General features: G+C 39.0%; 14 protein-coding genes across 19 annotated transcripts in view; 8 read left to right on the forward strand and 6 right to left on the reverse strand.

The window, feature by feature from the left end:
* Positions 1-2001: 2001 nt before the first annotated feature.
* LOC120470164 (thialysine N-epsilon-acetyltransferase) lies at positions 2002-5136 on the forward strand. The gene is made up of 6 exons (XM_039659618.2): positions 2002-2208; positions 2734-2785; positions 2885-2968; positions 4540-4641; positions 4719-4759; positions 4879-5136. The coding sequence occupies exons 1-6, from the start codon at positions 2146-2148 to the stop codon at positions 5050-5052; spliced, it is 516 nt and encodes a 171-aa protein (XP_039515552.2). The 5' UTR covers positions 2002-2145; the 3' UTR covers positions 5053-5136.
* A 5787-nt stretch (positions 5137-10923) lies between these two features.
* LOC120470165 (thialysine N-epsilon-acetyltransferase) lies at positions 10924-15244 on the forward strand. Its single transcript, XM_039659619.2, has 6 exons — positions 10924-11117; positions 12437-12488; positions 12593-12676; positions 13933-14034; positions 14304-14344; positions 14464-15244. The coding sequence occupies exons 1-6, from the start codon at positions 11055-11057 to the stop codon at positions 14635-14637; spliced, it is 516 nt and encodes a 171-aa protein (XP_039515553.2). The 5' UTR covers positions 10924-11054; the 3' UTR covers positions 14638-15244.
* A 2390-nt stretch (positions 15245-17634) lies between these two features.
* On the forward strand, positions 17635-29173 carry tnfsf12 (TNF superfamily member 12). The gene is made up of 6 exons (XM_039659363.2): positions 17635-18306; positions 21456-21537; positions 25998-26045; positions 26223-26246; positions 26842-26969; positions 28861-29173. Exons 1-6 carry the CDS (start codon positions 18133-18135, stop codon positions 29113-29115), a joined length of 711 nt encoding a protein of 236 aa, XP_039515297.2. The 5' UTR covers positions 17635-18132; the 3' UTR covers positions 29116-29173.
* Positions 29174-33045: 3872 nt separating this feature from the next.
* Positions 33046-113102, reverse strand: chd3 (chromodomain helicase DNA binding protein 3). Of its 4 annotated transcripts, none has more exons than XM_039658789.2 (40): positions 112755-113101; positions 110569-110705; positions 109964-110137; positions 106194-106318; positions 105872-106110; positions 103776-103903; positions 103236-103365; positions 100509-100684; positions 97095-97352; positions 95852-96055; positions 95546-95763; positions 95316-95447; positions 94867-94957; positions 91021-91212; positions 90687-90887; positions 90353-90490; positions 88595-88716; positions 88234-88407; positions 87876-88017; positions 86499-86630; positions 84983-85100; positions 83772-83896; positions 83444-83675; positions 83120-83289; positions 79748-79925; positions 76362-76448; positions 74901-74986; positions 74376-74509; positions 72331-72475; positions 69315-69480; positions 69068-69225; positions 66034-66268; positions 65826-65951; positions 65569-65697; positions 60620-60728; positions 59552-59684; positions 54194-54389; positions 51560-51723; positions 49677-49803; positions 33046-36527 (listed from the first exon to the last, which is right to left on the reverse strand). In XM_039658789.2, the coding sequence occupies exons 1-40, from the start codon at positions 112918-112920 to the stop codon at positions 36424-36426; spliced, it is 6201 nt and encodes a 2066-aa protein (XP_039514723.2). In that variant the 5' UTR covers positions 112921-113101; the 3' UTR covers positions 33046-36423. The 4 variants fall into 4 exon arrangements, with proteins under 4 accessions (XP_039514723.2, XP_039514721.2, XP_039514720.2 ...); XM_039658787.2 differs by lacking the exon at positions 33046-36527 and adding an exon at positions 45535-45857 and having other exon boundaries at positions 83120-83286; positions 112755-113102; XM_039658786.2 differs by lacking the exon at positions 33046-36527 and adding an exon at positions 45535-45857.
* Positions 113103-114744: 1642 nt separating this feature from the next.
* Positions 114745-128593, reverse strand: cyb5d1 (cytochrome b5 domain containing 1). The gene is made up of 4 exons (XM_039659552.2): positions 128197-128593; positions 127981-128057; positions 119535-119753; positions 114745-115376 (listed from the first exon to the last, which is right to left on the reverse strand). The coding sequence occupies exons 1-4, from the start codon at positions 128315-128317 to the stop codon at positions 115149-115151; spliced, it is 645 nt and encodes a 214-aa protein (XP_039515486.2). The 5' UTR covers positions 128318-128593; the 3' UTR covers positions 114745-115148.
* LOC148998518 (uncharacterized) lies at positions 120118-126415 on the forward strand. Its single transcript, XM_089131852.1, has 3 exons — positions 120118-120352; positions 120767-126314; positions 126395-126415. The coding sequence occupies exons 2-3, from the start codon at positions 120963-120965 to the stop codon at positions 126413-126415; spliced, it is 5373 nt and encodes a 1790-aa protein (XP_088987978.1). The 5' UTR covers positions 120118-120352; positions 120767-120962.
* Positions 128594-129665: 1072 nt separating the features above from the next.
* Positions 129666-139808, reverse strand: dnajc3b (DnaJ heat shock protein family (Hsp40) member C3b). Of its 2 annotated transcripts, none has more exons than XM_039659551.2 (13): positions 139554-139808; positions 139354-139446; positions 138408-138518; positions 138054-138178; positions 137904-137978; positions 136517-136660; positions 134409-134590; positions 134061-134180; positions 133282-133387; positions 132972-133092; positions 132193-132325; positions 131724-131872; positions 129666-130289 (listed from the first exon to the last, which is right to left on the reverse strand). In XM_039659551.2, exons 2-13 carry the CDS (start codon positions 139439-139441, stop codon positions 130147-130149), a joined length of 1497 nt encoding a protein of 498 aa, XP_039515485.2. In that variant the 5' UTR covers positions 139442-139446; positions 139554-139808; the 3' UTR covers positions 129666-130146. The 2 variants fall into 2 exon arrangements, with proteins under 2 accessions (XP_039515485.2, XP_039515484.2); XM_039659550.2 differs by having other exon boundaries at positions 139529-139808.
* A 1587-nt stretch (positions 139809-141395) lies between these two features.
* Positions 141396-149838, reverse strand: cldn15a (claudin 15a). Its single transcript, XM_039658782.2, has 5 exons — positions 149607-149838; positions 148157-148321; positions 147952-148033; positions 141758-141865; positions 141396-141658 (listed from the first exon to the last, which is right to left on the reverse strand). Exons 1-5 carry the CDS (start codon positions 149821-149823, stop codon positions 141562-141564), a joined length of 669 nt encoding a protein of 222 aa, XP_039514716.1. The 5' UTR covers positions 149824-149838; the 3' UTR covers positions 141396-141561.
* An 8313-nt stretch (positions 149839-158151) lies between these two features.
* On the reverse strand, positions 158152-162020 carry LOC120469663 (claudin-15). Its single transcript, XM_089130817.1, has 5 exons — positions 161638-162020; positions 159787-159951; positions 159611-159692; positions 158749-158856; positions 158152-158651 (listed from the first exon to the last, which is right to left on the reverse strand). The coding sequence occupies exons 1-5, from the start codon at positions 161852-161854 to the stop codon at positions 158555-158557; spliced, it is 669 nt and encodes a 222-aa protein (XP_088986943.1). The 5' UTR covers positions 161855-162020; the 3' UTR covers positions 158152-158554.
* Positions 162021-171408: 9388 nt separating this feature from the next.
* fis1 (fission, mitochondrial 1) lies at positions 171409-177644 on the reverse strand. The gene is made up of 5 exons (XM_039658780.2): positions 177534-177644; positions 176879-177011; positions 175823-175899; positions 173395-173500; positions 171409-171919 (listed from the first exon to the last, which is right to left on the reverse strand). The coding sequence occupies exons 1-5, from the start codon at positions 177576-177578 to the stop codon at positions 171819-171821; spliced, it is 462 nt and encodes a 153-aa protein (XP_039514714.1). The 5' UTR covers positions 177579-177644; the 3' UTR covers positions 171409-171818.
* An 842-nt stretch (positions 177645-178486) lies between these two features.
* gigyf1a (GRB10 interacting GYF protein 1a) lies at positions 178487-233148 on the forward strand. Of its 2 annotated transcripts, none has more exons than XM_039658566.2 (26): positions 178487-178738; positions 189579-190119; positions 190744-190807; positions 202255-202384; positions 207463-207558; positions 207922-208036; positions 208118-208226; positions 209053-209246; positions 211743-211972; positions 212235-212355; positions 212485-212667; positions 213986-214131; positions 215818-215977; positions 216067-216281; positions 217421-217518; positions 217600-217700; positions 218016-218086; positions 218169-218294; positions 219499-219687; positions 219768-219940; positions 222367-222527; positions 222757-222920; positions 223001-223048; positions 223160-223304; positions 225733-229119; positions 231817-233148. In XM_039658566.2, the coding sequence occupies exons 3-25, from the start codon at positions 190773-190775 to the stop codon at positions 225798-225800; spliced, it is 3078 nt and encodes a 1025-aa protein (XP_039514500.2). In that variant the 5' UTR covers positions 178487-178738; positions 189579-190119; positions 190744-190772; the 3' UTR covers positions 225801-229119; positions 231817-233148. The 2 variants fall into 2 exon arrangements, with proteins under 2 accessions (XP_039514500.2, XP_039514501.2); XM_039658567.2 differs by having other exon boundaries at positions 216067-216233.
* A 1744-nt stretch (positions 233149-234892) lies between these two features.
* On the forward strand, positions 234893-252586 carry wrap53 (WD repeat containing, antisense to TP53). Its single transcript, XM_039660000.2, has 11 exons — positions 234893-235114; positions 235858-236106; positions 237137-237314; positions 237414-237509; positions 237603-237711; positions 239396-239484; positions 246339-246562; positions 250458-250669; positions 250774-250877; positions 250956-251099; positions 252056-252586. Exons 2-11 carry the CDS (start codon positions 235863-235865, stop codon positions 252273-252275), a joined length of 1620 nt encoding a protein of 539 aa, XP_039515934.2. The 5' UTR covers positions 234893-235114; positions 235858-235862; the 3' UTR covers positions 252276-252586.
* A 3992-nt stretch (positions 252587-256578) lies between these two features.
* On the forward strand, positions 256579-268513 carry LOC120469395 (uncharacterized). Its single transcript, XM_039658361.2, has 6 exons — positions 256579-256892; positions 260687-260874; positions 261455-261700; positions 265156-265283; positions 265523-265592; positions 267059-268513. Exons 1-6 carry the CDS (start codon positions 256811-256813, stop codon positions 267206-267208), a joined length of 864 nt encoding a protein of 287 aa, XP_039514295.1. The 5' UTR covers positions 256579-256810; the 3' UTR covers positions 267209-268513.
* Positions 268514-270288: 1775 nt separating this feature from the next.
* efnb3b (ephrin B3b) overlaps positions 270289-288358 on the forward strand; it is a 108436-nt gene continuing 90366 nt past the window's right edge. Inside the window, exon 1 of the mRNA XM_039659712.2 lies at positions 270289-271260. Within this exon, the coding sequence (XP_039515646.1) occupies positions 271112-271260 (149 nt within the window). The 5' untranslated portion in view covers positions 270289-271111. The remainder of the gene's footprint in view (positions 271261-288358) is intronic.

A 288358-nucleotide genomic window follows, 5' to 3' on the forward strand; every position in this document is an offset into this window, starting at 1 on the left:
AAGCTCAAGGAAAGCTATTATATCATATTATGAGCTGGCAATGTAACCCTGAAGTCAATATGATTATAGACACATGCAATTTTGGTTATTTTATAGATATATTTATGTTGTTATATAAACTATTTAGTCACATAATATAGTCTACTTTATTTACAGTATAGGGTAATAAATAAACTGAGAGTGAAAGGCATTTGAGATTACATGCATTAGGCTAGTTTCTGATAGTTGCAACTTGCATGAGAAATAATGTATTAAATGACATCTGGAAGACTTGTACTTAATAAAAAAAATGTTTTGTTCAAGGTTATTCAAAGCATTAATATTGGTTGAATACATGTCATATTTGAATGATTCATGAAAGAATGTTTGAGGGAGAAATAGTTTGGTCACTGCATCAGCACAAGCTAATAATTAAACCATACGGTAAACAGTGATGTTACAAGTAGTAATAATGAAAGAAACTGTTAAAAGCTCACTGAAGTGCCTTGAAACACGCATTATTCAGTGTGTTGACGTAATGAAACAGGAAGAGAGGGCGGGACCCTAACAAAACTGGGGGTTGGGGTGAGGGTTGTGTATAAATGAGCTTTGTATGTGTATCTGTAATGTACCTATGTTATGTAATGATTTTGCTTATGATTTGTCTTTTGTATTCTGTATTTATGTTTTTATGACCCGCTTGAAAATGAGATGATGCATCTCAAGAAGCTATCCTTTATAAAAATTCAAATCAACCCAAACCCTATCAGCTCCTCCCATAAAAAATAAATAAATAAATAAAAAGCCAATAGCGTTTCGTTTATATCACTGTTCGACTAGAGCTGTTGAGCTCAGCAAAGCCGCAGTTTCCTCCCAATCTCACCATGTAGAAAATAAAGGCCAGCACACTGAGTCCGAAATTTTTGTACGCGTTTTTTCGTATTCGTGATTCGGTGGTTCTGAATTGTCTAAACACCATTCAAACTGCTTGCTACAGATGCGAAAAACGCAGAAAATCAAACCCGATTCGATTTTTTTTATGACGGATGAAATTTTCGGAGGCAGTGTGCAAGCCTCATTGCCATAACGTGAGGTCGTATTTGTTTTTTGACGTGCGGAAATTTCGGACGCGAATTTCGGACTCAGTGTGCTACACTCTCAGAAAAAAAGGTACAAAAGCTGCCACTGGGGCTGTACCTTTTCAAAAGGTAAACTTTTGTACCCAAAGGCTGCATATTGGTACCTGGTACATATTAGCACCTAAAATGTAGGCTACATATTAGCACCTAAAATGTACATATTAGCTCCTGGAATGGACATATTAGCACCTAAAATATACATATTAGCACCTAAAATGTACATATTACTACCTAAATGTACATATTAGGACCTAAAATGGACATATTAGCTCCTGAAATGGACATATTAGCACCTAAAATGTACATATCAGCACCTAAAATGTACATTAACACTTAAAATATACATAATAGCACCTAAAATGGACACAAGTTTACCTTTTGAAAAGGTAGGCCTACAGCCCCAGTGACAGCTTTTGTACCTTTTTTTCTGAGAGTGTAGGGCCTTAAATGTGTGAACAAGTGACCGATTTCAGCATCAGCGTCTAAGCTGATCTTCGGCTTCTAGAGCATTTGATTGGACAGAAAATCTGATGACAATCTAAAGTGCAGAGTGACGTCATCAAAATAATTGATTTTGGGAATGAGAGACTAAGTTTTGAATGTTTATATCTTCTAAATACACATTTTGCCATTTTGGAGCACATGTAGCTTATAGATAACAGTAAGGCTAACAGCTATTCATACAAAAAAAAAAAGCCAAAAACGTCAATTCTGATCTGATTTCATGGGGACTTTAAATCAGCAGTCATGAGTCAGCTTTGAATATAGCCTACTGTACTGAAGAAATGTTTCTGTGGAAAAATCCTGATAATATACATATTTTAATCTACTGTATAAACTACTGCCATGATGATGACAGGACGATATAAGTACATGCAGATGGCGCTGTTTCAACTGTTCCGTCTCTAAGTGCCGCGTGAGAGTCAGGGCAAACACATAAACACATCTCTTCCGTTTCATAATATTATTCCACGTTGGCACACACTCAGATTTTGTTGCTCAGTGTGTTATTATTGTTGAACACAGGATGGACTTCACAATCCGGGCCGCCACGCTCGAGGACTGTAAGGATATCTCGCGGATGATTCTGGTGAGTCGAAGCGCCCGCGTGTCATACGCGTCGCGTGCGTCTATTTCTGACGATTTTAGAACTTAAAGAATTGGAACACTCATCCTCCGCGTCACCGACAGCATGCGCAGACTTTCATTATCCTCCAAACTCTGTTGTTTAACGTGTAATGTGCGGATAATGGCATCAGTGTTGATGACCGGTTTACAGTAAGCCACGTTTACTTTACACACTGTAATTTGACACTTTCCTGTCGTGAGCGAAGTGGACGGTGTCTGAAATGCTACAGCCTTCAGCTGTCAGCCGCGACTTTTGTGTGTTTTGAATGGTGGATCTGAATGACGTCATATTAAGGATGATGAAAATCAGATCATATCGTGTCCGCTACAATAAGCAGGCCAGTGTCACGTTATGGATTAAATGTACCTCATTATTAACACATAAATAAATAAAATAATTATACACTGTGCTGCTGTCAGAATAGTGAAAATTTGCCCAGCAAAATCAAGCCGTAAACTGTTTGTTTTGTTGAATCCCTTTAACTAGGAACTGGCAGAGCATGAGAAAGTTTCAGACCAGATCAAGATTACACAAAGAGGTAGGCATGATTGTCATATACAAATATAATGATTTGTTTGGTACCAGCTGCAAACAATCCACAGTATGAATTATTCCAATCATACAACTTTTACTATAGATCTGGAGCAGGATGGATTCTCCAAAAACCCTTTTTTCCATGGAATTATTGCTGAAGTGCCGGAGCATCTTAAGTCCAGAGATGGTGAGAAAGATGGTCCATCTGTGCTGCTCTGCATTTGGAGACACATTTGTTATCTAATCTGGGCATGTGTGTCATGTCTAGCCTGAGTGCATGGATGTTACATAAGCTAGTTTGCCATTTTATTCTCTGTTGCTTTACCTCTTCAGAGTTACACATATTTTCTAAAAAGGGGTCATGTCACAACATGCACATAAGAGGTCTTTGTACCAAAATAAAGCTAAAAAAATGGCTGATACACAGCAGTAAAACACACCATATTGCCAAAAGTAACCCTCCAAATCATTGAATTCAGGGGTGTTTATCAATATCTCTCCTCTTCCCCTCTATCCTCCATCCTATGACCTGGAAATCAATTGAGCTCGGCCATCTTGAAGGACGTCTCAATTCTCTAATTGCACCGCGAGTGAGGAGATTTCCTGAGGAGTTATGAGTGAGGATACATGGATGTATCCTACGCGGAAGTGTATAATTAATTTTAATGGCATCCTGGATCGCGTCAGAGGATTATGTTTGTTCGGAGCATTTAACTTCCGAATAACAAAAGTAGGGACAGTGTAATGAAGAGATCGTAAGGAAACGTTTGTTGAAAGTTTAAGCAGCAACTGTACTGAATCTGACAGCAGCTGCGTCACAAACCATAAGTAAATGATTTCATAATGCTTTGTCTGTAAATTACAGTATTTCAAGGAACATTAAAATAATAAAAAGAAATCCATGTCATGACCCCTTTATGTTAATTGGCATTTTTGTATGCAAATTAGAATAGGAAACAAATTAAAGGAGTAGTTACCTTTTGAAAAAACTTTTGCTGATAATTTACTCAACCTCATGTCATCCAAGATGTCCACGTCTTTTTTTCTTCAGTCAAAAAGAAATTAAGGTTTTTGATGAAAACATTCCAGGATTTTCTCCATATAATGGACTTCAATGGGAACCAAACGGTTCAAGGTCCAAGTGAGAGTTTCAGTGCAGCTTCAAAGGGCTTTAAACGACACCAGATGATGAATAAGGTTACTTATCAAGGACCCTTCGAGTCATGACTTGAAAAAAGATTTATTCATTTTAATGAACGGGTTTGAACAGGAGAGTCACGAACGCTCATCACAGAACACGGCGACCATTTGTGCTTATAAAACGTAAACTTTTTTATTTATTTTTCAAATGAGTGATCGTTTCACTTGATAAGACTCTTATTCATCATCTGGAATCATTTAAAGCCCTTAAAGCTGCACTGAAACTCTCATTTGGACCTTGAACTGTTTGGTTCCCATTGAAGTCCCTTATATGGAGAAAATCCCGAAATGTTTTAATCAAAAACCTTAATTTATTTTCCACTGAAGAAAGAAAGACGTGGATATCTTGGATGACATGGGGGTGAGTAAATTAACAGCAAAAGTTTTTTTAAAAGTGAACTACTCCTTAAGTGTCAAGCCAAATGTGCTAATGTGAAAAAAAGAGCAATAAAAGGAACACATTATTGTTATCTTACATATTGTTAGTTTACAGTGTTGTTTCTGAGTTTTGTGTTTTTATTTTCGCCATCAAGCTGACAGAAATGATTTTCTTTACAGGTCATACCAAGGTTGGTTACTCACTGTACTTCTACACGTACAGCTCATGGAAAGGTCGGGCTGTGTACATGGAGGATCTGTACGTGATGCCAGAGTTCAGAGGTAAGGAAACGACACCGTGTTTTTGAATATTTAAAGGTAACATAAACTGATTAATGAATTTCTGTGTGTATTTCCAGGGAAAGACATTGGCAAGGCTCTGATGGCTAAAGTCTCCCAGGTATGGGGAGTTTGTTTACTCAAGATAAATACAGCATGTGTGTTGAATCTGTTGCGATTTAGAAAAGTGTTTGTTAACTGTGCACAAGTTGACATGTTTGTGTTTATGATCACCCTTAGCTTGGTCTGGCTGCTGGTTGCACTCAGCTGAATTTCACTGTGCTGGACTGGAACAAGTCATCTCTTGACTTCTACCGAAAGCAGGGCTGCTGGGATGTGACCTCCGACCTCGGGTATCACTGCATGCGCTGTGAGGGTGATGCCCTTCAACACTTGGCACAGGGGGACCTTTAAATTTTGAAGCACAATGATTCCCTTGTCAACCCTAGTCCAGAGCCACAAGTAACAAGTTGTTTGATAAGCACAGGAAGAGAGTAATCTGTCAAAATATAGACTACATAACCATGCTCATCTCCTATATCAATTTTTTGACATCGGAGACGAGAAACAGTACAGAGAACAAATGCCAGCAAATGATACTGATTAATTTTACGTATTTAAATTGTGAAATCTGGCCTAACCAAAGATTCAGAAGTGCACTGTTGTGTTATTGGGAATCATGTATTGGACATATTATGACATTATCATTTTTCTACCAATGGAAAAAGTGGAAGTGAAATTGTTACTGTTACCTTTAGATGTTCTATTTAAATAGCCATTTTAGTGTTTAGCCATATGCGTCATGTAATGTGTACATTTGAATGTGTTTGCATAAACATCTTGTCTGTCTAGCTCACAAATCCACCTTATCTGAAAATATGCACAAGTAATGTTCTTAAACTGTTACAATATGGAAAATTGATTGGTTCACAAGAGTCACACAGCCACTCTAGAAGATGAAGATGTGTCTGTTTACGTTTTACATGCACAGATATGAGCCACAAACTGGAGAAATGCACTACAATTGTAATTATATTAAGATGAATCCTGTGTTATTGGTTAGTGGAAGCATGGTTGGATTTTGCTTTTCTGATTTTTGTGCATTTTGCCTTTTAGAAACCTAATATGTTTATATTTATTGCCCAAAGGTCTTTGGCAAGACAAGCCCGTGCTGTTACTGAATACAACACAAAACTGAACAACATACAACTCATAAGTACCTCAGTCTATAAATTTAGTTTAATGACCTGCTAGAGAGAAATTATTTTGTTGCACTTGTAGAACTATTGCTGCTGTATCCAATGTACTGTATATTATGTTCTTTCAGTCATCAATAAAAGTACATGTATGCGGTTTTTTTTTCGCTGCATGGGTTTTATAACTTGCCAAACGGCCCGTTCACACGAAGGACGGTCTGTAACTATATCGATCTAAATATAAAAGAAGAGAGCCCACAACATCAATAACGGTAAGACGCAGAGGAACAATATTGGAATCACTTTCAGAACGACTTTTACCTCCTTTCAAAGCTCATTGCAGCTGAAGTCAACAAAACTGCCGGACTCGTTTGGAGTAAACAGAAAAATTGTGCGCTGTTGTGGGCGCTAATTTATCATTCTTGGTGTGCACGTGCCTTAAAGGGATAGTTCACCCAAAAATAAAAATTCTGTCATTAATTACTCACCTAATGTCGTTCCAAACTTGCAAGACTTTCTTTCATCTATGAAACACCAATGAAAATCTTTTTGATGAAATCTGAGAGCTTTATGTTCCTCCATTGACAGCTACACAACTGACATTATGATGCTTGATGTTCATAAAGAGATACTAAATCCATATAAATAGTGGTTTAGTCCAAATTTTCTTTACAGATTGTATTTAGGCCTACTTTTATTCAAACATTCATCAGTTTCACCAACGAGTTTCGTTCTCGTGTTAAATTCAGTCTGTTCATCATATAAAGCAATCAAGTCTCATCAGACAATTTTAAATAGACCCATCAATTCTTACGGATTAGTTTTACGATCTCTTTATGAACTTTTTGAGGCGCCTGTGTCAGATGTGTACCTGTCAATGGAGGGACTGAAAACTCAGATTTCATCAAAAAGATCTTCTTTTGTGTTTCAAAAATGAACGACATGAGGGTTAGTAATTAATGACAGAATTTTGGTTTTTGGGTGAACTTTAAGCATTTAAAACAGTGTGATCTAGATTGGTGTTAACCTATGCAGCGCAGGACTAATCATAAAATAAGCTGCTAAGAGTTAATGAAATAATTAATACCACCAAAGCTCTCATTTAAATGAATTACAATTAGAGTGATTGTAGCTGAGAGGATTCACATTTGGCCTGCAGATCATCATCCCTACATTTGTAATCTGCTCAAACGCCATGATGTTGCAGTTTCCACACCTTAACCAACAGCGACATCAAGTGTTCACCCGGAGAAGTGATTAACGATATACCACATATACTGTAGGACTTTTCCAGAGGACTTTCTGAGGAATTATAGTATTTCAATGTTAACAACAAATGACAGAATAATTGTGAAGTACAAATTTTCCTTTGTTTAATACATTAAAATCTCTTAGGGAATTAAATAAGTAAAACACTGTGAATCAGATTTGCTCACTTTCTGACTCATGTCTTATTATGGGAGGGAGAATGGCGAGTAGGACTACACACGTCTTCACATTATTGCCGTTTATGTTTAGAAACAATGATTGGACTACTTCATTTTAGAGACCACAGAGGAGATAAAAATAATAACAGATTTTAGAAATAGCCCATTCAACATATTACATTTATGATTAAAAGATACCCAGCTCAAGCATATATACAATTTACATGAAAACATGCTAATATTTTAATAACCACTCCTAATGAAATAGCACACACATAAAATTAATTTATAGCCCTATATCACATAGCTTTATTGATCTTATGATTTCATCCAGGTTACATAAAGAATCCAAAATATGTATTGATGGAGTATTTCCTACAAAATAGAACCTGATATGTTGTTTAAACACAAAAAGATCATACTGGCATATGCAAAAACTAAGTATGCCAGCATATATATGCTCCAACATTAACATTACAAAACTAATGTTTGAAAAATGGAATCTTTAATTCTGGAACGTTGTGCGAGTTTACTGCAACAATGGAGTAGTGAACTTCACGATCCAGCGTTTAGTTGTTCCTGTTAAGCGATCATGGTCACAGTTGTAAACGACGGCTTTCTTTTTCCACGAGGGGTTTTGGCATCACAGCATTTGTTTCCAGGCGGATCGATGAAGAACGTGACACACACGTCTCCCGGACATCTTGTAGAATTTAACCAATCAGATCGAGACTTCAAAACTCCTGAAGTTCATATGCATCAGACGTTCAGCCAACTGTCCGTGGGTGTGACAACTGAGGCTGAGACTATGGTTGCAGAAGCTGCAGCGCCCCCAGTGGTGGTCGAAGAAGCTGCAGAGCCCACTATTGCCTTGCTTTTGGCTTGCTTAGTTGGGGACATTTAATTTCAACAATTATTGATGTGTTGTATTACTTTCATGTTATCACTGTGAAGTGGCTTTAATACAATCTGTATTGTAAAAAGCGCTTTATAAATAAATGTGACTTGACTTTACTGTGGTGGTCAGAATCTGCAGCGCCCCCAATGGGGGTCGAAGAAGCTGCAGCGCCCCCAGTGGTGGTCAAAGAAGCTGCAGCGCCACCTGTGGTGGTCGAAGAAGCTGCAGCGCCCCCAGTGGAGGTCGAAGAAGCTGCAGCGCCCCCAGTGGTGGTAAAAGAAGCTGTAGCGCCCCCAGTGGTGACTGAAGAAGCTGCAGCACCACCTGTGGTGGTCGAAGAATATGCAGCGCCCCAATGGGGGGTCGAAGAAGCTGCAGCGCCCCCAGTGGTGGTCGAAGAAGCTGCAGCGCCCCCAGTGGTGGTCGAAGAAGCTGCAGCGCCTCCAGTGGTGGTCGAAGAAGCTGCAGCGCCCACTATTGCCTTGCTTTTGGCTTGCTTAGTTGGGGACATTTAATTTCAACAATTATTGATGTGTTGTATTACTTTCATGTTATCACTGTGAAGTGGCTTTGATACAATCTCTATTGTAAAAAGCGCTATATAAATAAATGTGACTTGACTTGACTTTACTGTGGTGGTCAGAATCTGCAGCGCCCCCAATGGTGGTCAAAGAAGCTGCAGCGCCCCCAGTGGTGGTCAAAGAAGCTGCAGCGCCACCTGTGGTGGTCGAAGAATATGCAGCGCCCCCAGTGGAGGTTAAAGAAGCTGCAGTGCCCCCAGTGGAGGTCGAAGAAGCTGCAGCGCCCCCAGTGGTGGTCAAAGAAGCTGTAGCGCCCCCAGTGGTGACTGAAGAAGCTGCAGCACCACCTGTGGTGGTCGAAGAATATGCAGCGCCCCCCAATGGAGGTCGAAGAAGTTGCAGCCACCTGTTTCCCCAGTCAGTCCTGCCATGACCCAGAGGGTGATCCTTGTCTTTTTTACGTCATGATTGCCCTGTGTGCCTGAGCAGCACACACCTCTCAGCTGGTTGTCTCCAGCCCTGTCTGTACTCCTGAGCTCACTGTCTGCCCAGACACTGTCCCAGAGCCCACTGTTTGCCCAGAGACCTATCCTGAGTCCGCTCTTAAGCTCTAGAACTGTTCCACCATGACCCCTGTTCCCTACCTGAAGGCTGGCCGTACCCATGCCCAATACACTAGCAGTCGAACTCCCATTGGGACAATCACCTTCATTTTGTTCTGATTTTTCACCCTGATTCCTGTACTGCCCGAGTATGATCTGCCTGTTTGCATGGTCCCACTCGAGTTTCCTGTTCTGATGGACCCGCTCAAATTCCCACTCAAGCTGCCAGCCCAGCCTGCCCCGGTCAAGCCTCCAGACCCGCCTGACCCACCCAGGCCTTGGGCCAGGATTCCAGACCCGCTTGATCCACCCCAGCCTTGGGCCAGGATTCCAGACCCGCTTGATCCACCCCAGCCTTGGGTCAGGATTCCAGACCTGCCTGAGCCTCCCTGGCTTCAAGATCCGAGCTTGAGCTTTTAAAGCGCCAGATGACAAAACTGCAGCGTGCACTTATAATAAACAAAATTACATTGTGCTTTGGAGTGGATGCTAATATAGTTATCATCATAGTTATCTTCATATTAGAAGTAATCGTTATCATTCTTGGTGTGAACGGGTTTTAATGATAAAGATAAAGATATAACACTAAAAATAGTTCTAAATCGAAAAAAATAGTAGAGTCCACACCACACTACAACTCCTCCAGTAGCTCTGCTGCCTCAGGTCATAAGCTGAATCAGGGAGGACGGATGCTCAGTTTTACTGGTGGGAGAACTCAGGCATGGTTCAGGCGCTATCAGCAGCTCCATGGCAAATCCCGTTGGGGAGTCTAATCAGTTGATTCAAAGACCCATTAATAAACAACTAAGACGGTTACTTGCCGCCACCTACTGGTGGTTTATTGTTTTTTTTTTTTTTTAAAGTATCATTCTGTCCAACATTTCTTATTTGTATATTAAATATATATATATATATATAAAAACTGTGTAAATGATTTAATTTGATCAGTCCTACCTAGGGAAACAGCCCTATAGTGTCTTATTATACTAATTTAATTTGTTCAAATTTATTATTTTAAAATGAAACATACATTAATTCAGTGTTTTTAAGTTGTTTTTGTCAATCCGTGTGAAAAGAGATAGCTTTGACATAGCTGTCGACTGTAGCGAAACTTTCAAAAAGTGCAAAGGAAAATCTTTTCTGTTTTTAGTACATTGTTGTCGTCTACCCAAAGTCATTCAGTTCAGTCAAAAGCAACTTGAATTACACTATGAAACAATCAGGCAAATAATAGGCCTCAATTTTGCATTCTTTTTTTTCTTTAGAAAAGTTCTTAAAATGTGCTAAGCTAGCAGTGCTAATACACTACAGCGCTCTCACTATCCAAAATAATTCCCTCATTGTTCTTTCTTGTTGGCGGGAGTGTGCAACACTGTCCATTAGGGCCCATAGTCTTCTGGATGTGTAAATAACACATGATGTACTAGAAAATGTACACATCTGAAATTTACTATATAAAACTGACATTTGTATATTTTACTAACAGTGGCAAAATGTTTACTGCACACAGTGTATTCTTAGTACATGCATACTGAGTGTCAGGGTCCCACAATTTACCCATTCTTCCTGCTAAAGCTCACGTCTTATTGCCCGTATCCACTTGTTTTTCTTTTTTTAGTTTTTTGTTTTGTTTTGTTTTTTCTTATAAATCAGAAATTACAAGCATGCAGCTTCCCCAGGTGTAGGCATGGCCTAAATGCAATCTTTCCACGTTGACACTTGACAGACAGTAAGATTTTGCTGTTCAGTGTGTTATTATTGTTGAACACAGGATGGACTTCACAATCCGGGCCGCCACGCTCGAGGACTGTAAGGATATCTCGCGGATGATTCTGGTGAGTTGAAGACACGTCGCGTGCGTCTATTTCTGACGATTTTAGAACTTAAAGGAGTAGTTCATTTTAAAATTAAAATTGCCCCTTGATTTACTCACCCTCAAGCCATCCTAAAAGCGCATCTCTCTGGCTGCTCTGACAAAGCGTAGAAAGATCCGTGGTCGCTCTGACGTAGAGCGAACGGTTGGTCTTTAAACTTTATTTAAAGGGGCGGCAAAGAAAAAATGCATGATCGGTATTTGTGCAGACTGACCAGAAGTAGGGTATAAGTAAGAAATTGATCGACGGAATGAACTTAACAATTACAGTTACTTGTTTGCTAATGAAATAAACCAATTAAGAGCCATTTGTGTGGTGTGGCTTTTGTCTTCATGCCATTAGATCTAGTCTAATTTCAACATGCAGTATATAGAGATTTACTAGCCTTGGTCTTTAATTAACATTAACATTAATTTGTGTGCAGCCGATAACAATAACTGTCGTGGTTGAAGTGCAGCCTTAATGCAATTGATCAAATCGGTGTTGTTTTGAGCAAATTAATTGCATTCCCCCTGAAAAACAACCATTCTAGCGTGAAAATGTTGCCAATAAATCAGATGTATGTATGACACGCCAATTTGTATGTCCATTTTTGCCGTTCTATCAACACGTATAATCGCTTTTCAGCGTGTTTATCAATGCTGTTGACTTTACGTTACATTACTTATATAAATATATGACCTACCCCAACCCCATCCCTAAGCCTACCCGTCACTGGGGTTAATAACATTTTTGAGTCTTCCCCTACCATCCTAGGAAAAAAAATTTCGCTCCCCAGATGTAGATCTAAATTTTGCTTCATTCCACTCGGACATGTGTACACGCGGAATTGGACATTTAACGGCGTAGACATACACGCAAAAGATGACGGTTCGTTTCGGTGTGGACGTACGCAGATAGCTCAAAAAATGCGTATAGATAACAGACAGAGAATAGAACAGACAGACTAACTTGACTTGAACGTGGTGTGTATGTTTTACGCAAAGTCATGATGCCATGTTGCAATAACTTGTGCGCCTTATCAAATTCACATGTATTTGAGCTTCAAACAGAGGGTTGCAGTGCACTCCCATTATAAAGCTTGGACGCATCAGGATGTTTATTAATATAACTCTGATTGTATTCGTCTGAAAGTCACATACAACTAGGATGGCTTGAGGATGAGTAAATCATGGGGTGATTTTAAGTGAACTCCTCCTTTAAAGAATTGGGACACTCATCTGCAAAATCCCAGCAAAATCAAACCATAAACTGTTGTTTTGTCTAATACTTTTAACTAGGAACTGGCAGAGTATGAGAAAGTTTCAGACCAGATCAAGATTACACAAAAAGGTAGGCATGATTGTCATATCTCTCCAATACAAAGTCATTTGCTTGGAATAATTCATGCTGTGGATTGTTTGGAGCTGGAACCAATCATACAACTTTTACTAAAGATCTGGAGCAGGATGGATTCTCCAAAACCCCTTTTTTTCATGGAATTATTGCTGAAGTGCCGGAGCATCTTAAGTCCAGAGATGGTGAGAAAAATGCCTGCCTCTAAAGCACGACGTCAATGAATAGTATAGCCTACATAATAGCACCATGGGCCCCACCCACTATCGTTCAATTGCTTAACAGCTAGCATTTGCTCACATTGGATGTGAGCATCGCGTCACATCAAAAGCAAAACCATTATAATTACTGATGCTGTCTACACTAGATACAGTATTCAGATGCGCGATCAGTTTCTGATGTACTCCACACACGACTTGAGTCGACAAATGGATGAGCGAAAGAACGCTTTGACACGTCCAGTTTACAGTGTTGTAGTCGAGACCACCTCACTCGAGTCCGAGTCGACACCGAGACCAGAGAGAGTCGAGTCCGAGTCAAGACCGAGTCCATAGAGAGTCGAGTCCGAGACCAGAGACGGTCGAGTCCGAGTCGAGACCGAGACCAGTGAGGGTTGATTACCTAATTTACTTTTATTTACTTAGAGAAATCCTTTTTTTTTTTTTTTTACTGAATTTGCTTATAAAAAATATGATCAGTTTAGGGTAAAAAGGCCACACAGTAGGTGGTGTTAAAAGTAATTTTATTACAATTTGTCATGTGCAGTTGCGCACTAGAAAATCACCAATCACTGGGCGTGTCAATCAATTTAAAGAAATATTTTATTAACATACATTAATAATCATGACAAAATATTTTGAATTGAACTCGAGTGGACTCGGGAATAATTCCGAGTCCTAAAAAAAAAATGTTCGAGTACGAGTCAATTCCGAGTCCAAATGGACACGAGTCCATGACAAGACCAAGACCATTAAAATATGGTCTCGAGACCGAGTCCGAGACGAGTCCGAGTCTCGAGTACTACAACACTGCCAGTTTAAACAGCTTGTTTGTGTGCACAGTGTAATGAAGACATCGTAAGGAACCTGAATTGAATCTGAGAGCATCTGCATCAGACTAAGTAATTGATTTCATAATGCTTTGTCTGTAATGCCGTTATTTGATTAACATTATAAGTGAAATTCAAGGAACATATTAAAATTCTAAAAATAAAATCAATGTCATAACCCCTTTAAATTAAATTGCATTTACAAATGCAAGTTAGAATAGGAAACAAATTAAGTGTCAGGCCAAATGTGCTAATGTGAAAAAAAGAGCACATTACTTATATTGTAGTGATTACGTCTGTTTTGCAAATTGATATTATTAGATCACAGTGTTGTTCCTGAGTTTTATGTTTTTATTTTAGCCATCAAGCTGACAGAAATGATTCTCTTTACAGGTCATACCAAGGTTGGTTACTCACTGTACTTCTACGCGTACAGCTCATGGAAAGGTCGGGCTGTGTACATGGAGGATCTGTACGTGATGCCAGAGTTCAGAGGTAAGGAAACGACACCATGCTTTCGTTTATTTGAATGTAACATACAGTAACTGATTAATGAACACATTCTCATCCCAAGACGTCATCTAACTGACGCTTTTGACCATCCGGCAACATCCGATGTTTTAGGGTACGCTTTAGCGTCAGTTAGATGACGCGGGTAGGTTTAGGTCTGGGGTAGGGTTAGGATTAGATAGCGTCAGCTAACTGACGTCGGATGTTGACGTATGGTCAAAAGCGTCAGTAAGATTTTCTGTGTGTATTTGCAGGGAAAGGCATTGGCAAGGCTCTGATGGCTAAAGTCTCCCAGGTATGGGGAGTTTGTTTACTCAAGATAAATACAGCATGTGTGTTGAATCTGTTGCGATTTAGAAAAGTGTTTGTTAACTGTGCACAAGTTGACATGTTTGTGTTTATGATCACCCTTAGCTTGGTCTGGCTGCTGGTTGCACTCAGCTGAATTTCATTGTAATGGACTGGAATAAGTCATCTCTTGACTTCTACCGAAAGCAGGGCTGCTGGGATGTGACCTCCGAATTCGGCTATCACTGCATGTGCTGTGAGGACGATGCCCTTCAACACTTGGCACAGGGGGACCTTTAAATTTTGAAGCACAATGAGCCACAGACCAGAGCCACAAGTAACAAGTTGTTTGATAATACATTTTGCCCATTTTAACTGACAACTTGCTCTCTTCCTGTGCTTAAGTAACCATATTCATCTCCTATATAAATTTTCATTGACTGGTACACAAATTGATTGGAGTCACAGCCACTTAGAAAGACACTTTTCTCATCTAACATTTGATAATGGTCACTAGGCATTTAGTCGTATCAGAGAATAAGCTCACCAAAACTGAAGAAATGCACTCTGTTATTAGTTAGTGGAACCATGACCGGATTTGGATTTTTATGAATAGTTTACATTACCTTGTGTGCAATATTTTTGTTCATATTTTTGTAATATTGCCGAAAGGTCTTTGACAAGAAAATCTCGTGCTGTTACTGAATACAACAAAAACATGAACCTGAGTACCTCATGAGTACCCGAGTCTTTAAATTTAGATAGTTGTAAATGGTGACAATTTTATGACCTGCTAGAAAGGATTTTTTAAGGAGTAGTTCCCTTTTGAAAAAACTTTTGCTGATAATTTACTCACCCCCATGTCATCCAAGATCTTCATGTCTTTCTTTCTTCAGTCGAAAAGAAATTAAGGTTTTTGATGAAAACATTCCAGGATTTTTCTCCATATAATGGACTTCAATGGGAACCAGATGGTTCAAGTTCCAAAAGAAACTTTAAGTACAAACTGCAAACTTGTTCAAAGGGCTTTAAAGGATTCCAGACGATGAATAAGGGTCTTATCAAGCGAAACGATCGCTCGTTTTATAAATAAATAACAAAGTTTAAGTTTTATAAGCTCAAACGCTCGCCTTGCTGTTCTGTAACGCACTCCTGTTCGAACTCGTTCATCAAAATGAACAAATTTTTTTCCGAGTCATTTGGTTCATTCGGGGAAAGAAACGAACGAATTGATTCGGGAAAAGATTTGTTCATTTTGTTGAACGAGTTCGAACAAGAGAGTTACGAACGTGCACCACAGAACAGAGCAAGGCGAGCGTTTGATCTTATAAAACTTAAACTTTGTTTTTTTTTTTTTTTTTAAAATGAGCGATCATTTCGCTTGATATAAGACCCTTATTTATCGTCTGGAATCGTTTAAAGCCCTTTGAACAAGTTTGCAGTTTGTACTGAAAGTTTCTTTTGGTACTTGAACCGTTTGGTTCCCACTGAAGTCCATTATATGGAGAAAAATCCTGGAACGTTTTCATTAAAAACCTTAATTTCTTTTCGACTGAAGAAAGAAAGACAAGGACATCTTGGATGACATGGGGGTGAGTAAATTATCAGCAAAAGTTTTTTGAAAAGTGAACTAATCCTTTAATAGCACATAAATAAACTATAGCTGCTGTATCCAATGTACTGTGGATTATATTCTTTTGGTAATCAATAAAAGTACATTTGTGCTGTTATTTTTTATTTTTTGCTGCATGGGTTTTAACTTGGTTAAAGGCCAGTTCACACCAAAAACGATAACTCAATTAATAAAGTTATAGTTCTAAAAATCGTTATGAACATAAAAGAATAGAGTTCACACCAGCAATAAAGATAAGACAGAGGAATGATTGGAATCACTTTCAGAACGATTTTTACCAGCTGATGAACTGATAGCCAATCAGAGTTCATCCTTCTTTCAGAGCTCGAGTAAACCTCAAAACTGCGTTTTCGACGCTGAAATAATTATCGTTGTCGCTCTTGTTATGAATGGGCCTTAAAAGGTTAGTTTACCCAAAAGTTTAAGTTTTTATTTTTGGGTGAACTATCCCTTTAAGCCTTGAAAATAGTGAGTGTTGAAGAAAACTTTGCAGGACTAATCAAAAAATAAGCTGCTAAGAGTTAGAGTTAATAAGTTAAAGCTCTCTTTTAGTTTTAATTAATTGTAGCTGAGAGGATTCACATTTCATTTGGCCTGCAGTTCATCATCACTCGTAATCTGCTCAAACGCCGTGATGTTGCAGTTTCCACACCTTAACCAACAGCGACATCAAGTGTTCACCCGGAGAAGTGATTAACGATAAACCACATATAGGACTTTTCAAGAGCACTTCTCTGAGGAATTAAAATACTATTTCAATGTTAAAACAAATGACAGAACAATTGGCTTTATGCACAGCTGGACTACTTCCTGAACTTAAGCCAGCTCCTTTGTTTCCTGTCTGCCATTATTGGACAAATTGATTAGTTCAGGTGTGCCTGACCTCAGTAGTCACGGCAACAATAATCAGACACACCTGAATTAATCAAGCTTGGCCAATAATGAGTTAAAGAGTTAAAACAACCCAGCATTTTTAGAGTGTATAATTTAGCGAAAAAAGATGGTTTTTAGTGTTTGTGTGAATGACACTGTGCAGCTTCTTTACATTAGTTTTAACTTTCTCAGATTATGGAAAAGCTGCATTTGATGAGCTATGAGATTGAGATTGGTGGTTGTTGGTTTATTACAACGGTAAAAACCAAAATCTAGTACTTCAAAATGTTGGTAAGATAACAGTATATCAGATGATGAAATGCATTTGTTTGTTTTTACTGTAAATTTGAGCGAAGTCTGTAAAACTTTCTGATTTGTGCATTTTACAGTGTGCAAAACGTGTTAAAAAAATTAATGTGTTGCTTTCCAATACATTTAGACCACTTAACAAAGTGATTGCTATCAGATTGTGAAGAGACTTTCAACCAGCATCAACAACAAAAAATGTCTCCTGAAAAAAATCGCCTACTCTGCCTTTAAGTTTACCTTTTATTGATTTTTTTCTCATTACCGGTCAGAATACTACAGTGTCCCTAGTACAGATTGTGGTGACAATTAAATCAGCACTCTTTACTAAATTGGTCCATGGCCACACTCTGTAAAACCTTCGAGAACAACCAGCCCCCTAGAAAAAAGACTCGCGGAAAAACGCACTTGTTGATTTGAGGCAGGACAGAGCTAAATAGTATTTCACTACAGAATAAGAATACTTGGCAGCGCACGAGGGGGGAAGGAAATCTGTTTTCCACTGCTGTGCAGGACTCACTTCCCTGCAGTGCACACTTGAGCACATGGACGCATAAGTGCTTTGAAATGACACCTCTTGTGGACTAGACCCTGATCTATTTCTCAAAGAGAACACGAGGAAGTCATGCCAAAGAATCAGGTCTCAGGATGATGCGAATCAAATCCAAATCCCACAGTATTGCTGTGCTGCTGTCACCCCTCTGCACAAGAATGAAAGGAATATTGCTATGCCATTTGGGCCAGCTGCAGTTTATGCAATAAACGCAGACAGTTCTCCGTGTGCCAGCGGCGACTGGTTTGCTGGGGTCAATCTTGCAACGTTTGCAACAGGGTTCGCGTTGACCGCGCGCAGCATCGAAGTTGAAGAAGCTCTCGCGCACGAGATCCAAACCCCCGAGAGGCTCCAGAGATGTTCTCGTGGAATATGGACAGAATGATTGACGTGGAAGCTTCAGAACGGTAAACGACCCGTGTGCGCAACAATGCAGCGAATTTTCCAGAGGAGACGGATCCGCACACTGCGCTTGGTTTGGGCGCTCATGGCCGCGCTCGCGCTGTCACTGGCCGTGTGCAGTGCCATATTCACAGTGTGGACATTGCGACAAACGCGGGACTTGTCGAGGTCTTTCCAAACTCTGCAGGAGCGCTTAGAGCAGGTAAATGCAATGGCTCGCGTGCTTTCTTTTTTGTCTTTAAAGTGCATGACAGATGCATGCTCAAGCACATTTGTCAAGCAGTTCACACTAACCATGCAGTGATTTGCAATCACGCTATTGTGGTCCTGACCATGAAAGCTGTTCGCAAGCTCTTTTATGGGGGAGGTAGACTATATTATAAGGAATGCAAGCATATAATTTCGAGGCACTTGATTATCCAAACATACAGCTGCGGCACCGCTGGGGGTCTGCGGGACGCGTTTTATGACCCTTCCAGACTTTGCGCGCGGGGTGCTGTGAGTTATGGCCTATTTAGTTTCTAAAGTTGCTGCCAAGTGTGATGGTTTTGTTGCCAATTTTTCTCCATGTTTAGGGCAATTTACTGGAAATCTTAGACTGCTTGGCACGAGCGCGTTTTGAAGCGTGTCTCGTAAATGCATTTGTGTAATTATGGTTAAATGATTTTGCGACTTGTAAGCTAGGCTACCATTTAAATCCTTAGCAGCATACCCTCAGATAACGATGAGCTTTTTCATGAGTTCTCCTGCCGATGTGGACGAAACACTTCTAAAATGTTCCGAGAGGGTTTCTGCGCAACTATTCAGCACCGCCACTGAGCTCGACCAGTGTTCGATTCCAGAACGAATGACTCTTATGAACCGGTTCCTTTTAAGGAATCAAATTAGTCCTATAGCGCGTGACCATGGCGAACGAAGAACTCCTGAAGTCCGATTCTTTTTAGTGAATCAAAAACACTTGGTCTTAGACTAGCAGTCATTGAATTAATTTGTGGTAAATTAATCATCAAACGGTTTGAGTTTTGGTATACTTTAGGCTCACTTAAATAAATTGTTTGTTCGTGTGACGCACATGTAAAAACAACGACGAAATAATGAATGAAATGCAAAATTTTAGTGTTTGGCGAGCGGCGAGTTTTTTCCCCAAACGGGTTCAAGAGCGATTTGTTCAAAACATAGCTTTCACGAACAAAACATCACTAATTCAAAGATGGTTTAGAGACGTAAAATGTAGCTAGTAGCCTAGCACTGACAATATCTAACTTTTTGGAAGGTTTTCAAACAATGTTGCCAGAAAATATGATGGCTATACTTTCTGTTTGCGTGTTAAAAATGCAGGAAGTTTCTGTGAGTTTTCGGAAATTATTTTGTTTGAAAAAAAAAAAAAAAAAAATCCTGGGTTAGAAAAAAACAATTTGGCAACCCACTCTGTTTGGCAACCCAGCGCTGGGTCAAAATTGGACGACCCCAGACGGTTGGGGTAAATGACCCAACATACTGTGTTATTTTATTGAACTCAACTATTGATTAAAGTTACTATAGCTTAAAGTGAACCCTAAATACGTTGAAAATTTAAATCACACAGAATTACTTGAGAAACAACAGGAACATTAATAATCAAAAGGTGAACATTTATTAATATGCAAGAACATGTTCACCAGTACATGTGTCAAAAAGTGCATAACAACTTAATTCTACAGTTAAATAAAATTGCTTTTTAAAATTTAAATATTTAATAACTTGCATTTGAAAAACAATTTTTCCACATATATTTCTGTCGTAAGGGGAGCGGTGTATTGCCAAGTGAGCCGAAAGATATTTATAATCTGCACATAAACAAACATTACAGAGTTATGAGAATATATTTTAACATTCAAATGAATTAGATTCAATATTATGGCAAATACAAATCAGTTTATCTATTTATTTAAGGAAAAAGGTGTTTCCATCATGTGAGACGATGCTGACTGACTAATTGACATCTCATCCATGTTGCGTTGCATAAAATGATTTACAGCATAGTAAATATTCTACAGAAGTAAAATGTATACAAAACCAATTTACCGATAAAATGCACCACAAATTCGGTAGCATTAAGAACTGCTCTATCCTGACAAGGAGAGAGCTGTTGCGTGTTTATATCTCACAATTCTGAGAAAAGATGTCAGAATTGCGAAATATAAATTGCGTGCTATAAAGTCTGAATGTCAAAATATGAACTTGCAATTACAAGAAAAAAAGTCAGAAGTCATTCTTATTCTTGCAATTCTGACTTTATAGCATGCAATTGCGACTTTATAAAATGCAATTTTGCCTTTTTTTATCTCGCAATTTTGAGAAATGAAGTCAGAATTGCGAGATCTAAACTCTCAATTGTGAGATAAAAAGTCACAATTATCTTTTAAAATGTTTTATTCTGTGGCGGAAACAAGCTTCTATAACTAACCCAACGGATAGGTACCAAAAAAACTACCCAACTATGGAAAAAGTAACCCAACAGGCTCAACCCAGCATTTGAGTAGAAAAAAAGAACCCAACGGTTTTTTTTAGAGTGCACGGTTTGGCTTCGGCTGCGTTCATCTGTTTTGTAATCAATATCTGGCAACAATACATCGTTTTTCCCTGTGGGTGAGCAATTCGCTAGAGCTATTGTGCATGTTAATTTAATTACTGCATTCCCCCTAAATATTTCACCCCTAAAAAGGACAAAAAGCATCGGCATGTTTACGGCTCTGCATATTACCCTAACTTTGTCCCCTGAGGCGGAGTGCAGTTAGTGTGCACTCCCGAACTCTCTATGGTGAGTAGACTGAAAGTCCCGATGGACAGGTACTCACTTCACTTCTAGGCACAACTGCAGTTCCTGTTGCCAGACATTTGTTAAAGTGCTGACGAAGCTTTCACGTGCTAGTCACATTGTTTGTCAGCTTTTTCTTTTCCACTTAATTTAACGTTTCCTTTTAACAGAGAAACATTCCCGGAATTATTGCATTAAGAGAAGAAGAAAAAGGTGTTGTTACCGGTTATCATTTAGGGGAAGTGGTTGACCTATTAAAAACTGGAGCTTCAGTGTTTGCCAGGCTTCTGGTGACTGTTTGTTTGTGTCTCGCTCAGGAACGCCTTCAGCTTGAGTTGGATTATTTCAAAAGCTCTGACTACTGCACGGGTTACCTGTAAAACGCCAGTTAATAGAAGCCAGCAGTGTTTTTCTCCCCAGTGGCCTGCTCGAACTTGACACACATATTATGTTCCAGTCACACTGGTGTCGTCTGTCTCCCATATCTGTCTGCAAAAGCATTTAAAAAAGTGATTCTGTCTTCTTCTCCCTCTTGTTTTTTCTCTCTCTTGCAGGTGAATATGCAGCGCAAGGCCATCTTCCAACTCATCCTGGAAAAACGCGATATTCTGGAGAGTCGGAGGTTCCGCAGAGATGGTACCGAAGGACATCATGCGTCATAATGTTATTGAAATCCATTCAAAGCACTTGACTAGTAAAGACTGAAAAAATGATCAGTAGTTATGAACAGTGTTAGGCATGTTACTTAAAAAAAGGATTAGTTATAGTTACTAGTTACTTCTCACAAATAGTAACTGAGTTAGTAACAAAAGTAACTAATTACAAGGGAAAGTAACTATTGCGTTACTTTAAAAAAATAAAAAGTTAAAATAGGCCTATGTCAAATAACTTGGATGCGCGCAATATTAAAGTTGTTAAATTAATAAATGGACATGAATAAATTATTGTTATAAAACATTGTACACTAATCGTAATGCTGCTGTGGGAAAATGTGAGAGACACCTATAAAATTCAATATATTATTTTAACTATTATCATTACTATAGTAGAACAATAAAAGATAATTTTAGGTTTGTTTAGAACTTTTAAAATTTAATATTGCACACACTCGGTCTCTCTCGCAGTCCAGCGCGCTCTCGGACACACTCAGTCTCTCTCGCGCGGTCGAGCATGCTCTCGGACACACTCGGTCTCTCTCGCGCGTTCTCGGACACACTCGGCCTCTCTCGCGCGTTCTCGGACACACTCGGCCTCTCTCGCGCGGTCGAGCGTGCTCTCGGACACACTCGGTCTCTTTCGCAGTCCAGCGCGCTCTCGGACACACTCGGTCTCTCTCGCGCAGTCAAGCATGCTCTCGGACACACTCGGCCTCTCTCGCGCAGTCAAGCATGCTCTCGGACACACTCGGCCTCTCTCGCGCGTTCTCGGACACACTCGGCCTCTCTCACGCGGCCGAGCGCGTTCTCGGACACACTTGGTCTCTCTCGTGCGGTCGAGCGTGCTCTCGGACACACTCGGTCTCTTTCGCAGTCCAGCGCGCTCTCGGACACACTCGGCCTCTCTCGCGCAGTCGAGCATGCTCTTGGACACACTCGGCCTCTCTCGCGCAGTCGAGCATGCTCTCGGACACACTCGGCCTCTCTCGCGCGTTCTCGGACACACTCGGCCTCTCTCGCGCGTTCTCGGACACACTTGGTCTCTCTCGTGCGGTCGAGCGTGCTCTCGGACACACTCGGTCTCTTTCGCAGTCGAGCGCGCTCTCGGACACACTCGGTCTCTCTCGCGCAGTCAAGCATGCTCTCGGACACACTCGGCCTCTCTCGCGCAGTCAAGCATGCTCTCGGACACACTCGGCCTCTCTCGCGCGTTCTCGGACACACTCGGCCTCTCTCGCGCGGCCGAGCGCGTTCTCGGACACACTTGGTCTCTCTCGTGCGGTCGAGCGTGCTCTCGGACACACTCGGTCTCTTTCGCAGTCCAGCGCGCTCTCGGACACACTCGGCCTCTCTCGCGCAGTCGAGCATGCTCTCGGACACACTCGGCCTCTCTCGCGCGTTTTCGGACGCACTCGGCCTCTCTCGCGCGTTTTCGGACACACTCGGCCTCTCTCGCGCGCGGTCGAGCGCGTTCTCGGACACACTCGGTCTCTTTCGCAGTCCAGCGCGCTCTCGGACACACTCGGCCTCTCTCTCGCGCAGTCGAGCGCGTTCTCGGACACACTCGGCCTCTCTCGCGCGTTCTCGGACACACTCGGTCTCTCTCACGCAGTCGAGCGCGCTCTCGGACACACTCGGCCTCTCTCTCGCGCAGTCGAGCGCGTTCTCGGACACACTCGGCCTCTCTCGCGCGTTCTCGGACACACTCGGTCTCTCTCACGCAGTCGAGCGCGCTCTCGGACACACTTGGTCTCTCTCGCGCAGTCGAGCGCGTTCTCGGACACACTCGGTCTCTCTCGCGCAGTCGAGTGCGTTCTCGGACACACTCGGTCTCTCGGGCGCGGTCGAGCGCGTTCTCGGACACACTCGGTCTCTCTCGCGCAGTCGAGTGCGTTCTCGGACACACTCGGTCTCTCGGGCGCGGTCGAGCGCGTTCTCGGACACACTCGGTCTCTCTCGCGCGGTCGAGCGCGTTTTAGGACACACTCGGTCTCTCGAGCACGTTCTCGGACACACTCGGTCTCTCTCGCGCGGTCGCGCGCGTTCTCGGACACACTCGGTCTCTCGTGCGCGGTTGAACGCGTTCTCGGAAACACTCGGTCTCTCGCACGCGGTCGAGCGCGTTCTCGGACACACTCAGTCTCTCTCGCGCAGTCGAGTGCGTTCTCGGACACACTCGGTCTCTCGGGCGTGGTCGAGCGCGTTCTCGGACACACTCGGTCTCTCTCGCGCGGTCGAGCGCGTTCTCGGACACACTCGGTCTCTCTCGCGCGGTCGAGCGCGTTTTAGGACACACTCGGTCTCTCGAGCACGTTCTCGGACACACTCGGTCTCTCGTGCGCGGTTGAACGCGTTCTCGGACACACTCGGTCTCTCTCGCGCGGTCGAGCGCGTTTTAGGACACACTCGGTCTCTCTCGCGCGGTCGAGCGCGTTTTAGGACACACTCGGTCTCTCGAGCACGTTCTCGGACACACTCGGTCTCTCGTGCGCGGTTGAACGCGTTCTCGGAAACACTCGGTCGCGCGCGCGCGCGGTCGAGCATGCTCTCGGACACACTCGGTCGAGCGCGTTCTCGGACACACTCGGTCTCTCGCGCGGTCGAGCACGTTCTCGGACACACTCGGCCTCTCTCATTGTACACTAATCTACACTATTGTAATGTTGCTGTGGGACAATGTGAGAGACACCTATAAAATTCTATATATTATTTTGAATATTATCATTACTATAGTAGAACAATAAAAGATAATTTTAGGTTTGTTTAGAACTTTTAAAATTTAATATTGCACACACTCGGTCTCTCTCGCGCAGTCGAGCATGCTCTCGGACACACTCGGTCTCTCTCGCGCGGTCGAGCGCGTTCTCGGACACACTCTGTCTCTCTCGCGCAGTCGAGCGCGTTCTCGGACACACTCTGTCTCTCTCGCGCAGTCGAGCGCGTTCTCGGACACACTCTGTCTCTCTCGCGCAGTCGAGCGCGTTCTCGGACACACTCGGGCTCTCTCGCGCAGTCGAGCGCGTTCTCGGACACACTCTGTCTCTCTCGCGCAGTCGAGCGCGTTCTCGGACACACTCGGTCTCTCTCGCGTGTGTCAAGCGCGCATTATCGCCTGCATTATAGCAATCACAGATTACAATTTGAAGGAATTTGAATAAAACCATCATAAAGATGTACAAACACGCAGTTGTAACAAATTGCAGGTCTTGTCAGAAAACCTTGGATCACTTGCAGTGTTTCCAGCTGCAGAAGGATGAGTATATGCAGAAGCCAAACCGTTTTGGACACCAAGCCACCTTGGGTAAACCATTGGGCATATGTTTCCAAAAGCTGCAACAGGAAACAGTAGGCAGAAGGCTGAATGACAGCAGAAATTACAGGTTTGAGCTGAATGGACACGCACCCAGCAAAACCCAACTGGCACAAGAACCGCAAGGGCATATTGGTTTTAGCAACCGTCTAAAACAAGTGACCCTTGCACTGAAGCCAGAAATAGCTTTAATTAGCAATAGACTTGCTTTAGTTCTGTTGCAATTATGCGATAAGACATCTCAAGGCTGAGTACATAACAGTGCCAACGGGGTAAAAACAACAGAAAGTGAGCAGCTCGGGCCAAAAAGATCAACACAATAGACATTAGCGTTGAACAGATGGAGCTTCAGAACAGCCGCAAGTCTTCAGCTGACACCTGACAGATTTCAGAGCCAAAATGCTTATCCACAATCATTCCTCAAAATATGTTGTTTTCCTAGCCCAGAATAGTGCCCCTTAGGGACAATCACGGCTTCAAGTTGAAGCGGTAAGCCAGAAATAACAGTCGCTTTAACCGTTTCTGCGCAGCTCCTTTTGAAGTCTGAGACGTAGGTGATCAGTCAATGCATATTGTGACGGACTACCGGGAGTTCAGGCAGCTTCCCCGAGGAGAGATTTCCCAAATCTCTGGAGATGGACAAAAAAAAAAAAAAAAAAAACGCATTTCTCTAGGTGGTTTGTTTGAATAACTGCATTTAGTTGAACGGTAGCCATAGCTGTTAATCTAGCTCATTTCAGAGGAGGATTACTTTCTGCATGAGAAAGGTTAAGAAAGAGCCAACTGTTAATTTTTCTTGCAGTGTATAATTTTTAGTTTTGCCTCGTTGTTGACTGGAACCAGCTGGTGGGGTGAAAGTAGAAAAACCCTGTGCATGGTGCCTGTTCCTGAAAACAAAGGCTAGGAGAAGTGTAGAAGAGAGCTGAAAGGAAATATTTCACCATCTGCTTTGACAATCAGGACTTCAGCTGGTGTATAAATTACTCTAGATTAATCCATGATGTTTGCATCTGCACAGCTGTTTAATGCTGGAAGTTGCAGGAGCTCCACATGGATGACTCTTATTTGCATCCCAGAGAGTTTGGTCTCTTTTTCCAAAACATGCCTCTCTTTTGTCTTTATCTTGCAAGCGGGAGGGAGGAAAGGAAACGGACGGAAAGCGGCCTCTCATTTTGAGAGTAAGTACATTTACATTTATTCTTTTAGCTGAAGCTTTTAGCCTACAATTGCTATATATGTCAGAGGTTAAGTGTCTTGCTCAGAGAAAAAAGTAGCAAATCATTTCATGCATCAATGAAACGCCTAAATGCTTTTTTCCCACCCCACAACCTAATATACATCTCATTTTTCTACAGTAACCAACAATTCCTTCGAAAAAGGTGAGTTATATATATATATATATGCGCCATCACTCTAAAAAATGCTGGGTTGTTTCATCCCAAATTTGGGTCAAATATGGACAAACCCAAATGTTGGGTTAAAAAAGTGAAAGTTGAGTTTTTATCATTTTTAACCCAATATTTGGGTTTGTCCATATTTGACCCAAATTTGGGTTCAAACAACCCAGCATTGTTTAGAGTGTTGTGGAATATTCTCTGACAGTACAGGTGAAAGTTCATTTATTTCAGTAATTCCACTTAAAATGTGAAACTAATATATCATATAGACTCATTACATGAAAAGTGAGATATTTCAAGCCCATTTTTGTAATAATTTTGATGATTATGGCTTAGTTTATGTAAACCCCATATTCAAAATTAGAATATTGTGAAAAGGTTTTCATAGCTGTAAACCATAACCATCGAAATTATAACAAATAAAGGTTTGAAATATCTCACTTTGGATGTAATGAGTCTATATAATATATTAGTTTCACCTTTTAAGTTGAATTACTGAATATAAATGAACTTTTGCATGATGTTTTTCACCTGTGTGTGTCCTGTGGAATATTCTCTAATAATGTGTGTGTCGTAGTGGGGCATGAGGGAGTCATTAAAGGATGGACTGAAGAGCAGCTGAATATGAGCAGAGCAGTGCATTATAATCCAGAGACCGGCACCTTCAAAGTGGAGCGCAGCGGCGTCTACTTCTTGTACTGTCAGGTGAGTCACACTCACACAGGACCCGTTTCTGCTGATATCCTGCAATGGTAGCACATGTTAAGAGACATAGTGTGTGTATATACAGTGTTGTGTGAGTAATGAATTACAAGCTACTAATTTCATCTTCAAAAGTGTAATTAGATAACTGTACTGATTACTCTCTCTAAAAAGTATCGCATTACTTATTTGCATCTAAATCCCATATTAACCTCAACTAGTTTAACAATTCAAGGACAGACATGAAACTGCTTTAATTCTTTCAAGTGACTCAAAGAAAATCAGACAGACAGGCAGACAGACAGACAGACAGACAGATAGATAGAAGACAGACATATAGATAGACAGACAGACATATAGATAGACAGATAGACAGTCAGACAGACATATAGATAGACAGACAGGCAGACAGACAGACAGACAGATAGATAGATAGATAGATAGATAGATAGATAGATAGATAGATAGATAGATAGATAGACAGACAGACATATAGATAGGCAGACAGACAGATAGATAGACAGTCAGTCAAACAGACAGATAGAGAGATAGATAGACAGACATACAGATAGATAGTCAGACAGACAGACAGACAGACAGGCAGACAGACAGACAGACAGACAGATAGATAGATAGACAGACAGACAGACATATAGATAGACAGACAGACAGACAGACAGTGAGACACACAGACAGACATACATACATACATACATACAGACAGACAGGCAGACAGATAGATAGACAGACAGACATATAGATAGACAGACAGACAGACAGACAGATAGATAGACAGACAGATAGATAGACAGTCAGTCAAACAAACAGACAGATAGAGAGATAGATAGACAGACATACAGATAGATAGTCAGACAGACAGACAGACAGACAGACAGGCAGACAGGGAGACAGACAGGCAGACAGACAGACAGATAGATAGATAGATAGACAGACATATAGACAGACAGACAGACAGATATATAGACAGTCAGTCAAACAGACAGATAGAGAGATAGATAGTGTGATAGAGAGATAGACAGACATACAGATAGATAGTCAGACAGACAGACAGACAGATAGTCAGACAGACAGACAGACAGACAGACAGACAGATAGATAGAAGACAGACATATAGATAGACAGACAGACAGACATATAGATAGACAGATAGACAGTCAGACAGACATATAGATAGATAGACAGACAGACATATAGATAGACAGACAGACAGTGAGACACACAGACAGACATACATACAGACAGACAGACAGACAGACAGACAGACAGGCAGACAGACAGACAGACAGACAGACAGACAGATAGATAGACAGACAGACAGACAGACAGTTAGATGGATGGATGGATGGATAGATAGATAGATAGATGGATGGATGGATGGATGGATAGATAGATAGATAGATAGATAGACAGATAGATAGATATATAGATAGATAGATAGATAGATAGATAGATAGATAGATAGATAGATAGACAGACATATAGATAGACAGACAGACAGATAGATAGACAGTCAGTCAAACAGACAGACAGAGAGATAGATAGTGTGATAGATAGATAGATAGATAGATAGATAGATAGATAGATAGATAGATAGATAGATAGATAGATAGATAGATAGATAGATAGATAGATAGATAGACAGACAGATAGACACACACACAAATGCATGTCTGCAAAAATAAAACTTACTTTCCCAGAATGTGGAATGAATTTCCAATTCAACTTTGTGTGGTTCTTGTCAAATCAAATCAAAAGGCTTCTGGTTTAATCATAACTTTATTTCTTTCGCTCCCTGTTAACTCCCTCATAACATTCCTTCTTCACTTGTCCTCTTTCTCCCGCCGTTTGGCACCATCTGCATCTCCACCCCCAGGTTCACTTCAACGAGAACAAGAGTCAGTACGTGAAGCTGGAGGTGTCGGTCCCGAAAGGCCCTACGCTCCAGTGCATCGAGGGGTACGGGACCACACCAGCCTCGGGCTCCCACAGGTTCCACTTCCTCAAGCCGTGCCAGGTCTCCGGCCTCCTACGCCTCAACAAGGGCGCCGAGCTCAAGGCCGTCACCGGAGGCCACTTCAGTCTGCAGACGTCGGGCAAACACTACTTCGGCCTCTTCAAAGTCAACTAGAGGCTCAGACGGTTTTCCAGACACCTCAACTGTGTGGACTTTTATAGTTTTCCACACATCAATGGCCCAAAAGTACCTAACCTAAACCTGTCTCTTTCAACCTGGCGTTGCCTTAACAGAGGAAATTTTGACTCGGCGAGGAACGTTTCTATAACCAGCTGTCCACGGTCACAGATGACCCCCTTATGAACGCAAGTGCCCTTCCATTACGATGTCATCGGGATGTTAATGACTGCACAACTTGCCTTGTTGGACCAATTTATGGAGAATCACTTGGTACTCTGTTGGTTTGGCTGCAAATGCCTTATTAAACGCAAACCAACACAATTTCTACTATATAAATATAGCATTTAATTACAGCATACCAGAGACATTGCTCCAGCAGCGTGGTTGGCTTATATACTGGCATAACCAGTTTGAACAGAAGGACTATGAATTTCCAGCAGTGTCGCAGGCCACTGCAAGCATGAGAGGTTTCACCACTGGTTACTTGGCTGGACCAAAACAGAGTCGCCCTAGTTCCTGAACCACTGGATGGGTTCAAATAAATAAAGGTTTTGGTTGGTCATTAAGAAAAACTCTAAGGCAGTGACTAAATATGCATTGAATAATCAAAGATTTTTTATCAACAAGCCACACTCCCTTTTCTATCCAAATACACAGTCACTGTGACATATGAAATATATAGTAATATTTATCAAGAAAAAGGTCTTGTGTTACAGAAAGTGGATTGTGTGTACAGCTTGGACGGCTTAGGACAGTATGCCTTTGGTTTTTATATAATGTGCAATTTCATGTTCTTTTTTAAAAAGGTCAAATTTTCATCGTAATGTCATTTAATCTCACTCATTTTAGAAATGTATGAAACCACTGTTGACTCGAATCTGTCAATGTCTACCTGACCTACCGCTCCTGAAGCCTTTTGTAAATCTTGTCAATGCTGTTAATTAAATCTGAAATTGAACTTACAACCGCCGTCCGAAATGCACTTTCCTAATAACGCAATCGGCTTCCTCTTTCCTATTTCCTGAACCCTCTTGCGGACCCCTGCAAACCTTCTCATTTCCACTTGCTTCTAGACTCTCACTTCCTGTATCGGAATCTGCAGCAAATAGTTGAAAACCTTCTGAGGAAAAACATGTGCTTATTCCCCGCTGATCTCTAGCCCCATTCCTTCCCCCTTGTCTACTCGGTTTAAAAAAAAAAAATCTGTTTGGGTTCGCTCCTCGCACAAAATTCACATTTGGCTTGCGGCACGGTTTCTGCTTTTAAAACATCCAAGATAAACCTGACCTAGTCGAGGTGAAGCGCAGTCAGATTTTGCAAGAGTAAACGTGTGAATTTGAGGTGACAGAGGCACACAAGGTGTTTCTTTGTTTTCATGGCCATGTTTTTTTTTAAGAGCATCTAACTTATTTTACCTGTAAATCAGGTTGAAGATACGAGGTTCTGGGAACTGAGAAGGCATCAGGAATGCAATCTCTGGCCAATCTCAAATCCAAAAGACCTGTAAAACTGTTAAAGAAGTTACATTACAAGCCTGAACGATGTAAGATGGGAGGAGAGTGTTTAAATGAATCATTCAAGGTGATGTACTACGGTTTGCGCTAGTCAACTAACTGGTATTTGCGGCATTATTTAACACCAAAAACAAAAAAGCATGTAGATTGTGTTGGTCATTGTGGAAATGATTTGCTGTGTCTGTGTTCTTTAATGTGCACGTCGTCGTCGCCCTTTTGAGGAATTGAGCTCTCATGCTTTGCCCTGTTTAGTAGATCTAGTCCCAAATGACACTTTAAAGGGGTGGTTTACTGCTTTTTTCTTTGCATGATTGTGTTTATGGGGTGCAATATAACATGTATTCCTGTTTTTTCATAAACTTCACCTTTATTGTAAGCCGCTTCCTCCTCTGTCATTTGAACGACTGGTTGACTTCTTGAGTCTATGAAACCACTCACAGTGGGCTAAGATTGGTTTGGGCCGGTGTGTTGTGATTGGCTAAACTGAGTAGTGCATGTTGTCCGAATACTTAACGCCCATTACCTTTACGGGTGAGAGTTGCATGTGTGTTCATGTCAAATGTAAATAATGGTGTCGATACTGCAGTATCAGTGTGAGCCAGAATCAGACGCAGAAAGCGGCGATGAAGAGAGTCAAGCAGAACCTCACCACACACGGCTCTGAACGGTAATTTGCCTACATTTTTTAACTTTATACACGTTTGTCTTACACAAAATAGCATCGAACTGACTAGTGATATACACAAACAGCGTTGGCATTGGTTTACGTTCTTGATCAAATCGAAAATAACGTCATAAAGTAGATATATATACAACATTAGTACATATACAATATTCAGGTCCAAAATGTTTGTACGCATTTGTCGTAGACACGGAATAGCATAACTATTAGCCTAGTGGCTATAAAGCGTGTAAAAAATAAAACACAAGGCTATGTCTGAAATTATATATGCAAAATGATGAAGTCTTAGCCTACTTACAGGTTATGGCCCAAAAACAGCTGCCTCTGGTTTTAAAGTTGGATCTGCTTAATGTTTTAGTAAAAGTTTCTTGTTTAATCCGGCGTTGAACTCGTGGAGATTCTGGAAGCTCTCTTCCGTAAAATGCGCAGCACAAAGAGCTAGATTACGATCGTCATTTTCAGGAACATAATCAAATGCATTGTTGACGAAACACAACGTCCGTGGGAAGCCCGAACACAGAAGACCTGACAGCTGGTGAACATAACACACTCGACGAGAGCAGAAATATGGCCATGGACTTTTTTGCATTTTCTGGAGGGAGGGGTTGATGTAAATGAATGGGTTAGTGACGTCTAAAACCCAGCTGTAGTCCCAATAATAAACACAATAAACTTCCTGATTTTTAAAAGACGATATCTCTGCTTACATTGAACTTTCAGCGCTGCAACTTTCCAGATACTGTTCATGCACCAACGGCAGCATTACAGACTATTTAAAATGAAAAAAGTGAAATCGCAATCACCCACCCCTTTAATATCCCATAGTGTAAATCGTGGCAGCAGCTTCAGGTTGGTTGTCCAAGGCATTGTTGTCTATCTGTACTTCGGGTCTCTTCCTACCGGAGCCTTGCTTTCGATTTCAAAATGGCGGTTGCGTGAAATCAGCGTATTGCGCAATAATATCCCCACACAGACACTGTCTGCAGTACCCAAACATAACGAGAATTATTGACGATAACAGCCAGGCTGCAATGGTCTCTTGACTGTGGGGTAAAACGAGTCTGTGAGCAAAGGTTGGCTCGCTAGCTAACTTAACAACGTTTGAGCACATTTTTGATTCACCATACATTTACATAAAATTGCCAATCTTTGAAATCCACACAGTTAATTTCTCACATCAAAAGTTAATTTAGTGATGAAATAGCATATGTAATTGTAGAAAAATTAATTACTGTATTGTCCTACCTCAAATGCCGAATTGGATTCTGGGATGTTTCTGCCGTTAAGTTGTTCACACAAGTTACTAACCGATGCATCCTTGGTAAAATGGGCGTGTCAAGAACATCCGGGATTTTTAACCGTTCTTGCCAAAATGCAAACTTGTGTATTGGGACAGTACTTGGGCCACAAAAGATGACGTTTCACAACAACAAAAGGACATAAGTACAAAGATTGAGAAAGGCCCCTAGCCTTTATTATTGATATGGGTGCGTCGATCTCTTCTTCCGCTCTTTTTCCTAACAGCGCTAAATTGCCGCACACGCCCCCTTCTGGACTGGAGTGTGATCACCTGTGATTAACTGAATTCGTCATCTGACTATATGCAACGAAACGTTACGGTTCAGGATCAATACATGTACTAACAGAAATATATCATTAAACTGATCAAATTCTCCCAACCTTGTGTCATCTCTTTAGATAAGTTGATAACAAGCACAGCAAACCAGAAATTGTTCATTTGAATTTTTATTTTATTACAAACAAAACAAAACAAAAAGAGAGAAAGATGCATTATTAACATGTTCCGTTCGGTGTGCCGAATGTTGATCACAACAATGTCACTGACTGTCTGGAATCACAACGTACACAGTAACGCTTAGCAGGAAACAAACTAAACGCAAGAAAAGAAAATGAAAAGACAGAAATCAAAAAAACGGACAGAAAGTGCTTGATTTGACACAACTCTCCCAAATAATACCAAGCACTGAAATTAAGGACATTTCAGAACTGTACTGGGGACTGAGGCAAATAAATTAACATTTCAACTCGTGAGATCTCAGAGTTGAGGCCTAGCTATAGGGATACACAGAGTTCACATCTGCTGATTAACCCTTTACAGTTGTACTCCCATTTAAGGCGATTACATTACAAGGCTTTGCATTTGTAGGAGCCAAAGGTCATAAAGAAACACTGCGGAAGGAATTTCATTTGCTGATTTGAATATATGCATTCATATGTTTTCAATTTTTCATGGTTACATGTGATCCACTGCATACAGGTTATTTGTTGGCAAGCCCCGAATCTAGATACAAGCGAGATGTCCGTTAGATAGCGTTGATATCAATCGTTACGAAGTCCGCTCAACCTCCTCATGGAATATTATTACAAGAAATGTCACGGACCAAACATACAATGCATCAATGTTTCGACTGTGGTTTTTTTTATTAACGTTTTTACTATTATTTTCATTTGGTAGAAGCTTCGCAATCGTAACATCAAGGACAACATCAAGAGCAACAACAATAATCTTAGTCGTAAGAACGAGAATTAAAAACAGGAGAACACAATGAAACCGAGTTTAAATACGCAAACAATATCAAAGAGCTCATAAAAACAAGTAGAAATGCGAATAAAGGATGGGAGTGAGATGCGTTCGAATGAAAGAAAGTGCGGGTGAAGTGATGGGGGGTTGACAGAGAAAGTGCAGGACTGCCAGACGTGCTTCAGTGACAATCTTGAACATTATTAGAGAGGTATGAAGATGAACCCTCTTCACCTCAAAGTAGCACAAGATTAAGGGTCAATACTTAAAAAGGCAGGGAACTCTACATATCAATGCTTGATGTCCCAATATAAGGCTAAATAGCTTCATGACAAACATGTCTTTTTTATCCAAGACCATATTGCAGCCAATACTGTTTCAATCGAACATAATACATTACTTCCTTACTGTCGTGGTAGGTTATAAACTCTACCTTGTGTTTTTCTGTCCTCTGAAAGATGCAGGAAATTGGCCATTCGGCTAATCATTTAAAAAAAAAATTGTGTATATCCTCCCATTATGCTAAAACCCCCATGTCCTTAAAGGCATAGTCGGCCCCAAATTTCTGTTACAAATCTGACTCTTTTGTAACAAAATATATTCTGATATATTTTTTTGACCATACAATGAAAGCCAATGGGGTCCAAATGTTGTTTCGGAAACTCGCTGACTTTCATCGTATGTTCTTCAAAATGCCATCTTTTGAGTTCTGCGGAAAAAAGAAAGTTAAACAGGTTTGGGATGTAAATGATGCCCTTGATTTTCATTTTGGGGTCAACAATCCCTTACAGACATTAAAATTAAATTTAAAATTAAAGTGCCCCTATTGTGCTATCATTAAAGAAGTAGTTCACTTTGCTGATAATTTACTCACCCCCATGTCATCCAAGATGTCCATGTCTTTCTTTCTTCAGTCGAAAAGAAATTAAGAAAAATCAGGATTTTTCTCCATATAATGGACTTCAATGGGAACCAAACGGTTCAAGGTCAAAAAACTGTTCAACGGGCTTTAAACGATTCCAGACGTTGATTAAGGGTCTTATCAAGCGAAACGATCGCTCATTTAAAGAAAAAACAACAAAGATAAAGTTTTATAAGCTCAAATGGTCGCCTTGCTCTGTTCTGTGATGCGAATTCGTGACTCTCCTGTTCGAACTCGTTCATCAAAATGAACGAATTCGTGAAATTTGGTTCATTCAACAAACGAAATGAGTGAGTTGACTCAGGAAAAGATTTCGAGTTCGAATAGGAGAGTCACGAGCGCGCATCACAGAACAGAGCAAGGCGACCATTTGAGATTATAAAACTTAAACTTTGTTATTTTATTTATTAAATGAGCGATCGTTTCGCTTGATAAGACCCTTATTCATCGTCTGGAATCGTTTAAAGCCCTTTGAAGCTGCACTGAAACTGTCTTTTGGACCTTGAACCGTTTGGTTCCCATTGAAGTCCATTATATGGAGAAAAATCTTGGAATGTTTTCATCAAAAACCTTAATTTCTTTTCGACTGACGAAAGAAAGACATGGACATCTTGGATGACATGGGGGTGAGTAAATTATCAGCAAAAGTTTTTTCAAAAATGAACTTCTCCTTTAAGGTTCTCAATTTTGTTGTGGAGGTCGCCTACACTATTGATATATGATTTACATGCATTCAAGGTCAAAAAACACTATCATGTTTCTCATAATTTACATTGCACATCACCTAATTTTCTCACAGTGTCTGAAACAGATTCACTCTCTCTAAACCCCTCCTTCTCGTCCTGAAACAGCATCTTCTCGACATGTTGAACAACACGAACCAAACTCTTCCAGTCTGAGCAACAACTAGTGTCACGGACAGCCAATGAACACCATAGACTGGCATTATGCAAATGTGTCACATTGTTACGTAGGTTTGTAACAGTAAGTGAGACTGGAATACTGGCGACTCGTTTCAGCTGTTCAGAGCGGATTCTTTCTTTTAGGAGACGACACCTTTATTCGTCTTTAAAACTGTGCAGATCTTTGACATTCAAAAGCAGTTATATTACACACTGCATTCGAAAATAGCATAATAGGGGCACTAAAGTGGTTCATGGCGCTTCAAAACCGTCACGCTAGCTTACGATGAGGGTTTTCTTGAAAGACTGCACTATGCACGGCTCAATGCGCAGACATTTATCTTGACTAAACCGTGGACCGTGAGGTGCATGCTGTCGAAAAAAACAAATCACTGCGGGTGATGTGAAGCTATTCCACATACATGCAGCTTCATGTCTGTGTCGACGAGATTACGGGATGAACGTGTGAGGCTGATTTGAGACAGATAGCTATGAGAGGAAAGGAAATAAAATGTTAGTGTGTGTATGTGTGAACATATGTATTCGGGAGGAACCAAGAATTCAGAGTAGCTGTACCTCGAGGTGTGGTGAAAGTGCTGCTGTGATACTGAGGGTAGTCTGTTCATTCGTCAAACTGCATGTGTGTTTTCAGGAATAGTCGTGTTTATGTTTGCATGCAGACGTCCTTTGACTGAGTCAGTGTGTGTGTGTGTGTGTGTGTGGTTAGAGAGGTGCTGAATTCAGTCGTCGATGCAGATCACCTCCCCGCTGCGTTGTTCCCGCCGTGCCATCAGAAACTCTACCTCCCTCTCTTTCTTTACCGACATGGGGGGTCCGTTCAACACTGTAGGGACACAAGCAAACACGCATACAGGAAGAGAAGTTAATGATCTGTACGATAATAATTTGCTTTTTTTTGTTGAAATCAAAACAGCGAAAGTTAAACCTGACCTTCCAATCTTATTATTATAATTATTATTGAATTTTCCCAATTCTTCCCCTTTCCATCTCATTGGGTTTCATTCACTAACCATGAATATGCACATACTTGAGTGGAAAAAAAAAAAAAACGTGTGAATGTTTTCACACAGAAATCTTTCTAAATTTAGGATAAAGCTGTTCCTGAATTTTAAATTCAGTAAAAAGTCACGATCACTGCTGCCATTGCTGAGTACTCATCGCGCTCATCCCGAACATGTACTATGCAGGGTATTAGACTGAGGGAATGGATAAACGTACAGTATTTGTAAATGATGGGCTTGTACGCAATTTTAAGTGAATTTGACCCACTGCATTTTCTAACATTCAGTTTAGAAAGCAGTGATCAGACTTGATGAAGAGGACCGATGGCTCACCTTACCAGGCGGGAACTAGAAACCTTTTGAATTTTAATAGTTTTAAAGGAGTAGTTCACTTTTTGCTGATAATTTACTCACCCCCATGTCATCCACGTCAAGATGTCCACGTCTTTCTTTCTTCAGTCAAAAAGAAATTAAGGTTTTTGATGAAAACATTCCAGGATTTTCTCTCCATATAATGGACTTCATTGGGAACCAAACGGTTCAAGGTCCAAATGAGAGATTCAGTGCAAACTGTTCAAAGGGCTTTAAACGACACCAGACGATGAATAAGGGTCTTATCTAGGACCCTTCGAGTCATGACACGAAAAAAGATTTGTTCATTTTAATGAACGAGTTTGAACAGGAGAGTCACGAACGCTCATCACAGAACAGAGCAAGGCGACCATTTGTGCTTATAGAACTTAAACTTTTGTATTTATTTTTTAAATGAGTGATCGTTTCGCTTGATAAGACCCTTATTCATCGTCTGGAATCGTTTAAAGCCCTTTCAAGCTGCACTGAAACTCTCATTTAGACCTTGAACCGTTTGGTCCCCATTGAAGTCCATTATATGGAGAAAATCCTGGAATGTTTTCATCAAAAACCTTCATTTCTTTTCGACTGAAGAAAGAAAGACATGGACATCTTGGATGACATGGGGGTGAGTAAATTATCAGCAAAAGTTTTTTTAAAGTGAACTACTCCTTTAACAGTGTAAATAAGTAGTTTTAAAGATTAACAAAGAAGCCTGAGAGATGCTGGAAAAGGTCATCCAAGTGTGAACAAAACATAAAACCACATTGTTCTTCATTGTGGTCATACTTTAATAGGTAAACTTGCATACAGTCAGAATATACTATATATACCATACATAATAATAATACAAAACCTCATGTTGTATAAAGAAAGAGATGTATATGAGGACAACAGTACTGAGTATTTTAGTTCACCACACACAAGCACATAGTGAGTGTATAGTGTTTGAAATACTTTAGCTTAATTTGCTGTACTTGTAGATTTTTTTGTTGCAAACTCGCAGTCTGACAGACATGATCGCTGCCATTCTTCAAGTCACGTATAAAACACAAACACCCGCCGGGAACATCCTAAAGTCTGATACTGGTTCTGGTGAAGGAACATATGAAGTGACTACAATTGGAGTGTCCAACGTTTAGTAAATGGTATTTAATACCTTTGGTTTGAAGAATTAACCCCCACCCCACTACAAATGACAGGCTACATTCAAATAACTCCTGCGATATCAACACTAATATTTTGCTACTATTCCTCTTGCGGAAGAACACACCTTACAGACGGTGCATCTTTATTTCAAGACATTTGTCAAAGTTGAAATGTCAATGTCGTGGTTGCACAATAATCCCGCCAGCCAGCTTGATGGAGCACTCGGGGTACCTGTTTTGTCTCAGGCCTAAACATGCAGCGCACTGAGAAAAGTTGCAAGATCTTCAAAAGGAACAATCCCTCTTGGCTTGGGTTCCTCAAACTTACACAACCGAAGTTTTTCCAAGGACAATAACACCAGAGTCGGTTGTTGTGCTACAGGTTTTGGCTGAGATTAAGTCTTGAGTGTGCAAAAAAACTGAAATGAGTGCACTGGAACAGGCTAATAGTAACGCTTGAGTTCTATTAGCCGCGTTTCCACTGCCGGGCTAGGGCTGGGCCAGAGCTAACAGCGAGCCGGGCCGAGCTAGTGGCCTCGGGCCTCAAGCACCGGGCTTGCGTTTCCACTGCCGGGCCAGTAGCCCCACAGCGCTGCCCCAGACCCCACCCCCAACACGCCTTTCAGGATCAAACGTCATAAAACCCAACCCATTTCAGCGGGTATTATGAATTAATTTATTTTTTAAATTAGGAAGATAGCATGTATATTAACTCAACTGCCGTAGTGGCTGCAATAGTGTCCCGAGACCAGTACAGGCGATTCTCCATTTCAAGCAGCGATTTTTTGCGCGATATAACAAGTAGGGCTGCGGGCACGTTAAGTTATTCATTAATCGTTAACCGAGGCCCATCGGTTAATACTCGGTGCATAGTGTGCGCGCCGCAACCTCGAGATACAGAGTAAATTTTTAACACCTTTAATAACTGATTGGACCCCATTCGAAACGAAATTAATTTATAGAAATAAAACGCAGCAAGTACGGAGCAGTTAAAGCCCCATTTCCATCACCCTTCAAACTGAAATTGCCAATTGAAAATAAGCAAAACGTCCATTTCACAAAAACTCCGTGTCTGCAAATAATAAAATAATAATAATAATAACCATCATCATCATTATTGTAACATTTTATTAGGCTGCATATGTAGAAGACGCCTTTATCCAAAAAAGGAACAGAGCACAAATAAACACAATATTTTTGACAAATATCAGCGCATATCCAGTGTGTGTGGAGCACGCACTGATGGCTGCGAGACGCCCATGTGAACAGTTTCATTCTTTCAGTGGAAACAACTTAAAATACTCTTTAATTTCTGGTCATACAGAAAATAATAATACATTATTCGCAAATAAATTTATTTATAACAAGAAAACGTTGTGCTTTAACAATTAATCATTAATCATGATCTCCGCGTGAACTGAAGCGTGAGACCTGAAACAGCCACCGCATTCGAATTTGTTCGTTTTAAATTGGACATTTAAAGCTTTAGTCTACAGGGGTTATATCCTTTGTAGATTAAAGCTTTAAATGTCCAATTTAAAACAAACAAATTCGAATCGAAAGCCAATATCTTCTATGTTTATGTAGCTTAATTTCTCTCTAAATGTGCATCCGGAGATGGAGATATGTTTTTAGCCGAAAATCATTTAGATCATTTTCTGTAGGCTGTGGTTACGGCTCTTCTCATTCAGCACTGCGGGCAAAATATCATTTCCAGGTTCTAATTTGGCCTCAGAAAACCAGTAAAATATATATTTTTTTCATATTAATTTGTCAAATATTTTAAATGTTTAAGGGGCAAAAAAAAAATCAAACAAATATCTGAAAATTCGTCGATATGTAGCTATATATAGCCTATATATTGTTGCGCAGCATTTGGCATAGGCCTACAGTTCAAATTAAAATGTTATGCAATTTTAAACGGTTAATCGGTTAAACATGGACACCCCTATGTGCATCTTGCTTCAGATCATAACGTTCCATAACACCGATAAACTCCGCCTTTTACCTTGAACACGCCTCTAGCCCGAGCTGGCCCCCTCTGGCCCAAGGTATTCGACGGGCCAGAAATCCTGGCCGTTGGCCCCGAGGAAGCCCCGATCAAGCCCCGGAAGTGACAGTGGAAACGCGACTGGCCCTGGCACGCACTAGCACGGCCCGGCCCTGGCCCGGCAGTGGAAACGCGGCTATTATCTGATTAAGTCTGGCACTGTTTCATAAACATCCAATGAGAGAAGAAGAATGCATGGCCTTCAGATGGGAACGCGTCTGGAAAGAGGCTGGAATGCGTTGAGGCTCCTTTACAAGGGGGAAATGCTGAGCTAGAAACCTGCCGAGTGACTTTCATATCTCTGAGCGCTGTACTGCAAACTCCTGCAGCGTGAGCCAAGGAAAATAATTCATTGCTCAGATTCAGATGTCGGAGTGACTTGACTCTCTGCTTCTACAATTAACAACCTTGGAACTATCTGGGAACTATCTCTCAGACTGTCTCACTCTCTTTCAGACTGTGTCTCTCAGACTGTCTCACTCTCTTTCAGGCTGTGTCTCTCAGACTGTCTCACTCTCTTTCAGACTGTGTCTCTCAGACTGTCTCACTCTCTTTCAGGCTGTGAATCTCAGACTGTCTCACTCTCTTTCAGGCTGTGACTCTCAGACTGTCTCACTCTCTTTCAGACTGTGTCTCTCAGACTGTCTCACTCTCTTTCAGACTGTGTCTCTCAGACTGTCTCACTCTCTTTCAGACTGTGTCTCTCAGACTGTCTCACTCTCTTTCAGGCTGTGACTCTCAGACTGTCTCACTCTCTTTCAGACTGTGTCTCTCAGACTGTCTCACTCTCTTTCAGACTGTGTCTCTCAGACTGTCTCACTCTCTTTCAGGCTGTGAATCTCAGACTGTCTCACTCTCTTTCAGGCTGTGACTCTCAGACTGTCTCACTCTCTTTCAGACTGTGTCTCTCAGACTGTCTCACTCTCTTTCAGACTGTGTCTCTCAGACTGTCTCACTCTCTTTCAGACTGTGTCTCTCAGACTGTCTCACTCTCTTTCAGACTGTGACTCTCAGACTGTCTCACTCTCTTTCAGACTGTGTCTCTCAGACTGTCTCACTCTCTTTCAGACTGTGACTCTCGGACTGTCTCACTCTCTTTCAGACTGTGTCTCTCAGACTGTCTCACTCTCTTTCAGACTGTGTCTCTCAGACTGTCTCACTCTCTTTCAGGCTGTGAATCTCAGACTGTCTCACTCTCTTTCAGGCTGTGACTCTCAGACTGTCTCACTCTCTTTCAGACTGTGTCTCTCAGACTGTCTCACTCTCTTTCAGACTGTGTCTCTCAGACTGTCTCACTCTCTTTCAGACTGTGTCTCTCAGACTGTCTCACTCTCTTTCAGACTGTGACTCTCAGACTGTCTCACTCTCTTTCAGACTGTGTCTCTCAGACTGTCTCACTCTCTTTCAGACTGTGTCTCTCAGACTGTCTCTCTTTCAGACTGTGTCTCTCAGACGGTCTCACTCTCTTTCAGACTGTGTCTCTCAGACTGTCTCTCTTTCAGACTGTGTCTCTCAGACTGTCTCACTCTCTTTCAGACTGTGTCTCTCAGACTGTCTCACTCTCTTTCAGACTGTGTCTCTCAGACTGTCTCACTCTCTTTCAGACTGTGTCTCTCAGACTGTCTCACTCTCTTTCAGACTGTGTCTCTCAGACTGTCTCACTCTCTTTCAGGCTGTGACTCTCAGACTGTCTCACTCTCTTTCAGGCTGTGTCTCTCAGACGGTCTCACTCTCTTTCAGACTGTGTCTCTCAGACTGTCTCACTCTCTTTCAGACTGTGTCTCTCAGACTGTCTCACTCTCTTTCAGGCTGTGTCTCTCAGACTGTCTCACTCTCTTTCAGGCTGTGACTCTCAGACTGTCTCACTCTCTTTCAGACTGTGTCTCTCAGACGGTCTCACTCTCTTTCAGACTGTGTCTCTCAGACTGTCTCACTCTCTTTCAGACTGTGTCTCTCAGACTGTCTCACTCTCTTTCAGGCTGTGACTCTCAGACTGTCTCACTCTCTTTCAGACTGTGTCTCTCAGACTGTCTCACTCTCTTTCAGACTGTGTCTCTCAGACTGTCTCACTCTCTTTCAGGCTGTGAATCTCAGACTGTCTCACTCTCTTTCAGGCTGTGACTCTCGGACTGTCTCACTCTCTTTCAGACTGTGTCTCTCAGACTGTCTCACTCTCTTTCAGACTGTGTCTCTCAGACTGTCTCACTCTCTTTCAGACTGTGTCTCTCAGACTGTCTCACTCTCTTTCAGACTGTGACTCTCAGACTGTCTCACTCTCTTTCAGACTGTGTCTCTCAGACTGTCTCACTCTCTTTCAGACTGTGTCTCTCAGACTGTCTCACTCTCTTTCAGGCTGTGACTCTCAGACTGTCTCACTCTCTTTCAGACTGTGTCTCTCAGACTGTCTCTCTTTCAGACTGTGTCTCTCAGACTGTCTCACTCTCTTTCAGACTGTGTCTCTCAGACTGTCTCACTCTCTTTCAGGCTGTGTCTCTCAGACTGTCTCACTCTCTTTCAGACTGTGTCTCTCAGACTGTCTCACTCTCTTTCAGGCTGTGACTCTCAGACTGTCTCACTCTCTTTCAGACTGTGTCTCTCAGACGGTCTCACTCTCTTTCAGGCTGTGTCTCTCAGACGGTCTCACTCTCTTTCAGACTGTGTCTCTCAGACTGTCTCACTCTCTTTCAGACTGTGTCTCTCAGACTGTCTCACTCTCTTTCAGGCTGTGAATCTCAGACTGTCTCACTCTCTTTCAGGCTGTGACTCTCAGACTGTCTCACTCTCTTTCAGACTGTGTCTCTCATACTCTCACTCTCTTTCAGACTGTCTCTCTCAGACTGTCTCACTCTCTTTCAGACTGTGTCTCTCATACTCTCACTCTCTTTCAGACGGTGTCTCTCAGACTGTCTCACTCTCTTTCAGACTGTGTCTCTCAGACTGTCTCACTCTCTTTCAGGCTGTGTCTCTCAGACTGTCTCACTCTCTTTCAGACTGTGTCTCTCATACTCTCACTCTCTTTCAGACTGTCTCTCTCAGACTGTCTCACTCTCTTTCAGACTGTGTCTCTCAGACTGTCTCACTCTCTTTCAGACTGTCTCTCTCAGACTGTCTCACTCTCTTTCAGACTGTGTCTCTCAGACTGTCTCACTCTCTTTCAGACTGTGTCTCTCAGACTGTCTCACTCTCTTTCAGACTGTGTCTCTCAGACTGTCTCACTCTCTTTCAGGCTGTGTCTCACTCAGACTGTCTCACTCAGACTGTCTCTCTCAGACTGTCTCTCTCAGACTGTCTCACTCTTTCAGACTACTTCTTTTACTCACTATGATATTAACATATTACTAGAGTGCCATTGAAAAGTAGGCCAAGGGCGTCTAAGATTTATTTTTTTAAAGAAATTAACACTTTTATTCAGCAAGGATGAAATAAATGTATCAAATGTGCCAGTAAAGACATTTATATGATGAGATATTTCTATTTCAAATAAATGTTGTTCTTTTGAACTTCCTATTAATCAAAGAATCCTAAATAAAATGTATCATGATTTCCACAAAAAAAAACTTTGAGCAGCACAACTGTTTTCAACATTGATAATAATCATAAAAGAAATGTTTCTCGAGCAGCAAATCGTCACATTAGAATGATTTCTGAAGGAGTAATGAGACACTGAAGACTGGAGTAATGATGCTGGAAATTCAATTTTGCATCACAGGAATAAATGACATTTTAAAATATATTCAAATAGAAAACACTTAATTCAATTGTATTAATATTTTTACAATATTTATATTTTTACTGTAAATATAAGCCTTATTTAAAAAATGTAAAAAAAAACAAAACTGTGTCTGGGAATGTTTGTGTTCCTGTAATTTGTTTTAATTAACATTTATATAATTTTATATTGTTATTTTTACTGCCTATAATGTTTATCAAAGCCCTCATATACATATAATATGCATAAAGTATTAGGCTTTATCATCCAAATGTATCAAACAAATAATTGTCACCGTTAAATTGTTATTCCTACTCAGATCATCTTTTTCTCAGTCTTCATTTTAAACATCTCGGTATGCCACTTTCTCTGACTAACCATTATCTGAAGTTTTGCTCCTGCACACCAGCCTGCCTCAAGTCTCAGTCTCTCTCTTTCTCGGTAAACCAGAAAAACACGCAGAGATGGCAGCTGGCCTCAGCGACCCGGCCTATCCAAACAACCAGCACACTCACACAATTAATCACACACACAGAAGAACCTTCTGTATCTTCACTCGTACAGTATCAAGCCCGACCATATGCACACTTAGCTTCAGTCCAGTGATAATACATGACCGTGCACACACACTCAAGCATACCGCTACAATAAAACGTGGTGGAAAATAAAGAGCTACTTAAGTGTCTCTCAAGTGTGCGTGCTTGCGCACACGTGGGTGTGTTTGTGCATTTTTGCAGTTCTCACACAACAGTCATGTACTGTATAAAAGTCCTGCTGGGGATTGAATCTGGCTCAAGCACAACGCAGGAATTTGGTCGGGCAGGTTGAGTCGTGTGGACTTCTGACCCAGGATCAGCACGCTCCTCCAATAAGGCAGCTTGAGAAAACCAGAAAACAGATCTCAGATCAGGTGCAAAGATATTTTCGGACGGGATGCAATATATGGAGTGGATTCGTGCCACTGTAACATTTCGCAGTCCTGGTTTAGGAGCGCAGAGAGTCCGTGGCTGGAGAATATTTTGAGAGATCCGCAGTTTCCATAAAAAAAAAAAACAGAAGATAGTTCCACTCCACTGTGCCTCCTTTCCAAAACAGTTTTGATTAGGTCAGGGGTTTTAATGACAGAAAACAAACTTGTGGTATTTGGAATCCTTCACTTCTGACATTGTGAGAGGCTGCATGGGTGCATATGCGTGTGAGAGAGAGAGAAGGAGAGTGGATAAATGATAAAAGAGAAAGAGATATACCGTATAAAGGGATGCAGAGAAATGGTGATTTGTGGCGGAATTAGGGAGGGAAGATTTCGGGCACTTAAACGAGCACTCTCGCTCCTTCGGCCAAATGAAAAAGTAATCTGCTGGGACTTCTCTCGGACCGACAGATGAAAGAAAGAGAGCGGAGGGGGGCAAGGGGAGAAAGAGTGAGAGTGGAAGGGAGATAAAAAAAAAGTGCTGGAAAGAGGTCTGTGTTTTCGTCTCTTTTCCATCAAGTATTATTAACCATTTAGCCTTAAAAAAAAAAAAACTCTCAGGAAGTCCAGTCGCACTATAATATTTTTAGACATTCCCACCTCTTTGTTCCCTCCCGTCCTGTTTAATTTATTACCGGTTTATCGTTTTTCTAGCCTTTCCGCCCCTCACATTCTACAGTCTTTCTTCCTCCAGTCTTCCATCCATCACTGTTTCAGGTCACGGTCTTTTGGGCCGTCCGTTGCGCGGCAGGTTCTCCACCGTGTTGCTGAGGCGATACTTGACGATGATGCTGTGCACGGTGGATTTGGGCATGCGGAGCTCCTGCCCAATTGACCCTTCCGACTTGCCGTCCTTCCACAGGTCCACCACCCTCTGGCGCTGCAGCACGTCATGTTCCTTAGTCTTCAGGCAGGACGGGGCTTCTGTGGAGGCAGAAAGGGGGCAGACTGTAGACACTGGGGGGTAGGGAGCGGTCAATCAGTGGCACAGGTGATTTATTGGAGTGGTGAGCCGCCATAATCAGTCATTTTTGATTTAATTTAATCAGTGGCACAGTATCCCATAACCCATAACTGTAGGCATTTATGCTTAAAATACTCTCGCTTTTTGAACCTCCCGCTGAGTCGGGACGTCCACTGGCTGCGAGAGCAGTGACGCGCCGAATTTTCTCAAGGTAAAAAAATAAAAATAAAAAGAGCTGTTAGCGGTTCGGGTGGTTTTTGGGAAAGAAATCTGTGTTGACATAATGTGTCTAAAACCTTTTGCTTCGCAAAGTTCACGACATGTAAAACGCTAAGAGTTTAAGTGGCAATGACTTAAAAAAGAAAACAAGCCGAGCTCGCCAAAGTCTTTATTTCTGACAACTTTAAGAATGATCGAGAGAGAGAGAAGTCACGGCGTCCGCTAGGATTTCCACAGAGGTGCTCGCACTCCATTTTGTCTCTCTCCTCCCTTCTGTCTTTTAGAGAGATGTCTGACCGGGTCCAAAAAATGTCCTATTATGGAGTACGCTAAACGGATCAACACAGTCTGTCCTTCATTTTTCTCTTTTCTTTCATCTCGCTTTCTCTCCCTCGTTTTTTGTTTAGTCTGGCATGCTGTTTTCATCTCGCTCCCTGGCTCGGTTTAAGCTGGGGTCACCGCAGTTGTCTCAATCAGGGACCAGTGGGTTCAAACGGGCCCCAAGCGGGGCATATTTTTAGCCAGGCGAGGGTTCAGTGTGTACAGCCTCAACAAACCCAATCAGCCTCTACACCCACCAGGATCTGAAGTCCCGGGCTATTTCAGTGACTGAACGAGAGAGACAGACGGAGAGAGCGTCTAGTTCGGCCTCCAGGGGGGTTTGAAAAACCGGCGCACATTTGTGTTTCTTTATGGGGTTTTTTTACCCTCTTAAAAATATCTGAGTAGAAAAGCAAAAAAAAAAAAAACGTTCCCTCGGCTGAGCGATTCCTGGCACAGCTAAAGTCCTGGATAACTGTAATGACATTTTCAGAAAAAGCACCATGGCAAGAAAATATGCCTCCCTTAGACGCTGCGGTAGAAAGATTGGTATCAGGACTCTCAATCCAGAAACCCTTCGACTCTGTACGGGTACAAACAGTCAGGACGATGGACAGAGTCGGGAATCGGATGGAATAAACAGAAAACGGCAAACAAAAACTCTTCTCAGTGCTTCCTGCACACATATGCTGTTACAGAGCTAATGTTGAAACAATAAACTCACTGGCAGGGCCAATCTGTTCTCTTGGACCAAAGATGGAGAACGTGACATTATTTAGCCAAAATTCCACTGGGGGCCCGCTCAAATTAAAATGCAATTAAGTGTCCTAACCAGAATCATATTTTTGCAGAAATATGAATACGCAAAGTGTGACTTTTGTCAGTGTTTTTTTTTTTTTTCAGGACAGAATATGTCCTGAAATTTATGAAAAATAACATATTGAGCAAGTGTTTAAACTTGTAGCCATGTTCAATATGTATACTAAATTAAATATGTGGAATACAAATCATTCCCCGGTTCATTGGAAGTTTGGTCACTGGTTGAATCTTTTTAAAGGAACAAATGCGACACACATCTTCAAAGTGCTTTAGAGACATGTCAGATCCAGCCTCTCATACACTGACCTCACATTATTGTGAAATGGAGCATTTGTACACCCACATTTACGCCCACATAAACACAAATAGACTGAGAGAGAAAGAGTGAGAGAAAGCAGTGCGAGAAAACAGAGGAAAGTTGAATCATGCGTTGATTTGAGTAAAATCTCAATTGATTCTGTGTCTAAATTACTGCTTGCTTAGTCTTTGCAAGCATACAGGACAACCAGTGTAGGCCACGGTTATTATCGTCATTATACTGTTAAAATTTTTGTTTTTTGAAATTGAAATAAACATTTTTGTTAATTGAAATAAAAGCTGAAATTAAAAAAGACTAATTGAAATTTTTAAACATTTTTAAGCTAATTTATATGTATATATATTAGGGCTGTCAAACGATTAAAATTAATTAATTTATATATTTATTTTCATTTCGTAACGAGTGTATCAGGTTAAAAATAAAAAGGCATCCAAAATAAAAGTTTGTGTTTAAATAATGTATGTGGGTGCACTGTGTATAATTATATATATATATATATATATATATATATATATATATATATATAAATACACACACATGCTTGTATATATTTAAGAAATATTTTCATGTATATAAACTATATATATATATATATATAATTTATATTATATATAAATATAAATATGTTATATATAATATATATATTTCCATATAATTTATATTATATATAAATATAAATATTTTATAGATACATCATATACATGAATGTGTGTGTATTTATATATATATATATATATATATATATAATAATTATACACAGTGCACCCACATACATTATTTAAACACAAACTTTTATTTTGGATGCCTTTTATTTTTAACCTGATACACTCGTTACGAAATGAAAATAAATATATAAATTAATTAATTAAAATAACAAAAGGACATAAACTGAAAATATTAATTTAAAAATAAGAATAAAATATATCATAGTACATAAACAATACTAAAATAACACTGCTGTAGTTTGATTCACAAACAAATGATTCATTTGAATGAATCATTTAAAAAGACTCACAACATTGGTTTGAATCAGGTGAAGAGTAAATTACAATCTGTGAAACAATTACTGATCAACATCTCTTCACTTAATGACTAGATGTTTACTAGACAAAGTGCAATGCCAATGTGTAGGTAAATATACACATTGACGACAGAGTTTTGCCGAAAACTGCAATTTACTTTAAAACGTTACAGAAATTAGCATTGTTTTGTTGGGTATGTAGTTAGACCTCATTATGGGGAATGTTGCAAACACATAAATTCTCTCTCACTGCTAAAACTAAATTCACTGGTGTTTTATGGTTTATGGTGTAATCGTTTTTCCCACAAACCTGCTAATCTGAAAATTCACACTTTACTAAATTACCCAGAAATCCTCAGCTCTTAAATGTGTTAAACCAAAGTGCGTCACCAAAAGAACTGCAAAAAAATGACTGCTTGCAAACAGGTTTTCAAGACACTACCCTCCCCATCTGCCATTGGCTGGCCAAACAGTTGGCTCCGCCCCTATCTTACGCCATTGGATGATCAACCGTGCAGATAAATGTTTTGATAGCACCACAGAGCCACAGTGTTTACGCTTTTCAGCAGAATCAACCTATGAATGGCCTATTTTAGCTGTCTCTGCATATTAAGCTGCGAAACGTGAATTTAACATCCAAAATCATTCACGTTTAAGGCATCTAGCAGATGCTCGAATCCAGAGCTGCATACAAGAAGCACTTTGTTTTCACATTTTGAGACTGCCATGAGCAACAGATGGCAAGCAAATCTGCCTTTCAAATTTCAACCAACCAAACAAACATGTCAATACCCCCAGCCGCTCAAAACCGATTTCAACTGGACTCTCAATTGAACTTGAGAAGTTTCGAATTCCTTGTGTCTTTTTCTACACACAAGCAGACCGTTTCTATAACCATCATAGACATTCAAATCAACAGTTTCATCATATACAAGCATTCAGTTTAATACGAGCAGTTGATCTTGTCATTTGAAAAGCCTTTATAATGGTTCAGAGTAACCCGAGCATGAGACCACTGGAAGCTGGTCTGGTTTTGCTTTGGTTATGGGCTCTTTCTGGGGATGGATCAGCAAAACTGACCTGATATGAAGGAGCCAGGGGGCATCTGGCCGTAGTTGGCCCCAGCTAGAGCGAGAGCCGCTGAAGGTGCAGGTGTGAAGGGATGGCCGAAATTCTGTGGCGTGGCATACGGGCCTGAAGGAATAGGCTAGATAAAGAGAGAAACAGAGAGAAAGTGTGTGCGTGTTATGAATCTGAGAAACCAAAGCAGGTCATTCACAGTTGTGTAAGATTAAAGGGTTAGTTCACCCAAAAATGAAAATTCTGTCAGTATTTACTCACCCTCATGTTGTTTCAAACCTCTATGTGTTTATTTGTTCTGCTGAACACAAAGGAAGATATTTGGAAGAATGTTTTAATCAAACAGATCTCAATCCCCATTGACTACCATAGTATCCTACTATGGTAGTCAATGGGGACTGAGATCTGTTTGAGTCCCTCAGGCTGTCTATGGAAGAGTGATCCAGCCCTCAGATTCAATCAAAAATATCTTTATTTGTGTTCCGAAGATGAACGAAGGTCTTACGGGGTTGGAACAGCATGGGGGTGAGTAATTAATGACTTAATTTTCATTTTTGGGTGAACTAACCCTTTAAAACTGCAACAAATGGCATGTAGGTGGATGTGAGTGTGTGTTGCGTCCTAATTTGCATTTCCTATTCTATAGTGTTTTCACACTGAAAATTCCAAATAGAATTTAAATACCAGGATGATGCACTTAATAAACCAGGAGAGCACCAAAGATTGGAGTGTCGGATAAGTCATGCTTTTCTGTCAGGAACACTATCGGTAAAGACAATTGACAATTAGCATACAGGTAGGATTGGCGGTATGGTCAGAGCCCGTCTAACGGAGAGCCTTGGCACTTCCTATTAGCCCCGTTGTGTATCATCTTGGTTGCAGTTCCATTAGAATTCCACTGGAGGTGATCGCGGGCGAGTGCAGAACGAATGGGAGTCTATGGGGCTAAACGGCTAAAAGTGTCTCTTTCATCAGCTTGTCGTTAAATCAACACAGATTTTATAGTTGATTCTGCAAGTTCAATATAGATTATAGGCCAAAAGTCGAATGAACGAGTACTTATGTCCTTTTGATTTCTTACAGGTTAGGCCGTTGTTGGCTGGAACACGATAGCATTCTGCTATTGTGTGACGTCATCAGAGTTTTGAACGGATTTTTAGAACAGATAAGTGAACTTAAAAACGCAATTTTCAGCTGAGTGTATTTTCTTAGCCCTCCCTTTTGAATGCAACTTTAAAATTACTTGACAAAAAATTGCATCCTGAGAAAAGTGGATTTCTGGGGGTGAAACCCCATTGACTCCCATTCATTCTGCACTCGACCACGAGCGCCCCTTCATGGACAGAGACGTGTTACTGCAGCCAGTCCAGAAACCGGAAGTAACCAGCCAGTGCCAATTCTCTTCAATTAGACATTCTCTGGTATGGTTCTGTTCAGGGCAGCCTAGCATGGATAAGCAGCAATAACCCCCCTTAAGCCTAGTTCACACTACATGATTTTAAGCCCGATTTGCAAATCGTTGAGCGTGCCGACAGGTCAGGGTGTTATCGCGTGCAAATTGTGATGAACGCTCGCCAATCTGTTAGTATGAAAGAGCCAAGAACGCATCAAATTTCCAATAGGATGTGAAAGCGGGAAGCAAACGGGACAATCACAAATAAATAAAACAAACTCTTTTCTATTTTTAGTCATTTTTAAAATGTAAATTATTCCTGTGACAATGTCATTATCATTACTCCAGTCTTCAGTGTCACATGATTCTTCAGAAATTGGAAATTGCTGATTTGGTCAATTTAATGAGTATTAATTTATACAAATAAATTAAAAAATTAAATGATAGTATCTGTGAGAATGTGTATATTGATATGTGTTTGTGTGTTTACCGGCGGGGTGTGTGTCTCGTTGCCTTTGTTGGCCAGTCTGCTGAGGATGCTCCTCTCCGACATCTGCAGACGGGCCGTGATCGGAGGGACTCTGGAGAGTGTGGCCGGGAGCCGCGTCACGTCTGCCTTCATGTCACTCAGAAGCTCCTCCAGTTGGTTAAGAACTACACAAATGTTCATTATATTACAACATGCCAAGTTGCAAAAACTAAATGTACTATAATTATATAATGTTCTAACAAATAAGATATATTTTATAATGTTTTATAAATTTTTTAGAATGTACTAACAAATAAGAACAGGAACATTTATTAAGAAAGTAAACGGGGTCAACTTTGATTTCATGATGACTTTAACAACTGAACTGAGGGAGTGGGAAGCATTATTAAAATCTTTATCAAATTTCATTCAAGCCTCGAAACAATTCCAGAAGAGAGGTTTTGAACGGTGCTGTTTTTGTCAACTAAAAGTAAAACTAATTTTCTTGAATTGAAATAAAGCCGAAATATATTAAAATATAAATATTAAATGTAAAACTTAAACTTAAGAAACAACATGAATAAAATAAATCCAAAACACGCATTAATAAAAAATATATATAAAAAAAACTTAAATAAACATTCAATAAAGCTACATAGAAATATAAAACACCCCAAAACTAATAAAAATAGTTAATTGAAAATATCAATAAATACTATAATAGTATACAGTATAAATAAAAGGGATAATTCAGGATTTAGGATTAGTAGAAAACCTGAAGTATTTTCAAATTTCCGTGCTTTCCACCCTCATATCCCCCTGAGACGAGAGATTTATGTATTTTTTGTCTGGAAAACTGGAAACATTTTGCGTCATTGGAGGATTTTTTGGCCAGAGGCTAAAGACTACAGTCAGTAGTACGGGCTGTCCCGCATGTTCTCACCCCGCCCATAGAGGGCGATCTCACAGAATGAACACATAGTGTCAGACTTTTTTTTTTTGGAAGCTAAGCTAGCAGGAGAAAGCTGAGTAGTAGGGGTTACCATCCTCTTTTTCCCGGACATGTCCGGCTGTCGATGTCCAGGATTCAGCTTTTGCTTTCTGCAGTCGCCATTCATTGTTTACATGCACAGCTTTTGTTTCAATCTAACTGAATTCATTCCGATTGGTGAATCTGAATGTAGTGTTTACATGAACGCTAAACAAGTGATCGGTTGATGTGCGTTTTTAACATTGCTAAGAAAATTCCTGCTCCTCCGTGAGAGATACGAGACCCAGTGTTGTAGTACTCGAGACTCGGACTCATCTCGGACTCGGTCTCGAGACCATATTTTAATGGTCTTGGTCTCGTCATGGACTCGTGTCCATTTGGACTCGGAATTGACTCGTACTCGAACAATTTTTTTTTTTAGGACTTTGAGTCCACTCGAGTTCAATTGAAAATATTTTTCATGATTATTAATGTATGTTAATAAAATATTTCTTTAAATTGATTGACACGCCCAGTGATTGGTGATTTTCTAGTGCGAAACTGCACATGACAAATTGTAATAAAATTACTTTTAACACCACCTACTATGTGGCCTTTTTACCCTAAACTGATCATATTTTTAAACTCTAAGTAAATTCAGTAAAAAAAAACAACAAAAAGGATTTCTCTAAGTAAATAAAAGTAAATTAGGTAATCAACCCTCACTGGTCTCGGTCTCGACTCGGACTCGACTCTCTATGGACTCGGTCTTGACTCAGACTCGACTCTGTCTGGTCTCGGTGTCGACTCGGACTCGAGTGAGGTGGTCTCGACTACAACACTGACGAGACCGGTGCGTCTCACAGGTGTCGCTCATCGTTAACTTAATCACGCCACCGGCCTCGCGGCGTTCTCCCGCGGCCCTCACTCGTCCCGCTCGCCACAGTAAACATGATGAATGGCGACTGTAGAACGCAAAAGCCGAAACCCAGACATTTTGGGCGATCTCAAAACACATTTTCGGGCAGACTCATCACGTAGACTCAGACTTGTTGTTTAACCACTGCGCTCTGTTACCGGTAGGCGTGGCCTCATAGGGCAGCGAAGCAAGTGCATTCTGGGAGTTGTTGTCTTTCTCAGTCTAGAAAGCTCCAAATTCAAAAATAATTTCACATTTCTTCAAGATAAATGACCCATTTTAAATACACATTCATCTTTCCAGAGGTGAAGTACTCTTTAACCTTGTTTTGAAACGCATCAAATATGCACCTTTTTATCAATATCAGTTTTAAAAACCGATCCAAGGTTCAGAAAGCGAACTAAAAATGATTCAATTGATTCTAATTGTCAAAAGTGAAGTTTTCTGGCAATTCTCTCAGCAATTGCAGCTAATCATAAGAGTGACATGCCAAGTAAATTGGTATCCAATAAATGGTTTATTGCTACAGTTTAAACAACACGTTTGAGAAAACTCCAGAACAAATAAAAAGGCCTTGTGTTCTTGAACCGTTCCCATATCAGAGCTGGCGGGAACACCCGGTCCCACTGGATCTACCCAGAAGCCCTTTATCAGACTCTCAAGACGCCAGCTAACTTTGTGTGAGTTACACACAAACACGTTCCCTCTGATACATCATTTCTCATTAAAAGATATTTACGAGATAAATCACACACACTCTCCTTACCCTTATGCAAGACAGCATTGGCAGGTTTGTTTCCAGCAAGCGACTCCTTGCTGAGATGCTGATGTGACTCAGCTAGACATTCAACCTCGGCAAAACGGGCGTTCAGGGCCATGGCCGGGTGAGTGGGGTCCTGGGTCATGTTGAGGTACGCAGCCCGACGCAACTGCTCCTCTATCACCAGGGCCTGCTCCAGCAACTGAGAGAAAGATGTAAAGATGTGTGAATCTCTATCTTCACAAAACTGGGGCTTCGGAAGTCATGAGTTTTATAAATGCTGCTTAATAAAGCACTGCTGCTAAAATTATTAAAATTCATTTATATTATAAACTTTATAATATTTTGTCATATAAGAGGTCACTGTACTATAAAAATATCTTGTAAGTAAAAAACCAAGCTCAGAAAACAACTTTTTTCGATTTTGTTACTTTATTATGCCATAGTGTGACTAAAGACCGCCTCTGCAGAAGAAGATCAACGCTTAAAGGACAAGTTCAGTATTTTACAATTAAAGCCCTGTTTTAAGATCCCTGATGAAATAAAATAGTTAAGATTGTTTTTTAGACAAATGCTCCTGTCACGAGAATTTTTGGATTCTGTGTTAGCACCCCCCCCACCTTTATAATGGTAGCATAGGTGCACTCGAACAATCATTCATAAAAACACATAAAACTTTAGTTTACAAAGACGTGAAACTCACCGAGTGGTCTGGGGTGTTCACTGATATGCTCACACAAAAATCGCTGCAAAAGATGCTTTCCAACAGGTTTTATCGTAGTTTTTGTCCGACTTCATTTTCTTCCTGTTTTCGGTCGAAGTCCACAGTAGTAAATTGTCGAGTTCACGTGCGCGATCAATGGTAACTAGATAACTAAGGATCGCGCACGTAAACTCGACAATCAACTACTGTGGACTTCGACCAAAAACAGGAAGAAAATGGATTTGGACAAAAACTACGTTAAAACCTGTTGGAAGGGGGGGGGGGGGGGGTGCTAACACAGAATCCAAAAATTCTCGTGACAGGAGCATTTGTCTAAAAAACAATCTTAACCATTCTATTTCATCAGGGATCTTAAAACAGGGCTTTAATTGTAAAATACTGAACTTGTCCTTTAAGGCCATTGCACGCTGAGTACGAAATTTTCGTATGCGTTTTTTCGTGTTCGTCAGCCTAAAAATTCGTCGCGCACAGAAACCACGCACAGTCCGATGCGTATTTATTAAACCTTTGCGGAAAAAAACACGCAAAAATTATAAATGGATTTGTCAAGCAGTGAGGATGATTTTGTTGTCCTCTCTCTTATTGAAAAGAGAAGAAAGAGAAAATATTACGTCCATCCAATCCTGAAATTGCGCTGACCTCCTTATCAAGGAGTTGCGAATTTATGCCGAGCGATTCAAAATTTGCCTCAGAATGTCAGTGGGACAATTTGATGCTTTGCTTGCGATTCTGGAGCCACATTTTAAAAACAAGACCACCAATTTCCGTGAACCAATCGATTCTGAACAGAGACTTTCAGTATGTCTAAGATATGGACACACACGCGGCCCGGTGGAAGCTGTAGGCTACAGGTTATATATTGTACCCAAATAATACATACATTAGTTATCGAATTGGCTGCTCAATCACACATTAATCGATCCAAAATTTCAATCTGATTGAAAGGGGAGGTTATTCCTTTCATAATCCAATCGAGAGAAGTGAACATAAACACTTGATCGAATTGAAAACTGAAGCACTGCGCATATGTGCAATGATGTGCGGAACGAGCTCCATAGACAGTAAACGAGCTCCTCCCGGCCCTGAATTGTCAAAAAACCTCTCAAAATGCTGGCTGTGGATGCGAAAAACGCAGAAAATCGAACACGATCCGAATTTTTTTATGATGGACGAAAGTATTCGGAGGTGGTGTGCAAGCGTGACTGACATAACGTGAGGTCAAATTTTTTCTGCTTCACATTTATGAGAAAACTAGGAGTTTTTGATGAATAGAAATCTTTATTTTAAATAGACTTTCGCTTTTGATTAATTTGATGCACCCTTGCTGAATAAAAATCTTACTGACAATCAGGGCTTGACATTAACTTTTTTTTGCTCAGCAGCCAAAAAGTTACTAGCCACTCAGCATTTTCACTAGCCACAATTTTGACATTGATACCATAGAGGAAAACTGCCATATAGATATTTTTAATATTATCTAGATATTTTTAATAATTTGGCAGCAGGTTTATTATGCTGCTGTCACTTTAAGAGCTGATGCACGGATTCATTATACTGTTACACATGCGTTTTATTTCTCAACATCTTACGTTCACTTAAAACTAGGGTTGGGTATCGAGAATCGAGTATCGATTGGAACCGGGACTAACTTTTTGTTTTTCCCGGAATCGTTCAAAAGTTAAAATTTCGATTCCTAGTTTCGATATTCACAGTCCGCCGAGCGGAAGAAGAAACCGCTGAACACCACCAGTGAAGAAGCGTCTACCGGAAGTGTTGGCATAACCGCGCGAGTCGAACATGAGTAGCTTACGTCGGCGATCCAAAGTGTGGCTTCACTTTTCTAAAAATAACGAAATCTCTGCAAAATGCAAAATTTGTGACAAAAGGAGTATTTTTACAGAAGGAGTATTTCCTTCAGAAAGGATTATTTCCTTCAGAAAGGCCGTTGGTTAGCAAGGTTAGCTAAACTTTTTTGACCCTGCCTCTTAAAAGAATCGGAATCGAGAATCGTTAGGAACCGGAATCGAAACAAGGAATCGGAATCGGAATCAGAATCGTTCAAATTCAAACGATACCCAACCCTACTTAAAACATAACTCACTGTGTTTACGTGAATACTCACCAAGACCGGCATTTTGACATTGTGTGTATTTGACTGTTTAAAGCTGCACTGTGTGATTTTTACCCCCATCTAGCGGTGAAAAGGTACATAACCATCCAGTGAATATTAGTTTCTGTTCCTCTCAACTCCGATTTCGTTTTACCTCCTACGGTGGCCAATGTAGTCCAAGATTAACATGGCTTCCAGTTCGACCTCGTCCATGAGTGTTAACTCAAACGTAAACGCGAAAGGCGAAGCTTGATGTCCCTCTTTGGCTAATGTAATTTCAAGATGGAGGGGCAACATGGCGACCGACATTAGATCCCCTTACCCGTATGTATTTTAATGCATATTATACACTCACGAGAATACTTTATTACTTGAACGAAGTAAATATACATTAATGAGCACACATATTTTTGAAAGAACTGAGTGTTTTTAGCTAAGAATAAACTAAAAGAGTTACACAGTGTAGCTTTAAACACTATAAGTAGCGAAAAATAACTTAATTTAGTGCTGAGAGGCGGCTTTATGTATGGCACTTTGGGTGTAAGAACAAAATCTGCAGGAATGAGTAAAATTATGCATAATACGCACAATCCCAAATTCAAGTCCTGTAACAGTGAGTAAGAGTGAGTGAGGAGAGGCGGGTTTATGTGTCACTCGCTGTCGGAGAGATGAAAGAGAGAAAGTGCAGAGAAAGTGTATCTATTCTGAGGAAAATGAGTACAAGTTTCAGATATTTCAGCTTAGATAGTGATATTTTTGACAACACTACAATGCACTTAGCTTATTATTCCAGATGCCTTTTTAAGACAATTAAAAAATGCATATATTGTATATAAAAGTGGCTAGTAGGAGTGACTGCATTACACAGCATTATACAGCACAATACACCCACATTTGGTGGGTTGGTGGGTGTTAACATCAAGCCCTGCTGACTATAAACATTTGAATGGTGGTGTAGTTTTTCCTTTTCATTACATCAGGTAAGCACAAAAATAGTCTCAAAAAAGACAAAGTGAGGAAAAAAAGCATCATGTGTGAAAGAGAAAAGCGGCTGAGAGGGTTTAAAAAAAGACAAAGACTGAGAACACAGAGCTGGATCGAGCGAGAGCGAAACACGGAGGAAAGCAGGCCACGAAATAAAAGGGAATTTAAGAAATTGACCAGAATTGACAGAAGAATTACGTCTGGAACGATAAACCATTCCAGTGATTTACGAGCATGAGAAAGCACCAGCTTCCAATTAAAAGAAGTTCCACTGGAAAAACAGCGGCTCTCAGGTTGCTCAACGCAATCGAAATTATGTAAGAGAAGAAGAGAAAGACAGAGCGAGAGGAAAAGAGCAAGGGAGGCTGAGAAAAGAAAAAGGAGGATGTAGAGAAAAGGATATGAAACATGTGATGAAAAGAAAAACAGGAAAAACAACGAGAGACTGGGCTGTTTCACAAGACGAGTGTCAGCATATTCAGATCTTGTGTTTGCGATTGTGACGCGTCGACATGTAGAGATAAAAATCTCCCGGGCAGGAGTCAGACAAACAGCAGAACAAAAGGTAGAGAAAGAATATATAATTATGATACAAATGACAAAACAAAGAAGCCGCTTTCAAACGCAAGAAAATACAAGTATAACTACAAAAGCCACAATGAAACTGAATTAAAGGAGTAGTTCACTTTTTAAAAATTTTGCTGATAATTTACTCACCCCCATGCCATCCAAGATGTCCGTGTCTTTCTTTCTTCAGTCGAAAAGAAATTAAGGTTTTTGATGAAAACATTCCAGCATTTTTCTCCATATAATGGACTTCAATGGGAACCAAATGGTTCAAGGTCCAAAAGACAGTTTCAGTGCAAACTGTTCAAAGGGCTTTAAACGATTCAAGACGATGAATAAGGGTCTTATCAAGCAAAACGATCGATAATTTAAAACATAAATAACAAAGTTTAAGTTTTATAAGCTTAAATGGTCGCCTTGCTCTGTTCTGTGATGCTAGTTCGTGACTCTCCAATTCAAAATGAACAAAATCTTTTTCTGAGTCAATTCGTTCATTTCGTTCGTTAAATGAACCAAATGACACAAGCATAGATTTGTTCATTTTGAACAACGAGTTCGAACAGGAGAGTCACAAACGAGCGTCACAGAACAGAGCAAGGCGACCATTTGAGCTTATAAAACGTAATTTTTTTTTAAATGAGCGATCGTTTCGCTTGATAAAACCCTTGTTCATCGTCTTAAATCATTTAAAGCCCTTAGAACAGTTTGCAGTTTGCACTGAAACTGTCTTTTGGACCTTGAACCGTTTGGTTCCCATTGAAGTCCATTATATGGTGAAAAATTCAGGAATGTTTTTTCGACTGAAGAAAGAATGACATGGATATCTTGGATGTCATGGGGGTGAGTAAATTATTAGCAAAAGGTTTTTTAAAAGTGAACTGCACCTTTAAACTTCACCCCGGATATCACAACAAACAAAAAGAAACTAAACTAAACTAAACTTTTTTATATATATATATATTCTTCATTTACAACATACCTTAAACCGTCTGGCCAGGAACTTGTTTTTCATCTCTAAGAAGTTTCCCTTGTTGGCTTGAGTTTTGAAAGGTTCGTTGACGATGGCGAACTGAGGGTCGTTCTGAATGTCCTGCCACCGGGCGTAGCCATGACTGCAACAGGTCAAGGATCAGGCTTTCTACACATTTCTCCACACTCAAGCTCTCTGTAGACGTCTATAGACTAAATGGTTCAAACAGCATTTTTTTAACTAATCTTTTTCTGAGTCATTTGGTTCGTTTAACAAACGAAACGAACAAATTGACTCGGAAAAAGATTCGTTCATTTTGAGTCCGAACAGGAGAGTCACGAACGTGCATCACATCAGCATTTGAGCTTGCAAAACAAACTTTTTTTTTTTTTTAAATGAGCGATCGTTTTGCTAGATAAGACCCTTATTCATCGTCTGGAATCGTTTAAAGCCCTTTGAACAGTTTGCAGTTTGTACTTGAACTCTCTTTTGGACCTTGAACCTTGATCACTCTGCTTTCGTTTTCGGCTTATGTTCAAAACAATCACGTTTAAGCCACTTAATTAGTTTAGTCCGGTTATACGTACAACGGCAAACAGTACATGTTGTCCATGAGTTCTGTAACGAGATCTCTCATAAAGATTTGCGTCTTTAAATAGTAAAATAATTCTCAGAAAAACAGCTAGCCTCTGCGCTAACTAACACACAAAATACCATTGGAATGCTACTTCCGCCGCCTCAGCGCAAGTTTCACCCACTTTATTTTTTACAGGAGCGCCCCTCGGAAACTTGTGGATATTTTAGAAATGCATTACTCAAATCAAATTCCATAGGCGTAGGAAGCCTGTGAACGATACTAAAAAGATCTTTATTTCCAATGAAAAAAATTAAATAAATTAGCTGCCTGTAATGTTCGCTAAAGCAATATAAATGTATGTGCAGGAACTCTCATTTTATTGCCTTGTTCTTCTTGGCTTTGAGCTCTAAACAAACTGTTCATTTAGCAAGCGCAGTATAAATATACATTAAAGGAACTGGATTGTTTCTACGGTGACAGCAGCCTATCTTCAAGGATACCAAACGATGCCTGCCAGCAGCCAGAAGTCGTGTCGCCGGTGCCAGATCTCGTTGATCTTGCCTGACGAAACGGCCGCCCGCTCCTCGTTCTGCCAAAGAGTGTGAAGCTCTGTGCGAAAGAGAAAAGCACAACCCGGCCAGATATCAGTTACCATCCATTTATATTATACCAGCTGACGAGTAAATAAACAAAAGGCAACACAGCTAGCAATGCGTATGCGTATAAACGAAATGATTTGTCCAGAGAGCAGGCTGTGTGCTCAAGTGTTTGCTTGAAATGTTTTATCGATGCTGGTGAAATGTTTATAGCTACAGTAAGTATAAACCCCTTGATGTTTAGTTGTTCTCTTTTAAAGTTGTAAATTCAACTATGCAAAGTGATTTGCTTCTGGGAAATGAAGCTATTTATAGCGACTGCGGCTGGGAAAAATCTAAGAAATAATAATAGACCAGAGATTGACCACTAGCTTAAGCTTGCTAAATGAGGGTTGTTGAGATTACAGGTGTTGGATTTGAGTATCTATCTGGTATCTGATCATGAACGGGTCATAAAAAACGTATGGATTTTTATGGCATTTTATTAATCTCTGGGAGTTTGAAATGGTAAAAAAAACAAACCCAAATTCAAATTTTTCCCTGATGATCTTAGTCAGGTGATGAATCATATTAGACAGTTCAGTGTGTTAGTCATTAGACTCCTTTTTAAAGACAAATCTCAGATTTTAATGGGAAATGGCGCACCTATAATTCCCAATAGTCCTATTATAGTATCCACCCTCACCACACACACCAATTATTAGTGGTGCTTGCTGAAAGCAAGGCAACACTATTACTATTGTGTTTTTTGAGTCGGCCCAAAAGTTTGACGCGCTACTCCTCCCGCAGTTTTTGTCACACACCCATGAATGAGGTCTCAAAACGTGCGGATTATTCGGGAATGGTGTGCTATGACTTTTCTAAGCGATCGGGGGTACGATGTTCGCCCGAAGGGCGAACAAATTTCCCAAAAATCCCATAGACTTAACATTGCGACAAACTTTGACGAATCATAGCTCCGAGCGAGGATTTCACAGAAGCCTGCGATTTACCACATTTGAAGAGGCTGACAGGCTCTGTAAGAACATACCTCACAATGGGGTAAAAGTTGCACCCCTGGGGGGCAGGAGCTGCCCAAATTTTCCCCCATTGACCCCAATGTTATTTAAAATTTCTAGTATAGCATTATACTATTCCAGGAAAAAGTTTGGCGCACTCCTACGTCCACAGTTTTTGTCACAGACCCATGAATGAGGCATCAAATCGTGCGGCCTATTGAAGTGTCCTATCACTTTTATCAGAGATCGGGGGTACGGTGTTCGACCCAGGGGCGAACAAATTTCCAAAAAATCCCATAGACTTAACATTGAGACAAACTTTGACGACTCATAGCTCCGAACAACGATTTCGGAAAAACGTGTGATTTGCCACATTTGAAGAGGCTGGCAGCCTCTGTAAGAACATACCTCACAATGGGGTAAAAGTTGCACCCCTGGGGGGGCAGGAGCTACCCAAAATTTTCCCCATTGACTTACTATGGTGAAGGATGTCCCATCAAATGCATGTGTTTTTCCTACTATGGTAAATTGGATAGGGATTTTGTATTGAACATAGCTCTGGATCATAGTGTCATAGAGACAAGGGGGCGGGCTCATTTTACTCAGACGACCAATCAGTCTCTCAGGATCATTGTGAAGCTATCAAGCCACGCCCTAGCAACCATATAGAGCACCTTAGCAACAACTCCCATAGACTTCCATTGAAAGAGATCAAAGGGATATCTCCGGATAGAAGTGTCATAGAAACACAAGGGTGGTCTCGTTTGACTCGGGGTAGCAAACAGCCAATCATGAATCACCTCAACAATTTCTGGCCACACCCTAGCAACCATTATCGAGCACCTTAGCAACCAAATTTTAAAGAGGGATATCTTCCATTCTGAATGTCATACAGGCTTGGGAGTTGTATTATATCAATTATACTGACAAGCAGCCTTTGGAGATTCATGATTGGCAGCTGCCAAGCCACTCCCTAGCAACCAAAAAGAGTACCCTAGCAACCATTTTGCAAGGCCTACATCTCTGCATCAGAACATCGTATAGAGATGGGGGTTGGTTTATACATTCACATTGACTTTGGAGCTTCATGATTGGAAGCTGCCAAGCCACTCCCTAGCAACCAAACAGAGTACCCTAGCAACCATTTTGTAACAGCTATATCTCAGCATCAGAACATTGTATCACGATGGGGGTTGGGTCTTTTGACTCATGCTAGCACATAGAACTTTCAAAATGCTAAACATGCTAGCTGTGAATAGCTACATGCTAATATTGATTAGCTAAGTGCTAAATCATGCCATGAACAATATAAAAACTCTATAATAACCATATGTGAACACTACCAACCACCTAGTAATACCATAGCAACTACCCAGAATACCCTAGCAACAACCTAACAACACCATAGCAACCACCCAGAACACCCTAGCAACCGCATAGCAACACCCTAGCAACCACCTAGAAACTATCCAGAACACCTTAGCAACACCCTAGCAACCACCTAGCAACACCCTAGCAACCACCCCAAACACCATAGCAACCACCTAGCAACACCTTAGCAACCACCCAGAACACCCTAGCAACCACCTAGCAACACCATAGCAACCACCGAGCAACACCCTAGCAACCGCCTAGCAACCATCCAGAACACCTTAGCAACACCCTAGCAACCACCCAGAACACCCTAGCAACCACCTTGCAATACCCTAGCAACCACCTAGCAACACCCTAGCAACCACCCAGAACACCCTAGCAACCGCCTAGCAACACCCTAGCAACCACCTAGCAACACCTTAGCAACCACCGAGCAACACCCTAGCAACTGCCTAGCAACCTTCCAGAACACATTAGAAACACCCTAGCAACCACCTAGCAACCATCCAGAACACCCTAACAACCGCCTAGCAACAACCTAGCAACACCCTAGCAACCACCCAGAACACCCTAGCAACCACCTAGCAACACCTTAGCAACTACCCAGAACACATTGGCAACCACCCATAATACCCTAGCAACTGCATAGCAACCACCCAGAATACCCTGACAACCAACTAGCAACCACCCAGAACACCCTAGCAACCGGGTGGTGAGTTTTGCCACTGCAAGCACCACTTCACATTTTCGTCTGGAAATGTACATTCTAGTTCATATTATTAGTCTCGCAGAGAAATTCTGATGCATGCACTTGTACAGTATCTGCACACGAAATATAAACACACGAGTGTACATTTACATACTGATTGACCATGAGTATGAGCAGAATGCATGAAATCATAGGTTTTCGCATTTCAACACAAGTCATTTTAGGAAATAATCAATGGTGAACGATGGAAAATAATCTAAGGGAAGTCTTTGTAAACCACTGACAGATGAAATCACTGCTTGCCGTTCCTGCTGAAACCGCTCAGCGGAAGCGCAGAGAAGCCGAACTGCTCCTTCACAATGTAACCACACTGTCATGTTACTCAACAACACACTGCGCTTTATCATAACAGCGCAAGCTTCACTTTACATGAGTGAGCAGCTTTACATAATGTCCACACAATTACCTGGCTCGTTGTCACCACTTGGCAAAAAATTAACTAGCGTGATGTGCAGTACGAAGGATAAACATGGATAAAGGTCAAGATGTAGAGCTATCGAACCAGCCATTTGTATATCATATAAATATCAATTTCAAAAATGCATCCGTAAGCTGCAGGGTGTCATTACTGTGCTGTTAACGACTGTTTTTTTCTAAACACGGTCCTGTTGGCCCCTACTGGAAGATGCCATAATTACACCATCAGAAGGCAAACAGCATCTTTCTCCATTGACGGCCTTGCAAAATTGGCTGTGTAATCTGACTTTTCTTTTCAAGCAAAATTGTATTACATAATAGATATTGTTGGAAGGCTCTTAAAGGAGTAGTTCACTTTAAAAAAAAAACTTTTGCTGATAATTTACTCACCCCCATGTCATCCAAGATGTCCATGTCATTCTTTCTTCAGTCGAAAATAAATTAAGGTATTTCCAGGATTTTCTCCATATAATGGACTTCAATGGGAACCAAACGGTTCAAGGTGCAAACGACAGTTTCAGTGCAAACTACAAACTGTTCAACGGGATTTAAACGATTTCAGACGATGAATAAGGGTCTTATCAAGCGAAACGATCGCTTATTTAAGAAAATAAATAAAGTTTAAGATTTATAAGCTCAAATGGTTGCCTTGCTCTGTTCTGTGACGCACGTTCGTGACTCTCCTATTCGAACTCGTTTATCAAAAATGAACGAATCTTTTTTGTGTCATTTGGCTCATTCAACGAACGAATTGAATTGACTCTGGAAAAGATTCATTCATTTTGATGAACGAGTTTGAACAGGAGAATCACGAACGTGCGTCACAGAACAGAGCAAGGCGAGCATTTGAGCTTATAAAACTTTTTTTTTTTTAAATGAGCGATTAGTTTGCGTGATAAGACCCTTATTCATCGTCTGGAATCGTTTAAAGCCCGTTGAACAGTTTGTAGTTTGCACTGAAACTCTCATTTGGACCTTGAACCGTTTGGTTCCCATTGAAGTCCATTATATGGAGAAAAATCCTGGAATGTTTTCATCAAAAACCTTAATTTCTTTTCGACTGAAGAAAGAAAGACATGGACATCTTGGATGACATGGGGGTGAGTAAATTATCAACAAAAGTATTTTTTAAATTGAACTACTCCTTTAAAAGCATTAAATGTTTAATTTGCAAGTACTCGTCGTATCAGCATTGTCTTGATATGATTATTCACTCACGTTATTTAATAGCTGAGGTAATTGACACTAAAGTTTAATTCAAGTTTATTCAGGCAGATACCAACGGTTGAGTTTACCTGTGAATCCTCCATCTGCGATGTTGAACATAAACCGTGGGCGCTCTGTGGGTTTGCCGTTACCTTTGGGCACTTCCTCCCTCTGCCCTCGGCCCTCCTTCCCAGCATCCCTTTCACCCTTCACCTCCTCTGTGTCCCGATGGGAAAAAACAGGTTTACATCATGTTTAATTTAGTAATTGGATGCACTTCTTCAGTTTTTATTCTCCTCTACGCCACTATGAAACATACAAAATGCTAAGAAAGAAAGAGATTCACCTTTTTTGACATCAGAAGATTGATCCAACTTCTCTTTCTTTTCCGTTGTTTCTGTAGGAGTCGTCGTCACTTCACTCTTCTCTTTCTCTTCTCCGGTCTTCTCTCTTTTCTCCCCTTTCAGAGCCTCTGCAATGACAGGCAACAATCAGCCCTCAACTCACAATAAACTGACAGCCAATCGGATTTCCCCAGTTTCCTCCACAGGTACCTCTGCTCTCATCTTTAATGGACGGGGAATCAGACGTTTTCTCTGGGGAGGCGTCTTTTTCAGTGCTCTCCTCGTCTTGTTTCTCTCTCTCGCTCTTTTCATTCGGAGAAGACTGAGAAATATCAGGATTTTCTTTCGTTTTTGAGTCATCGGATGCTGTGGTTGGACTTTCAGATGTCTGAGCTTTTTCACTGGTTGCGGGATCTTTCTCACCCTCTTCCACAGTGGTGGAAGTCTAGAAGGAGAGAAAGAAACACTCTCTTTATTTGACTTTCGCATGTCTTTACATGAAGGTACAGTCTGGAAAACAAAGACTCGCGTCCCGGAAAAGCCATTTACAGACATTCAAAAACAAATAAATCATAAATATTTCATTATATCAAAACAGATGTTTATTTCATTACATTATAGCAGATGTTCGGCTAAAGGACAGTCACTAATGCAGGATTTGGGACTGTTTGCCTCCTGCTTCTTCGGGGATCCATTCTGGAACCGAGCTGTTTTACATTAGATTTGTTTAAATGGAGCTGAAAATAGCCAAAAGTGCTTTGCGTGTGGTTAAAACACCCGCTTTGCAAAAGATTGTTAGAGATTTGGGATCATTAATTCGCCCTTATGTTGTTCCAAATCTGTATGACTTTTTCTTCTGCAGAACATAAAGGAAGATATTTTGAAGAAAGTTGGTAGCCAAACAATTTTGGTGCCCACAGACAAAAACAAAAAAAAAAAACAAAAAAAAACATGTTCCACATGAGAGTAAGTAAATGAAGACAGAAGGCAAAATCATATTAGGGTGAACTATGCCTTTAAAGTTCTTTTATCTTTAAAGTAAAGATAAAGTTCAATACTTGGGTTCATGGCTTGATCCTGAACTTATATTCAAATCTCACATTGACCACCTTCTTCACAAATTTAATTTTGCAACCTGTGTTTTATTTCGATCCAGTAGTTGATGTACACTTGGTGTCTGAAACACACCACACAACTGATGTTGCCATTTTTTGACTATACTTATGTTGTTTATCAAAAGGCATCTAAAACTAGCCTTCTACCCCTTAAAGGAGTAGTTCACTTTTTTTTAAAAAACTTTTGCTGATAATTTACTCACCCCCATGTCATCCAAGATGCCCACGTCTTTCTTTCTTCAGTCGAAAAGAAATTAAGGTTTTTGATGAAAACATTCCAGGATTTTTCTCCATATAATGGACTTCAATGGGAACCAAATGGTTCAAGGTCTAAAAGAGAGTTTCAGTGCAAACTGCAAAAGGGCTTTAAGCGATTTCAGATGATGAATAAGGGTCTTATCAAGCGAAACGAGCGGTCATTTAAAAAAATAAAAAAGTTTACGTTTTATAAGCACAAATGCTCGGCTTGCTCTGTTTTGTGATGAGCGTTCGTGACTCTCCTGTTCAAACTCGTTCACCAAAATGAACAAATCTTTTTTTCGAGTCATGAGTCATTTTTTCGATAAGACCCTTATTCATCGTCTGGTGTCATTTAAAGCCCTTTGAACAGTTTGCAGTTTGCACTGAAACTCTCATTTGGTCCTTGAACCATTTGGTTCCCGATGAAGTCCATTATATGGAGAAAAATCCTGGAATGTTTTCATCAAAAACCTTAATTTCTTTTCAACTGAAGAAAGAAAGAAATGGACACCTTGCATGAGATGGGGGTGAGTAAATTATCAGCAAAAGTTTTTTTTAAAGTTTAATACAGCATACAATAATCTCTGTAGATTTTCTGTAGTTTATTTAAGGCTCCTTCAGACTGTAATAACTTACCTTCAAATATACACTCTTTAACATCAATTCACATATTTAAAAATAGTTTGTCTTCTTATTTTGAACTAAATTGTTCATGTTTCAGATGATACTATACTAAAGTCATTTTATTCTTTTTTGTTGTTGTTAATTGTGTAACAATGTGTTGATTGTTTGTAATATTTATGATTTGTCCTTTGTTCTGTATTGTACTGTATATCCCTCGAACTCCCTTTTAGTTTATTCTTAGCTAAAAACACTCAGTTCTTTCAAAAATATATGTGCTCATTAATGTATATTTACTTCGTTCAAGTAATAAAGTATTCTCGTGAGTGTATAATACGCCATTGAAAATACATACGGGTAAGGGGATCTAATGTCGTTCGCCATGTTGCCCCTCCATCTTGAAAGTACATTAGTAGGGTTGGGTATCGAGAATCGAGTATCGATTGGAACCGGAACTAACTTTTCGTTTTTCCCGGAATCGTTCAAAAGTTAAAATTTCGATTCATAGTTTCGATATTCATAGTCCGCCGACCGGAAGAAGAAACCGCTGAACAACACCAACGAAGAAGCGTCTACCGGAAGTGTTGGCATAACCGCACGAGTCGAACATGAGTAGCTTACGTCGGCGGTCCAAAGTGTGGCTTCACTTTTCTAAAAATAACGAAATCTCGGCAAAATGCAAAATTTGTAACAGAAGGAGTATTTCCTTCAGAAAGGCCGTTGGTTAGCAAGGTTAGCTAAACTTTTTTGACCCTCCCTCTTAAAAGAATCGGAATCGAGAATCGTTAGGAACCGGAATCGAAACAAGGAATCGGAATCGGAATCAGAATCGTTCAAATTCAAACGATACCCAACCCTATACATTAGCCAAACATTTATGTATTTCCACTCTGTCATTATTTAGTATGGTCTCCACAATTTAGGTGATTTCAGGTTTTGAATTTACTCCTCAAAATGTAGCACACACACCCCCACACACGTTGGCTTTCCATGTTTTATGGGGACTTCCATAGACATAATGATTTTTATTCTGTACAAACTGTATATTTAACCTCTAAAACCACAGAAAACTTTCTGCATTTTTACATTTTCAAAAAAAAAAATAATAATAAATCACTAAGTATGATTTAAAATCTATTTTTTTTGTAAAGTAGACCAAAAAAAGGTCCACACAAGGACAAGGATTTCAAATTTTGCCATCTTTGTAGGGTTATTACTGCATAATGTTTTCTTGAACCACACGCACATACACACACACACACACTTACCTCTCCATGTTCAGTGCTTTCCACACTCTCCCCCTCCTTTCCTTCTTTTCCTTTTTCCTTCTCTCTCTCTCTTTCTGGTTCTGTCTGGGACTCGCACTCATCTTTCTCCACCTCTTTGGCGCTCTTTTCTATCTTTTCGAGCGGAGGAGAGGGAGTGGCTGTGGGAACAGGTCACGGCAGGTAAAGTCTCAGTGTGTGTGAGATTCTCTCTGTGGGCTGCGTGTGAGAGTTTCAGGTGGGTTTGTACCTGGTTTGGAGGTGCACGGTGTGTTGTTACAGCTCAGCTCAGGGGTGGGAGTGTCTGTCTTAATGGCAGGAGAAGAGGCTCTCGAAGATTTCTTGGAGTCCACAGTGATCTCTGGCTTCAGCTCAGGCATGCTCCATTTACCGTTGATGTGCTCAAACTCTTGCACCTACACACAAAAATAGAAACCTGCCCTTTCACCTCAGTTCACCAAGAGCAAAAACTCAATCAACCATTCATGCAGTCGGTCTGTGTGTCTATCTATCCATTACAGGAATGTACATATTAACACTTAAAATGTACACATTAGCACCCAAAATGTACATATTAGCACCTAAAATGTACATATTAACACCTAAAATGAACATATTAGTACCTAAAATGTACATATTATTACCTAAAATATACATATTAATCCTTAAAATGTACATATTAGCACCCAAAGTGTACATATTAGCACCTAAAATGTACATATTAACACCTAAAATGAACATATTAGTACCTAAAATGTACATATTATTACCTAAAATATACATATTAACCCTTAAAATGTACATATTAGCACCCAAAGTGTACATATTAGCACCTAAAATGTACATATTAGCACCTAAAATGTACATATTAACACCTAAACTGTACATATTAGTACCTAAAATGGACATATTAGCTCATGAAATTGACAGATTAGCACCTAAAATGTACATATTACCACATAAAATGGACATATTAACACCTAAAATGAACATATTAGTACCTAAAATGTACATATTATTACCTAAAATATACATATTAACCCTTAAAATGTACATATTAGCACCTAAAATGTACATATTAGCACCTAAAATGTACATATTAACACCTAAACTGTACATATTAGTACCTAAAATGGACATATTAGCTCATGAAATTGACAGATTAGCACCTAAAATGTACATATTACCACATAAAATGGACATATTAACACCTAAAATGTACATATTACCACCTAAAATGTACCTATTAGCACATAAAATGTACATATTAACACTTAAAATTTACATATTAGTACCTAAAATATACATATTACCTCCTAAAATGTACATATTACCACCTAAAATTTACATTTTAGTACCTAAAATATACATATTACCACCTAAAATGTACATATTAGCAACTAAAATGTACTTATTAGCTCATGAAATGGACAAAAGTTTAGCTTTTGAAAAGGTACAGCCCCAGTGACAACTTTTGTACCTTTTTTTCTGAAAGTGTAATATTACATATCAATGAATCAACCATTCATGCAGTCGGTCTGTGTGTCTATCTATCTATGAACTGAACCTTTTATTTTATGCTTTTCATTCATTGTTGTGAGTTATAAAAGGTTATTAAACTACAACTAATTAGTCTCAACTAGAAGACCAAGCTTGAATAAGACAGTTTTGCTTCCAAAAACAGATAAGAAACTATGAAAGCGTATTATTTTAGGGAAACACTTAAACATGATCAGTGATGTCTGTCTGAAAGTGAGTGGCTGTAGCAGCGAGGATTCAAGCTCATCCAAGAGGGTTTTATGAAGCACCATTAAAATATCAGTATCAAGACAATATATTACCGGTCAAAAGTTTGGGGTCGTTAAGATATTTTTATGTTTTTGTCATAAGTCTCTTATTCTCACCAAGGCTGCTTTTATCTAATCATAATACAGTCAGAACAGCAATACTATGAAATATTATTACAATCTTACAACTATATTTAAAAATGTAATCTATTCCTGTAATGGAAAAGCTGTATTTTCAGCAGCCATTAGTGCAGTCTATCAATGATGAAAACCTTGATACATATTTTTATAGTTTTTTTTTTTTTATAAAAAGTTTCAAAATGTAGCTTATGTTTATTTTTGCATTTATTTTTTGTAACAATGTAAAACTCTTTACTGTCACTTGTTTTGATCAACTGAATAAAAACATGCGATGCAAGGATAATAAGATTAGATAGATTAGCTTACTTTAATTTTGTAAGTTACCTGTATTTTTTGAGTTATTATTACTTAAAACAATCCAGCTGCTGTTTGATTGATATTACTTGGAATGGACAATAAAAAAAAATAAAAAAAATGATTGATGATTTATGAACAAAAATGTAGTTATTTGTTTTTGCAACTCTTCTGTTTGTAAATGTCCCAATTGGGAGAGACTGTGTAATTTTCAAAGAGTGTAATTAAACATGCATGTTATATACTTTGGTTGCAAATGTGAGTTAATAAAAATGTAACTGGTTGTGTAAACTTGGCACATAATATCTAAATTTTAATCGTTCGATATAGTCCTGAATCAAATTTTATCACAGAATATTTTGAGTCAATTCACATTTATTTATATAGCGCTATTTATAATACAGATTGTTTCAAATCAGCTTTACAGAGAAAACAGAAAAAAATAATGCAAAAAAGTTAGTAATTTAGTTCATTTATTTATTTATGTCATCGTCCAGTTCTTGTATAATAGTGTCAATGCAGGCAGATCAATATTATTGTTTAATATTAAATTAAAAGTTAAATTTAATGTCCCAACTAAGCAAGCCAAGCCAATGGCGACAAAGGTGGAAAAAGGCGACAAAGGCCAGGAATGGTATTGAGATCGGTAAAAAATCGAGAGAATCGATATTTTATCGTGATGATGAACTAGTTCAAAACTGAAATATTTCCAATATTGTGATGTTTCTTCATCACCAACTACATATTTGGTCTCTAAATTTCACACGCGTTATTTCCAGTAATAACAAAAAAAATAATAATAATAATTAAATTATTAAATAAACAAGCAAATTAATGAGTTAATAATCAAAAAATATTAATAATAAAAAAATAATGAGCAAATAAATTAGCAAACTAAAAAGTCCCACGATAAACTTTACATATCAGTGATCTCTAACCATGGGAATAAAGTATCGTCCAACACTAGTACATAATTATATCATATATTTTAATCATCTACAGTAGTCAGCCATCACGATCCATCCACAGCTCATTAGCACTGACCTTTTTCTTAACCAGAGACATGACCCCTATACGCGTGAGAACCGGCTGCCTGCAGAGCCCCTCACGCGGGACACCGTCAGCGAACGTCTCCGAACCGTCAGCCACCGGCTCGCAGAGGTGCCTCATGAAGAGAGATACGTACGCCCTGCCAAAGAAACAAAGGAAAAAAAATAACGTTTCCTTAGCAGAAGCCAAGTCTGAAGTTTACACGTCATTCTGTCAGGGCCCTTATCGTCAAATACGATTGACCGTTAGCATTAGCATACAGTTAGGATTGGCGGTATGGTTCTGTTCTGGGCAGCCTAGCATGCAACCAACAAGAATGTATTGTAAATACAGTACCATTAATTCATTTTATACCATGGTCTGGGTGAATACTCGATTCTGATTGGCTGCAGTGATAGAGGACAACTAGTAAAGGAGTTCTGGTGAAACTGACTGTTTACCGTTCGAAATTAATAAATAAATGCGCTGGCTACATCAGCTTTGAGTAACCATAGCAACAGGCAGTCAAAGTATCCGTTTACAATTTATTCAAAACAAACATCTAGTTAGCCGTTATACTATGCCTACCCGTGTGTTTTAATTATAGGTTAAAAAAACGAAAGTGTAACGCCCATGGCTAGACAAAGCCTTATAATACATTCACTTTCTGGCTCGTAAGTTAGCTAAACTGAAGGGCTGAATATCGCCGGTTGCTAAATAAACTGTCAGGCGTAACCAGGGAAACCAAGATATAGTTTGTAAAAACGTTAAATTTCGATTGTAAAACTAATTAAAAATGTGTTATTTAGCAAGGGACCATGGTATATGCGGGTTAATGCCCGACCAGGTGTCCATTGTCTAGGCATTAAAGGGATAGTTCACTTTGAAATTAATTTTTGATATGTTTTATCTTACCAAAGGCATCCAAGATGTAGGTGTCTTTGTTTCCACAGTAGTTTCAATTTTGACATTTTTAGGTCAAACCGTTCGTGTCTGTCAGTCATATAATGGAGGTCTATGGTCACCACCTCAAAGAGCATGCACAGAGAAGTCCAAATTAAACATGATTTAATGACTCGTAAATGTAAGTACACATTGATGGCCTGAGACACGAAACGAGCGGTTTGTGTGAGAAAACGAACAGTATTTATATCGTTTTTACCTCTTCTAACCACAGACACATCCAAGTAATCTGAAGGCACGGGCGCTTCGGTCTTGCGCCAGAATTGATCTCTCGCGCGATTGCGAAAAAAATTCAACGTTGTCTGATGATATATAGAAATCGTCTTCCATTGCGATTTCATGTATATCTAAAAATGTTTAGATCTTCACAGTGAAGGGTGACACTTCCGAAATCTCTGTGTAAACAATGAGCAAGAGATCATTTTTCTGGCGCTTTCCGGTGCTTGTGCAGACAGAAGCGCCCTTGGACGTGTCTGTGGTTACAAGAGGTAAAAACGATATAAATCCTGTTCGTTTTCTCACACAAACCGCTCGTTTCGTGTCTTAGGCCATCAATGTGTACTTACACTTGGACTTCTCTGTGCACGCTCTTTGAGGTGGTGACCATAGACCTCCATTATATGACTGACAGACAAGAACGGTTTGACCTAAAAATATCAAAATTGAAACTACAGCGGAAACAAAGACACCTACATCTTGGATGCCCTTGAGCTAAGCTAAAACATATTAAAAATTAATTTCAAAGTGAACTATCCCTTTAATGGCCTCGCCGCCATCCATTAATACCTAGAAAATGGACACCTCGTCGGGCATTAACCCTTACTTAATGCACAACGTAATTAGAGAATTTTAGTCTGATGATTCAGGGGCAATCCAAATGCCAAATCCTGACAGACGAGAGGAGGAGCCGGGGATGGAGGAGCGTAATAAGCTCCTGAGAACACGATAGATGCTAATGATACTGAAGGAGCTTATATATATGAATACAGCGATAGACGTCGTATTCCTATAGGTAGACGTGGATCAGCTCAGAGTCACTGATGCGAGCTTGACTAATTACATATTCCAAACACATCTACTGGAAAAGAAAGTCCTACTTGAACTCTTTCTCGCTCTTGCCGCGGAGGTCTCGCACGAGCCATTGGCAGGTGAAGGCGTCCTGAGCGGGCATCCCCCATCGCATGACGGCATTCAGGAAGGCTTTTCTCTGGCGCGTGTTAAAGCCCAATACCTGACCCAAACACACAGACACACGATCAACCAGATTTAACATTTATGTAAATTGCTTTAATCTAATCAGACCTCATATGAAAAACAGACATGAATTTATTGCCATTATGAAACATCACTGGGCAATTCTCAAAACTGGTAAAGATTTATCTCCAGCTGTGTGTCAGTCAATTTAATTATGAGTGGCACGCATTCAGAGACGCTGTATATACTGGCCAGATAGATAAGCAAACACTGGGAAAATACACTATTATCCACATTAAACTGTGACCAATGGGTTTATGTTGATTTTACACTAAGCTCAAGGATGTCTTTATATGGCCGTTTGCAATAGTTGGGCCAAAACAAACGAACAAATAAAGAAAAACTAGACATAAACAAATAAGCCATACCTCAATGTTGCCACCCACTCTGGCCAACAGGGGTGGAAGTGGTTTATCCTTTTCGTTTCTGAGCTGCCTGCGTGACTGTCTGCGACCTGGACGGGGGGAGAGGAGAGTCAGCCAAGATATCAGTTCAACATGTCCATCTCACTGAGCCAGCATCAGGAAACAGGGTTACAGCACAGGAAGGATACATTATCCTGAACAGCTGCAATACATAAACTGTGAATATGCCTCCAGAAGAATAGCAAAACCTGACAAAACCACACGACGTCCCAATACAGTGCCAAAAGTGATACAAATGGACAAAAAATATGTAATTAAAGTCTAATAGGTGCCAAAAGATGTGTAGGGTGGGGTGTAGTAGTTATAACTAGATTTGTACATTTGTGAGTGGAGCTTGTGTGTGCAAACTCACTGCTAGTCAGTCCAAATCCGATCACTTGTATATCCGATTGGAATCTGATCTAATATTCTTGACAGTCCAAATTGTGTATCGTATTCGCAGCGGTTAGATCCGATGTGTGTGTTCATGCCGCTCCTGGAATTTCTGAGTTGGATTCGATGGCAATGGCGTTGCATTCGTAGACATACATCGCACGGGATTAAAGGAGTAGTTCACTTAAAAAAAACTTTTGCTGATAATTTACTCACCCTCCATGTCATCCAAGACGTCTTTCTTTCTTCATTCGAAAAGTAATTAAGGTTTTTGATGAAAACGTTCCACGATTTTCTCCATATAATGGATTTCAATGGGAACCAAACGGTTCAAGGTCCAAATGAGAGTTTCAGTGCAGCTTCAAAGGGCTTTAAACGACACCAGACGGTGAATAAGGGTCTTATCAAGCGAAACGATCACTCATTTAAATAATAAATAAAAAAGTTTAAGTTTTATAAGCACAAATTCTCCCCTTGCTCTGTTCCGTGATGAGCGTTCGTGACTCTCCTGTTCGAACTCGTTCATCAAAATGACATTTTTTTTTGAGTCATGACTCAAAGGGTCCTAGATAAGACCCTTATTCATCGTCTGGTGTCGTTTAAAGCCCTTTGAAGCTGCACTGAAACTCTCATTTGGACCTTGAACCGTTTGGTTCCCATTGAAGTCCATTATATGGAGAAAATCCTGGAAAGTTTTCATCAAAAACCTTATTTATTTTCGACTGAAGAAAGAAAGACGTGGACATCTTGGGTGACATGGGGGTGAGTAAATTATCAGCAAAAGTTTTTTTTTTAAAGTGAACTAATCCTTTAAGTTAAAATACAAACTCTGCAATTATTACAAATTACTATAGGTCACCAGATAATACTAATCCCATGCGAATAGGGCTTTATTTTTTGGATTGTTAGTGTTGAAGTGTTTCCATTGAGAAAATCACGTTTATATCGGATCCAGAACGATGATCATGGAGTAGATCCAGTCCATCAACAATGTGGGAATGGGCAGTAAGAGTGTGTCAGTGCGGTTCTCACCCTCAGGTCTCTCGTCAAAGTCCTCATCCTCCTCCTCTGAGCCCACAGAGTATTCTGACTGGTTATCTGAAATGTCAGCATGCCACTCTGCAACAGCACATAGAAAAGAGCACGTCAGTAATGAACACTAAATCCAAACCATAGTACAGAGTGTGTTCAGCAGTGGTCAAACAATTTCCATGCACCGGATCCCTCAAAATCTAATAAATTAGTTTGGCAACTGTGAGACAGATGTGATTATTTCAGATTTGACTCTTTTGTGACTAAATGTTCTGTATCTCCAATTATCTAACCATCCACACACATGCACACTAGCCATGTTTCCATCCACTTGTCAATCGAATTATCTGAAATTCGGTGAAAAAACTCATGCGGATAAAGCTGGTGAAAGTGTGTTTCCATCCAACGGCTTTAAAGCGAATAAAAACCTGTACGTAATGACGTCACATGCTGTTTTGCGATCAAATTGGTATATCGAATTGATTTGAGACATTTTAAGGTGTTTCCATTTATTTTCGCACTGAATCGAACAACATTCAAGCAAAAACTTTTGCGAAAAAAGTTTTGTTAGACAAAACGGATCGCGCCATCTACCAAAAATGATCAATATTTCACAAGTTGAAGGCTAATAATGCTTATGTGCGAGCTGATTGCGACATATGAATGGGATAATGTTTGCGAGGCGGTTGTTGTAGGTTGTATTCGCTATAACAACCGCCTCGCTATATTATCCTGCTTATTAGCCTACATATAAATCTACCAAATAAATAAATAAATAAATAATTTGACACAAAATATTGACTTAAAAACGAGTTTATTGATTTGAAAAAGGAGTATTGCTTCTGCTAAAGAAAATAGTCTGTTCCGTCTCTGAACTGCGTCCATGGCAACGGTGTGTTACACTAGCAGCGCCGCAGTCTGTTAACTAGAAATAACAGACCACATTCTACATTACAATTCAACCAAGCCACGTAAAAACAAGCAAAACTAACCCAAGAAAACAGCGACGCTATAAACATTGCTATGATGATGACGATGCACGTATGCCCGACGACAGCGGAGGTGACTGTGGTGTGGGAACGACAGCGCTCCATCAGTTCTGGGAGATCGTGGTTCACGGAAACCCTTTGGTTGAAGCATCTTTTTGCTTTGTCCACTTACATCTGTCTTTGTTGACATCCGCCATGTGTGCGCAAACAGACTGGCCGGAAATGAACTCGTCTTCTGACGTGTTGCAACCATAAAAGGGTATAAAACTTAATCGCAATTCATTATTTATTCGGCAAATAACGTTTCCATCAGCTTTTATCGCATTAGCCGTATATCGATCAAGAGAAAATCCGATGAGACCGAACGTATTTCATTTGAGTCGATTGTCATGAAATTTCATCGAATTTTACTGTTTCCATAAGGCATTTTTCATTCGATATCACTTAATTCGGATAAAAACGTGTCGATGGAAACATGGCTACTGTCAACGAGACTGAGCCCTACAGGGAAACAAAGGGCCGCTTAAACCAAAAAAATCACAACCCACAAAAGTCAATTAGTGAACTCTCGGATTTTAAAAAAGGCCAGTGGATTGCATTTGTAATATATTCTGCAGAGGGTATGCCACAACATTACAACCTTGCAAGTCAGGATGCTTGGATACACAAAGAAAAGTATGTGTACTTACAGTTTATCTTAGTTATCACTGTAATTACGCAGCCGTAAGCACCACTGCGAAACCATAAATTCTATATTTCTTCTTTCTGGAGAAAACCTTCTGTTATTTGTCTTTTTCCAGACCATTTTGTTTGTCTCGTTTTGACACATAAATGAAAAGCTGCCACACTTCGGCATCCCCTGGGTGTTGTGGATGTAGCTGTTTTTGAGTCCGCTGCATGTGGCTGTTCTAACCTGACCGAAGCAGCAGTGTGTGGGATATGCTTTTTCTTTCCCACTCAATCAAAAGTAAAGTAGTAAACCACATGCCGAGAATGAAACTGCTACGAGATGTAATTTCGGAGATTTAAAAGAGGTAATATGCTGCATTTATGTGACAAGCATAAACATGGTTTATCGTAATAAAAGGCAAGAAGAATGGGCTAATTAGAATACAGTGGGGTCCAAAAGTCTGAGACCACACTGAAAATCTGGGATTTACTTTAACCCATGTCGGACATAAAATAATTTCTTAAAGGAGTAGTTCACTTTAAAAAAAAACTTTTGCTGATAATTTACTCACCCCCATGTCATCCAAGATGTCCATGTCTTTCTTTCTTCAGTCGAAAAGAAATTAAGGTTTTTGATGAAAACATTCCAGGATTTTTCTCCATATAATGGACTTCAATGGGAACCAAACGGTTCAAGGTCCAAAAGACAGTTTCAGTGCAGCTTTAAACGATTCCAGTCGATGAATAAGGGTCTTATCAAGCGAAACGATCGCTCATTTAAAAAAAAAACAACAACAAAGTTTAAGTTTTATAAGCTCAAATGGTCGCCTTGCTCTGTTCTGTGATGAGCATTCATGACTCTCCTGTTCGAACTCGTTCATCAAAATGAATGAATCTTTTCCCGAGTCAACTCGTTCATTAAATGAACCAAATGACACAAAAAAGATTCGTTCATTTTGATAAACGAGTTCAAACAGGAGAGTCGCACATCACAGAACAGAGCAAGGCGACCATTTGAGCTTATAAAACTTAAAATTTGTTTTTTTTTTAAAAGAGCGATCGTTTCGCTTAATAAGACCCTTATTCATCGTCTGGAATCGTTTAAAGCCCTTTGAACAGTTTGCAGTTTGCACTGAAACAGTCTTTTTGATCTTGAACTGTTTGGTTCCCATTGAATTCCATTATATGGAGAAAAATGCTGGAATGTTTTCATCAAAAACCATCAAAGACTGAAGAAAGAAAGACATGGACATCTTGGATGACATAAAGTTTTTTTAAAAGTCAACAACTCCTTTAAATCAAATTAGCATGTTATCTTGTGTTCGGATGTTGTTGTTTGTGAACAGACTTTGGCTGAGGCGTTTCAGAATGATCAAACCAATATTTGAGATGCTGTGCGATGAAATTGGTCCACTAGTTAGTTATGAAGTCACGTACGTTTTTTTAATGTGCATCAAAGGATTTGTGTATTAAATGTGTTTCCATCATAGATTAAACGAATGTATTCTTATCAGATAAAAAGTATATCCACCTCAATAATACGTTTTTTTATCCCCATTTTTTAATTTATGTGCATCTTGGCGTTTCCATCCAGTGGTTTTGATGCGATATCCCCAAAAAAATTGCATAAAAATAGGTTGATGGAAACATGGTTAGTGTAGTAAAATGCGACATACCAAACACTAAGACATTATTGAAATTCAATCTGTAGGAAGAGATGGATTGTACCTTGGTCCTCCTGAGCTGCGTCATTGTAGTTGACCTGTTTGCGGACTCTCTTTCCTTTGCCAAGATTGCGGGCCAGATCTTCCTGCTGCTGTTCGTAGTGATGCCTCAAGAGTTTCTCCCAGTAATCAGGATCCACGTTCTCTTCCTGCTTAATGATCTCTCTCTCGATCTCTTCTATCTGGAGACACAATTCGAGAGAGATCTACTTAATATTTTCTTTAGTTGTTTATTTAAATTTTTGGATTTGTTTCTGATGGAGACCAATAAGATTTAATGGAGAGCAAACAAAAACAAATAAGGGCCAGATTTCCGAACAGCTTACACCAGGGCAAACCAAACTATTGTCAGGACTTACTAAAGACCTTATTGCAAATGCATTTGTAGGAGTTTCTCTTTAAGATGCAAAATGTATGCGAGGAGAGTCTTTAAATCAATCATTTAAGGTTTGCGCAAGTCAATTCCCTGGTATTTGCGATATTATTTGATGTCTTAAACCAGATGCTAATTTGTGCTGCTCTTGGTAGATTGCATTGGACAGTATGGAAATTATCTGCGGCATCAGTGTTTTTTAATTCACACATTTTTTAGAATTGTGCTCTCATGCTAATTCGCCCTGTTTAGTAAATCTGGCCCCACATGTCTGCTCTGCTCTGATTGGTCAGACGGTCCGATTTGTTGTGTTTGGTCGACCACTTACTGCGCTTGTTGGAAACAAAATCTGAATTAAGGGATGCTCCACTTTTTTTGGAAATAGGCTCATTTTACCACTCCCTCAGAGTTAAACAGTTGAGTTTTACCATTTTCGAATCCATTCAGCCGATTTTCTGATGAAGAATATCAGTAACCAGACAGTTTCTGGTCTCATTGAATTCAATAGTAGGAAAAAATATACTATAGAAGTCAATGAGACCAGAAACGGTCTGTTTACTGATATTCTTCATCAGAAAATCAAAATATCATCTAAATATCAGAAAATCGGCTGAATGGATTTGAAAACAGTAAAACTTAACTGTTTAACTCTGGGGGAGTGGTAAAACGAGCCTATTTCCAAAAAAAAGTGGAGTATCCCTTTAAAGGAACTGTTTGTAAGATTGTGGCCAAAACTGGTACTGCAATCACTTTCAAATTACTGTAGAGCGGTGTATCGCTCACTCGAGGTTGCCAGATAGGATCCAGCACATTTTTTATCCGACATGTTTGTAGCTGCAGCTGTGGTAACTAGAGCAGAGCTGGCAACCCGGATAACGCAGCACTACTGACTTTGTGATTGGTAGATCGGTGGAGGGTGGCGCATCAGACCAAAAACACAAAATGACACAATCAACATCAGTTGAGGGCTGCAAATTCACTTTTTAAATGACAATATCATGGCCAGACTACTGTTTTCAGTGATATAAGTATTTGAAATGAACATGATTTCTTAAAGGATAATTCCGGTATTTAACACCTTGAGTCTATTTTGTAGTTTGTTTTGAATGAAATAGAGTGGTGGACTTAGAAATTTTGATAATGGGTCCTGTCTCGACTTTTTGACTATTTTAGAATCGCCTGTGACAGCGTTAGACTGGGTGTCTATGGGCATGCACAAACATGTCCATAAAACAACCCTTAACGTTCATTTTCAATACTGTGCAACTCACAGAGTGGTTGGTGGTGTTCGTTGATGACTAAAAACAAATATATCGGCGCAGTGTATGCTTTCAATCCGTGTTGTTTGCTATTGTGGAACTATTTATTCAGATACCTCACAACCGCGTATAAACTTCCGCTCGAGCATTAGCACACTCCTGACCACTTGATGGCGACAACCAGGACGCTGTACGGAACACGGTGTCTAGCGCACCGTAAAAAAAGTCCGGGAGCACAGTTGCTCTGCTCACGCTAGCCTTCTGAGAGACGGAGCACCGAGCGAAAAGACTACAACCAAATGTAAACAGACCCGTTTCCGTTCCCGGTAGCTAGCCCAGTAATATTAACGAGCACTGAGTCCTCCAGCAGACATCAATGCGATTTTAAAAAATGACAAATAAAACACGACAGAAACGGTATTTCGCTACGCTACTTGTTTCAGAACATCAACGAACACCACCAACCACTCGGTGAGTTGCACAGTTTTGAAAATGAACGTTAAGGGTTGTTTTAAAGGACAACTCCGGCGCTAAATGAACCTTAAGTCTAATTACACATTGTTACCTAGTCAACCGTTATCTGAGATTTGTTTTCATGATTGTCGAATGTAAATAGTTTTATCTCTAAAAACAGTTTAGCCTATAACGCTAGTATAATGCTAGTATATAGGGCATAGAGTAATGACAAATAAAAATCGCTTGTTATTACCACTAACAAGGCTCAAAATAGCCCCACAGTAACACGACAGCATAACAAGGGTCCCTACATTCAAACCGAAGCATTGAGAAATTTGTCAGTGTCCATACCGTTTAATAAGAAGATATTTTATACACACAGTCAACTTCGCGAATACAGGAAGAAGCCATCTTTGGAAAAATAGTCTCGACCAGTCGATCTACGAACGCCGATCCAAGTGCGCTGGTGAGATGTGAATAAGGTGAGGGCGAACAGTAGTCTATGTGTACATATTGAAGAGAAGTAAACGGTTTGTGTTTGTGTTTCTTCCGGACCATTTGAGATTCTGCTCAGTTCAGCGCACTTGGATCGGCATTCGTAGATCGACTGATAGGGACTATTTTTCAAAGATGGCTTCTTCCTGTATTCACGAAGTTGACTGTGTGTATAAAATATCTTCTTATTAAACTGTTTGGACACTGACAAAGTTCTCAATGCTTCGGTTTGAATGTAGGGACCCTTGTTATGCTGTCGTGTTACTGTGGGGCTATTTTGAGCCTTGTTAGTGGTATTAACAAGCGATTTTTATTTGTCATTACTATATGCCCTATATACTAGCGTTATAGGCTAAACTGTTTTTAGAGATAAAACTATTTACATTCGGCAATCATGAAAACAAATCTCAGACAACGGTTGACTAGGTAACAATGTGTAATTAGACCAAAGGTTCATTTTGCGCCGGAGTTGTCCTTTAAGGACATGTTTGTGCATGCCCATAGACACCCAGTCTAACGCTGTCACAGGCGATTCTCAAAAAGTCGACACAGGACCCAATGTCAAAATTTCTAAGTCCACACTCTATTTCATTCAAAACAAACTACAAAATAGACTCAAGGTGTTAAATACCGGAATTATCCTTTAATGTCCAGTGACATTTCAAGGCCATTTTATGATTAACTGAAATGCATTTCTTACAAACGGTTCCCTTAATACACAGTGATACGAATGAAACCGTTGTTTTTTTAAGTATAGATTCCAGCATAGATACTGCCCGAAAAGGTCTCCCACCTTGTCATCTTCTCTAACATTGTATTGGGCCACCTTGAAGGAGCTCAGATACTCGTTCATGTTCTGCATGTCAGAGTCATCTGTGGCGTCCTGGCTGCGGTCTAGCAGACGCTCGATGGCGGCGTTGTCGTAGTGAATTACACTGCCGTCATCTTCCTTATTGTCCCCTGCTGAAAAAAGAAACACACAGGTGAACCTTCAGTATAACAAAGTGTTTTTTGGCCATTCAGAGCGGAGATGTTGGGCACAATCATGAGTTTTAATTTGTTGATTCGTAGGTTCATTCAATTCTACACATCAACTGATTTATCTTATCAATCCCACCCTCAATCTCATCCTTGAAAAGCTCCTCAGTGCCAAACTTGAGGATGTCGTCCAGCTCTTGCTTAGACATAGATCCGGCTTTTGAGCCCAGACCGGGCCGCACCACCAAGTGTGTGAGCATCATCTTCCTTTTGGCCACCTGAGTGATCCGTTCCTCGACCGAAGCCCGGGTCACAAAGCGGTAAATCATCACTTTATTGGCCTGACCAATGCGGTGAGCTCGACTGAAGGCCTGAGAAAAAGAGGACGACTTAGAAAACTGCTTAATAAAATATGTATGAGTTAAGAAAATAGCAGAACAAAACCGTCAAGTGAATGTCGGATTTACCTGAATGTCATTGTGGGGATTCCAGTCAGAGTCAAAGATGACGACTGTGTCCGCAGTGGCCAAGTTGATGCCCAGGCCACCCGCACGTGTAGAGAGAAGAAAACAAAACTGACACGCGCCAGGAGCTGTAAGACAGACAGAGAGAGAATTGATACAGATATTTAAAGTTATTTAGTTATTTAAAGATACACAAAAGTCAATAAATCATCAATACTTCTCCCAAAAGGTGTTTTTTTCTTACCCTGATTCACTATGGTAAGCCTATGATAAGTGTTTATATTTTAGACCCGTTCGGGATGGTTTTAGAGGGAAATTGCGTACATGCCCACAGAGAAGGATAAGGATTGTTTTGGTTTTTTTTACCTTTATTTAACCAGGAAATCCCATTGAGATTCAGAATCTCTTTTACAAGAGAGACCTGGCCAAGGTAGCAGCCAAATCACAACAAATACATACATAATAAACACCAAGTTACATTTTCATGATAAAAGAAGTTAAGAACACAATGATTCTCAAGAAAAACAAGAACATGTCTCCATCACAACACTCTTTACAGTAGTTTTAAATTCATTAATGGACATGAGGGTTTCTAACTTTAGCTCTTTTTGTAGATTATTCCACCCGAAAGGTGCTAAATAAGAGAAAGCAGTTCTTCCCAATTCGATTTCAACTCGTGGCACGTTAAAAAGCAACCACTTCGAGGAGCGTAGCTGATAGGTACCAGAGCAGACAGAGAGGAGGTTACAGAGAATAGTTGAAATAATGTTGTTATTTTTGTTTTGTTTTTGCGCACAAAAAGTGTTCTCGCCGTTTGATAAACTTAAGATTGAGCCACTGTAGTCACTCGGACTATTTTAACGATGTCTTTAATAACTTTTTGAGGCCGGCAAGTTTCAATCCCTCAAGAAGCCTATGGACTAGTATGGTGGAGTGATCCAGCTCTCAGATTTCATCAAAAATATCTTAATTCGTGTTCTGAAGATGAGTAAATACTGAAAAAATTTTCATTTTTGGGTGAACTAACCCTAGAACTAACTAACTAGACCCGCAGAAGCCCTGTTTCAGACAAAATCAAATTAACTTCATACATATATTCTTATTTTATGTTATTGTAATTATTTTGTTTCATCACCTGAACTCACCACAGGATCCCTGCTGTAGCTAATTCTCTAGCTGCATCCAAAATATTCTCAACATGTATGTATGGTTACCGTTGAATCTGTCGATGGCTTCCTGCCGGAGGGCTCCAGTAACGCCTCCATCAATTCGCTCATATTTATAACCCTCATAATCCAAGAAATCCTCCAGCAAATCCAGCATCTTGGTCATCTAAGGAGGAAACAGAGTGTGTGAGTATGATCCAATCAAAATGTTCAGATCCAAGTGGCTACCGTGGGCTCCATATTAGAAACACAAAGCTGTATACAATTTGAATAAAAAATAAAACATGGTAAATACATTTTAAAAAACAATATTTTTGAGTATTTTAACATTTCTAGAGTTTCCGCTGTGCACCACCTGGGGGCACTAAACATACCACAATTTGATAGTCCATGCAAATACAGCAGCTTCTTATGTGGCATTTGTAATGCCTGGTACACATTGTACAAGTTTGGGCTGTCAGACGGAAGTTGACCGGAGTCATGGCCCCTAAACGGTGATCCTATGCCGTAGGAGTGAGAGAGGTTCAAAGACGGCTGATGTCAAGGTATTGCGACCAAAGATACAGTAGCATGCAATAATTTTCTGACAGTGTCAGAACTTTAAAATGATCATCTCAACGTCTACTGACTAGCCAAGACTTGAGACAGTAAAACTCAAATTTATCTACCTCAAACTCTATTTACAAAATTTGCAAGTCAAATTGGCCTCTTTTGCTTAGATATGACCGTGTCCATATTCTCACATAAAAACTAGAGCCAGACCGATATATCAGCAGGCCGATATTAGGCATTTTCCAAACTATCGGTATCGGTTATAATGGCCGATAAATGAATATTTCAAAAATAAAATAAAAACGGACGAAACACGCTTGAACCATGTGATGAGTGTTGGAGTTGTATAGTTTGTCCACCAGAGGGCACTCTACACCGTTCCTGTTGGCAACACTCGTTGAGTTGGTCACGATACATGCATTGCTTGAATAACAATCCTCATCAGTTCTCTTAACTCAAATAAGCATGACAAAATTTGTGGCCGGCGGAAGTTTCCTTGGCCAGTTACATTGAAAATGTATGCTTTACAATTTGCAGTATGACGTTATCCATTGCTAAATTATGGTTCATCATAGACTAGCTAACCATAAATCTAGCTAATGCCACTATCATCAGTTTGTTCTGTTGTGACAATAAAAGAAACTTTTAGAAAAAGTAGAAAACTTATATCGGCCGATATATCGGCATATCGGATTTTAAAACCAAACAATATTTGTATCGGCCTTCAAAATCCTTTATCGGTCGGGCTCTAATAAAAACCAAAACTGCCAAAGTGTGATTCATCTCGCTCTGTTTGTTTGTTGATGATGACGTTTTATTCTTCTATACTAACTTGAGTCGTTGCCTACGATTCGATTGATAAGTGTCATCCTCATATAGTCTGCATACATGTTGTCCCAAGTTTATTATATCCATGTCTTACAGTGTTATCTGTAATGATCTGATAGGATTGCCCACATCACACACGTAACAGGCACTGTGAATGATGTGTATTTATAGCGTGCGTTTGTACCTGAGAAAACACCAGCACTCGGTGGCCTTGTTCTTTCAGTTTTCTGAGCATTTTCTGCAGCAGCGTGAGTTTCCCAGAGGCCTTTGTGAGGCCGACACCTTCATACGCTCCACTTGGTGTTTTGGGAGCTTCCTGCAAGACACAAACACAACAAAACAGCCTATGATACATATATGCTCAACAAAAAAACCCTGAAAAACAGTAAACACAACATTTTAATAGCATTTTAACCAATTGACAGCAGGTGGCAGTATTTCAAGATAGGTTCAAAAGAGACATTACCACTTCCTTTAAATTTGGACTTCAAATGGAGAACAGAGTGAATAAACTGATTTTAATGGCCAAATATTTCATACATAAATGTCGATTTCTTAAAACATCCCCTGTTTTTAATGCCTTTTTAAATGATATAATTCTGTATAAACAATCCCTGAAATGCTGAAAAACAAAAAAATCCCTAATTTATCATGAATACTTATGCAAACTTATTTCCTAGTGTCTACTGCTGAGTCTCTTGGTTTCTTTTTTATTTAGTTTTATTATTATTTAGTTTTTTTTATTATTGCTATTTTTTTTCTTTTACAATGTTGTACTCCATGTTCAATTCATGTTGTAAGATGGTTGTGTTGTGCCTTGTTGTATGTTTGATAAAAGATTCAATAAAATTTTTTTTTTTTAAAACAAAACAAAAAAAAAACATTACCAATTCCTTGTTTTTAAGAAATTGTGGTCTACAAATTTTTAAGAATAAATATGTAATTTCTAATAAAGTCAAAGAAACTCACTTTAAAATAATAAACAGATACTATCCATGTAATAATTTCATTAGTAAATTTAAAGAAGGGTTTTAACCATTTTGCAGTTTCTGTAAAGAAGAAAATAAAACAATTGTCCACTTATTTTTCAGTTGTAATTATACTAATTTATTTTGGTCCCCCAAGTTTCTTGGTTTCGTTTTGCGTTATTTTATAAATATGGATTGTGTTTCTGGTTTATTGGAAATGGATAATATAATTAAACTTCTCATTCCATTTGGAAAATATCAATACATAAAGCAAAATGTATATCGACTGTACCAAATGTTAGACTATTTTCCACTGATCTGAAGATTTTTTATTTTTATTTTTTAATCAAAAATCTCTAAATACATCAAAACTGTTGAAAAAGGATACTTAATGTATTAGAAACATGATTGATATGTGATATAAGAAGCAGAATTGTGATCTTTTTGTTTTACGGATTCAAATGTCTCTGTAATCCCCTGTACTGTTATCTAAAAAAAATAAATAAATAAATAAAAATAATTTTTAAAAAAAGGTCCAAAAAAGCCAAAAACCTATCCAAATGTTCTGTCAGAAATACAGTGTGTGTTCTTACGGCGGAAGCGACGGGGAAGAGGTAGGGGTGGTTGCAGCACTTTTTTAGGTCCATCATAATGTTGAGCAGAGACACCTGGTTCCCTCCTCCCTTCGAATTCAGCGCTTCAAAGTTACGCGTCAGAATGAACTTGTAGTACTTTCTGTTCACACACAGGGTACGCATAGAAACATATGAAAAACTCTCCTCCTCCATATAACACTATATATCGACTATTTCTCTTTTTGTTTTGAATGTTTTAAGCTGGCATGCTTAATAAGAAACATACATATGAACTGATTTCACTACTTTAGCTAATTATCTTGCGATGTATGAATAAATTCGGCATGCAAACGCATATTGATGTTGTGGGTCTCACTTCTGCATGGGGCTGAGCTCCACTCGGACGATCAGCTCAGTTTTGGCTGGCATGTTCTTAAACACGTCAGCTTTGAGTCTCCGGAGCATGTGTGGCCCGAGCAGGTCGTGCAGTTTCTTGATCTGGTCCTCTTTAGAGATGTCCGCAAATTCCTCTAGAAAACCCTCTAGATTGCTGAGCGACAGAAATAATTGAGATTTAGAGTCGTGTTGATACAGTGTGTACATACAGTGGACCCCAAAAAATATCTGGACACTTCAGAGAAACTAAAAAAAGGATATCATTGCATGTTTTACTGTCCAAATACTTTGTTGGGCCACTTTTATAGTCTAGAGTGGTGCTTTTGTTTGTTTTGTGGTACTTGAAGCGGTTGGGCGTCAGGAAGTTGAGCAGGTGGAAAAGTTCTTCCAGGTTATTCTGGAGTGGCGTTCCCGTTAGTAGCAGCTTGTGGTCTATCTTGTAGTCATTCAGTCTCCTGAAGAACTAACACACCACCACAAAAGACTTCAGTTAATAACACACACACACTTCTCTCAACTGGAAACATACAAGGTGCATCACTAATAATTTAGTATGAAACCAAGATAAGCACAACTTGCCCATGACAAAATATTTTACATCTCTGTGCAAAAGTGTACAAACAGGAGAAGAATTAGTATGAATTTGTTTTTCTTAATGCATTTTTTGTATGTGTAGATAATCCACAATGTATATTTACTACCGTTCAAAAGTTTGGGTTAATTAATTAATACTGTTAACGATTTTCGTAACGATTTGTAACGATTTTCACATCGTTACAAAAACGTCCTATTTAACGTCCAATTTAAAGGGGCTATATGTAAGAAATTTCATCGCTTTGTTATTGCAAATGTGTAAACAGCTTGTAATAAAACGTTTAAAAAACGAGACCTTCCACACTTTCCTAGGTTGTCTATGAAAGCCTGTAGGCTGATTTTTATGTGAAGGACTCGGGATGTTTTTGCCGGGAAAATCATAAGGATGTGATGTTTACGCGAGTGCCTTCTTCCGTTCAATGACACATGAAGCGAATGCTTACCGTATACAATGTTCAGAATAATGCTGAAAGAGACATTCTGTATAGTAATATCAAATGTGTCATGCAAAGAAAGTCTCACATAGCCAGATCTATATAATCAAACTATCATAACAATGTAATTTTAATGACCTCACCTGTCGAAATGATGCCAGTGAATTGCAGAGCATATCAAAAACTATATTAACAGCCTTTTCTCACAACTGTAATTTTTGTTGTGTTATTTTGTTATTGGGAGAAAAGTGAGCAGCACATATATGCATATTCATCTAATGTCGTTCTCAGCAGCGTCTGGATTTTCGTTAACAGTATATCACAGCAAAGGTATTTCCAACTTCTTTTTACTTCTAAGCAAAGAACAAAAAAGAACTTCGCCGTGAGTATATCAGGGCCTTGAATCACATTTAATACGTTTGTTACGTTACGTGTGCGCGAGTGTGAGCACGAGAAATGACTGCAGTACACTTAATGGCCACCGGTGTCGCTAATAACTAGGGATTCAGAATTCTACATATAGCCTCTTTAAAATAAATGCTCAGTTGAATTTCTATTCATCAAATAACAATGAAAAAAAGTATATCATGACTTCCACAAAAATATAAGCTGCACTGTTTTCAACATTGAGAGATTTTACTTGAGCAACAAATTAAAATGATTGCTGAAAGATCATGTGACACTGGAAATTTAGTTTTGCCAACACAGAAATACATTTAAATCATTTGTTAATTAAGTTACTTGCACACACACAATTATTAGTAAAAAAAGCTAAATAACAAATCTGACATTCATATTTTTGTTCCTTCTATGATTTTATTTAACTTCAATAATGACTTGCTGAATGAAAATGCGTACTGGCTTTATTATGACCGTTTATAAAGGCGCCGGTTTATTTCTGTCATACTCAATCTGCTGTGTTGCAAAGAATCCAAAAAGTAATTTCCTTTCCTGTATTAAATTAGAAAATCAAATCTCCCAAACTCTCTCTCGCTCTCTGTCACAAACACACACACACAAACCAAATAAATCCAGGACAGAAAATGGGAAAAACACATAAAGAGAGTATACCTTGGACTGGTTGTTTTTGAGACGGTGGGCTTCATCCACTACAAGACAGGCCCAGTCAATAGACTTGAGAACGTTCTGGTCTATAGTCACAAGCTCATAGGACGTCAACAACACATGGAACTTAATGGGAGCTTCTCTCTGGAGGAAAGTGAAGAGAATGGTTACAGTAAATGTTTCTTCTTACATAAACAAATGACATCCTTTCTCTCCATACTATGGCTACTCTCCTTTAACCATTGATCTTCTTTTCATTTTCCTCCTCACACTGTCCATCTTTGCATTTCACCTTTCCAATCACCAACAAATGTGTTTTTTCCAGCGCTCATCTCCTCACCCGTAATTTGAAGGCTTTCTTTCCTCGATTCACCGCTGTGTCGTCAAAAGTGAACTCGTTCTCGCGGATGATGGCCCTGCTGTCCTTGTCTCCGGTGTAGGTGACAACATAGAAGTCGGGAGCCCACATCTCAAACTCCCTCTCCCAGTTAATGATTGTGGAGAGCGGTGCGCTCACCAGGAATGGCCCTTTAGTGTGACCCTGGTGAAAGGAATAAACCCAGTGATAAGGAAGAACGGACAGAGAGAAACAGGATGGGAGGGAGAAAATTGTGTGAAATTCAAGAGTTTATTCGTCATTTAACATAGACTTTTTTGACCTGACCCACACAGACCTCTTTAAACAGTGAGTAGAGGAAGACAATAGTCTGGATGGTCTTGCCCAAGCCCATTTCATCAGCCAGGATGGTGTCGGTGCCCTGAGCCCAGGAGAAGCGCAGCCAGTTCAGCCCCTCCAGCTGGTAGAGGTGCAGCGTCCCTCCTGTCTCTGTCACGAAGTCTGGCTGCTCTTCATACTTGATTGTGGGCTGAAAGAAGAGATATGTGCAGAGAAGTGGTGAGAAAAGATAGAAAGAAGGGTGGTCCTGCATGCCCCAAAAGGACTTTGTGCTAGAAAGCAGATTTGACTAAATAATAACATCAGCCGTGTGTTTCTGTATTTGGTTGAGTTGTGAGTATTTGCGGTGTGTTTCTGTATTTGGTTGAGTTGTGAGTATTTGTGGTGTGTTTCTGTATTTGGTTGAGTTGAGAGTATTTGCGGTTTGTTTCTGTATTTGGTTGAGTTGTGAGTATTTGCGGTGTGTTTCTGTATTTGGTTGAGTTGTGAGTATTTGCGGTGTGTTTCTGTATTTGGTTGAGTTGTGAGTATTTGGGGTGTGTTTCTGTATTTGGTTGAGTCGTGAGTATTTGGGGTGTGTTTCTGTATTTGGTTGAGTCATGAGTATTTGGGGTGTGTTTCTGTATTTGGTTGAGTTGTGAGTATTTGGGGTGTGTTTCTGTATTTGGTTGAGTCGTGAGTATTTGGGGTGTGTTTCTGTATTTGGTTGAGTCGTGAGTATTTGCGGTGTGTTTCTGTATTTGGTTGAGTCGTGAGTATTTGGGGTGTGTTTCTGTATTTGGTTGAGTCGTGAGTATTTGGGGTGTGTTTCTGTATTTGGTTGAGTCATGAGTATTTGGGGTGTGTTTCTGTATTTGGTTGAGTTGTGAGTATTAGGGGTGTGTTTCTGTATTTGGTTGAGTCGTGAGTATTTGGGGTGTGTTTCTGTATTTGGTTGAGTCGTGAGTATTTGGGGTGTGTTTCTGTATTTGGTTGAGTCGTGAGTATTTGGGGTGTGTTTCTGTATTTGGTTGAGTTGTGAGTATTTGCGGTGTGTTTCTGTATTTGGTAGAGTTGTGAGTATTTGTGGTGTGTTTCTGTATTTGGTTGAGTTGTGAGTATTTGGGGTGTGTTTCTGTATTTGGTTGAGTTGTGAGTATTTGTGGTGTGTTTCTGTATTTGGTTGAGTTGTGAGTATTTGCGGTGTGTTTCTGTATTTGGTTGAGTCGTGAGTATTTGCGGCGTGTTTCTGTATTTGGTTGAGTTGTGAGTATTTGTGGTTTGTTTCTGTATTTGGTTGAGTTGTGAGTATTTGGGGTGTGTTTCTGTATTTGGTTGAGTTGTGAGTATTTGGGGTGTGTTTCTGTATTTGGTTGAGTTGTGAGTATTTGCGGTGTGTTTCTGTATTTGGTTGAGTCGTGAGTATTTGTGGTGTGTTTCTGTATTTGGTTGAGTTGTGAGTATTTGCGGCGTGTTTGTGTATTTGGTTGAGTTGTGAGTATTTGTGGTGTGTTTCTGTATTTGGTTGAGTTGTGAGTATTTGCGGTTTGTTTCTGTATTTGGTTGAGTTGTGAGTATTTGGGGTGTGTTTCTGTATTTGGTTGAGTCGTGAGTATTTGTGGTGTGTTTCTGTATTTGGTTGAGTTGTGAGTATTTGTGGTGTGTTTCTGTATTTGGTAGAGTTGTGAGTATTTGCGGTTTGTTTCTGTATTTGGTTGAGTTGTGAGTATTTGGGGTGTGTTTCTGTATTTGGTTGAGTCGTGAGTATTTGTGGTTTGTTTCTGTATTTGGTTGAGTTGTGAGTATTTGCGGTTTGTTTCTGTATTTGGTTGAGTCGTGAGTATTTGGGGTGTGTTTCTGTATTTGGTTGAGTTGTGAGTATTTGCGGTGTGTTTCTGTATTTGGTAGAGTTGTGAGTATTTGTGGTGTGTTTCTGTATTTGGTTGAGTTGTGAGTATTTGGGGTGTGTTTCTGTATTTGGTTGAGTTGTGAGTATTTGTGGTGTGTTTCTGTATTTGGTTGAGTTGTGAGTATTTGCGGTGTGTTTCTGTATTTGGTTGAGTCGTGAGTATTTGCGGCGTGTTTCTGTATTTGGTTGAGTTGTGAGTATTTGTGGTTTGTTTCTGTATTTGGTTGAGTTGTGAGTATTTGGGGTGTGTTTCTGTATTTGGTTGAGTTGTGAGTATTTGGGGTGTGTTTCTGTATTTGGTTGAGTTGTGAGTATTTGTGGTGTGTTTCTGTATTTGGTTGAGTTGTGAGTATTTGGGGTGTGTTTCTGTATTTGGTTGAGTTGTGAGTATTTGGGGTGTGTTTCTGTATTTGGTTGAGTCGTGAGTATTTGGGGTGTGTTTCTGTATTTGGTTGAGTTGAGAGTATTTGCGGCGTGTTTCTGTATTTGGTTGAGTTGTGAGTATTTGTGGTTTGTTTCTGTATTTGGTTGAGTTGTGAGTATTTGGGGTGTGTTTCTGTATTTGGTTGAGTCGTGAGTATTTGCGGTGTGTTTCTGTATTTGGTTGAGTTGAGAGTATTTGCGGCGTGTTTCTGTATTTGGTTGAGTTGTGAGTATTTGTGGTTTGTTTCTGTATTTGGTTGAGTTGTGAGTATTTGGGGTGTGTTTCTGTATTTGGTTGAGTTGTGAGTATTTGGGGTGTGTTTCTGTATTTGGTTGAGTTGTGAGTATTTGCGGTTTGTTTCTGTATTTGGTTGAGTTGTGAGTATTTGGGGTGTGTTTCTGTATTTGGTTGAGTCGTGAGTATTTGTGGTGTGTTTCTGTATTTGGTTGAGTTGTGAGTATTTGTGGTGTGTTTCTGTATTTGGTAGAGTTGTGAGTATTTGCGGTTTGTTTCTGTATTTGGTTGAGTTGTGAGTATTTGGGGTGTGTTTCTGTATTTGGTTGAGTCGTGAGTATTTGTGGTGTGTTTCTGTATTTGGTAGAGTTGTGAGTATTTGCGGTTTGTTTCTGTATTTGGTTGAGTCGTGAGTATTTGGGGTGTGTTTCTGTATTTGGTTGAGTTGTGAGTATTTGCGGTGTGTTTCTGTATTTGGTAGAGTTGTGAGTATTTGTGGTGTGTTTCTGTATTTGGTTGAGTTGTGAGTATTTGGGGTGTGTTTCTGTATTTGGTTGAGTTGTGAGTATTTGTGGTGTGTTTCTGTATTTGGTTGAGTTGTGAGTATTTGCGGTGTGTTTCTGTATTTGGTTGAGTCGTGAGTATTTGCGGCGTGTTTCTGTATTTGGTTGAGTTGTGAGTATTTGTGGTTTGTTTCTGTATTTGGTTGAGTTGTGAGTATTTGGGGTGTGTTTCTGTATTTGGTTGAGTTGTGAGGATTTGCGGTGTGTTTCTGTATTTGGTTGAGTTGTGAGTATTTGGGGTGTGTTTCTGTATTTGGTTGAGTTGTGAGTATTTGTGGTTTGTTTCTGTATTTGGTTGAGTTGTGAGTATTTGGGGTGTGTTTCTGTATTTGGTTGAGTTGTGAGTATTTGGGGTGTGTTTCTGTATTTGGTTGAGTTGTGAGTATTTGGGGTGTGTTTCTGTATTTGGTTGAGTTGTGAGGATTTGCGGTGTGTTTCTGTATTTGGTTGAGTTGTGAGGATTTGCGGTGTGTTTCTGTATTTGGTTGAGTCGTGAGTATTTGGGGTGTGTTTCTGTATTTGGTTGTGAGTATTTGTGGTGTGTTTCTGTATTTGGTTGAGTTGAGAGTATTTGCGGTGTGTTTCTGTATTTGGTTGAGTTGAGAGTATTTGGGGTGTGTTTCTATGTTCGGTTGAGTTGTGAGTATTTGAGGCGGGTTTCTTTAATTGGTGTAGTTTAGAGTATTTGCAGTGTGTTTCTGTATTTGTTGTATTGTATGTGTTTCTGACACTAACATCATTAACAGGCGTGCTTGGAGCTTCATCATTCTCCTCTCTCCTCCTCATCCTCCTTGGCTTCTCTGGGTCTTCCTTCATCACTTCCTCTCTGTGAGGAAAAAAATAGAACACTGCTTGTTCCATATTCAAAATATAATAAACAAAATTAAAAAAAATGATTTAAATGAGGTTACAATGCAGATGTAGGACATTAAAAGCAAACAAGTCCATCTTTATAGTGAATTAGGATCATCCACATTTTACTAAAATTCTGAATTTGTGTTCCACTGAAGTGCGAGCATGAGAAATAAGTTGCAGGCTGCAGTTCATTTAACGGCCACCGGAGTCGGTTTCTGAATTCTACATATAGCCCCTTTAAATAACAGACTTTTAATTTCTGCGAAAACTATCCAATGAAAAATCAAACCATTGTGACAGTTTGCTCAAACATCTATGTTTGACTGCACCTGTGTCTCCAGTACGCCGTTTTGTGTCCACTAAACTCCGGGATGTCCAGCTCATCTCTCTCCCAGGTGCACTGGTCATAGGTCAGATCTCTCCATTTAACCAGGTAGTGGTAGTTGCTCTTTTTATCGATGCTGTGCACACACACATACACACACACTTTAATCGTCTGACACTACAAAGTATTCGCATATACAGTATAATATAGTAGTTTGACACAAAAATCACACACCTATGATTGATTATCCTGTGAACAATCATCCATTCTGGCTTGATGCCATATCGATAGTACTTCTCTTCCAGAATGGCATATTGAGGGTCTTTGGCCCTCCGCTTTTCACTCTTCCCAGAATCCTCCTCTCCCCCAGAGCCGTAGTCCAGACTAGGCGGCTCGTCCATATCCGTTTTCCTCTGGTAGTTGCGGAACATCACAGAGTGGAAGATCTCGAGCTGAGGATGGACAGATGGATAAGAGAAAATCTGTACATCGCATAAAAGTTATCTCTGTCTCACACACACTTCTGTCTCACTCTCGCACCTGTAGCTCTGTGATCCAGGTGCAGTGCCAATACGACTGTCCCGTGAGCTTCACAAAGAACTCTCTCTCTGGACGACCCTTCATGGGCGGAGGGGGCGGGGCATCGGGGGGTGCGTCTGGGGGTGGAGGGACAGGAACTGGGGGTGGGGGATCACCCCATCGCCAGTGCAGAATCTTTTGCACTCGCCCTTTGATTGGTGGACACTGAAAAACAGACAACAGAAGTTAACAGCCGATTGTGTTACAAATTTCTGATTGACTGAATTTGTGATGTTTTAAATATAAATTAAATTCACAAGCTTGTCTTCCTTCCCTTAGTATAAGTTAAACTCAATAACCTAATAAATGCCTCCATCCACAGCACAAATTAACCACAATAATCAATATCTATCTATTTTAAGCACAATTCAACTCAGCTAAACACATCTCAGTTAACACACCTCTGTTTAAGTATTTACTTCTCTTTGTATACTGTTATTGTACGTATTAAGAATACATAAAATGCTAGATTTATATACTGTGTCAAAGCTGAATTTTCAGTATCATTACTTTAGCCTTCAGTGTCACATGATCCTTCAGAAATCAGTTATTATCTAATATGCTCAAGAAACTTTTGTATTATTATCATTCATTTTGTTGCTGAATATTTCTGTGGAAACTAAGACATTTTTCATGAGGATTCTTTGATTAAAAGAAAGTTCATAAATAAAAGTATAAACATTTTTGTACTGACTTCATATATATTTCACATAAACTAACAAAATTACAGCTTAAAAATGACAAAAATATTCTGTTCACGAGAGATATTTACCTTGAAATTCTTTCTTTTCTTCACACATCACATGTCTCATATTTCATCTCAAGCATGCTCTTCACTGACACTGTTGTCTCCATGGTAAGCAAGTATAATAACTTTTGGAAAAAACTTAATTAGGAGTCTTAAAATAGTTTGTTGTGGTGTCTCAACAACTACGGGACATCCCGTAGTAAGTCATTTTTCCACATTAAACAATGAAATGGTTAACTGCCACAGTTTTAGTTCATAGTTTAAGGTTTAATGTTTGGGTCAGAGAAAAAAACTGCATAAAGAGCAACAAAAAAATCAGCATACTATATCAATGATGAAGTTATTATAAAAAGTTTTTTAAGACATTTTCAATACAACAAAAAGAAGTATTTATTAAGCCATTGGAGATAAAATTGCCAGTCGTTGAAGAACCACGTGTGTAGTGGCATTACTCACAGTGCAGCGTGGACAGAGCCACTCTCCGTTGGGGATCTCGGGCAGTGGGGGGTTCAGGCAGTGGATGTGATAGGACGACGGGCAGGAGTCACAGCACAGCAGCTCTCCTCCGTCTTTACACACGCGACAGAACTCCATGTGATCATCCTCCTCTTCCTCTCCTCCCAGCCCTGCCTCCACATCCCGGACATCGTCACACTCCTCCTCAAAGTCCTCAAAGTCTTCTTCCTTTGCTTCCCACTGGATCCCTTCTTTCTCCTGAAAGATGTAGAATTTGATTACAACCCTAGTGAGCAAAATCTACACCAAAATGTATTTATGTAAATACTTTGTACATTTATTTCATACTAAGTATGCAACAAATACATTAAAATATTTACTGGCATATCGCTTGAGACTTACTGATATAAAGATTATAATTAACCCTCTGATGGTCCTCGGTCACTTCTGACCGAATAATTTTCTGTTTTGAATTATTAAAAATCACAGCTTCATCGGAAGGTTATGATACTTGGTGACTTTTTTGGCATTTGGTATGTGAATACAAAAAAAATTGAGGTCATAATCCGAGCATGCTAAGTGGTCGTAAAAAAATAGTCACACTCGTGGTCTTCGGTCAGAAATGACCGACCCATAGGAAATGAATGGGAAATTTACAAAAAAACAAAAATTTACAGAATTTTTGTTTGTACAATCTACAAATCGGCCACGATTCTTAAAAGAAGTATACTGCAGTAAAGGGGTGACACTCTACAACATCAAGAGTGCAAAAAATGTACACACACACATACAAACACACTTTTATACACATACACACCAATAAATTCAGACTACAAAAAATCTGTTTTGAATTATTAAAAATCACAGCTTCATCAGAATGTTACAAAACTTGGTGACATTTCTGGCATTATGTATGTGAAAACACACAAAAAAATTAAGTTCATGATCCGAGAATGCTAAGTGGTCGTAAAAAAATTAGTGGTGATTTTGGTCTTTGGTCAAAAATGACCCCCATAGGAAATGAATGGGAAATTGACAAAAACACAAAATTTCACATTTTTTATTTATTTTTTTACAATTTTTTTTTAATAAGAAATAGTTTTTGAGATTGTTTCAATTATATATTCAAATCCACCAAAAAAAAAATTTGTTCATAAACAGCTGGGGAATTCACATGCCTCTCCATTGAGAGCTGTACATGCCATCTAGTGGTTACACCATGATTCTACACTTTTTCTCTATACTGTAACCAGAAGGTGCTAATTTTCTTCAAAAAAAATTTTTTTCTGAAGGCCTAGACTCTATATTAAACAAAAATACTGCATTGATACTATATATATATATATATATTTACATAGAAAAAATAGACCATAAAAACATCAAACATCAAATTGTCTCAAAATACTAAATTGAAAAGAATAAATATTATAGAACAAAAATAAATTGCATTGGTTTTACTGGGATGGAAGAAGTTTCATTTTTAGGCCTCCGGTCACTTCTGACTGGGAAGGCCCAGGACGTGACTCATAAAGGAAGACCATCAGAGGGTTAAACTATACTTTACTTTGCACATGTCTTAATATTAAGACTAAAATGTCTTTTAATATCTATATAAGTAAGGCTAGTATGATCTCTGTATAATACCAGTCTTTAAATGCTGCTCTCTAAAAAGTGTACTTAAAGTATACTTGCAATAGTTCCACTTTAGCACCATCGAATATTTCTTTAGTTGAACCTCAGCACTATTTTTGGATAAAGTGCATTTAGTACAAAATTAGGATACCAAAAGTACAATTGTAGGGGATTTATATTAAGTACATAAGTAAATGTATTTGTAGTGTACTACAGAGAGGAATAACAAACTAATCATACTGTATATGATGAAGGCTTGTTGATGATCTGCTCTTATAGAAATGTGGGAGATATATCAGACGATGTCCTTCAGTTTAAAATGGATGTTTGATTCTGTAGGTTTGGGTTGATGTAGTCTCAGCCTCAGACGTCACGCCCACGGAACGTTGGCTAAACGTCTGATGCATATGGTACACTTAACTGGAAACACTTCAGGAATGTCGAAGTCGTCATCTGATTGGTTGAATTTTATCGGATTTCCGGGGGGCGTCAGTGTCGCGTTTATTTTCGGTCCGCCGGGAAACAAAGCGCAGATGTGATTGCGGAAGAAAAACTGTTGTGTTTATATGAGTGGCCTATGTGAGTGACAATGAGCATTTCTCAAGATCAGCTAAACGTAGTTGTATGTCCCCTCCAATCTATTATGGAAGATCAAGTGAAGTACTTAATTGCGAAGGGTATATCAGCTGCGTTTGTGGACAAACATGAGACAGACGCTGACATCGCAGCTGGCCGATTCAGTATTCATATATAGGTCGCGCACACTGGATTATAAGGCACATAAGATACTGCAGAGTCAAACGTTTGACTGGGTTTGCGTTATGCATCCACTAGATGTGCTAAAGGGAATGTAGCGAGTGCGCGGCGCCGGTGTTCTGACATTCCATCCTACCCGTCAGATTGTCCTACCAAGGCTTACTGCGCATGCGCACATCAATAATACGTCATTTTTTGTCACGCTGAACAACACGCCCATAATATTTTAATACTCTCACATTCATACAAAGCAAATTCATATTAGCATTTTTTTCATAAAAACATTAACGTAAAATCATTCTACTCGTTTATTTCATACTGGTAGGACAATCTGATGAGGCATTTTGCACTGTAAAATCATACTACTCGTTTATTTCATACTGGTAGCACAATCTGATGAGGTATTTTGCAACGTAAAATCATCCTATCGTTAATTTCATAGGACAATCTGAAGAGGTAACGTTACTTTGCACTGTAAAATCACCGTAACATGGCCTAATAAGAAAATTCGGCAAAGTTACACAGAAATATTTTATGTAACTTAGTCACAGACGCGAAGCAGAAACGCTCAGTAGGATTTTACGACGAGGTAGGATAGATATGGCTATAATTTTGCGCTACGGTAGGAAAATCTGACAAGGTAGGACAAATCGACAGAACACCGGAGGTGAGGCGTTTATTTAGTAGGCGTGAGCGCACTGGGGCGGGGACGTAACTTACATTCGTGTGACAAAGCGGACATAAGATGGACATGAGCGAGTTCGTGGGTGAATTTAATAACACGGAGCGTTGTTAGCGCCTCCGGTGACTGCTGACTGACTTGTTGCACACCGGTCTGTTGTTGTGGGGACATTTCCACGCCCCGAAACATGACGCTGAACGAAACGAACTGTAATTGGTTGTTTGACATGTCGGTCTAACGGCCTTATGGGCGGGCCTTGACCAAAGAAAGCTGCTATGAATTCCAGACCTTCAGCCGTCAGTCTGAAGGTCTGGCTACGCGAGACTAGGGTTGATGTGACTCACACAGTGAGGGCAGCTCCACTTGCCCTCGGGCGCTTTCTCCAGCTCAGGCTCGAGGCACACCAGGTGGTACGCTCGAGGACAGGTATCACACAGGATGATCTCTCCCCCCTGCTGACACACCTCGCAGTAGTCCTGATGATCAGTCTCATAGCCATCGCCATCCTCATCACCCAGCACTGAGAAAGAAAGAGAGCGATACGAGCATAAGCAAGCATAATGTCTACTTTCAATTTTTAGCCATTATCGGTGTGAATCCAAACCAAGAGGTCCTCGCTGCAGTCTGTAGCACGATGACGTAGCTGGACGGTCCAATACGTGTTGGACCCTGTAACGCGCGCATGCGCACTAGTCAAGTCATCTTGATTTATATATCGCTTTTAACAATTTAGATTGTTTCAAAGCAGCTTTAATTTAATGTAACAGATTGTTTTTGCTTTATAGCGGTTCATGAATAATGTTATTTTACAGCTAGTTAGTTTTGATTCTGTCGAAATGATAATTTGTTATTAAATTGGATGACACCGTTCTCTCTAAACAGACTTTAAACGCGATCCTGTGATAAACGCTGATGGCACATGCACATTAAGAATTCATAGGCCTAGTTAGTGTAGAGAGTTGGTGAACAATCGTTGATCTTCCAAGAATTTAAATATGGTAGGCCTAACGAGCGAAGCTCTTATTTTCAGAGCTTTCAGAATAAAACTTTTTTTTAAAATAATTGCGACTTTTTCCTTACAATTGCGAGTATACTTTTCGCAGACTTTATTTCTCAGAATTGTGAGATATAAAGTCAGAATTGCGTGAAATAAAGCCAATCGCATGTTATAAAGACATAATTGCTTGAAATAAAGCCTCAATCGCATGTCATAAAGACATAATTGCTTGAAATAAAGCCTCAATCGCATATGTTATAAAGACAGAATTAGGTGAAATAAAGCCTCAATCGCATGCTAAAGACAGAATTGGGTGAAATAAAGCCTCAATCGCATGTTATAAAAGACATAATTGCTTGAAATAGCCTAAGCCATCGCATGTTATAAAGACATGCGTGAAATAAAGCCTCAATCGCATGTTATAAAGACAGAATTAGGTGAAATAAAGCCTCAATCGCATGTTATAAGGACAGAATTAGGTAAAATAAAACCTTAATCGCATGTTATAGAGAAATAATTAGCCTAGGTGAAATAAAGCCTCAATCGCTTGTTATAAAGACAGAATTGCGTAAAATAAAGTCGCAATTGTGTGCTATAAAGTCAGAATTCTGACCTTTTTTCTCGCAATTCTGAATGTATAACATAAATGCGAGTTTACAAGATTTATTTTCCCCATGCTGTTATTATTTTAGCATTTTCCTTACTTATTCATAATTACTTATAATTATTTAACAGTATTATACTACACAGTTTGAACATCATCTCAGTACAATATTGAGCTTACATATCACTTAAAACCAATGCATTCGAATTATAATCAGAGATCGGCACTGCGCATGCGTAAATGACGTCACCAAAACACACATCCATCCACTACGTATTGGACCATCCAGCTACGTCATCGTGCTACAGGCTGCAGCGAGGGGTGTCTCATCCAAACCACAATGGGTGATTATCATTGTTTACTTACCCACAATTCTATGGTAATGAACTAAGAGACCTACAGTATATTGAGACTGGGGGGAGGGGAGTGCGATATGATGAAAATCTTATTTCATGATATAACAAATTTTATTTCACAATCCTAGTTATATATCATGCGTCAGTCAGCATGAGTACCCACTTTTTCTCATGCACGTCCCCGTTTATTTTTTTCATTCACGCATATTTCTTTATCTAACGTGTGAATAACTTTAAAGGAGTAGTTCACTTTTAAAAAAAACTTTTGCTGATAATTTACTCACCCCCATATCATCCAAGATGTCCATGACTTTCTTTATTCAGTCGAAAAGAAATTAAGGTTTTTGATTCCAGGATTTTCTCCATATAATGGACTTCAATGGGGACCAAACGGTTCAAGGTCCAAAAGAGAGTTTTAGTGCAGCTTCAAAGGGCTTTAAACGATTCCAGACGATGAATAAGGGTCTTATCAAGCGAAACGAGCAGTCATTTCAAAATTAAAATTAAAAAGTTTAAGTTTTATAAGCACAAATACTCACCTTGCTCTGTTCTGTGATGCACGTTCGTGACTCTCCTGTTCAAACCCGTTGATCAAAATTTTTTCGAGTCATGACTCGAAGGGTCCTAGATAAGACCCGTATTCATCGTCTGGTGTCGTTTAAAGCCCTTTGAAGCTGCACTGAAACTCTCATTTGGACCTTGAACCGTTTGGTTCCCATTGAAGTCCATTATATGGAGAAAAATCCTGGAATGTTTTCATCAAAAACCTTAATTTCTTTTCGACTGAAGAAAGAAAGACGTGGATATCTTGAATAACATGAGGGTGAGTAAATTATCAGCAAAAGTTTTTTTTAAAAGTGAACTTCTAGTACTGTGCTACGTGGATAAATTTACATACTGCAACATACAGCAAAATCTTTAATTGCAGTGCAATATTTGTAATAATTTTGGGGCACAAGGATGAGGAATGATTATAATTTGTATGAAAAGCAACAACAAAACATAAGGATTTTTTTCTTTTTCATTTATTTATTAATTCAGAGAGTTAAACAGGTGCATTGTTTTTAAAGACAGATCCAATACAAAGATGGGGGGGTTTGGAGAAGAGACTCACCCTTTTTCTTCTTCTTCGCCGGACGACCCCTTTTGTTCTTCTTGACCCTTCCCGAGCTGTCAGATCGGACCGAAGAGCTATGAACGCTGGAGTTCTCCTGCTCAGAGTCGTCCTCATCCACCTCCTCACTCTGCATTACACACACAATCAAAAACAAGCACTGCACCCAACACACATTCTCACTCAACGCCTGCGATATGTTATGGCGCCGTTTTATACATAAACAATATTTATATTTAATATTTATATATAAACAATATGAATGTAAGCCAGAGGAGAACTGGCCCCCGACTGAGCCTGGGTTCTCCCAAGGTTTTTTCTCCATCCAATCTGATGGAGTTTTGGTTCCTTGCTTTTGGCTTGCTTAGTTGGGGTTATTTAATATTTAATATTTAACAATATTATTGATCTGTGTTGTACTACTTTCATGTTATCACTGTGAAGCTGCTTTGATACAATCTGTATTGTGAAAAGCGCTATATAAATAAATGTGACTTGACTTGACATTCACGGGGATATGCATGGCACACAAACTCTCACCGAACTGCTCTTCTTCCTCTTGTTACCAAGTGGTCCCAGTTTAATGCGCAGAGGGGCCATTTTCTTGGGTTTTGGCTTCTTCTTGTCTGAGACACGAGGACTCTTACTGCGTTTCTTGTAGCCAGGGCCTGCCGATAACCAATCAATGGGCAATATTTCAAATTAGATAGCATTTTGTCTGGATAAAAAAAAAAGAATACGCTAAAAAACAAAAAAAATATGTATTTTTATAAGGTGCAGTATAAAAGAGTAATATTAATTTGCTATAAAATCTGCAATTCAATTAAATGTTAAATATTAAATTAGTGTTTTATAAGTGCCTCTATGCTTTTTTGAATATTACCTTTCATGCAGTGTGTAATATAGATGTTTGTGAGCGTAAAAGGCCTGCAAAGTTTTAAAGATCAAAGTGCACGAAAAATAAAAGTTATCGTCTCCTAAAATAATTGATTCTGAACTGATAAAATGAGTCGTCAGTAATTCCAGTCTCACTTCCTGTTACAAACCTACGTAACAATGTGACACATTTGCATAATGCCAGTCTATGGTGTTCATTGGCTGTCCGTGAACAATGTCTACTTTGACCCTTTAACACTGTAGTTGTAGCTGAGACTGGAAGAGTTTGGCTCGTGTTGTTCAAGTCGAGAAGACGCTGTTTTCAACAATTGATTCGGAAAAACTGACACCATCGTTACTGTTCCTATGAATACAAGTGCTATGGAAACCTTCAGAGCTGAAATTCAGATATGGTAATGGATGTTTGGTTTCCAACACGCGCAGTAAGCGGTCAACCAATCACAACAGACTGGACTGTCTGACCAATCAGGCTTTCAGAAAGGACGGGTTTAGAAAAACTGAATCTTTGAGAAATGAGGAGATGTGCAATGAGAAAATTAAACGGTTTTTTTTACCTTGAATGCATGAAAATCAATTGTAGGAGACCTCTATAACAAAATTAGGAACCTTTAAATTAGAATATTAGGGGCACTTTAAAAGGATAGTTCACTTTGAAATTAATTTTTGGTATGTTTTATCTTACCTCAAGGGCATCCAAGATGTAGGTGTCTTTGTTTCCACAGTATTTTCAATTTTGACATTTTTCAGTCAAACCGTTGTTGTCTGTCAGTCATATAATGGAGGTCTATGGTCACCACCTCAAAGAGCATGTACAGAGAAGTCAAAATTAAACATGATTTAATGACTCGTAAATGTAAGTACACACTGATGGCCTAAGACACGAAACGAGCGGTTTGTGTGAGAAAACGAACAGTATTTAAATCGTTTTTACCTCTTGTAACCACAGACATGACAAAATGATCTGACGGCACGGGTGCTTCGATCTGCGCATACGCCGGAAGTGATCACTAGCGCGCCTACGTCACTTTTTGTTTATACAGAGATTTCGGAAGTTTTACCTTTCACTAAACATATTTAGATATACGGGAAACCGCAATGGAAGACGATTTCGGTATATCTAAACATGTTTAGTAAAAGGTAAAACTTCCGAAATCCCTGTGTAAATATTGAGTGACGTCACACGCAAGCGATCACTTCCGGCGTAACATTGAACTGATTCAGTTCGGTTCAGTTGGACATTGCACAACTGATTCAGATCACTTGGATTACACGAGGTAAAAACGATATAAATACTGTTCGTTTTCTCACAAAAAAACGTTTCGTTTCGTGTCTTAGGCCATCAATGTGTACATACATTTACGAGTCATTAAATCATGTTCAATTTTGACTTCTCTGTGCATGCTCTTTGAGGTGGTGACCATAGACCTCCATTATATGACTGACAGACAACAACGGTTTGACTGAAAAATGTCAAAATTGAAAATACTGTGGAAACAAAGACACCTACATCTTGGTTGCCCTTGAGGTAAGCTAAAACATACCAAAAATTAATTTCAAAGTGAACTATCCCTTTAAATTAGCATAATAGGGGCACTTTAAGTGGCTGCTGAGATGACGATGAACGTTAAATAGTCGTTTTATAATTTTTAAGACATTGCTATCAATCCTCCAAACCAGAAATGTTTAATGCTGTGTGTTTACATTACCAAAACCTGTACTGAAACCAATAAAGCCCTTACCTTTGCCCTCTTTGGTCTTGGCCTTGCGAAGTGGTGGTGGCTGCGGTGGGGGTTCAGGTGAGGCTGATGCTGCCGAGACCTGCTCAGCAACGGCTAACGCGGCGGCGGCGGCTACGGCAGCGACGGCTGCGGCCGAGCCTTTGAACGGATTATTGGAGCTGAACTCACGCCATTTGGCCCCCAGAATGGTCATCATCTTGGACATGGGGATTTTAGGGTTCTTCTTAGCAATCATGGGTCTGCAGACGATATAATATGTTTAATACAGAAATGTTGCTGCAGAGGAACTGCAATGTGTGAAAGCGCTGGTTCAAGTCAGTACCTCATGAACTGGCTGAAGGCCTTGTAGTTGGTTAGCGTGCGGTAATCTTCTTCAGTGAATGTGTGATCGACATCTTCAAGCCCCCACTCTCTAGCCAGCTGGGCTGATGTTTTCATCTCCACCGGCTGGAAGAGAGGCTTCATCATATGGCTGTTGCAGTGTGGATGGGTAATAAACATCTGGAAACATCTGGACTAGCTGGATCAGTAATTATGTGTGTACCGTGGCCATGCAACAGTTAGAAACACATGTCACAGTTTGTGCATGTCATTCTTTCATAATTTCTGGATGCAAGTGCGAGAATGACCTCTGATGATGTGCTTGCATAAGGCTGTGTGTCCACCAAAGCGTTTTTCCACGCGCCTGCCGTATGTTTTCAATTGTTTTCAATGGGAGCGCCGCGTTTTTTAAATGCCATGAGCGTACCGAGGCGCTGAGTGTTTTATTCACGCTGAAGCGCCGAGCGCCCGGCGTTTTTTACTGGTCGCCGAGAGTTGAAAAATGTTCAACTTTGGATAAAACGCAGCGCTCATCACTGTCACTTTTTACCCAGCCGTCCAATCACAGTGGAGGAGGGGCGGGACTAAACCACACCGACCAACTGTCACAACATTCAAACTGTGCTGCGGATATTCTGTATCATAGCAACGAAACGTCTCAATGGAAAAAACGCCACTCTCAAGCGGCCAAAGCACGGCGTCTTCAGCAGAGCGTCTAGCGTTTTCAGCTGGCTAAAAACGCTTTGGTGGATACGTGCCTTGCGTATGTTTTCAATTGTTTTCAATGAGAGTGATGCGTTTTTTAAACGCCATGAGCGTGACGAGTCGCTGAGCGTCTTTTTTCACGCTGAAGCGCCGAGCGGCCGGCGTTTTTTACTGGTCGCCGAGAGTTGAAAAATGTTCAACTTTGGATAAAACGCAGCGCTCATCACTGTCACTTTTTACCCAGCCGTCCAATCACAGTGGAGGAGGGGCGGGACTAAACCACACCGACCAACTGTCACAACATTCAAACTGTGCTGCGGATATTCTGTATCATAGCAACGAAACGTCTCAACGGAAAAAACGCCACTCTCAAGCGGCCAAAGCACGGCGTCTTCAGCAGAGCGTCTAGCGTTTTCAGCTGGCTAAAAACGCTTTGGTGGATACGCGCCTTGCGTACGTTTTCAATTGTTTTCAATGAGAGTGATGCGTTTTTTAAACGCCATGAGCGTGACGAGTCGCTGAGCGTCTTTTTTCAAACTGAGCGGCCGGCGTTTTTTACTGGTCGCCGAGAGTTGAAAAATGTTCAACTTTGGATAAAACGCAGCGCTCATCACTGTCACTTTTTACCCAGCCGTCCAATCACAGTGGAGGAGGGGCGGGACTAATACCACACCGACCAACTGTCACAACATTCAAACTGCTGCGGATATTCTGTATCATAGCAACGAAACGTCTCAACGGAAAAAGCGGTGCGCTGCCAAAACGCTCTCAAGCGCCCAAAGCACGGCGTCTTCAGCAGAGCGTCTAGCGTTTTCAGCTGGCTAAAAACGCTTTGGTGGACACACGGCCTAAGTTTTTGTGAATGTGTGAAGTTGCAAACACCTTATATTGAGGCAAATTTCTTAAATATACAGCACTAACACCAGCTCTGCAGATGAAAGCCATTCATATGCCGATATAACCGCTATCTAATGTTCAACTTGGTAAAATCAAGGGAATTTATCATGGGTTTGAATTCTTTTGACCTCTGTTGTTTTGTAGTAGTTGGTGTTTGTGTTTTGTAGGAAATCAGTGTTAAGATGATTAGTTTTCCTCTGGTGAACTTTTCAAGTTCTAGTTTTCAATTTCAAGTTCTCTCTATACAAATGCAAAAAATTTTGAATAATTATGTAAAATATGATACTTTAATCCTAGATCTGGATTAAAGTGTTCTTGCAACTAGGTAACTTTACTTTATTAAAGGGGTCATGGCGTGGATTTTTTTTTTTTTTTTAATGTTACTTGACTTTCACTTATAATGTTAATAAAGTTTATTTTGCAAAATAAATAAACTATATATATTATGTTTAACCCTCATTTTGAGCCTCTGTCTGGAATGATCAGTTTTTAAGGCGCGGCTCCTTTAAGGCTCGTCAGTAAACGGCCAATGTTATGATTGGCTAACGTCACTGCACCGTATCAACGCCCACTTGCTATTGCACATGAGTAAGTGTTTTGAAAACATTATCCATATAAAACCGTCATTTACAGACAAAGCATTATAAAATTACTAGCCTCTGAGCCTCGTTTACTAAATAAAATGCTCCGAACAAACATATAATCCTCTGACGTGATCATTAAAATAATTCAACCACTTGTTTCTGACACTGGGATCCTTCTTAAGTCTCTACAGAGACACAAACAAGCGGTTTAAACTGGTTAAAGTACAAAGCGAAAGTTCTTCGTCCATTAGTCAAGTTGTCAACAGACTCAAGTGTGTGGAGTTCGTCAGAAACTGAACACACATCTGTAAACTGTATCAGTGTAGACAGCGTCAGGGATTATAATGGGTTTTATGTTTTTAACGTGACGCTCACATCCAGTCAGCCATTAAGCGACCGAACGCCAGTAAGCGGAGCCTATGAGCAGATGATGAACTATTCCTCGATGTCTTGCTCTGGAGGCAGTCATATGCAAATGTATTTGCCCGTGTGACGTCACAGATCCCGCAATATCAAAATGAGCTGTTTTCTACATTAAATAAGTGCTTTGTTTATAATGATGAGGAGGTTTTAAGTTAAGAAACTTGCAGGATGTTTTAACGGTATACAGACCTATTATATGTCAAAAGATCAAAGGAAATTAGATTTTTCATGCCATGACCCCTTTAAGTTCATTAAGACTTAAAGGGATAGTTCACTTTGATATGTTTTATCTTACCTCAAGGGCATCCAAAATGTCTTTGTTTCCGCAGTATTTTAAATTTTTATATTTTTAGGTCAAACCGTTCTTGTCTGTCAGTCATATAATGGAGGTCTATGGTCACCACCTCAAAGGGCATGCACAGAGAAGTCCAAATTAAAACATGATTTAATGACTCGTAAATGTAAGTACACATTGATGGCCTAAGACACGAAACGAGCGGTTTGTGTGCGAAAACGAACAGTATTTATATCGTTTTTACCTCTTGTAACCACAGCCACGTCCAAGTGATCTGAAGGCGCGGGCGCTTTGGTCTGCGCAAGCACCAGAAAGCGTCGGAAGTGATCTCTTGCGCGGTTGCAAAAAAAAAAATCAACGTTGTCTGTTGATATATATCTAAATCGTCTTCCATTGCAATTTCCGGTATATCTAAATATGTTTAGATCTTCACAGTGAAGGGTAGGTGGTGACCATAGACCTCCATTATATGACTGACAGACAAGAACGGTTTGACCTAAAAATATCAAAATTGAAAATACTGCGGAAACAAAGACACCTACATCTTGGATGCCCTTGAGCTAAGCTAAAACATATCAAAAATACATTTTAAAGTGAACTATCCCTTTAATTTATAGATAAAGTACGTACACAGAAAAACAAATTCCATTACTACTCAATTTTACTTGAGCCAAACAAGTACGTTTACTTTTTTCAGCTTTCATTCTCTTAGTCGAGTAAACTCATCCAATTTTAAATTTTATAATGAGCGGATTATGTTTGGATACAGAGGAGAATAAGGAAAAACAAAACCTGTAACAGCAAAGATAACATGCGACCCAAAGATAAGCATGCAGAGCAAGAAAAGACAGAGCGCCAATGGATAACCTTTGCGGCCTCTTCATGTGTGCTGTCTTCATCCTCTTTCTTCTTTTTCTTGGTTTTCTTCTCTTTTTTATCCTTGTGTTTCTTCTTCTTTTTCTTCTCCCCTCCGTAATCGCTGGCAGCACTGTCAGAATTCATGGCATAGTCCGGTTCGGAGTCTCTCTCTATGTCACTGTCCTGAAAGAGGCAGAGAAAGTAAGATCAACCTTAAGAACATACATCATTGGAGCTGTCAATATACTGCATTCATTTAATACACTTTATAAAACGGCTAGTTAAAATATCTAAATATTCTGATTCAGTTTTGTTTTTTAACTGTCCGCGAAAGGGACAAAAAGTTACATAGTGTACCTTTAAATGATTCTCTCATCCGCCACTTTGCATTATCTCCATTCAAGGGGCTTTTTCAGAGATTTATAAATAAATGTATATATATTGATATACTATATATGATATATTATAGGGTTCATAAGGGCTAATTAATCAGCATATCATGTAATTTGCCTTAAATTTATAATTTGATTATAAATCAATTGATGCCTTGCAGACTAAGGTTTAATGAAAAATGCATTTGAACATGAAGACAGAAAAACACATCAACCACATACTATTTTTTTGCGCTTGCGCACTTTGGTCATCTTCCCCTCCTTGTCTTTCTTCTTCGTCTCTTTCTTTTTCTTAGGGCCTCGTTTCTTTTTCCCCAGGTTGTCCCTGTCTGACGTCTCGCCAATGTCGTCTCCATCATCTAAGCGAGAGAGAGACGCAGGGAAATGAGGGAACATAGGAGGACTGATGAAATTAAAGTGACCATAATTCTTTGCAAACCCTCTGAGGTAGCCTTCAAATCATTTCCCACTTCAATTATTGAACAACACGAGCGGCGCAGAGACCGAGACTGTCACATAGGAAATAAGTCATTCCACTTATGACTTGAACTAAGCTGTAGTATTTAATGAATTAATCTCACAAACATAATTATCTACATGACCTAATTATGACAGCCAGCTCGCATGGAAAGCTATTTACAGAGTGAATTTTAAGATGATGATAAATATTGTATGCCGCACTCTCCATAAGATGAAAATTTCAGGTCACTGCATGAGCAGAATAAATTACTCTAAAGCCACCATGAAATCAAAATTGACAATTCTTGTTTTTTTATGGAATACACAGTACTTATTTTAACAGATTTATCCATGCACATAATTTTTTTTATTTATGAGCCCTCATAATATTTCATCAAAATAACACAACCTGTCACTTGACCACAACGATCAAACTCAAAACTCTCTCAGGATGTGTTTGTGTTGTCAGTAAACCGAAAATGTGCTTCATTAGGTAACATCAAAAGTGGTTAATGTTATATTCCAAATAAGGTCCCTCTATTATGCTTCCATAAAAGGTACTTTTACACGCAGAAGGGGCAAAGTGGAGTTAAACAGCTGCAGTCATGTGACAATTTACAGCAGCCATGTAAAAACATTGTCTGTTCTTTCATTTAAAGCTTAGCCTATTTAAATTCAAAAACATTTTGGACATAATATTACCAAGCTCAAAATAATTTAACGTGCCTACCTGACGACATAGTTTAGGCTACATCAACAAAGGAAATTTTTTTAAGGGTAGACTACTTACGTTAAAAAGTAACGTTACACCAACTCACTTTTTAGTTTTACACTGCATTATACAGCTTGTTTTAGTAAATGTAGCACCGTATCATCATATCATGTCTGGCTAACAGCAGATAGCGTAGAAGTATCGCCATTGCGCTGCGATAAATGAGTTAGGTTTAATAGTGTCTTTGTTGCTGGGGCGCGCGCGCGCGGGCAGAGCCCTTACCCCCAGCCAGAGGCGGCAGAAACACACACTCGAGGCCCGGGGATTGAAAGGCCGTGAGCTGAGCTGATGCTCCCCTCTTCGTGAACTCCTGCACCTGGAGTGAGAGACCACCAGATGAACCGCACATGAAGGTCGCGGGGGCGAGACAGGACGCGCGTGCTGCTGCTGACTGACTCACTCACTCACGCGCACCGTGGGAATGCGCGAGAGACACACTTACACGAGGCCCCACATATAAAAGTTAGAATTAACTAAACAAGTTATTTTAAAGAAAAATAGTATTCCTATACCAGTCATTATTTAAGATAGTATAAGATTAATCGACTGAATAGTGGAGCTTTTGACTCATCACTGTCTATCTCTGTTGATGTCATCATACACGCTGTAATATAGCGGTTTATTGACATGGTCACACTCAAACAGCCTGAGGGATGATGACAGAGGACAAACTGTCATGACATTTTGCAAAGTGAAAGCAAAGCAGATCTCTGAAAGAGGCGGCAGTGGGTCGGGTCAAGTTTATTTACATTGTCACAATCAAAGCGGTAACAGTTAGTCTCTGACCCGCATTTAGATCAATGCATTGGCTTGTTATTCTGTATCTGCTCATGTAAAAATCCGCAACCTTCGGGGTACAAACAAAACAACAAATGGTCGAGAATGGCAGCTTAATGATCCTTTGTCAGATCGCCGCGGGAGATGAAAAAGCACCATCATATGACAAGACCTGATGAATGACACAGACGGGACAGAGAGAGGGGGGATCGGTCAACTTTAACCAAACTCTATGCAACTCTTTGCCGAAATGCACGCGGATAAATAAAGCATGCACAATTCCTAACAGCCTCAGAGCATCCATGATGAAGCATGCAGTCGCGCAGATGTCGCAGTTTGAGGGTGATTCGCGTTTGTTTCGATGTGTTTTCGTGCCCCGCGCGCGCGGACTGTACGGTACCTGGCGCGGCTCTTGCTGCAGTTTCTCGAGGCGCCGCCGGCGAGTTTATGTCGCTTGCGTTCTCGTCCAGGTCTCCGTCGTCTTCTTCTTCTTCATCAAAATCTCCTCCCTCGGAATTAACCGCCGTGCCCTCATCTTCCTCACAAGAACGGAGAAGAGAGGACATTATATTCCCGCTGGTGACCCCGTTCCGCGAGATCCAAAAGTGTATTCCGTCCGAATTATGATATTTATTTAATATTCAAATGGACACACAAAAAGTGGGGGGCGTTTTGGAATATTTTACACTACAAGGCAGAGAAACAAAGATGGCCGCCCTTATATTTATTTTTTAACAACCCCCCCACCCCACCTCCCCCCCAATAAGAAAAATCCCCTTACATAAAAATGGCTGACTATATTATTTCAGAACGCCCCCCCTCCTCCTCCTCCTTTTTTCTTTCTCTCTCTTTCTCTCCTGTCTCCCCTCCCTTCTTAAAAATAACTGGAGGGGGGGGGGGGGGGGTATAGCTGACTGCAACTTGTATTTCAGTTCATTTTTATTGTGTGATCTTTCTCTCTCTCTGCTTCAGACTTGCCTGGTGTGTGTAACTCTGCAAGTGCGTAATAACGCACGCGCGCACTGCCGAGAGCAACACGAATCTAACAAACATGGCCACCTCAATATTCTTTAAAGCCCCCACCTTTGTAAAAACAAATCCACAAAAGAAAAAGGAAAAAATAAAAAGAGCTGGAGCGAAAGGGCTGATGTGAGGTTGGCTCGAGGGGGAGCGCTGCCGCAGCCATGCCCACACTTACATCATGTTGCATTGCTTAAAAATTAACTATTTGAGGGGAGGACAAAACAAAGCAAGTTACCAGAGCTGCAAAAGATAGATTAATTATTAGCAAATGGAAATGCCATAGAATAGATAGATCATTCCACATGTTTAGCTGCTGATTTACACGAATAGTTTGCAAATACACATATTGCATTCTAAACTCTGACACTTTTCAAGGATGCATGCCACAAGTTTCCATGCAATCCAGACCAGCTTATGCACATTTTTTCTACTTAAAATACCTTCTTTGATTAAACTTGCAGTTCGTGTATATATATATATATATATATATATATAGTTTCACATTCTAGATCAGCAGTTCTCATCCCTTCTAACACTATTGTCAAAGACAATATTTGACGCCCCCAAGATATTTCTGCTGTATATATATATATATATATATATATAAGCTGCACATTAAAAATATATATATATATATATATATATATATATATATATATATATATATATATATATATTGAAACTAGTGCCAATATAATTCATTTTATAATAAATGTTTATATAAATAGTTGAAATTATATTTCTAACATCTACATTTAATATTATAATTACATTAAATAAAATAATTATAATTTAAATACACTTGCGTAAGCAGTTTAAATCACAATGTTTACATTTTATTATTAATGAATATACATTACGTTTTTTTGAATTGTTTTTAAATAGTCATTTGTGAATAGTTTTTTTTTATTATTTTTCTCACAAATTGCAATTTCTAGACATTAAAATATTTTACAGCTTGACAATAACTAGTAAAATGTATATCTGTTATAGAAATGTTCACAACTTTTTAAGATTTGACTAATTTGCATGACTTTTCCAGGTCTACAAATCACACTTTCAAAATTCCTTAAATATCCAGGTTTTCTAAGACTGTGGGAACCCCAGTTCTTTAGTAAAAAATGACGACTTTTTGGGGGAATTAATTAAAATAAGAAATATGACCTCAGCTCACATCTTGAACTTTAGCTTTTCAGCTTATTATAAAGTATATGTTGTCTTATTTTAAATCATTTTAACACATCTTTAGGCCCTGGATCCCCTGGTTGAAAACCACTGCTCTAGATGTTCTTTCTTGTGCACAAAGACAAGTAGCAAATGAAACTGCTTGCTTAAAAAACGCACATTTGCTGCATCACAAAAACGAGTCTCATAAAGTAGTGATTTCATTGATATGTTGGTAGCATGAAAATCAATTCTGTGTACATGCATACATATATAATGCTACTTAATTAGGGTTGTGAGCCCGCTGTGAACTACAATACAGTAGCTGCTGCATTTCCTCCGAGCAATTACCATGGCAACCACCAGACTTTATGGTTCAGGGGTTTATTATGTAGGCTGACATTCATCTTTTTTATTCTGTAGCACAGCGTTTGATTGGATGAAGCCCAGAAAGCTGCAATAAGATAACCATAGACAGAAATCGATAAAGCACTGAACGCATGAATAGTTGATGTGGTGTTCTTGCTCAGATGCCTATAAATTTGCTAGCAGTGGATACAATATTCTAATGAATTATATACCATTGTTCATATTAATGCGAACGTCTTTAGAGTTCAGTGAGGTCGTCGTTAAAATACAGGCATATGGATGGAGAGAAGAGGTTACAGTCTGGGCTTCCGCAGTAAAACTCGTCCTCTTCAGGGATGCCGTTTTCACTCAGGGTCTTGCTCATGTCCAAATTCACACCATTGTGTTTCCAGGTGTAGCTTGACGCATGGGAATTGTAGCGCAGGTATTGCTGTAGAATCTCATCCAAGGTCTCCTCTGAACACACCTGCATAGAAAACAACTGCTTAAAAGAATGATCTGATGATGAAGTGCACTTTTTCTGACACGTTTGTTCAAACACTATATACAATTTTCAACACTTGACGAGCTATAATCCTGGTTATGGGCGTTCCATTGTCCGACAGTCTCTGCCTACGGTTTAACAATAACAACTGACTGGGTCATTTGACCAATCGCCGCAGATCCGCGTCACTCAAAGTAGGTGTTTGGGAAAATGAATCGTCGAACCAATCATTTGGGAGTCGTTGATCAAATCAGTTAAAAATAAATGCATATTATAAGACAAATAAAGTGCTTTTTATCCTTCCATGCACGTTAAACTGTTTTTGGGAACTCCTAAAACAAAAATAGAAAATTTCAAATGCTATGATAGGGGCTCTTTAATATCTAAACTTGGAAAAAAGTTTATACAAATAAATGTGAATTGAATTACGGACTTTTTTCTTGCACATCCGAGTTTATATCTCACAATTCACTTTTTTTTTCAGAATTCCGAGTTTATATCTCATCATTCTGAGGTTATATAAACTCGGAACTATAAAAATTTCTAAAAAGTCTGAATTGTGAGATATAAAATCGGAATTCTGAAAAAAAAAGTATGAATTGTAATGTATAAACTCAGGAAAAAAAGTCTGAATTGTGAGATATAAACTCGGAATTCTTAAAAAAAATGAATTGTGAGATATAAACTCGGAATTCTTGAAAAAAGTCTGAATTGTGAGATATAAACTCGGAATTCTGAAAAAAGTCGGAATTATGAGATATAAACTTGGAATTCTGAAGAATGTCTGAATTGTGAGATATAAACTCGGAATTCTGGAAAAAAGTCTGAATTGTGAGATATAAACTCGGAATTCTGAAAAAAAGTCTGAATTGTGAGATATAAACTCGGAATTCTGAAAAAAAGTCTGAATTGTGAGATATAAACTCGAAATTCTGGAAAAAAAAGTCTGAATTGTGAGATATAAACTCGGAATTCTGGAAAAAAGTCTGAATTGTGAGATATAAACTTGGAATTCTGAAAAAAGTCTGAATTGTGAGATATAAACTTGGAATTCTGAAAAAAGTCTGAATTGTGAGATATAAACTCGGAATTCTGGAAAAGTCTGAATTGTGAGATATAAACTCGGAATTCTGGAAAAAGTCTGAATTGTGAGATATAAACTCGGAATTCTGGAAAAAAGTCTGAATTGTGAGATATAAACTCGGAATTCTGGAAAAGTCTGAATTGTGAGATATAAACTCGGAATTCTGAAAAAAGTCTGAATTGTGAGATATAAACTTGGAATTCTGAAAAAAGTCTGAATTGTGAGATATAAACTCGGAATTCTGGAAAAGTCTGAATTGTGAGATATAAACTCGGAATTCTGGAAAAAGTCTGAATTGTGAGATATAAACTCGGAATTCTGGAAAAAAGTTTGAATGGTGAGATATAAACTCGGAATTCTGAAAAAAAAGTTTGAATTGTGAGATATAAACTCAGAATTCTGGAAAAAAAAGTCTGAATTGTGAGATATAAACTCGGAATTCTGGAAAAAAGACTGAATTGTGAGATATAAACTCGGAATTCTGGAAAAAAGACTGAATTGTGAGATATAAACTCGGAATTCTGAAAATAAGTCTGAATTGTGAGATATAAACTTGGAATTCTGAAAAAAAGTCTGAATTGTGAGATATAAACTCAGAATTCTGAAAATAAGTCTGAATTGTGAGATATAAACTCGGAATTCTGAAAAAAAGTCTGAATTGTGAGATATAAACTCGGAATTCTGGAAAAAAGTCGGAATTGTGAGATATAAACTCGCAATTCTGAAAAATGTCTGAATTGTGAGATATAAACTCGGAATTCTGGAAAAAAAAGTCTAAATTGTGAGATATAAACTCGGAATTCTGGAAAAGTCTGAATTGTGAGATATAAACTCGGAATTCTGGAAAAAAAGTCTGAATTGTGAGATATAAACTCGGAATTCTGGAAAAAAGTCTGAATTGTGAGATATAAACTCGAAATTCTGAAAAATGTCTGAATTGTGAGATATAAACTCGGAATTCTGGAAAAAAAAGTCTGAATTGTGAGATATAAACTCGGAATTCTGGAAAAAAAAGTCTGAATTGTGAGATATAAACTCGGAATTCTGGAAAAAAAGTCTGAATTGTGAGATATAAACTCTGAATTCTGAAAAAAAGTTTGAATTGTGAGATATAAACTTGGAATTCTGGAAAAAAAGTTTGAATTGTGAGATATAAACTCGGAATTCTGGAAAAGTCTGAATTGTGAGATATAAACTCGGAATTCTGGAAAAAAGTCTGAATTGTGAGATATAAACTCGGAATTCTGGAAAAAAGTCTGAATTGTGAGATATAAACTCGAAATTCTGAAAAATGTCTGAATTGTGAGATATAAACTCGGAATTCTGGAAAAAAAAGTCTGAATTGTGAGATATAAACTCGGAATTCTGGAAAAAAAAGTCTGAATTGTGAGATATAAACTCTGAATTCTGAAAAAAAGTTTAAATTGTGAGATATAAACTTGGAATTCTAAAAAAAGTTTGAATTGTGAGATATAAACTCGGAATTCTGGAAAAAAAAGTCTGAATTGTGAGATATAAACTCGGAATTCTGGAAAAAAGTCTGAATGGTGAGATATAAACTCGGAATTCTGGAAAAAAGTCTGAATTATGAGATATAAACTCGGAATTCTGAAAAAAAGTCTGAATGCAGTTTATTTTGCATAATTCAGAGGGGGGAAAATCAACACTCACAATTCAATTCTGACTTTTTTTCTTGCACTTCTGAGTTTATATCTCTCAGTAAGGAGAGGAAGAAGCATCTGGACTGACTGGCAGATGGTTGTTTAACCCAGAGTTTATATAGCCTGGCTGCAACTGAAGCAAGTAAATAAGCACAGTCAGTCTGAGAGCGCCTGTAATGCCACAGGCTCAACATTAGGTCCATTTCCCTCAAGCTGGAAAGCAATCAGATGCAAAGAGTGGGAGGGAGATTGAGAGGAACTAGAAAGAGAAGAAATCCTGCCCTCCTCAGTTTACTGCAACACAGTGCAAGTATGCAATATGACATTAGGAATGTGGTCTGTGGAGTAAAACAGGCATTTTATCAGGAATTCCTGTGGTAAAAATCAAGTTTTAAATGTTGTTTATATGTGCTCTTTTTAATATGCTTTAAAGGTGCATTGTGTAATATTTAGGAGGATGTTAACAGAAATGCAATATCATATACATTTATAACCATGTTTTCAGTGGTGTATAAAGACCTTACTTAATGAACAATTATGTTTTTTATGATCTTAGGATAAGCCATTTCTAATACATACTACATACACCGCGGGTCCCCTACATTGAAATGTGCAGACATGTTTCTACTAGTAGCCCTAAATGGACAAGCACGTTTCATGGAAGTGTGGGTTCAGAAAGTAATTCTTATTTCAGAAAAGCTAGCTAAAGTCAGCATATAAAACACTGACACAATGATGAACAAATAACAATAATATTCGCCATAACATATTGTGTTACTGAATAATTAAATAAACCAAATTTCTTAATTTATCTTTGTGAAGAAACCTCGGCCACTCTCTGCTGTCTCAGACGACGACGTCTTTTCCTGTCGGCCACCGTAAATTCTCTTGGTTGCAATTCACAACCTCACCACTAGATGCCGCTAAAAATCACACACTGCACCTTTAAGACAAACCATGTGCAAATTCATCAGTATTATCTCCTTAAAACTGCAGTGAACTAAAGACAGTTTTAAAAATGTGGTTCTCTACATCACAAACTTGTTGTAACCAATCAGTTTCTGGTTCAAAAATGGCTAATGTGTTTGAAATAAACTAACATTTCCACATGCCATTGTGCTAATTTGCATATTGATACAAAATGAAGCAAGTGTAGAGTTACATTCAAGCTATTTTAAAGCATGAAAATTTTTTATTTTCATAGGAAAAAACTTTTAAATACGTCATGATTTTGGTGATCAAATATGATGTTGACTACAGGGGGACTCTTTAAATAATTAATATGCACTTTTTAGGACAAAATCCCGAAATTATTTTTGCAGATGAGTCAGCATTGTGTGTTTGTTGCAACTAAGAGGCTGTAACTCAATACTGTATACTCATATACTGGCCTACCTCCAGCCTCTGCTCCTGGGAGGTCAGAGTGTTGATAATGCGGATCCAGCGAGTTTTGGCAGACAGCAGACCGACCTCATAGCGGTTATCCTTCCACCACGGCTTGCCGAAGTCATTGGCCCAGTCCGTGCGAGGGCAGGGAGGGGGTATGTGTATAAAGCGCCCCCTAGGGGTGTAGTATTTAATGCAGCCAGTCATAAGGTCAACATGGGTAAGAATCTGAAAAGGGAAGACACCACATTGAGAAGAACAATATGCAGTATAATATGTGTGTGTGTGTGTGTGTGTGTGTGTGTGTGTGTGTGTATACAGTCAAACTAAAAGTTATTCAGAAACCAGAAATATTTTTTGATATTTTACTAGTGTGTACAGGACACTATAGTTCCTTTATGTAAGTGAGGATAGCAAAATAAAGTAATCTGTGACATATTATACCCAAAAATTATTCATACAGTGAAATACCAGTAAAATGTATAAAAGTTTGGGACCAAAAATGAGTCAGACACTTTGACCGGACCATGTTTTGCTTAAGTGTTTTTTCTTTAATTGCTAATGTGACCTTTTTACATGACAGACTGAAAATTAAGCATTGTGTAGAAAAGGCCACCCCTTTGAAATGGACTCTTCCGATCTCCCCCGCCTCTGTTCGTGAGTTGGACTGCTCGTAAAAGTTGCACGGAGAGTTAATAAGCAAGATCGCCTGACTAGAGGATGTGCTGACATGTTTATAGTGAATAAAAGTTGTAAATAGCAGTTAAGTTCGATCGAAGTGCTGTCATTCAAGGATTTAAAGATTATGTGTGTGCGTGCAGCTAATAGTAAGTACACTTGCATATTTATCGCATGATGCATCCGTGAGGGAGATTTGAATAGGCTGTCGCAGCATTGTATCGGAGTGTTCATATTGTTGGTTATGTTTGCCTTTGTATTGTCACTTAAATAGCAAGTTATCCTCCCGTATTGTTAGAAGTATAGGGACATATATTTGTATGTTGTGTGGACCTCAATTGGGTCTCGGGGAACATGTACGGGCATGTTAGCACTACGTGAGTTAGACATACAGTGGGAAAATAATCGAGACAGTTATAAATATATGTATATTATCATATTGCTTTATTTCTTTAATTCCCTTTAATACATCCTTGATAATATTTATACCAGAATTGTAGAGCTGTTGTAGATCTGTGATTTGTAATTCATTTTATTCATATTCTGTATATTGTTTGTTACAGAACCACATACATGGTCGCATTCATGGTTACATGCCTGACCTTTGTACAATAAAGACCCAAACTACTCTGGTGTGAGACATCCTGTTCTAACCGGACCTCCTGTAGCCGTTCAAGTAATCCGAACCAGAAAGTATAAAGAGTGGTTAGCAGTATTTTACATGGTCCTTCGAGCCGGAGTGAGTGGACTGCTACAGCTATGTCTCATCCAGAAAGAGAAACCCCTGTCGCACGACCACGGAGACGAGTTTGCCCTCCAGCTTACTTCGAAGACTATGAGCTCAGTGGACCTGGGTCTCGTCGACAGCAACCATGGTCGTCTAACTACCAAGCTGTACAGAAGGATGAACCACTAAATCCTACAGATCATTCCAGATCCACTTCACCAGTCAGCCAGGCATCAGATTGTGCAGAATGGAGATTGACTGACCGCTGGGACAGCACTTCTGTAAAACTGAGAGAAGAGAATGCTATATTGCAAAGGCAAGTGCAACAGTTACCAGAGTTAACAGCTATGTTTGAAGAGATTAAGAGGGAGAATGCAGCTTTGCAACGACAGGCCAGCCAGCTTCCTGAGATCATCACAACACTACAGGAGATGCGTCAACAGAATGCTGTACTCTGTAATGAGCTTCAAAGTCTGAAATCTGAGCGTAGAGATTTACCCAAGTCAGTCACTACACCAATGCCACTACCACGCTCTTACTCTCCAGTAGTCAACATGCCGACTCCACAGTCGTACCGCCCAATACCAGCCACACGCTCCAGATTGACACCACTTGCTGTTGAGAGACAGTCATATCCAGCTGCATTAGGAGAAAGCTCTGAGCTGAATGAGGACTTAAGAAACATGAACATTTCTTCTTCTACAAATGAGAGAATCCCTTTGACAACACAGTGTAGTTACACACCCCATAGCAGGTATGATAACTCTAACATGTATTCCCCGCCACCTGAGCAGCCTGATTATGTGGTTCCATCACTGGACTTTCAGACACCAGCCCATGCCGAATATAGTTTGGAGCATCCATTACCTTCATTTTCCAACGAGAAAACCTACAGAGGCCCAGCACCTACCATACCTTTCCTTAAGTCTCCTGACCCTAGGGAGTTTTCAAGGCTGAGAATTGCTCTGGAGAACATCCTGCCTGATGATGCCTCAGAACACTTTAAGTTTCAAATCCTCACAGACCATCTGAAACTAGAGGAGGCCCTCTTAGTGGCAGACTCTTACAGCAATTCAAGGTTTCCCTTCACCAACACTATGAGTGCTCTGACTAAAATGTATGGTCAACCTCATCAATTAGCCTTGCAACGAATCTCTGAGCTGATGGATGGATCCAGCATACGCAGTGGAGATATTAGAGCCTTTAGGATGTTTGGACTCCAGGTACGCTCTCTTGTCAGTATGTTGCAGCAGTTGGGTCACAAAGGTAAAGTAGAGCTGGAATGTGGATCACATGTATCTCGTCTTCAGAGTAAACTGCCACATGACCTTAGATCCAGTTTTAAGAGATATACTTACCCACTGCGAGTTGAAATTCCTACACTGCTACACTTTGCAGATTGGCTGGAATACGAGCTTCAAGTGCAGGAGGATTCTAGTCAGTATGCATGTCACCCAAAACAGGATTCCTCTGCACATCTCAGGGAGGTGAGAAGAGAGCCTAAGCAGTTTCGCAGACCAACTACAGTTCTCCTTGGGACTGGAAAGTCACCGTCCACACTGATGTTGTCAGCCACGTCCAAGCCAGATCCAGACCGAGCGGAGAAGGGAAAGGCCTTTTGTCCATACTGTGACAACGACAAGCATTATTTGAATGGCTGTGATAACTTCAAGCTTCTTAACAAGGACCAGAAGATAGACTGGATAAAGACTAAAAACCGATGCTGGCGTTGTGGTCGTGGACATCAAGCAGCCAACTGCACACTAAAGACTTGCTGTCCAACTTGTAGCAGAAAGCACCTTCTAGTACTGCATGAAGTCAACGATCAAGTCAATCCATATAAGCAGAACACCGTTCCGTCTAGTGCAGTTTTGTATCTTGATCGCTCAACGTCCAGTAGCAAAGTGCTTCTTAAGGTGGCAAAGGTACTACTTCGGAATGGTAACAGAGCGATTGAAGCTTATGCAGTGTTGGACGATGGATCAGAGCGGACCATCATTTTGCATGATGCAGTAGAGAGATTGGGACTTGTGGGAAAACCTGAGGAGCTTATGCTTCGCACAGTGAGACAAGATACTCAGGTAGTTCACGGCGCAGCAGTGAGTTTCACAGTGTCTCCAACTGTTAACCCCAGCAAAGTCTACAAGATCGGTAATGCCTTCACAGCCAATGTACTTAGCCTGGCAGAACATACTCACCCAGTCAATGTGCTGCAAAGAAAGTTCAAGCATCTCTCCGGGTTACCGCTGCAGCATCTAAACAAGGTACAACCTGTGCTTCTCATTGGCTCTGACTGCCCACACCTTATCACACCTATACAGCCAGTCAGACTGGGGCCCCCTGGTGGTCCGGCAGCAGTGAGAACCCATCTGGGATGGACACTGCAGGGTCCAACTCAGGAGTTGAGCAGTCATCCTTCCTCTGATCAATGCTTCTTCACCTCGCTGCGGCCCGTCAATGACCTTTATGCCAACGTTGAGAGATTATGGCAAATGGATGTTCTACCTTACCAGAGCGAAAAGGTGATCACCAGGTCACGGCAAGACAAAGAGTGTATTCAGCTTCTGCAGGAAACCACTGTGAGGGTGGATGTTGCTGGTGTTCGACGATACGCTACTCCTCTGCTACGTGTTAAGAACATGCCTCGTCTCCATGCACCTAAGGAGGCGGTTATACCTCAGTTAAGGGCAATCGAGAAACGACTGGAAAGGAAACCCGATCTGGCTGCAGTATACCAAGAGGAGCTAACCAAGCTAGTAAAAGCTGGGTATGTTGTCAAACTTGATCAGGAACAGGTGAACCAAACAGAGGAAGCCTGGTACATTCCGCACCACATAGTTCAACATAATGAGAAGAAAAGGGTGGTCTTCAACTGTTCATTCTCATACCAAGGGCATAACCTGAACGAGCTCCTCCTTCCTGGTCCAACACTTGGTCCGTCACTTCTGGCAGTCCTTCTGCGTTTCCGGGAGCACTCCATTGCCATAAGTAGCGACATCCGGGGTATGTTCCATCAGGTACGCCTCTTGCCAAAGGACAGACCCCTGCTGAGATACATCTGGAGAGATATGCAAAGAGAACGAATCCCTGATGTCTATGAATGGCAGGTACTACCTTTCGGGACTACTTGCAGTCCGTGTTGTGCATCCTTTTCGCTCCAGAAACATGTAATGGATCACAGCCGGCCTGGAGAGGACACACGTGTTTCAGTGGAGAAGTCATTTTATGTGGATAATTGTCTTCAGAGCTTTGCTTCCCGTGACATGGCCAAGAATCTGGTCGACAAACTCTGCAGCCTTCTAGCATCTGGTGGCTTTGAGTTACGACAGTGGGCTAGCAACGACCCTTTAGTCATCAGTCATCTGCCAGAGGAAATTCAGTCTCAGAGCAGCATCCTCTGGCTCCGTGAAGGTCATGAAGAGGCTCAAGAATCAACACTGGGTCTGCATTGGAATTGTCAATCTGACACACTTTCGTATAAACAACGCACACCTGACCATCAAGTGCCCACAATGCGAAGCATATATCAGATTCTTGCTCGCCAGTACGACCCACTTGGCTACATTGTACCATTCACCACTCGAGCTAAGGTGTTGGTACAGAGGTTGTGGGACAAAAGGAGGGAGTGGGATGACCCACGGCTACCAGAAGACCTACTAGACTCTTGGAAACACTGGGAGAGCGAGTTGGAAGGCCTGCAGCATATCACTCTGCCCAGATGTTATTGTAGTAGGGAGCTAGACTGTTCCAATAATCATAGGCAGCTTCATGTCTTTTGCGATGCCTCAGAAAAGGCCTACGGATCTGTGGCATACTTAAGAACAGAAAGCCCTCAAGGTATGGTGGAGGTAGCCTTTGTAGCAGCTAGGTCCCGTGTTGCCCCCAAGAAACAACAGAGCATTCCTCGTCTAGAGCTGTGTGCTGCACTTACAGGGGCGCAGCTTGCTAAAGTCCTGAAGACCGAGTTAACATTACCACTCAGTAACGTCACTCTGTGGTCCGACTCAACTACGGTACTGACCTGGCTTTTATCAGATTCCTGCCGCTTTAAGGTTTTTGTGGGGACCAGAGTGGCAGAGATACAGGACCTAACTGAATCTGACATCTGGCGTTATGTACCATCGGTTGACAACCCTGCAGATGCCATAACGAGAGGGAAGTCTCCCTCTGATCTCAACAGAGATAGCATATGGAACAAAGGTCCAGTATTCCTCAGACAACCAGCAGAACAATGGCCAGAGATACCACTATTAGCTCACCTAAACCAAGACAGTGAGTTAAAAAGGTCAACCTTCTGTGGACTGTTAACCTCAGCTCTGCCACTGCCAGATCCTCAGCAATTTCACACGTTCACAGACTACTTGAAGGCTCTTATGCAACCATCCAATGAGAACCTTCCTCCTGTTGCGACTGCAGAGGAATATAAAGAAGCTGAGCTCAAGGCCCTCCGTCAGATCCAAGCAGATTCCTTTCCTGAAGAGGTGTCTCATCTGCAATCTGGTAAACCTTTACCAAGTAACAGTAGACTGCTGTGCCTAGCCCCTGATCTGGACCCGGATACCAATCTCATACGTGTTGGCGGTCGTCTCCGACGGATCAGCGAATTAGAAGAAGAGACTGTTCATCCTATTGTTCTTGACCCACGTCACCCATTAACCAAGCTGGTCATTAAAGATTACGATGATCGTTTGCATCACCCTGGACCGGAGAGGGTATTTGCAGAGCTCAGGAGGAAATACTGGGTATTAAAGGGACGAGCAGCAGTCAGACATCACCAGCGTCAATGCACTGAATGCCAAAAATGGCGGGCTAAACCGCAACCCCCAAGAATGGCTGACCTCCCACCAGCAAGGTTGAGGATTCACCGGCCAGTTTTCTATTCAACTGGCATAGATTGCTTCGGCCCTTATCTCATAAAGGTGGGACGCAGAAATGAGAAACGTTGGGGGATCATTTTCAAGTGTATGACCGTCCGTGCAGTGCATATTGATCTTCTTGCAAGTCTGGATAGTGATTCATTCCTTATGGCCCTTCGTCGCTTCATTGCTCGGCGAGGTAAACCCTTCGAAATCCTTTCAGATCAAGGAACAAATTTCAAAGGTGGAGAAAAGGAACTTCGTGATGCCTTCGCAGCTCTTCAGCCTGAACTCCAGGCTCAACTGGCAAGCCAGCAAATTAGGTTCACATTCAATCCACCCAGTGCACCACACTTTGGTGGATGCTGGGAGCGAGAGATTCGATCTCTGAAAACAGCCCTGCAAGTGATCCTCGGAGCACAGACTGTAACTGAAGAAGTGTTGAGGACTGTTCTCATTGAGATAGAGGGTCTACTGAACGCTAAACCGATCGGCTATGCATCTTCAGATATTGCTGACCCAGATCCCGTTACACCCAACATCTTGTTGATGGGGCGGCGGGACGCCTCACTTCCACAAGTGACATACCAGGATACCGAACTCCTTAGCAGAAGGAGATGGAGATATAGTCAGCTACTAGCTGATCACTTTTGGAGGCAATTCATTCGCAATTACTTACCCAGTCTTCAAGCCAGACATAAATGGATGTCAGAAAAGGACAATCTACGGGTAGGCGAAATCGTTATGATTGTGGATCAGCAGCTACCTCGTGCACTGTGGCCAGTGGGAAAGATAACACAGGTCTATCCAGGGAATGACAACCGAGTCAGATCAGCTGAGATCAAAGTAAAGGACAAAACTTACATAAGACCGGTAACCAAGATCATCAGTCTACCGTCTCTTCCTGAGTAACTTATCGATAACTCAACACTTAGTATGGCCTTTTAGTTGTTCAAATTCACGTTGTGAATTTGGGGGCGGCTGTAGAAAAGGCCACCCCTTTGAAATGGACTCTTCCGATCTCCCCCGCCTCTGTTCGTGAGTTGGACTGCTCGTAAAAGTTGCACGGAGAGTTAATAAGCAAGATCGCCTGACTAGAGGATGTGCTGACATGTTTATAGTGAATAAAAGTTGTAAATAGCAGTTAAGTTCGATCGAAGTGCTGTCATTCAAGGATTTAAAGATTATGTGTGTGCGTGCAGCTAATAGTAAGTACACTTGCATATTTATCGCATGATGCATCCGTGAGGGAGATTTGAATAGGCTGTCGCAGCATTGTATCGGAGTGTTCATATTGTTGGTTATGTTTGCCTTTGTATTGTCACTTAAATAGCAAGTTATCCTCCCGTATTGTTAGAAGTATAGGGACATATATTTGTATGTTGTGTGGACCTCAATTGGGTCTCGGGGAACATGTACGGGCATGTTAGCACTACGTGAGTTAGACATACAGTGGGAAAATAATCGAGACAGTTATAAATATATGTATATTATCATATTGCTTTATTTCTTTAATTCCCTTTAATACATCCTTGATAATATTTATACCAGAATTGTAGAGCTGTTGTAGATCTGTGATTTGTAATTCATTTTATTCATATTCTGTATATTGTTTGTTACAGAACCACATACATGGTCGCATTCATGGTTACATGCCTGACCTTTGTACAATAAAGACCCAAACTACTCTGGTGTGAGACATCCTGTTCTAACCGGACCTCCTGTAGCCGTTCAAGTAATCCGAACCAGAAAGTATAAAGAGTGGTTAGCAGTATTTTACACATTGCTTGGTAATTTGTTGACCTAAATTGGTATTATCTAATTACTTAAATGTACTTAAATTTAACAACCTAATTCATTTGGGAGACAGTCTAAAAGAAGTGAAATATCAACTGATATGATAACGTAACGAGTTCTTGTCATACTCTATTAACTAATCTATAGCGAATAAATTTTAGTTTGACTGTATATATCAGTCCCATAATCCCGTTATAAAAATGTTTTGTCATTCAGATGATTGAGATGGAGTGACAAAAAAGAAATGATTAAAGAAAAGACATTTTTATTGTGTGCTCTCTGACTGTAGGAGTTATTTTCTGTACAGTTCTTGTTTTTGCTAGATGACATTAAAATATGTCAATATGTGTATTAATTTTCATTAACTTTTGTTATTAAATGTTTTTGTGTAGCTTACGTCCTTTGTCTTAGGATCAAACCAGTTACTGATGTCCTTTCCTGCACACTCAATAATAGGCTTCAATAACACATCACCTGCAATATAAGAGAGAGAGAGAGAGAGAGAGAGAGAGAGAGAGAGAGAGAGAGAGAGAGACTTTTTGACATACTGCTTTGAATAAATGGTTAATAAATGCCAAGAATTGTAATTTCTTCTCTTTTTTTACCTGCTTACCTTTAAACTCCTCCAGAAGCGGCGTCAGATCGTACACTTTGCCAAAATACGACACCCATATATCTTTGACAGTGTTGTGACGGGACACCTCTTTCGGCGTGAAATACTTTGGGCGACGCATTTTAACAAAACTAATATGTTATAGAGATATTTACACGGTTTGCACGATTTAGTAGTATTCAGGGATTGCAAACGCTAACTTAGTTGTTATTGCATCGTTGCGAAGCGGCCACGGAAGCGCGCACAAGTCCACTGGTTGCGGTGGTAACCGAGGCACTGAGGAGCGCGTGAGCGTGCAAACCTACGGAAGCCCAGAACCGCAAAGAGAAAAAAGTAAGTAACGCTATTTTTCATAGACTGTATCCTCAAGGCAGGTGGAAATGAGTAACTGCATGTTTTGAACATATCTCCTAAAGGCTAATTTTGTCATTGTTTAATAGTAGCCTAGCTTATAGATGAAAGTAAGGCGAACATATTCATACTAAAGGCCAAAAAACGTTTGATTTCAGGGACTTAAGGGTGTGGGGGCGATTTCTGACAGCCACAATTAGTTTGGTAACACTTTATAATAACGTCCAATTAGTTAACTTTAGTTTATGCATTAGCCAGACATCCCACCATGCAGAAACTCATTTCCGGGAGATGGCACACTTCCCCTACAGGCTGCAGCGAGGGGTGTCTCCACTTCCCTGACTTTCAATCCAATAAAGCTATTCATGAATTCATCAAAGAATATAAAATTATCTCTTAGACTTAGATATATCCTCCTTACCGACTAATTAAAAGAAAAAGACACTTGATAAACGAGTCCTCAACATTCTTTTTTTAAATACAGCATCTTGGGAGTTTTTCATGATTTTGTTTATCTTAAAACAAACGAAAAACAAGCATAAAACATTTGGAAGACCCTTGTCCTTAACATCAGTGAGGTCAAGAAGACATTTTGCTTTGGCATGTCGGCACACACGAACAATCGTAAACCGCCCCAAAACCGCAAATCTTTTAAATAATGGTGACCGCATGTCATAAACCCTTTAAATAAAAAAAATATTATTTTAAGGTTTAGGAGATAAATATACATAAATGTAATAGTGATTGATTAAGTAGATTGACCTTCAACTTGAAATTAGACCGTGCAGGAGTAATTCATCAAGTTTACATAATAGTTTCAAAGCGTTGTTGTGGGAATCGACCTGTTGACAGACAAAAAACCTTGGATAAAATAATCTAAAGGCTGCTTCATAGTCTGTCATCTGATTTGTCATTTGCAACAGCTGCAGAATGATCATAAACTTTCTGTCAAGTAACCTTTTAGCAAAGACTTCAGTAAAAAACTATTGTGCAAACTGCTATCAGATCGAAAGTGTGAGGCTATAAAGCAGCCCAAGGGTGGTTTTTATGGGAAACACTTCAGATTATGAAATTGAGAAAGTCATAAGAAAACTAAGGTACTTCTTTTGCCAGAAAAGCGTGCAATACTGCTTTATCTATTTCAAGGCTGCCGGCATGTCAGAGCTGAAACAATAAGAATGCAAATATGATGACATACTGGTGTCAGAAGTACTTGGCACGGTCTAAAAGAAACCACAACCCTAAATTCTGGAGTGTCATTCAAAGTAAACAAACAAGCAGCAGAAAAAAAGACAGTATGAGAGAGACAATGGCACATACGTCAAAGAAACCTTCGGGCCGTAATGACTCAGCTGGGTTTAAGACTCCAAGTTCAACTTGACTCCATTTTAAAGTCTTTAAGCAGAGAAAAGCAAACACCAAACTAATGGTGTCCGTCCAATCAAGTAATTTGCTCCTGGAGAAGTCCCAAACAGCCTGTGGATTCAAGTCTCAACAACAACAACAACAAAAATCAAATTCCCCCTTTGATAAGATTCCTCTAAAGTTCAGTTTATAACACAGGTTCTCTAGTCCAAATCATTGTCCGTTTATTCTGCATTAGTTGTACTGGAACTTGAAGTGGAAGTTTCCGTTCTCGAAGGGGTTGAAGCCGAAGGGCCATTCTCTGTTTCCTCCTCCTCCACCCTGATGATTCTCAGGGTCCAGAGGGTCCTCGCCCGAATCAAACTTCTGACGCATTTCTGTACGGAAAACAGCAAAGAAGAATGCATATGTTTGAAGGTAAACAAACAATCTTCAAACATTTAGCAAAAACAAAAACTGTGAAAGTGCTATTTTTTCCTAATTTTGTTTTGACGGTCTCCTACAACAGGTTTACATGCAAAAGTCACAGAAACAATTTTATTTTCTCACAATATATTTTGCACATCACCTCGAATCTCAAAGATTCTCAAAAGACACGTCCAAAAATTCTCTGATTCTCTGAACGACACGTCCAAAGTCTTCTTTCCGAGAGTTTACTCTGCTCTGATTGGTCAGATGGCCCAGTCTGTTGTGATTGGTTCACTCTAATTGGTCAGATTACCCAGTCTGTTGTGATTGGTTTACTCTGCTCTGATTAGTCAGATGGTCCAGTCTGTCGTGATTGGTCCACTCTGATTGGTCAGATTACCCAGTCTGTTGTGATTGGTCTACTCTGCTGATTGGTCTACTCTGCTCTGATTGGTCAGATTACCCAGTCTGTTGTGATTGGTCTACTCTGCTGATTGGTCAGATGACCCAGTCTGTTGTGATTGGTCTACTCTGCTCTGATTGGTCAGATTACCCAGTCTGTTGTGATTGGTCTACTCTGCTGATTGGTCAGATGACCCAGTCTGTTGTGATTGGTCTACTCTGCTCTGATTGGTCAGATTACCCAGTCTGTTGTGATTGGTCTACTCTGCTCTGATTGGTCAGATTACCCAGTCTGTCGTGATTGGTTTACTCTGCTCTGATTGGTCAGACGGTCCAGTCTGTTGTGATTGGTCCACTCTGATTGGTCAGATTACCCAGTCTGTTGTGATTGGTCTACTCTGCTGATTGGTCAGATGGCCCAGTCTGTTGTGATTGGTCTACTCTGCTCTGATTGGTCAGATTACCCAGTCTGTACTCTGTATTGATTGGTCTACTCTGCTCTGATTGGTCAGATGGCTCAGTCTGTTGTGACTGGTCTACTCTGCTCTGAATGGTCAGATTACCCATCTGTTGTGATTGGTCTACTCTGCTCTGATTAGTCAAATTGATTGGTCTACCACTTGCAGCGCTTTCTCGACAACCAAACACTCCCAGTCTCAACTACAACTACAGTGTTTGACGGTCAAAGTAGACGTTGTTCACGGCCAACTGCAAATTTGTTACAAACCTACATAGGTTTATAACAGGAAGTGAGACTGGAATTACTAACGACTCATTTCGGCAGTTCAGAATCAATTCAATAACTTTATCTGTTGTGTTAAATAACTTTAACTTTATCTTTGATCTATGCAGACTTTTACATTCACAAAAAGCTATTACACACTGCACGGAAGACAATATTTGAAAAAGCATAATAGTGCCAATAAAACCTGGAAAGAACATTGACAATCATGTGTTTACATGTTTCATTTCGGATTTGCCTTCACTTGGTATTCTCTTACCTGGATCTGTGAGCACTTCCTTTGCTGATGCAATTTCAATAAACCTTTTCTCTGCCTCTTTCTTATCTGCTTCAGACTGGAAATTATCAGGATGCCACTGCTGAGCCAGCTTTCTGTATGCTTTTATGATTTCCTGTTTGTTGGCACTCCTGAAAACAAGTGAAAAGAAACAAGAATTTGTCTTTTGGCTTACACCTATTACCACCTACTCGTAAATATTACAGTTTGTACATCAAAGCTTATACTTGTTTCAATTGAGAATACTTTATCAACAGCCATTTATGAGCACTGTTTATTCGTATCACACACTAACTGGGTTAGTGCGATGTTGAGGCATGACGCAATGTTCTAACACTACAGCGCTCAAGTTGAAATAAGTCTAATTATTTAAAAAAAACTGGTTTTTTTCTTCAATTCGCTGACTTGTGTTCTATGTGAGCGGGATTGTGATCGTCAATCGTTACCGTACCTGCTGACCCCCAGGATCTTGTAATAGTCCCTCTTGCGAGAGAGCTTGAGGAGCTTCTGTGCCCGATCGAGACCTTCACGAATCTCTTGGTTGTCTTGATCAAACTCCCGAGCCTCCTGATAATCTTCCACAGCTGAGAATCAGAATTTTCACACATACAAAATGAAAATCCTTACATGGTATTAAAATGTATTTTGGTCGATCCAATCAGCTAATACAGGGTCATGTGATCGAATGCGTTCGAACAGCTACTAAACGTTGAGGATTTTCTGTTAGAACGGTGTCGTGTAAGCGCCCCCAAAGTAAATAACAAATAATCTTTGCTACAGAAGTGAATCGATCAAAACTAACTTTAGCCAGACAATAACTCTATTACTAGAGCTGCTGTAAAGCCAAAACAATTTCGGTCACTGTAATTTCTGATTATCACTGTAAAGTTGATTTGAAACAGTCCATATTGTTAAAAGCGCTATATAAATGAAGGTGACTTGACTAAAAACTGTCTAGTCTCCTCCTACTGACTTAATCCGAGTCATTAAATCATGTTTAATTTGGACTTCTCTGTGCATGCTCTTTGAGGTGGTGACCATAGACCTCCATTATATGACTGACAGACAATGGTTTGACCTAAAAATATCAAAATTGAAAATACTGTGGAAACAAAGACACCTACATCCTAGATACCCTTGAGGTAAGATAAAACATATCAAAAATTAATTTCAAAGTGGTGGCCTATAATATTTAAATATAATAAAATATATATAAAATCTAAATTCTACCTTTCTCATATTCCTGCAGAAGGATGTAGGCCTCCGCTCGGTCCCGGAGGATGTGGATATTCTGAGGCTCTCTCTGGTGAGCTTCTGAACAAATGTCTAAGGCTTCCTCGGCTTCCTTCATCTGAAAACCACAACCAATGAGACGAAGGCCAGACACCAAAGCCTGACTTGAACATGGTCTTGCATTATTGACCTCTAATGATGTGAAAGAGCACAGACCACTTAAATAGTAACTAGAAGTTCTTCTAATCCCTTCAAATGTGTAATATAACAGCATAATGACTAAATTACATCCTGTAATGGCACATACTTTGACTAAGCAGAAACAGATCCTCTCCTTTGCTTTATTAACGTAGAATGCAACATTTGGCTCCGTTCGCATCACAGACTCATACTTATCGATGGCTTCCTGATACCTGGCAATCAAGAGCAAAAGACAAAAACAATTAATAAATAGTCAGAATTATGATGATGATGACGTCTGCAAAGTCTGAAAAATGATAGAAAAAAATGAAAATTTATTTTCAAAATGAAAAATCATTTTGATAGAAATGGATGCAATCAATTGATAAAATTTGACATTAAAGACATTTATAGTGTTACACAAGATTTATATTTCAAATAAATAATGTTTTTTTTTTTTATCCAGGAGGAAAAAAATAAAAATAACGGGTTTCCACAAAGCAATTAGCAAAATAAATGTTTAAAACATTAAAAATTATAATAAAAGAAAGTTTCTTGACCATCAAATCAGCATATTAGAGTGATTTCTGAAGGATCATGTGACACTGAAAATTCAGCTTTACTATTACAGGAATAAATTACATTTAAAAATATGTTAATAATATTTCACAACATTACTGTTTGTGCTGTATATTAAAAAAGAATAATAATAATCAAAATCAATCTTACTGTGCATAAGAAACTTACTTCAAAACCATCATAAAGGGTTAAACGGTGGTGTTTGTACAATAAAATAAATCAACACAAAAAGAGTTTAAAATAAAATGTTATACTTTATAATATCTCATATTATACTATAAAGAATCTCAAAAATAAAGGCCATTCTGGAAGAGATGTTTTCAGCACCTCTGTTCTGAGATCAGCTCTTCTGCAGAGTCCAGCTGCTTGCTGAGCTTCTTGACCTGTTTGTAGTGGGCGAAACACTCCTTGTCATCCTGATCCAGCTTCAGACACTCACGGACATGACTGAAAACAGAAACAAAGAGAAAAGACAAAGTGAACAGCAGCAAATGTAAGAGACATCTTTAATTTTAGAATCAGTATTTCTATGGCAACATGCACAGGGTCAGCGTGTGTATTCACGAACACAGGTACCGTAAAACTACCGCTGAATTCAATAACCAAATTCCCAACCAAAGAATGCAGCGTTCCTAAACAAGCCTGACAACTTGACATTTAGCTTGCTGTACATACTTAAGTGAGTCGTGATGCTCGCCTAAACTGTAATGTAGTTGACTGAGTTTGAGGAAGCCTGCTCGGTTGTCCGCACGGAGACGGGTTGCTGGCGTCAGGTCCATGATGGCCTTTCTCGGCTCCCCGAGGCGGACGAAACACTCGGCTCTTAGTTCTCGAGACTCTGGGTCCCATGGAGAGAGCTGGGGAACCAAGAGAAAATGACTACAAGCACAACAAGGCATTCACATGGAGGTTTTGAATCTCCAGAAAACATCTTAAAGGAGTAGTTCACTTTAAAAAAAAAACTTTTGCTGATAATTTACTCACCCCCATGTCATCCAAGATGTCCATGAAAAGAAATTAAGGTTTTTGATGAAAACATTCCAGGATTTTCTCCATATAATGGACTTCCATGGGAACCAAACGGTTCAAGGTCTAAATGACAGTTTCAGTGCAGCTTCAAAGGGCTTTAAACGACACCAGATGATGAATAAGGGTCTTATCAAGCAAAACGATCAGTCATTTAAAATATAAATACAAAAGTTTAAGGCGATCATTTGTGCTTATAAAACTTCAACTTTTGTAATTATTTTTTAAATGACCGATCGTTTCACTTTTAGCCCTTTGAAGCTGCACTGAAACTGTCTTTTGGACCTTGAAATGTTTGGTGCCCATAGAAGTCCATTATATGGAGAGAAAATCCTGGAATGTTTTCATCAAAAACCTTCATTTCTTTTCGACTGAAGAAAGAAAGACATGGACATCTTGAATGACATGGGGGTGAGCAAATTATTAGCAAACATTTTTTTTAAAAGTGAACTACTCCTTTAAGCCCTAACTGCAACATTTATTTGTCTGTGTTTTATTTGTAGGGCCATTAAAGGTGCAGTAAGCAATTTCTGAGAAACACTGTTGATATTTGAAATCAACCCAAACAAACAGACTCCCAAAATGTACAACACGCAGTGGAAGAGTGGATGTGTTTATCACAGCTGAAGCGAAGAAAAAAAATGTTTCACAAAAAATAAACAAGAATATTTGACCTAAACAAAACTTTCTAATTTTCAGTGAAAAATCTGAAAAAAATGTAAAAAATTTCAATTAATTACAACAGATAACATTAGTTTCAAATCATAATATTACTGGCTGACTGTATTTCTGAACAAATAAATCCAGCCTCGCTGAGCAGGTGAATTCTTTCAAAAACATTAAAATTTCAATTTTTTAATAACAGTATTGTCTTCTGAATTTAAAATTCAGAAGACTTTTACTTAAAGCTGGAATGAATAATTCAATGACTCAGTCATTCTTCATTTTGTTTCTTTAATGATGAATCTGCAAACTCATCCCGAGCTGCTGAGGCTTTAGCCATTTTTTGACGCACTTTTTGTCAACACTTTTAAAAAAAAATTGCTGCATGTACTGCGTTAAAAGGCCCTTGCACACTGAGTCTGAAATTCGCGTCCGAAATTTTCGCACGTTGAAAAATAAATATGACTACGTTATGTCAATCACACTTGCACACTGCCTCCAAAACTTTCATCTATCATAAAAATTTCAAAAAAAAAAATCGGGTCGGGTTCGATTTTCTGCGTTTTTTGCATCCGTAGCAAGCAGTTTAAATGGTGTTTTGATAATTCATAGCCACCGAATCACGAATACGAAAAAACGCATTCAAAAATGTCGGACTCAGTGTGCAAGGGCCTTTAGACTAACTGGGACTAGTCATGACACTTGCATATCATTGCCCTGTTGTTAGTTCGATAGCTTCTAATGCTCTCCTCATTTGTATGTCGCTTTGAATAAAAGCTTAGAAAATGTAATGTAAATGTGCAGTACTTCGTTCAATACACTTCACAAGTTCTATAGATGTCTTTTATGCATCTTTTGAATCTTTACAGAATAAATCACATACCAATTTTTGTTGCATGTAAAACATTCTAGAATCTCAAAATGATTCTGAATTTCATAGAAGAAAAAAAAAATCATCAATGGCTTTGAAAAATACACGAGGATGCATAAATGACACCTACCATCCTTTTCATTTTTGTGTGAACTATCCCTTTAACATTACTATCCAACAGCTGTTTCTGCTGCATGTGTATTGGATCTCCAGACTAACTCACCTCGATGACTCGCTCCAGCACCTGGACAGAAGTGGTGTAGTCTCCATGGTGATACGCCTCATGTGCCTCTTCCTGGAGTAACTCCAGCTCGTCGGCCTTGTGGAGCTGGTCATGTGCCTCCTCATGATCCGGGGAACGCTTCAGCTGCGAGAGAGAGAAGTTAGCGGAGCAGGCGGCAGGAACAGAACGAGTAAATGCAGATTGTGATCTGGTTTGAGAATGCAGTTGACAGGTTTTAATTAAAGGGATAGTACACAAAATAAAAGTCAACATTTACTCACCCTGGTGTTGTTCTAATGCTGTATGAGCCACTCTTTTTTTTTTTTTTTCAGACCACAAAAGGAGAATTAAAATTCTCATCCATATCATGTCTATCATATCTGTCGACTGTCATTCTGACAAACCGGGGTCTAGTCCGGAGTTATTCAACTCAGTGAAGAAAGTACACAGATACTTTTTGGGGGGATTTCATTGTCATGTTTTCATTAGTCTTGATTTTATCCCATCTTGCAGTGTTGTAGTACTCGAGACTCGGACTCGTCTCGGACTCGGTCTCGAGACCATATTTTAATGGTCTTGGTCTTGTCATGGACTCGTGTCCATTTGGACTCGGAATTGACTCGTACTCGAACATTTTTTTTTTTAGGACTCGGAATTATTCCCGAGTCCACTCGAGTTCAATTAAAAATATTTTCCATGATTATTAATGTATGTTAATAAAATATTTCTTTAAATTGATTGACACGCCCAGTGATTGGTGATTTTCTAGTGCGCAACTGCACATGACAAATTGTAATAAAATTACTTTTAACACCACCTACTATGTGGCCTTTTTACCCTAAACTTATCATATTTTTTAAACTCTAAGTAAATTCAGTAAAAAAAAAGGATTTCTCTAAGTAAATAAAAGTAAATTAGGTAATCAACCCTCCCTGGTCTCGGTCTCGACTCGGACTCGACCGTCTCTGGTCTCGGTGTCGACTCGGACTCGAGTGAGGTGGTCTCGACTACAACACTGCCATCTTGTGTGCTTTTCCTGTTCGAGTCGGAGTGAGCTGTGGCTCTAATAAAATTTCATGAATACGCAGTCGAGAACAGAAGATCAACAGCCAAAGTCAGGATTTTGTTAAATACTACATTAAATTTCAGGTTGTTTTTCCCCAAACCCAATCCATAAACCCCCAGAACACTTGGAATATATGGCACGTGTGACATGGGATCATTCTGTGATACTTTTGCATCTTTTTTGAAAAGCTTGATCAATGCCATTATATAGACGAGCGCGAGAGGGACATTTTATCATCTCCTTTTGTGGTCCGAAAAAGAAAAACAGCACAAAAAAAAAACAGATCATTTTTCATTTCAGGATCAACTATCATGTACTCACTACTGCTTGGAAGTCTTCTCTGGCCTCTTGAGTACTTCCTTGTTTCAGCAGAATATTACCCCTCTGCAGTCTGGCCTGAAAACATGCACACACACTGAGTGTTTACACCTATAACCCAGTTTGATATCACAACAATAAAATGTAACTCACAGCGAGGAAGTCTGGCTTGAGCTGAATGGCTTGGGTCAGGTCTGGCAGCGCTGACTTGGACTTGCCCATGGCCAGGAAAACGGCGGCCCGTTTGTAGTACGTCAGGTAGTTCTTAGAGTCGCCCTCTATTTAGGAAGTTTGAATTTGTTAATGAAGTGCAACTAAATTTTTTCTTCATATGTGAATTATCTACATAAACTGAAATCAAAAGCATTTTTAGTACCGAATAAGCTTTTTGAAAGTCTTTTCTTCTCACCAAGGCTGTGCTTATTCGACCCCAATCTTTTGAACAGTAGTTTAGCTTTCATGTGTGATGATTGCATGTGTGTGTGTGTGTGTGTGTGTGGGTCTTACCCACAGCTGAATGGTAGTGAGACAGGGCCTCAGCCAACTGTCCGGCTGCCAGCAGCTTACGGCCCATTTCCAGATGTTGCTCGATCTCAACAGGTGTGGCGCCTAAAACACCTGAAAAGTAGCGAATTACACATGACATCAGGCCTCAATTTTGGGGTGATTTAAATGAAAAATTACTGGATGTCAGAACATCTTTAAAAAAAACTCAATCTGCCTCATGGGATTGAGTTTACATGCTTCATACATGTTTACATCTACTGGGGTAAGCCTTTCTGTAACGTCGTAAAAACAAAACTCCTTTAAGTTCCCATGCATATTGTGTTTCGGTTCACAATGGCAGCTCAAAAAGTGAAAGCATGCAGGCTCGATTTGGAAAACAAAACCTAAAAATACGAACTACCTCCTCTACTTACTTTCACTTCTAAACTTTGTGAAGTACCTTGGAGTAACGCATCATGATTTATGTACAAAACAGCATTACCAATGTACATGTACAATAATAAAATGATAAAATTGTACATTTTGATGTGAAATCAGACCAGGGAATTTTTCAATAATCCCACCGAGCTGTCAATACAGTATACTTGTGTATCAGATGGCATTAAAATAGTGTCTAAATAGGCATATCACTAAGTTTTATAAGCCAATATGATTTTACACTTCTTATTTGTCACTTCCTGTTCCTGTTAAACGTATCATTATGTAAATCATCAGATTATGATGCCACGGTGTTCTGATATACATTTCATGATTAACCTATTTGTGTACAATGTTATTTTAGGTGGTAAGTGGCAATACCAGTGTTAACATAATACATGTCGAAAGACATGGTAACACTATGGTACTTCCCGGACAACTTATCACAGAAAACCTGACAAAACCTAAAATCCTTTGCCTATATAAGCAAAATCTAGGGTATGGAAGAAGAATAAGAGTGAAGTCTCACCGTCCAGCTGTAGGTCCAGGACCACACAGAGCAGAGACAGGGAGGACAGGACACTGTTCAAACCTCTCCGCCGTCCCGAATCCATCATGACATCTATCAATTACACAACCGTTTGTCTTTCCACTATGCTTTACAACAAGCAATAAGACAGAAGGAGTGTTAATACTCAGATCACCATAATAGCGGCATATCCGGCATACTTGTTAAGGAGATGTTTCTGTTGTCCGGGTTATAAATATGTCCGAGTTGAATAAAGGAATGCGAAACTGTAGTTCCGTGTGTCTCTCAATAACTGTATGACACTTTGTTTTGAGTTGTTTCAAAGCCCCGTGTGACAGTGAGTGTGCACAACAGCTGTCGGACACGTACTTTAGGAGACTCCTCTTGCTGAACCTCTTAGGTGTACAATTGGAATTCAAATCGCCCTACATTTCAGCGCGGTGACATCCGTGTTTGTCGACGAACGTGGTCTCGTCCCATTGGCCGAATTATTTTAGCGCACTGGACGGACACGCCCACATCTAGCAGTGTGGACTGATCTGATGGATGATATTTGATATGACCCTTCATTTACTAGAGATGAAAAGTCTATTCTCACCTCACCCAGACTCGGGAGTAAAGGATTATATTATATTATTTTATTTTATATTATATTATATTATATTGTGTTTTATGAAGCTCCTAAAGCGTTATGGAATAGAATACAACATCTTGTAGTAATCACCAAGTCTTGTAGTAAAGGAAACCATGGGAAATATCTGTTTATTCTATTCTATTCTATTCTATTCTATTCTATTCTATTATCTTGGGTTTTATAAAGTCCATATGGCATAACTGTCAATACCATTGGAAATATATGTCTGTTCTATTCTATTCTATTCTATTCTGTTCTATTCTATTCTGCTGTTTTATAAAGTATCACTCAATCTCAGTAGGAAACCATAAATACCATGGTTAATATCTGCCTATTCTATTCTATTGTGCATGATGGAATAAAATACAACATAAAAGAATCATAAGGTCTTGGTAGTAAAGGAAACCGTGCGACCATGGTTAATATATGAAGAGTTCAGATGCAAAAGCCTCTAAATGCCATTTGAAATTTTGATGACAAACTTGTATATTTAAGTTCAGTAATTTCACTTAAATGGCAATGATAATTACCTATTAATTGTTATTTAAGTGAAATTACTGAACTTAAATATACAAGTTTAATAAAAATCATCATTAAAGAAGAAAATTTCAAATGGCATTTAGAGGCTTTTGCATCTGAACTCTTCATATGTCTATTCTATTCTATTCTATTCTGCTGTATTTTATAAAGTATCACCCAATCTCAGTTGTGAAGGAAACCATAAATACCATGGTTAATATCCGCCTATTCTATTCTATTATATTCTGTTGTGCATGATGAAATAGAATACAAAATAAAAGAATCATAAAGTCTTGGTAGTGAAGGAAACCGTGGAGACCATGGTTAAAATATTTCTATTCTATTCTATTCAGCCTCTGCCTCGGCAAAGGCCTTCAGCCTTTGTATTTTATAAAGCTCATAGAAAATTTAGGAATAGAATACAAAATAAAAGAATCATCCAGTCTCGGTTGTAAAGGAAACCATAGATTCCACTGTATTTAATTGCTTTTGTTATTGATAGGCCAATGTATATCAGAATAAATGCATATTAGATTAAATAGTGTAAATAATGAAATTCTGTAAGAATGGAAAATAAAATATGAATTGTCGTATCATTGTTGGTATTACGTGTGCTGTGTCAAACAATAAAACAACCCTAAATGCATAATGGCCTTTTTAATGTCATGTATGTGTTTGTATAAAATACATCATATAAAACAGGGTCATTTGTACAAATAAATGGAGAAAAGATCAACACATTACGAATCATTCTTTTCTACATATACCTTGATTCATGTAACTACGGCAAAAGAATTCTGAACAAAATCGAAGCATTTTCATTATGTAATTCTAATTCCTAACTCTTTAATTCTGTATAATGTTCTCCTAGGTGTTTTTGCACAGCAAAACTGACATGGTAACATTTTACATGATTTACAACTCATTCTTAGGAGGCCAAAAACTGCCAGTGCGTCTCTAGAAATATTTACATAATGGCACAGACAGAATATTAACAGTCAACTGTTATAGTAAAATATCATGTTTGGCCATGAAGTTGACCAGAATTGCTTCATCTAGACGTAGGCGTTTCTTCCATAAGTGCTCTGAGCTTCTCTCCTGGATGTGGACGTTGAGTAAACCGTTTCTCTCGTGGGCTGGTAGGGGTAACCACTGCAAGAATGTAGGAAACACACAAATTCATCAAACAAAATATTATAGGAAAGCATTATCTGAAGTGTGTGAGTGAGTGTGAGTCTCAAAGCAACTCACGTCTTCTCGTTTGAGCCTAATTTGCAGCTGAACATGAGACAAGCTCCTCCACAGATGGCGAGAACACCTGAGGCCCAGCCGATGTATAAAGCCTCTCCAATCTCGTACCTACAGCACACACACACACACACACACACACACACAACATATTCAGCTCACTTCAGCGTAACATACATAGGTTTCGCTTAAAATGGCTTTCAACCTAAAGCGAAAGACCTTGAAACGCACAGCATTATTCAGTGTGTTTCCTCAGAAACAGGAAAAGAGGGCGGGACACCGAACAGCTCCTCCCATTTTTAAAAAATAGCCAATAGCGTTTAGTTCATATCACAGTTCAGCTAAATCCGTTGAGCTCAGTAAAGCAGCAGTTTCCTCCTAATCTCCTACTATGCTTTAAAATAGCATTTTGTGCAGAATTCAAATGGGTCCGATATGTTTTGGTCTCGCGCATACACTCTCAGAAAAAAAGGTAAAAAAACTGTCACTGGGGCTGTGCCTTTTCAAAAGGTAAACGTTTGTCCATTGTAGGTGCTAATATTACATTTTAAGTGTTAATATGTACATTTTATGTTATATTAAGTACATTTTAGGTGTTAATATGTACATTTTAGGTGTTAATATGTACATTTTATGTTCTAATAAGTACATTTTAGGTGTTAATATGTAAATTTTAGGTGCTAATATGTACATTTCAGGTGCTAATATGTACATTTCAGGAGCTAATATGTCCATTTTAGGTGTTAATATGTACATTTCAGGTGCTAATATGTACATTTCAGGAGCTAATATGTCCATTTTAGGTGTTAATATGTACCACTAAGGTACCAATATGCAGCCTTTGGGTACAAAAGTGTACCTTTTGAAAAGGTACAGCCCCAGAGACAGCTTTTGTACCTTTTTTTCTGAGAGTGTATGATGCGTTCTGCGCAATCGTGTCCGGAGCAGATTGTGTGCGCGCTGTGGCTAAGTTCACGTAACACTAACGAGGAACAATATTTCATTCACCCCAATGAAAAGCATATTTACACTGTCTGAATTGTTCCCTATACCCCTATATAGTGCACTACATGTGCCATTCACCATGCAGAAAATAGTAACCAATTTCAGCCATAGCTTCAGCATGTATTTATATAGTGTAGGGGCGGAGCTTCAGATTCTAGAGTATTTGATTGGACAGAAAATCTGATGAGAAGATTTTACATGAGTGATGTCATCAAAATTATCAGTAAGGGTAAAATCTTTCCGTGGCAGGGACAGCTGCCACCGAGACCTGTCACTCCACCCGTCACCGCTAGTGGCAGCTGTCACTCGACCTGCCACCGCTATATGCGCCTGTCACTCGACCTGCCACCGCTATATATGCGCCTGTCACTCGACCTGCCACCGCTATATTCGCCTGTCACCCAACCTGCCACCGCTATATTCGCCTGTCACCCAACCTGCCACTGCTATATGCGCCTGTCACCCAACCTGCCACCGCTATATGCGCCTGTCACCCGACCTGCCACCGCTATGTTCGCCTGTCACCCGACCTGCCACCGCTATATTCGCCTGTCACCCGACCTGTCACCGCTATATTCGCCTGTCACCCGACCTGTCACCGCTATATTCGCCTGTCTCTCGACCTGTCATCGCTATATTCGCCTGTCACCCGACCTATCACGGCTATACGCGCCTATCCCGTGATCTGTCACGGCTATACGCGCCTATCCCGAGTCTTGTCACGGCTGTACGCGCCTGTCCCGCGATTTGTCCTGGCTATATTTGCCTGTCCCGCGACCTGTCACGGTTATATGCGTCAGTCCCGCGACCTGTCACGGTTATATGCGTCAGTCCCGCGACCTGTCACGGCTATACGCGCCTGTCCCGACTCCCGCGACATGTCACGGTTATTTCCGCCAGTCCCGCGACCTTTCAAGGTAGTCTAGCCTACCTATACGCGCATGTCCCGCAAACCGTCACGGCTTTATGCGCCTGTCTCTCGACCTATCACTGCTGTATACGCGCGTGTTCCGAATCCGCGACCCGTCACGGCTATAGCCTACGCGCCTCTTACTCATGGTTAAATAAATCTAGATATGGGCTAGTTAATATTCTATGCAGCCTATTCTACACAATATAGTAGTAGGCCTAATAATGATTATATTTAATATAGGCTATATGCTGTTTGAGAAATAGTCTATTTAGAAAAAAAGAAACTCCTTTTATTATTAGCTATAATTAGCCTACTATTAATAATTAGCCTATTATTTGCGAATTTCCCCACTGTAAAATAAAATAAAACAATCAGGCGAGCTATCATGATTTTTGGAGCGCGTCTCATAAATGAACTGAAACAAAAGCCTATCTAAAGCTTGAAATAGGCAAATGTCCACTTTAAACGAATTAAGCAAATACCGATTAGCCTACAGTCCGAAAGGTGCATTTCTCTAAAGCGCAGAGAGATATGTTTAGCCCACACTATAAAACAGTTTATTTAAACAATAAAAGTCCATCTTTATTTTTCAGACACATTAATTATGATTAGCCTATAAATCACCTATAAATCATCTGTTAAATCATTTGCCTCGTCCCCCAAAATGTGCCGCATGATTCAACCATGCCTCCTGTTTAGATGCGGATGCATTGCATTGTTTTTAAAATCCTTTTTTTTAAATGGATAATTTCTTGCATTTTCTAAAAAAAACTACATTTAGGCTACTTTTATCTTTAAAGTCCATTTTTAGAGGAAAAATCTCAGTAGGCTATACTAAGCGAAAAAAATAAAATAAAATAAAATAATAATAGCACAGTTCAAAAACTGTAAAAGATTTGGTTATAAGTTATAAATAATTGTATGTTAAACATATTACTGTCTTCGGTGAACTCTAGTAATAAACGCAAATAATAATTAGCTATCAAAATCCATTTAGCTACATAAGGCCTATAGCCTAAGACGCTTTTATCCACACAAAAAAGAACAGAGCAATTCGTCAAATGTCAGTCTAGACAATAATAATGGGCTAAGATTAGGCCTAACAAACACAGGTTTTTGACGCATCCAAGTGTTTGTGGAGCGCGCATGCATGTCACTGAGTCGCAGCCGCAAACACTAGCATGTTCCTATATCAACAGTGGAACAATTTAAAATAATCTAGCATTTCTAGTCATACAGAAAAAGTAATACATTAGCCTATAGGCTACATAATACATTATTTGTAACTACTTTTATTTGTGTAAACTCACAATAACAAGAAAACGGTGTATTTGTAAAATAACAAGAACACGGTGTGTATTTGTAAAAATAAAATAAAACAATCAGGCGCGTTTTTCTTTCATGATCTCCGGAGCGCGTCTCATAAATGAGCTGAAACAAAAGCATATCTAAAGCTTGAAATATCCACTTTTAAACGAACAAATTCGAATCGAAAGCAAATACCGTCTGATTATACAATCCGAAAGAGACATTTCTCTCTAAAGGTGCATCCGCTTTACAGCGGAGATGTTTAGCCCGTCACTAGAAAACTGTTTATTTAAACAATAAAAATCCATCGTTATTTTTTTAGACACATTTATTATGATTAGCCTATAAATCACTTATAAATCATCTCTATATGGTTCCCGAGACATGCTCTTCTCATTTAGCACTGCGGTCAAAATATAGTTTTTTTTTCTAATTTGATTTTAGAAAGTAAAATTTTTTTTTCCATATTAATTTTCGAATATTTCAAATGTTTAATAAAGGCAAAAAGTCCATGTTATTTATATTTTGTGCACAAACACTTGGATATGCGTCAAAATCTTGTGTTTGTTTGTGATAATCTCAGTATTATTATTGTCTAACCCATGTATTATGACTGACATTTGACGAATTTCTTTGTTTCTTTTTTTTTGATAAAAGCGTCTTATAAATATCTAAATATGTAGCCTAAATGTAATAATAATAACCTAATTATTATTATTAGGCCTATTATTTGTTTATAACTTTAAATGAGTTCACTTAAGACAGGAATAGCCTATGTTAATCATAAAACAATTTATGAATGTTTTATTTTTATAGGCCTACAACTTTGTGTTATATTTATTTATTTTTTGTATGTGAAGTCCTTTTAAAAACAATGCATCCCGCATCTAAATAGGAGGCCTGTTTGAAATTAATCATGCGGCACACTCTGGACGAGCCACAAATCCGTGAGTAGCTACGGATTACAAACCCGTGAGTACGGATTGCGAAAGCGTGGGCACGGTTTATCAATTTAGGTACAGATTGCAAAAACTGAGGGCACGGTTTACAAATCTGAGAGCACGGATTAGGAACTCGTGGGTACGGTGTATTAATTCGTGGGCACGAATTGTTAAACCGAGGGAACAGTAGAATTTGTGAGTAGGCTACAGTTTATAAACTGAGGGGACGGATTGCAAAACCGTCACCTCGGATTGTTTTTTTTTCCCCCACAGGTGACTTCCCGGGCTCCGTAAATAATATTGCGTTCATATTTTGGACTCATCTTATTTTTTTATATAGGCTATGGTTTATTAATATGATTTGTACTGAGTTTGGTCTTTTAATATCACTGTCTTAGTGCACTGAGCCACGAAGCGTTTTTTCACGTTAAGCGTTAGAATGTCCTGAGGGACAGGCGCGTAGCCGTGACAGGTCGCGGGACAGGCGCGTATATAGCAGGGACAGTTCGCGGGACAGGCGCGTATAGCCGTGACAGGACGCGGAATAGGCGCGTATAGCCTTGACAGTTCGCGGGACAAGCGCGTATAGCCGTGACAGGACGCGAGATAGGCGCGTATAGCCATGACAGATCGTGAGACAGGCGCGTATGGCCGTGGCAGGACGCGGGACAGGCGCGTATAGCCGTGACAGGTCGGGTGACAGGCGAATATACCGGTGACAGGTCGAGAGACAGGCGCATATAGCGGTGGCAGGTCGGGTGACAGGCCAATATAGCGGTGGCAGGTCGGGTGACAGGCCAATATAGCGGTGGCAGGTCGAGTGACAGGCGCATATAGCGGTGGCAGGTCGAGTGACAGGCGAATATAGCGGTGGCAGGTCGAGTGACAGCTGCCACTAGCGGTGACGGGTGGAGTGACAGGTCTCGGTGGCAGCTGTCCCTGCCACGGAAAGATTTTACCCCCTCTCAAAATTATCGATCCATGGCAAAAGTGAGAGACTGTACGTTTTGAACGCTTATGTTATATCGTCTAAATGCAAATGTTGTCATTGTTTTGGAGCGCACTAGCACACCTGAGCCAGTCGAGGCCTTCAGGGATTGCAGGTTAGAGAGTGCTTTGAGCTTAACTCTGCTGTGTGATGTGGGCAATCCTATAAGATCATTACAGATAACACTGTCAGACATGGATTTAATAAACTTGGATACGACTTGTATGTAGATGATGATGACACCCATTGAATCATAGGCTATGGCGCAAGTTAGAAGAATAAAACGTAATCATCAGCATTTAGTATACCGTAGTAAACAAACAGAGCAAGGTGATCACACTTTAGCAATTGTGGTTTTTATGTTCGCTGAAAAAAAAGAAGAGGAAGCAAAAGAGGAGGATATGGACGCGGTCATATAGGGAAGAGAGGCCAATTTGACATTCAAATCTTGCAAATGGAGTTTGAGGAAAGTAGTTTTAGAGCCAAATTTAGCATTGATCAATTCACCATTTCGTGTTGCATTTTTATTGGCTAGTCAGCAGCAAACATACTAGGCTTGTTTGATGCGCCTAGCCTCGGCTGAAATGTATGCGAGAGTAGGCGGCTGCAGTGAGAGGAGGAGTGGAAAAAGCGCAGGCAAGCTGACACGACACCTGACTGATATCGCAGGATTCATGCTCGTGCACGTGTTGCTAATAAACTGGATGTGATTTAAGTTCTGTTGCTTTTATATGAAAATAAATATAATGAACAATACACCCAAAGTACTTGTTATTTAATTACATTCTAAATATGTCAATCATTTTTTCTTTAAAGGGATACTTTACAACTCCCCCAGAGTTAAACAGTTGGGTTTTACCATTTTCGAATCCATTCAGCCGATTTTCTGATTTTTAGAAGAATATCAGTAAACAGACAGTTTCTGGTCTCATTGACTTCCATAGCATATTGCACATTGTAAACAGTGCGGCCAGAGGCACCTGTTGGATGTGAGTCGAGTGCAGTATTAAAAAAGACAGCAGGGGGCGGCATTGATACTCACTTTTGCCCGGGGTAGTACGGGTTGAAGAACTGTTGAGTGATATTCCAGGCGTACCATGACACTGACACCATCGTGCACAAACCTTTACAAGAGATTAAAAACATAGCCAAAAAGATTAGCAGATAGCAGAAAAGCCTGATGTGGTATACATTCCAGTCATCATTCTATAGGCCTAATATTGATATTAATATGGATGTGCTTAGACCCTGCAGCAGGAAGAGCACGCCTCCGGTTCCGGCGATTCTGCCCTTCAGGAGGTAGTTCTCCCCGCCGGCCTTCGAGCACTGGATGCCGATGAGTGTCGCGACCACCGCGAACGAGCCGGACACCACAGCCGCGATCACCAGCGCGCGCGACGCCTGGATATAACCTGCGCGAACAGGTGGAGGAGAGGATGATACTCATACACGTGCTGAAACACACGTTACACAGTGGTGCTGGAAAAGGGTATTTGGGTATATAAAATATCTAGGACTATAAATACTAGAAGTAGCCAACCGAAAGACAGAAAATAAACAGTGAAAGAAAGAAAGAAAGAAAGAAAGAAAGAAAGAAAGAAAGAAAGAAAGAAAGAAAGAAAGAAAGAAAGAAAGAAAGAAAGAAAGAAGATAAATATATTTACTACTTGAAAGACCGACAAAGAAAATGCATAACTAGGCTAAGTCAATAAATTTCAACCTAAATAATAGCTAGTAAACAAATACATCAAGTCAAATAAAATAAACTGAGAACGAATAAATAAATAAATACACTTAAAAAAGTGTTTTGGTCTACAAAATATGAAAATATTAACTGGGAAAGAGTAGCCTATGGTCAATGACAAATACGTTTTTTATTAATAAATAAAATATCCAACAAAATTGTGCACCGAATTTATTTGAGTTAGTTGAACGTTTCCATTTGAAAATTGAAAACGTATGTGAATTTTGTGGCAATGCCAAATAATCTGCGACTCGTCTTTTTACTGCATTAAAAAAATGTTTAAAATTTAATTTCAAGTTTTTTTTGTGTGTGTGTGTGTGTGTGTTTTGTTGTTTTGTTTTGTTTTTTTGTACGACAATGTTGATTCCAAAAGTAGGCTGCGTTGTGCTTCCTTATACCTTTTTATTTTACTTGGAAAATATCACATTCATGTGAAGAATAAAAATAGACTAAAGCTAAGACAAGCTTTGAACATTTTATAATGTATATCGTAGGCTATCTTAAATAAAAATTAGTACACATTTAAAGAAAGGCAAAAATTTACTGAGCTGAGAACGTAAAACAAACAAACATAAAATAAACACCGACAAAGAAAATATAGTCTGCCCTACATAAAGAAATAGGCTAGTAAACGAATAAAGTAAAAAAAATATATAAAATAATTACTGGCCTTATAAAATATTTACTGAAGTGAGAAAGCAAATAAACAAATAGGTCTAAATAAATAAAGACAAAGAAAAGAAATTACTGGACTGAGAAGAAAAAAGAAGAAAAAAAGATAGGCTAATTGCTATAAAATATTCACAAGCTGATGTGAGAAAATTCATTCTCAACAAAGTTCCCGCCTAAATTAACTGTATTTACATAGGTTATGATGCCAGTGGTGGCTCAAGTATACATCAGTGATGCTGATTGCTGAAGTGATTGGTCTGAGTCTGAGAGGTGTTTTGTACCGGACAGGGCGAGCAGAGAGGGGAACTCGCGGCAGTTGTGCACTCCGGTCGAGTCCGTGGCGCAGGACATCCACAGGTTCTCGTACAGGGTGGAGGTGGTGATCACTGTCCCATCCAACGACGACACCTTCCAGTAGCGGTTCGGGATTGTGATTCCAACCATGACCCAACTCACAAAGCCCAGAAAAAAAGCTACGACTTCAATAACCGGATCCATGACAGATCACACCGGCTCCAAAACCATCCACAATCAGCGTCAGTCCTCCTGTGTTATGAGTTGCTCTGCTTAATTTAGGCTACTAGTTTTGCTTTGCTGAGAAAATTTGGCTATTTATTTCCAGGTGTTGTTGATTTCGCGAGCTGAGCTGATTACACCAGTGTGAAACTCAAAACGGGTTGTTAAAAGCAGCGGTCAGGCTCTGTTTGCCCTCCCCTCTCCTGTCCTGCTTTTGCATGTTAGAAACTCAACAGCTGGTTATCACTAAGGTCCAATGGTCGTGGCCTGACGTTCACTGGATAAATATACATCATATGGACGATTACGTAGCAAATATAATGTGAGGATAGCCCGTTGCCGCTGATAAGTATTCTGTCTCCAGTTTTAATATGTGTTGGGCCATATAGCTACCACACTATAATATACAATTCAAATGTTTGGGGTTTTGAAAAATGTTTTCACTTTTTAAAAAAAAACTTTTTCCGATAATTTACTCACCCCCATATCATCCAAGATGTCCATGTCATTCTTTCTTCAGCTGAAAATAAATTAAAGTTTTTGATGAAAACATTCCTGGATTTTCTCCATAATGGACTTCATTAGGAACCAAACGGTTCACGGTCCAAATGACAGTTTTATTGCAGCTTCAAAGGGCTTTAAACGACACCAGACGATGAATAAGAGTCTTATCTAGCGAAACGATCGATCATTTCAAAAATAAATAAAAAAGTTGAAGTTTTATAAGCACAAACAATTGCTCGCCTTGCTCTGTGATGCACGACTCTCCTATTCGAACTTGTTCATCAAAATGAACTAATCTTTTTTCGAGTCATTTTTGAAATGACCAATCATTTGGTCTTTGTCGCTATGGTTACGCACACACGTAGTTGGCTGTGCGCTCAAAAATGGTTTGAACCTGACATGGTCTGCATTAATACTTTTTATTTGTGTTTTTTTTTTCTTCTGTTAACTCTGTTAACACATAAGTGGAGGGTCTGCTCTGCCGGAAATAATGTGAAAAAAAAATCTGGCCATTTAGTGTAGGCTATGCAGATATGAGAATAAATGCTGCTACTGGGATACGTTTATAGGGAGGAATCATTGGAAATACTCGTATGAAGGCTGGTGTGGTCCTTCAAGTGTTTTTCATGTCGTTAGCAATTAGCTATGGTTACGTTCAGGTTTAGTAAAGTTTTAGCTAGTTTGTGGCATGAATGGCCACATAAAAAAAGATATAGCTATATTGGATACTGTGCACAATACTGAACAATACAAATGTTCTGTATATGTAATAAATCATAATATTTAACCTTTCATGAAGATAGGCTTGATAGAGTTCATAAAATACATTATATTGTATATAATAGACTATATATTAGGCAAATACCTGTTTGTTTGTCTTTTTTGCTTAATTGGATTTAAAAAATAGAAATAAAACAAGACTTTTTTTTTTTAATTAATAGTTATTTTCCGGCACATTAGGGCCCCAACAAGCATTATTTATTTCATTCATTCTTTAAATTTTACATCTTGCATTGTTTATGGATACAATCAAAATAGCTGGAGCAATTGCTTTGCGGTCAGGTGCCCTTTAACTACTGCCATATAACAATAAATAAAGATTCAATCAGTGCATGCAAGGGTTTAATACAAAGCTGTAAACGTTAACACAGGGTGTGCCCTCAAACTAATTACACTAACTTCATTAAGTAACTTACAGGTGTATATAAGGTCACAGATTCACCACATTACTGTCACATCCTAGTTTGGAGATTGTGTGTTCACAAAAGCATTGGATTGTCACTTCATTAAGATAGGTTTACCAGGGGGATGGGATTTTCACAGCATTAAAATACCGCCTGTTGAAATCACACTCCCTTCACCTGCACAGGGCCAGGTGTATAAGGTCACAGACTCACCACACTACTGCCATTGTCCCTTCCTGGTTTGGAGATTGTGTGTTCACAAAAGCATTGGATTGTCACTTCATTAAGATGGGTAAACCGGGGGATGGGATTTTCACAGCATTAAAATACAATTTTCATTTTTGGGTGACAAATCCATTTAAGAATTTACAAAGAAAACGTTATTTACGTTCTATTCACGGAATAACAATAACAAAATTACAATAAACTCTAAACTAAAATGAACTATTTACAGTCAGAGAGTCATGTAAACACAGTTGGAACCGACGTGAGCACACATCACAGCGTATCTAAACATATTAATGTACATTTAGTAATTACTCTTATAGTAAAACATTTCGATGCAAATATCTTGAAATCAATTATGTTTTACACCAAAAAAAGTCTTTTTTAGTAGGCAAGTGGCTATTTACAACCTGATTGTTTTGACGGCTTCTGCAGAGGAGGAAAAGTCTCCACCTTCAAGATGCTTTCTCCAAACTATAAACAACAGACAGTGTGGTCCTGAGGCAAATCGTTTTAGTGTTACGTTTTAATAAATAATGTTGCGTTTTATTAAAGCTATTAACTTGTAATCTTTTCAAATATATATTTTTAATCAAACCTGGTGTGTGTGTGTGTGTGTGTGTGTGTGTGTGAGAGAGAGAGAGAGAGAGAGAGAGAGAGAGAGAGAGAGAATGAGTGTTTGTTTGTTTGTGTGTGTGTGTAAGAGAGAGAGAGAGAGAAAAAAAGTGTGTGTGTGTGTGTGTTTTTGCTTCTGCAATATTATTTAAACACTGATCCAGTATACACTTTGATTGCAGGGCTGCCAATTCTCACGCATTCAGCATGAGATTCACCCAATTCTCACGCTCTGACGCCACACCCCCAATTTCTCACGTTGAAATGTCAACCCGGTCGGTCAAATGCCTGAGCCTGAAAGATCAACGCATTCTCACCCCAAGGCGTCACCTTTGACCATGCTTCAATATTTGACGTTTTAGGCGCCCTTTAGCGTCACTTACATGACGCGATCCTACGGCGTCATCTAACTGACGCTAAAGGAAAGCGTCTGTTAGAGGACGCGGTTAGGTTTAGGTGTGGGGTGGGGGTAGGGTACACGCGATCCTAGGGCGTCATCTTACTGACGCTAAAGGGCGCCTAAAGCGTCAGATATTGAAGCATGTCCAAATGTTTCCCAAGGCGTCAGTTAGGTGACGCCTTGGGAGTGAGAATGGGCTGGAAAGATGAGTTTGTCTATAGATCTACCTGTTGAGCCACACGTGATTGACTAGTAATATGGCAAATTAGTTAAAATATCCCGTAATCTACAGTGAGCGTGCATGCGAGACAGATATTGTGCTCGAAACCACGAGCGCACGACAGAGAGAGGTAAGTGAGCGAGAGACCTTACGTGTCTATGTGACGTGACATTTGCGTGTACGTCTTCATATAAAACAATATCTGGTCGTAGGTTAGTGGTGGCAATCTCAGGTGGAAAAATAAGTCGTTGATCAAGATCAGCCTGCATCTTCCAGTCCCTGACAGCTTCCAGTTGTACTGGGTGAGAATGGGCTCGGCGGTATTTCCGGTGAAGGTTTAAGGATGCTCGATAACTTCCGCCGATCTTAGAGTCCAATGCAATACCGAGAATTTATATTGAATTTTATACTCCATGGTTATAAGAAACGTTAGTCACAAAAACAGATAAAACAGACACCCCTCGTTGTGTTTATGCTTCTTTTTAAAATTATATTAAATATACATAACTATATATAAAATTACATCTAAACGTATGTACGTTTCGTTTCAAAGACGGGAGGACAGTAAATTTCGAAGACTCTGCCATAATCCCGTTTTCCTCGGTTTAACTCCGCTTTAATCTCCACAACCGGAAATGGACGGGCATCCTTGTGTCAAATGCGGAATTTATGCGTGCATATAGCACCTTATGCCACCTTACATCCTGTCAAAATGTGCCTTAATGTGGCAGGTGATGAACACAAAGGACTAGAGGAATCCTCTCCTACCCAGAGGTTTAGGTTCTGTAGTGATGGGAGAACATCATATGTTGACCTATAGGAAACTGATCCTACTCTCTTCCATTGACCACAGGTCTTGCCAGCTCAACTTGCGTTGTTCCACACTCTCCCATCTCATCCACTCTCCCTGCTTGGCCTGGGAAATGGCCTTTATACACCTCATCCTCTCCTCCTGCTTTCGCACCTCTTTGACTACCAGCTTTCTCCTTTGAGCTGGGCCTGCCGGAGCTAAACTGAGCCCAAATCCCCCTCTTCCCTGCTGTACCTGTCCCACGATATCCCTAATTTGAAGGGCAGCCTTTGCCTATACTACAGATTTCATTGCTGACCACTTTCTACCAGTTTTTAACACAGGGGCTGCCTCCCTTACAGATTTCCCGTGTGACTCTACTAAGGTCATTTCCAGTCTGACCTTGGCTGCAATAGCTGCAATATTCCTTTACTATAAAGTCCCACTCTGCTGAGGCATGAACTTCTCCTGATGTATGAACTTAATAACGCTTCCAGCTTACCCACTGTTGTCAAAGAAACCTCGTACACAGCCAGTGGCCACAGCAACCTCGGCAGTAGACCAAACTGAAAGCACCAGAGTTTTAGCTTGCCTGGTAGAGCACAGCTGTTTGTGCTCTTCAACCCTTCCACTGCTTGTCGTCTAACTTCTCCCACTCGAACTGTGTCCTTTAGATCCCCATCGTACCATCTCCCAAGACTCTTCACTGGCTTCTCAGAAACTGTTGGTATTGCCTCACCATTAATAAAGAATATTTTATCTACTACCTTTCCTTTCCTATCGAGATGCTCCTTGATTTAGAGGGCTTAAATTGCATTCGTGCCCATTCAATATTATCTGTTAAAGGGAAAGTTCATTTTGAAATTAATTTTTGATATGTTTTATCTTACCTCATGGGCATCCAAGATGTAGGTGTCGTTGTTTCCACAGTATTTTCAATTTTGATATTTTTAGGTCAAACCGTTTGTTAGTCATATAATGGAAGTTTATGTGGTCCACCTTAAAGAGCATGCACAGAGAAGTCCAAATTATACATGATTTAATGACTCGTGAATGTAAGTACACATTGATGGCCTAAGACATGAAACGAGCGGTTTGTGTGAGAAAACAAACAGTATTTATATCGTTTTTACCTCTTTTAATCACAGTCACGTCCAAGTACTCTGAGGGCGTGGTCGCTTTGGTTTGCGCAAGCACTGGAAAGCTCCGGAAGTGATCTCTCACGCGATTGTGAAAAAAATTCAACGTTGTCTGTTGATATATCCAAATCGTCTTCCATTGCTTTTTCCTGTATATCTAAATATGTTTAGATCTTCACAGTGAAGGGTAACACTTCCAAAATCTCTGTGTAAACAATGAGTGATGTACACGCACAAGAGATCACTTCCTGCGCTATTCTGGCATTTGCGCAAACATTTACGAGTCATTAAATCATGTTTAATTTGGACTTCTCTGTGAATGCTCTTTGAGGTGGTGACCATAGACTTTCATTATATGACTGACAGACAAGAACGGTTTGACCTAAAAATATCAAAATTGAAAATACTGTGGAAACAAAGACACCTACATCTTGGATGCCCTTGAGGTAAGCTAAAACATACCAAAAATTAATTTCAAAGTGAACTATCCCTTTAATGTTCTCTGCAACCAACGAATAGTTCGGAAGGCAGCGAGTATCCTAGCCGCTCCGGGACATGCTTTGGCAGGTGAATTTTCTCTGTTGCCTTCTGGGCGTCGTTATGCGCTTCATATGTATAAGACGAACCGCCACTCCAAATCTTTCATCCCTTCTGCGATCAAACTTTTAAACTCTATGTAGGGTTTTTGAGGTTTTTTAAAGGGTAACTAAACCCCTGGTCAGAGCCTGACTCCACCCACTAGCAATATTTGAAAAATGCTGGAAAAGTGGGCAGAGCCCAGCGGAGGGGGGCGTGCACCTGAGACGCATCTCTTTGTATGGAATTTGCATATGTCACCAACAACCGCTGTGTCACCTACCACCGCAAACATCCAATAGGAAAATTCAACTGCAGTAGCCACCGTTCAACCTGAAGAGGGCAGCACTAAGACGTTTTTACACCATATATTTTGGAAATTGAACACTTTATAAACAAATGCCAAAAAAGTTACTCGAGTCAATGACTGGTATTAATAAAGATCCTTTCTTACAGATCATTAACTAAAAAAAGTTGGTTAAGTGTTTAGTTACTCTTTAAAGTCCCCGTGAAATCAAAATTGAACCTATTTACTTTGTTAGCGCATATTACTAGTCTTGTGGTGAACAATTAATCCGTGCAAGTGAATATATATTAAAAAATGTTTTACCTTAGTAATCTTTAATCAAAATCTGAAAAGTTACTTCCGGTCTGGAACGGTTTCTTTTTCTGATGACGTAGGTTTCACAGTTTGGGTGGGGAAACGCTTAACCACTCCCCTCAAACCGTTAGTTTGCTATGAGCGAGAGATGGAGAGGAGGAGCGCTAGAGTAAAACCCTGCCCTTTGTTCAATATTCCGTTTCACTTGGAAATACGTCACTGCACTGGAGAAAAATCGTTTGCAACTTCCGGTTCAAGGGGACTTTAAATGTGCACATAACTGACTGACTGTGTAACGGTCGCCAGCTGGAGTGCCCTTTTGAGCCAGCAGAGGGCACTCCAGATAAGACTATTATCACTCTACATTTCCCAGAACTCACTGCCCGGACTCATCATCACTGATCACATTCACCTCTCATTCACTGATTGCATTCACCTGTGTCTCATCCTGTTAGTCTGTCTATATACAATATACCTTGTGTTCACTTTCACTGTTTGCGAAGTCTTGTTGTACTGTGTGTCTGCATTTCTGAGCGGTTTCCGTGTTTGTTTTCTGGTTTTTGATTTTGGATTGTTCTTGGATTTTGATTATTGCTGCCTGCCCTGACCTCTGCCTGTTTTTTGTATTCCCACTGTGTGTTCTCCATTGCCCTGTCTGCTGATTCTTGACCCTGCCTGTAGGACTAATCTTAATAGACCTTTCTCACAACTTCCGTATTTGTGACCGGAAATACGCAATTGTCGTGGTAAACTTCTTCCGCTCCATTCATAACAGATAGCGCCGAAGGCAACTGAGAGTTGTTGCGTACCGATCTTTTTTGTTATTCCCAAAAGCAGCCATACCTGTCGTTTTCATTCCTTCCCTCGTCAGTTCCCTGTCGATGAAGTTCGACGGAAATGGATTCAGGCAATCTGGCGGGATGTTATTGATCCTGTGATCTTCTGTACTTCTCATGTCACCAATCACTAATAAGCCGTCATTGTTTGTTTATTTTTTATGTTTTATGATTTGCGTATTTTTGAAGTAACGTTAGTTCATGTTCAACTGTATTAAGATATTTGTATCCAGCGGAATAAGCACATAAAATATACACCACAATATAAAACAAGATAAATAAGAACACACAACAGTGGGCTACATATAAATTTAAAATATTAATATATACCATTCTGAGTATTTAACAATCTGAGTGTACAAGGAATAAATTAATATTTGTATAATTTTTCTTCATCTTTGATCGTTCTAGCAACAGCAGTGCAAAAAATTCGGGATAACTGTTGAATAAAACTGACAGACTTCTTTCTGGTATTCACATCAAAATGTAGTTTATTGTAAATAATACTCCCTAAATATGAATAACTTTCCACACACTCCACCATCTTACCTTTAATTAACGTATATTGGGAAGAATGAGCTTCAGTTCTAAAATCAATATCATATCTTTGGTCTTAAAAAAATCAGCTGCAGACAAGCATCACCACAGCATTTTACAAAGTCATCAACAACTGGACCATGACAAGTTTAAATTTTTTCGAAGTTTTGAAGACTCTGATCAATTTTCTCCTCCCAGAGTAGGTTTTTCTGATGTGTTAACAGTTGACGGGAACTCCGTTTCCACAACGATTACGTATTTCCGGTTTTTGTGAAAAAGGTCTATAAAGCTGCATTTGGATCTTCATCTCCAAGTCTTGGAGCAGTTCATTACAATCTGGAGTGCCCTCTGCTGGCTCAAAAGGGCACTCCAGCTGGTGACCGTTACAGACTGTATGTTGTGAATCATGTGTTTGATTTGTGTTATGTACTGTTGCAAACATGCTGCTCTAAAACTAATTGCCCCTTGTGGGATTAATAAAGTTGATTGAATTGACCGTAAGTATTTGGGCAAGCGGGTCCTTAAGTCCACCCCAGAAACTCCTTGTCAGTTCCTCTTCCTCCAACGTCACATCCTCAAAAAGATCTACGATTTTGTAAGATTGGATAATAAAATATGAAATTAGTATTATTGTTGGTATTACGTGTGCTGTGTCAAACAATAAAACAACCCTAAATACATAATGGCCATTTTAATGTCATGTATGTTTAATGTTTGTATAAAATACATCATATAAAACAGGGAAACAAATAAATGGAGAAAAGATCATCAACACATTACGAATCCTTTTTTTCTACATATACCTTGATTCATGTAACTACGGCAAAAGAATTCTGAACAAAATCGAAGCATTTTCATTATGTAATTCCTAACTCTTTAATTCTGTATAATGTTCTATGTATGTGTTTTTGCACAGCAAAACTGACATGGTAACATTTTACATGATTTACGACTCATTCTTAGGAGGCCAAAAACAGCCAGTGCGTCTCTAGAAATATTTACATAATGGCACAGACAGAATATTAACAGTCAACTGTTATAGTAAAATATCATGTTTGGCCATGAAGTTGACCAGAATTGCTTCATCTAGACGTAGGCGTTTCTTCCATAAGTGCTCTGAGCTTCTCTCCTGGATGTGGACGTTGAGTAAACCGTTTCTCTCGTGGGCTGGTAGGGGTAACCACTGCAAGAATGTAGGAAACACAAATTCGTCAAACAAAATATTATAGGAAAGCATTATCTGAAGTGTGTGAGTGAGTGTGAGTCACAAAGCAACTCACGTCTTCTCGTTTGAGCCTAATTTGCAGCTGAACATGAGACAAGCTCCTCCACAGATGGCGAGAACACCTGAGGCCCAGCCGATGTATAAAGCCTCTCCAATCTCGTACCTACAGCACACGCACACACAACATATTCAGCTCACTTCAGCGTAACATACATGGGTTTCGCTTAAAATTGCTTTCAACCTAAAGCGAAAGACCTTGAAACGCACAGCATTATTCAGTGTGTTTCCTCAGAAACAGGAAAAGGAAATCAAAAGGAAATCAAAATTGAACCTATTTACTTTGTTAGCGCATATTACTAGTCTTGTGGTGAACAATTAATCCGTGCAAGTAAATATATATTAAAAAAATGTTTTACCTTGGTAATCTTTAATCAAAATCTGAAAAGTTACTTCCGGTCTGGAACGGTTGATGACGTAGGTTTCACAGTTTGGGTGGGGAAACGCTTAACCACTCCCCTCAAACCGTTAGTTTGCTATGAGCGAGAGATGGAGAGGAGGAGCGCTAGAGTAAAACCCTGCCCTCTGTTCAATATTCCGTTTCACTTGGAAATACGTCACAGCACGGGAGAAAAATCGTTTGCAACTTCCGGTTCACGGGGACTTTAATAAACGAATAATTTGTAAACTGTGCGGCCTTGCTTAATTGATTTAATTTATTTGTTTTTATTTTGTTTATTGAATTTTGTTCAATGTAACTGTTTATGTTATTCACATGAGTCTCTCAACGAGAGATTTTGTAAATTGCTTTTTTTTTGTAAATAAGTGTGTTCAATTAAAAAAAAAAAAAAAAAAAAAAAAAAGGATGCGAGTCGAGTGCAGTATCAAAGAAGACAGCAGGGGGCGGCATTGATACTCACTTTTGCCCGGGGTAGAGCGGGTTGAAGAACTCCTGAGTGATATTCGCAGCGTACCATGACACTGATACCATCGTGCACAAACCTTTACAAGAGATTAAAAACATAGCCATAAAAATTAGATGCATGCATTCCAGTCGTCTTTCTATTATATTGATATTAATATGGATGTGCTTTACCCTGCAGCAGGAAGAGCACGCCTCCGGTTCCGGCGATTCTGCCCTTCAGGAGGTAGTTCTCCCCGCCGGCCTTCGAGCACTGGATGCCGATGAGTGTCGCGACCACCGCGAACGTGCCGGACACCACAGCCGCGATCACCAGCGCGCGCGACGCCTGGATATAACCTGCGCGAGGAGGAAGAGAGACACTCATACACGTACATATTACCTCATACACGTGCCGAAACACACGTTATTACACAGTGGTGCTGGAAAAGATTTGGGTTTATAAAATATGTAGGACTATAAATACTGAATTAGCCTACCAAAAGACAGAAAATAAACAGCGAAACAAAGAAAGAAAATAGAGTAAATTATTTAGCCTAAATAGAACGGAAGGTAGGAAGTCCGACAAAGAAAATGCATAAATAAATAAATAAATAAACAGCCTAGTAAATAATATATTAGGTTACTTAAACAAATGCATTAAGTCAAATAAAATTAAGAAAAAGGTAAATAAAATGACTGGATTGAGAACAAATAAATACATAAATAAATAAATAAATAAATAAATAAATAAACTTAAGAAAGACCGACGAAAAAATATATATAAATAAATAAATAGTGCACAAATATTAAAAACAAACTATTTGACTTGTTAAACAGTGTTTTGCTCTACTAAATATGAAAATATTAACTGGGAAAGACTATGGTCAATAGTTTTTTATTAATAATAAAATTAGACGGATATTTTGTAAAATTAGACACAGAATTTACCCTGTCAATGAGTTGCTTGAACGTTTCAATTTGAAAATTGAAAACTTATGTGAATTTTGTGGCAATACCAAATAATCTGTGACTCATCTTTTTTTTTAATTATTATTATTGTATATATATTCAAAAAAGTTTTGGTTGGATGTTTCAAATTTTCATTTCTAAGATGTTTGGAACATTGATCTGTATGATGTATTTTTATTTATTTATTTATTTTTGTACAGGACAATGTTGATTCCAAAAGTAGACCTTTGCGCTTCCTTATAGCCTACTATATAACTTTTTTATTTTATTTGGAAAATGTCACATTCATGTCATGTGTAAGAAATTGACTAAAGCTAAGCCAAGCTTTGAACATTTTTTAAAAATTAAAGAATATGGTACTACATTAGATAAAATTAAGAACAAAAAAAGCAAGAAAGACCTACTTTGAATTGTTGTAATTCTACCCCTGCATGACCTACTTTATTTTACATTTTCTTATGATGTTATTTATAGGCTACTTGTTGTGAGGTGTATATGTACAAATATTTGTTGATAAAAATAAATAAATAAAAAGGTTTTAAACAATTAAAGAAAGGCAAATACATATAAAATATTTACCTAGCTGAGAACGTAAAACAAACCAACAAATAAATAAAAACTGACAAAGAAAATATAGCCTACATTAATAAATAGGCCGGTAATAAAATAAATTAAGTCAAATACATATAAAAAAGCTAATTACTGGACTTGTGAGAAAGCAAATAAATAAATACATAGGCTTAAATAAGGATAGACAAAGAAAATAAATGACTTGACGGAGAAGAAAAAATAAAGAAAAATAATACTAACAAAGAAAATATCCTATAGGCTAGCAGTAAACAAATAACAAATAAACAAGCATCGAAGGGACTAAATAGATATTTTATAAGAAAAAATATATATAATTGCTATAATTTATTCACAAAACATGCGAGCTGATGTGTGAAAATTCATGGTCACCAAAGTTCCTGCCTAAATTAAATGTATTTACATAGTTTATTATGCCAGTGGTGGCTAATATATACAATCAGTGATGCTGAAGTGATTGGTCTGAGTCTGAGAGGTGTTTTGTACCGGACAGGGCGAGCAGAGAAGGGAACTCGCGGCAGTTGTGCACTCCGGTCGAGTCCGTGGCGCAGGACATCCACAGGTTCTCGTACAGGGTGGAGGTGGTGATCACTGTCCCATCCAACGACGACACCTTCCAGTAGCGGTTCGGGATTGTGATGCCAACCATGACCCAACTCACAAAGCCAAGAAATAAAGCTACGACTTCAACAACGGGATCCATGACAGATCACACCGGCTCCAAAACCATCCACAATCAGCGTCAGTCCTCCCGAGTTATGTGTTTCTCTGCTTTATTTAGGCTTTGCTGAGAAATGATTTGGCTATTTACTTCCAGGTGTTGTTGATTTCGCGAGCTGAGCCAGTATTTCCATGGAGAGAAAGAGATTACACCAGTGACACTCAAAACGGGTTGTTCAAAGCAGCGGTCATTTATAGGCTCTGTTTGCCCTCCCCTCTCCTGTCCTGCTTTTGCATTTACACCCCGAAACTCAGCAGCTGGTTATCACTAAAGTCCAATGTTCGTGGCCTGACCTTCACTGAAGTAGGCTATGCATCCGTTATGGACGATTACTTTGCTGACGAGGAAACCCGTTGCCACTGAAAAGTATAAGCTTCAAGGAGTAGCCTAGTTGACTTTTGAAAAAAATTAAGGTTTTTGATGAAAACATTCAAGCATTTTTCGTCCAAAAGACACCTTTAGTGCAAACTGTTCAAAGGGCTTTAAAGTTTAAACGACACCAGACGATTAATAAATAAACGATTCCAGACGATTGATGGTCTTATCAAGTGAAACGATCGCTCATTTAATATATAAATAACAAAGTTTAACTTTTATAAGCTCAAATGCTCGCCTTGCTCTGTTCTGTGATGAGCGTTCGTGACTCTCCTGATCGTACTCGTTCATCAAAATGAACGAATCTTTTTCGTTCAATGAGTCCGAGTCATTTGGTTCATTCAACGAACGAAACGAACGAACTGACTCGGAAAAAGATTCGTTCATTTTGATGAACAATACTTTGTTACACTTTAGTTTGGGGTCCAGTTCTCAACTAGTTGCTTATTCTAAACAATGCTGGGTTGTTTGAACCCAAATTTGGGTCAAATATGGACAAACCCAAATGTTGGGTTGAACATGTCATTTAAAATTTTAACCCAACTTCAACTTTCACGTTAAACTGTGAAGTTTTTATTTGCATTTTTAACCCAACATTTGGGTTTGTCCATATTTGACCCAAATTTGGGTTTAAACAACCCACTTTGGCAACGCTTCCTTTTACAGTCCAGTTACCCATGTAAATACTATGTACTTATTTTAGTAACTAGGCCTACAATTACTGGGTACACTCTAAAAAATGCTGGGTTGTTTTAACCCAATTTTGGGTCAAATATGGACAAACCCAAAATGCTGGGTTAAAAATGTAATGTAAAAATTTAACCCAACGGCTGGGTTAGTCCATATTTGACCCAAAGTTGGGTTAAAACAACCCAGCATTTTTTAGAGTGTAATAATAACTACTAACCCTGAACCTATAAACCTACCCCTGTTCCATGTACTTACCTTATATTAGCCAGTACTTTAGGTAAGTACACTGTAAGTACTGTACTGTAAAAGGAAGTGTTACCCATTCTTTATAGTGTGCATATTACTAAGATATTGGCTGTTTATACTTACACTCTAAACAATGCTGGGTTGTTTCAACCCAAATTTGGGCCAAATATGGACAAACCCAAATGTTGGGTTACCTAGCAAGGTCTCGTTTTTTTAGATTTCGTTACAAGCTGTTGTAGGCAACAAAGAGCGCAACAAAGAGCGTTACAATAAATTTGTGTAATTCTTTCAAACTTTAACCTGGCTGGCTTAATAATAATAGACAGTTTTAGTGGATTTTAATAGGCTAGCCTTTACTCAAAGTTTAGTCAAATGTTTTGGATCTTTTCTAAAAGGACACTATCAAAATGGGAACTACGGTCGCACTGATTAAATGAACAACTGAAGAAGCTGTTGAGAGTGTTTATCTACGATCCCTATGGTCTCTTTATCAGTCTCTGCTTCAGATATCCTCACATATTCATATAACAGACCAGCACACGCCGCACACGCAGTCACTAAACCTTCAGTCTACATCACAGTCAAGTCAGGTCGCTTCATTTTCATCTACAGTTAATACAGGCTTCACTGAACACTGAAATGCTTGTGAGGAGACCTAAACACAAAACAGACACAGTAGGAAGACATTTTGCACAATCACAAAGGTACATAAAAAAATAAAGCAACTCATAATGACATTATTAAGTAAATGGTGTATATACCCTATAGCCTACTAACCCTATTAAAAAAGAGAATTTATACAACATTATATACATCATGTTCAAAATATATATTACAAACGATTACTATAACCACAGGCAATGTTTTTATCAACACATTTAAACAAATATTGCATCATTCCTGTGCACACACCTGACCAATGTCTCCGATTAAGTGTGTCAACATTCACAAGAAAGTCACTGATGATATCACAGAAATGCCTAAAGACCAACTTGTTTAAATAAAGCAAATGACAAGAAAAGCCGTCATTAATGTTTAATAGCTAAGAATCCATATCTGAAAATACATAATGTTAACAAAATATGACACAGCAGAGGCTGAAGTTCAAGTAGCAATAAGCAAAACTTTTTCTTTTGTTTTATCATGAGATCTCTCCGAAGAACTATTGATTTTAGCGTCTTACTATACAAAGACCTATAAGTGATTAACTTATTTTATTGATGTGAGATTAAGATATTCTGAGGATATCATATCTCAGAAAGTTAACACTGATTTCCATCTATCTATCTATCTATCTATCTATCTATCTATCTATCTATCTATCAGTTAACACTGATTTCTATCTATCTATCTATCTATCTATCTATCTATCTATCTATCTATCTATCTATCTATCTATCTATCTATCTATCTATCTATCTATCTATCTATCTATCTATCTATCTATCTATCTATCTATCTATCTATCTATCTATCTATCTATCTATCTATCTATCTATCTATCTATCTATCTATCTATCTATCAATCCATACATCCATCCATCCATCCATCCATCCACCCACCCACCCACCCACGCATCCATCCATCCATCCATCCATCCATCCATCCATCATCCACCCACCCACCCACCCACCCACCCACCCACCCACCCACGCATCCATCCATCCATCCATCCATCCATCCATCCATCCATCCATCCATCCAAAGTTTCACATTACTGTATTTAGTGAGGTACAGTAATTGAGTACAATACACTGATTGAATATGTATGTTTCACATTTTTACTGCATGGACTTTGCAATTCTAATTTGTTCAGAGCATTGTGCAAAAGAAAAAAAAGACACCCTTATTTACAACAAACATAAACTCCCTTCGGGTAGATCGGTGCACAACTGAAACAATATCACAGTACATATTGGAACTGAATACAACATGCATATACTGTAAATCATTCATGCACATCTCTTCTCATCAGTGAAAGCTGAGGTTCACCTGCGAGAAATTGTTCAATTTAGGATAAAAAAGTTTTTTTCTACAGTAAAGATAAAAAAAAAATGCTTGACGGATTTTGAAAACTAGTTCAACATTTTTGTATGTGATGACTCAAGCAATGAAATGAGGACTATTCGTTTTATATGGAATGACTATTCAGCATGACTGATATGACATAAGCAAATGATAATGCTATAAAACAGCAGAGAGTTGTATGAAAGCAATTGTTGCATTTCCAAAAGCATTTGCAATTTGTTGGAAGGAATGAGAAACTGCTACTATGATGTGCATGCACAAATGACCAAAAGTTGTGGAGGTTGAACTAACTGTTGTGAAAATGTAAATAGTGATGTGAGAAATGCACCAAAGTGACTGAGAAAAACTGTAACAATATGATGGATTTAGACCACAATAATTTATTAGTATAGTTTAGATCCTCCTTTTGCAGTCAATACAGCATCAATTTTTTTATTCGATTCTGATCCTTTCTTCTTCCAGAACAGTGGAAAGGTCACGATGTGATGCCGGTGGAGGAAAACATTTTCTGACTTGCTCTTCCAAAGTACTCCAACATGGCTCAAACACATTTAGATCTGGTGACAGTGCAGGACATGGCAAATGTTTCATGTTCATCAATGTGTGTGTGTGTGTGTGTGTGTGTGTGCGTGTATTGGTGCATTATCATGCTGATAACACCCCACCCCCCTCCAGGTGAAACATTATATAATGGTACAAAAAAAGGTACAAAGCTGGGGAGTATCCTATAAAGTACAAAAGCTAAAATGAACTAATATGTACAGTACTAATATCTACACTTGAGGTAATATGTACTTTTAAAGTACTATGTACCTTTAAGGTAAGTACCATTTACGGGTCAATAAGGTATGAAGGCAGTGACGCACCCATCAAGAACAGTAGGGAATGGTATGATATTACGCATCTTTTGGAGAGACAGTGAAGTTGGACTCATCAGAGAACATGTTTCATGTCTACAACCCAAGATTTACACTGTTGAATGGCATGAGAGACCAAAGGTTTGGCTATAGCAGCCCGACTATGAATGTTGACTCTGTGGAGCTCCAGACTGAACAGGAGAGTCGAGGTGCACATTTAATTCTGCAGTGAGTTAGGCGGCTGTGGCTTTACGGTTCTTGAATACAATCAGGAATGATAGACTCCGCTTGCGTCGACAGTTGGATGTGGTTTTTCCTAGGTGGATGAGGTGTGCCGACATTACCCTGTACACCATAGCTCTCGACTTGCTGTCCTGCTCACAGATGAGCAGTGAGACGCGCACCAACAATTTATTAGAGACGCACACTCTAAAAAATGCTGGGTTGTTTTAACCCAACTTTGGGTCAAATATGGACAAACCCAGCCACTGGGTTAAATTTTTCCATTACATTTTTAACCCAACGTTTGGGTTTGTCCATATTTGACCCAACGCAACATTTTTAGTGCACCAATAATAAAATTTGGGCCGACACCGATAACATGATAATTCTTTTTATTTGAATGCGGAAACGATACATTTTTATATCATGTCATATATGTGGCAAATCAGTGCCACAAACTGTCCAGAAGGCAACTTTTTGTCCAACCCGCTCGAAACAATGCTGGGTTGTTTGAACCCAAATTTGGGTCAAATATGGACAAACCCAAATGTTGGGTTAAAAACGTCATTTCAAATTTTACACTCTAAAAAATGCTGGGTTGTTTTAACCCAATTTTGGGTCAAATATGGACAAACCCGAAATGTTGGGTTAAAAATGTAATGTAAAAATTTAACCCAATGGCTGGGTTAGTCCATATTTGACCCAAAGTTGGGTTAAAACAACCCAGCATTTTTTAGAGTGTAACTTCAACTTTCAACCGTAATTTTTTTTAATTGCATTTTTAACCCAACATTTGGGTTTGTCCATATTTGACCCAAATTTGGGTTGAAACAACCCAGCGTTTTTTTTTTGTTTTTTTTTAAAGTGTAACAATAAAGTGGCCGTTTTGTATTATATACACTCTATAAAATGCTGTGTTGGGTCAAATATGGACAAACCGGAATGTTGGGTTAAAAATGTAATTTCAAATTTTAACCCAACTTTAACTTTCACTTTCAACTGTAAATTGTTGTTTAATTACATTTTTAACCCAACATTTGGATTTGTCCATATTTGACCCAAATTTAGGTTGAAACAACCCAGCATTTGGTTGTTTTAACCCAATTTTGGGTAAAATATGGACAAACTGAAACATTGGATTAAAAATGTAATTTAAAAATTGAACCCAATGGCTGGGCATTTTTTAGAGTGTACACACATTATATACATACATAGTCAATGTATCAAATAATGTTGAGGACCGAAGGTGCCGGCACGGAGTTGAAGCGCTAGCACGTGATAAGCAGATAGGTTTTAAAGGTCAGGTTTATGAATAGCTTGCTTGACTATGACTTAACTTTAATTGCTCTTTTAACAAACACAATAGTTTTCACATCACCTAAATGACACTTTTGATAAGTGGATGTTTATGGGGAGCATAGAAAGAGTTCTGTCAGAAAGCAGACTTTTTGCAGAGATGCTGAATCATGCTCATATCCTCCGTCAGATCGATATTGTTCAGTTCAGACCCTTCTCTAACACACCCGTACACAGCAAACTCATAACTGTCAACCCTCCCGTTTTTTCCGGGTTTCTCACGTATTTTTGCTCTTTTCCCGCTGTCTTCCCGTTTTAGTATCTTCTCGTAAAATATCCCGTTTTTTTACTATGATTGTGTGAGACGTTCGAGCTCGGGCTGATTCGGCTTGAAGTCGTTTATCCTCGGATGCGGCGCCGCGCGCGCTGGCCGGAGACACACTGGCTGTGTGGCGTGTCCGTTTTTATTTCGGCTCCCATGTTAACAGATTAGAGCTTGCACACTGCCTGCGTGACACGCGCGTCTCCAGAAAACGCGTGCATGCTAGAAATAGAACTGACGCCTATTTTTTCAAGCGACATGCAAGCGTGTTGAAAGCGTTTCCAGGCAAAAAAATAAATAAAAAATAGGAAACGATGTTTATATGTCATTTTGTACTCGAATAGCCTACATTTTACATTTTGATGTTTGAAAGTCAAGGTTTTTACATAAATTCAGATATCAATGTAATTTAAACAAATAATAATTATAGTAATCGATTTATATTGCCATTAGTTTGCCTATATATTAATTTAAGGTCATATAACATATGAATAAAATATCTTTTTCTTTTTTTTCCATTTGTTTCTTATGCTCTTAACAATGTGATTACACGAAGAAGAAGAAAAAACGTTTGGAAAAAAACGTTCTGGGCCTCAGGAGGATATAAAGATACGATAGGCTGCTACAATAACAACAGTGTGTCTTCTGAGTGACGGTCCACCACCAGGCTAAATATAGGCTCTTTAAAACTACACAAAATGTGTAAATGTAATTGAAATAAACAGACAGCCCACTTCCCTATTTTGTGGGTTTTGGAAGATGTGATAACAGTTGAAATTGTTGTCGCAAAGGCAAGAGCAACACACCGCTAATCCAAATGTAGATTTTTTTTTTCTTTAAATGACACTATCTAGGCTAGTTATTAACTCTTTAGACTTTTAAGGATTCGTGCTTTATTTTTAAAGTTTGTGGGTAAGAATCGTGTAAAAAAATCCCTTATTTTGGGGATGGATTCCGGGAAAACTCCCTTATTTTCAGTGTTCAATGTTGACAGCTATGGCAAACTAGCTTTAAATCAATTCTGACATGGAGCTCTATGGGAGATCAATTATCCCTGTTTACGCTGTTAAATCAAATTGTGCAATTGACACGTGAAAGTGTCTTTTAAATGACACCTGTGTGCCGTATAAAACCAAAGACAGACGAGATTAGTCGGTAAAAATGTGTTTGTTTACTCAGCACGATTTCCACAAGCAGGATTGAAACGTGTGGGAACATGTCAGTGGGAAATATGTGTGTGGGATATTTGTTTGCCTATTTTACACAGAAGAAAGTGTCATGTAAACACACTTAGGCATATTTGTGGTAGCGTGTTAACAAGGTTGTGAGTAGCTAAATGAAGTTTGAGCTCTGAACCCAAGACGCTGTAAATCTTTTTTTATGATTCCTTTATTGTGTTGTGTGACATCAATAGTTGAGTGAACTCAAAACTCATACTTTTTAAATAACTAGGAAAACCTTTGCCTCGGTTTTGTTTGACTGATTGGAAAACGACCCGTACTTGGATTGAGATCGTTGGATTTGCTGTAAGTAATACAAAAATGCTTTAATAAAAGTTTTCCATTTACTACATAAAATGAGAGAGAGAGAGAAAACAATCAGATCTAATCTAAACTAAACTTGTACAACACTAAAATTGACTTAAATGGGATTAAATGATATTTGGGATCTTGACTTTTTGAAAATGCGTTATGTGCTTAATTTAATATGATGTCCCACAAACTTCAATAAAGCTAAGACATGTCAAGTCACAGACAAACAGAAGAGTTATTTTCATCATTTGCTTTATCAGTTAATTAGTAACCCCTATGCAGTGTTATAAAATGATGTCACTGATGGCAACCATAAACAACAGCATTGTAAAGCTGAGATGTCTTAACATGTGCATGAGATTAATAATGTGAGAACCAATTGTACCCAACATGAAATTGGATGCTATTATCAGCCATTATCTTAAATAAACATGTTTTACAGGGAATTTGTTACTTTCAAGGTCTGAAAGTTGTTGACTTGAATCAACGTTGGAGATAGTCCCACATCCAAGTCTCTGAGCTAATGATGCACGGAGGACAGCGACTTTGTAAGTGACTATTTAACCAGCAGTTTCAGAAATTAAAGCAGTTTTTTCCTTACCACAATTCCCAGATCTTTAGACTAATGAATCTAAAACTTCCCCAGCGATTTTTACAGAGAATGCACTCAGTAAAAGCTAATTAGGCAATTAAATATGTTAGAGTCATAGAATGGAAATCAGCATTTTAAAAATGTCCCGGTGTTTTTAATCATTAAAGGAGTAGGTTCAATGTCCAAATGAGAGTTTCAGTGCAGCTTCAAAGGGCTTTAAACGATTCCAGACGATGAATAAGGGTCTTATCAAGCGAAACGATCGCTCATTTAATAAATAAATAACAAAGTTTAAGTTTTATAAGCTCAAATGCTCGCCTTGCTCTGTTCTGTGATGAGCGTTCGTGACTCTCCTGTTCGAACTCGTTCATCAAAACGAACGAGTCATTTCGTTCTTTCCGTTCGTTGAATGAACCAAATAACTCGAAAAAAGATTTGTTCATTTTGATTCGAACAGGAGAGTCACGAACGCGCATCACAGAACAGGGCAAGACAAGCATTTAAGCTTATAAAACTTAAACTTTTATTTATTTTTGAAATGAGCGATCGTTTCGCTTGATAAGACCATTATTCATCGTCTGAAATCGTTTAAAGCCCGTTGAACAGTTTTCAGTTTGCACTGAAACTGTCTTTTGGACCTTAAACCATTTGGTTCCCATTGAAGTCCATTATATGGAGAAAAATCCTGGAATGTTTTCATCAAAATCCTTAATTTCTTTTCGACTGAAGAAAGAAAGACATGGACATCTTGGATGACATGGGGGTGAGTAAATTATCAGCAAAAGTTTTTTTTTTTAAAGTGAACTACTCCTTTAAGGGAATCCAGTCTTAGGCAAACATAATATAAAATCATTATAAACCTTACTAGGCAGTACAACAGGACATCAAACTGAAATAAAACTTACATTAGCATGAGTGGAGGACAAACAAAACTGGGAGAAAAGGTGATTTTATATCTATAATATAAGCATTTATCCCAGTACCTCTTTGATAAACTGCATAAGACAGAAATAATGATATCTGTAAGGTTAAAAAATATGTTTTGTGAATCCGTTTCGTGCTGTACACGACGATTAGCATGAACACAGTGTACCTGTCAAAGGTTTAAAAGTCAATAAAAATTAGAAATAGGATTGTGTGGGTGTTTGAATCGAGATCTTTTAACAATGAATCATGCAGATCTGTGTTTCAGTAGGAGCAGAAATTAAAGTCGTACAGATACACACACACACACACACACTTTCACAGTCCACAGCACATTTAAACCGACGGTTGATGAACTGTGACTTGTAAGAAAATGAATTACAAGGTTGACCCAGGTCACGCATGACACTTCCAAACAAACCAGACAAATAATGTGCAAGGCACGCAAATACACTTTAGCAAACACACATTTTAATTCTTTAACACATGTGAGGTCTTACTTAAGTTATCAAAATATTGATTACCATTAGTGTAAATGCAGTTATATATTAAAGGTGCATGCTATTACAATACACCTCATCCATAACGACAAATCTTTGGCAATCATCGGTAGATGAACTGCATTAAAACAATTTAATGATTACAGAGAAATAAAACATAGTTTTTAGTTTATTCCAACCCCACATTTCTATACATACCAAAAAGAGCTGGCGTAATTATGAAAGGCATGGCAGAATAATACAAAATAAAAAAGGGATAGGCTTCCTTATAGTTTTTATGTGATTATAAGATTTTATGAAATCATTAAGTCTCTTTTCTGAACAGGAAAGGAATCAAAGTACGCTTCTCAGAAACGTCACATTAGGACTTTGCACCTTTGGACACGGCCAAACCAATAAGACCAGCCAATCCGGCCACACCTAATCCGATACCGCCAACGATCGCCATGCCAACCAAGCCATCTGAAAAGAACGGAGAGATTTCTTCACTTGTATCTTTAATGCAACAGATTGAGTATGTTTACATGTGCATCTGCTGGAGGTCTTCATTGATTTATGATATCACAATATTCATGTAAACATGGTTGTTGTAAGCAGTGTTACAAGAAATGTAATCAGATTACTTTTTTCAAGTAACTAGTAAAGTAACGCTTTACTTTTGATTTTACAAGAAAATATATGAGTTTTTCAAATAGTTACTTTGTTTCCACATTTGAATGACAGCTCTCCTTGTCCTCATGTTGAGATAAATCGTTGTGTGTGTGAACATGATGGTTACTGTAGTTCTAGACTAAACTTGAGCATTTAATCATCTCACTTGCACAAAAACAGATTCAGTATTCCTTAAAAATGAATAAAAACAGTGAAATGTAAAATCAGAATATTATACAAACCTGCAATAATTCAATGTTGAATTACACAAATATACTTTACGTATTTAATCTCACTTTAAAGTCTTTGATGCTGGCCTCAACTGTACTGAGTTGCATTTTGAGTAAATTTACATTTCCTTCAGCCCGAAGCTTATTCATTTCACATTTGATGTGAAAGGCCCTTTATGTTTGGCAAAAATATAATTTTTTTGTTATTAAAAATAAAAACAGCCCAGCCCGGATGAGAAAAAGTAACCCATTACATTCTATAAAAAGTAACTAAATAATACAATTAGTTACTTTTTTAGCGAGTAACGCAATAATGCATAACTTTGAAACGTAACTTTCTACAACATTGGTTGTATGACAATATACTAGAGCCAGACCGATATATCGGTAGACCGATATAATCGGCCGATATTAGGCATTTTCCAAACTATCGGTATCGGTTATAATGGCCGATAAATTAATATTTCGAAAATAAAATAAAAACGGACGAAACACGCTTGAACCATGTCATGAGTGTTGGAGTTGTATAGTTTGTCCACCAGAGGGCACTCTACACCGTCCCTGTTGGCAACACTCGTTGAGTTGGTCACAATACATACATTGCTTGAATAACAATTAAAAGAACATCTCCATCAGTTCTCTAAACTCAAATAAGCATGACAAAAAATAAATAAATAAATATCGGCCGATATATCGGAATATCGGATTTTAAAACCCAAAAATATTTGTATCGGCCTTCAAAATCCTTTATCGGTCGGGCTATAAAATATACACGTGCGTTTCCATTCCTTCTGTTATGCAGGACACTGCCACTGGTTATCAGCAGTATATTTGGCATATCGACAAAGCTTAATTTTAAGCAGCGATTTCTCTATTATTCATATGATGCTAATATGCTGATTTTTAGGGGAGTCCTTGCAGAGTTAAATGCGTTCATTCTTTAAAAAAAAAACATATTATTTTTTTGGTTTTAATTTTGAATGGTAGCGTATGTCACAAAATCCTATTTAATAAGGCCACTGACTGATGTTTGTCTTGTCTGTCGTTGTATCTCACCTTTTCTTAGCGCATCGTTGATGAGTTTCTCCAGTTCCAGGGCCTGTTTGTTACCTGGTTCAGTCTTCAGCAGAGTACGAATGTACTTCAGTGCTTTCTCATACTCCTGAGAAGAGAAGAAAAGATAGATGCAGGGTGGTAAATAGAGCTAAACAAAGTGAGAAAGATTACATTCATACATCTCCCTTATTATGAGAATGACTTCTGAAAGATCACGTGACACTGAAGACTGGAGTAATGATGCTGAAAATCAGCTTTCATCACAGGAATATATTACACTTTAAAATATATGAAAACAGAAAAGCTATTTTATTTTCTAATAATATTTTGAGGCTTTTACTGTATTTTTGGTCAAGTAAATTCATTGATGAGAATAAAATACATCTTTAAAAAGAGGCATTCAATATATATACACTGTAAGAGCCACATAGGGATTAGTTCACCTGAATTAATAATTTAGTAAAAATAGTAAGAAAATATTTCATGAAGGTTTATAAGAATTATTATTTTACTTATTTTTGGATTTAAAATGTATATTTAGTAATGCTTAGATTTAATTATTTTGAGCTTCCAGTCAGATCGCACTACGTCATAACGCAAGTGATTGGATTTTTTTTGGTTTGAAGTTAGAGACGTTGGAAGCAACACAGTTTTTTGACCGTGCGTACCCCATGTAACAGTTTTTGTTTTATGTTTTAGAAGTAAACATTTAAAAAGAATATTGTGGTTTGCTCGTGTTTCAAATACTGGTTACAATTTGACTGACTTCAAAAGGTGGTACAGAAGAATTAAACGCACAATAGGTGCCACTGCCACTACATACACTCTAAAAAATGCTGGGTTGTGTCAACCTAAATTTGGGTCAAATATGGACAAACCCAAATGTTGGGTTAAAAATGTAATTAAACAATTTACAGTTGAAAGTTGAAGTTGGGTTAAAATTTTAAAATTACATTTTTAACCCAACATTTGGGTTTGTCCATATCAAATTTGGGTCAAAAATGGACAAACCCAAATGTTGTGTTAAAAATGTAATTTTAAAATTTTAACATAACTTCAACTTTCACTTTCAACTGTAAATTGATTAATTACATTTTAACCCAACATTTAGGTTTGTCCATATTTGACCCAAATTTAATGTGGACAAACCCAAATGCTGGGTTAAAAATATAATGAAACAATTTACAGCTGAAAGCGTAAGTTGAAGTTGGGTTAAAATGTTAAATTAATTACATTTTTAACCCAACATTTGGGTTTGTCCATATTAAACTTGGGTCAAATGTGGACAAACCCAAATGTTGGGTTAAAAATGTAATTAAACAATTTACAGTTGAAAGTTGAAGTTGGGTTAAAATTTTAAAATTACATTTTTAACCCAACATTTGGGTTTGTCCATATTTGACCCAAATTTAATGTGGACAAACCCAAATGTTGGGTTAAAAATATAATGAAACAATTTACAGTTGAAAGCGAAAGTTGAAGTTGGGTTAAAATGTTAAATTAATTACATTTTTAACCCAACATTTGGGTTTGTCCACATTAAATTTGGGTCAAATATGGACAAACCCAAATGTTGGGTTAAAAATGTAATTTTAAAATTTTAACCCAAGATCAACTTTCGCTTTCAACTGTAAATTGTTTAATTACATTTTTAACCCCAGTTTGGGTTGAAACAACCCAGCATTTTTTAGGCCCTGTCCACACTACTGCGTTTTCGTTTAAAAACGGAGACCTTTTGCTACGTTTGCACCTCCCGTCCAGACTAAAACGGGAAAAACGAAGACCTAAAACGGAGAAGTTTAGAAACGCTGCAGCTGCATTTTGAATCTCCGGAGGGCGTTTTAGTGTGGAGGAGGAGTTTACAAACGACGACGGCTCTATGATTGGGTGTTATCAGTCATGACGTGTCCTTCCCTGATTCGCCAACCACTGTTTACACCAGCGCGCGCATGCCCAGTGTTGGTGAATGGTCACGTGATCCACGTTTTCAGTTGTTTTAGTGTGGACGGAGATAAATTCTAATACGCAGGTAAAACGCTGGTGTGGACGGAGATCGTTTTCGTTTTAATTCTCCGTTTTTAAACAAAAACGCAGTAGTGTGGACGGGCCTTAGAGTGTATGCTTTTTCCATGATGTTGGGGTAAAATATGAGCAGGACGGCCTCAACAGGTTTACGTCTAACACAGCTACTTCATCTGAAACTCTGATTGAACCGTTTATACATTCCACTTGTTTATATAATGAAGTGACAATAAAGTGACCAAACTGAAATTATGCAGTAAAGTCATAGGCTTCCAGGAACATAGTTGAGAAACACTGATTTAATTAGATGACAAAGATATGTGATATAAAAAACAACAACATTAGCAGTGACGTCATCATCGTCCCAGATAACAACTTGGATTTGTCTGGGAAAATACTAACCCACCTTGAGTCTGTAGTTTGCAACAGCCAGGTAGAAGAGAAAATCTCTCTGATCGTCTTTTTTACTCGCTTGAACCAGTTCTGGCAAAAGAAAAATTAATCACGTTTTACTGAATTTGAAGTCAAGAACATTAAAGCTGGACCACAAGCAGGCCCAAACTAAAGGGATAGTTAAACTTCTGTCATCACCTGCTCACTCTCATGTCGTTCCAAACCTGTATGAGTTTCTTTCTTCTGTTGAACACATTAAAGAGATTTTGAAGAAAGTTGCTAACCAGACAGTTGAGTTGTAGCCATTGACTTGCATAGTATTTTTTCTGGCTACCATCAACTGTTTGATTACCAACATTCTTCAAAATCTCTTTAAAAGGGATAGTTCACTTTGAAATTTATTTTTGATATGTTTTATCTTACCTCAAGGGCATCCAAGATGTATGTGTCTTTGTTTCCACAGTATTTTCAATTTTGATATTTTTAGGTCAAACCATTCTTTTCTGTCAGTCATATAATGGAGGTCTATGGTTACCACCTCAAAGAGCATTCACAGAGAAGTCCAAATTAAACATGATTTAATGACTCGTAAATGTAAGTACACATTGATGGCCTAAGACACGAAACGAGCGGTTTGTGTGAGAAAACGAACAGTATTTATATAGTTTTTACCTCTTGTAACCATAGCCACGTCCAAGTGTTCTGAGGGTGCGGGCGCTTTGTGACTGTGGTTAAATCATGTTTGATTTGGACTTCTCTGTGCATGCTCTTTGAGGTGGTGACCATAGACCTGCATTATATGACTGACAGACAAAAACGGTTTGACCCTAAAATATCAAAATTGAAACTACTTGCGGAAACAAAGACACCTACATCTTGGATGCCCTTGAGGTAAGCTAAAACATACCAAAAATTACTTTCAAAGTGAACTATCCCTTTAATGTGATCAACAGAAGATAGAAACTCATACAGATTTGGAACGACATGAGAGTGAGTAAATGCTGACAGGATTTTCATTTTTGGGTGAACTATCCCTTAACCAAAAACTAAGACTTGCTGAAGTACTGACCTTCCAAAAGATGAATGCCTTTTACAATATCATTTGTGTACTTGCTTCTGATCAAACACCAGGCGTATTCAAAGGTGGTTTCCTTTGAAACAGGTCCTTTCAACAGCTCTGCATTATACTTCTTCTCAAACCTCTGGAAGAGAAAAAAAGTCCCATCAGTGGATGGGTACTGGGAATCAGATTCACTCAGTTGCATCAGTGGGAGGATGATGTCAGGATCATGTGCTCCCCCTGGCCGACAAACACAGACTAACTTTTATAGAAAGAATTTGTCTCCATCGTGAGTTATAGCAGAGAATCATCTCTTTCCATTTATGTAATAGGTCAAATGGTAGGTGTGACAAAACTAATAAAATAGGTATATTTTTATCTGAAGGGTGTATGCAGGTCTAGTCTTACATAAGTCATTAACTTACAACAAAATCCCTTTAAGACTGTGTGTAAAGTCTTTGCTAACATTGAGTTGTGGATACATCAACAGACATAGCAGCTACGTCATGTTCATTGTTGTTGTTTTGATGCGGTTTAGTAACTTAGAGCTGCGTCAACTGAAACTTCCGATTATAACCGAATAGCGATGATTTTGCTACATATAACCTTTATCGATTTCATTTTGGATTCGCAGTCGTTAAAGGCGAGAATTAAAATGTTTTACCTTTAGATCTTCTGGTGCCACTACATCTGACACAATCGCCTCCATGTTCGCGGAAAATCCAACAACACTAGCTTGTTCACGAAGTTGTCAAAATAAAAGACAGTGATAACGTCATATTCCGTTGTATCTGTCTTCCCATTTTTAATAAACCATGACCATGGTATTTTAATATATATCATGGCCCTGAAATGATTAACATGTGTTTGGTACTCCAGAATCCTTAAAAATATGGTATTAATATTTTTTTTTTCAAAACAATCTTCGTATTATTCGTGATAGTATATTCAATTTATTATAGTCATTTTTTATACGAAGCTCAAATACATAAATAAAAGACTAAAAACCGTAGTGCATGACTCTCGTTTCCTGACATCTTAAATATTAAACCCAGAACTTTGTTGATTAAATGATTGAAATGTTGTGTTAAGGTAAACGAGACATCTATGTGAAGAAATTATTCTAAAAAGGGAGAAACTGTCATTGAATTGTCTATTTGGGGTAACGTTACATAAAGTTTCGAATAGTCTTATCAATTTAATTCCAAAGATGTTTATCCCCACCAGATCCCAACCCACCACCAATGATATTAAACACGATAAATAATTGCGCAAAACAATTTGAAATATGATGGCCGTGCTCATAACGTTTCGTTAACAAGTTAAATAATCCAATAAGAGCTTGAAAACTTAAAACTTTATTGTCTAAACAAATTAGTTGGAAACAAAACCTACTACAATTACTAGTTATTATCAATATGACGTAGTAGTACCATATTTGTGTGGATAGGCTTATTTACTTAATTGTGTGTGTGTTTATTAATTCGGTCCAATGATTTTAGCAATATAATTATTGTGACTTTTATTATGGACAAAGCATTTCCGGTTGTCATTTCAAGTCTTCCGTTAGGTGTCACTCTCTTCACGCGCCTCTGAGAGCAACTCGACACACTCCGGTCACGTGGTATACCCGAGTAGGACGGCCATCTTCCCTAAAACACAAACAACAAGAGCGTACTAGACATCAACACGCAACGACCATTGGAGAGGGAGAGAGAGAAAGAGAGAGCAAAAAACCGTAAAAACGGAACACGATTCTCGAGGAGGAGCACAGAACACAAACAACTGCACATGCATCCAAAGTGAAGATCGTAGAGTTCGACGGGGCGACTGGACAGTAAAAATCGCATCGACAGCTCCAGAAATACGGTCAGTGTCAACTGTGCGCCTCTCTCTCTCCTTGAATGTCTGAAGCGTTTAATGGCAGATGGATGTTGCATTAAGTTTTATGCAAACTTGGAAGGGGTAGGTCAGTGTGTATGCGAGCAGCAAATGTGCATTAGAGGCCAGCTCTTGGTTCCGTGGACATACATTGTGCTGGTTTAAGCAGAGAGGCTTCTGTATGTTTGGGAAGGCAACTGTGGCCGTGGGTTGAAGGCCAAGGGAAGCACCGGAGTGGATTTTGGAGGGGTGCCGCGTGCACACTCCCCCGAGCACGCGACGCCCCTCTAAGCTCCTCCAATCGATAGAAAAACGACTTCAATCTGCTCATATATGGTCGGTGTCATTGAAGCAGTAGGTATTGGACAGCGACATCGTGTCTGTGACAAAATAGTCGTCTTTTCTGGGCGTACAACGCGAGGACATGTCAGATATGAATGGATTGAGGAAAATAGTTAGTTGGTTGTGGTGGTTATGTCCCATTCGCGAACGACTCTTTCTTTTGAGTCGAATCTTTTTAGTGATTTGGTTGAACCGATTCGCGGAACGGGTTGGTTCACGAACTGGACTGAATCCGTCTGAGCGGAACCAGCAGCTTATTGACTCATTGAAGCAAGAACCGGCAAGTTATAATTTGGCATTTGGAGAGAAGTTAGTGCTGCACGATATAAAAATTAATGTATCAAAAACCGCGATAACATATTGCTCTAAGTGTATAAAATCGATTTAAATTATATTTAAATAGTTTAAAACTGTAAATATAACCAATATCTCACACTTTCACATTCTTTCTGAGAAAAGAAAGCCTCGATGCAATTTTTTTTAAAGAGTGAACAATGTTTAAGCATTTCATAAAAGGATGTTAAATCTGTCACAATGTCATCTGACAATGTCATTTCAACATCATAATGAATAATAGGGCTGTGAAACGATTTGCGATTAATCGCATCCAAAATAAAAGTTTGTGTTTACATAATATATGCGTGTATTATTTTGTATATATGAATACACACATATGCATGTATATATTTAAGAAAAATGTGTTATTAATATATCAAATATTTATACTTATGTTTAATATAAATTTTGTATATACATGCAAATATTTATTAAATACATGCATGTGTGTGTATTTACATATACAAAATAATTATACACACCACACACACATATATTATGTAAACACAAACTTTTATTTTGGATGCGATTTAATCGTGATTAATCGTTTCACAGCCCTAAGAAAAAAAATGATTTAATACTAACAACTCTTTTGCTCACCTTGATCATATAGTTATATCAATCTGAAAACTTAACATCAAGAACATCCAGGTAAACAAACACCTGCAACTTAAAATGTTTATGAGTTGAGCATATGACAGTTTTATCAGCATTGATACGAAAGACAGTTTTAATAAGTAGCACTTTATTAAGTCAGATAATTTTTAAGTTAATTTTAGTTAATCAAATTATATTCAAGTTGTAGTTTACTTTGAGACAACTCAGTTTAGACAAACAACTAGTGCACATGAAATTACTATAAACATGCATATTAAAAACTTGTGTTTTAGTATCATCAATAATATTAAAACAGTTAAACATGTATTTGTTAATGTGAATGGCTTTATTAGTGTGTATGTATATATAAAGGGTTGTTAAATTAGTTTTTTAAACTGTTGGTTGAATGATGTTTTCTCTCCTGTTTGAACCAGCTGTTTGCTGTTATTTGGCAACTGTTCACATGACATTGTAGTTCAGCAATGAATTATGAGCACTCTCAGGCATACTAATGTATTTATAATTGAGGTTTAGGTTACAGGTGTCTTTAGCCTAGTTGTTGTTGGGCTGACACATGCATTCTCGTGTTGTAGGTTACTTTGTGTAAGAGCCCTACTCCCCCAGTGAATACTATTTATTCTCACTGGTTTGTTCGGTTGCTTGGATATTTCAGTTGCTATGACATCTGTGGGTGCAGTTAAATGTGTCTTTTCCATCTCCGTGTTTTTCTGATTGCACAAACCCTTCTAGTTGTGCTGTGCAGATGTCAATAATCTAGAAAAGGATTAGCTTGAATCTAGCTGCACTTGCCCTTTCCAAAATATAGGCCTTGCTTCTGGCAAACTTGAGGGGAACTTTGCCACAAATGAACAGTTTTTAAGATAACACCATGTTTCCCCGAAGACAGGTCTATTTAGGTTTGTCTGTGGTCACGTTTCTTTAAGAGACAATATCTTAAAGAATATTTTTTTAAGGAGAAAGGCAGGGCTCAACATAAAAAAAAATCCCCACTGGCCCCCGGGGCCAGTAGATCAGAGTTTTGCTGGCCCCTTCTATATTTTGACTGGCCCTGAAAGAAATACAAGGAAAATCACTTTTCCATTAAACTGTATTTATTGTATACATTAGGATTAATCAAAACAGTGAAGGAAGTTCAGGAATTAAGAGAGAGACCCTGGACACATGCAAAAATAACCAACGCATTCTCATCCCAAAGCGCCATATACAACGCTTTTGCAAAAGCGTAAATATCCAACGCACATGGCACCCTTTAACGTCTAATGAGACGCTTCGGTTATGGTTAAGTTTAGGTATGGTGTAGGGTAAGGGTTAGACCACTAGGGGGCGCCTTCTGCCCAAATATATCTGCGTCTTATTTTACGTTAAAGGGTGCCATGTGCGTTGAATATTTACGCTTTTGCAAAAGCGTCCTATATGGCGCTTTGGGATAACCTAATTTCAGCGTCCAGTAGATTATTTGTCAATACCTGCTCTCTCCTCATCTCGATCACTCTCTCTCTCTTTTTCCCTCAGTCTCATCATCTTACTTATTAAAGCTAAAGTATTCATTCAAGAGCAGTGAGTGATTTTCTTTTTGCCTTTAGTTGTTTGATTCGCAGTAATGTATAGTAGACTGCTTCCCCTTTAAGAACGAGTGCAGATGTAAGTCTACTACTGGGCACCATTATTTTCTCCCAACTATTTCCATAACTGCGTCCATTTTAGACATAAACTGTTTAAGTGAATCTCCAAGCCAGTCATTTTGACCATTCTGTCCTCCGTCAGGTGTTGTGCGCGCTGTGGCACCGCGTGATAAAGTGAATCTCCAAGCCAGTCATTTTGACCATTCTGTCCTCCGTCAGGTGTTGTGCGCGCTGTGGCACCGCGTGAGATCTCTCTCTCTCTCTCTCTCTCTCTCTCTCTCTTCTGGACTGCGCGAATAGCAAAATGCATCACAGACAAATGGTTTAATTTTATTATATATAGGCCTAGACATGGCTGGCGACTCAACGAGAAGGTTAATTTTTTTATAGCAATAATAAATGATAGCCTATGTATTTCTCCAGCGACAGCAATAACAGTAACGTCCGAGCTTAGCGATACAGCGGTCTTTCAAAATTCAATCCCGTTTAATACCGAGTACGCATCCATCCCTACCAGGTGTACTGTGTTTTCCATGACTCTAGGAATGTCCAGCCTCGTAGTTCTTTGGCATTTTAACATTGACACTCTTCGCGCCACACTGTTTATGACGTTTGCTGTTTGTTTTGCTGATCGCCAGTTACTGGCCCGCGCGGGCAAGTGACTGGCCAATCAACTAGCCCGACATACTCTTTTACTGGCCCCGGGCCATCGGGCCATTGCTTATGTCGAGCCCTGGAGAAAGGTTATTTTTATGCATAGCATAGCTGTCAATGGAGGGACAGAGAGCTCTCAGATTTCATCAAAAAGATCTTCATTTGTGTTCTGGAGATGAACGAAAGTCTTACGGGTTTGGAACGACGTGAGGGCGAGTAATTAATGATAGAAATGTAATTTTTGGGGGACAATCCCTTTAAGCTGTCTAATCAGTTGAGAAAGAAAGCGTGCATGTAATAATATATTGGTTCCGTGCAGCTCTTAAAGTGACAGTAACCTAATAAACCTGCTTCCCTTTGAGGCTGTAATGTTAATCAAACAATAAAAGACTATTGCTGCGTCCCAATTTGCTTACTTATACTACGCCCTAAAAGTATGTACTCTTTTTGTGAGGAAAAAGTACATACTTTTGAGTGTGTAGCAAAAGAGTAGGTAAGCTTTGGGACATACTATCACGTCATCTTTAACGGACAGCTCTGTCGCGTGCTGCGTGCATCCTGTCACCGTAAACTGCCCTGTCAATCATCTTGTCACAGTTAAAATCCTCCGTTCTATCTAATTTTATTTCCTACCGTTTCGGAGAGCACGTTCATCTGCCAGTTGTGGGTCTTTCATGCTCTCCTCGTGTTTGCAAATTGAATATAATGATGCATTGCATTTAAAACGTAATGGCTAAACGTGACTTTACAAAAGTTCACAAAGCTGCTGCAAATGCAATATAATGTGGACAACATTGAATAAATTCATTTGTGTCAGTTTAGATACTGATAATTAATCACTCAAAGCTCTTTATCTAAACCTCTCTACACAACCGCGGGGACTCGCGCGTCCTCCGTATCGACTACGTGTCTGTAGTTTTTTAACACTTTTTACTCGTGTTTGTAGTTCTAACCGAATCCTCGCAGAGCCCTCTGATCCTCGTCCAACGCGCAATGGTTTGTGGGCAATAGGGCTGCAACTAACGATTATTTTGATAATCGATTAATCGGACGATTATTTTTTCGATTAATCGGATAAAAAAATTATTTCATTTTTTTGTTTATTATAACTAAATAAAACCCTAAAAACCATACTCTTTTGTGTGTTAAACAATCTTCTTAATACAGACAACTTCATTATATAGAAAAACAACAAATAAAAAAAATATATATGACCATAACCTATGACAAAAATGCTATTGTAAACTAGATTAGTGGATAACTCAGAAAAACTTAGAAAAATCACAAGTGCACAATAATTTTATAAAATCTGAACATTTAGTGAAAAAAACATTCCTTAGTGGGGAAAAAATAAGAGACAATAAGTGTAGCACTATCTCTGGTAAAACGTTACACATTGCTCTTTGTATTGTTGTTATACATTCATGAAAAACATCGTAAAAATCAGATGCACAGCTGTTTAGTGAGGAAGCAATATTGACTGTGTAGTATCTTTGCAATAGTTTATTAAGCCTTTTCTTTTAACAGTTTTAAATTTCAGTTAGGCTACTGTGCACGTGAAGAACAATTATAGTGCGCCGAGTCTACTCTAGTGTTGTGATCTAACAGACACTCAGTAGAAAGTGATTAAGTTACAGCAATAAAAGTCTAGCAAGATAGTCATTATATTACGAAACCATAGACCTTTATCTACGGATCAATTATAATAATAACATTGAATCATCTTGGAAAGAGATCATCATGTTAACTGTTGTAACGCGACGCGCTGTTTGAACACCGAATAGAGAATGACTGACAGCCGCAGTGGAGGGAAAAGCTTACGTTAACTTGAATTTAATGACTTAAATATACATTTCTATCTCACATTATACTACAGTATGGCTTCATAAAGTATACACGATTAACGCAGGTCACCTATTTTGGTTTCAAAACGGCGAATTTGCCGAAAGGTGAATGATTTTCGTGTATGCTGCATATTGATAGCGGTTTCCTGATGCCCGCAAATTAGTTCAAACTCACGGAATCAAGAGTGCGCATGCGAGACAGAAGATAATGTGCTCCAAACCGTCCGTGTTGCGCACAGACCGGTGAGGGAGAGAGACTGCGTGTGTGCCTCATGAAGCGCATGTAAGAAGCGCATGTAGCATGTAAACAATCCCCGTGACGTAATCAGACCAACTAATCGATAATGACATTCGTTGACAACGATTTTCATAATCGATTATAATCGATTTTATCGATTAGTTGTTGCAGCCCTAGTGGGCAATATCAGCCGTTAGAGTGTGCGTCGATCTACACTTCGGATTCTGACCGGAAAAAGTAGACCATCCGGGTATATTTGAAACACTCATTTCAACATACTACGATTTGGGGCGTACTAATTCTATTTTCGAATACTATTTAGGATGGATAGTATGCGAATTGGGACGCAGCATATGAGAAAATCACACACTGCTCTTGCCTGAATAACTTCTGCAACTTTCAATTATTATATAATAAGTATATAATGTCTTGTTAAATAAACCTAACTAAGCTAGTTAGGTTTACACTGATGTTAAAATAGGGCTGTCAAACGATTAATCGCATCCAAAATAAGATGTGTGTATATATATATATATAAATACAAACACATGCATGTATATTTAAGAAAAAAGTATTATTTATACATAAAATATTTATATATAATATAAATTATATATAAATCTATATACAGAATATACATGAAAATATTTCTTAAATGTATACAAGCATGTGTGTGTATTTATATATATATATATATATATATTTGGGATGCACCGAAATGAAAATTCTTGGCCGAAACCGAAAACCGAAAAAGAGGAAACCAAGGCCGAAAACCAAAAACCGAAACACCGAAAGAAATTATGCCAATTATCAGTATCATTGCATTTATGGCTATGACTGTGTACAAACGTTAAAATCAAGGCATTGCAATTGCATAAATTAATATAAAATTTTCAAAGAATAAATCAATTACAAATTATGCAAATATTTATTTAGCACAATGGACAGTATAAAATAAAATTCAAACTAAAATGTTTTTGACCCCACTCATGTGTACATTAAATAATAATCTAATGGCCTGCAGAAAGGTTTTAAAATTAAATGTTCTCTCATAAAAACAAAGCCGAGTGCGAACTTCTTCTCATCACACCAGCACCCTTTGCACGTCTAAATTAGTTTCTTACATTTTAAAAATTTAGCATACAATAGCATAAAAAGCCTTTTTAAATGAACAAAGGTCCATGATTAATACAAATGTACATGAAACTTAACGAAACATGTTTAGTGAATGTAGAAAATATTTAAGAGAGCATTAATTTAGTTCTATACATACATGTTCCCATATATATTTTTTTGTAATGTCACACAAGTAATAATCTCAGGGTTTACTGGGTTTTACATGATTATTTTTGTATTGGTGGTGGTATACTAAAAAATAAACATTGTCATGTGTTTAACCATTAGGAATCGGTGAGAAGAAGAAAGATAGAGGACAGTTACTTGAGTCGTCCCCTGTCGTTTCAAGGAATAGTACAACGGAGAGCGGGTCCAGTATAAACGCCTCGACCGTTTGGAGCGGTGCGCGCGCTGTCTGAGGAGACTCGCGCATACTTTCGCCTGCCTCCGCAGCGCGAGTCTCCACAGTTTATACTTGACCCGCTCGCATCCGGAGTCGTTGTCATGGCGGCGCGCATTGTTTAGAGCAGATATAGGTGGATAAACAAGGCTTCCGTCTCCTCGCGGGTTCAGATTCACTGAAATACGTCCGCACCGCAGACATGTTGCTTCAGACAAGCACGTGCAGGTCGCGGTTTCTGTTTGCGTCATCACAACATTTCGGCCGTATTGTTTCGGTGATAAAAGTCTTTCGGCCGAAAACCGAAAATGCACTTTTGGGCCATTTTCGGCCGAAAATTTTCGGTGGCCGAATATTCGGTGCATCCCTAATATATATATATATATAATGTTACAATAAACTGCATTTAGCCGACATGTGATGTTATATAGCATAAGCCATTTCACTAACTATTCGTATAACTGCGGAAAACTGCGGAAATGCGACTAAACCGAACAATTTTATCAATTTAAACTAGATTTGGACTCAATATAGTGTTCCTTACAACTTACTAAAGATCCAGTGATCCATGGATATTGACATGCAGCCAGGAATCGTGTTGCCTGACATTTATGTTTGCCTGATTTCGACACCGGGGAAATAAAAGCAAGACCTAAACATAAAGCAAATTTGCCTGTGAACGTTTTATATAATATAGGTAGGTCTAAATCCGGGTGATCACTTATATCAGTTAGGGCTGGGCGATATGGCCAAAAAATCATATCTCGATATTTTTTGGTCAAATGGCAATATACGATATATATCTCGGTACTTTCTACGTTTTCTATTTAGATAAAGAAAATCTTTATATTAAAAAAAAAAAAATATATATATATATATATATATATATATATACAGTATATTCACATTCGGCCCAATGACATCCTACAAACAATGTTGATATTGAAGGATATGGAAACAAATATAATATAGGCTATGCAATATATTATGTGCAAAAAGCTTTTGTTTTTATATTGACTAAAAGCTAAACTAAAAATGAAAATAAAAACAAAAACAAAAGCACAAACTAATTATATTAGCCTGCATTTGATTACCCCATTATAATCACTTTCACTTTCATTAAAAATATATACTTGTAGGTTTAAAATTCCACATATGGCACATTTATTTTCTCCAACAACAAATATTTTAGCAATATGTTTATTTTAGTCAGAATTATTGCGTACTACGTAATACTATTCACGCGCATGCGCGCGCCGGCGCTCGTTCAAGGAAGCATGAATTTTAGCGGAGATTCACTTGCAGAAGCTCGTCCTCTTCTGACATGGACATATTTGTTGTGAAATGGGCATATTTGCTTTACTTTCTAACATTTACAGATGGAGAATATGTGAAATGTAAGTTGAGCACTGAGAAAAGCACCACATCTCAAACGCATTAAACAGCGCAAGTATATCTGTCAGTCAGCAACAGTGTCTGTCAGAGCATTTGACCGGGCGGCAAGCTGCCTTAAACTTGTTAACTATATCAAAGTGATTTTGGCGCAATTAATATAAGCTTGTGTCATGTTTAGGACAAATTGTACTACGTAGCCTAGCTACTTTCACTGCAGCAGCTCACACTGCAACCTCCGCTATTTTTCAGATGTGCTCATATCAAACTACTGTATCGACATAAACGGTATTGCCTCATTCCATATCGTTTCAAAAAATATAACGATACATCGTACATATTCGATATATCGCCCAGCCCTAATATCAGTGTTATATATAGCCTATATATATCATCATATCGTCCAGCCCTAAAACTTTATACGTTTTTTTGGTCGGTGTTTATTAAAAAAAAACATCCAATAATGCAGAATATGCAATGATAAATATTAAATTGATGAGTCGTTAATATATATAACAATACAAAATATATGGGTATGGTTTTATAGCTAAATTCAGCATATTGACACAAAATGATAACTGCAAATCCACCTTTCGCTGACTGGAGTCCAGTTGTTTCTGTGAACTGCAGCGATCCATTTGCTCCTCTTTCCATAGCAGTCTGTGAAAATATACCTCCGATGTTTTGTCAAATCTAGTTGTAGGCCTACAGTCAATCGCAAAGCTCTTTCCCACTTTATTTGTGTGTGTTTGTTTTTCGCGGCATTCACGCTGAACACATACAGCCGCTCAGTCTTTTTGCCACTCACTGTGAGGAACTGCAGGCACGCCGGCCGACGGTGACGTCACGCGCATTCCCTCTATAATATGATAGCGAAAATGGTTAGACTGAACAATTTCAGTGTAACAGTAAGATCGTAGCGCTGAGTGAAAGTCTTTCAATGCGCATATACTGTAGACGCTGTTTAGTTTCGGTTGCATTAGTTACTGAAAATGTCCTCGTTTTTTTGTCCACATCGTAAACTTTATTTATATAGCAACAAATACATATTAAAGGATTAGTTCACTTTTGAAAAAACTTTTGCTGATAATTTACTCACCCCCATGTCATCCAAGATGTCCATGTCTTTCTTTCCTCAGTCGAAAAGAAATTTAGGTTTTTGATGAAAACATTCCAGGATTTTTCTCCATATAATGGACTTCAATGGGAACCGGATGGTTCAAGGTCCAAAAGACAGTTAATAACAGTTTCAGATGCAGCTTCAAATGTCTTTAAACGATATCAGACGATGAATAAGGGTCTTATCATGCGAAACGATCGGTTATTTCAAAACTTATTCCAAAAATGTAACTTTTCTAAGGACAAATGCTAGCCTTGCTCTATTCTGTGAGGCGCGTTTGCAACGTCACGTAGTACGTAATTGCGTTCAAAAGGTCACGGGCGACGTAGCCAGAAGTACAGAGTCAGAGTGTTTACAAGTTGAACGCATAGGTTGAACGTGAAAACTAACTCAAACGCCGTTTACAAAAAAGGAATTAAAAGGTAAAACAACGATGTCGGACGATTTTGATTCTGTACTTCTGGCTACGTCGCCCGTGACCTTTTGAACGTAATTACGTATTACGTGACGTTGCAAACGCGCCTCACAGAATGGAGAAAGGCTAGCATTTGTCCTTAGAAAAGTTAAATTTTTGGAATAAGCTTTGAAATAACCGATCGTTTCGCATGATAAGACCCTTATTCATCGTCTGATATCGTTTAAAGACATTTGAAGCTGCATCTGTAACTGTTATTAACTGTCTTTTGGACCTTGAACCGTTTGGTTCCCATTGAAGTCCATTATATGGAGAAAAATCCTGGAATGTTTTCATCAAAAACCTAAATTTCTTTTCGACTGAGGAAAGAAAGACATGGACATCTTGGATGACATGGGGGTGAGTAAATTATCAGCAAAAGTTTTTTCAAAAGTGAACTAATCCTTTAAGAAATAAACAAATTAAATGAATAAATAAATGACGGTAATACCGCATATCGCGCTATTGAGCCACTCAACATTACCGCAAGGGAAATTCCATAACCGTGACAACCCTACGTGTGGCCGGTAGTGAATGCTCGCGCATTTTGCATTCTGAAACATCACCGCTAAAAATGCCTAGAAAAGCATAATTGAATCACATATCACATTTTTTTCAATATCTTGTAGCCCTAGTTATTGTACTTGCATTTACTCCACAACATTGAAATGTTTTCTTTCCTTCTCCTGCAGGTAGAGGAGGGAGAGGGATTGTCGGCGTGAGGAGAGGGTCACCAGCTGGGACCTGGTCCACACAGCATTGCCAGTACAACAGGAAGAGTTAGGAAGACACACACAGATAGAGAAAGAGAGAAGCTTATTGTGGTCATAACTGCTTCTGGCAGCTGTATTATCAACAAATTAGTCTCTTTTTTTTGTTTGTTAGTCTTTTGTTCGTTCCCTGCAGTCAATCGTCTTTAGACGTCAGTATCAAAGCTCTGCAGTTTTTGCAGTCCTACAGGTATTACTAATTTTAGAGGGTTTTCGTTCATTGTTTTGGTTCCCCAGTTGTTTTATATTTGTTTGTTTTCATCGGCTGTGAACGAGAGCTCTTACCATCTCTGACCTTTTGTATTTCTGCTCTCCTGCACACACATCCTGAATAAGGCAGCTATAACCCTCCTTTCTCTTAAGTTAGCTACTCTGAAACACACACACACACACACACACCTTTCAGTCCTCTGACCCAGACCTGGTCCAGCCTAGTCTTGCCTGCGCCACTCCCCTGGACAGGGTAAGAATAACATATGAACGACTATTTAATAATATATATATATATATATACACACACACACACTCACGTCTTGCAGTTGTGTGTGCATTATCAGAGCTCCAGACTGCGACCTTTTTTCTTGCTAATGCAACTAAATTTTGTATTGCCCTACTGATAAGAGCTGCCATCTGTTGCATATAAAAATGGCAAACGAAACTAAAGTGGAGCTAATCCGCGCTTCTTGTTCGAGCTGCGCGGTGAGGCGGACAGTGTGTTAGCTCTGAGTCGGACCAAGAACCCTCTCAGAACGGGTTTACTCGCTGGCCGATCTCGAGCATGCGACATTGTTACTACATAGCGCTGGGAGATCCAGTGAGAAAGTCAAATGTGCATTTCCAAGAAATAAACATGTAATAGTATTAGTTACTGCACTTATTAAAGCAAATTGCTACCAAATCAGGTTCTGGCGCTGCAATCTTAGTGGCACCCGCTCTCAAATGTCAATCTGGAGCCCTGAGTATGTCGGCGCACAGTCGCACACTGCAATCAATGTAATAAAATATCTGTGCAAACTAATGACGTGAAGTGTGCTTGCAAAATATTTGAGTTGGTTGCACGCTCATGTTCAGGTTTATTTGTTTGTAGACTTTCACCTCCGAGAAGGAAGGAAGAATATGACTGCTGAAACACTTAACTTTGGCCCAGAATGGTAAAATCCCTTTCTTTCTATTTCATTTTAGTCTCTTGTTGCCAAATCTCTGTTTTTTACTCCCTCCCTTGTCTTTGTTCTCTTAATATTAAAGGGATAGTTCACTTTTGAAAAAACTTTTGCTGATAATTTACTCACCCCCATGTCATCCAAGATGTCCATGTCTTTCTTTCCTCAGTCGAAAAGAAATTAAGGTTTTTGATGAAAACATTCCAGGATTTTTCTCCATATAATGGACATCAATGGGAACCAAACGGTTCAAGGTCCAAAAGACAGTTAATAACAGTTTCAGATGCAGCTTCAAATGTCTTTAAACGATATCAGACGATGAATAAGGGTCTTATCTTGCGAAACGATCGCTTATTTCAAAACTTATTACAAAAATTTAACTTTTCTAAGAACAAATGCTAGCCTTGCTCTATTCTGTGAGGCGCGTTTGTAACGTCACGCAGAGGTGGAAAGAGTACTGAAAATTTGTACTCAAGTACAAGTACAAGTAGTTGCTAAAATAATACTCGATTACAAGCGAAAGTACTGGTGTTAAAAATGTACTTAAGTAAAAGTACAAAGTACCCCTCTCAAAAACTACTCAAGTACTAATTACTTTTTACCCTGTGATATTTATTTACTTTTATGGAAACCAAGTTATAAAAATGGTCTAATATGATTATTATTAATGAATTATAATACAAAATAAATAAGCTTATTGGGTTATTTATTTATAAACTTCTTTTTTTTTTTTACAATAAAGATTCCCAAAAGTACCCTACTAATATTTCAAAAGTTTCAAAAGTTATCAGCATTTAGCACTGACACAAATGCGCAATCTAGACAGACTGTCAATCAGTGCAGTTACACTGTTATGCCAGTGGGTCGTGGCCGGCAAGAGACTGTTTTTATGAAAGAGTCATTATTAAACTCTTCATTCTAAGTAGGGTTGTGCCGATAGACGATAGTATCGTGTATCGACGATAGTCTGAGATATCGCTGATGGCAGATGCCTTTGACGATATCAATACGATAATTGGCTCGTTTTACCATAATGTATTAAATTATTATTATTATGCCTATTATTATTATAAAGCTAGTATTGTTATTAAATTAATAGGAACTACAATTAATTTGCCTTGCCTAAATTTACAATCATCCTCATAACAATTGCAACAATACCGACACGCACTAATGAGGACTCCTCTAAGAGAATGTTTTTAAAACAGACTAAAAAACATCCCACATCAAAATTGAATTGCAAGGTGATCCATTCACAAATTATCAAGTGTGCTCGTTTTAACAGACGCAAAATTCAATTTCCTACAGATTAAGATGAAAACGGCACCGTCAGTATTTGTTTCAGTAACACATTAACAAAACGTTTAATGACACTAAAACAATACAATTACTAAATAGTATTAATAATAATATCACTAAAATAGTATTATTTACCGTTATCATCGTCGTCTCTGAGGGAACGCGGCGTTAATGCAGATGGCGAAAGCAGTCCGTTTTTACTTTCACTTTCAGAGATTGAGCGCGTTTACATGCGACGACGTTCTTAAACCCGATTATGCTGAATTAACTTGACAATGCATGTGGTCATGTAAACGCATTAACCCGTTTTCCTTTATCAGAGTCAAGTCATAAGTATAAGTATAAACCGATCGACTCAGCTAGACGTTTGGCCCTTGGTTTCTCCCGGCATTTAAAACACATTAACCCGCGTACTTCGTGCTTACTGAAGTGCGCATGTGAAGTGCATCCAGACAGAGAGCGCAATGGTAGGGGGACACATATCGCAAACTCCGACTCTTTCTGACCCAAGAAATAAACGTGTTTTCATCTCGTGCAGAAATAGGCCCTAGTCAAAATGCTGCATGTAACGGCATGAGAATAGGCTAATGTGTCCGTAAATTTCCCGTTGACAAACAAAAGTATTAGGATCTTTTTTTACCTCACTATACCAGGAAATAACCTGATCCTATTACTAAACACTCCACCTTTGCTAGCAAAATAGAAAAAAAGATTCTCGTTTATAAAACGAAGTAGGCTAATAAAACAAGCAAATGAATGAGTATGCTAAATAATCAAGTTAATAATCAAATAAGTTAGCCCCGCCCCCTCACGATAATATCGTGTATCGCCGATCTCACAGGCTGACGATAGGACGATATGAAAATGGAGCATATCGCCCAACACTAATTCTAAGCTTAAAACACGGATTCAATATAAAACATTGTGTTGACAATGACAGACAATCTAACTTTTTAATCTAAGTTTACAATGCTAAATCTTTATTACAGTATATGTGCTTGTCACCTGAGTAACGCTGCAAGCTCATGTTTCAAGTGATGTTTTAGTCAAATTATCGTGAGGTCTACCCAACTTTAAAAACGAAAACAACTGAACTATCACATACATTTACCATAATGTATTTTTTTTAGATTAGAGGCTGAAGTCTCGTAAGCCGAAATCACTGCAGAAACAAAGTTTCTATAAAACGCATGCTGCCTCCTTTCCTTCCTCTTTAAGAACATCTCCTCCAGGTTCGGCCATGGGCATTCGTCATCTGGTATTTCTTTGGAATTTTCAATGAAATCAGTGTCTCGAATCTCCATGTCCATTACGGCAAAGTTCTTTGATAATACTAAAATACACACTGAAGGACGTGTGAGGACGAATAGCTCTCCAGAAACCGGGCTTTTTTTCCCGGTCCAAATACAAGGGTTTTTATTGGCCCGCCCACGATCAGTTATTTCCATTGGATACCCAAATGCTGGTCAAAGATTTGAATAATTGTTGAATTCAAATTGTACAAGTACTTTGTAATTAATGGGATTTTTAAAGTAGTGAAGTACATTACTTAACTTAATTTGTACTCAAGTACAAGGAAAATTACAGACTTAAAAATGTACTCATAAAAGTACAAGTACATGAAAAAACTACTTAATTACAGTAATCTGAGTAGTTGTAATTCGTTACTTCCACCTCTGACGTCACGTAATACGCAATTGCGTTCAAAAGGTCACGGGCGACGTAGCCGGAAGTACAGAGTCAGAGTGTCTACAAGTTGAACGCATAGGTTGAACGTGAAAACTAACTCAAACGCCGTTTACAAAAAAAGGAATTAAAAGGTAAAACAACGATGTCGGACGATTTTGATTCTGTACTTCCGGCTACGTCGCCCGTGACCTTTTGAACGTAATTACGTATTACGTGACGTTACAAACACGCCTCACAGAATAGAGCAAGGCTAGCATTTGTCCTTAGAAAAGTTACATTTTTGGAATAAGCTTTGAAATAACCGATCGTTTCGCATGATAAGACCCTTATTCATCGTCTGGTGTCGTTTAAAGACATTTGAAGCTGCATCTGAAACAGTTATTAACTGTCTTTTGGACCTTGAACCGTTTGTTCTCTTTCATAGGTTCACTCAACGCTGCGGATAGCGCAGTGGGATATTCTCTGAATATGCCGATTGTCTGAAGCCCAATAGAATCACGCCAATCCATTGGCTGATGGCGCTCGCGCAATCTGGCCCCGCCCCGACGCAATTACGTCGCATAATCATATACGCGCGTGCGCCATCTTCCCCTCAGATTTCTCTGCCTTCACGAAGCGATCACATCGCCCTTCGTCTCGGTTTTTCTAAGCCTACTTCGGATTATTCGGATTCTTGCACTTCAGCGACTGCACAAGTGGAACTCTGTTCTCCTTCCAGTGAAGCTGCAATGGATTATCGACGTTGCTCTCCGCCATGTGCTCGCTTCATCGCAAGCGACGACCCTCACAGTAAGTGCATCAGGTGTTTGGGTTTCTCACATGCGCGCGAGGCCGTTTTGGGTTTTTCTAAATGTAAATTTTGCGATAATTTACTTCTAAAAACTCTCCGCTCTCGGCTTGCGGTTTTTGAGAAGGATTCTAAATTCGTTTCCCCCCGTCGCGCTCCCGAGGCTTCTCGAGGATCCGCGGCCTGGGGTTCGGATGTTGAGCTCGAGGATGTGGAGTTTGAGCAGACGGGCCCCGCTCTTTCTCTCCCTCCATCTCCCGAGCTCGCTCACTCGCCGGTCGAGTTTGCTCATGATTATTTGTGTCCCAGCCCGGGAGCACGCGATTCTGTTTCTTTCGGGCTGGAGGACGTCATCTTTACCGCGGCTTCCGACTCCGAGGATTTCGGGCCTGCTCTCGTCGATGACGTTATCCCGCCTAGCGGCCAGGAAACGCGGCCTACCGCGGCCTACTCTGAGCTCGTGGATGTGCTTTCGCGCGCCACGGAGAAACTCTCGATCGACTGGCCTGACGAGCCTCGCGAATCGCAGTCTTCCAAACTCGACGAGAGGTTTTTCAGTGGCCCTAATTCTAGGCCCCAACGGAGAAAATTGCCATTTTTCAATGATCTGCATCGGGAGATTTCCAGATCCTGGAAGCAGCCTTTTTCTTCGCGTCTCACTAATGCATCAGCTGCTGATTTCACCAACCTCGTGGGTTCTGTGGAACAGGGCTACTCTGCCATTCCGGCTATCGAGGATACTTTGGCCAGCCATCTTGCTCCATCGTCGGCGCCATCTTGGAGGGCACGTCCTCTCCTTCCATCGAAGGCATGTAGAACCTCTTCCTCTCTCATCGGGAAATCCTACATAGCGGCTGGTCAGGCAGGCATGACCCTTCACACCATGGCCATCCTTCAGGCCTACCAGGCCGATATCCTTAAAGAGATGGATGAGGGTAGTGGTGTCACTCCTGAGGCTGTGAAGGAGCTGCGTAAGGCCACGGATTTGGCCTTGAGGGCCACCAAACATACCGCACGTGCGGTGGGCCGCTCTATGGCTGGCGCGGTTGCTGCGGAACGCCACTTATGGCTCAACCTCACTGAAATTCGCGATAGAGATAAGGTTTTCCTCCTCGACGCCCCTATCTCTCAGTCAGGTCTGTTTGGGGAGGCGGTAAATACGGTGGTTGAGAAATTCCGCTCTTCCAAGTCTCAATCTGCCGCTTTTAAGCAGTTCATGCCCAGGAGAGTTAGGGAATCCCCCGCTCCCTCCCCTGCCCGAAGACCTAGAGAACGCTTTTCTCAGGGAGCGGAGTCCTCTTTCAGGAGGAGTGACCCAGTGCGTCCCCCACCTCCCACGGTTTGGGGAGCCAGCGGTCGCCCGTTCCCTCGTCAGCGACCTCATAAACGTGTGCAGCTGAAGCGATCCGACAAGCCGCCCGCTCCAGCTGCCTCGTCCCGCTCCTGACCCGTTGGTCGGGAAAAGGAGAGCTCCTCCACAGGCACGAGGTTGGGACAGACCGCGCAAGCGTTTCTGTCCACCTCCAACCAGCTCTCCTTTTCTTACCCTGTCTCCTTCGCCACCCTGGGTGTTTCGAAGAGCAGGCCATATTTCACCGCTTCTACGCAGCCCGGTGCGAGAGGAAGGAGACACCCTGGGTTTTCTCTCCTCTCCCCCGACACTCTCTTTGACTGCCGGTCACGTCCTCAGAAACGTTCTTCCTTTTTCTCTGGAGCAGGCAGGCCCGGTCACCCAGACCTCGGCGTTAGCACCTCTCATCGCGTGTCAGGACGCCAAGGGCTCTCCTGCACGGCCAACCTTGCAACTCCACGGCCTTCAGCACGACACCCTCACTCAGGTATGTCATTTGCATTGCAACACCCCTCTTCCTCTTTCACATTTCTTTCCAGAATGGGAGCGGTTACAAGGGGTATCGCCGTGGATTCTTCGCACAGTTCGGTTCGGCTACACTCTCCAGTTTTGCCGCAACCCCCCTCGGTTCAACGGGATTTTTCCTACTGTAGTCAACAGCGCCACTCAGGCTTCTGTGCTACAGCGGGAAATTTCTTCCCTCCTTCTCAAAGGAGCTATAGAGGAGGTTCCTGCGGAGGAAACCGAACAAGGCTTCTACAGCCGTTATTTCCTGGTTCCGAAGAAAGGCGGCGGCTTGCGTCCCATTCTAGACCTCCGCAGACTAAATTTTGCCCTCTTCAGAGGGAAATTCAAGATGTTGACGTTGAAAGCCATCATCTCTCAGATTCGACCAGGAGATTGGTTCGTGACAATAGACCTCAAGGATGCCTATTTTCACATCCAGGTCGTGCGGCGTCACAGAAAGTTCCTCAGGTTCGCCTTTGGAGGGAGGGCGTTCCAGTACAAGGTCCTTCCCTTTGGCCTTGCCCTGGCACCGAGAACGTTCACGAAATGCGTGGATGCAGCACTGGCCCCCTTGCGGCTCCAGGGCATCCGCATTCTCAATTATCTGGACGACTGGCTCATTCTAGCCCAGTCCAGGGAGTTGGTTACCCACCACAGGGACACTGTTCTCCGCCATATTCAGTCTCTCGGCCTGAGGTTGAACGTGGAGAAGAGTGTTCTTACTCCAGCTCAGCACACAGTCTTCCTGGGTGTGCACATGGATTCCGTTCGTATGCAGGCCCGTTTGGCTCCTGCACGGATTTGCAGTTTGATGACATGTTTGGCCCGTTTTTCGCTTGGCCATCATGTTTCTGTGGGCACTTGCCGCAGGCTTCTGGGCTTAATGGCCGCAGCCTCCCCTGTGCTACCCCTGGGTCTGCTCCACATGAGACCCTTCCTGTGGTGGATGAAGCTCTCAGGCATCCGGCCCACTGGGTCAGCCTTTCGCCTGTTGAGGGTGTCGGGCAGTTGCTCTCGCGCCCTGTCGATTTGGCGGGACCATCTCTTTCTTCAGAAAGGGGTCAGCATGGGTACGGTATTCCGTCGCCAGATGCTTACGACGGATGCCTCTCTAACCGGTTGGGGAGCAGTTTTCGAGGGCAGGCCAGCATGCGGGGTCTGGACGGGCGAGACCCTCGCTTGGCACATAAACTGCTTAGAACTGAGAGCCGTCTTCCTGGCTTTGCGTCATTTCCTCCCTTTTCTAAAGGGTCACCATGTCATTGTCAGGACGGACAACATGGCGGTAGTTTCCCATGTAAACCGGCAAGGAGGTTCTCGATCTCGCACCCTGGACAGGCATGCGCGTCATCTTCTATTATGGTCTCAGAGCAGGTTTCTTTCTCTGAGAGCGGTCCATGTCCCAGGGGTTCTGAACCTCGCAGCGGATTTTCTATCGAGGCAGAAACTCCAGTCGGGGGATTGGATGTTGAACCGTCAGACAGTTTCCCTGATCTGGGAGGTGTTCGGAAAAGCGGAGGTGGACCTCTTTGCCTCGCAGGAGTCATCCCAATGCCCGCTCTGGTTCTCCCTGAATCCTCCAGCTCCGTTGGGGATAGATGCATTCGCCCACCCTTGGCCAATGCAGAAACTCTACGCCTTCCCGCCCATCAAACTGATCCAGGCGGTCCTGGCCAGAGTGAGGGAGAGCGGAGTCCGCCTCCTTCTAGTAGCCCCATTCTGGCCGTCTCAGCCATGGTTTTCGGAGTTAATTCCTCTGCTGGAATCGCCTCCCTGGAAGATTCCAATCAGAGAGGATCTGCTTTCCCAACTTCAGGGCAGGATTTGGCATCCTCGCCCGGACATGTGGAAGCTGTACGTTTGGCCGATCAAGGGTCGTCGACTTTAGGCTTGGATCTCCCGACTGACGTTCAGGAGACCATCGCTAGTGCTAGAGCTCTTTCTACAAGGAGACTGTATTCTTCCAAATGGAAGGTTTTCGCGTCTTGGTGCTTGGCGCGTGATAGGAACCCAGTTAACTGCCCTGTCGCTTCAGTGTTGGAGTTCCTGCAAGAGAGATTTTCCTCCGGGGCGGCGGCTACCACCCTCAGGGTCTATGTTGCAGCCATTGCGGCACATAGAGAGTCAGACGAGATTCCTTTGGGCAAATTGAGGTTAGTTTCGGCCTTCATGCGTGGGGTTAGGCGCCTGAAACCAGTTCGCTCCCCTAGAGTTCCCTCTTGGGATCTTTCTGTCGTCTTGGAGGGTTTAAAGGAGGCCCCCTTTGAACCCTTAGAGTCAGCTCCAGATCGGATTCTGACTCTTAAGGTGTCACTTTTGTTGGCTTTGTCTTCTTTAAAGCGGGTAGGGGACTTGCAGGCTCTTTCGGTTAGTGAGTCATGCTTAGACTTTGCTCCCGGGTTAGTCAAAGTTTCCTTGAGACCTAGGCCAGGCTATGTTCCTAAGGTTCTCTCCACAGCGTTCCGCTCTCAGGTTGTTAGCCTTAACGCTTTCCACCCTCCGCCTTTTTCCTCTGAGGAGGATAGGAAGCTTAATCTGCTCTGCCCGGTTCGGTCTTTGAAGTTTTATGTAGACCGCTCCAGCTGTTGGAGGAAATCTAACCAGCTTCTGGTTTGTTTTGGTGCTGGCCGCCGTGGGCTTGCTGCATCGAAACAGAGGATTTCTCATTGGGTCACAGAGGCGATATCGATTGCCTACCAGGCGCGTGGTTTGCCTTCGCCTCTTGGCATTAGAGCGCATTCCACCAGGAGTGTGGCATCCTCTCAAGCTCTTTTCAGGGGAGCTCTATTAGAGGACATTTGTGTTGCGGCCGGATGGTCCTCTCCGCACACTTTTGTACGTTTCTACAATTTGGATCTTGACATGACCCCGGGTTCCCAGATTCTTTCTGTTTGAACCGTTTGTAGTCTTTATCTTTTGATACCAGTCATTGCAGCGCTCTTTGCTTGGCGAGTTTGGTATCCCGTTCCCACTGCGCTATCCGCAGCGTTGAGTGAACCTATGAAAGAGAACGTCTCTGGTTACTTACGTAACCTATGTTCTCTGAATAGGGAACGAGACGCTGCGTTAGCGGCCAAGCTCCTCGCGCTGCTGACAGTCTTCTTTTCGGCAGAGAAATCTGAGGGGAAGATGGCGCACGCGCGTATATGATTATGCGACGTAATTGCGTCGGGGCGGGGCCAGATTGCGCGAGCGCCATCAGCCAATGGATTGGCGTGATTCTATTGGGCTTCAGACAATCGGCATATTCAGAGAATATCCCACTGCGCTATCCGCAGCGTCTCGTTCCCTATTCAGAGAACATAGGTTACGTAAGTAACCAGAGACGGTTTCCATTGAAGTCCATTATAAGGAGAAAAACCCTGGAATGTTTTCATCAAAAACCTTAATTTCTTTTCGACTGAAGAAAGAAAGACATGGACATCTTGGATGACATGGGGGTGAGTAAATTATCAGCAAAAGTTTTTTCAAAAGTGAACTAATCCTTTAACTTGTTTTCAACATTGATAATAATAAGAAATGGTTTTGAGCACCAGGGTTCTAAGGGTTGCGTTCGTAAATATAATGCTGTCACACTAACTTGTGCATATTGTGCTTCAGTGGAACCAAGATAATCTGACCATCTTTTTTACATCTTGTGTTTCTTTGTTTAAAATGTTTAAAAATTGTGCCCTTTTGTTTCAAGGTTAAAATTACATATTGAATACCAGATTTTCAATGTGGACTTTTGATTCGTTTGAATTCGCTGAATCTGAAAATCTATAAAGAGAGATTTAATGCAATACAATGTGCAAAAAAGAGAGAAGAAAACATTGGCACATTGGCTAAAATAGCTTCTATGTATATCATTTATAGTAATATATTTTTCCATTCAAGTGCAGTGACCTTCAAAACTGCCACTTAGCATGCTATGAGCTAATCATAATATCTTAGAATAATACTCATAACCATCTTCTCCCCTCTTTCTCTCTCTCTCTCGCTCTCGTCATTCCCTGTTTCCCAGCCCCCTTCTCTCCCTGTATCTCCTCTTGGCACACACTAAATGCTTATGCAGAAATCAAACCGTTAGGCGTGGTTCTCTGCTGAACTAAGGCTCTTCTGTGCATAGTTGGTCCTCGGCCAGCAAACGTGAATTCCTGGGTTTGACATGTACAATGCAGGGGTGGTATGTTGCCTCAAAGCCTTCTTCATCAGCTTATCTCGGCAGGGTTGTATTTATGTAAAGTTTACAAAGCCACCAACAGCTCTGCAACCCCTTTTCCTCCGACAAGGTGCCTCAGCCGGTGCCGTTTCACATGTTTCCCGTCCACCGCTGAGAAGTGATTTCAGGCAGGAAAAACAACTTTTGCTCTGGCCTCTAAAAGCTGCAGGGTTTAAATCAGGAGCGAGGCGGGATAATGCCAGCACTGAGTAAAGTTGTCAAAACAACAACTCTGGTGAGACTGACACACAACAAAACTAGGTCTCTCTCCCATTATAATCAACAGAGCTGTGTTCCTATAAACAATATCTGTCACGGAGCAGCTCCAGCCACTTGATTTTCCTGTTTTTCTCAAATTCAATATTACAAAATATACACTATAGTTCAAAAGTTTGGTGTCTGCAGTGGTGGAATGTAACGAAGTACAAATACTTTGTTACTTTACTTAAGTACATTTTTCACGTATCTTTACTTTACTTAAGTAGAATAAATAGTGCATACTTTTTACTTTTACTTCGTTACATTTTGCAGCAATTATTCTACTTTCTACTCCACTACATTTCTACAACTTCTGTTACATTTTCATTACATTTCCTGATCAGTTTTTCCCCTGCCAAAACGTAAACGTTGCACGTTTGTCTCACCAGTGACGTTTGGTTGCCATAGATACATCAACTAAATGCGTCTCGCACGCAGTGTGTTTATCGTGCAATTTATACGCGAAAATTTGTTTTTACATGCTTAGGAAACGCACCGTGTGTAATATACGTTTGGTTAGGATTATGGCAAGCCAAGAGGTTCAGAATTACACCATAAATTAATCGCGTTTACGGCCAAACATAGTTATTAACATATAGTAAGGATATGGCTTATATTGCCTAATTGCAAGCTTTTTTTTCAGAAATGGTGACAACAATTTTTTTCCATCATTATTGAACATCATTAAAAGGAGTATTAGGTTGAATGAGTTAGAATTAAATGTTTTATTAATCATTAGAAAATAGTCATTAAGAGAATCAATTATTATGCAAGTACTTTTACTTTTAATACTTAAAGTACATTTAAAATCAGGTACTTTTTACTTTTTACTTAAGTATGGTTGTCATTGTGTTACTTCTACTTTTACTACAGTAAATATTTATCTGGTTATTTGTACTTTTACTTAAGTACTGAGATTCAGTACTTCCTCCACCACTGGGTGTCTGTAAGATGTTAGTATTATTTCCATTTCCCCCCCATCATTACTCCAGTCTTTAGTGTCTCACTCGTTGTTTCGCTCGTTGTTAAGCGATTTCCACATAAAACTAAATGTTATTCTTCTGTTTTGTGACAAACTGTGATGTTTTTGACTTTCAGAATTATCTTTTAAATTGACAAACATCATATGTGTGATTGAGGGCACAGTTCAGACGGAATAAAAAGATAAGTTGCCCCTCGCCATACATATTTTTTCCGAAATAAGGTCCCATGAGCCGGAAGCGGAGGGGCGGGACTTAGTCTCTCTGTAGAGTCGGGATGTGCCGTCCTTGGACGATAGCCAGGACTGGAGCATTTCTCAATGAAGCTTCCAGATTGTTGCTGATTTGTATCTCTCTCGTTCTCAGGCTTCGAGCACTTTCCAGTGGAGGCAGTGTGTCTTCCCCTCCTGCCTCTCCTGCTATGCCAAAGTACAAGTTGGCCGAGTACCGTTACGGCCGAGAGGAGATGCTAGCACTTTATGTCAAAGACAACAAGGTGGGAAAATGCTTTAAACAAATCTTGTTTTTGTTAGCATAGTTTTAAAGGATTCGTTCACCTCAAAATGAAAATTTCCTGATAATTTACTCACCCCAATGCCATCCAAGATGTTCATGTCTTTCTTTCTTCAGTGGAAAAGAAATTACGTTTTTTGAGGAATACATTTCAGAATCTTTCTCCTCACAATAAACTTGTTAAAGTCCAAATCAATTAGGTTTCAAAGGGCTTTGAAGAATAGAGTGGCGAAGTGATGACGTCACTTTGTAGGACAACCCGGAAGCTAGCGTTGCATGGGTTCCCTCGATCGAAAAGCTATACATTTTCCCCATAGACTTTTGGAAAATCGCAAAAAAATAAGATCTGTGTTTAACAAAGAGTAGTGACACTTACACGTTTTGTGTAGCAAGATAATCTTTACAAGTTAATCCAAAACTTACACATTTTGAAGCCTATATATAGAGATTTTAAAAAACACAATCAGACACAATAAAGTTTAAAAAACCACAAGCAGGTTATAAATGTGTGTTCTATGTCATAGATCAAAACGTGAAAATATTTAGAGGCTTTGTTCACCACAGACCTTATTTCAGGCGATTTAGCAAAAACCCATTCAAAAATCCCATAGGCTTTAGAGCGAGGGAACCGTAGTGCTAAAATGCTAACTCACTTCCGCGTTTCGGCCTACAGAGTGGCGTCGTAACTTCGGCACTCTGTTGGGTTTTTGATTGGTAGTGTTTGTTAGTGTGGTTGCGAAACCATCGGTCATTTTCTAAAAAAAAAAAAAAAAACGTAAAATATATATACTTTTTACACAATTGTTCGTCTTGTGCTGGTCTGCGACACAGCAGGTATTACGTAATCGCGTTCGAAAGGTACGTAAGTCGGAGATGGAAGTACCGCCCCATTATTTTAAACATCCAGGATACACAGACGAAAGGACCATTTTAAACAATAAACTGACAGACATAAATATGTCTTCAACATACAATAAAATTTGAACGATCCTCCTCCTCCACGCTTGCAAACAATTCTACAGCCTACGTCCAGCGTGATTATGTAATGTCTGACACGTCGCAGATCTTTAAGCCTAGGTGATATCCCAGCATTCAGTGTGCTATTACATGTCTGAAAATCATAGTACGGTTTCATCAGCTTATAATTTGATATTTTGAGGTCCTTGTCACTGGTTTGTCCGATTTAAATCAACTAACAACATTGTCAGTCATGTAGTGTGAGCCGTACAGTTCAGCCTGACGTTTTAAAATCATGTAGTGTGACTGTGAACTAGGCTTAAAGTCATCTGATTGGCCATTGCCTTCACACGTTCCACAGATATGTCTGTGATTGGCTACAATACTGCAAAAAATGGGGAATTGAAGTATTTAATGCAGGAAAACCCCTTTTTAGACTTTTTTTCACTCTGTACTGTTTGTTTGTATGCTGTTGAACAGTAGGCTTGCCGCGATAGACGGTGTTGACGGTGTTACCGGTTTTAAGCCCCATCACCGGTGACATCACTTTCCCACCGTGACACCGCGATGTCTTGACTTTTTTTTTTAAAGTATTCGTTTTTGCTAAAATATTTATTTGAATTAATTAAAAATAATAATTTTCAATTATTTAGTTCTGAAGAGAGCATTATAATTAAAAATGAACTGCGCAACGCGTGCCGTCACGTCACAGATCAGCAAGCATCAGGATTCTTTAGCACGTGTGGAGACGAGAACGAGTCAAATTACAGAAAAGCAAGATAATGGCGGAAGATTTGGTGTCAAAACGCAATGCAAAAGCGCCTGTTTGGCAATATTTTGGCCAATATATATTAATGTTAATAAATGCCAATTTATAGTGTTTTACTTTTTTTTAGAGTGCTGTCATTTATGTAGGTCCTTTTTAAAGTTTTTATTTTATATTCGTCTCTTTTTATTTGGTTTTATCTTATTGAAACTTTGTTTAATTTATTTAGGCCTATTTTGTTTTCTTATTCGTTAATAAACGTTTTATTTTTTTTTGGGGCCCACAGTTTGCCGATTTTCAGCCTATGCATGGGGTTATTTTTATTCGTTCGTTATGCTAATAAAAGTTCTGTCTATATTTTATTCGTTTATTATTCTAATAAAAGTGCTGTCTAAATAAAAGTTTATTGTCAGCGAGTTGTTTTTTTTTTTGTTTTTTTTGTCCATTCCAGCAATTGACGCTGAATTGCAATTGACGCTTATTTCGAAAGTGAAAGTATGTCATTTATGTAGGCTAAGGTCCGTTTTGAAGTTTTTATTTTATATTCGTCTCTTTTTAATTGGTTTTATCTCATTTAAACTTTGTGTAATTTATTTAGGCCTATTTTATTTTCTTATTCGTTAATAAACGTTTTATGGTTCTTATTTGTTTGGGCCCACATTTTGCCGATTTTCACTTTTTTCAGCCTATGCATGGGGTTATTTTTATTCGTTCGTTATGCTAATAAAAGTCTATAAATAAAAGTTTTATTATCAGCGAGTTGTTTTTTTTTTTGTCCATTCAAGCAATTGACGCTTATTTCGAAAGTGAAAGTATAACGCGCACGCATTTAAAAGTTATTTAACCCCCCCCCCCGCCCTGCCCTCCACGGTGACACCGGGATTACCGGTGTTGTCACACGTCGATTAACCGGTGGGAAATTTTCCTCACCGCGGCAACCCTATTGAACAGTAAACCTCTCTAACCTGTTCTTACTGTCTCTTTTTGGACATTTTTAGTGCAGTTCACATGGCCTGAGGTTTAACACACAGTGTGTCAAGTGCATGTTTGCACTGGTCGACTTGAAAATGCAAAAAATGTCTTTCCAGTACTGACAAAAGTCATAAAGGTTTCCATGGGCAACGGCAGTGCCAGAGCTCTGTTGCAACAAAAATAGACTGTAGAGACTTAAGATAATAGTTTATTTTGTTGCAGAGGAAATATTCAGTGTGCACTGCCATTGACCAAGCATATTTATTTGATGCAAATGCTTTTTAATGTGTTTGAAAGGTCTTTAAGAAATCCAGTCTCTATGTAGGACTAGTATTAGGGATGTCAAATTTCACAAATTCCCTCATCATTTAAATCAACGATCAATTAATCGATTAATCGTTGGCCAACAGCAGGACAGGGTGTGCAAATGCTGCTCGGAAAGCTATGTTGCTCACCAAATGAATGAGAGGGTTTTTAATTAATTAAATGGCTGGTTGGATTGTAAAATGTTGTGATGTTATCGATCATTTAATTAAATTACTTATTTAAAGCTACACTGTGTGATTTTTTTTACCCCCATCTAGCGGTGACCATCCAGTGAATATTAGTTTCTGTTCCTCTCAATTCCGATTTCGTTTTAACTCCTACGGTGGCCAATGTAGTCCAAGATTAACATGGCTTCCAGTTCGACCTCGTCCATGAGTGTTAACTCGAACGTAAACGCGAAAGGCAAAGCTTGAATTAACGGGTATGTCCCTCTTTGGCTAATGTACTTTCAAGATGGAGGGTCAACATGGCGACCGACATTAGATCCCCTTACCTGTATGTATTTTCAATGGCGTATTATACACTCACGAGAATACTTTATTACTTGAACGAAGTAAATATACATTAATGAGCACACATATTTTTGAAAGAACTGTGTTTTTAGCTAAGAATAAACTAAAAGAGTTACGCAGTGTAGCTTTAATAATCAAATATAACGACTAATTGCTGTTTGAGCCGTGCACTTAATGAACACCTGTGAACTGGAGCGCTTTGCGTTATTTAACTTAAAGAAAAGCATCCTATATGAGATTAATCGGATATATACAAAATAAAAAAACAAATTATATGTGCACAAAATTACGCAAATGCACAAGTGAACTTGAACGAAGTTACGAGCCGTTCAGAACGACTCATGTTGTGGACGCGCTCTTCCTTGAGCAACGCGATGAAACACGGCAACGAAACCCAAATAATTCACTGTATTTTTTATTACAATATTGTTCTCTTTAAAATGTCATGTAATACGATCATAGTCATTATTAGTCGTGCATTGCCGTTTGAGCTGTTAATTTGTAACCAAATGCATCCTATATGAGACAAATCAGATTTAGATATGCCTACGCAAAATAAACACAATATTACAACTTGCATTTGCACAAAACAAAAGGCTGATGGTCATGTTTCACGGTTGAGTACGTTTTATCGATTATCGACAATTAATCGATCGTCGACATCCCTGACCAGTATTGTGGAAGATTTTTATTTTTCTATTTAACTTTTCTTCTGTATTTAAGCAAATTGATTTGATTGTTACCTCTAAAAGTTGACTAGTTCGTAGCCATGTTACCTTTGTGCAAACTTAATGTTCACTTTCCTTAGGATGGAAATAACAAAAATTAATACACATTTGCAAACTTATGTTAGATGCAATTGTAGATTGATTTTTTTTTCAACACTAATCATAATGTTACAAAAGATATCCATTTAAAAAATATGCTGTTAAATTAATAATGCTAATAAATTAATAAAAGAAAAGTGTCATGATTCCACAAAAATAATTTATCAGCACATTAAGCATCAAATCAGCATATTAGAATGATTTCCGAAGGATCGTGTTATTCAGATCATGTTATTATTTTTAAATTAAAATTAAATTATTACATTTTTAAATTAAAATGAAATTATTATTAAAATAGTAAATGTTTTTTAAGATGTAATAATATTCACAATATTATTGTTTTGACTCTATTTTTTTTTTCGAAAATGCAGCCCTGGTGAGCATCAGAAAATTATTTCAAAAACAAATCATACCCAGCCCAAACGTTTGAACAGTAATGTAATGTACACTTCTCAAACAGCCTTAAGGAAAGGCCCTTTTGTGTATTGATTCAGTTCGTGTGGTGTTCCCTAGATGCCCTTTTAAGAGAATTTGCTCAAAATGTGCTGTACCAAATATTTGAGAAGGGTTAAACCTGACTCCGATTACCACAGTCCAGACCTTTCTTGTTTCTCTGTCCAGCAAGTGTGAATTTACTGATATTTTCAGTCAGTCATCGCAACAGTAGATTGAGTCATTAGTCGTGTGTGTGTGTTTTCAGGTCCCTGAAGAAATGCAGGATAAGGAGTTTGCTACTATTCTGCAGGATGAGCCTCAACAGCCACTGGCACTGTTGGCTCTCACTGAAGAGGAGCAGGTGAGAAGTGCACACTTACACGTCTGGCTGATTACACATGCATCTCACACACTATCCTGTGAAAGTAATCCGAGGTGGGGCGGAAATATGTTTCAGAAGTTGTTAACACACACACATTTTTTTTACTAATGGATGCAGGGTACTATAGTTAATTTATTTAAGTGAGGATAGCAAGGTGTCTGACTAATTTGACATATTTTTCAGAAGTTGTAAACACACACACACAGTCAAACCAACATTTATTCAGACACCTTGCAAATATATCTAAAAGCTCCTTTGGCACTACAGTGATTTTTATCTACACCGATCTTGTTGTTTTTGCCGAGGTCCTGGTTTCATTCCTTGTGTATTTTTTCTTTGCAGAGGAATTTCTCCATGTCTGTCAACAGTGTGGCTGTGCTGAGGCTTATGGGTAAAGGGGGCGGAGCCGCTCCAGCTGGGGTGACTCGAGGTAGAGGCACTGTGCGAGGTGGTCGAGGCAAGCTGATCTATTTATGTGTACGTGTGTGTAAATCATTCATGTATTGTCGGTATGCTGAAGTTTAGGTCGTGTGTTTAGGTCGAGGAAGAGGAGAGGGCGGATTCTACCAAAGAAGCGGTGAGGAAGTAGAGGGCGGGTTTGGTCGTAGCGTTCGAGAGATCCATCGCAGCCAGAGCTGGGATGACAGGTATTCTTGTTGTTGTGTTTTTAAAAGTTTATTTAGTTTATGTGCGTGTGTGTTTTTATATATATATATATATGGGCTGTGCAAAGCTTAATTGCGATTAATCGCATTCAAAATAAAGGTTTGTGTTTACATAACGTGTGTGTGCTGTGTATAATTATATTGTGTGTATATATATATATATATATATATATAAATACATATGCGTGCATGTATATATTTAAGAATTTACATGGAAATACGGTATATAAATAAGTACATAATCTATTAAATATATACATGCGTGTGTATATATATATATATATATATATACTGTATATATATATATATATATATATTTACTAAAATAAAATAAAACCAATTAAATAATAATAAAATATTAAGCGAACAAAAAAATTATATATATATATATATATATATATGTTTCAAAAAGTTTTTTATTATTATTTTATTGGTTTTTATTTTATTATATTTATATAAATATAATAAGATAAATAAACTACAAAAAATATAATATAAAAACTTGGTTTTAACATGACAAAAAAATGATAAGTAAATCGTGTTATATATATATATATATATATATATATATATATTTATATATATATAAACGATTTACTTTCCTTATCTTTTTTTGTCATGTTAAAACCAAGTTTTTTATATTATATATTTTTATGGTATTGTGATAGCAGTTTGTTTATTTAGCTCTCATCTCGATAAATATGAAAATCCTTTTAATTTTATCCGCACACATTCTAGATTAAGAGGCCTACTGAAGCAAATCATAAGCCATCTTGATAAGCGCGCTCTCTCTCTCTTTTCTCTGTAGAAGTGAGCGGCGCTTTGAGAAACCTCTGCGGAGGGACGGTGCGCGTTTGGGTTTTGAGGAAGCGGCTCCAGTTGGCAGGAAGGAGTTCATGCGCTCTGATAGCGACAACTGGCGCACGCTGAGAGAGGAGCAGGAGGAGGAGGAAGCGGCGGAGGCTGGCGGCAGCTGGAGAATCACTGGCTCACGAAGAGAAGGTAACGCATTACACAACACACATTTACACTTGGCATTAAAAGGAAATGTTTCACCATAAAGATTAATATTTACAAATTATTTATTAACTTTATTTTACATTGGGAAAACCCCTAGTTAAAGCTTGAGGTGTGTCTCAATCAACTTCCTTGGTCGAATTCGGGCACTGGTAAGGACCTTTGCTCATTACACATTTGGACACTTATAGTAACATGACGACGTATTTATGAAAAACAGCAGAACTGATACTTTTAAGACATTCATATTTCTAATGTTATTTAAAGTATATTATAATAAATACTTTGATTCTTACAAATACCTGCAACTTTTTAGCTGTAAATTAATTATAATGCATCTAGATTAAGTACTTGTCTAGTGATGGATGTTTATGCTGAAATATAATTAAATAACTTCTTTCACAGTGCATTGTGGGACTTTTTAATGCACTGAAAGAGTTTTGAGATTGAGACGGCCTTTAGTTCTGTCTCTATCATCAGTGTCCTAACTATTGAACTAGGGAGTGGATTGAGACACACCCTAATTCTTGGCTGACCACTTGTTAGTGGATCTCCTTAGATGCATCATGTGGAAACAGAACTTGTGTAATGTTATACACACACAACTTATTGTTTTTTTTAAAGAAATTAATGCTTTTATTAAGCAAGGACACATTAAATTAATCAAAAGTGACAATAAAAGGAAAACGTTATAATATTTCACAATTTGGGGTGTCACAATATCAGGTTTTTCAAGCGATATCTAAAGAAATCTTGAAAAAATAAATAATCCGATGTCAAATTCATCTATTTTTTCAGCAGACGAATCACACCATTGCACACGAAAGGAACCATTTCACTTATTTGCCACCTGATACTGATAAACAAAACTGATGCTAAAATGCTAACCGTTTTTAGCTTAGCACAGTGTCAAAGTATGACAATTTATGAGAACAACAGTATATTTTTTAGGGCTGGGTATTGAGACAAATTTCACAATTCGATTCAATTTCGATTCACAAGCTTGCAATTCGATTTCGATTACGATTCGATTCAATATCGATTATTTTGGATATCAGTTACAATAAATGGGCATTTTTCTCAAGGGAATCAAATCTCTTAAATGCTGTAAACTATGGGAGTCTAGTTGTAGCCTACTAGGCTTCATTAGCCTAATATTAAGGTAATAATTAACTGTTTTGTAGCTATACAAAAACACTTCAATTACACTTTTATTTATTTTTATAATAAGAAGATTATATGAAATATAAACATTTAAATGGTGGCTGTCATAAAAACTTGCCAGATTTATTCAAATATGCATTAAATATTGAAGAATATTAAGATTATAATGCATATGTAATATGGTGTATATATTTAGCAAAATGCTCCTCTAGAGTTATTTTTTCTAGCTGACTAACGAGTTTATGTGGGTTTTCTGAGGTAAATATGACGATACATGACATTGATTACAAGCTGTTTACGGTTGAAACGCTGATTGAGCGAATCAATGTGACATGATACGGATTTTGATAAGCTGTACTCTATCTTTTAACACACTTTCAGATGCTCATTCAAAAATGAGAATCGATTAATATCGAGAAATCGATATTTATAACCCAGCCCTATATATTTTTACTACAAACTCGATGCAGAGTGAGAATAATACTTTTTAAATAACATGAATAATTGTACAGACCTTCTGTGCATTTCCTAGATTTGATTTGATTTGATTTGACCACTTAAATATAAAAATATGAACAACAGTAAGAAACTGTTTCATACATTAAAATCAAATACAAAAGTAGTCAGGGATAACACAATAAAGCCCGAAGACTTATTTCCATTGTGGTCCCTTATAAAGGCAGCTGAAGAAGTCAAGTGGCAACACATCACACATCAATCATTCACATACATTAACCAAATTCATACATATTATACAGAAAAATAAACTTTGGTATTATAAAAACTACATTTGGCCCCTAAACCATAATTTCCGACCTTGTTTAAAATGACCTATACTTCTTACTGTCTTCAGTGCACCAGGTAACCGATTTCCAAAGGGTAGTTCCAACATAAAGAAAAGACTGTTTGCCCAAATTTGTATTAAATCTGGGGGGTACAAACTCAGTTGAGCTACCCCTAGTGGAGTACCTGTGAACTTCGTCTACTCCATTAAAATAATTTCTAAAATATTTAGGAACATCTCCATAAACACTTTTATGTACCATACCCAGCTCGATCCTCAACTTTCAACCACCACACCCTTTCAAAGTGGGAAGATTCCAGATGAGTTCTGGAATTAATCAAATTAGCCTTATTAATTTATTTTGAGACGTCTGAAGCCTATGTTTCAGGTTTACTGTGAGACCATTGTACCGTGCACCACAAGCATAATCAAAAAATGGCTGAATTGAAGCTCCTGCCAAAACTAGCTTTGTTTTTTCATCCAAAAACTTTGATATTCTGGCCAAAAAACGAACTCTCTGATTAACTCTCTAGACGGTGGTCCTCGCTCGGCTGGTTGGCGGGAACACACTGGTCCAGGTGAACCCCTTCGCCGCAGGAAGTTCGACTTCGACTTCCGGGATGGAGGGAATGAGGGAGGCAGAAGGAGAGCCGGCAGCGATGGAGCAGAAGATGAGCGAGACGGTCTGCCAGAGTGGTGCACTGATGAGGAAGATGGAGAAATGGGAACCTTTGATTCTTCTGGAGCGTTTATGTGTATTAAGGTGAGAGAGACCTATTTTGACCCTTGCGTTCGAGGGATGCTGTGTATGTGTGTTAAATTAATTGGTATACGTTATGTATGCATGTGTATATACATCGAATGATTTTGAGACCTGAATTTTGATCTCCATTTCAGCTTTTCTCGTTATTGTTATTGATTTATTTTATTGTTAGGTTGTGTTAAACTCTATAAATAAAACTTGACTTGACTTCTGATCTATGGTTTTCTTTTCTTTACCTTTTCCTGCTCTTCTGTTGTCCTAGAAGGGTCCGAAAGACCCCATCCAAGAAGAGGAGTTTGAGTTCCAGGGGTTGGAGGATGAGGAAGAGGACTGTGCTAATCTAGAGAAGAATAACGGCACCGGTGCTGTAAAAAACGAGAAAGGTGGGAACAGAAATGGCGGGGGGGATAAACGCTTGACACAAAGTTCAAAGTTTACTTCTGAAGTTGTCTGAGATAAAAACATTTTTAAATCATGATTATAAATAAGTATATCTATCTTGGTTTCCACAGATGTCATTGACTTCGCTCCAGTGTCTGAAACTGAAGTGAAAGCGGTTTCTCCTTCTCCTCCTCCTCCTTCTCTCCCTCCCTCTCTTCCTGCTCCTGTCCCTGAGGCTTTGCCCTCTGCTGCCCCCTCTGGTCTGGAGGAGCCTCAGCCTGTCCCCTCCATTCCCAACAAATTACCAAGTGAAGGTAAATTTTATTTTTTTCAAAGGCCGTGTTACAGGGTTATTTTTTCAACGAATTGTGCAATTTGCTTTTAATAAACATTTAAATAAACATTAATTAATAAACATTTAAACTGTTATCTATTGTATTTGATGTTGTTGGGTGTCACAAAATGGAATATAATACAAAAAAGGGTTAGGTACTATCTTATAGCGGTTTGCAACGATTCTCCTTTTCCCCCACAATGCATTGCATTACATCACCTTGGGGAGTGAATTTACCAAAGCCCGCCTTGAGAGCATTGAGAGTGACTAGAGAGACGAGTTGTAGACGAGAGTATTCAGCGCAGATTATAGATAAATGTAAAGATATAGATAGACTAGATGTATAGATAGAGAGAGAGAAAAAAGGGTTCATTGGGGTTCTATATATGAAGCATAGGGTTCTTTAAGGCTATTATTTATTCATATATTACATTATTCTGCAACATTTTGTAGTTGTAATTAAATTATTGTTTATTAAACTGTTGTAGTAACTTAATGTCACATTTCAATCATGCTGATATAAATCAAAATCAAATCAAAATGATATAAATATACAGTTTCTAACCCCCATGTCTTGAATTTTGTCATCTTTCAAAGTTCAAAGTTTTATTTGCCATTTGTAAGGTACAAAAGAATTTGTACACATGCATTCATAAATACATTTTAGGGTCTTGATGTTTGTCAATAATCTGAAATATTTCATCTGGAAAGGACAAAACAAATGATAATGAATGAACCCAAAAGTTCCATATAGAACCTTTTTCATGGTTACAAAGAACCCTAAATGGTTTTTCTTATTGAACCCTTAAAAAGGGTCCTGTATAGAACCTTTTAGTGGTTCCAAATACGTAGCGCTGATAGAAACTATTAAAGTTCTATATAGAACCTTTTCTTCTAAGAGTGTAGGCATACATCCAGTTAGCTTAGATAGCTAGCAGTTAGATAGATAAATAGATAGACATATACAGTATGTAGATTGACACTGGCGAGGCACGCCACGTCAGGTCGCGGAGTGAGCTAATACTAGGCTGTGGCTACCTTTTCTCCACTTCTCCTCAACCTGACATCATCACAGAATTGCGTAAAAAAGCAAAAACATTAATACCAAAAACATAAAACATAAAAAAAATTGGCCTTTAAGCCCATTTTTGAGAAATTTTAAAAATAATATACATATCTTGAGTGATTTATGTACCCATTAATCGATAGTGGTGGTTAACCTGCAACACGGCCTTTAAATCGATTATCCTACAGCTGTATGAATGGGTGACGCTTAATTTGTGTTGTCTTTTTTGCAGTGTTATCAGAGGCCATGTTAGATTTGAGCCCCAGTGCCTCCTCCAGTCTGCCTTCATCGCCTCCCTCTTCGTCCTCTGCTGCTACTGACCTCCCACTGCCGGGGGGTGATATTGAGGATGACGAGGGCATGAAGCACCTGCAACAGGTACCGCAGAATATGACCTTTGAGAGTAATAGATCAGATAATATAAAATTTTACAGAATTTAAATGTTGAAAGGTTAAAACTGGTCATTAAGCATAAAAAAACACCATAATATGTCAAATACTTGTTTCTAAGTGAAGTAATGCTAAATCCAGTTATTCTACTTTGAAATGTCCATCTCTGTGATCCCGCCCCCTGCCAATTTACCCAATAGTAATCAGACATGCCAGGTTGCGGCAAACACTGCAATGAAATCCAGCAAACAAACTGTCTGAGATTGCAGATTCTGCCCAACCTAAAAAGTCTTAGCAATAAAAGCATTGCAAACGTATACATTAGCCGATCAGCTTATAGTGCAAGACCCGTCGGGTTTCATTAGTCATTAAATGCAATCGTTTCTGTTGCATGCCCTCAATCTGGCAACCCGTGTGATTTGATTTGATCCCGTGGATAATGGTTGAGAAGCAACTCTTCAATATTTTGAATTTGGACTGTAGTTCCTATTTCAACCACTAGTTGTCTATTACATACTGCACCTTTAACCATTTCACATAGGAGAGGATCATTTCACAACATACAGAGGTCTTAAATGTGCAATAGTTAAACTGTCTGTTTAAATCTTAGTCGGAGAGAAAATGGGCTATAGAAACCTGGATTAACACTATAAATCGACAAATGCACAAAATGTGTAGAATAGGGCTGGGTAATAAATATTGATTTCTCGATACTAATCTATTCTCATTTTTACGAACCGATATCGATTCTTAAATCTCAAGAATCGATTAGTCATCCTGTTTCATTTGAATGAATGGAACATTGTATCGCGGCTGCGCGCATCCAAAAAAAATCGCAATAATCTTTGTCCTTTGTTACTATTGACATGAAACAAAGTCTCAATTTTCAAATTACGTCCATTTTCTTTAGAAATTCAAAAATATAAATAACGTTTTGGCGCTGTGGCGTGAGATCGCTCTGGCGCAGCTCAAGAGAAGCAGCAGCGCTGATCTCTCTTCCGGCTTAATAATACCAGTCACAGCGCGAAATAAACATGAATGAGCATCTGAAAGTGTGTTAAAAGATAGAGTACAACTTATCGAAATCCGTATCATGCACTCAATGAGCATTTCAACCGTGAAAAGACGTCAGTTAAACAGCTTATAATCAATGTCATCGTCATATTTACCTCAGAAAACCCACATAAACTCGTTAGTCAGCTAGAAAAAAATAACCCCAGAGAGGAGCATTTTGCTAAATATATACACCATATTACATATGCATTATAATCTTAATGTTCTTCACTATTTAATGCATATTTGAAAAAATCTGGCAAGTTTTTATGACAGCCACCATTTAAATGTTTATATTTCATATAATCTTCTTATTATAAAAATAAATAAAAGTGTAATTGAAGTGTTTGTATAGCTAAAATTATTACCTTCATATTAGGCTAATGAAGCCTATTGGCTACAACTAGACTCCCATAGTTTACAGCATTAGTTAAGAGATTTGATTCCCTTGAGAAAATTTGCCATTTATTGTAACTGATATCCAAAATAATCGAAATTGTGAAATTTGTGTCAATACCCAGCCCTAGTGCAGAATCTGTCCCATATTTAGATAAATTACGTTGTTTATAAGCACACTTACGTTATAGCGAAAAAGTTTTTGATGGAGATTTATGTGTGTAGGAGGCAGAGAAGATGGTGGCAGCGCTGCAGGATACATCTCTAGAGGAAGAGTGTTTCACCCAGACTCTTCAGGAGAGCAGAAACACAGCCTCTGCTCTTCCTCTCTCCCATGACTCTGCCATGAAATGGTTTTACAAAGACCCGCAAGGAGAGATTCAGGGTACGCACGCACTCTCTCACAGGAGGTCAACTCATGCATATGGAGCAGTGCTTTGATTATAACAGCGTCTGTTGTTCCGTCTCTCTCAGGTCCGTTCAGTACAGTGGAAATGTGTGAGTGGTTTCAGGCGGGGTATTTCGCCATGAACCTGCTTGTTAAACGTGGCTGTGATGAGGGATTTCAGCCGCTGGGGGAAGTCATTAAGATGTGGGGGCGTGTGCCTTTTGCCCCTGGCCCCTCCCCTCCGCCCCTCCTGGTGAGGAATCAAGCCCATCTTCGCCCTCAACCACCCCGGGGGGCAATCGTGAGTCTCTGGGTGGAGGGGTGAATGTCGGGGAGTTATGTTACTTGGGGTTATTTGCATTCTGGGTTAAGTTTTTCTGCTTCATTAGTTCTTATTTTAGGTCTAGTGGTTATAAGCTTGTTTGCAAATGTGTGTGCGAATTTTTCACATGGATTGTGTGCAGGGTGTTTTATATTGGTCTTGATAAGTCTTGATGTCTAGCATGATTTCCTTAAAGGAGAAGTTCACTTTTAAAAACACTTTTGCTGATAATTTACTCACCCCCATGTCATCCAAGATGTCCATGTCTTTCTTTCTTCAGTCGAAAAGAAATTAAGGTTTTTGATGAAAACATTCCAGGATTTTCTCCATATAATGGACTTCAATGGGAACCAAACGGTTCAAGGTCTAAATGAGAGTTTCAGTGCAGCTTCAAAGGGCTTTAAACGACACCAGACGATGAATAAGGGTCTTATCAGGCGAAGCGATCGCTCATTTCAAAAAGATAGAAACAACAAATAGAGAGTCACGCGTTCGGGACTCTTCTGTTCGAACTCGTTCATCAAAATGAGCGAATCTTTTTTCGAGTCATTTCGTTTGACTCGAAAAAAGGTTTGTTCATTTCGTTCGTTGAATGAATGAAATGACTCGGAAAAAGATTTGTTCATTTCGATAAACGAGATCGAACAGGAGAGTCACGAACGCTCATCACAGAACAGAGCAAGGCGAGCATTTGTGCTTATAAAACTTAAACTTTTGTATTTATTTTTTAAATGAGCGATCGTTTCGCTTGATAAGACTGTTATTCATCGTCTGGAATCGTTTAAAGCCCTTTGAAGCTGCACTGAAACTCTCATTTGGACCTTGAACCGTTTGGTTCCCATTGAAGTCCATTATATGGTGAAAATCCTGGAATGTTTTCATCAAAAACCTTAATTTCTTTTCGACTGAAGAAAGAAAGACATGGACATCTTGGATGACATGGGGGTGAGTAAATTATCAGCAAGTTTTTTTTTAAAAAGTGAACTACTCCTTTAAACAGGCAGATAACCTGTGTGTGTGCGTAAATGTTCATGCAAGTCTCTCTCATGAATAAATGCATGTATCTGATCACTCTGTCATGGGTTAATGCGTGTAATTGACCTTTCTGTGTGTTTCAGGGTAATATGGATCAGGAGCGGCTGAAGAAGCAGCAGGAATTAGCAGCTGCCTCGGCTCTTTACCAGCAGCAACAGCAGCTCTTTCAGCTCATCAACAGGTGAGTGATTGAGTTTTTGTGTCTTTTTACAGTGCCACTGTGTACATTTCATATGTCTAATACTGCTTTTTTTCTGTGTAGGTGTGGAGAGCAGGGTATGATGCCTTCGTTAAACAGGTCGATGTCAGTGCCAGATACAGGGTCCATGTGGGACATGCATACCTCAGCCTCACAGCCAGCAGGTACTCACACATAACAAGTGCCCGTTATGCTATTGTAAAGGTTCCTACTTTTGTTTTTGAGATCTCCTACAATACGTTTACATGCATCCAAGGTCAAAAAACACACATTTTCTCATATGTCACAAATCACCTCGTTTCTTTAAGGAGTCTTAGAGTGGTTTCTTTGAATATTCAGTCTCTAAACCCCTCCTTTCCATGAGCCTACTCTGCTCTGATTGGTCGGAAGCATAACGGGGCACTTTAAGAATCACCCTTTTTTTCGCATCCGGAAAATAAACAACATTCTTTCGCCCTCTCTCTCTTTTCTGTGAGCAGGCGGTGAGGCCAGTCTATGGGACTTAATGAATTCTTCAACTCAGGGTCCAATTCTAGAACAGCTTCAGAAGGTAAGAGTTGACACTGATGGCCTCTGCTGGTGATCTGAGGAAATGCACTGAACTCAAAACTCTGCTGTCTGTTGTGTCTCAGCTACATGAGAGAAGAGAAGCTGAACTCAGGGCCAAGCGTGAGGAAGAGGAAAGGAAACGGAGGGATGAAAAAAGGCGAGAAGAGCAAAAAAGGAGAGAGGAGGAGGAGCTTTATAGGCGCAAGCAGGTGTGATAGTGTCCTATTAAGATAACCTCAAATACATTACCATTAAAAATTTGAGAAGTTAATTATTTTTAAAGAAATTAATACTTTTATTTACCAAGGATGCATTAAAAACTTTTTACATTTGCTATATATATATATATATATATATATATATATATGAAGAGTTCAGATGCAAAAGCCTCTAAATGCCATTTGAAATTTTCTTCTTTAATGATGATTTTTATCAAACTTGTATATTTAAGTTCAGTAATTTCACTTAAATAACAATTAATAGGTAATTATCATTGCCATTTAAGTGAAATCACTGAACTTAAATATACAAGCTTGATAAAAATGATCATTCTAGAAGAAAATTTCAAATGGCACTTAGAGGCTTTTGCATCTGAACTCTTCATATATATATATACACATTTCAAATAAATGCTGTTCTTTTTAGCTTTCTATTCATCAAAAAAAAAAATATATGCACTCTTGAACAAAATCTTAAGACCAGGGGAAACATTTTAAGTATTCGTATTTTGCACTGGTGTATCATAACCGGGTTGTAAGTACTGCTTCAAAATGCCAAAAGAAGAAACAGGAGGAGCAAGAGACAAAAATAGAGAGTAGAGCAATTTATTGAAAACTGCATTTAAACTCAAACAGGCTGTTCATCAATATAATAACAATATAAAATAACAATATAAAATTTGAAACCGAAAATAGTGGTTTTCATCTTCCCATTTTCTTGCTAAAGAAAACACAGTTTTACTCAAATTCATCAAAATGGATTTATAGCGTTTTGGAACCAAACTCTTATATATCACATATCACGATTTTCACACAAAAATATTAAGCTGCACAACAGTTTTCAACATTGGTAATACTCAGAAATGTTTCTGGAGCATCCAATCAGCATATTAGAGTGATTTCTGAAGGATCATGTGACAATGAAGATTGGAGTCATGATGTTGAAAATTCAGCTTTATTTTACACGAATAAACTACATTTTGAAATCTATTCAAATAGAAAACAGCATCTTTGTGTTTTTATTGTAATAATAATATTTCACAATATTACTGCATTTGCTGTACTTTTAATCAAATGAATGCAGTCCAAGTAAAGATAAGAGACTTCTTTCAAACTTTTGAATAGTAGTGTAAATTTAATTTTGTTTTGGTTTCTATCATACTCTTTTTCATATGGCTGTTTTTCTGTTTCCCAGCAGCAGGATTTGCTGATGAAGTTGCTCCAGCAGGCTCCGCGTCAGGGCTCCTCGGGCTCCGGGTCGGGCTGGAGCGGAGGACCCATCCCTGGGCTGGGAAAGCAGACCAAACCCCACAACCTCCTGGACATCCAGCCGGAGGCGGAGAGAATGCACAAACAGCAGCATAGAGTCCAGCAACAGCAGAGGGTACGACACGCACATACAAACATCACAGGTGTGCAGTCCTGAAAATCAAAATGATGCATTATGAATGTCTCGCTCTGCAGTGGAGTGATTCCTCTTCGCTGTGGGGAGCGTCTGGGTCTTTGGATGGAAAGGTGGGTGGTGGTGGAAGCCCCTCGGGAGGAGGGATGGGCGTTTGGGACGAGGCCCTCAAGAACCAGAGCGCTCATCGCAACAATATGGGGCTGAAGAACAGCCGCAGCAGTCCCTCACTGAGGTAAACACAAACAAACCACATAAGTTGAATGGCGTTTTCAATCAATGGCTAATAACAATATTTAGAGCAATTGTCATGGATGGACAGTTTAATAGTCGTAAATGAGACGCGCACAATTTTTCTATAATGTAACACTTTATTTTTACTCAAAATCCAAGCATAATCTATGTAAATATTTGAAAGTAGAAAATGTGATTCTTCTTGAGTCCTCATCAATTGGAAGTGCAGCAAAGTAGATTTCGACATGTCGACAACACGGACCAAACTTTTAAAATCCTCAGCTACAACTGAGGATTGGAATGGTGGTGATGGCACAGTGGATAAGACACATGCCTTTGGTGTGAGAGACCCTGGCTCGAATCCACTGTGAGACACCAATGTGTCCCTGAGCAAGACACTTAACCCCTAGTTGCTCCATAGGCGTGCGACCTCTGACATGTATAGCAATTGTAAGTCGCTTTGGATAAAAGTGTCAGCTAAATGAATAAAATGAATAAAACTAAAGTAGACCTTGTTTGCGGGCGGCCAATGAAGAAAGTAGACTGGCATTATGCGAATGTATTAAAAATCTGGGAGTTAACAGGAAGAGAGACTGCAGTTACTAACGACTCGTTTCGACAGTTCAGAATCAATCCTTTCTTTTAGGAGACAATACCTTTATTTGTCATGCACTGATCTTTAAAACTTTGCAGACTTTTTGCATTCACAAACTGCTATATTACACACTGCATGATATATGATATGGTTATGAAACTGCATAATATGGGTGCTTTAAAATGAGTCATAGCAATGTTCGATTTTGTTATTAAAGGACAAGTTCGGTGTTTTACAATTAAAGCCCTGTTTTAAGATCGTCCCTGATGAAATAGAATAGTTAAGATTATTTTTTAGACAGATGCTCCTGTCACGAGAATTTTTGGATTCTGTGTTAGCACCCCCCCACCTTTATAATGAAAGCATAGGTGAAGTCGAACAATCATTCATTAAAACACATAAAACTTTAGTTTACAAAGACGTGAAACTCACCGAGTGGTCTGGGGTGTTCACTGACATGCTCACACAAAAATCGCTGCAAAATATGCTTTCCAACAGGTTTTATCGTAGTTTTTGTCCAAGGAAGTCCACAGTAGTCGATTATCGAGTTCACGTGCGCGATCATTGGTAACTAGATAACTAAGGATCGCGCACGCAAACTCGATAATCGACTATTGTGGCCTTCCACCAAAAACAGGCAGAAAATGGACTTGGACAAAAACTACGATAAAACCTGTTGGAAAGCATATTTTGCAGCGATTTTTGTGTGAGCATATCAGTGAACACCCCAGACCACTCGGTGAGTTTCACGTCTTTGTAAACTAAAGTTTTATGTGTTTTAATGAATGATTGTTCGACTTCACCTATGCTTTCATTATAAAGGTGGGGGGGTGCTAACACAGAATCCAAAAATTCTCGTGACAGCAGCATCTGTCTAAAAAACAATCTCAACCATTCTATTTCATCAGGGACGATCTTAAAACAGGGCTTTAATTGTAAAACACCGAACTTGTCCTTTAAAGGAGTTGTTCACTTGTAAAAAAACTTTTGCTGATAATTTACTCACCCCCATGTCATCCAAGATGTCCATGTCTTTCTTTCTTCAGTCGAAAAGAAATTAAGGTTTTTGACGAAAACATTCCAGGATTTTTCTTCATATAATGGACTTCAATGGGAACCAAACGGTTCAAGGTCCAAAAGACAGTTTCAGTGCAAACTGTTCAAAGGGCTTTAAATTATTTCAGACGATGAATAAGGGTCTTATCAAGCGAAACGATCGCTCATTGAAAAAAATAAAAAACAAAGTTTAAGTTTTATAAGCTCAAATGCTCGCCTTGCTCTGTTCTGTGATGCGCGTTCGTGACTCTCCTGTTCGAATTCGTTTATCAAATGAACAAATCTTTTTTCGTGTCATTTGGTTCCTTCAACAAACGAAATGAACGAGTTGACTCGGGAAAAGATTTGTTCATTTTGATGAACGAGTTCGGACAGGACAGTTCTGAGAGTTGGCAGGAGAGTTGTGCCTTGAACCGTTTGGTTCCCATTGAAGTCCATTATATAGAGAAAAATCCTGGAATGTTTTCATCAAAAACCTTAATTTCTTTTCGACTGAAAAAAGAAAGACATGGACATCTTGGATGACATGGGGGTGAGTAAATTATCAGCAAAAGTTTTTTTAAAAGTGAACTACTCCTTTAACATTTAAATTGGTATTTTAAAAACGACTTAGAAAAATCATGGATCTCCGCATAAATGTACATGTTCCTATATGATAGGACAAACAAAGCAATCTTGTAATTAAACCTATGACCGTGGCGTTGTTATTGTTAGCGTTATGCTTGTACAATCCAAAGTGTGTGTTCTGGGTAAACCGTTAGCATGTGTTTGTACAGCGAGCAGTACATGATGAGGAGCCGTAAACGCACTGAGGAGGAGGATCGGCTGTTTAAGCTCCTGCAGGGGATGAAGTCTCAGGACGGCTTCACCACCTGGTGTGAACAGATGCTGCATGCGCTCAACACCTCCGCCAATAACTCCACCTCTTCCCAGGATGGTAAGACGTCTCTCTTTCAGGATTTGCACACAACAGCCTTTCTCTCATTTGGATTGCTTTATATTTACAATAAAATAATCTGAAATGCAAATCCTCTTTTGACAACATCTGCAACAGTTGATTATTCTGAAAAATGACTTCAAGACATGTTTACAGTAAACACACATTATTAGCCTGGCAGCCCAGAGAGTTCACAAGCAGGAAAACGAGTGTGCGTTTGTGTTCGTAGTGCCCACCATTGTGGCGTACCTGAAGGAGGTGGAGTCTCCGTATGAGGTGTTGAACTTTATCTGCTCCTATCTGGGCGACACTGTCGAAGCCAAAGAGTTCGCCAGACAGTTCCTGGAGCGCCGTGCCAAACAGAAAGCTAACCACCAGAGACAGCAGCAGCAGGTGTGTGTGACAGGAAGACGTAAAGTCTTTGTGTGTGGTGTTTGCCTACTTGAAATTAAATTCTTGGTCTTCTCTTACAGCTCTCCAAAGAGATGGCTGGACTCAGCATGAACAACTTCCCACTGCAGGTATGAGTACGACGATGATTTATATGTCCGTGATGGGCTAAACCAAGTCACGTTTGTAATTTATCAGATTCCTATGTTTGCCTCTCATTCTTGCCCTTTTTTGTCGAATAGGATACTGTACGAGGAATGAACCCCAGCACTCTGCAGTCTATGTTCCAGGCAGTGCATTCTGGGAAGGGTGGTGCGGTCTATGATCAGGCAGCAAAGCTGAAGAAGAAACAGCCCATGATGCTGCACTCTGACCCAAGCATCTTAGGTACCCGTACTTATTTATTTCTCTCTCTGATTCCTGAACAAATGACTCCTATGAACTGGTGAATCAAAACCACATGTAGCACAACCAGTATAGTTCAACTGATTCCTGAACAAATGACTCCTATGATCTTTTTTTTATTAATCAAAACCACATTGGCTATAGCACAACCAGTGTAGTTCAACTGACTCCTGAACAAATGACTCCTATGAACTGGTTCTTTCTAGTGAATCAAAACCACATGTAGCACAACCAGTGTAGTTCAACTGACTCCTGAACAAATGACTCCTATGAACTGGTTCTTTCTAGTGAATCAAAACCACATATAGCACAACCAGTGTAGTTCAACTGATTTCTGAACAAATGACTCCTATGAACTGGTTCTTTTTAGTGAATCAAAACCACATGTAGCACAACCAGTGTAGTTCAACTGATTCCTGAACAAATGACTCCTATGAACTGGTTATTTTTAGTGAATCAAAACCACATGTAGCACAACCAGTGTAGTTCAACTGATTTCTGAACAAATGACTCCTATGAACTGGTTCTTTTTAGTGAATCAAAACCACATGTAGCACAACCAGTGTAGTTCAACTGATTCCTGAACAAATGACTCCTATGAACTGGTTATTTTTAGTGAATCAAAACCACATGTAGCACAACCAGTGTAGTTCAACTGATTCCTGAACAAATTACTCCTATGAACTGGTTCATTTTAGTGAATCAAAACCACATGTAGCGCAGCCTGTGTAGATTCCTGAATAAATGACTCCATGAACTGGTTCTTTTTAGTGAATCAAAACCACATGTAGCGCAACCAGTGAAGTTCAACTGATTCCTGAATAAATGACTCCTATGAACTGGTTATTTTTAGTGAATCAAAACAACATGGAGCGCAACCCGTGTAGTTCAACTGATTCCTGAATAAATGACTCCTATGAACTGGTTCTTTTTAGTGAATCAAAACCACATGTAGCACAACCAGTGTAGTTCAACTGATTCCTGAACAAATGACTCCTATGAACTGGTTATTTTTAGTGAATCAAAACCACATGTAGCACAACCAGTGTAGTTCAACTGATTCCTGAACAAATGACTCCTATGAACTGGTTCATTTTAGTGAATCAAAACCACATGTAGCGCAGCCTGTGTAGATTCCTGAATAAATGACTCCTATGAAATGGTAAATTTTTTTTTAAGTGAATCAAAACCACATGTAGCACAACCAGTGAAGTTCAACTGATTCCTGAATAAATGACTCCTATGAACTGGTTATTTTTAGTGAATCAAAACCACATGTAGCGCAACCCGTGTAGTTCAACTGATTCCTGAATAAATGACTCCTATGAAATGGTAATTTTTTTTAAGTGAATCAAAACCACATGTAGCACAACCAGTGTAGTTAAACTGATTCCTGAACAAATGACTCCTATGAACTGGTTCTTTTTAGTGAATCAAAACCACATGTAGCGCAACCCGTGTAGTTCAACTGATTCCTGAATAAATGACTCCTATGAAATGGTAATTTTTTTTAAGTGAATCAAAACCACATGTAGCACAACCAGTGTAGTTCAACTGATTCCTGAACAAATGACTCCTATGAACTGGTTCTTTTTTTAAGTGAATCAAAACCACATATAGCACAACCCGTGTAGTTCAACTGATTCCTGAATAAATGACTCCTATGAAATGGTAATTTTTTTTAAGTGAATCAAAACCACATGTAGCACAACCAGTGTAGTTCAACTGATTCCTGAACAAATGACTCCTATGAAATGGTAATTTTTTTTTAAGTGAATCAAAACCACATGTAGCACAACCAGTGTAGTTCAACTGATTCCTGAACAAATGACTCCTATGCACTGGTTCTTTTTTCAAGTGAATCAAAACCACATGTAACACAACCAGTGTAGTTCAACTGATTCCTGAACAAATTACTCATATGAACTGGTTCTTTTTAGTGAATCAAAACCACATGTTCATAGGTGTCATTTGTTCAGGAATCAGTTGAACTACACTGGTTGTGCTATATGTGGTTTTGATTCACGAATCAAAACCACATATAGCACAACCAGTGTAGTTGGTTGTAGTTGGCACAACCAGGTTCTTTTTAAAATGAACCAGTTCATAGGAGTCATTTGTTCAGGAGCCAGTTGAACTACAACGGTTGTGCTGCATGTGGTTTTGATTCACTAAAAAGAACCAGTGTATTTCAACTGATTCCTGAACAAATGACTCCTATGCACTCCTAATGTATGCACTTGTGCAAAAACAAACATTCCCGCCCCCATGCTCGCATCTACGCACGTCAAATACACAGGAATAATTATCGGCCTGTTCACATCGGCACTATTTTGACATCGGAACGACACCAATTGACCATATGGTGCACCACTAACTGTATTTGAAATGTCTTTCTGTGTCTCTTTAGGGTACTCATTCCATGGTGGCCCTGATCGGTATGGTCTAAACGAGATGGAGATGGTCGAGGATTACTGAATCCACAGCAATAGCTACACGAGGCCTTTAAACCCGCGGGTCCACCTAATCAGACTCCGCAAGTCGAATGTGCACTGCTTTGAGGGGGAGGGGATTTGGGATCAGCCAGGCGTGAGGTATCAGTTCAGGGGTGGGCGGGGGGGTGGGACTGCGCTGGGAATAGAAGAATGTAATTCAACAGGGAAGGGAACAGGTGTGAATTTATTTTTGTGTGTCTGTACGTGTGTTTGGGGGACGGGGGGTGATAAAGTTCTGGCACTTACAGCATTAAGCACCTTACACTCAGACTAATGCACTTTATTAAGATGTAATTTGAATAGTTTTTTTTTTTCTTTTCCGAGATGATTGTATATTTATGTGGTATGGCTTCAGAAATATTACCACATACATATACTGTGTGTGTGCGTGTGTGTGTGTGTTGAATCAGAACTGGAGTTTGTGCTGGGAGGAAACGGTGGCGATTGGGGGACCATTGTGTGTTTCAGTTCAGACATTATCAGAAAAAAAAAATCCTCTCTTTAAAGACAAACACTGTTGTTTCATTTTTTATATACATATATATATATATATAAAGTTTCTATTAAAAAATGTAAAGCTATTATAAAAAAAAAACTTTGATTATAAAACTTGAAGATTTGCACTCACATAAAATGCAAGTTAAAAAGATAAAAAAAAATGTGTTAGATATAATAGAGAAGAATATTTTTGTGATTGTGTGCCTGTGTGTATGCGTATGAGTGTTTAAAACATACCAGTCTGCACAATGTGTTTTTTTTAAATCGCTTTATTTAGACGTATGATCAAAAGAGGCCATTTCGTCATTCGGAGTGATTTTTTTTTATTTTTTTTTTATGAACCGAATGAATGTGTGAACGTGATCGCTTGTGTGCAGGAGGAACCGTGTGTATTACTCCTCTTGTAAATGTGCAGTATGAGCGAATTAATGAGCGAATGAAAGCGAGACAGAGAGAGGGGGGGCAACGGCACAACACATCCTCTTTCACCAGCTCTTCATTCCCCGACAAAGAAAGACCTCTAGATTCAAACACAAAAGCTTTAGCCCATTTTACGCCAACCAGCACTCTTAGTTTTCGTGGGGGGACGCGAGGGACGTCCTCCGCTGCCTCATTTTTGCCTCTGTGAGGTTTGAGAACACGTCATTAGTTTTGTCATCATCGTTTCGTTTGTGTTGTTGTTGTTGTTGTTGAGCTCAATTCAATCTTGTATACTTTTAGGAAATGGTTACTTGTGGTACGTACGTTGTGTATGTGTGTGTGTTTTCTGTCCCCACATGTGTGCCTAAGAACTAAAGGGCGAATGATTAGACTTCATTGCTGCCATTGAGACATTATTTTTTTAGCAAAGGGGCGTGGCTTCACTAGGCTCCGCCCCCACATGCCTCCCATGCTTTTTGAACCAAGAGCCTATCTCTGTACAGTTCTGTTGTAGCCTGGGGATGCTCGGATGAAAGAAATGTTTGATATTTGGAGGATGTGACCTAACATTGCCTTTCTGTCCACTCTCTTGTTCACGAGTGACTGAGGTTTTGACTATTTCTGGCTAAAAAAAAAAAAAAAAAAAAAAAACGACAAAAAAAAAAAAATGATCGCAACAAACTGTGCAAGTGCACTCAGCGGTGCACACAAAATGTTTGAATATTTTGTTACTTGTTCATTGTTGTTGTCAATGACAATGATTTATTTTTGTTTTGATGTTATATATGATTATATATGAATATAAACAAAGTATTGGACTACGAGGAAGAGCACTTGGGGCTGCTACTTTTTTTGTTCATTTTGAAAAATTTTCCTTTTTTTTTAGTTGCCACCATGTGAAGTGCATTTGTGTACTTTTTTTCTTTCCTTCTTAGAAAAAACAAACAAGTTGAATGTATTCCAAATATGTAACGGTGTAGATGGAGTTGCTCAACACGGGATATTAAAGCGTAATACGCAGGACGTCAAGAGGAGCGAAATCGAAAGTCGTTTTTGTCGCGACGGTGGCTAACCGCAAAAACACACTGCCTCTACAATCCTGTTCACACAGACTCTGACTATGAAAATGAGAACGATATTCTATTCCATACTGGAGTTTTGGTTGTTTACAAACCGCACAGACATTTGTGGGTGCTTTTTTTTTTGTTTTCCTCTTCATTTTTGTGGTGATTGAATACGCGAGAATCGTTTTGTCGGAAGGCATGACGTCAGACCCTTCCATTTGCATGTGGATATGAACGCAGCCTATATAACTCGCTGACTGAAACAAAAACAAACTTGGATTGCTGGAACACAAGTACATCAAAGATTTCTTCATGTACCTTTAATCTTTATGGACAGGGTGTGTTTTTTTTGTTTTTTTAGAATCATAAAGGCGACCATATTTTGTTTACTGGACTTTTGTTTACTAATCTCTCTTTGTAATGAAATCGAAATGTACCTGGAAAGAAGGCAAAAATCACACAGCACAGACGACCTCTTGGTACTTTGAGATGCATATATTGAATGCTTTAACATTTCCCCCCCCCAATCATCTTGTGGATTCTTTTCGGATGGACATATCCGTGATCGAGAACAACGACAACAAGAACATATGTGTGACCTCAGATCTGCCAGATAATTCCTTGGACAGTGTGTGAACGTGCTTCTAGTTTTTGTATTTCTCATCTGAGGGTGGACGGGGTGTCATGGCCGCCGTCTTCATGAAGATGACAAAGGGACAAGCACTGCCCTGATACCCTCCCTATGCACTTTTCATTTGCTCAAAACTGTGAGGAGCTTTCACTCGGGCTTGGAGAGCACGAGACGTCCTCTTTCTGCTTCGGGGGTTTTTGACGCCCCAGCGTGAGACTCGTTCTCCTTACGGTGGTTGTGTCTCAGGCTTTTTGAGGACGACACCACACAAGCTTTACCGTCGAAGGATAAGGGAAGTTTCAGACGCATCGGGACAGGATTTTCACTGAACAATGTTGATATTTAAGACTATACGAACAGTAACTTGGTTACAACGTGGAGATTCAGAACATATTTACTCGACAGTGTTCTCCGTTATGTAAAAAGGATTAAACTGCTTGGTCCAGGGTGCTAGCCAACGGTTTTTTTCTTTTTTTTCTTTTTTTTTTGTGGACTGGAATTAAATATTTCATGGATGACTGAAAAAGGCTTTTTTAAAGACTGGAGGACAGTTTTTGTTTTGTTTTTAGTGTGTGTATTGGAGATCAATAACTAATAAGCTCCATCAGCTCTACCGCCTCCTGCTGACTGCATGGCTGAAGTTCACCTTTGGCTTGAAGTGGTTACGGCACCACAAGACCTTTAGTTTGGTAAGAATGCTATTTATTTGTTTGTTTGGTTATGTTTATTCAGTGATTTATTACATTTTACATTTTTTCCTTCCCCTATTCCTTACAAAAGTAATTACTACTACTGCACTTTAGGTTAAACTAGTGATGGCTTTACAATGCCCAGAGCATCTTCCTAGCAAAACAAAAAATGCTAAAACATTGGTTTTTAATCTTCACAAGTTCTCAGCTGGTCAAAATACAATCATATATAGGCTACGCACACACAACGAGCGCGTTTATCCACAGCACACAGCTCTGTTTTGGATGCTCGGTAAGCCACGCAATATACGTAATAAAAGCCGGCCAATCAGATTCTAAACGTATCCCTATGCCTTTAGTGTTAAAATGCCAATGTGAGCCGTAAGCAGATGTGAGCCCTTATTTGAAGGGGTGTGCATAAGACTGACATGACACTGTCATAAACATGACATAACACCTGTCATGAACATGAAGGAGTCTTCATGAATGTTTATGACTGTTGTCATTAAGTGTCATTCGGTAAATTATGACACTTTTAATGCAAAGTTGACATTGTTTAAATTGTCTTTGTTATGACAACTTGACATTAACCAAGACAAACATGTCTTGATTATGACAACTTGACATTAACCAAGACAAAAATGTCTTTTTTATGACAACTTTCAATAAAGTGTTACCAAAAAATCCAAACCAAGCAAACTAGACTGTGTGAACGTGCTTTTTAAAATATATTACACATTTTCAATTCTGATTGGCTGCTGGGTGTCCATTAAAAAGTGATATAGGACACCTAGTAAATGAGTTCTAAATAGAGAGCCAAAGTGATGACGTCTCTTCGTTGGACAACTCAGAATCTAGCGGCGCATGGATTAGCGCCTCGATCGAAAAGCTATTTCCACAAAGATCTTATTTTTTGCGATTTTCCAAAAGTCTGTCTTCAACAAAGGGTTTTCTATCAAGACAATCTTCACGAGTTAAAGTCCAAAATGTATACATTTTGAAGCCTGTATACGCACAACCGGCACATCCGGGAACTTAACTGTCAATTTTGTCCCCTCCCCCTTTTAGAGGGAAACAAACTAGGGGATTATCACGCTTCCGGGTTTCATGGACGGGATTTGTCAACTTTGTGCATGTCCACTTCCGACGCAGTTCAACAATGCCTGAGACGAAGGCTATATATATCACTGCTCTGTTCCACTTTGTAAATCTAACCAACGATGCCAACCCTACTGAATTGAGTATAAGGAAAAAGTGGATTAAAACTTAAAAATAAAACCAGGTAGCACGTTTGTTTGCAGCCGGCACTTTAGTGAATCAGACTAATTTACCAGGGATGCCGTATAAAACTTAGTGCAGTCCTTCATCAGTTTACCAGCGAGATCGGTGATTCAACAGAAGTGGCAGTGCACAAAGATCACAGAATCCGGAAGTCCTACGCATCAGCGTGATAATCCCCTATAGACTTCAATACAAAATAACGGCAAAAACCAACGCCCGTACACAGCCGACAGGCGTAAATAACTTAAGAAATCACTTAAATAAAACATGTCAAGTAATGTCCACCCTGCCTGCCATAGAGCGTGAAAGATACATTTTTTTATGCCCGTAATCAACTAGCCCAGGCTACCTGCCATCATCATCATCATCATCATACATTCATAATATACACATTAAGGTTTTTTACTTTAAAAAAACGAAATAAAATCATTCAGGGGCTTACCTGGTGCCTCGATGAGGTACAATTAAATGTCCGGGTAAGACACCTCTGGCCACTGGGTGGGGTTGTTACACCAATTTGACGCTGGAAAAATAAAGGGACATGTTTTTAAATTGGCCAAATTAAGTTTGTGTATGTATCTTTCACGCTCTATGCCAGGCAGGGGTGACATATAATTACTTGACATGTTTTATATAAGTGATTTCTTAAGTTATTACAACGGACGGACGTTGGTTTTTGCTGTTATTTTGTATTGAAGTCTATAGGCCTTATTCAGAGCAGCGCCATGACGGGTATGAAAGTGAGGCTGTGAGGGATAGACTTACCGTGTTTCCAATGGCATCCGCTGTAAAAAGCTGAATAAAGCGGCTAGATTACTTACAATTTTCCACAGCTTACATTGTCGGGAGTTTTTTTGTCAACTGACATTTCTTGAAAAGATATTTTTCCAGTGTTTCATGAGCGGAACAATCCGAAAAACACATTAAATAACAGTACAGCCCATCGAAGAGATGCAAGTCTATCCCTCACAGCCTCGCTTTCATTCTCATTAAAAATCAAAGATGGCGCTGCCGTGAATAAGGCGTAATATTGATTTCCCCCAAAAGTGGGCGTGAACCTATTCAGAGACATTCTATGACGCAGCGCCGGTTGTGCGTATAGAGGAACCGGGAGTGCTAAAATGCTAACTCACTTCCGCGTTTTGGCCTACGGAGTGACGTCATAACTTCGGCACTCTATTGACCGTCAGGCGTAACCATGGAAACCAAATTGGATTGTAAAATTAATTCAAATATAAACTAATGTGTTATTTGGCAAGTGACCATGGTATAAGCGGATTAATGCCCTTCGAGGTGGACTTTGGCGGACACCTGACAATGGACACCTCGTCGGGCATTAACCCTTCCTTATTAGATCTACTCTTTATTTTCACAAAAAATAATGTCTTCCTTTTTGTCTCTCTCTGCTTTGATTAGATCTTTGCTGTTCCAGATCTTCAGATGGAGATAGAGGCTCTCCACTGCTTCGTCTTCGTCTCCGTCTCCTGTCCTTCGCCTTCAGAGGAAGATCCCAAGGATGGAGATTCCCAACAGCACATGTAATCATGACTGCATGTCAATGACGAAGACCCCAGGAGGAAGAGGAGGACTGATGGACTCATGGCACCATATTCGGACTACTAAGAGGAACATGTTTCCTCTCTATGAGGAGGGAGTGAACTGTGAATGCTGGAACAGCTGAACTATGAGATCTCGAACCTGCACAGATTGCAGCCAGAGTGAACTTTACAAACACGACACACACATAAATAACAACTGAAATACACACACACACACACGCATTCAAAAATGAATTCTCAATTACACACACTCGCTGAAATGGCTTAACAGTCGCACTACACTTCAATCTGGCTGCCATGTAAATACTGTATATAACCTTAACCCTTTTCCCATTTTTCTGTTGGGTTTTCAGATTTGTTTGAATTTTTTTTTCTTTTATGACATGCCTTAACAGTTCAGTTCTGCCTATTAAGGCACACTTAAGATGCGTAAAACAAAAAAAAGTGAGAGTAGCTCTGTGACATAATAGCGTGTGATTTTATTTAAGGAACCCATGAAACATTGTTTATGAACCTGTGAAATGATTTCTATAACATTTTCAAATTATCCCCGCAAAAAACGTGTAATTGATGACTTTTTTTTGGTGTTTTTCTGACGTCGAAACCGTTTCGCATTTTCAGTATGAGAGGTGAAAACTGTTCCCAGGTCAGAATTGTGTCGACTGATGAACATAAAAACGCCTTTTCATCTTTGATTTCGGAAGAGAAGTAAGAAATACTATTTGTACGGTATTGCCCTCTTAAGATGATTAATTGTGTACCTTTGCAGGTCAGAATAAACTAGTGATGCCTAATGTCTTGACTGGCATGCAAAAATAGGTTTTAAAATGTTAATGATGATTTAAAAAATACATGTTTGTCATATCTATTGATTCAGTGTGTGAAAAGCAACCGTACTGTATTGGCGCTGTCACAGAGCCGTGTGTTCTTCTTCTTGAAGTGATCAACCGAATAACAGCGGCGATGGCGGAGTCGAAATCAGCAATGCATAACGAGATCTGAAAAGTCTCTAGCTTGCCGTCACACACGACTGAGTTGGATGTCTTGAAATTTCCAGAGATGCAACCATTTAAAAAAAAAAAAAAGGTCATAAGAAACCATTTGGACAATGTTTGAATATTCATCATGTGAATAGTTTTTGGGGTTTCTTGGTTTGTTTGAAGAAAATTAATAAATGCTTCAGAATGAGGCACTTGTGTGGACTTTGGTTTTCTCACTATTTAGCATTTGACAAACACAAAAGGGTGTCGGGTGTCATTTCTCCCCAGTAAGGTGGTGGCCATTACTGTGTCTTAATTCAGAGGCTGCATCCTTCGAAGGCTGGTTGCATCACAGCGGAGCGACGGATGCTGTCTCAATCTGAAGGCTCCTTCAGATGCGCCCTTCATTTCACGAGAAATTAAGTATTTGACAGATTGGCTGCATCTGAAATCACATACTCTCTTGAGTAGGTACCTATTTTGAATAAGTAATAACTTCACGACTAAAAAATACGTTCTATATACTATAAATGTCTGTTGTATAAATGTTATCTTTTCACTTACTATCTAGTAGGGAAGTATGGGATTTCGGATGCACCCTTGGAAATATTTACATGTAGCCGTACTTGATGAATAGATATTGAATCAAGACAGGAATCAAATTGCAAGCTTATGAATTGAAATAGTGATATCTTTAAAGGGATACTCCACTTTTTTTGGAAATAGGCTCATTTTACAACTCCCCCGGGGCCAGAGTTAAACAGTTGAGTTTTACGGTTTTCGAATGTATTCAGTATTTATTTAGAAGAATATCAGTAAACAGACAGTTTCTGGTCTCATTGAATTCGTAGGAAAAAAATTATACAATGGAAGTCAATGAGACCAGAAACTGTCTGTTTACTGATATTCTTCTAAATATCAGAAAATCGGCTGAATAGATTCGAAAACGGTAAAACTCGACTGTTTAACTCTGGGGGAGTGGTAAAATAAGCCTATTTCCAAAAGAAGTGGAGTATCCCTTTAAGCACTTATAAAAAGGGTAGCTGATCATTTTACCATGTAAACAATACTTTATGCACAGCTGCACTACTTCCTGAACTTAAGCCAGCTCCCTTGTTTCCTGTCTGCCATTGGCCAAATTGATTAGTTCAGGTGTGCCTGACCTCAGTAGTCACGGCAACAATAATCAAACACACCTGAATTAATCAAGTTCGGCCAATAATGGCAAACAGGAAACAAGGGAGCTGGCTTAAGTTCAGGAAGTAGTGCAGCCGAATGTTTGAAGCTAAACTCAAAAGCTCCCTTCTTTATGTAACGGATATGAAAGGACACTCACAAATGGGATTCAGCTTCAGTTTATCTTTTTTTTGGAAACAACAAGAAAGAAAAGTTACATTGTGGCTGATGACAGACTGCAGACATTCATATGGACCACAGCGTCGACACTTGAATCTGCTGTGGTACGGCAAGAGAAGAGCGACAAAATCAAATATCTGCAGTACCATTAATAGCCACAGGAGGGGAGCCTTCTAACACCAATGAATACACCCAAATGCCTTATTTTATGAAATTCACACAAAATTTTAAATCAAAGGTTCTTTTTAACCCTGTTACATCTATGTAAAACAGATTGATACATCTACTGATATCAACTACTCATTAGAGCGAACAAGATTAAACGTTTTTCAGGAGAACTTTATTTTGACAATTTCCAAAGTTAACTGAAATACTTATTAAAAATAGAAATGTGCGATAATAACAACACACAAACAACGTGAGACAAGCTGTTTGGGTTTTTTTTTTTTTTTTTTTTTTTGCAAAGTATTAAATGCAGGGATTTTAAAGTAAGTAGTAAAATTGCGCTTTAATGCATACGTTAAATATATATTGAAACCCTTCTATATATTTGTGAAGTAACGGAGTGTTGCGCAAATCTCGCGAGAGTCAGGTGACCTGGCAGCGCATACACACAGTGCTAGCATGGCGGCGCCCTGTGATTACAAACACGACGCGTGAGTTCCTGTTTACTAGGTTCAACACTGTTTGAGTTTATAGTAGAGATGCTCTGAAACTGTCAACTCAGTAATACAATCAAGTACACTGACTGAGGAAGATTTTCGGATTTTTAAGATCCAGAGCACAAGTTACGTCTGACACGAATTAAAGAAACAACAGGTAAAGAAGTAACAGGAGTGACTGTCGTTGGCTGCACAGTCAAAATAAATGCTCATACACTGAAATATGTTCTTAATTTCAAGACTGTAACCGTAAAAACCCTTAAACTTACAGCTGTACCATAAATTATGTATTAGAAATATCAGAACAATTACTGTTACATGTAATCGAGCAGTTATGTTTCTTGGAGGCAAAATTGCCTATCTATATTGAAATTGCACTATTATGATAACGTATAATAAGAGAGAGAGAATCAATACGTACGTGTTTCTTTACAATAACATATTACATTTGCTGTTTATTATATATGGTTCATCAGAGTTCTTTTTAAATATAAAAATTATAACCCGTAACTGGAGATTACAAGAAGTCCTTGTGTGACATCACTTTTCATTATAGTTAGTTGCATGTAAATAAATTAGTAAAAGTGAAGGAATCCTAGGGTGGTCTTTTCTGGCTAGTTTCTCTGGAAACTTTGATATGCGAATAGCAGAAAGTATTATTTTATCGAATGTTTATGGGTTTCATAAATGAGTTTCATAGAATAAAATGTCATGTGTCTAGCAGGGACTTCTGTGAATAAACTACGGTTCACTACAATATTACAAAGTACTACAACATATTTTCATGTGTATTATAGTCAGATATCTGAATGTACAAGCTTATATATAAGTTTAACTCTCGCTGCTGCTGTATGTGAACTCCATGACTGAAAGGATATGAATCGTGCATGTTCTCTGAAGGCAGCATGTCAGGTGCAGGTCAAAGCAGTGATGGTGGTGCGGGACCGGACACAGAGGCGGATGGAGAACCTCCTCACGAGGCTTTTCTTCAGCAAGGGGTGGAAGAAGAGGAGGAAGCACCACCAGCAGCGAAGCAGCCTCGACTGGAGCAGGACGATGTGGGTCTTGATTTACTCCTGGCACAGGAGCCAGTGATGCCCTCAGAGGAGACACGTGGGAGCCCAGGTGCTTCTGGGACTCTTGAGGAAGGTAAGCACTTCTGATTTACAGCGTCCTGTTTGGCACAATGTCAGTATGCCCTTCTGATGTCTTAATATGTGCCGATATAAACTCCATATGTGGTTCTTATACTGCCATCTTTAAGTAATTACACAGATATTGTCCTTTAGTCTTTCATATGCATCCAATTTTATAGTTAAGCAGCGCTCCGTAAGTGAACTGTTTGGTTCACTTTAATAAATTTGGATGTGATGTTGTTATTTTTCTTAGAACTGAAATGAAATGTGGTTTACTTGTGGTTATGCCATTGAACGTTGATTACTTGTCCAATACGACTGCCTTTAATCACAGAGAGCCAAGCAACATCATTCATAAGTCAGTTTTTTTTTATTTAAAATGCACTGTTTATGGTTAATATTGATTTCAAATAGTGAACAAGCCATGGACAACTAGTATAAGTGTTTAAAATATGTTTTTATTCAGTTGCTACTTTTATCAAGAGTTATAAGTCAAAATGTATTATTTGTATTACTTGTATTATTAATATTTATTTACATTAAAATAACCACAGAAGCATAAACAAACATATAAAAAAACACTGATTAATTAGTTAATATTTGGCGTATGTCATTTATTGAATTAAATGACCAATGTTTTAATGGTATACATTAATATAATTTTTATTATTAAGTTTTAGATAACAGATATATGACGTATCTGATACTATTGTTGTAACTGATCAATCAAGAATATAGATGAAAATTTCTAAAATCAAATTATTGCTAACAACATTTCCTAAATGTTTTAATTACATATACTATGTTTCTGAAAATCTTTTTTTTTTTTTAATTTGATAATTTAATTAGCAGATAATCTAAAATGCCCCACTTTCATTTTTATCACAGATATTTTGTGTTAATTTCCCAGGAAGTGACAATTTTGTTCTCTTGAACACGAGGGGACGGAAACTTTATAAATGTTTAATGTGATGTTACAAATTTGCACATTAAATTCGCAACTCCGGGTGGAAACATAGCTAATGTTAATTTGATTCTGTCAGTTGCCTGTCATCACACCGATGAAACCGAACGTGCTGTGGGACCTGAGGAGATCGAAGGAGACGTGGAGTGGCATCAAAACAGAGCCGAGACCAGAGAGACGCTCGGACGGGCCGAGGAGGACAAAGCAGACGAGTCTGAGAACAAGAGTCCAGAAGACAACTCCACCGAGCAGCACTAGTGAGTATACGGCCATCTTAAGCTGTTGTGACGGGGAACGTGGCTGTAACAAATGTGTTGGGACAGGGATATTCTCAGCTCTTTTTGCTGTGTCCTCAGTCAAGTCCTGGACTTCAGCCATGACCCCCAGATGCTGACGGGCTCCTGGGCCGAATATTCCCACATGGCGGAGAATTACCTCAGAGGCTGCAAATGGTGATCATAACTGATGAAGCAACTCATTAATGATGGCTGTGTTGTGTAAACTGTACCTCAGTATTGATCTTTCTTTATGACGCCTCTCCGCAGGGCTCCAGACGGTTCCTGCATTGTTTCCAACAGCGCTGATAATGTTCTTCGTGTGTATAACCTCCCGCCTGAGCTGTACAGCAGCCGCTGGGACTTGCTTTCTGAGATGGTCAGCCTCTTCCAGATCTTCTTTTCATATTTATCATGTACCTGTTGAAGTAGAAATACTAAACTGATTTTGGCCAGTGTAAATAAGTACATTTAAGTAAATAAAGTAGGGCTGTGCAAAAATTAATTGCGATTAATCGCATCCAAAATAAAAGTCTGTGTTTACATAATATATTTGTGTGTGCTGTATATAATTATTTTGTATATATAAATACACACACAGTACATATATTATAAAATATTTATATTTATATAATATATATTATGTATTTATATATAAATACAGAATTTAAGTGCAAATAATTCTTAAATATATACATGCATGCATAGGTATTTTTATATACAAAATAATTATATACAGCACACACAAATATATTATGTAAACACAGACTTTTATTTTGGATGCGATTAATCGCAATTAATTTTTGCACAGCCCTAAAATAAAGTTAAGTAATCAGATTACTTTTTCATGTAACTAGTAATGCGTTACTTTTTTTTTTTTATAGTTTTTTTTTAGTTTTTTTTTCACATGTATTGACTGACAGCTCAATAGTGCAGAGGCATTGTGTGTGTGAACATGATGGGTATTGTAGCTCTAGACTAAATGTGAGCAGCACACATTACTTTCCATAAAAAGTAACCAAGTAATGCAGTTAGTTACATTTTAGGGAGTATCGCAATATTGCATTATTTTTAAAGTAACTTTCCCCAACGCTGCTTTTTTTTTTGCTTTGCGTCTAAACCCTTGATTTACCTGTAAAGGGACAATGTGTACTTTTTTATGTATTTTATTATTTAAAATCAATATTTTTATTCATAAATGGTGTACAAATCTGCCAATTATTTGACTTATCCTCGTAAACGAAGAATTTATTATCTTTATATACATGGGACGGGTAGGTCCGCCATCCATGTAGTTCCGCCATCTTGAAAAACTATAATAGCAGAGAGGGACAAAAAGTACCAGGCAAACGTGTTTCCACAGTGCGTTTTCGATCAGAGCCGGCGTTACGTGACTGAACGCAGCAGAAGCGGCGAGAGGTTTAAACGTTTAAAAGGACCATTGCAAATCCTCGTCGCCAGAAAAGTTCAAAATAGTTCGTAAAAGAAAACGTGACCGGAGATTACAAACAACACGAGTTGATGTCGGGATAGCTTTTTCCAGGTGGATAGAACTAATGCAGGAGAAAGAGTTCAGAAGTCCTGCTTTCTTCTCGACAGGTATGGCAATGTTTGTCTTAATTACAAGCTTTTTTTTAGTGTTTGGTTGTGTACTTTATTTTATAGACAGATGAACATTTATAGTTATAAGTTGATGATGATATCTAGCAATGCACGTACTTCAGGAAATATAACGAATAAAGAAGGATAAACTACTTATTTTTTCAGAGTCAGTAATTCACACTGTAACATTCGTTTATTCGTTTATTTGAAATAACAAACCCGTTCACCTGAAGGAACACTCGACGAAGTGCAATTTGAAGACATCCTGTCATAGCTTTTTGGTACATAATGGCTACCGTAGATGTAACGCGCATTTGAAAAAGCGAGGCGCTAGAGAGCACTATTCACTACATTTTTACCGAAAATCCTACATATTGTCCCTTTAAATATATAAACATTCTTGTTTGCTTATTTGAAAGTCCTGTACACCGTGTAATGCTGTTGCTTGTGTGTCCACTCAGAGTCCAGTGCTGAAGATGGCAGAAGGAGACACCATCTATGACTACTGCTGGTTCCCTAAGATGACCTCTATGGACCCGGACACATGCTTGTGAGTGGATATATCGTGTGTGTGTGTGTGTTTATACACTTCTGTTCAAAAGCTTTGAATCCGTAAGAGAATAAAAAAGTCACTTATAAACTTTTGCTGATATTTTACTCACCCCCATGTCATCCAAGATGTCCATGTCTGTCTTTCCTCAGTCGAAAAGAAATTAAGGTTTTTGATGAAAACATTCCAGGATTTTTCTCCATATAATGGACTTCAATGGAAACCAAACGGTTCAAGGTCCAAAAGACAGTTTCAGTGCAAACTACGAACTGTTCAAAGGGCTTTAAACGATTCCAGATGATGAATAAGGGTCTTATGGAGCGAAACGATCGCTCATTTAAAAAAAAAAGAAATAGCAAAGTTTCAGTTTTATAAGCACAAATGCTCGCCTTGCTCTGTTCTGTGTGACTCTCCTGTTCGAACTCGTTCATCAAAATGAACAAATCTTTTTCAGAGTCATTTGGTTCATTCAATGAACAAAATGAACAAATTGACTCAGGAAAAGATTTGTTCATTTTGATGAACGAGTTCGAACAGGAGAGTCACACAGAACAGAGCAAGGCGAGCATTTGTGCTTATAACACTTTGTAATTTATTTATTAAATGAGCGATCGTTTCGCTTGATAAGACCCTTATTCATCGTCGGGAATCATTTAAAGCCCTTTGAACAGTTTGCAGTTTGCACTGAAAGTGTCTTTTGGACCTTGAACCGTTTGGTTCCCATTGAAGTCCATTATATGGAGAAAAATGCTGGAATGTTTTCATCAAAAACCTTAATTTCTTTTCGACTGAAGAAAGAAAGACTTGGACATCTTGGATGACAAGGGGGTGAGTAAATTATCAGCAAAAGTTTTTGCAGTTTTTTTGCAAAAGTTAACATGCAGTTTTGGTGCTTAAGAAACATTTCTTGTTATTATGACGGTTGCGCTGCTTAATATTTTTGTGGAAACGGGAAATTTTATGAAATTCATTGATGTTTAGCTATTTAAAAGAACAGCACTGATTTGAATGCTAAGAAATATTTTCTGTCACTTTCTGATCAATTGTTGCTGAATAAAAGTGTGAGAAAAAAAGTTGATAGATTTACGAAATACTAGTTTTCGTGTTTTCCTTTGGGTTAAGAGTATTAAGGTACATCTTCCCTTAATGACACCATTTTGAGAAACCCTGTTATTGTGGTTTGTGTTTGGATTTATAATGTCAAGGACTGTGTTTGATGGGCGGTTTGAAACACTCATTAATACTGCTCATTTTGTGTTTATCAAAAGTTGGTTTGAAAGCTAGTAAGCAACAGATAAAGCAGAATAAACTGCGCTATTCTCCATTCAGCAGGGCATCTGACAACTCAGAGTCATGTAGCAGTGCCAAAATTGATATGCAATATGCGTATGGTTTGTTCACTGGAGAATAATTGTGTTTGGCTTCCCATTCATCTCATAGCAAAATAAAACATGCTCTACATGCCAATGTTTGTATCCCCAGATCTAGAGGAGGGTCAGAAGGAGCCTTTTCCAATATTTCTTGTGCTTTTCACGTTACAAAAACAAAATTGATAGTCACTTAGTAAAGACTAATGTAATGTGTTCATGCCTGTTGGATGTTGACAATCTTTGGGTCTCTATTTTCAAACCTGTGTTTTTTTTTTTCAAAAATTTGTCCATTTGGACTTAACTAATTTTTTGGATCAAATGGTCCGGTTTCATTCAGTGATTAACAGTCACATTTTTACAATCTCCATTGGCTGGTTTACAAAGTGCCCAGTTAATTCTTTCCAGAGACATGGCACGGCTTTAAAGAGATTGAGTTTTAATTAAGCTGCTATTGTTCCAGATCAGCGTTGCTGTGTTTCTTCTCTGTTATGATCAGTGCTGATGAGCCTTGTCTCCTCCTCTGGTGGAGATTGTTGGATTCAACCCAGAATGTAAATTTCAAGGCTTTGATTTATTGTGGCTGCTCACGTATCCTGTACTTTCTGTGAAACCCTCTGGAGGGAGTGAGTGGTTTTGATTGTGCCTATTTATAAAACTGTTAGTTCTGGCTCAGAAATGTGACAGATTTTTGCCCCGTGCGTAACAACATCCCTTAAGTTCCTTTTACTATGGAAGTTTGTTATCTGTCTGTCTGTCTATCTGTCTGTCTGTCTGTCTGTCTGTCTGCCTGTCTATATGTCTGTATATCTGTATAGTATATCTGTCTGTCAGTCTGTCTGTCTGTCTATCTATCTGTCTGTCTATCTGCCTGTCTATATGTCTGTATATCTGTACAGTATATCTGTCTGTCAGTCTGTCTGTCTGTCTGCCTTTTTTTGTATATCTGGCTGTCTCTATATCTGTCTATCTGTTTGTCTGTATCTGTCTGTCTATCTGTATATATGTCTGATTGTCTGTCTGTATATATATATATAATATAATATATATGTCTGTATATCTGTATAGTATATCTGTGTGTCTATATGTATATCTGTATAGTATATCTGTCTTGTCTGTATATATGTTTGTCTGCCTGTATATCTGTCTGTATATCTGTGTGTCTATATGTATATCTGTATAGTATATCTGTCTTGTCTGTCTGTGTATCTGTTTTTATCTCTGTTTGTCTGTCTATCTGTCTGTCTATCTATCTGTCTATATATCTATATCTGTCTGTCTGTCTGTCGGTCTGTCTATCTTTCTATCTATCTGTCTATCTATCTGTCTGTCTATCTATCTATCTATCTATCTATCTATCTATCTATCTATCTATCTATCTATCTATCTATCTATCTATCTATCTGTCTGTCTGTCTGTCTGTCTGTCTGTCTGTCTGTCTGTCTGTCTATCTATCTATCTATCTATCTATCTATCTATCTATCTATCTATCTATCTATCTATCTATCTATCTATCTATCTATCTATCTATCTATCTATCTCTCTGTCTGTCTGTCTATATCTATCTGTCTATCTTTTTATCTGTCTGTCAATCTATCTCTGTCTATCTATCTGTCTATCTATCTCTGTCTGTCTGTTTGTCTGTCTATCTGTCTGTCGGTCTGTCTATCTTTCTATCTGTCTGTCTGTCTGTCTATATCTATCTGTCTATCTTTTTATCTGTCTGTCTATCTATCTCTGTCTATCTGTCTATCTATCTCTGTCTGTCTGTCGGTCTGTCTATCTGTCTGTCTGTCTGTCGGTCTGTCTATCTTTCTATCTGTCTATCTGTCTGTCTATCTATCTATCTATCTATCTGTCTATCTTTTTATCTGTCTGTCAATCTATCTCTGTCTATCTGTCTGTCTATCTATCTGTCTGTCTGTCTGTCTGTCTATATCTATCTGTCTATCTTTTTATCTGTCTGTCTATCTATCTCTGTCTATCTGTCTATCTATCTCTGTCTGTCTGTCTGTCTGTCTATCTGTCTGTCTGTCTGTCTGTCTGTCTGTCGGTCTGTCTATCTGTCTGTCTGTCTGTCTATCTTTCTATCTGTCTATCTGTCTGTCTGTCTATCTATCTATCTATCTGTCTATCTTTTTATCTGTCTGTCAATCTATCTCTGTCTATCTGTCTGTCTATCTATCTATCTGTCTGTCTGTCTATCTGTCTGTCTGTCTATCTGTCTGTCTGTCTGTCGGTCTGTCTATCTTTCTATCTGTCTATCTATCTGTCTGTCTGTCTGTCTGTCTGTCTATATCTATCTGTCTATCTTTTTATCTGTCTGTCTATCTCTGTCTATCTATCTATCTATCTATCTATCTATCTATCTATCTATCTATCTATCTATCTATCTATCTATCTATCTATCTATCTATCTGTCTGTCTGTCTGTCTGTCTGTCTGTCTGTCTATCTATCTATCTATCTATCTATCTATCTATCTATCTATCTATCTATCTATCTATCTATCTATCTATCTATCTGTCTGTCTATCTATCTATCTCTCTGTCTGTCTGTCTGTCTGTCTGTCTGTCTGTCTGTCTGTCTGTCTGCACAATTGTATTGTGTGTGTAAGGGTTTTCAGAAAGCGGTGCTGGAATTGTTTAGGGAGGAAGTAAGTGGTCTCTTATTCTTCATCTCTAGTTCTCTGTCGCTCCGGCTCTCGTTTAATGATGTTCTCTTTGATGGTTATGTTTTTTGTTGGACAAAAGGCATTGGAACAGAAATCAGTCCAAGTCAATGGCAGTCGTCATGGATAACTGCGGTAGGCTGCTAACGAGGGCTCATTAACTGTGGCATGTGCTGTTTCACACACACAGCATCAGCTCTGATCAAACGTTGTTTGGGATTACAGAATCCTCCCTGTAGCGACCGAAAATGACAAAGGAAAGGGAGGAACGACAAGTCGCGGGTCAAGGACAAACTGTAAACTTCATAAAGGAATGGTTAGGATGAAGAGGATGAGGTTAAAGGAGTCAGACGAGACAGGCTCAGTAACAGTTTGTCATCTTTTATCTCGTCGTAGTGATAATGTTTACAGGTATTTCTGAAGCACTGTCAAACAAGCAGTTTCGGAGTATTTGTCTTCCAGGCGAGCGTAGCGTAATGTTCTGGCTGCTGCCACGGGCTTAAAGCGCTGCTTGATGGTCCACAGGGGTTGATCATTAACTCTGACTTATGATTGGCTGTTTCCTCCAGGGGAGGTGCTTAGTATTCAGGTCATTTACTTCCTCCATCTCGACTCTAGTCATTTTGTGTAGTTTCTCATTATTCACTTTTAAACTCTTGCCCTCCTGTTGAGACAGAACGGCGGATCTGTACTTAAGGGAACGGTTCTCCAAAAAATAAAAAAATTCTGAGATCATTTACTCTTGTCGTGCCAATCCAAACCCATATGGCATTAATTTAATTATGCTTTACAATTCACTTTCAAACCAATCCACTTTCTGTTGGTCACCACAGTGAATTTGCATAACCAGCTTTAAGGGGTCATGACATGGATTTTTATTTTTTTATTTTAAACGGGACCATAAAGACAAATGAAAAAATAAATCGGAAATTGAATAACTCAAATATTTGTTGAAATCGCACACAAATGAATAAAAGCTAATCAAATTTCCTCTGGAAAACAGTTTGTTTATTTTTTATTCCTATTACGCTTTTCCCCTTTTTCAACTTTAGTTAGTTTGAGCATAACAATATCGGCAAGGCAAGTTTATTTATACACCACATTTCATACACAATGGTAATTCAAAGTGCTTATATTAACATATAAGTAATTAAAAATATCAAAAGAAATCAGATTAATTAAAACAGTTTAGAATAAAAAAACAGTACAAACAGTATTTTACAAAGTTTACAAAGCTTAAAGTCCGACTCCACTCCAAAGGGAGATATTTAAATAAACAGAATCCACTATTCATGAACTATGTTAATGACTCTAAAATAATTGGCTCAATATGAGAAGTCATAATGTACCTCATTTAAATAATCTCCACCCACGTAATATGCAAAAAAGGTTGGCGAGGCCTGGTTAAAGGAGTAGTTCACTTTAAAAAAACTTTTGCTGATAATTTACTCACCCCCATGTCATCCAAGATATCCATGTCTTTCTTTCTTCAGTCGAAAAGAAATTAAGGTTTTTGATGAAAACATTCCAGGATTTTTCTCCATATAATGGACTTCAATGGGAACCAAACGGTTCAAGGTCCTAATGAGAGTTTCAGTGCAGCTTCAAAGGGCTTTAAACGGCACCAGACGATGAATAAGGGTCTTATCAAGCGAAACGATCAGAATTTGGTGAAAAACAATCTGACAATTTAGCAGTTTTTCAGTATAATCATACCGTTCACTCATATTCATGAGAGTATTCATGTATTTAATCCCCACATGACTGAGTTTCCATGCAATAACTTGCCTTGTTTTGCCATTAAGGGCAGAAATGGTTTATAAATATCTTTTTGAATGTTCTGCAATCCTTAATTTTATAAATATATACCTGTATATATATAGTTTGTACTGTCCCCTATCAATGCCAAGGGATTGCCTAGGGATTTTCCAATCCTTTGTGGGGCACGTACTCATCTGCCTAATTTCTTTCATCTAGCGGCAGTCGTCATCTTTCACTTCAAATTGTCTTAGCTCTTCATTTGTTAGATTCTCTATTGTGAATGGGTCTTTTGTGTTGCTGGTTTAGACAAAAGCCAGAGTGATTATTAAAGGAGTAGTTCACTTTTAAAAAAAAAAACTTTTGCTGATAATTTACTCACCCCCATGTCATCCAAGATGTCCATATCTTTCTTTCTTCAGTCGAAAAGAAATTAAGGTTTTTGATGAAAACATTCCAGGATTTTTCAGGAATAAAGGAATAAATTACATTTTAAAATGTACTGAAATTGACAGTTATTTTAAATAGTTTAATTGTAACTTATTTATTTTTTGAGTACAAAAATGAACGAAATGAACGAATCTTTTTCGAGTCATTTTGTTCATTCAACGAACGAATTGACTCAGAAAAAGATTCGTTCATTTTGATGAATGAGTTCGAACAGGAGAGTCACACAGAACAGAGCAAGGTGAGCATTTGAGCTTATAAAACTTAAACTTTGCTATTTTTTAAAAAAGTGACTGATCGTTTCGCTTGATAAGACTCTTATTCATCGTCTGGAATCATTTAAAGCCCTTTGAACAGTTTGCAGTTTGCACTGGACCTTGAACCGTTTGGTTCCCAATGGAGAAAAATTCCCATTATATGGAGAAAAATCCTGGAATGTTTTTATCAAAAACCTTAATTTCTTTTCGACTGAAGAAAGAATGACGTGGACATCTTGGATGACGGGGGTGAGTAAAAAGTGAACTACTCCTTTAAGTCAAATGCTGCATTCTCTTGTTGTTTTGAAAAAAAGTTTGTATTTCAGTTTCCCTCTTTTTATTGCTTGCCCCTTCAGCATTGCCAGCAGTAGCCGGGACAACCCAGTCCACATATGGGACGCGTTCTACGGGGTCCTCCGTGCATCTTTTCGTCCCTACAACCACCTGGATGAGCTGACCGCGGCCCATTCCCTGTGTTTCTCTCCCGACGGCTCTCAGCTCTACTGCGGCTTTGATAAAACCGTCAGGGTTTTCCACACCGACCGTCCTGGGAGAGACTGCGAGGAACGGCCCACCATGGGTGAGGGTCCCTCTTGTACAGAAATAACCGCTACATCAATCACTCTCACTCTTCAAACGGGTTTTAATCGGGGTCATTAAGACGGCTGTCTGGCTTGCATGGGTGTGGAACGCCTGTAATCCCATTTCATTTCTTTTTGTTTGTTTGGGTGGATTCATTCCAATGGCGGGACGCACGTATTGGGCTTGATTGAGCTAACATGGCTCTCATCTAGACAGTGGCTGTGGATATAATTATCTTAGCATGTTTGTGGTGTCTGACTCATTCACGTTGTTTCAACACTGCGATTGTAATTATTGGCCTGGATGTAACACAAAAGATCTTTTGTTCAGACTCATGAGTGTTTGAAATATGCAGGCCTATTATATTATAGTAAAATTGATAATATAGTTCTGATTAGATGAGCCACATACCGAAGTAGCTGATATACGTACTGTACATTACTGTTCAATAGTTCGGGGTCAAATGTATATATATATATATATTATTCAAGGACATTTATAGTCGTGTTACATCATATTTCTGATGTTGAAATATATTAAAAACTTTCTATTCATCAAAGAATCCTGAAAAATTGCATCACACTTTCCATCAAAAGAACCGTTTTCAACATTGATGATAATGTTTCATGAGCAGCAAATCAGCATATTAGAGTGATTTCTGAAGGATCATGTGACACTGAAGACTGGAGTAATGATGCTGAAGATTCAGCTTTGATCACAGGAATACATTACATCTTAAAATGTACTGAAATTGACAGTTATTTTACGTTCGTTCGTTCGTTTATTTATTTATATAGCACCTTACAGGCTGCTGCCGCAGTTCCAAAGTGCTGTACATTGTCATAAAAAAAATAATAATAAAAAAAAAAAGTCACACAAACATGAAGACAAAATACAATAAGCAGTATTTTATTTTAAATTGTTTAATTGTAACTTATTTGTTTTTTGAGTACAAAATCTTACCGACCCCAAACTTTTGAACAGAAGTGGACACCTGTGACGGCACATCAAATTAATTCTGTATTTATGCGTAAAGTTGCAATGTTGTTTGACTCCCGCCGTAAGCAAGTAAATTCAGCTTCTCGTTAGACCCCTTAAAGGGACAGTTCACCCAAACATTCAAATTCTGTCATTAATTACTCGCCCTCATGTCGTTCATCTTCAGAACACAAATCTTTTTTGATGAAATCTGAGCTCTCTGTCCCTCCATTGACAGCTACACAACTGACACTTTGTGACAGGTTCAGTTGAGCTTTTGTTTATGTTAGTTGATCAATGTTTATACAGTATGTGAATAAAAGCCTAAATCAGATCATCATATAAAGGCTAGCGATTGAGTTTATTCTGAAAATTTGGGCTTAATTGTTCAACTCATATGGATTAGTTTTACAAACTTTTTGTGAACTTTTTGAAGCGTTTCTGTCAATGGAGGAACCGAAATCTCTCAGATTTCGTTAAAAAGGTCTTCATTTCTATTTTGAAGATGAACGATCGAGTGTTGAGCGACATGAGGGCGAGTAAATAATGACAGAATAATCCCTTTATAACCCTAAAACTGTATTCTGGACAAATGTGGGCAAAATAGTTTTGATTTATTTTTTAAAAATACTTCCCTTGATCTGAACGGGTACAAGACTTGGCTACTTTTCCTAAGTTTGCCTCCTGAACACATACAATTTTTTATTCACACTCAATTCTGCAATGTTACGTGGGTGAAAAACTCCTTAATCTTGTATTTGGGTCAAAAATGGGCACCCATAGAAATGAATGGGCAAAACTGTAATTTAGAGCATTCTAAAATAAGCCAAAATAAGACAGCAAAGTCGCTTCATCTTTAGGTTTTAGCTCTAAGAACTTATTGGAATGATATTTTAATGTAGTTTAAAAAAAAAAATAAAACATAAAAATAAGTATAATTTACATAGAAAATATGGTACTTTTTGAAGGAAATAAATTCAAAAATACCCCCAAAATAAAAACAAACACCATAAATGGATAGAGAAAACTTTATCAAAGACCGTGATATAACATTTATAATAAATAAAAGTTAGGATCACTCCTCTGTGCCCAAATTTGTCCAATTACAGGATTAAGGGCTATAAAGTGAATACGGTTTGAGGGCTAATAAGAAGTTTTTTCTCGTCTGGACTTGTTTGGGAAACGATTACTCCATGAATATTTTTCGTTCTGTAAGACCTGCTGAATCGATCAGAGTCGAAGGTCTCATGCGTGTTCCGTCTTTCCCTCGGCAAAGGGATTTTTAATCAAATGCAATACATTTGATCTGATGTATTAACTCGTTTCATCTGACTCCATAAAATGAAAAAGGTTTTCAATGATGTGTTCATCATTTAATAAGTTAATGCTTGACTATTCCTTTTAACTCTAATGAAAATATATCGAAGTCTGTTAGAATAATCAAATATAACAATTTATTATGTCAGGTAAATGTATCATTACAATTCCGTAATTCAATGCAAACCATCAAATGTTCTAGAACAAAGGACTTTACCCAACATATTAAAGGAGTAGTTCACTTTAAAAAAAACTTTTGCTGATAATTTACTCACCCCAACGTCATCCAAGATGTCCATGTCTTTCTTTCTTCAGTCGAAAAGAAATTGAGGATTTTGATGAAAACATTCCAGGATTTTCTCCATATAATGGACTTCAATGGGAACCAAACGGTTCAAGGTTTCAGTGCAGCTTCAAAGGGCTTTAAACGACAACAGACGATGAATAAGAGTCTAATCTAGGACCCTTCGAGTCATGACTCAAAAAAAGATTTGTTCATTTTAATGAACGGGTTTGAACAGGAGAGTCACGAACGTGCATCACAGAACAGAGCAAGGCGAGCATTTGTGCTTATAAAACTTAAACCTTTTTATTTATTTATTAAATGAGTGATCATTTTGCTTGGTAAGACCCTTATTCATCGTCTGTTGTCGTTTAAAGCCCTTTGAAGCTGCACTGAAACTCTCATTTGAACCTTGAACCGTTTGGTTCCCATTGAAGTCCATTATATGGAGAAAAATGCTGGAATGTTTTCATCAAAAACCTTAAAGGAGTAGTTCACTTTTCAAAAAACTTTTGCTGAAAATTTACTCACCCCCATGTCATCCAAGATGTCCATGTGTTTCTTTCTTCAGTCGAAAAGAAATTAAGGTTTTTAATGAAAACGTTCCAGGATTTTCTCCATATAATGGACTTCAATGGGAACCAGACGGTTCAAGTTCCAAAAGAAACTTTCAGTACAAACTCCAAACTTGTTCAAAGGGCTTTAAACGATTCCAGACGATGAAAAGTTATTTCGCCGAATGAACCAAATGACTCGGAAAAAGATTTGTTCATTTTGATGAACGAGTTCGAACAGGAGTGCGTTACAGAACAGAGAAAGGTGAGTGTTTGAGCTTATAAAACTTAAACTTTGTTATTTATTTATAAAACGAGCGATCGTTTCTCTTGATAAGACACATATTCATCGTCTGGAATCGTTTAAAGCCCTTTGAACAGTTTGTAGTTTGGACTGAAAGTGTCTTTTGGACCTTGAACCATTTGGTTCCCATTGAAGTCCATTATATGGAGAAAAATGCTGGAATGTTTTCATCAAAAACCTTAATTTCTTTTCGACTGAAGAAAGAAAGACTTGGACATCTTGGATGACATGGGGTGAGTAAATAATCAGCATAAGTTTTTTTAAAAGTGAACTACTCCTTTAACTGCATGAATGCTGAGTCTCGACGACACAGGATTCACGGGCTGATCTGATACAAAAAAAAGCAGCCCTGAGCTCTCCGTCGCATCGACCATTAAAGCTCTTTGTTCTCTAATACAAAATAACTTTTGTTCCTGTTTTTCTCCCCGCTCGTTTCATACCTCATTCTTCTTTCAAGTGAAGAAACAGGGTCAGACTGGCATTATCTCCTGCATTGCCTTCAGTCCGTGCCAGTCCATGTACGCCTTAGGCTCATATTCTCGTTCGACCGGCCTTTACTCTTGTGATGATGGATCTCTGCTGGCTCTTCTGCCCACTCGACACCACGGAGGCCTTACACACCTGCTGTTCTCACCCAACGGCTATCACATGTACACGGGCGGCCGCAAGGTCAGTGTGCAAATGAAATATGGCGGATATCAGATGCATCGGCCGCTGCTATTTCCTTGCATGTTTTGAATAGTCTCGCTAATACTGTGCGTCACTGCCTTTAGGACTCTGAGATCCTGTGTTGGGACGTGAGAGATCCAGGACAGGTTCTGTTCTCCTTGCACAGGAACGTCAATACCAACCAGCGCATCTACTTTGACATGGACCAGTAAGATCAACTCGCCTAAAAACTCAACCATAGTATTCAGACCTGTTTATGTTCTGCTCATGTGTGCGTCTGAATTAGATCCGGACGATATCTGCTGAGCGGGGACACCGATGGTGTGGTGTCAGTGTGGGACACCCTCACAGCGCCACCTGATGGGAATGAGGAGACACTACAGCCAATGCTGCAGTATCAGGCGCACACAGATTGTGCTAATGGCATCAGGTACAAGTATTAATTAAAGGGTTAGTTCCCCCAAAAATGAAAATGATGTCCTTAATGACTCACACTCGTGTCGTCCCGAGCTCGTGAGACCTCCGTTCATCTTCGGGACACAGTTTAAGATATTTTAGATTTAGTCCGAGAGCTTTCTGTCACGAAACTGATTTCGGACAGACTTCTGAGGCAGAGGAACGCTTTAATGATCTACAGCTAAATAGAGTGAGCTCTGGTGAATATTTAATTACTGGAAATCCCTAGAAATTACATCAGAAGTGGAAAATGTTGATTAAAAACTTACATTTATGCACAAACACACCTTTCAGATGCCATCTTTATTTTATTGCTCAACTCTCACAGATTGGAAAGCGAAGGATACATCTATTCGATACTGAACTCACGATATGATATTATTGCGATACTCCAAGACATACGATAAAAGGTTAACCAAAAATATACTGTTGATTAAAATGCTAAATTTGATATTACATTGTGTGTGTAAATGAATAGGCTTGGACTTGGTGCTGATAACCCAATGCACAGGACAATAGTGACACCAGAATACAAATATTCATGATTCTGAAGCTGAAAAATACTGAATTATTTAGACGAATATGCTTACACTCTTTCCCTGACTAGATATATTAAAAATAATATAGGCTACTTTTTACACAAATATTCCCCCCATTGCATTATTATACATTATTTTCAACATTATATATAGTAGTTTAATGTAGTACTGACACTAAAACTCTGAAAACGTGAATTTTTTTTCCTCACACAGAAATGTTATTTTGGGTGAACTATACACAATACGTATCGTCACTATCCACGATACATATTGTTCCATTTTTGTATTACGATATATTGTTATACACCCCTATTACATAGTGCACGTTTTAATCTGCAAAATAAATAAATGTAAATGACTAAACATTGCTAACTTTACCTCTCCTTTCTAGTGTGCACCCTTTCATGCCATTAGTGGCTTCGTCCAGTGGTCAGCGCAAGTTCTGCTGGCCGTCTGACAGCGGGGACTCGGGGTCTGATTCAGACGAGGCGAATGCGATGCCAACAAACGACGTCCGACAGGACAACGCTCTGGTGCTGTGGTGGGCCGGCCCATTGGGCTCCACCAATGAGAGGCCGCAGGGGGAGGAGCCAGCGGTCGTTGAAAGCTAGAACATTTGATTGTAAAACTGCACACCAAACGGACCCATAATCTACTGCCAAACCTATCACACTGATTGTTAAGAGTTATAAGACTGTAATTCTGCATTGGTTTTAATTGTAGAATAGTCAGTTTTTTTAAATCCCCCGGCCTTTTTGCATCCCGCTAGGTTCGTAAACCTCGATCGGTGAATGTCTAAAAGTCTAAACAAACCACAATCAACTGAATTTAAACTGGTTCTGACAAAAAATTATGATTTTGATGATCTGGAACACCTCTGAAATATGAATAATTCATTTTAATTTTTTTTTTGTTTCGATGGCTCTTTAAAGGGATAGTCCACTTTTCTTGGAAATAGGCTCATTTTACAACTCCCCCAGAGTTAAAGGGTTAGTTCACTCTCAGTATTTACTCACCCTCATGTTGTTCCAACCCCGTAAGACCTTCGTTCATCTTCGCAACACAAATTAAGATATTTAAGATATTAAGATCGCTCCTGCATACTAGTCCATAGGCTTCTTTAGGGAATGGCATCGAAAAGTCATTAAAGACATCGTTAAAATAGTCCAAGTGACTACAGGGGCTCAATCTTAACTTTATCAAGCGACGAGAACACTTTTGTGCGCAAAAACAAACGAAAATAACGACTTTATTTCAACTATTCACTTCCTTCTCCATGAGCCTGTAGTCAGTTAACGTAGTGTGATTGCGTAGAGCTACGTCACACGTAGGCTCACTATTGGCCGACGCTGGTCATGTGTGTGTGATGCGTGTGACGTACAATAACAGAAGCTTACGCTATTAAACTAGTAACCTGACTCGCGCAGAGAGAGAAATAAACGAATAGTTGAAATAAAGTCGTTATTTTTGTTGTTTTTTTGCGCACAAAAAGTGTTCTCGTCATTTGATAAACTTAAGATTGAGCCCCTGTAGTCACTTGGACTATTTTAACGATGTCTTTAATGACTTTTCGAGGACAGCAAGTCATTCCCTCAAGAAGCCTATGGACTAGTATGCAGGAGTGATCTTAATATCTTAAATATCCTTAATTTGTGTTGCGAAGATAAACAAAGGTCTTACGGGGTTGGAACAACATGAGGGTGAATAAATACTGACAGAATTTTCATTTTTGGGTGAACTAACCCTTTAAACAGTTGAGTTTCACCGTTTTAAAATGCATTCAGCCGATTTTCTGCTATTTAGAAGAATATAAGTAACCAGACAGTATCTGGTCTCATTGACTTCCATAGTAGGAAAAAAAATATACTATGGAAGTCAATGAGACCAGAAACTGTCTGGTTACTGATATTCTTCTAAATAGCAGAAAATAGTCTGAATGGATTCAAGAACAGTAAAACTCAACTGTTTAACTCTGGGGGAGTTGTAAAATGAGCCCATTTCCCAAAACAAAAGTGGAGTATCCCTTTAAATTGGTGTTTACGTTGGGTTTTCTAAGGATCTGCCGGAGTGAGATGCCTCTCAGGTTTACCGTTTACCTGCACGGCCTTTTCCGATTCGCTTTTGGCTTGTTTTCCTTTCACCGTGTGGAACCTGTTTTCAGGAAACACGTTGAGCCTTGTCTGGGACTTTCAGTGAAGACAGAACAGTTATTTCAGGAGCAGGTTTAATCCATGATTTTGACACCGGGATGGTCTGTGTATGATGGACTGAGACGGTTTATCTAATGTTAAATGTGTTATAAAGCTACAGTGGACAGCTGTGAATATATTTTTGTAAGCCAGTAATCTGCTTTAGTGTGTGTGAATGACTGGTTGGTTTCCGGCCTCTCAATGAGCCTCGTTGCTTTAGCTGAGGCGGCACATTCCCTTTTATAATAACTTGTGTTTGTTTGTTTATGTGTGTGTGTGAGAGAGTCTTTTCATTTTTACAAATGTACACTTTTAGCTTGTGTTTATGTTCTGTAATTTACTCTTTAAAGCAGTGGGTTTGAATGTTTCAGGCTTGCCAAACATACTCTAGTCATCATATTACAGTACATCCACTGCTGAAAGCTTCAGTTTTTGTACAAATGTGTAACACATCCCCTTTTATTTTGTACAGTTTTCCTGGATTGTAAAGCCATCTCATTCAGGTCTGCTTGTGGCTCTTTCTGCCCGGAGGAACCGTTTGCTACAGGTAGATCGCAGTGGCTAAGATTAATAAACATGTTTACGTAAAAAAAATGTCGTAATTAGTGGTGTTTGCAAAGGTAAGTTACTATTGCGAATGCTTTGAACAAACCTCTAACTCAAAGTATTAAACTTCATGGGCGTGTAACTTCTCCCGTCCAGCATTTGTTCTGTGATATCATGCCGATTTCAACGCAATCATAGGCACTGAAGTTGTCTTAAGAAAAAAATATTGAAAATATAAAATTCTAAGACGTTTGTTAGGATGTTTCAAAGTGCAATTCTTGAAACATTTTGTTCGTTTTTTTTTTTGTTTTTTTTACAGCAGTGTATTACAAGAATTTCAATATAGACAAATTGTGTGAGGCATATTGGAAAGAAGTTATATTAAAGTAAATTTTAATTAAAAAATGATTTTTTTTATGTTACATTTTTTTTTTAAATCAAATTTTGAATGAAAAACAATCTTAACAAAAAAGTTAGCATTCTTAGTCACAATAAAATGGCGAATCATTTCCATATATTTACCTAAAGTCTGAGTTTAATTGATTATCGAAGAATAAAAAAAAGGTAGGGCGGTTTGTATTGGATGTGAGTGTTGATTGTGAAGGAGTCATTATGTGAACTTAGTGATTGTAAAAGTCGGACATGTCTCCAAAGATAAGTTATTTTCACTGGAAGATCAAGTTAATTATACATTGAACACAATAAAATCTGTAAAATGTAATTTGCAAAATAGACACAAAACTAAAAAAAACTTATTTTAAAGTGGTGGTATAACTCCCGTTTTTACAAGATGTAAAATAAGCCTCTGATGTCTCCAGAGTGTGTATGTGAAGTTTTAGCTCAAAATACCCCACAGATAATTTTTGTAGCATGGTTAAAATGGTTCCTTTTTGGGGATGAGCAAAAACACGTTTTGTGTGTGTCCCTTTAAATGCAAATGAGCTGCAGCTCCCGGCACAGAGGGCGGAGCTTCAAGAGCTCCTGTGTTAGCAGAAAATGTCTCCCTTTGCTTTGAACTTTTAGCGTTTTAATTTTGCAGATGTTGTGTATGCTCTTTAATACTTTGAGTTAGAAAACACAAACACATTTAGAACTACATATCTCTTATCTAAACCAACATACAAAATGTTCTTTAGCTGTGTCTGCATCTGAAGATTAGTTAGGATGTTGCTGTTCGCACGTCATGCGAGGAGGAAAAGCAAAGAGCGATGATGTGTTGAAGGTGTGACATTCAGCATTGACTGTCCGAGTCGAGAAAACGTCTGACTTTGTGGACGTTCAGCTGGGTGAATCTGCTTCATATGTGGGCGCAAATGGCTGGAAGTTGTCAAGTGTGACTAGAAGTTGTTGTTTGCTTTCTGTGTGGGTGAAAAGAGTTGAGAGTCATGAGGTTTGGCAAAGTTGTTTCCTCACAGGGATGAACAGAGGTTTTTTGATCAATCCCGCTTCAGATTATGGCCTTTCATCCAGACATTAATGCTTGCTACAAATGCAGTGATTCATGAGGATAACTGGTTGTTAGAGGGATGAAATAAGATAATTAGTTGAGTATCTTCATAAGAACGATGTAAGAGGTGATGAATACTGATTTGATGTAAATGGAGAATAAAAGCGGTCTATGTACTGAGCCCTGTGGCACTCCGGTGGGTATTTACTGTGGGTATTTATTTCACCAAGTACCAACCAATTAACAACTTTCCAATCAACCAATCAGATTTGAGGTACAAGTTTACAGTTTATGTCAAGTTTAGGCTTAGATCCAGGGTGATGTACTTAAACATCAGTGTTATTCACTTATCTCATCAGCTAGCATCATGGCAGCAACTTTTGCAAGGGCAAGCACCAATAATATTGCGTTTAGAAAATGTTAAAATCTGTGTTTGTTTTCTATTTTAAATAAATGTTTAATATGTAATTTTAATGTTTTAGTTTTGGGATTAATTTTTGATTTGATTTATCATTTTGGAATATTTCTGTTACATCGTTTTGGTTTCCAAATATCTGTGAGGTTCCATTTTGAGCATTATATTCCATTTTAGGCTCTTTGTATTGCACAAACTGTGACCCACAAATGAGCATGAACCCTGAAGCAAAACATCTCAAATGACTAGCGCAGTGGGAGGCTGCTCATAAAACACTTCCACACAATAAAACGCACACACACACACACACACACGCTGGCAGGCATCTTGTCTGAAATCTCTTGGATCAAATCATTCTTGAATGCTAAGCAGCGCGCAGTCTGTTGTTTTGTTGTCCATGTTGCTAAGCGACCATCAGCAAGTCAAAGGCTGAGAGAAAAGACAAATCCCGAAAGAAAATGAGACGTGGTTGAGGGCAGAAAATTGTGAGTTTTAACAACGAATCTCTGGTGCTTCTGTGGACCAAGGTTCAGTGTTTGTGAAGGCAAAATGTGGGACACGAGGTCTCTCGAGAAGATGGTGAACAGGACGACTCTGAGCACACAGAGAGTGCTCCACACACACATTCTGGGTGAGTGTAGTCTTAATACCACACAAACATCCTCTCTTCAAGCCTTCAGTAGCGCATACCAGGTCACATATAGGTTCCTCTCCGGTAGTGTAATCTGAATTCATGCCGAAGGGCAGAACATTCAGTGTCTCAGACAACCCGAGTAAAACTCGCAGCAAGCAGTGCCATCAACCTCCACACGTCCATGAGTTTTTATAGAGTTAGTATGGCCTACGGTTGCTAGGGTGTGGGACTCTGGTATTTACTACTGCAGAGTCTGCTGCTGGACTTTTGTAAATGAAAGAGGTCAAAAATGATACACAAGTTCATCCACAAAAAAAATATGAATATGTATTTGAGAGAAACAAAAATGTATGTAAGTTTAAAACTTAAAGGTATACACTCACCGAAAGGATTATTGGGAACACCATACTAATACTGTTTGACCCCCTTTTGCCTTCAGAACTGCCTTAATTCTATGTGGCATTGATTCAACAAGGTGCTGGAAGCATTCTTCCACCACATCCCAAAGATGCTCTATTGGGTTGAGATCTGGTGACTGTGGGGGCCATTTTAGTACAGTCAACTCATTGTCATGTTCAAGAAACCAATTTGAAGTGATTCGAGCTTTGGGACATGGTGCATTATCCTGCTGGAAGTAGCCATCAGAGGATGGGGACATGGTGGCCGTAAGGGGATGGACATGGTCAGAAACAATGCTCAGGTAGGCCGTGGCATTTAAACGATGCCCAATTGGCACTAAGAGGCCTAAAGTGTGCCAAGAAAACATCCCCCACACAATTACACCACCACCACCAGCCTGCACAGTGGTAACAAGGCATGATGGATCCATGTTCTCATTCTGTTTACGCCAAATTCTGACTCTACCATCTGAAATCGAGACTCATCAGACCAGGCGACATTTTCCCAATCTTCAACTGTCCAATGTTGGTGAGCTCTGTCAAATTGTAGCCTCTTTTTCCTATTAGTAGTGGAGATGAGTGGTACCCGGTGGGGTCTTCTGCTGTTGTAGCCCATCCGCCTCAAGGTTGTGTGTGTTGTGGCTTCACAAATGCTTTGCTGCATACCTCGGTTGTAACGAGTGGTTATTTCAGTCAAAGTTGCTCTTCTATCAGCTTGAATCAGTCGGCCCATTCTCCTCTGACCTCTAGCATCAACAAGGCATTTTCGCCCACAGGACTGCCGCATACTGGATGTTTTTCCCTTTTCACACCATTCTTTGTAAACCCTAGAAATGGTTGTGCGTGAAAATCCCAGTAACTGAGCAGATCCTGTCTGGCACCAACAACCATGCCATGCTCAAAATTGCTTAAATCACCTTTCTTTCCCATTCTGACATTCAGTTTGGAGTTCAGGAGATTGTCTTGACCAGGACCACACCCCTAAATGCATTGAAGCAACTGCCATGTGATTGGTTGATTAGATAATTGCATTAATGAGAAACTGAACAGGTGTTCCTAATAATCTTTTAGGTGAGTGTATTTCACCCAAAGTCTTAAAGGGATAGTTCACCCAAAAATGAAAAATGTTGGTCCAAACCTGTACTACTTTGGGTGAAGTATCTAACTATTTATGTTTCATGTCTATTATTAGATGTTTCTCCTGAAACTTCTTACACCATGTCTATACACCTGACACAATGGACACAATAAAATGACAAATGCAAATCCAGCAGATTCCAAACAGAAATACAAGAATAAAGGTCGTAACAATCCTGAAGCTACTACTGATACGAAGGACTGTTGCGATCTGCGTTTCTTGTATTTGTTCTATTGCGCTTTTTTCTCTCTCCCTTTTCTTTCTTGTTCTGTCTGATTTCTGATTTTTGTCCAATGATGGTGTGTACGATCGTCATTGGTTGTCCAGTCGATGCGTGGATTTACAGCGGTTGCTTTGCCGCGGACAGCTTCTTGCGACAACAGTTGTGTCTGGTTTCAACATGACATCATGACTTTTGCGTAAACATACACGCCACTTTCGAGTCAAGTGGCATGTTATCTCTACGCATTTTGAGCTATCCGCGTGTATGTCTACGCCATTAACGTCCGAGTGAGTCTGTACACGCCGTCAAATGTCCGCTCAAAACAAAGCAAAATTTAGATCTACATCTGGGGAGCGATCTTTTTTTTTCCTAGGATGGTAAGGGAACACTCATAAATGCCATTAAGCCCAGTGACGGTTGGGTTTAGGGACGGGGTTGAGGTAAGTCATATATTTATATATACAGTAATAACTTTAAGTCAACGGCGTTCATAAACATGCTGAAAAGCGATTATGCGTGTTGATAGCACGCCAAAAATGGAAATACGAACTGGCGTGTCATACACACGCTACTTCATGAGATCAGTCTGATCCAAGATGTCCATGTCTTTCTTTCCTCAGTCGAAAAGAAATTAAGGTTTTTGATGAAAACATTCCAGGATTTTTCTCCATATAATGGACTTCAATGGGAACCGGATGGTTCAAGGTCCAAAAGACAGTTAATAACAGTTTCAGATGCAGCTTCAAATGTCTTTAAACGACACCAGACGATGAATAAGGGTCTTATCATGCGAAACGATCGGTTATTTCAAAACTTATTCCAAAAATGTAACTTTTTTAAGCTAGCCTTGCTATATTCTATGAGGCGCATTTGCAACGTCACGTATTACGTAATTACGTTCAAAAGGTCACGGGCGACGTAGCCGAAAGTACAGAGTCAGTGTTTACAAGTTGAACGCATAGGTTGAATGTGCAAACTAACTCAAACACCGTTTACAAAAAAAGGAATTAAAAGGTAAAACAACGTTGTCGGACGATTTTGATTCTGTACTTCCGGCTACGTCGCCCGTGACCTTTTGAACGTAATTACGTATTACGTGACGTTACAAACGTGCCTCAGAGAATATATCAAGGCTAGCATTTGTCCTTAGAAAAGTTACATTTTTGGAATAAGTTTTGAAATAACCGATCGTTTCGCATGATAAGACCCTTATTCATCGTCTGGTGTCGTTTAAAGACATTTGAAGCTGCATCTGAAACTGTTATTAACTGTCTTTTGGACCTTGAACCGTTTGGTTCCCAGTGAAGTCCATTATATGGAGAAAAATCCTGGAATGTTTCCATCAAAAACCTTAATTTCTTTTCGACTGAGGAAAGAAAGACATGGACATCTTGGATGACATGGGGGTGAGTAAATTATCAGCAAAAGTTTTTTCAAAAGTGAACTAATCCTTTAAGGTCCTTGCAAATGTTTTCGCCAAATAGTTTTGCCTCCGAAACTTTTGTCCGGTCAAAAAAATTTTTTATTTTATGCATTATTTGCATTCGTAGCAAGCATTTCAAGAGGTGTTTTGACGATTCACAGGCACGGAATGACGAATACAAAAAAGTGAATACGAAGATTTAGGATAGATAAGAAGTCGACACAAATAAAACAACTGTTGACTTTAAGAATAAAACTGTACATGAACGTGGACAACATACTTGATATTTGGGGTAGCTCTTTACATTACAGACTTGGGTCTCTGAGCACAGTTTGAGATGTTTCTCTTCTGAAACTCTAGAAAGAGTCACGTGGCTCTTTTTCCACAGGAGGGACATGTGGAAAGACTTAAACCAAAGTTTTCGTTTGCTCTCTATTAAGCGTCCAGGATAAACGAGTGAGATATTAGAGATAACATTTATGGTTTTTATTTCCTATGTGCATCTTCCGTTTAAGATCTTCCGTTTATTTCATTTTTATACGATCATCGTAATCAGTTGCCACCTGTTGCAACCGCTGACTCTCATGCTAAAACCACTTCTTCTATCAGAACTAGGAGAACGGCTGTGTCCGTGGTCATCTCCCGACGCTAGAACAGACAACCACCTAAAATTGGCTCCAAACTTGGTCAATTCCCGACCTGCGATTGGACGGGAACAGCCCGACGCCCCCGTCGTGGAGGAATTCAAGCAGTTGGCAGAGGAGGAGAAACGTGCTGCCCTTAAACTCCAAGAGGAGGTGAATATTTGTAATCCTCAAGTGAACCGTGTCGAAAAAGTAATTAATAGAGACGTATTAGACTGCAACACTGTGTCTCCTGCAATTCAGAAAGCCATATTTCAGTCTCCAGGGAAGCAGTCTGGAGAGATTTGATTAGGACTTGATTAAAACTTTCTGATAAAAAGACTCTAATTCAACTTCTTTTTCCCTGTCCAGTAGCAGCAGCTTAATCCTCGCTGCGTCCGAGTGTCAGATTTAACGAATGATCCGGTTTCGACTCCAATGCCAGTAGCAGTCAAATCTTCGCCATTGTGTCGGAGAAATGAGAAGAGCTTTTGTAATAGGGTGTAATTGCTTGTGTAATTGCTCTCCAGGGAAAGCAAGCAGCAGCCAAACCCAAAGATGACTCCCCTCTTCATCAGCCCAGTACAGTTGCCCTGCCAACACTGATCATCCATCCATTTCTTCCTCTCCCTCCCCAACGCCATGTCTCTTTGTGTTCTCTCTACCTCTTTTCGCATTCACCCCAACACTTTCATCCTTCTCTGTCCTCCTCATCGGTTTTCAACCCTCTTCCTCTCGTTCACGTGTTCCCCAGAGTCTGCAGGCCCGGTTTCGGGAGGCCCTGCGAGCGAGGGACAGGCTGGAGGCTGAAATGAGGCGAGAGCTTCAGGCCGAGCTTCAGGCCCAGTTCAGAGCTCGTTGTGAAGGCCTGAAGGCTCAGATGGAGGAAGAGAAGGTCCAGGCCGTAGGGGAAGCCTGTGGGAAGCTGCGAGAACAGCTGAACAAAGAGGCAGAGGAGACCAGAGAGACAATAATACAAACCGTACGAGAAGAGACTCAGGTGTGTGCCTTTATTTTTGGATGTTTGATTCCCACAATTATAAACCAAATACAGTACATTGTGGTGAGGTCAGCTTCATAAGAGCACTTGTTTGGTATGTAAACATGTCGTTTTAGGGCAATAAAGTTACGTTTTAGGGCAATAAAGTGCTGCCGTCGTGACGTTAAAACACGGAAGACTAATTTGTCCCTCGAGATTTTCCTATGGGTTTTGATAATGGGGTAATAAGTAAAATAAGGTCTGTAGTAAACATGCAAAAGAAAATGATTGGACAATGTGCAATTTAGTTTGCAATAATGTCCGGCTGACTATATTATCATGCTTGTGCAGTAACGCATTTACTATGCAAATAAATATGTGGACCGCCTCTAGGCTTCCACTAACCAAATAGTTTTTTGGGGGGTTGTTTTGTCTAATAATTGTTTAATTACATTCCTCAAAACAGTAGGTTTCGCCTGTAACAATATTATATTAAATTGAGATGCATGGTGCCAGTTGCATCAAGAATCACTGAACATTTTACTGAGGATTGAAAGATTTCATAGAATTTCTGTAATTGAATGATCCCTCATAGAAGTAGGCACAACCAAAGAACCAAAAAAGAACCAAAAAACTGTACAAATCATAAATCATACACAATAAAGTATATGGTGAAGTAAAGTAAGCTTCACAGTAAAGTAAAGTAACCATAAACAATGGATGGAGAAGCATAGTTTACTGTAAAGCTGCATCTTAGTTTTGCTTACCTTGGAGAAGATGAATCGCACTTTGGCAATTGTGGTTTTTATGTTAGGGGAGAATATGGACGCGGTCATGGCTAGGGAAAAAAGGCCAATTTGGCTTGCCAATCTTGTAAATGGAGCTTGAGGTAAATAGTTTTGAGTTGCGTTGATACGCAATTTCATGTTGCATTATTATTGGCTAGTCAGTATGTTGTAGAAGCAAACACACGGTGAGAAGATCATGCTAAATTACTGAAACTGTCAGAAAAATATTGTAGGCTATCTTTGGTCGCAAGACCGCGACAACGGCCGTCGTTGAACCTCTCACTGTTTGACGTAGAACCACCGTTTGGGAGCCACGACAGAAATCAATATCCACGATAGGTCAACTTTCATTTGACAGCCCAAAATCATACAAAGTGTACGGGGCAATAAGGAAAAACAATCAACAGAACAGGGAACAGGTGTGTAACTTAGGCTATACACGGAAACGATTCTGAAGAGAAAACGCAAAAGCGGCGTTGCGTTATCAGTTTTTATTCTGCGTTTAGACGAGCGTTTTGGGTGGGAAATCCGCGTGCAGATGGTGACGCAAAAGTGTGTGAAATTCAATGTAGTATGCACTTCAGGTGGCTAAGAGTGCATAAACAACACCAAGTCCGCGTGCCTGCGCACAACCTTCACTGTCAAGCAAACTTTGGCGTTTTTACCTTTTTTACACAGGAACGCGGCGGTGTGGAGCGTTTTTAAGATTTCCACTCTGGAGGGTGGTTTAAACTTTTTTTTTTTTTTTTTTTTTTTTTTTGCGTTTTTAAGCCTCAAAAACGCCGTCGCCGTGTAAACGAAAGGCACATCCGATAAAATATTTTTACGTTTTCACCCGGAATCGTTCTCGTGTAAACGGGGCTTAAACCACCCTTTCAGACAAGACAACACGCTGGGGTGTAAAGTAACGAATTACAAATACTCACGTTACTGTAATTAAGTAGTTTTTTTCAGAAATTGTACTTTTTTGAGTAAGTTTAAAATTGTGTAATTTTACTTTTACTTGAGTACATTTTAAGTGATGTATCGGTACTTTTTCTCCGCTATTTTCCTTCTGTTTGTGGCCGTTACTCGTTACATGCTTGTTTTAATTTTATTTTTATCCATCAACGTGATTGGATCGAGTAATCGGTCTCGTGACTGTCATCAATTCAAATTAAGCATAGAAAACTTACCGCCTATTCCTGCTCGTGACTGCTGTGGAAGTGCATTCTTCACGCATCAATTCAATCCAGATATCAGCGTCTTCCTCTAATATGCTAAGGTAGCCTACATTTCACATTTCTGCTTAATATGATATTTATATAGGCTGGCCTGTCTACATGGCCAAACATTTGGTCTGAGGTTGGGGGTATTGCGAGACGAGTTCATAATGCGGTGAATTCCCGCTCCCATTTCCTTCACTATAGAGACGCGCGTCACGATCTGTGCACTGCCGCGTCTCGCGCTCGCCATGCCGCCAGATTCAGAATCAGTGCACCATGTCGTTAACTTGAACTGCATTTCTTAAAAAGAAATTAGCACAGCTCGTTAATAAACAGCGTTTTTTTTATTGATCCATTATATGATCCGTCTTCATTTGGCAAGCGCAGTTGCGCAAAAACATTTTTCATGCTGAACTTTTTTTTTTTTGTGGATGCTGCTGATAAAACTAGCCGAGACTTCAGAGACAAAGTGTGTTTGTTTCTTTTGTAAAAGTTTCCTGGATATAACTTCCCTATTTAATGCACGATTTTCCTTACAAATTATATTAACATTACAGTGTGAGTAAATGTAGCCGTGTAAAATGTAAGGGATGATGCCACCCTTCTAGAACAATGCATTTACGTTTAAATTGCAACATATTTATTAATAGCATGGAATAAAAGTGTGTAATTATTAGTGTTAGCTCACTATCTTAGCCTTTTTCAGTGCATTAGTTGCGGTAATCTGATAATATTAGTGATTCTCATTTATCAAAACACTAACATTGGTACCGTTTTGGAGAGAAATTGGGTATTTTTTTATTTTATTTAAGCCATCTCTTGGTGTGTGATGCTGAACTATCATATGAGTTTCTAAAGGTTTTTGAATTCTTTGCACAGTTATGAATATTGATATTTTATGTGCAACAATAACATGCTCAGGCCCAGTGGCTTTTCGCCTAATTTTAAATGCTTTCCAAATAATATGATTTAAATGGTCATGAGTGTACTGATTTGATGCATTTTAAAAAGATGGATGATAGATATTCTTCAATCTTTCTTACAAAGAACAAAATATTTGAATTCCAGTATGTGCATTTTTTTAATTTATAAATTGTAGTGCACAGTGTTTATTATAAGGGTTAGAATCCGCACCTCAGTACTCACTACTCACTACTCTTGAGTACTTTTAAATAAGCTACTTTTTTACTCTTACTCAAGTAGTTTTTTGGACAAGTACTTTTTACTCTACTCACACTACATTTTTTGGAATGTAATGGTACTTTTACTTGAGTATGTTTTTTCAGTACTCTTTCCACAATATAGCTGTAGCCTACATGACTGAATGATGTGCAGTGAAAATATCCAAAGTGCTAGATTTATTTAAGAATTATGATGCAATTATTGATTAACTGACTAACGACTGATTGATATACTAATATATGAGCCACTGTTTAAAGAAACAAGTGATTCATTCTTCTCCTTGCCTTCCTCTGTGTGTCAGGAGTGTGTGAGGAGGTGTGTGCAGGACGCCGAGAGAAGTGTTCGTGAGGAGTGTGACATGAAAGCAGAAGGAGAGAAACGGCTCCTACAGGACAGACATGAACGAGAGATATCCGAGCTACAAAACAGGCAAAAACACACATGAAACTCCCCTCCTGCTCAGCCCAGATTCCTGTCGTGATGCATCTCAGCTCTTTCTTCTCCTCACCTTTTGTACATTTCATCAGTTTCTCTCTCTGTATCTTTCTGCCCTCTCCCTTTTCTACAGGAACCCTAGAATTTATAGATTTTGTTTCTGTCACCATCAACGCTGCCTCTCCACTTCCTTGTAATAATATTTTGAAGTGGTGCATGTGTGTGTGTTCCAGGCTCCAGCAGCTGCGAGACAGTCTGGAGCAGGCCTGCAGGGAGAGCACTCACTATGAAGCCGAGTTTAAGGTCAGCCCCTGTAATGAGGTCATCATGAATAAATGAACAGCTCTAAAACGGGACCTGCTCGAATCCAGCAGCATCTGCAACTAAATGACAGAATAACAGAGCTCTCTCTCTCCTCCCCGAGCCAGATCCTCCTCTGACGTTTGGTTCTCGCTGACACTTTCTCCGCCATTGGCTGTTTTCTCTGTTAGCGAATCCGGTACTTTTTACTCTTTTATGAGTACTGTGATTTCAGACATACTTCTTTTGTCACATGCTGATTTTTGCCTACTGTATAGTAGGGAAGCATGCGATTTCGGAAACAGCCTCTAAGTCAAAAAATTTAAGTGTAACATGTGACCATGGAGCGTTTTGTCTTCGGCATCTTCATTAATCCCCTCGCTATCAGACGTTCCGCGAGTCTCCTATCATATTGATAACGGCTCCCTGATGCCATAGTGTGACTGGATGTCTAACAATGGAAATCTTCAAGGAGTAGTTCACTTTTGAAAAAAACGTTTGCTGATAGTTTACTCACCCCCATGTCATTCGAGATGTCCATGTCTTTCTTTCTTCAGTCGAAAAGAAATTAAGGTTTTTGATGAAAACATTCCAGGATTTTTCTCCATATAATGGACTTCAATGGGAACCAAACGATTCAAGGTCCAAATGAAAAAAACAAAAAACTAAGTTTAAGTTTTATAAGCACAAATGCTCGCCTTGCTCTGTTCTGTGATGCCTTCGTAACTCTCCTGTTCGAACTCGTTCATTAAAATGAATAAATCTTTTTCTGAGTCAATTCGTTCATTTCGTTCATTGAACCAAATGACTCGAACAAAGATTTGTTCATTTTGATGAACGAGTTTAAACCGGAAAGTCACGAAGGCATCACAGAACAGAGCAAGGCGACCATTTGTGCTTATAAAACTTAAACTTTGTTATTTATTTATTAAATGAGCGATCGTTTCGCTTGATAAGACCCTTATTCATCATCTGGAATCGTTTAAAGCCCTTTGAACAGTTTGTAGTTTGCACTGAAACTCTCATTTGGACCTTGAACCGTTTGGTTCCCATTGAAGTCCATTATATGGAGAAAATCCTGGAATGTTTTCATCAAAAACCTTCATTTCTTTTCGACTGAAGAACGAAAGACATGGACATCTTGGATCTAAATTATTAGCAAAAGTTTTTTAAAGTGAACTACTCCTTTAATGCAGGTCTCAAAGTTAAGTCAAATTCAAATGTAATACCTAGTGTGGAGTGGTTGGTAACACATTACATCTGCACTTCACTAGATCGCCCTCAGTGATGCAATTCTGGAATCAGGCCTGGTTCCTCCCTGACATAATAAACAACAGTGCTGACATGTGACCTTTGGCTTGAGGACGTTTCCATCTTTGGGCATTATGAAGAATCCACCTGTTTAAATAACAGCATCTGTCGAACTGGCATTGAACCAGCATGTTGATGTGCTTGTGTTCCTCTTTCAGAAGGTGCAGGCGAGCTACATGCGGTTCGTGGACCTGACCGACTCCTCCCTCCACTCGGATTACCTGCTGAAACCCCGCAGGCTGGGGAGAGAGCCAGGACTCGTGGACACTGCGACACAGACCGATGATGAGATCCCCCCTCCTCTGTGATCTGCGCACAGTGTCTGTCTGGGTATTTAACAGTGTCCCGCAGTGAGACTTTGTCTTTAAGCATCGTTTTCCAATTATATCGTACTTTGAATATGTATTTGATGCACCACAGGTTGAAGTGAACTACAAAAGCTTCTTCTGTTGAACACACAAGAGGATATTTTGAAGAATGTTGATAATCAGACAGACGATATCCGTCGATTTTCATAGTAGGGAAAAAATACTTCAAAATCCATTCTTCAAAATCCCTTTTGTGTTCAACAGAAGAAACTACAGGTTTGGAACAACATGATGATGAGTAAAGGACGACAGCATTTTCAATTTCGGGACGGGTGATGTATCACTTTTAAAAAATTATGAAAACCTTTACTCACTTGCCTTAATAATGTATCCTCCTTGGTCCCGAGGTAGGAAACATGTTAACTGTTGCATATTAAATTAAAAAACCATGTAATTGGTTTGTAAGTAAGTAACTAAAATTTATTTATATAGCACATTTCACAGAAAAATCACAAAGTGCTTCACAATAAAAGAGGAATACACAACATTAATAAAAACATTACAAAACATGATCCAAGTAACCAATGCAAATATACATGTATATATATATATATATATATATATATATATACACACACACACACAAATATATATATACATAGATATATATACACACAGTATATACCCATCCATACACATACACATGTACAGTATATACAAACCTAAACAAACAGAAATACACATCAGACCGGCTAAACGCCCTAGTCTGTGTACTTTTGAAAATGAAATACAAACATATCATATCATAATGTTTTGAAAAGGGTGTACAGCACATACTCTGTTGAACTAACATGTTTATCAGATCAAATATTGATATATAATTATGCATATTTAATACCCTAATTAGTCTTTTTTACATTAGAGTGTGATTGACACTACTGATGAACAACACATCAAATATGTAATAATTTCCTGGAGCAGCTTACATTGTTTTTGTTAGTCATATTTTAATAACATTAAGATACAATGTGACTAATGTTACTCACTGAATCCAGATGACATCAAAATTTCACTTGAAATTGTTGTATTAAGAATACTTAATTGCCTTTTTTTCTATGATTATAAATATGCACAAATATTACAGAAAAAAATACAATGTATAAGTAAATGTAAACAAATGTATCTTTTTACTAGACATTATCAACTGCTCTATATATGAATAAATGAATGTAATGGCGCTTAAACAAAACGAAAAAATGTATTAACATCACATAAAATTGATGTGGCTGTCCAAATGAGTGTTGTGATTTGGTGTGTGAGTGGACTGTAGTATCATTCCTTGGCCGCTGGGTGTCAGTGTAAGCAAGGCTTTAGTCCTCCGTTCACACGCCTCGGGTCCCATCAGCAGCAGCAGCGCTTAGTTCATAGTACACTTCTTAATTGTTGTTTTCAGATGAAATAGACAGGCATACAAACACAGTTAATTGCCGCTTTTTCACATAGCCTTCGTAGAATGCTGAAAATCATTCCAGTTTCAAATGGACGGTAGAGATACTATTGATTAAACAAGCTCTTTATCGGCTTCATATCTTACTAAGCTTGTCATTAGTGTCGTTACCACCAGCATGAAATGTTATTACATGCACCGTTACCAGCGAGTGCGCCGGGGGCGCTGTGGCTCCGTAAGCCGTCGCTTCTGAACGCACAGCGGTGATCGGTGTGATCGGCTGATTCACGATCATCATTTCAAACGGAAAAGAAGGAGTCACAAAATGTGTGTTCAGCGACTTATTATTTATTTATAGGTATAGACTATGGAGAATTACGTGAGCATTGGGAAATATGTCTGCATGCTTGGTATATGGATGTGTTCATGACTGGTGATGTGGTTTAATAGCACCTCTACATGCGGAAAAACAAATCCCCCAAAGAAAAATCCGCTCCGTTAGCGCGCACTCCAGCCGGAAGATGGGATTTTTCTTATTCGAGCGCACCCCCCACCCCCCTATCTCTCTCTCTCTCTCTCTCTCTCTCTCTCTCTCTCTCTCTCTCTCTCTCTCTCTCTCTCTCTCTCTCTCTCTCTCTCTCTCTCTCTCTCTCTCTCTGTGCCTCTATGGCAAGCCGTTTAGACTTTTATTGATTCCCAGGGTATGCATTTTTGATATCAGAAAAGATTTCTATTAGGTAGGCTACAATGTCAAGTTTTGACATCAGGAATAACATTTCAACTAGTAAACTTTTTAATTTTTTATATCGATAATGATGTCATCACTCGCAAAAATACAAATTCATGATATCAAGAATTACATTTCAACTAGTAAAAACTATATTTCTTGATGTCTATAATTATGTTTTAACTAGTCTGGCATTCAAATTCAATTGTTGATATCAAAAATTGATTTCTTACTACTATAATTACATGGTTACTAGTGCAAATATCTGTTCTTGATATCAACAATTGAATTGCTAATAGTAAAAAAATTAAATCAATAATTCAATTGTCACTATAGTGACCAAGTTAATTTCTGATATCATGAATGTTATTTTTTACTAAGAAAGCCATTTTAGATATCTGATTAAATTACTCCTAATTACTGATATCGGAAATACATTTTTCAGATATCAGAAATAACAAATGTAACATGTTGGAATACATTTACAGATATCAAGAATTAACATTTCAACTAGTGAAAATCAAGTTCTTGATATCAGGAATTTGTTTTTGTTTTTTTTACTAGTAACATATTTATTAATGTTGAAACAATTCTGATATTTACCAGTAATAATTGTATTTCTAATTTGTGAAACTGGTATTTCAACTAGTAAGAAATACATTCTTGATATCAACAAATGAATTTGAATGAGAGCTAATGGTGGCGTTTAACTAGTGAAAATACAATATTTTTACTAGTTAATTCGCACTTCCGTGAGCTGATGACGTTGTTGATATCACGAATTATTAGCATTTTTACTATTGATGATATCAAGAATTCATATCCTGGGGATGAATAAAAGTTAAAACGGCTTGCCATACTGCTCTCTCGCTCTCGCTCTCTCTCTCTCTCTCTCTCTTTCTCAAACAACTCAGTCTGTCAGTGTGCGCCGAGCGTTAGGAACAAGTCTCACTAGTCGGATTTGTAGCCAGTGAGAGAGACACATCGAGAGAATCTAAGCAGGACAGACGAGAAATGAACTATCTAATGACTTGCCACATTCGCAAATACCCTGCAACCGAAACCCATGAATAAGGATTGCAACATTTTTCCTCCCTGGAAAATCTGGCAATAATTTGTAAATTAGTTTTCATGCTTGCTTGTAATTTGCATTAATTAGTTTAGCCATTTTCCCCCCACGTTAATTATCTGGATTGCAACATTTCATTTGTGTGTATGCGGAATTACTGGAATCTCAGAGGCAAGCAGGAAAATCCAGTGGGAGAACTAGAGGTGAGGAAGAGAAACAGCGAGATCTGTCCAGCATCAACATGTTCTTCTGAAGAGGAAACCATCCAAACCATCATCCATCACATTCCCGTCCTACTTCGTCGGGGAAACAGAATGAAGTGGGAGTGAAAGGGAATAGGAAAGATTGGTCCAGCCTAAACGCCTTGGGGAAAAAATAAGCATCGGGAATTTTTGGAAAAGTAAACTCTTTGCGAGCAAAACGGCTGTGGGAATTGAATTGCGCAGGAGTTTCGTCCACGAGCGACTTTCCCCCAAAGACCCTGCTTAAATCCACTTAGACTGCACCTTTGTTTGATCTAATCTCCCCGTGTTTCGCAGATATCCATGCAGGCTCCCCAAACACGTTGTTCCTGAATCACACTGACGGATTCACCTGAACGCTTTGTTCCGAGAGTCCTAGAGATCTCCATCCTCTGGGAGAGTATCCCACACAGATTTGATGGGAGTAAACAGAAGGAATTCGGGATTTCAAATGGCGAGTCGAGGCTGTGAAAATGGATTGGGAATTCTGCTGATGTTCTTAGTGGATTTACTCGGGATCACAGCGACCAACATGGAGCCCATCTACTGGAATTCCTTGAACAAAAGGTAAGAGCCGCAACTAAAGGCATTGGGCACGGCGTTTATTCCCATTTATTTAAGAAGAGCTTTGCGTTGGAGACACTCAAATCGCCTCGTGTTTTCGAAACAAATCGTTGAAGGACGGCTTTGAAATGTCTCTCACAGGAGGGAAAGAAAGCTGTTAAGCGCTATTACACCGACAAGACCCTTAGTGGATAATCACTAGTCTGCAGAAGTTACGAGCATCAATGTCGCCAGACTAATAAATGCCACATTTCATTGACGGTGAGCGTTGAGGAATTTTACGACAGTTAGCCGCCGCTGTTTATTATTTCCCTGCCTCTCCTTCAGATACGCTCCAGTTGGATTGGCATGAGTTTTAGTTGCTCAACACCAAGCATTTTTTTCGCCTAAACAATGTAATCTTTGTGGAAATGTTCTTGCTGAACTTGTGAGAACGTGCTCGGGACTATTTTTAGTCACCAACTTTGAACTTTCTCTTCTTGTCAAGAGCATGGTCGACAAAATATGTTCTGGCAAAGTGGTAAACTTTCACTTTTCGTGACCCCTATATAAAAATATACATGGTTATCAAAAGCCTCTCACTTTCATTTAGCCTAGTAAACTCAGTCTCCGTGTATACTCGAACTTTATAACGTTTGAGCCTACAACTCAAGTTTTAAACGAAATTGAACACAACTGGTGGACTATCTGCTGTCAAGACTGTTAAAACAAAAGAAGGTGTCGGTTTTCACTCTTGTCCGACACCTTCCAGTGGACTAGTTAGCGTAGACACCTGAAGTGAAAAGTTTTACACGAAAGTGTTAACTTTAGATGGTCAATCAGTCCCGTTTCGCACTGCAAAATTTATTACTCCAGTCACGGAGGTGACACGATTTCCCATGCCGCAGGAAGGAATACTGGACAATTTACGATTAGATTTCTCGTGTATTGGTAAATAAGGGGGAGGTTTCTGCAACCCAGCAACTGCGAATTCATTTAGTGGGGAGCCAAAGAAACCAATGCAAGCTGCGTGTCCGGCACATAAACGACGATTTATGGCTGAGCAGACCCCTTTCTTTCTTTCGCCCTTCTGTCATTACTGGGCTTGTTTAAATGGACACCCGGCGTCGTGGGAGCACTTGTGTGCCCGGTCTAAATCGGTATGTGGGTTATGAGGGGCTATTAGTGGTGCCACGAGCTCTTGAAAGACGAATAGGTTTTTAATGCGTCCATGTGGCGCATATACCGGGCTCTGCGCTTCAACAGATGCTGCTGGGGGGTGGAGGGGGTTTATTCTGTCCCAGTGGCCGTTGGCAGACGCTCTTAATGAGGGTTCTTGTCGGTGTTGCTTGTGTTAATCTAGCAGGGGTTTGAGGGAACTCATTTGAAGCGGGTGCGCGCGCAGGTGGGGTGTGTGTGAACGCGCGTTTTCTACTTGACCTTTACCTGGGAGTGAGACGCAACACATCTAATCGTTTTTAACCAATTCAATCAATTGTAATCGATGTAAGTCGATTTAAAGCGATCAACAGTAGGTGGTGGTTTTCTCACGGCTTTATTTGCACTTTAAATGTTTTGAATTCGCTTCATGTCACCGTGGAAAGGCTCACAATGGCATTTTGTTCGATTATCATAGTTGATGTAAGTAGGCTATTGTAGCCTATAGCAATTACTGGTAGATTGAAATGTTTGTTTCCCCTGCTAGGCTAACGACATTTGTTTGCTAGCTAATGCTTATAGCAAATGTAGCCTACCAATAATGCTGACGATGCACAAACACTTTTATTGGCTTACTCAGTTACAATCGAAAAATTAAATCAGTAATGTAATTTCTGACATTCCATTGAATTGGCAAATGAAGCAGCGGCTCATGTCATAAATCTCAATTAGCCAAATATCGGCAGATTAATCTATAATCCTAATATTTAGGCTAATTAACAGTATTAACTCTTTCCCCGCCATTGACGGAAATTTCCATCTTTATGAGAACGTTTTTGATGGAAATTTTCGGCTTTCCACGTTTTCGCTGTTATACTAGGGGGGCGCTATGATGACACATCTTCTGAAAGAGTACTGAATCTCCTGATCAAAAGACATGCGAAGAAGACGCACAAACAAGCAATGTCAAATGTAATCATTGGCATATGTAAAATAACACATCCTCAACTTAAAAAAAGCATATTCAAAACTGCCTAATGTTACCGAATAAATGTTGAAGACCTACTCTGTGCAAGACCTACTCCAACTGTTTTTATTTTCATCCTGATCCTGAATCTGATCCAGTCTTTGAAAAAAACACATTTTCTCAGCCTTTTGCCCGAAATGTTGCTTTTTTTTAATGAAACTTACCCAATGAAACTTAAACAATGTATGTTTCGATACATACGACAAAATATAATGGGGGAAATGAAAATTGTGTAATATCTTGCAACTTTTAAGAACACACTAGTGGAGAAAGAGTTAAGCACTATAATAAATGGCATATTAAGTTATGGTCTTGTTTATTTGTAAGTCACTCTCATTGTGTTACCCACTGTAATGTACCGTGTGTTTTCTTGAGGCCCTGTTTACACGAGAACGCTCACGGGTGAAAACGTAAAAATATTTTATCGGATGTGCCTTTCGTTTACACGGCGACAGCGTTTTTGAAGCTTAAAAACGCAAAAAAGTGAAACCATCCTCCAGAGTGGAAATCTTAAAAACGCTCCACCGCCGCGTTCCCGTGTAAACGGTAAAAACGCAAAAGTCTGCTTGACAGTGAAGGTTGTACGCAGGCGCGTGGACTTGGTGGTTTTGTAGTATGCACTCCTAGCCGCCTGGAGTGCATACTACATTGAATTTCACACACTTTTGCATGCAGATTTCCCACCCAAAACGCTCATCTAAACGCAGAATAAAAAGTGATGACGCAACACCACTTTTGCGTTTTCTCTTCAGAATCGTTTCCGTGTAAACATAGCCTGACACTCTAAAAATGCTGGGCTGTTTTAACCCAACCTTGGGTCAAATATGGACGAATCCAAACGTTGGGTTAAAATGTAATTAAAAAATGTAACCCAATGGCTTGTTTGTCCATATTTTACCCAAAGTTGGGTTAAAACAACCCAGCAATTTTTAGAGTGTCAGACTATGTTTACATTGAAACGATTCTGAAGAGAAAACGCAAAAATCACTTTTTATTCTGCGTTCTGAGTGTACGTATACAAACACACACTATGCAGTGTGAATTTCTCTGCTTGCTCACGCCGATGCAAACTTACAAGACATCTGGACCGTGTGGTTTTGCCCCAGGCTACAGGAGTTCACACTGGAAAGTAGCAGTATGAAGGTTACATGGCAGTGCTGTATATTTAACAGGGATCAGTGAAGCTGTGCTTTGAAGATGAGGGCCTGCACCTGTAGAATGTTTTATTCACATATCTATATCCATCACTAGTACTATCCTCCATCTCGGCCTCTCCCGCCGGCCCTGCCACTCTCCTCCACACGCCAAATCACAAACATGTGTAGCTTTCAGAGGAACGACGAAAGAGCCGAGAAGTGATGGGAGCAGTGAGGGAGCGAGAGACGAGGGAGGAACAGCAGGGCGCATCCTTAAATGTACAGAAATCAATATCTTCTAAGCTATGAATGTCAGTTTGAGTTAGGCGTAAGAAAATGCAAGCCCAGCACAAAGATCACCTTGAAATCGCCTGCCTCGGGGGGGAAATCTATAAAGCAGGAATTGTGTTTGTTCACGGACACTTTAATGTAATTTCGGTATGCATATTTAATTAAGTGTGCGTAGATGGAAAATGGTTTCTGAATCTGAAGTAGAAGTTGTTGTTTTTTAGTACAGACTGATGTGCCAGCTTGTCTGGGACGTGTCCTTCACCTTCTGACATTCACACCCCCTGATACATTGTTTACACACAAGAAAGACAAAGTGTGTTTGTGTGTCCTTGGTTCCCGGCGCTCTCTGGATGAGCAAACACATCTCTGACTGATGTTCCGGGGCGGTCAGTGAGGGTCGTGTAACTCTTGCGATCGGCCATGTTGAGACGCTGGTCGGGGTATTGGATCCCAAATGGTCAGTGACGGTTCAGAAGGTTTCTGTGTTCGGTCACGGTGCGTGTCGGTAATTGCGTTTCAGAGATTCAGATCCTGCTCAGACCTGCGGGGGGTTTTCCGATAATGAATTCAGACGAACGATTGGGGGTGACTGTAAGGATTAGTGTGTTATCATGAATGTCACAGGGTCTGTGTGTGTGTGTGTACATGCGATGGGCCTTTTGTATCAGCGCTCGCTCTCAAAGAAATATGCTACCCCCCATTGGATTTTTAATAATTATTTTAGCGTAGGCTAATTAGGCTCGGATAGAACAACACAGTCTCATGACGATGCGTATCTAAACCACGAGTCTCATTTCTCGTGCCATTTATACGGCAAAAATGTTTTTTTCGTGCATATGGTACGCACTAAAAAACCCTGGGTTAGGTTTAGGGGGGAGGGGGGGAGTTCGTGCGTATTATACGCAAAAAAGTGTGTATCATATGTACGCGAAAATCGCGTGCCATAAACACGCAAAAACTGTTTTTGGCGTATAAATACCACGAGAAATGACATTCGTGCCATAGATACGAACTTTCATGAGATCGTGCTGGATAGAAGCGCTAGTTAGCCGATCGCAGGCTTAAGACGAGGCAAATTTCGGGTCTTTGGGAGACTCGATCTCAATATGGTCACTGACACGTTGCGTTCAGAAAGTCCTACTTTGTAAGTCGCTTCTGCTAAATAAATGTCAATGTAAAAACATAAAAAAAAAATTTGTCCTGCTTGCGAATGGATTAGAGGTGTGAATCCGTGTTCATTTGCTAAACTGAGTTGATCCATTTAATCTTCCTGACTGGATTCACCTCTTTCGGTCAAGGGAAATTTGTGACTGTGTGTGTGTGTGCAGAATCAGCGTCTGCTTTTTTTTAGAGTCTGCTGTTTTATAGTAAAAATTAAAATATTTATGCTTTAATTGTGAAATATTACAATTGAATACATTTTAAAATGCAATTTATTCCTGTGATCAAAGCTGAATTTTCTGCATCATTACTCCAGTCTTCAGTGTCACATGATCAATCAGAAATCACTCAAATATGATGATTTGCTGCTCAAGAAACTGTAATCAATTGTGCTGCATAATATTTTTATGGAAACTAGGGATGGGCAACGATTAATCGCGATTAATCGCATCCAAAATAAAAGTTTGTGTTAACATGATATATGTGTGTGTGGTGTGTATAATTATTTTGTATATATAAATACTAACACATGCATGTATATATTTAAGAAAAATGTGTTCTTAATATATCAAATATTTATATTTATACATAATATTAATTATGTATAAATATATATAAAGTATATACATGCAAATATTTCTTAAATATATACAGTACATGCATGTATGTGATTAATCGCGATTAACCAGAGGTGGAAGTAACGAATTACAACTACTCAGATTACTGTAATTAAGTAGTTTTTTCGTGTACTTGTACTTTTATGAGTACATTTTTTAGTCTGTAATTTTCCTTGTACTTGAGTACAAATTAAGTTAAGTAATGTACTTCACTACTTTAAAAATCCCATTAATTACAAAGTACTTGTACAATTTGAATTCAACAAATATTCAAATCTTTGACCAGCATTTGGGTATCCAATGGAAATAACTGATCGTGGGCGGGCCAATAAAAACCCTTGTATTTGGAGCGGGAAAAAAGCCCGGTTCCTGGAGAGCTATATTCGTCCTCACACGTCCTTCAGTTTGTATTTTAGTGTTATCAAAGAACTTTGCCGTAATGGACATGGACATTAGAGACACTGAATTCATTGAAAATTCCGAAGAAATACCAGATGACGAGTGCCCATGACCCACATGGAGGAGTTGTTCTTATACAGAGGAAGGAAATTAAGGAGACGTTTTATAGAAACTTTGTTTCTGCAGTGATATGTGATAGTTCAGTTGTTTTTGTTTTTAAAGTTGGGTAGACCTCACGATAATTTGACTAAAAACATCACTTGAAACATGGGCTTCAGCGTTACTCAGGTGACAAGCACAGATACCGTAATAAAGATTTAGCATTGTAAACTTAGATTAAAAAGTTATATCGTATGTCATTGTCAACACATTGTTTTATTAATATTAAATCCGTGTTTTAAGCTTAGAATGAAGAGTTTAATAATGACTCTTTCATAAAAACAGTATCTTGCCGGCCATGACCCACTGGCATAACAGTGTAACTGCACTGATTGTCAGTCTGTCTATGGTACATTTGTGTCAGTGCTAAATGCTGATAACTTTTGAAACTTTTGAAATATTAGTAGGGTACTTTTGGAAATCTTTATTGTAAAAAAAAGAAAAAAAAAGAAGTTTATAAATAAAATAACCCAATAAGCTTATTTATTTTGCATTATAATTCATTAATAATAATAATCATATTAGACCATTTTTATAACTTGGTTTCCATAAAAGTAAATAAATATCACAGGCTAAAAGTAATTAGTAATTAGTACTTGAGTAGTTTTTGAGAGGGGTACTTTGTACTTTTACTTAAGTACATTTTTAACACCAGTACTTTTGCTTGTAATCGAGTATTATTTTAGCAACTACTTGTACTTGAGTACAAATTTTCAGTACTCTTTCCACCTCTGCGATTAACCCATCCCTAAAACTGATGCACTTTTTTTTCAGATTCTTTGATCAATAGAAAGGGGGAAAAACATAAAAAAAAAAATTTGTTACGTTATAAATGTTTTACTGTGAAATGTGTTATTCTTACTGAATTAAAAGTGTTTATCATTTGAACTTAACTTAAAAATGAATTTTACATGTAAAGGGATCCCTGTGGAAGTGTTCTTTAAGGCCTGTTCACACCAGGACGAATTTCGTGCGCGATATTCGCCGACGTTTAACGCCTTGTGACTAAACAATGTGTGCCAATGTGAGTGTGCACACCAATGCGAAAAACGCTGTGCGTAAAAGCGTAATTTTTTTAAAAACGCCTCGGGTTCGCTGCGTCAAAAACTATCCGACCAATGAAATTGGCGCTTTTGCTCACGTGTCTGGTGCTTCTGAAGTTACAGTATAACACAACTTGCGGGCGCTCAAACACAAAACGGTCTTGCCAAGCACTCATCCTGGTTTTTGGTAATCAAAATATGGTCACCCTAGTATAGTATACTACTATTATTATTTTCTGTTTTACATTAAGCGCCATCTAATGTCAGTGAATGAATTTGCATGTTCACTCGGCTCATCGTCAGCGAAAATCGCTCGGGTGTGAACACAAAAAACACGTTGAAAAACGCTGACGAGTAACGCAGGCTGATATTCGTCCCGGTGTGTACGGACCTTTAGAGTGGGTAGGGTTTGGGTTTGTCATTACTAATAGCTAAGTAAACAAGTGTGTGTGTATGAAAGGTGTGTTTGGCATGAAATAGCATTTGAGCTCTTATATGGCATCAGCTCAGTACCCTGCAGTGAGAAATAGGTAAAACTGTGAGTGTTTGTGTGTGTGTAGCAGTGGCTGCTGGAGGCTTTACGAGCTCTCAGCAACAGGAGCTGTGAAAATGGCTCTCAGCTGATGTGGCAGAATAACTGTGACCAGACACACACACACACACACACACACGGCAATAAAATGGGGAAACAATGGCGCCTTCCCTGCGGAGACAGCCAGAAGTGTGTTCAGGGGCTGTGTGATGCAAATATAAGGAACACATGTTTACACAAACACACTTCTGTGTGCCGAACGCAGACGTTTGTGTGGCGATAATTTAAGCTGTTCTGAAATAAGTGAGGAAGTAGATTGTCAGACACACACACACACACACACACACACACGGTTTGATTGTTAAACTCATGCTGACGTGTGGGGAACAGTGTATTCCTGAGAGCGGGCCTCCTAAACCTCTGCATATTGGTACGAGTGTGTGTGTGTGTGTGTGTGTGGTCTCGCTCCAAAGATCTCTCATCACTCTGTGTTTGTTTGAATCTGTGTATTTGTGTGCGCAGGTTAGTGATGACAGTTCTCGGAAACCGGGCCTCCTGACTTAAGCCGTAATATTCAGATGAAGAGCGAACACGTATACAAAACAGAGAATCGGTTCAACTTGTTCTCCACCGTCTTCCTCTGCTTGTTTATTTCTTTTAAAGTCCCGCTTTAGTCAATCGTTTTATCCCTTAAAACTCATCTTCGATCACCAAAATGACGTATTAAGAAATGAAGAAATTTTTTCCATGCCTTAAAATAGCTTGAATGTAACTCGACACCCTTCTCTCATTTAGTATATGGGGTTCTATGAATATGTAAATGAGCCCCGCCTCCACTCACTCAGATTTGTTGACGATCACACATTGATCTGATTGGTTACAAGGTAGTGTGAGAAACACCAGCGATTTCAAACCGTGTTTTTGAGACTGTCTTTGTTTCTCAAAGAGAAATACTCAGCAATGCTGTCGACGTATGAGTTTGCACACGGTTTGTCTTAAAGCATATTAAAAACAGCTCATGTAAACAATACTGAAAGCTTGATTTTCACCACAGGGGGACTTTAAGCGTAATAAAGCTGATCAGGGTGTGTGTCCTCCTGCTGCTACAGATGTCAAGACCTTCACTTCTTTCTTTCTTGGCTAATTCCATTCACTGGTTTAAAGGGTCACATGAGCGTTGGGCCGCTGTGTATTTGTGTGTGATTCGGTTTGGTCTCTCTCTCTCTCACACACACACACACACACACCACCTTTACAAATCAGGATCGTCCTCTCCTGCTGCCATACGCTCCAGCCGGGGTCAAAGACACACACACACACACACTATGAGCTCTGGGGACTCTCTCTCTCTTCTTCCTTCCTTTCTTAATTTCTTCCCTCCTTCTTTACTTCTTTTTCCCTCCCTCCCTTCCTTCTTTCCTTCCTTCCTTCCTTTACTTCTTCCTTTTATTTCCTTCCTCCTTTTGTTTTTCCTTCCTTCTTTCATTTCCTTCCTCCTTTCTTTCATTTACTTCCTCCTTTTGTTTTTCCTCCCTTTCTTTTCCTTCATCCTTTTGTTATTTCCTTCCTTCCTCGTTTCATTTCCTTCCTCCTTTCTTTTATTTACGTCCTCCTTTTGTTTTTCCTTCCTTCTTTCATTTCCTTCCTCATTTCTTTCATTTACTTCCTCCTTTTGTTTTTCCTCCCTTTCTTTTCCTTCATTCTTTTGTTATTTCCTTCCTTGTTTCAATTCCTTCCTCCTTTCTTTCATTTACTTCCTCCTTTTGTTTTTCCTCCCTTTCTTTTCCTTCATCCTTTTGTTATTTCCTTCCTTGTTTCAATTCCTTCCTCCTTTCTTTCATTTACTTCCTCCTTTTGTTCTTCCTCCCTTTCTTTTCCTTCATCATTTTGTTATTTCCTTCCTTCCTCCTTTCAATTCATTCCTCCTTTCTTTCATTTACTTCCTCCTTTTGTTTTTCCCCCTTCTTTCTTAACCTTCGTCCTTTAGTTATTTCCTTCCGTCCTTCTTTCATTTCCGTCCTCCTTTCTTTCATTTACTTCCTCCTTTTGTTTTTCCTTCCTTCTTTCATTTCCTTCCTCCTTTTTTCTTTCCTTCCTTCTTTCATTTCCTTCATCCTTTTGTTCTTTCCTTCCTTTTTTCATTTCCATCCTCCTTTTGTTCTTTCCTTCCTTCTTTCATTTCCTTCCTCCTTTTTTCTTTCCTTATTTCATTTCCTTCCTCCTTTTGTTCTTTCCTTATTTCATTTACTTCATCCTTTTGTTCTTTCCTTCCTTCTTTCATTTCCTTCCTCCTTTTTTCTTTCCTTATTTCATTTCCTTCCTCCTTTTGTTCTTTCCTTATTTCATTTACTTCATCCTTTTGTTCTTTTCTTCTTTCCTTAATTTCTTTCTTCCTTCCTCTTTTTGTTCTTTCTTTCTTTCCCTTCTTTCTTTCTTCCTTCCTTCCTTCCTTTCTTATTTCCTTCATTCCTTCCTTTTTTTATTTCCTTCCTTCCTCATTAACGATCATGCAATTTGGTCACTTTTTTAAAGAAGAAGAAATGAACTCTTTTACTCCGCATGCAGGGTGCATTAAATTGAGAGACAGCAAATACATTTTTAATGTGAAAGGTTTATATTATAAATGTTTACTTTTCATATAAATGCTGCTCTTTTGAACTTTCTATTCATCAAAGATCACAGTTTTCAACACTGATGATATTCAGAGATGTTTCTTGAGCTGCAGCATCAGAGGATCGCGTCGTTGTCCTCCTCGGCTTCCTCTTTCCTCGGAGTTGGTTAGATGAACTTAATAGTCTGAGGAAATCTTTCATGTTCCTATAGATTAGCTTTTATCGACGTCCCTCGCCTCTCTGTCTGCCTTCTGATCTGGAATCAGCTCTGATATGGCAAACAATTGATCCTATCTAAGGGCATTGTGCTCAGATCGGTGTGAGATAGCACTATTCACTCTATACAGTACCTTAGGTTTGACTTGTTTCTCTAGTAGTTAAAATCATAACTGCTCGATAATACCCCGAGGATACAGAGCGTCTGAGGTTTGGCTGGTTGTGTTTAGGATCAGATATCCGAGTGGTTCTGTGGGCCGAAGGTGACTGTGAACAGGAGTGAAAGACAGACTCATGGAGCCAGACTTCATTTGCATCGGTTAAGAACACACACAGTCGAAAGACAGGAGAGGAACAGCAGTTATCAATGGAAACTGGGACATCTGCAGTTGTATGTGCAAACCTTTCCTGTCGTCCGCGGCGTCTGAGAAGTGTTGACTGATTTTGACTGAGGCCCTATGATTTGTGTTAATGCCTGTGCTAAAAATACTGTGTGTGTGTGACCTCTAAGTTCTCTCACTTTATGAAATCCTCCTGACCAAAATAAGTAAAATTAAAATATATATGAGGAACAAATACAGGTTTGTGTTATGCAAGACCAAATCTATATAGCATAAATTGTTCCAAATATTACATTTAGACACACCTTGGCTTGACCCAATTCTCACTATTAACTCGTGCCTCAATAAACTCCTAATTACTGCTCATTGATCGTTTGTAAGGTAGAGTTGGATTAAGGGATGTAGAATACAGTCATGCAGAATAAGGCATTAATATGTGCTTTATGGCCCTGTTTCACAGACAGGGCTTAGATTAAGCCAGGATTAGGCCTTAGTTCAGTTAGGCCATTTAAGTAGCTTTAATAAAGTGCCTTATTGGTGTGCATATTTTGTGACATATTTTAAGATAAGTTGCTTTCAGTTAAACAGCTCAAGCATGCATTTTGGTCTGAGACTTGATTTAAGCTTCGTCTGTGAAACCAGGGGAATAAACACTAATAAACAGCCAATATCTTAGTAATATGCATGCTTATAAGCCACTGTGTAAACCCTACTGCGCAAAAATAATTAATTGGTTTGAGTAGGACAAACTTAAACTAATTAGTTCAAATTAACTTTTATGAGTATTTAGCGCACTCTTTTTCTTTCAATGTCTTTTTCCCAGCATGCTTTGAAAGTGTAATATAATGTTGTTGTTGTTTGTGTAAGATTAATGTTAAGTGGGAGATTTAGTAGTGATTAATGTTTTGTCATGCTAATTTAGAAGAATTTCTGTTAATGTTGGGTTTTAGGATAGTTATAATCATGGTAATGTGTGCATGCAGTGGATTTGAGAGCAAATACAACCTTTATTTTGCTGCTGTCATACAGGAAGTGACACTATTAACAAATTAGTAAGCAAACTAGCTTGTTAAAGCTAACTAGGTTTTTATACTAATAAAAGTGTTCACATTGAAGATCACATTATTTAAATGTATGAATTAGTGCACTCAAACGTTTCAAGTTAAGTACAAAATAAAAATCTGTCAATTCTGCTTACTTAATCTTTGAATTTCTTAACTTAAAAAACAAATGATGCAACTGATTGCCTTATTTTTTATTTTGGGGGGGTTTATTTTGGGCTTTTTAAATGTTTTAAATGTTGTACTTTTACTGATTGTATACTGTTTTATTTTGTGGTTGCACTTTGTAAAGCACTTTGTGATTTTTATCTGTGAAAAGTGCTCTAAAAAAAAACTTTACTTACTTACTTACTTATTTATTTTGAGTTTTGCCAACTTATACGGGTTTACAGTGTAGTTAATAGTGAGAATTGGACCCTAAACTAAAGTTTACCATGCATTATATTCAGCAAGAATGCATCAAAATGGCAGTTAAAAAATTGTCAAGCAAATTATGTTCTTTTGAACTTTCTATTCAAGTTTTCCACAAAAATATTAAGCTGTTTCCAACATTGATTAATAATATGATTTCTGATGGATCATGTGGCACTGAAGAGTAATGATGCTGAAAATTCAGCTTTGATCACAGAAATAAATGACATATTAAAATAGAAAGTAGTTATTTTGAAGTCTAATAATATTTCACAGTATTGATGTTTTTTATATGATCAAATAAACGCAGCTTTGATGAGCAAAAAATACTTTTTTCAATAACGTAAAAAAAGTACCGACCTCAAACTTTTAAACTATATTAATTTTCTGTATATTTATTTTATAAATCTGCCCCCAATCCTCTCAGGTAATCAATTGATTTTTCTGTGGAGTGCTTGAGTGGACAAAATGACCAAAATGCCCTAGCGTGTGAGTGTGTAGGTGTGACAGTTTGTAAGTGTCAGTTGGGGGCCTGGGGTTTGACGTGACCTACTTACAGAGTGTGAGAGATGGTCAACGGATCACGACCCCGAAGGCTCACACACACACACTCTGTGACAGCACTAGGGCTAACGAGAACACACACAACCCTCCCACGACTCCCCACACACTTCAGCTGGAAGAATCCGTCATGTTAGGAAACATAAACCAGTCCCACCAGCCGCGCTGTTTCCTGCCAGTGTCATTGATGGCTTTTTAGATGGACAAAACAAATCACGGAGACTACAATTACTACCGTCAACGGTTGCAATCAGTGCTGAATCAGTTCCCTTCTCCAAACATGAACAATCTGCCATCGCTTAATCACCCTCGTGCGTTTCAAAACACATATGACTTTCTGTCTTCACGGAGAACAAGGAGACGTTCCCAGACGAGGCTTGAGTCTAGTCTCAGACTAAAATGCTGTTTAAACTGAAAGCATATAGTTTCTTTTATAAATAAAGTTTCTTTTATAAATGCCCTAATTAAACTAAGGCTTAATCTGAGCGCTGTCTGTGAATCCAGGGGTTCTATATATATGACGCATAGGGTTCTTTACTCGACTCCAAAGAACCTTTTATGCTAAGAAAGGTTCTATAATGACAAGAAAGAACCCTTTCGGCACAAAGGATTCTTTATAGGCTATTATTCATTCATTCATGTAATTAAATTATTGTTTATTAAACTGTTGTAGTAACTTGTCCAACTTTGCTGGAAATCTTCTGCTGTAACTCATTCATTCGCACCAGGTTTTATGTCCATAATGAGAACAAATGACATTTAATATTATATAACTGTCATCAAATCTGGGGTCATGTATCAAATCAGGTTTGAGGAAGAACCTGCTTTCACCGAGTGCAACAAGATCAACATCTTGATCCCGGAACAACATTCCAATCAACCAATCAGATTTGAGGAATAAGTTTACTGTTGATGTCAAGTTTAGGTTAAAAACCAGGTTTATATGAAGAGTTCAGATGCTCTAAGTGCCATTGAAATTTTCTTCTAGAATCACCATTTTTATCAAGCTTGTATAGTTAAGTTAAATAATTTCACTTAAATGACAATTAATAGGTAATCTTCATTGCCATTTAAGTGAAATTAATGAACTTTAATAGACAGGCTTGATAAAAAATGATCATTCGATAAGAAGATTTCAAATGGCACTTATAGGGGCTTTTGCATCTGAACTCTTCATGTGCTTCTACATCAGTGTTATTCACATATCTGGTTTAAAGGGCCAGGGAATGTCGTTCCAGGATCAAGAAAATATGTTAATCAAGGAATATGTCTTTCTTGGCAAAATCAGGACTTGCAAATGTGAGATTTGACAGATTTTCAGTGGATTATTGCTTAATTTGTAGCCCACACAAGCGCTTTGAGTCCTTATATAATGGTGCTTTTTCTAAAGTTTGACATTGATATCAACATTTCTCATTCTCCGTTCCAGAAGGAAGAAATTTATATGGGTTTGAAACAATATTAAGACTACAATCATTTCATTTTTGGGTGAACTTCATTTAAAGTTCACCCAAAGACGTATGCATCACTTGACTATAATATCGTATGACAGTGGCATTGTTGTTTGAGTTGCCGAGAAAAGCGTTTCCTCAACAGTGCGAGAAGCGTTAAGCGTTTGTGTGTGTGTGTGTGTGTGTGTGTGTGTGTGTGTGTGTGTGTGTGTGTGTGTGTGTTTCAGAGAGACTGCAGGCGGGGTGAACCTTGTAGTCATGAGCAGTTTGGCCCCCGGTGCCGATGCCATGTTTTAATATTGCTTCAGTATTTCAGCTGCGTCTCTTATAATACAGCCCAGCCTTGAGATGCACTTCTGAGTGCAGGCGGCTTTGAGTTTCACCCCTTCTTTTCTTCGCTCTCTCTTTCTGCAGAAAAGCTTTAACGCATACGTCTGTTTCAAAAATGTTATAGCTTAGAGCGCTGGAACAAATCCAACTTCAGGGGTTAAATTTCCTCGGATGCCGGAGTCGGACTCTCTCTCTCTCTCTCTCTCTCTCTCTCTCTCTCTCTCTCTCTCTCTCTCTCTCTCTCTCTCTCTCTCTCTCTCTCTCTCCTTCAGTAGCGTTTCTCGCTGGCTTTTCTTGAGGCTCTCCTCCCCTCAGAACAAAAGAGCTTCGCTGAAAGACCTAAACACACACACACACACACAAAATTCGTAACACAAATACTCCCGCTTAAACACTGAATCATTCGCCAAAAAAATTATGCCTCGCTCAATGAACCCCCCGCTTCTACCTCTTTCGCTTTCTATTAATTTTCCTGTCTCTTAATCCACCCTCTCTATCATGTTACACATGTTTGGACAGACTCGTGTGTGTGTGTGCTGGGTTTAAATAGTCGCTTGTGTTTTAAATAGTTGTCTCTGTGTTTTTCTTTTCCCCCCGAAGCGGGTGGTTTGACGGGTTTGTGCCAGTCCGAACACCCCAAACACACACACACACTATTGATTTTTTTTAAAGGCACATGCCCTTGTCAGAAAGTTCCACGTGCGAATGCTCCTGACGTGTTTCTGTGTTGAATATTTTTGTGAATTTGATTATGCTTTCGCGAGAATAGTCCTTTTAAAGGAGTAGTTCACTTTTGAAAAAACTTTTGCTGATAATTTACTCACCCCCATGTCATCCAAGATGTCCATGTCTTTCTTTCTTCAGTCGAAAAGAAATTAAGGTTTTCTAAGAAAACATTCCAGGATTTTTCTCCATATAATGGACTTCATTGGGAACCAAACTGTTCAAGGTCCAAAAGACAGTTTAAGTGCAAACTACAAACTGTTCAAAGTTCTTTAAATGATTTCAAACGATGAATAAGGGTCTTATCAAGCGAAACGATCGCTCATTTAATAACAAAGGTTAAGTTTTATAAGCTCAAATGGTCACCTTGCTCTGTTCTGTGACGCACGTTTGTGATTCTCCTGTTCGAAATGAACAAATCTTTTTCCGAGTCATTTGGTTTATTCAACGAACAAAACAAACGAATTGACTCGGAAAAAGATTTGTTCATTTTGATGAACGAGTTCGAACAGGAGAGTCACGAACGCACATCACAGAACAGAGCAATTAAGGAGAGCATTTGAGTTTATAATAGGGATGCACCGAAATGAAAATTCTTGGCCGAAACCGAAAACCGAAAAAGAGGAAACCAAGGCCGAAAACCGAAAACCGAAACACCGAAAGAAATTATGCCAATTATCAGTATCATTGCATTTATGGCTATGACTGTGTACAAACGTTACTAAAATCAAGGCATTGCAATTGCATAAATTAATATAAATAAATAAATTACAAATTATGCAAATATTTATTTAGCACAATGCACAGTATAAAATAAAATTCAAACTAAAATGTTTTTGACCCCACTCATGTGTACATTAAATAATAATCTAATGGCCTGCAGAAAGGTTTTAAAATTAAATGTTCTCTCAAAAACAAAGCCGAGTGCAAACTTCTTCTCATCACACCAGCACCCTTTGCACGTCTAAGTTTCTTACATTTTAAAAATTTAGCATACAATAGCATAAAAAGCCTTTTTAAATGAACAAAGGTCCATGATTAATACAAATGTACATGAAACTTAACAAAACATGTTTAGTGAATGTAGAAAATATTTAAGAGAGCATTTAGTTCTATACATACATGTTCCCATATATATTTTTTTGTAATGTCACACAAGTAATAATCTCAGGGTTTACTGGGTTTTACATGATTATTTTTGTATCGGTGGTGGTATACTAAAAAATAAACATTGTCATGTGTTTATCTTTCTTCTTCTCACCGATTCCTAATGGTTAGAGGACAGTTACTTGAGTCGTCCCCTGTCGTTTCAAGGAATAGTACAACGGAGAGCGGGTCCAGTATAAACGCCTCGACCGTTTGGAGCGGTGCGCGCGCTGTCTGAGGAGACTTGCGCATACTTTCGCCTGCCTCCGCAGCGCGAGTCTCCACAGTTTATACTTGACCCGCTCGCATCCGGAGTCGTTGTCATGGCGGCGCGCGTTGTTTAGAGCAGATATAGGTGGATAAACAAGGCTTCCGTCTCCTCGCGGGTTCAGATTCACTGAAATACGTCCGCACCGCAAACATGTTGCTTCAGACAAGCACGTGCAGGTCGCGGTTTCTGTTTGCGTCATCACAACATTTCGGCCGTATTGTTTCGGTGATAAAAGTCTTTCGGCCGAAAACCGAAAATGCACTTTTGGGCCATTTTCGGCCGAAAATTTTCGGTGGCCGAATATTCGGTGCATCCCTAGTTTATAAAACTTAAACTTTGTTACTTATTTATTAAATGAGCGATCGTTTCGCTTGATAAGACCCTTATTCATCATCTGGAATCGTTTAAAGCCCTTTGAACAGTTTGCACTGAAACTTGTCTTTTGGACTTTTAACCGTTTGGTTCCCATTGAAGTC

Source organism: Pimephales promelas, chromosome 1 (assembly GCF_988280905.1).
Source record: "Pimephales promelas chromosome 1, fPimPro1.hap1.1, whole genome shotgun sequence".
Lineage (NCBI taxonomy): Eukaryota > Metazoa > Chordata > Actinopteri > Cypriniformes > Leuciscidae > Pimephales > Pimephales promelas.

Coding starts and splice junctions, on each gene's coding strand:
- LOC120470164 (XM_039659618.2), top strand. CDS start 2,146: ATGGACTTCACAATCCGGGCCGCCACGCTCGAGGACTGTAAGGATATC. Junction 2,969..4,539: donor GCATCTTAAGTCCAGAGATG/GTGAGAAAGATG, acceptor TTTTCTTTACAG/GTCATACCAAGGTTGGTTAC. Junction 4,760..4,878: donor TGATGGCTAAAGTCTCCCAG/GTATGGGGAGTT, acceptor GATCACCCTTAG/CTTGGTCTGGCTGCTGGTTG.
- LOC120470165 (XM_039659619.2), top strand. CDS start 11,055: ATGGACTTCACAATCCGGGCCGCCACGCTCGAGGACTGTAAGGATATC. Junction 14,035..14,303: donor CGTGATGCCAGAGTTCAGAG/GTAAGGAAACGA, acceptor GTGTATTTGCAG/GGAAAGGCATTGGCAAGGCT. Junction 14,345..14,463: donor TGATGGCTAAAGTCTCCCAG/GTATGGGGAGTT, acceptor GATCACCCTTAG/CTTGGTCTGGCTGCTGGTTG.
- tnfsf12 (XM_039659363.2), top strand. CDS start 18,133: ATGCAGCGAATTTTCCAGAGGAGACGGATCCGCACACTGCGCTTGGTT. Junction 18,307..21,455: donor TGCAGGAGCGCTTAGAGCAG/GTAAATGCAATG, acceptor TCTCTCTTGCAG/GTGAATATGCAGCGCAAGGC. Junction 26,970..28,860: donor TCTACTTCTTGTACTGTCAG/GTGAGTCACACT, acceptor CTCCACCCCCAG/GTTCACTTCAACGAGAACAA.
- chd3 (XM_039658786.2), bottom strand. CDS start 112,920: ATGTCCTCTCTTCTCCGTTCTTGTGAGGAAGATGAGGGCACGGCGGTT. Junction 100,685..103,235: donor GGCGAAGAAGAAGAAAAAGG/GTGAGTCTCTTC, acceptor TTTCTTTCTCAG/TGCTGGGTGATGAGGATGGC. Junction 91,213..94,866: donor CAAGCACGCCTGTTAATGAT/GTTAGTGTCAGA, acceptor CTCTTCTTTCAG/CCCACAATCAAGTATGAAGA.
- LOC148998518 (XM_089131852.1), top strand. CDS start 120,963: ATGTCTCATCCAGAAAGAGAAACCCCTGTCGCACGACCACGGAGACGA. Junction 126,315..126,394: donor ATATTGCTGACCCAGATCCC/GTTACACCCAAC, acceptor CGAACTCCTTAG/CAGAAGGAGATGGAGATATA.
- cyb5d1 (XM_039659552.2), bottom strand. CDS start 128,317: ATGCGTCGCCCAAAGTATTTCACGCCGAAAGAGGTGTCCCGTCACAAC. Junction 119,754..127,980: donor TTGATCCTAAGACAAAGGAC/GTAAGCTACACA, acceptor TTCCCTTTTCAG/ATTCTTACCCATGTTGACCT. Junction 115,377..119,534: donor CCCAGGAGCAGAGGCTGGAG/GTAGGCCAGTAT, acceptor TTTTCTATGCAG/GTGTGTTCAGAGGAGACCTT.
- dnajc3b (XM_039659551.2), bottom strand. CDS start 139,441: ATGATGGATTCGGGACGGCGGAGAGGTTTGAACAGTGTCCTGTCCTCC. Junction 134,591..136,516: donor TGCTGGAGCGAGTCATCGAG/GTGAGTTAGTCT, acceptor TTGGTTCCCCAG/CTCTCTCCATGGGACCCAGA. Junction 134,181..134,408: donor GAGCATCACGACTCACTTAA/GTATGTACAGCA, acceptor TTCTGTTTTCAG/TCATGTCCGTGAGTGTCTGA.
- cldn15a (XM_039658782.2), bottom strand. CDS start 149,823: ATGGATCCGGTTATTGAAGTCGTAGCTTTTTTTCTGGGCTTTGTGAGT. Junction 148,034..148,156: donor CGTGCTCTTCCTGCTGCAGG/GTCTAAGCACAT, acceptor TCTCTTGTAAAG/GTTTGTGCACGATGGTGTCA. Junction 141,866..147,951: donor CCGTACTACCCCGGGCAAAA/GTGAGTATCAAT, acceptor TGTGTGCTGTAG/GTACGAGATTGGAGAGGCTT.
- LOC120469663 (XM_089130817.1), bottom strand. CDS start 161,854: ATGGATCCCGTTGTTGAAGTCGTAGCTTTATTTCTTGGCTTTGTGAGT. Junction 159,693..159,786: donor CGTGCTCTTCCTGCTGCAGG/GTAAAGCACATC, acceptor TCTCTTGTAAAG/GTTTGTGCACGATGGTATCA. Junction 158,857..159,610: donor CCGCTCTACCCCGGGCAAAA/GTGAGTATCAAT, acceptor CGTGTGCTGTAG/GTACGAGATTGGAGAGGCTT.
- fis1 (XM_039658780.2), bottom strand. CDS start 177,578: ATGGAGGCGATTGTGTCAGATGTAGTGGCACCAGAAGATCTAAAG. Junction 175,900..176,878: donor AGGCATTCATCTTTTGGAAG/GTCAGTACTTCA, acceptor TTCTTTTGCCAG/AACTGGTTCAAGCGAGTAAA. Junction 173,501..175,822: donor TTGCAAACTACAGACTCAAG/GTGGGTTAGTAT, acceptor TTCTCTTCTCAG/GAGTATGAGAAAGCACTGAA.
- gigyf1a (XM_039658566.2), top strand. CDS start 190,773: ATGACTGCTGAAACACTTAACTTTGGCCCAGAATG. Junction 209,247..211,742: donor CACTGGCTCACGAAGAGAAG/GTAACGCATTAC, acceptor TTAACTCTCTAG/ACGGTGGTCCTCGCTCGGCT. Junction 211,973..212,234: donor GAGCGTTTATGTGTATTAAG/GTGAGAGAGACC, acceptor CTGTTGTCCTAG/AAGGGTCCGAAAGACCCCAT.
- wrap53 (XM_039660000.2), top strand. CDS start 235,863: ATGTCAGGTGCAGGTCAAAGCAGTGATGGTGGTGCGGGACCGGACACA. Junction 246,563..250,457: donor CGAGGAACGGCCCACCATGG/GTGAGGGTCCCT, acceptor TCTTCTTTCAAG/TGAAGAAACAGGGTCAGACT. Junction 250,670..250,773: donor TGTACACGGGCGGCCGCAAG/GTCAGTGTGCAA, acceptor CACTGCCTTTAG/GACTCTGAGATCCTGTGTTG.
- LOC120469395 (XM_039658361.2), top strand. CDS start 256,811: ATGTGGGACACGAGGTCTCTCGAGAAGATGGTGAACAGGACGACTCTG. Junction 260,875..261,454: donor CCCTTAAACTCCAAGAGGAG/GTGAATATTTGT, acceptor CGTGTTCCCCAG/AGTCTGCAGGCCCGGTTTCG. Junction 261,701..265,155: donor CCGTACGAGAAGAGACTCAG/GTGTGTGCCTTT, acceptor TCTGTGTGTCAG/GAGTGTGTGAGGAGGTGTGT.